Source organism: Micromys minutus (genome assembly GCF_963924665.1).
Source record: "Micromys minutus genome assembly, chromosome: 11".
NCBI classification, from domain to species: domain Eukaryota; kingdom Metazoa; phylum Chordata; class Mammalia; order Rodentia; family Muridae; genus Micromys; species Micromys minutus.
In genome coordinates this window covers 49,617,347-49,894,894 of record NC_137980.1, presented here as the reverse complement: position 1 = coordinate 49,894,894, position 277,548 = coordinate 49,617,347, and the positions used below count along the sequence as shown (strand labels likewise).

Sequence of the window (277,548 nt, the reverse complement as noted above, 5' to 3'; positions counted from 1 at the left end):
CCACACAAAGCTCCTTTCCCCACCCAATGTCCTCGGCCCAGGTCTCTGCACACTAGAGTAACAGGTACCTGTTTTCTCTGCTATCAAGAGAAGGTGCCTGAGCTAGCGTTTGGCCCAGCCTAGTCTACAGGGGCTGAAAGTATCAGCTGCTATCTCTCTGTCAGGCCAAGGAGTGCCAGCTGTGAGCCAGGCTTTGGCCTAGGGGAGGAAAAACTATGCTGAGCTACCAGACGGAGTTTGTCGTGCCAAGGTGAGCAGTGCAGTCTGGAGGAGCCAGATCTGGGGCATTTCACTCTGGGGGTTCGTATCTGTCCCAGTAAACCCTGGAGAGTTGCAAATGGGAATCCAGAATGGTCAAGTGACTTCTGAAGAGTTAGTAAGGCTTGACTCCAGATCTCCGGTCCAGCTGTGTGCTTGTGTGTGTGCATGTGCATACACGTGTTTGTGTGCGTATGCATATTTCTGTTCCTGGGTGTGTATATAATCACACTAGGCCCTGGCTTGCTCATTGTGTTAGTGTATATAAAATGTTCCGCTGACCTCTGTGCCAGGTATGGTGGAGGTCACAGAAGGACCCAGAGAAGGCCCTGGCCTCAGGGTGCTCAATGCCTGGAGAAAGAGCTTGCTCTCATCTGATGTGGCTTATTCCCACAATACCTCCCTCTGTTTCCAGAGGGTTAAGCTGGGAGGGGACAGTGTCTGAAGTCAGGGAAGCCACAAGAGCTGAGAAGGAGTCACTTAGCCCTAGCAGGCACAGAAGATGGTGGAAGGGACTTGTGACTCTACCATGGGTCAGCGTGTGCCAAGGCCCAAGGTCTGGAAAAATGGTGCCTCAGGAGGCTCTGTGAGAAGGCTAGGAGGCCAGAGAGGAGAGCTGAGGTTAGTGGTGGCTTTGCCCAAGAACCTGGGATGATGTGACTATGCTTGTGGCAGGGACCATCTTTTCTGTAGTCTGGGGTGTGGACAGGAGCTCAGAGGAGCAGCAGGGCACCGGGAGAGGGTGCACATACCCTGAAGTAAGGGAAGTGTATGACTTGCGACCTGAAACATCAGCCAAATTCTAGCCATGGCCAAGGCTTGGGACTGATTCCTTCTTATCAAGGCTGGGGATGGAGCTGGTGGTGCCTGGTGGAAGGACAATCCCAATCCAGTGCTGCCTCCTGCCAGAGAGTGGAGTCCTGATTGCCTAGGCAGGGACTCTGGACTGTGGCAATGGAATCCCATGGGATACTGCCCTGGATGAGGGTGAGGAAAGACTCACCGGGGCATTAACAGGTTCCAGGCCTAACTTCAAAACCTGAAGCCACATAGGCTCCTGACACCAGCATTCGCAGAGCTGCCATTTTGTAGGATTTTTGGGGGGCAAGAAACAGCTTTGCCATCTGTCTGACACACCTTTGGGTAGGCAACTCTTCCAGATTCCCCTTTTAAAGATGTCAGTCACCTCAGGAAGTACTCTAGGTCCATACTGATGGATGATTAAGACTGAGGCCTAACCTGTAGTTGGCTAGGACTCTGTGGGCCAGTGACAAGGGGAAGACTGTACTGACGTTAACCCAAATCTGTGCTCTGGCCAAGGGGCCCTCTTAGAAGATGGAAGCAGCACAGAATTATTAGGGAGAGAGGGAAATGAGACCAGGTAAACCAAGGAACCAAGCAGGCCAGAGTAAACACCCTACTGATAAACACCTTAGTCTACGGTGGCACTTGTGACAGCCATGAGTGTTAACCCGCAGTTAAATGAGATCACTGCTTAACTAGCATCTTCGCTAACTGTTAACACCCAGAAAAAATACCATCTACTTGCGGATCACCTTAGTGGGAAGCCACAAGAGCACAGGCACTGTTCACAGATAACCCTCTGTCCACAGCTCATGTCTTACTTAGTCTACAGCAGCACCTAAGCGGACGCCCACAAGCTGGCAGAAGGCAGGGGCTCAGAGTCCAGCAGCAGTTAGGACCCGACTGGCAGTAAAGAGCCTGCAGAGAAGGGCAGCTTGCCTTCTCCATCCTCCCTGGTGGGGTAGCCAGAGTCCCAGCCAGGTCTTCCACAGCATCAGTCCTGGTCACCCTTCCAGCCCTATGCACCGACCCTGCCCTGCTAGCTGCAATTGCTCAGCTCAGGACCCCTGCGAGGAAGTGCATGGAAAATTAAAACAGGCAGGATGAGAAATGCATTATGCAGCTCAGCCTGCCCACCCCTGCCTCCCCCAGGGGCCTGGCTTCCTCTTTTGTGTCAAAGATGAAAGTCTGAGGAGGAAGTGTGTGGGAGCCTAGTGACTGGCAGCCCCTCGCTCCCCTCCCTCCTCCTCTGCTTTCTCCCATCCCTCCTTAATTCGCCCCCCCATACCCCCATTCCATCCGCTCCCCCACCCTCTTCTGTCTGGCTCTCCGTACTGCTGCCTGGCTGGCTGAATCTTCTGGCTTCCCTCCTTTACCTTGAAGTCTAGCTACTCTCCTTTCTGGGTCCTTCTTCTGGCCCGCCATCTTTTTCCAACCTCTTTCTTCACCTTATCTCAATGTGTTCTTTCTTATGCTTCTCTTTCCCTTTTGTATACTGCCCATCACCCTCCAGATCTCAACCTAAGTACCTCTTCCTCCAGGAAACCCTCCCTGGCCCCCCAGCCTAGCTGTTTCTGTGGCCTTTTCACCAGGAGCTGTGTCCTTGCTTTGGGTACTGTTACTTGGTAGAGATGAATACCAACTGTACCCAGGTTCCTGGCTTATAGTAGGTATTTAGTAGATGGTTGCCTTTCTTGCTGACTTGTCCCAGGTCCCTGGCCGCCCCAGCCAGAGGCTCCTCAGCTTGAGTCTCATTCCTAGTCTTAATTCCTGGTGGCCCAGGCTGGGCCTTGGCTCTCAGTCTCCTGTTCTCACTGTTCTCTGAGTGGGGTCTGATGCCAGCATGAGGCTGTCAGGGTGCCAGGCCAGGAGGCACCCATCAGTCCTTTGTTGGAAAACTGACAGTGCCAAAGAGAAAGGGACTTGATGTTCCAATCCAGAGACTGGGACAGTATGCCTTGTGACCCCTGGCAAGTCGGGTTATTGTTCTCCATCTGTGGAGTGACAAGGAGCAAGACAGACTTCGATTGGTAAAAGGGTTCTTTTGGCAGTGATGTCCCCATAGCTGTCCCTAAGAGACCAAGAGGTCAGTCTGCAGCTCCCAGGGAGCCAAGACTGGGGGGAGGGCTTGAAGTACTAGGGCCTTTTAGTGAGTGGAACTGGGGGGGTGGAGAGAAAGTCAATGCTGTGTTAATGAGCACCTACTGTGTCTAGACATTAGGCAAGGTTCTTGGGTCCTGCCAGCCAGCAGAGCAAGATTCTATACCTTCCTCTTTAGTGTCAGAGGGTCTCACCACAGTAAATGTCCTCTAGCTAGCATTGAGCACCTGTGTGCAGACAAGGGGGACAGCAGGTTGGGTCAACCACCAGGACTGGCCTACTATGTACAGAACATCAGAGTGAGACAGCCATTAGAACCACCCTACTGTGTGTAGGCATCACGGATGCCAGGATAGGGGGGCAGCCACTGTCAGGACCGCTCTGGTCAACTTAAATGCGGAGCACCTCAATTTTCCCTGTAGAGAAATTACCCACCTAGCCCCTCACCAGAGGTCATGTCTGCTGGAAGATAAAGAAACAGAGCCCAGATCCTCCTGACTCCTGGGTCTCTGTTCTCTCAGTGACCTTGAAGACCATCCAGCAGTGTAAGTTCATGGGGGAGAACTGGGGACAGCAAAGGTGCCCAGCCTCATGTCTGCTCCTGGGCCGTCTTGCAGAGGCTGCAGAACTCCCGCTCCCAGTCCAGAGGTGGCTCTTATTACTGCCTCCAAATGACTTTTGCATCCATTTATTTGCTGCATTTTGATTTTGCATTCAATTTCCGGTCCATTCATGTGTCTGTGCTACCTGGGGGATGTGAAATTGAGGCAGCTGAGAGTGCAGTTTGGCTATGCCTGACAGCTCCCGCTCCTGAGAGCAACGTTTGCTTGACAGGCCTCGGCAGGAGGCTGGCTACTAGCACTGCTGCCCCTTCCTGGCTCCAGGGAGATTAAATCAGATGAGCCCCTTACTCTGAGCTGGACCCCACCCCCACCCCACTGACCCAGTCCATCTGTCTGAGGTGGTGAGACAATGTGTATGGGGGGGATCTAGCCAGAAACTCAGATATGTGAGGCCCTGGATTTCAAGACTTACCATCTGGCTTGAATGTATAGGATATGCCCAGGAAGACCAGGGTTCAAGTCCTGAATTGACCTTCTTGACCGCTGTCTAGCTATCTATGGAGTCTCCAAGCATGTGACCTGGCCTGGCTAAACCCTTCCATGGCTTCCTACTTGCTTCAGTCTCAAGTCCTCCCTAGTGTTCCCCTTCCTGACCAGATCAGGTCTAAAGCAGCCTCCTCCCTCCCACCCAAGCCCCAGTATCTCCCACGGCCTCCTCTTTCCCCTTTCTCTAGGAGACATCATGTTCAGAAGGTCCCACACCTTACCTGAGCCTCAGTCGCTGAAGAGTGAAGGCTTAGGGAACATAAGCAAATTGCCCATCAAGACACACAGCAGGATCTCCACCAGGCAATCTAACTTTAGAACCCGTGCCTCTGACCTTGGAATATCAGACCCCAGCTGAGGCTGACTCCTTCTAGTCTCCCCCAAATGCCTCACCTACACTCACCAACCCCCACTCTCCACCCCACCATGCCACCCAAGTTTCCTGCAGAGGGTCCTAACCTCCCCAGGAGCCCCTCCATCCACGGCTGCATCATACACCCCCACTTTATTTACATATTTTTAAGTTTTAATCACATCCAGCTCAGCCCATCCAGAGAATGGTGGCTCTGTGCTTAGCCCCAGGAGTAGATGCAAATCAAGAATTAGTCTCCGCTCAGATACTTCCTGAGCAAAAACAGAGGCTGGGCTTCGAGTTCCTGTATGCCCAAGTGCATGTATATTTGTGTGTGTGTATACATGTGTGTACATTTGTGTGCATGCCTCTGAGTGTGTGATGTTTGTGTGTGTGCATGAACTGTGTTTGTGCATGTGTTTGGGTATGTGTGTATGTGCGTGTGTACGTGTGTGTGTGTGTGTGTGTGCGCGCGCGCGCGTGTTTATATGTAGGTGCTATATACTACTTTATCCCTTACCCCATCCTTGAGGTTCTGAGAATTTGGGAATGTTATCTGGGGAAAGGGTCTAATAGAAGCCGTGAATCACAGTTGAAGAGAGAAATGAAAATGATTTTCTTTCTCCTCCATGGTTTGTTTAACGAGGTGGACTTAAAATGGTTGGCAGGCCATGGCGGTGCAAGTCCTGGGGAGCCAGGCATAGATGCTTGGGCAGTGGGAAGCATGGATGTCCATCATAATGAACCCCACTTCCCACCGCAGACACAATCCTCAGCTGAGGGCAGGGTAGGGAGGGTGTGGGCTGGCTGGCTGGGGTTGCAGGAGGGGGGTATGGCTGAGACCCTTCCTGGGTCAGTTTCCACCCTGCTTCAGCTGTCTGGGATCATGAGCCCTGAAATGACAGTATTTCTCTCAAATTCTTTCCTGCAGAACCGAGCAAGTGGCTCCAGGAGTCCAGAGCCAGACTTTGTTCTATTTCCGAACTGTCCTTGTGCTTTGGGGAGTTTGGTGTCCTAAAGTGGTCTTCCTAGATGCCCAGGCTCCTCTCTGCGTGTAGTGGGGTCACCGCCTATCTGTCCTCAGGTGTACAGAAGCACAACTTTCTATATTCTTAAAGACACAGCACGGTTTCCATTCGGAGGTGCTGTAGGGCAGAGGAAACTCAGGCAGCCTTGTCATCTCTCTGTCATAGGTTTGGACAGCATCTTATAGAACTGTCACTGGCCATGGCTGGCCCCCAGTTGTCATCTGCCCGTGTGATTTACTGCTCTGCTTCCCTGTGGTGGATCACCATGGCACAGTGCTACCCCTGAGGCCACCAGGTCTGTCGAGTGTTCCCATGCCATACAGCGATCCCCTTCCTGCTCTTCCTCCTTTTCTTCTTCCTCTTCTTCCTTTTATCTCCCCCCCCTCCTCTCTTTTCCTCTTCTTGACAGAGTCTCAGGTAGCTCAGGCTAACCTTGAACTCACTATTAGCTAGGAATGAACATGGACTTTTGATCCTTCTGCCTCCAGCTCCCAGTTACTGGGTGTGGTGTGTGTCACCATGGCCAATTTATTTAATGCTGGGGACCAAAGCCAGAGCTTGGTGTGTGCCAAGCCTGCACTATACTAACTGAGTCACATTGTCAGTCCCAAGCCAGTGTCTTTAAGGGGTCTGGGTTTCTAGCTCCTCTCCTGAAACCTATCTGAGGAGACTGTGTAACCTGGCCACTCCTGGTAGAGCAAACATTATGTAATGGCTCCCCTAAGAAGTGGCTTCGCTCCTCCACAGTGTGGTGAGCCCAGCCTCAGCTCTGATTGCGGCAGGGAGGAAACACCATGGAAAAGCAGAATTCAGGCCACACCAACCGGTATGTTTTTGCTAAAGAAAGGGCAGGGTGGAGGGTGAAGACCCTGCCAAATACCAAAGGTGTGGGGGGGGGGCTTGCTAACTTGCCTGGATTTTACTAGGACATGCACAGATGGGCCAGGAGAAAGTTCCAGAGCCTAACTTAAGTTCCATTAAGCGAGGAGCCTTACTCAAAGCACACGGTCTCCTCCCCTCTGCCCTCACCCCCTTCCAGATGTAGTTTTGTCAGTATGAGGCTGAGGATGCCCTGGGGAGGGATGGGTTGAAGAAGCCGAACAGAGTCCTGTTTCCCGAATACCACAGAATATGGGGCCTTCAGATGTCAAAACCAGGCTCAGCACCCGTGAAGGCCTGACTGTGTAAGCAGAGAATAGCAAGTCAGAGAAAGGATCATTAGTGAGAAACCATGAGCTTGAGTCACAACCATGGCTACAGAACTTTCTGGAAGCTCCAACAAGTGAAGGGATTAAAGAAGGAAATCAGGGGAGGACCGGACAGTTGGACTCCATTGACATAAATATAAAAAGCCAACTGCTATACTTGATGTTAATCAGGAGGCAGAGGCACACAGATACCTTTGAATCCATGGCTAGCCTGGTCCACATACGGGGTTCCAGGCCAGCTAGGGTTATATAACGAGGCTCTGTCTACAAACAATAGCAAAAACCCACTGCCCCTGTGAGGAATCACAGATGCGGTTATAAAATACCACAGCATCTGTCTGGTCTTCTGAGACCATTTCAGTTCTGGGAGCAGATGGGGAGAGGAGAGGATTTGGGTTGGGGAGTGGTCTATAGGCTGACAATGACATCTGTAACATTTTAGTTCCTTAAAGAGACAATAAGTAACAAAAGATAATCGCAGGACACAAGATGGATACACTCCATGTTTGTTGGGAGGGTTGCTATGGTATTGGCTAAGGGTAGGTGGTGTGCACTGGGCTTCTTCTTTTGTCTGGCTGCAGTTCAAGTTCACTGCGGCTTGGCGCTCTTGTCTGTTTACTTTGGTGCTGGGGAGCCTTCTTCTGTGGGAAGACAGGACAGAGGTCCAAAAGAGCTCCTGCATGCTGCTGGTAGGGAAACAAATGATACTATTGTACTGGGAAATAATTGGACCTATTGGCATTTGTGGAAACCTGCAATCCCATGATCATGTTCATCCCAAGAGCCTGCCTGGTGGCATGCATACATGCTACGAAACACAGGACCAGAATTCATGGATCAGTTCGGCCCCAATAGTGAAAACCCAGAATCAACTGAGGAGTGGGCAAAACTGACCTGGCTGTCCTGGAACTCCTCTGTAGACCAGGCTGTCCTGGAACTCCTCTGTAGACCAGGCTGTCCTGGAACTCCTCTGTAGACCAGGCTGTCCTGGAACTCCTCTGTAGACCAGGCTGGCCTGGAACTCCTCTGTAGACCAGGCTGGCCTGGAACTCCTCTGTAGACCAGGCTGGCCTGGAACTCCTCTGTAGACCAGGCTGGCCTGGAACTCCTCTGTAGACCAGGCTGGCCTGGAACTCCTCTGTAGACCAGGCTGGCCTGGAACTCCTCTGTAGACCAGGCTGGCCTGGAACTCCTCTGTAGACCAGGCTGGCCTGGAACTCCTCTGTAGACCAGGCTGGCCTGGAACTCAGAGAATCTCCTGCCTCTGCCTCCCAAGTGCTGTGACTAAAGGCGTGCATCCTCACTGTCTGGCCTTGCACTATATAGTTTAAAAAGTACTAAATTGTAACTTCGTAAGCTCCGGTGGCCTGCAACCTTCAGTGTGGGCAGGGGCGGAAGATCCAGCTGCCCCACCTGGCTCTCACTCAACTTTTGACCTTGCTGCTTGCCGTAGGCGGCCCTCAGTGGAAGACGAGGTTATTCCCAGGAGTCAGGTGGGATACAGAGGGAACCCTTGTCTGCAGGCACTGCCTGTTGGAACAGCGCACAGGTCCGGCCAGATGTCTGTGGAGGGATCAACCTCCTGCTAGGAGAGGTTCAAGAGGGGAATGGGTCCTAGAGCAAAGGGAGAGACATATGTCCACCCTAACAGAGAGAAGCTGACAGGCTCAGGAGAGTCTTCAACCTCCCCTCCAGAGATCTGCTGGACTTCCCTGTTCCTCCAGGTTAATGATCCAAGCCCCAGTTCCAGTCCCTAGCTTGGTGGGACATTTGTATGTTCTCTTTAACTGGAACAGTGTGTCTCAGATTCATGTATTCCTGAATATGTGGGTCACTGTACCTGCATGTGCCTCGAGGTCAGCAGCTATGGACTTGTGCACCCCTCCGAGGCAAATCTGATTCTACAGTGGCCTCTTCTCTCACCCCCTCTACCCCCAAGTGAATCAACAACTCAGAAGGGAGAGTCTGAAATGGGCCAACTCTGTTACCCCATAGTGACCGAGTGAGTGTGTCATAGGTGTGTGCACACGTGTGTGCCTAAATCACACAGGAGCACCTGTACATGTGCATACAGCACTGATTTATTTTTTATACTTGATCTTAGCCAAAAGGATGAGAAGCAATGAACTTATCTATGTATGATTCTATGTGTGTATCTATGTGTCTATCTATCTGTGTATTTGTGTTTCTATCTATGTATCTGTGTGTATGCATGTGTGTGTGTGTGTGTGTGTGTGTGTGTGTGTGTGTGTGTGTGACATAAACTATTATGGTTCATATGCATTTGGAGCTCAACATAGATAAATAGGGTGTACTATGCACTAGGGTGTACTATGCACATCTCTCTAGCTGGTTGCTGCACCTGTTTGTCTAGGGTTGAGAAGTTACAGCTTGCCGAGCAGTGGTGGTGCACACCTTTAATCCCAGTACTCAGGAGGCAGAGGCAGGTAGATCTCCTTGAGATTGAGATGTGGCTGGTCTAAAGAGCAAGTTCCAGAACAGCCAGGGCTATTAACACAAGAGAGAAAGGAAGGAAGAGAGAAAGAACTTACAGGCAGCCTGTTATGTGACTAAGCCCAGGTTTCAAAAGAGGAGGGAATCTTTTTTTTAAAGATTTATTTAATTATTTACATATTTATTTACGTGGTTATTTATTTATTATGAGAACACTGTAGCTGTCTTCAGACACACCAGAAGAGAGCATTGGATACCATTACAGATGGTTGTGAGCCACCATGTGGTTGCTGGGAATTGAACTCAGGACCTCTGGAAAAGCAGTCAGTGCTCTTAACTTCTGAGCCATCTCTCCAGCCCGAGGGAATCTTAAGCCCTGCGATATGCATGAAAGCTTTGCATCCTGAACCAATAGGATGGACACTTGCCCGGGGGTGGGGGCAATGCTGGAAGACTATGCCTTCCTAAAGAACTCAGCCAACAGGAACTGAAGTGGACGAGAAAGTATGGTTAAAGGTATAAAACCCACTGTTCTGTGCCAAATCAGCACATCAGCAGCTTTTGCCTTTTGTCCAGGATGATGCCCAGCTTTTAAAGAACCAAAAATAAATCTGCCTCGTTTCTGCCATTCTGAGTCTCCTGCATTCTTATTATGGAATGAGGATAATTGTTTCTCACAATCTGGGGGCTCATCCGGGATTTGTGTATTTGAGACAATAACCTTTAGGTCTCTGGAGAGTGGAGGATGAGTCTGCCCCACATTTGGTCACCCACTCTGCCGGATTTTGGTCTTTCCCCCAGCACCTAAGACCCTTGAGAATGTTTGAGGCAGGTGAAGCTGATGCAGGGCATTTGGACAGCTCACCAGGAAAAAAAAAAAAAAAAAAGAGATACCACGTGACAATCAAACAGAACTGAGACAGGAAGGTTAGCAAGGGGCCCAGACCCCTTGGTGACTGGGCATTGTAAAAGGTTAGAGTGTGGATGAGGACACAGACTCCTTTACTACAGAACTCAGTGCTCTGCTTGCTGGTTCCTTATCCACCGGACACAACCTGGAGTCATCTGGGACGAGGGAGCCTCGGTGTCTCTGTCAGACTGGCTGTAGTCAAGTCTGTGGCGTGTTTTTTTTATTAACAACTGATGGGGGTGGTGTCATTCCTAGTGGTCCCGGGTTGTATAAAAAAAAAAGGAAACTGAGCAAGCTGTGGGGAACAAGCCAGTATTCCGTTCCTGCCTCCAGGTTCCTGCCCTACTTGAGTTTCTGCCCTGACTTCTCTCACACACAGGCGATGTTTGCATTATGCTTGGTGGAGGATGTTGCACACTTACTCACAATCATACAGTTCTGACAGGACAATTACCGAGGCCCTTCCAGGATTAACTACCCTTGCCAAATAATTAACAGGAAATGCAGGAACTGATGATCCATTTATAGACCGCCTAGAAGGGTAGCTTAAAAAAATAGAAAGGGTTGATAGTTTCTGTCCTAACTTACCTCAGTGCTGTAGCGGGAATGTTATCTGAGGTAGGACGGATGCTGTGTTATTCTTGATGTAAGGAGGCACATGGAAAACATACTGAAAGAGCAATCGGTAAATAAATGCCTATGACACACCAGGGTAGCCTGATGCTTCTAGATACTAGCTCAGACCTATGAGGCTAAGAGTATAAGATTAATTTTAAAAAATTAAAACAACTCTGAAAATAAGCCCGTATATGTAAGGTTTTAAAAAGAGGGAATTATAATAAATAAATTGGGACTGAAGAGAGGACTAAGCAGTTAAGAGCACTGGCTGCTCATCCAGAGGACCCAGGTTCAATCCCCAGCAACCCGCATGGCAGCTCACAAGTATCTGTAGATGCAATTCCAGAGGCTCTGACATCCTCCCACACACATACATGCAGGTAAAACATCAATACACATGAAATAAAGAGAAATACATTGAAAAAGAAGAGAACTATATCATTATGGTCCGTTTCAGTGTAAGGCAGATCTAAAGCTTGTGGTGGCTTGAACGAGAATGGCTCCCTTAGACTCATGGATTTGAATGTTTGATCCCGTTGGTGGACCTGTTTGGGAAGGATTAGGAGGTGTAGCCTTGTTGGAGAAGCTGTGCCACTGGGGGTGGGCTTTTAGACTTGTAACCTTGTGGTTGTTGTCAGATGTGAGCTCTCAGCCACTGCTGCAGACTCTCTGGAACCCTAAACCCAATACTCTTTCTTCTATAATCTGCCTTCGTCGTGGTGTTTTTACATGACAATAAAAGAAAAGTAACAAGACAGAGTTCATCAGAGGATCACAGCTAAGGGGACACTGGACCCTTTGCCTTCCCCGATGGCTGCTAGGCCTGCTTGTCTAGGTGCGCTCAGTTCATCTTAGAGTTGAAAAGTTACATGTCGTCTGCTACATGTCTGAGTCCAGGTATCAGAAGAGGAGGTACTGTCCAGCCCCAGGGTATTCACTACATCAGACTTTGCATCTTGAATTCATAGTGGAGATATTGTGGAGGGGCAATAGTCAGCCACAGGCAGATCGCGCCTCCATAAAGAACTCAGCCAACAAGAACTAAAGAGGACAGAGAAAGGCGACATGAACCCACGGTTGTGTGCCAAATCAGCATGGCAGCCATTTTTGCCTCCTGTCCAGGCTAACATGCAGAACCCCAATAAATTGGCTTTGATTTTAAGTCTTCAAGATTCTTAGTATGGAGTAAGAGTCAGACTTAGGCCCTCAGGCTTCTGTAGCAAGCTCTCACCTACTGAGACAGCTCAGTGGCTCTTCTGAGACTCTTGAACAGTGACAGTGACCAGAAGCCTAGCGAGGCAGGGACCCCTTACTACTGGACCTGACAGCTCCTTGCTGAAAAGCCTTACTTCCAAGGTTTGTCTATGTTGGGTTAGAGCACACTGTGCGTGTACCTATCCCAGAGACATTTGTTGGAAACACTAGCAATGGTTTAATGCGGCAGCTGCCGTGGGCTGAACTCTCTACAACTGTGAGCCAAAATGAGCCTTTCTTCCCTTATATCACTTCCGTCGGGGCCCCTCCCACAGAATTGGAAACTGAGTAATTTAGAGCTGGAAAAAAAAAAAGGCACGTCTGCACATTGGAGAAACTGGGACAGATGCAGAAGTGGACATCTGTAATCCCAGAATACCCAAGAAGCTGGGAAGCTCTCAAGATCTCTCTAGGGTATAGCACACAGCACAGCTGCAGACGAAAGAAGAGAGACCGTGCCTTAGCAGGTGGAAGGAGAGAACTGGCCCTGGAAGCCCTCCCTGAGTTCCACATGTGTGCCTGGTATGCATACACTGCCCTCATCACACACGCATACTCGTGCACGCATGTGCGTGTACACATACACACACACACTCAATCAATAATCAATAAATTGGAGAAAATGGGAGTGATGTCTTACTAAAAAACAATATCAAGAACTTATTTTAATTTTTATAAAGTACAAATTCTGCAGCTGAAAATCTTTATAACCGCAGTGACAACTTCTTTTGATAAGGACGGAAGGGCCACGCAGACGATCAGAAGAGAATCAAAGGGAAATAGTGCCCCAGGTCAGCTGGACCCAGCAGGCATCAATGAAAAACTCTTTGCAGCAGCAGTAGCTTTCCAGTGTTCCCAAGCCGGATAAATGCCAGGTTAGCTCTGGAAACAAAAGGCCTTGAAATCATATAGAGTGTGTCATGTAACCTTACAGAAGTCAGAAATCATAATGGAAGAGAGTGAGGGAGATGCTTAACCATGGATTCTAAGTAGCATGCTGTCAAACAGTAAGCCACAGAAAAATAAAACCAGGAAGTAGCATTTTTTTGCTTATTTTTGAGACAGACTTATGAAGCTCAGGCTAGCCTTGAACTCACGATGTCGCTGAGGGTGACCTTTGACTCTTGATCTGCATGCCTCTACTTTGTGAGAGCTGAGATCACACACAGGTGTGTGGCACCATGTGCCCTGGCATTAAACTCAGGACTCTCTACCAAATGGGCTGCACCCTTCACCTCTCCAACAATCGTACACACGTGGGAAGGAAATCACAACAAAACACGACGTGTATGCTGCTGCTATGAGTATTTCCACTTTAAAACAGGACGCTGGGGGCTGGAGACACCTCAGCGGTTAGGAGGGCATGCATGCCTCTCTCTCCAAGCCTAGACCTTGTTCAGTTCCCGGCACCCATGTTGCTGACGAGGGTGCCTTGTGCATCGCGAACGGGGATGTAAAGTAGGTCAGCCTCTTGCAGAACAATTTACAGGTCTTCCGAAAGCTGGATGTAGAGTTCCCACATGACCCAGTGATTCTGGTCTTGGGTACACACCCAAGGCAGGTCAAAGCAGCTTCATACGATGTCCAGATGCCTTCACAGCAGAGTGGGGTCTGTTCACAGTCCCCAAAAGAACCTCTGTCACCTCCTCCTTTTCCTCGATAACTTGTCATTCTTTATCTTTTGGTTGTTTCGGCTAGAGGTTTGTTAAGCTTGTTAATCTTTCAGAAGAAGCACCGTTTTGCTTGACAGGTTCTGTGTAGCATTCTTTGGTCTCCATCTTACCAATGGCTGCCCTAGTTTGTTGATTTTATTTATATATCTCAGCACTAAATGTATAAATGTTCCTTTTAGAACTGCCTTAACTGTATCCCAAAGGGTCTGGAAAGTATCAGGCTGAACTTAAACTCACAGAGATCCCCCTGCCTCTGTTCCCAAGTGCTGGGATTCAAGTTGTGTGCCACCAAGCCTGGACTGAATCTAAGAAGCTTTGTGTTTCCGATTTCTTTCAAGGTCCACTGAGGTCATGGGAAAGTGTTCGGTTTCTAAGTATTTGGATAGTTCCATGGCTTCTCCTGCTACTGATTTCTAGTTTTATCCCACTATGATGTGATAAGATATAATACGTTGTTTTGTTCGGTGGAATGAATGTGAACTGTGTCCCACAGGGCCTGAGGCAAGTGTCCTGCAGAGGGTACCATGGTAACTCACACATACTTCTCATCCTGTTATTCCTCTGCTCTTTCTGTGTCCCATCCGAAGTACCCTCCCAGAGGCTCCCTTTGAAAGAGTCCAGACTGAGACCCCCTGCACTGCCTGTATATCTGTGACTATGGGTGTGTGAGTGTTCAGCCTTACGAGTATGTGGGAGCTAAACCACCAGGGTCTGCACATTTGCACTTTGTGTGTTGAGAACCTGCATGTGCACACACATGTGCTCTTGTGCAAGCTGCTAGTCTCGAGGGTACAAACATCGGCTGCACGGTGCATGTCAGAGGCTGAGCGCATATGTATACTCCTTATAAGGGCATAGGTGGCTCTCAGGTTTGCTTAAGGCTTGTCTGGGCAGGAGCATGCACCACTGAGGTCAGAGATCCTAACAGAGGCCCTGATGGTTGAGTCCTCCAGCAGGCGGTGCCTGGGAGATGGACAGTGTGTGCACAGTGTAGCGACAACCTGCAGCCTGACCCCTTTCCTTCACTGATGCTTCTCTGGAGACAGTCTGGTCCCAGATGAGTGTTTTCCCTGAAGAGGGGCAGCCGGAGCAGCTGTCAGCGCTCCTGAGCTGGTGAACGGCTGTGGCGCCTGTCAGCAGCCACTGCATAGCTGTCTTGGTGACAGGTGCCAGCGGCAGGAGGAGAAATCAGCTCTTCTGGGGCTCTGGGTTCTTGTACCGCCGCTGCCTATTGATCTGCCTACATGGAAGGGTGAGCCAAGCCCTGTGCATCTGAGAGCAAGGCCTAACCCCTGGGTTTGTTTCACTAGCCTTAATCCTGGTCTTGTCTACAGGACCTGTGTCTGTTCCTTGCTGGAGACCTGCAGACTGCTTGGCCCATCTGGGTTCTCTGGTCCTGCAGCCCCAGCGCTTAGGTACTCCTTTGTCTACTTGCTTGCTCACTGAACTTACTGATTCCAGAGCCTGGGCCTAGTCTTCAGGCTGCCTGCCCTACTCAACCAGGAGGTCATCTCCCTCCCTCCCCACAGTGCTTCTTTCATTTACAATATTTCCCACGAAGGAGAATCTGGCCCTTTTCCTCCCAGTTCAGATGTCTGTAGCCTGAAGAGAGAGATCAGGGGTAGCCTCACCCATGAGCACCCAGGTCAGAGTCGGACAGTACAGGATCTGTACTGGATCCCAGAAAGGGGATTCTGTAGTTGTTAAAATTAGATTCCAGATGGTGATCGAAAGTGAATCTTAAAAAGCAGAGCCCACAGTGGGTTAACCTCCCAAGATAAAGGGCCAGCTACCACAGGACAGATTGCCAGAGTGCTGGCATCCCAGAAAGAGAGTGCCAAAGTCAGGACATGGTGGCAGACTGTAGGAGCCGGGTCACAGACTCATCCTCACTGAACCACTAGTCCCAGATAAACCGGAGCCTCTGGACCTGGGTTCAAAACCCAAACTTCCACTTAATATGCTGTGTGACCAAGCTCATCACCTCGTCTCTCTGAACCTCAGTACCCATCATTCTTATACAAGGGGGAACTCTCTTGGGGAGAAGCAGAAGCATTGCCCATTCCCCTGGGCCGGTGGCTGAGGACTCTGTGTTAATCTCTTTAGAGCACCCTGCTACAGGGTCTGGGACACAAAGTGTTACACATCTGGAATGATAGTCACACTGATGCAACATCTGGGCTTTCACTGTCTGTCAGGCTTCATGTCAGCCACCCAGGGCCTCAGGAAATGGTAAAGCTGGGCACATCGGTCCCTGAGAACCTAGAGCCTCGTCTAGGGCGGCAGAGGGGAGACACTCACTGACTTGTGCCAAGTCCAAGCATCACAAGACAAGGTCAGATGGGGACAGGCAGAGGTTTCTGAATGGCAGGGAGTGTAGTGAGGGGAGCTGACCTGTGGGGCACTGCCTGTGCCCAAGCACTCTGTCTCATTTAAAGCTCAAAACAGCAGCTATAGGAACTTCTCGTGGGACAAGTGGACAGTGCCACCAGACAGAAGAGCTGGTAAGGCCGAGTGAGCCTGGACACCATGAAACTCAGAATTGAGAGCAGCGGGCACGGGGCAGCTCCCTGCCTAACTCTACCTGCTCTGCAACACAGAACCACGACAAGGGTGCTTCGTGCCCCCCTCTCTCTCTTCCTCTCTTGGCCTCTTGCTCTCCCACCCCTTGCCCTTCCTCTCCCCACTCACCCCTCTTCTCCACACTCCCTTCCCCCCTCTTCACGTGCTCATGGCTGGCCTCTGCTTCTGTACTCCAATTCTCTCTCTCTCTCTCTCTCTCTCTCTCTCTCTCTCTGCCTCTACTACCTTCCTAACTCCCCTCCCCACGGGGGGAAGGGATTCTCAACACGGGTCCCCCAGAGACATCTCCCTTGCCCCCAGGCCTCATTGCACCTCCATGGTCCATATCTGCCCCCTCACACACACACACACTCCTTATCTTTTAGCTAGCATTGGTGCAGAAATCCAGGATGTCATCTTTTTCCTAACATTCTATAGAAACAACCTTGGTGCCCCGTGTGAGGAAATTAGATTTCCTCAAGACTGAACATTCTCTCCTCCACTGACACCATCTTTCTTCTAACATTCTATAAAAACATCACCTTCCCCGTGCACACAGAGCATCACCAGCATCCCAAACTGAGCCAATGGGAAGCCTCTACCCCTGGACCCCACCCTGCTCCTCCATGTTTATGACGCCCCCATCACATGGACTAAAGTGTACAATTTACCTCACAGAGAATCATCTCAGAGGGGCTGCTTTACCGAGCTGTAACATTTTGGGGAAAAGTTTTTTTTCCTCAGAAGCATTCATCGCCGCACCTTGAACCCGCCTAGCAGGCTGGGCTCACGCCCCTACAGCGTCTGCCACCATTGTCTATTACCACTGGAAGCTGCCCTGCCTCAGCAGCTGGCATTGGTACAGCTACGGTAGCAGACCAGACCTGGGACGCCAGCTCTCTGCCCTGCACAGGCTTTCCCTTCTTAGAGCTGTATTACTTCGGCCGTCTCTGGCCAGACCAGGGGGTTCCGCAGAGGACAACAACTTCTAGTCCCATTTTATGAATGCAGAAACTGAGCCCAGAGAGATCATGTGATGGCTAGTCTTCATTGTCAACTTGATAGGATTTAGAGTCACCATGGCAACAAATCTGCAGGAATGACTCTCTGGGATTTTCTAGAGTGTCTTAACAGACAGAGGTGTCCCCTAAATATGGACCACGCCATTCTATGGCCTAGGAGCCTAGATTTCATGAAAAGGACAAAGTAAGTTGAGAACCAGTATTCATCCCTTGTTTCTTCCTGCAGATGCAATGTGACCCACCACCTCATATTCCCGGGACAAGCCTTCCAGGCCATGACAGGATGGGGGTGAAAAGAGGCAATAGGGAGCCTTACCAGGAGATGGCGCCAGTGTTTCTGACTTTAAATGACAAGGGAGGCAGACAAAGTGGCCGGGCTTTTGCTGGATTAGGAACAGAATGCTCAGCATGAGAAATAGCCAGAGCTAGGGCCATTAGCCTTATCAAAAAGCTGATTGCTCTTAGCAAAGTATTTAATACGGTTTCCTGCTATTAGGGCCCAAACCTGGACTAGCAAGATATTAATTCTGCAGATAATCATTTAGAGGGGAGGACCATACTTTAATATATGGCGACAGGCAAGCTATTGTCATTTTTCCTTTCTATCTTGATTGCTGGCTACCCAATTAGAGCTGGCTTTCGATGCCCCTTCCTGGAGGGAGGCAGATAAGGCTTAATGTCCTCGAACAAGATCTATCGGCTGTGACGAGAGGCCCATAAATATTAATAAATCTATAATTAGTCCTGTGGAAAGAGGTATCCATCCACGAGGAGGTCCCACCCATTGATGAGAAGAAACCACTTTTGCTGGGAAAGCAAGACTTTGCTCTCTCAAATGCCAGGCTCTTTATTCCAGAAGAAAGCAGTTCTTAGATGGTCCAGACCCTGACATGTGTCTACTTTGATACAGTCCCCAAGAACAGCCAGGATTTCTGCAGGGGTCCCCAGGAGAAGGAGGCTTAGCCTAGGTGGTGTTAGAAAAAAGTTTGGGAACCCAGTAACGTTTTCTTACATTATTTTAATTTTATAAAACCTTTTATTGGTGCTTTGTGAGTTTCCCATCATGCACCTCAATTCCACTCATCTCCTCGTCCCTTCGTAGCCATCTTCTGCCCTTGCAGCCTCCCCTCCAAAAGAATATTAAAAAAGAAAAATAAACAACAACAACAAAAAGCATCTGGCTCTAGAAACTGCAGGATGTCCCGCAGTACAACCTTTTGTCCAAACATCTTCAGTTGCAAACGTTCATTGCAATGAGTCATTGGTCTGGTCCAAGGCCTCTGGCTTCTGCTACACCGTCAATACTGGATGCCCACCAGGACTCCCCTCAGGTAGTCTGTTGCTGCCCTGTGTCATGGAGCTCATGTAGGTTTGGATCTGCAGGAGCTCCAGCAGTTTATTGATGGAGTAGATGATGTTGGGGTGACCCCTGGATCAAAGCTCTGGCTCTGGGCCTGGGTGGTAGCTGAGGTGGTCAGCCTACCCGTCAGCTCTCTCACACACACATCACCTGGGCCATCTCTCCAGCACTCCTCAGGCGAGGGGCAGTGGTGATAGAGGTGGTGGATCTCTCCTGAATCAATCCGGTCGCATTGCCACAAGGGGTGGGGCTAGCTCTCACCCAGCTCACACCCTCTATTTAGCTCACCCACACCCTTGCCACTTCTTTCCCCACCCAGTACTGCAGCTGTGGAGAGACAGAGCCATCTCTTCCCTGCCCAAGCTACAGGTATGGCCAGTAAGGGGAGGGGCCAACTCTACTCAGAGCCCCGCCCCCAGACATCTACATGGCCCCAGGTGACAACCCAGACCAGGACTATTCACTGGGCCTTTGGTGGAAAAAACGGACCACAGCCTTTGACACAGACCCTTGCTGCTGCTGGGCGTTGGGCCCAGACGCTGCTGTCAGTGGCACGAGGGGTGGGGGTGGGGGGCCACGGGACTTCACCATGGCCTCAGATGGCAGTCCTGCTTACATCAGGCTGCTCCTCACCAACCTCCTGTCTCCAGTTCTGCCTCTCTCATGTGCCCAAACCCTTCTGCTTCTTTCCCATCTCTGTATCACAATCTTGCACGGTTCAGTGGCTGTCATAGTTGACCGGCCCCTGGGTGTCTTCTCCCCGCCCCCCCCCCCCATGTGGTGGTAGACAGGCTCCTCCGTTATTTTAATTTTTTAGCTGAAACTATTTTGAGTTATTTCTTTTAAAGTCACCTGAAGGAGCATATAAAACTTGAGAGGCCAGCGGACCAGTGAAAGGACTTAAAGTTACCCACGGATTGTTGGTTTAAAGATTTGTGTGTGTAACCAGGCATGGTGAAGCTTGCTTTTAATTCTAGTGCTTGAGAGGCAGAGGCAGTAGGATCCCTGGTCTTCAAAGCCAACTTGGTCTATACAGTGAGTTCCAGACTAGTCAGGGCTACACGGCAAGACCCTGGCCCATCATCCTTCCCAAATTGTGTCTATGTATGATGTACATGCGTGTTTGTATATGTGCATGAGTGTATGTATATGTACGTGTGTGTACGTATGTGTGAAGGCCAGAGACTGACATCTGACATACCTTCTTATGTCATACTCCATATTATTCTGGAGACAGGGTTTCTCACGGAACCTGGGGTTCACCCACTCAGCTAGACTGGCTGGCTAATTAATTATCTCTGAGTGCCTTCCAATCTCACCTCCCCAGTTCTGGGCTCCGCTTTGATGTGGGTGCTGGGGACCTGAACACAGGGCCTCATGCCTGTGTGGTAGGCACTTCCCCCACTGAGCCTTCTCCCCAGTGCTACTGTGAAATGTTCTTATTATTGTGGTTGTTGCTTTGTTTGGGATAAGAGTGTTGGCCCAAGGCCTACATATGGGATGCCTGGTGTGTTGGTCAGGGTTTTCTAGAGTAGAAGAACTTATAGAATGAATCTCTCTCTCTCTCTCTCTCTCTCTCTCTATATATATATATATATATATATACATATACATATATATGTGTGTATGTATGTGTGTCTATAAATATGTGTGTGTCTATATATGTGTGTGTATGTACGTGTCTATATATATGTATATATATGTGTGTGTGTATGTGTGTCTATATATGTGTGTATGTATGTGTGTGTTTATGTATATGTGTATGTGTGTATGTATATGTATGTGTGTTTATGTATATGTGTGTGTATGTGTGTGTTTATGTATATGTGTTTATGTATATGTGTTTATGTATTTGTGTGTATGTGTGTGTGTGTGTGTGTGTGTGTGTATGTGTGTGTGTGTGTGTTTATGTATATGTGTGTGTGTGATTTGCTAAGATGGTTTAACAGGCATGGCCAGCCCAGCAATGACTGGCTATGAATGAAAACCCCAAGCATCCAGTAGTTTGGTTCACATGGCTGGTGTCTCGCTGTCTCGCCTGGTCTTCTGCACTCTCAGGCCAGAGAAGGAGTGGACTGCAGTGAGATGTGAGCAAGCAGGCATGGAGCAAAGCTTCCTTCCTTCAGGGTGTCACACAGGGTTCCAGCAGAGAGCTCGGCCCAGGTTAGAGGTGGGTGCTCCCAACTCAAAAGATCTGGATTAAAGGTGTGCTGCACCTCAAAGATCTGGACTAAAAGTAGATCTTCCCATTTCGAATTAAGCAAAAATCTCTCACAGGTGTGTCCCCCATTTTTGAGTTTTAGTTCATTCCAGATGTAGTCAGGTTGACAACCGAGAGTCGCCATCTGACCTGATCTGCAGCCTTGGAAGCTGTGGGGAAGTCCTAGACCTTTAAGAGCTGGGGCCTCAGGGGCCTCATGGAGTGCTGATGGAGAAAACCTTAGAGGCCAGACTCTCTCCTTTCCTGCTTCTTCCTGACTAGGCCCTGCTTCCCAAGATGCCGGGAGATAATGAGCCTGTGATTATAGACCGCAGCCCTTTTAACTAGGAACCAAAATGACCCTTTCTCTTCATAAATGCTCTCAGGCACCAACGCAGTGACAGGAGCTAATCAAAACTCGCACGCATCAAGTGAAACACACCCCTCCTCACAGGTCTAGCTCCTCAGCTTCTGACACCCTGGAGACCATCACCTGGGAGATGGGCACTGTTCCTAACAGACCAGAAGCTCCAGGGACCTGCCCAGTTTACATCACCATGGTGTCAACTATTCTGCCCTCGGGGCTGCAGATGCCACCTGCCTGCCTTTGAACCTCGTAGACACAGACGCAGACTAAACATCCAGCTCTGGCTCCCGCCATTCCTTATCACGTCCTAACACCAGAGGTGTCCAGTTTAGAGCGAATGTTCCTTTTCTTATCTGGAGAGTAACCCCTGTCATGGTAAAAATGGCACAGAGCACAAACGAACAGAAAAGGGTGGACTTCGCCTCTACACCCAAGCCTCATCTTACGTATTTAAGAGGATTTAGTTTATTATTAAGTATGTGCACACGTGAGTGCAGGTACTCTGGTGTCTTAGGGTTTCTACTCCTGCACAAACATCGTGACCAAGAAGCAAGCTGGGCAGGAAAGGGTTTATTCAGCTTACACTTCCACATTGCTGTTCATCACCAAAGGAAGTCAGGACTGGACCCCAAGCTGGTCAGGAAGCAGGAGCTGATGCAGAGGCCATGGAGGGATGGTACTTACTGACTTGCTTCCCCTGGCTTGCTCAGCCTGCTCTCTTATAGAACCCAGGTCTACCAGCCCAGGGATGGCTCCACCCACAATGGGCTGGGTGCTCCTCTCTTGATCACTAGTTGAGAAAATGCCTTCCAGCTGGATCTCATGGAGGCATTTCCTCAACTGAGGCTCCTTTCTCTGTGATAACTCCAGCTTGTGTCAAGTTGACACAGAACCAGCCAGGACACCAGGGGACAGGAGAGAGAGTTGGATCTCCTGAAGCTGGAGCTACTACAGGCAGTTGGGAATCACCCAAAAAGGGGTGCTGGGAACCAAACTTGGGTCCTCTGCAAGAGCACCTAAAACTTTCATTTAAATGTTCTTAAATGAGAGCCATCTCTCCAGCCCCCTGCACCTGAGTGCTTCAAAGCCTCTCCACATTACATTTTTGTTTGCTTGTTTTTGAGACAGGGTTTCTCTGTGTAGCTCTGGGTGTCCCGGAATTCGCTCTATAGACCAGGCTGGCATCAAAGTCAGAGATCCACCTGCCTCTGCCTCCTGAGTGCTGGAATTAAAGGCATGCACCACTACCTCCTGGCTCACATTAAAAATTTCAGTTAATTCATTTGTATGTAGGTGAACAGCTAGGGAAGTTTGGAAAAGAAACTCCTGCCCTCAACTGGCTTGAGATTTAATCTGTTGGTTCTTCTCACTGTCTGTCTCTGGGGTCGCTATAGCAACCTCAGACTGAATTGCTAGGGTTACATGGCCTTTCTTCGACCACTTGCTATGGCTAGGCTGACAGAGAACGCTGACTGGACAACCTGAGTTGGCGGCAGTGGGAGAAAGGAATACAGAAAAAAATCTCTTGTTTTAAATTAGTTTATAATTTTTGTTTTGGGCTGCCATTCATAACTATCTTTGATCATACCTGTTGAGTTGAGCATACCTGTTGGCTTCAGGAGGTGATAGTTCCCTCTGCCTGGAAGACACACTGGCTGTTTCTGATCCTGGCACTTGGTACATCCTCCCAGCGCCCTGTCTGGAACACCCCCTTCCCTGAAAAGAGCTGGCTTACACAGATTTTTATAAAGGGATTTGCCTGACACCGCCTTCACTCTTAGAACTCACCCTCCCCTGGTATTACAGGGTAGACTTTTCTTGTGGCCACACTGCCTTGGGAAGGACCACACCTTTTTCCTCTCAGAAAGTGCAAGTCCACCCCTCGAGTCACTGTGACCCACCAGCCACCCCCCCTCCTGTTTCCACTGCCCTCCGTTCACCACTTCCTCTCCCAGAGTGACCACTTATATCTTGGACAGCCTTTTCACTTTCTGGCTACCGCTGTCTGCTTCAGGGTCTGGCGATCTCTCTCCAGGCTTGCTCCACTACCTTGGCATATTTTCCTTTCTGTTTCCCCGGCAAGTCCTCCGAGGCCTGCACCGTATCTTGTTGATCATCACACTGTGGTGCTATGCAGTACCTATTACATGGTGCATGCTAGTAAATGTTTGCAGAACGGATGAATTAATTAATCAACCTACACACATATCCCTGGGTCCCTGAATGGAAGAACACGGGAACTGCTACAAATTATCCAAGACTGTCTCTTCCTGTCCCAGAGCCCAGCTCAACTGTCTTAAGCGAGAAGGGGCTGTCTTTGGGTTTTTGTTTGTTTGTTTGTTTTTAAGAATAATTTGGTTGGCTTGAGTAATTTGCAGGCATTTGTATGCATGTGTAGAGACTCTTTCTTCAGACACCATCCACCTTTTTCTTCGTGTGTTCCTTCTGAGAAATGGTCTCGCCGGCCATGTTACAGCTCATGGGCTACGTTAGGCTGGCTGGCCAGTGGGGCCCAGGGACCTTTGCCTGTCTCTGCCTCACCTAGGCTCTGGGGCTCAAACTCAAGTCTTCATGCTTGAATAAGAAGCATTTTACCAACGGAGGCATCTCTTTAGCACCTTGGTAAGCTAGTGTCTTCCAATGTGTGCTAGGCTGATCTTAAACTCATGGTCCTTCTTCAGGCTCCGGAATCCCAGGAGTGCAGGAGCATCACCATGGTGGACAAGAACCATCACCATGGTGGACAAGAACCAGGTGTTTGTTTGTTTGTTTGTTTGTTTTTTTTTTAACTCAGTGGTCTAAGCTGACTTCAGGCATGGCTGGATTTAGAAACACAGAAACATCAGCTGTTGACTTTCATGGCTTCTTTTCTCTGTACCTGCCAAAGGTATTGTGACCCAAATATAATGTTTCCATTTTCTGCTTAGGAAAATATGTAGCCCAGAGACTCGATGGCTCGTGCCATGTGATCCAGTTAGGGGTTGGGTTGGCCGTAAAGGCCTCTGACCTCTGTGGGAAAGAGAACAATGGTACTTCTGACATTAAGAGCCCCAGGGAGAGGGACACCAGGCAGCTGTGACACTGACTGTTAGCTCTTTTCATCCGAAACTTGTCAAGCTGTCACACAGATATAACGGGCTCCCTGCTGCCAGCCTGCCTCGTACCTCTTCATTTCTCAACCCTACAGCCCCACATCCTAGAAACCTATGGTTCCAGGAACTGGCTAGTCATTTTCCTATCAGACAGGGCCTTTCTAACACAGAAGAGAAGGTGCCCTCAAAAGACTGCCTTAGTCAGACCTCCCCGGTCCCCAAACCAGATCTGCCAAGAGACAGGGTCTTGGTCAAGACCATGATGGCGCCAGCCCCTTTCTGGGCCCCTGTACTCCTTACAATTTTGAGAACCTGTCTGATCTATGAGTTCAGAAGGCTGTTCCTGTCTCTGCCTCCTTCTCTGCTTCTAGCGTCTTAGCCCCAAGTGTTCCTAAAGTTCATACTTTAAGAATACGGAGCTACAGGGGACTCTGACATATACCAAATCTCACAGGGTCCTCTCCCATCACCCAGGTGGCAAAACAAAGCCCAGAGAAGGACATGCTGGCCTACAGTTCCACAGCAGGGCTTTGCAGACATCACAGTTGTTCCTGGGTGCTCCCTTGAAAAGTTAGTTTACACATAACACTTGACAGAGCGGCAGAGGCTTGGGTGACAACACACTCTATCTCAGAGCCGCACATTTGCCAAGTGACTACTGTCTGTAACCCAGGTGTGAAATGGAGGGGATTATCTTGCCAGCGTGCATGGGGGCAGTAGCCAAGCGTCAGGCACTTCAGACAGTGTCGTCCTTTCGTGGCCCCAGCAGAAAGCTTGGCCTGCCTAACTCTGTGGCGGGGGGGGAACAGGTTTCAGCTGTAATATCTAGTCCTGGATGCCTTTCTTCCTACTATTTCCTTTCTTAACATGTGTGTGTGTGTGTGTGTGTGTGCGTGTGTGTGTACATGTGTGCATACATATATACACATCTCTCTAGGCATATATGTGTGTATACATACACGCACATATATAACTATGTGTGTATATACATATATGTGTATTATGTATATATACATATGTGTATATATGTGTGTGTGTGTGTTTAATACAACTTGCTTTGGAGGCTGGGAAGATGACTCGGCAGTCAGGAAATTCAAGTTTGTCCCTCAGTGCCTCACAACTGCCTGTAGCTGCAGTTTCAGAGAACCTGGGACCCTCTTCTGACCTCTAAGAAAACCTGCATATATGTGGCACACACACACACACACACACACACACACACACACACACTTTTTTTTTTAATCTTTAAAAGCAACTTTCAGCAGCCTGGTATGGTAGAACACTGTCACAATCCTAGCTCTTAGGAGGCAGAGACACAAAGAAGGAGTTCAAGCCATCCTTAGCCTTGCCTGAGTCCCAGCCCAGCCCTGGCTTCATACGTGAGATCCTGGCTAAAAAGCCAAACCGACTTGCTTTGTTTGGTATTTGAAAACTAATGACATTCAAAACTGTTCAAATGAAAGTTTGGCCCTGAAACACATAATCCAGGGCACACTTCGATTTAAAGCCTTCTGCTTTATTTAAGGAACTCATAGATTCTTAATCCCTGGCCATGTGTCCCATAGGCCATGGGGAGGGGCTGGAGCATTTAGTTCAGAGCCTCCTGCTCTTCTGAGAGTGAGGAGCAGTCAGGCAGAGGAGCCCAGCTTTCCTGACTTCTAGACCATGGCTTTCCGGGGTCTTCCTATCTCCCAACACACACGAGTGTCTCAGGTCTTGTTCATCGCAGGCTCAGCACAAACCATAGTCTTCCCCAGGGATTTTCCACAGAAGGCAACGGGAGCCTGACTTTTGCAGGTGATGCCCCATCTGAACCCTGAGGGCCAATCCCTCTCTCACTCTCTTTTTTTCCGGTCTAGGGGTTTTAGAAGGCAGAGCAGATCCCACGACCACCCACCTGCCCCCTCCCCGCCCCCCAGAAGGCCTATCCTGGGGCAGATACCAAGGAGGTCTTGAGCAGTGCTGTTTAACTAAGGGGACTGAGGACAGTGGGTCACAGAGCCCTGAATCAGCCCCAAAAGGGACAGGGCCACCAGGCCTCCAGCTTGTCCCAGGTGGTGATGTAGCTCAGCCAGGGCCCCCATCCCTCTACCTGATATACTTCAGCTGCTAAGAAAGAAGTTCAAGGGCTCACCTGGGTCCGTTGCTTAGCAACAGGAGGCTGTACATGACATTGCTCTTGACACTTTAACTTACCCCTCTGTGGCAAGCAGAGGATAATGAAGGCCTAGGCAGACAGCAAGACAGAATTCAAAACCAGCAGCGAGCAAGTCCAGGAGAAAGTGAGGGCCTGAAGTGAGCACTTCTGGGGTTTGGCTCTCCGAGTCATGAGGTAACTACGTGGTTCTTTAGAAGTTAGTTCAGCAGTCCTAGGTATGATTGCCATTTTTAAAAAGCCTGGCTGGGCTTGGTCCCCACTAACTGATTCATAGTTGGCAGCACCATGCCTGGAATTCCAGAAGTTGCCTCTAGTAGGACAGGCCGCCCCATCGGCCCACACTACACAGACAGCTTTAAACCTGTTAATCCATGGGCTCATCATAGCGTTTCTGTGATAGGGACGTTTTTTTGCACTGGACGGAGAGAAGATGAAAAGCTGTCTGTTCCCCGTGTTGATTGAACTGTTCCTCTGGCCAGGCTCTGCTGTCCCCTCTGTATGTGAGACAGTGGGCGAGGCAGACAGTAGCTCCAGCCTCCGGGGAGCCACATTCTGATCAAAGGAAGGATGACCCGTTGATAAATACGAACAGCCATACTTACCAGGGCCCGGTTGTCACTTTTCCACTTTATATACAGACTCAAGTAACAGAATCCAATAGAACTGGGTAAAGTATTAATTTTTGATTTCAAAAATTGTCTAATTTTTAAAAATGAATTATTTAATGTATGCGAGTACACTGTAGCTGTCTTCAGACACACCAGAAGAGGGCGCCAAGACCACATTACAGATGGTTATGAGCCACCATGTGGTTGCAGGACCTCTGGAAGAGCCATCAGTGCTCTAACCACTGAGCTCTCTCTCCAGCCCTTTATCTAATTTTTTAACATGTGTATATGTATGGGTTCATACACATATTCACATCTGCACTCCAAATGCATGTGTGAAGGCCTGCAGTTGGATTTCCTGTGTCTTACTCTGTTGCTCTACAGTTTTATTTTTGAGGGAGGGTCTCACAGTGGAACTCAGAGGCCCGCTAATCTAGTCAGCCAATTTGCCCCAGGGGTCCCCTGTTTCTGCTTCTCTGAGCCCTGGGATTACAGGTGACTGTCATACCTACATCCTGGTCCTTACACGAGCTCCGGGAATCTGAATTCTGCTCCCTGTGCTGGCAAAGCAAACACCTTGCCATCCTCTCGGCCCCCGGAGTTTATTTTTTAACTAACTTAATGGATTTTAGTCCCCCACTCAATTTAGCAGAGGTGATATGGTACTGTCTTGTGATGGCCAATCGTAGTCAGCAAAGGTGAGAACGCACTCAAGGAGTTCTGTAGGCTAAGTGAGAATACACTTCTGACATAGATTATTATTATTATTATTATTATTATTATTATGGATTTGTGGGAATGGCAACATCAACCTAAGTTGAAGAACATCAGCGAATCACATATTAGAAGATACCAAGGCCCAAGGAGGAACATCAAGCAGACAAGGGGGCCAGAGACCCACAGGAGAAAAAAGGAACTGGGTAGCTAGGAGCAGCTATTTCTGAAAGAAATGCCCTCAGATCCTGGGAGCAGTGATGGGAGCGGGGCCGGCCTTTTAGGGAGGCCAGGGCAGCTGCATCACTAAGAGAAAAGCAGGCAATATCAAGGTAGAGGGGTGACAGATCAGAGCCACAGGCCCAGAGGCAAGAACTCAGCTAAGACGGGAACCATGGAAATGTGAGTGTCAAATTTCCCAGATAGACTGACAGGTTAAATTTGGATTTCAGATAAAGAATAACAAAAACTTTACTGTGTTTTTCCTCCCTTTCTTTTTTTTTTTAGTGCAGGTACATCCTTGACATCCCCCAGGACACACTTATAATGAAATCGGTCTGGTGTTTACCTGACACTCCAATTTAGCTGAGGTTTGGATTCTCTCTGGCAACCCACCTTGGGTAGTGTTGCACCAGAGGCTTAGAGCTGCATTTCAAGTGGGGAGCCCAGAGGACCTGAGTGATGGGGAGGCTGGCAGTCCTGCAGAGAGACAGGATTAATGGGGACTTGGGTTCTGCAGCATAATCATTGGTGGTTTTGATCAAGGCAACATGTTTGGGCTGATGAGGGGATGAGGCTGGGGTGAGCTCATGTGAGAAAGAAGGACTCTTCCTTTTTTCCTCTTCCCCCTTCTTTTCTCTCTCCTCTCCTTCCCTTTTATTCCCATCTTTGAAGAAATCGATGATGGCAAAGATTAAGGAGGCAAAGAAGACCAAGCCTGGAGCAGTACTGGAGAGCCAGCCCAGCAGGGCCCAGGAGGCAGCGGCTGAGGATTGTTAGTGCAGAAGGGAGCTGAGCAAACTGGTCCATATGGGGCCATAGGAGCTGCTCTGCCAAGCTAGAAGTGTGCTTGATTGGAACTGGGGGTGTTTATGAGCCAGTGGGTATAGGGAAGTGTGTTCTTGGTGTGTGGGATGAATGTGTTAATGCACACATTTCCAGTCTGCTTAGAGAGCTAGCGTGCAAATAATGATACCTACTTATAAGCATCACCCAAATCCTGGTGGTTTATTTGAAAAAGAATCTCTTCCAGAGGTCCTGAGTTCAAATCCCAAAAACCATGTAGTAGCTCACAACCATCTGTAATGGAATCTGATGCCCTCTTCTGGTGTGTCTGAGGACAGCTACAGTGTACTCACTACATAAATAAATAAATGTTTAAAAAAACAACTTTGCAGCATGAGTCTCTCCATTCATTTTTTCATGGGTTCCTGGAATTGAACCCAGGTCATCAGAGCCTTTACTTGCTGAGCCATCTCACCTGCCCAAATACTGGGGTTTGGGGGCATTTTCTATGAAAGGAATGTAGGATCTAGTTTAAGGGGACCAAAGACCTGGGACAATGTAAATCTCAATGTAAATCTGACAGCAACAGTGGATAATATATTGAATATATTAAATAAAACAGGAATTTACCAGAAAGGAAGGGAGGGAGAGGGGGGAAGGAGGGAGAGGGAGGGGGAGGGAAGGGGAAGAACAGACAGCAGCGAAGATGACTGGAAAGGGACTGCTGAGATTAGCTAACCCACCTGACATGGAGTGGATAAGCAAGTGACAAAGGCACCGAGGGAATGATGCTCTTTATCTGAAAAAGCACAGCCCGGCATATGTTTCAGAGGACAGACTTACACGTGTACCCACAGACGCAAAGCAGCCACATGCTGTTTGGCTCACCTCTGGGGATATGGAGGAAGCCTGGCACCTTCAGCATCACAGCCCTGGTGCCCGGTGCTTAGCTGTGCATGGGACGTGTTAGGAACATGTTCGGGGCACTTCGAAGTCTGGAGGGCAGGATGGGGGGTAGAAGATGGGATTAGCTTGTGCTGTCTGTTTTGAAGCAGTGTATCCTCAAACCTCAAACGTTTAATTCTTCTGCCTCAGCTCTCTGACTGTTGGGACATCCTCTCTCTGTCTGAGTGGGCAGACCCCGTGTCAGTCTAATTCCTGCCCACTTCTCTATTCTCAAACTCATCGTCTCTTCCCCGCCTCTTCCTCCTCGTTTTTCCTTCCTTTCATCCTTCCCCATTCTTCTTTTTCTTCCTCCACGCCTTTCTATAAATACTTACTGAATATCTTCTACAAGGAAAACTTGATGCTACTCATTAGGCCTAAATTCCCTTGCTGGACTGAGTCTTAAGAGAGGAAGAGATAGGCATGAATCAAACCAATTAACTCAGTTGCAAACAACAATAGGAGCTATAAAGGAAATGAACAAGCTTCAGAGAGATGGAAGACTCTGATGGAGTTGTCAGGGAGATCTCCATAGAGACAGGCGGAGAGAGGGGCAGCATACAGAAGGGCCCGAGGTGGGGAAGTATTCAGGGAGCTTGGGGAGATGGGGGTTAGGAGAGGGTGGGCGGGACAGTATATGACATGGTCTCTGTTGCTGGTTGCTTTCACCCACGCCTTTGTGGGATTCGTGGGGCCATCCTGGGGAACAGGAGGGCAAATGAAAGAGAGCTGGGAACCTCAGAACCTCCAGCTGGGCTATTTCATGTTCTCTTTCTTTCTTTCTATTTATTTATTATATATATAGTTGTCTTCAGACACACCAGAAGAGGGCGTCAGATTGATGGTTGTGAACCACCATGTGGTTGCTGGGAATTGAACTCAGGACCTTTGGAAGAGAAGTCAGTGTGCTTAACGGGATGAGCCATCTCTCCAGCCCTCATGCTCTCTTTCTAGTTCAAGGCCTTGTTATTCCTTAGAGCCCACCCACCCTGACTGGGCTTGGCATTTCCTGATGCTGTGACTTTCTTGCCATTGTATAGGTGTGGTCAGAAGGGGCTGGGGAGGACTAGCATGGTCCTCAGTCTGGTCCCCTGTCTGGTCCCCTGTCTGGTCCTCATGCAGTCATTTCTAGCTGGGTCTGTACATGAGGAAGAAGAAGAGAAACAGGAGGAGGAGGAGGAGGAGAGGGGAATGGGGGGGGAAGGGACAGGGGAAGGAGGAGGGGCAGGAAAAGGAGGAGGAGCCAGGGAAGCCAAATAGCCCTTCATACTAGCCATCCAGCCAGTACTTGTTTAGTTCTGGTTATCCTGGCTGTTCTGTGGGTAGCACATGGGGCACAGTCACATGGCACCAGGACTCTGGGATTTGTTTGGGATAAGAGAGGAAAAAACAGAAGCCAGGATTCTATCCTATTTCTCCAGAGGCCTTGCCACAAGCTCTTCAGGACACATAGGACCCTAGGCTTGTTTTCCAGCTATTTATCAACAGCTGTTCGCTCACTATCCTCCTGCCTCTGTACACTCAGGTTGTCCTAGCGCATGGTTATTCTGTACCATTGCCACAAGATACATACCAACTTAAGGGGGACAGATTTGTTTTTCAATTTGTTATCTCCTTTTATTCGGTTCAAGATCCTAGCTTTAGGGGATGGTGCTACCCACAGAGTCTTCCTACCTGTGATGGCTGGTTTGGACTGTCAAAGTGACACAATTTAGAAACCCCTGGGAAGACAGGCTCCAGAAGGAATTGCCTAGGTCAGGTTGGTCTGTAGGGATTATTTTGATTAAGTTAACTGAGATGGTGCTACCCACTGTGGGTGGCACCAATCCCTAGGAGGGGAATGCTAACCTCTAGAAGAATGGAGACAAGCTGAGTGCTAGCATGCTTCATTCATTCTCTCTCTTTGCTCTTGGACTGAGGATGTGACCAGCTTCGTCAAGTTCCTGTTGCCTTGGGCTAGAGAGATGGCTCAGCGGTTAAAAGCACTGACTGCTCTTCCAGAGGTCCTGAGTTCAATTCCCAGCAACCACATGGTGGCTCACAACCATCTGTAATGGGATCTGATGCCTTCTTCTGGTGTGTCTGAAGACAGCTACAGAGTACTCACATATATTAAAAAAAAAAAGTTTCTGCCATCTTGACATCACCACAATGATGGAGCATAACCTGGAATTATAAACCACATGAGCCCTTTCTCCCCTAAGTTGTCATAGCAACTGGGAAGGAAATTGTGATGGTTTGCATATACTTGACTCAGGGAGTGGCACTATTAAAAGGTGTGACCTTGTTGGAGGAAGTGTATCACTCTGGGGGTGGGCTTGAAGACCTTCCTCCTAGCTTCCTGAAGATGCCTAGTCTGTTCCTGGCCTCCTTTGGATGAAGATGTAGAACTCACAGCTCCTCCTGTACCACGCCTGCCTGGATGCTGCCATGCTCCCACCTTGATGATAATGGACTGAACCTCTGAAACTGTAAGCCAGCCCCAATTAAATGTTGTCCTTTATAAAACTTGCATTGGTCATGGTGTCTGTGCACATTAAATCCTAAGACAGAAACTAAGACTCCACCTCAGTTAAGCTAATTTAGACAATCCTTCACAGGCATGGCCGGAGACTAACCTCATCTAGATAATCCCTCATGGCCAAGACCAGAAATTCTTTTCCTAAGGGACTCTAGCTCCTCTCAAGTTAACAGTTTTAATCCTCACAAGACCACGTTCCTCTCTTGCTTAACCCCCTAGCAGCGTTTCCCTGTTTAAGAGAAAAGTCAAAACTCCATAGACTTCCACACAAGGTCTGTGAGGTGCTTCTCTTCCCTCATCTGCAGCTCAGCTTCTACTGCTCTGAAGTTTCCAGGCCCCGTGGCCCACTCTCCCCGTTCCTTCCGCTCCTGTCTCAGTGCTTTGAGCTGTTATCCAGCCTCTCCGTCTCTCTGCTTCTCGAGTGCCTGCCTATACTCTTTGTTTCTCACGAGCACCCACTGAGCCCTTACTGTATATCAGGCAACATGTTGAGCCCCATGCATGCTTATTCTGATTTACTCTTCCCTCTCGACCCTAGGACATGCCACCATATCATCTCTGTTTGCAATGCTCACAAATATGTGCTCAGAGAAGTCTGCTGGGCCGAGGAGGCACAGGCAGGCACACAGTGGGGAGACAACTAGTATCTTTGAATGTAGGTGTCTCTGTGTCGCTTCTGCTTGCAGAATTCCTGCTCCTGTGCAGGGTCTCTATTTATTCACCCAAACACTGTGCCACGGTCTGTCGAGAATATTCCCCCCTTGGTCCCCCCACTCAGGACAGCGCTGGAATCTTTGCTGATCTCATGTTGCAGAGGAGAACCAGTGAGACTCAGAGAACAAAGGGCCGGTGTTGGGTTCTGCAGGGATTAGATGGTGAAGCCAGCTGGATACCCAGACCCAGACCTCTTGGCGACACCGGCACTGAGTTTACGAGAAGCTTCAAAAATCCATCCGGCATGCTGACTGGCTGAGTCCCAGGGACTTGAGTTTCTGGCCTGTCCACCATTGCCCTGCTCATCACAGGATTTGGGCAGGAGTCAGGCTCCAGCAAGCACCCCTCCTGTTTATAGCGGCATCTGCTCCCCCCCCCCCCACAAACCTTGTTCTTCAGCTCAGGCTCGGAATGCAAACAAACACAAAGCCAAATGACTTTCACTCTGTCCCTTCCAACTCAGTGATTTTGAAGGAGAATAAATACTGGAGCCACTGGCATGAATAGAAATTAATCCAGAACTGGTCTAACAGTGTGGGGATGTTTCTGAAAAAAAAAGGTGGGGGGGAACTTCTCAATTTAAAATCTCAACACTAATAGACTCCTCTAAGGTCAGATGAAAGAGGAATGTGTAAGGAAAGCAAAAAGATGTTGGGGGCCAGACCTCCCTTTCTATCTCACCTCCCTCTCCTTCTCTCTCCTCTCTCCTCTCTCCCCCTCTCGCTCACTCTTCCCCCTCCCACCTCCACTTTTCTTTCCTTCTGCCCCCCCATTCTCACTTCCTCTGTCTCCCTCTGTTTTTTTCTTCCATCCTTCCCACCTATGTGCATACCTATGGTATGGTGTGTACATCTGCCAGTCCCTCTCACTAACGTGTGTGTGTACGTGTGACAGAGAGATCGGCTGTATATGTATATGTGTACTTACATTCTCCTGCCCACGCTCTCTGCATGTACAAATACACTGTACGGTGTGACAGGGCATCTTACTTGAACCCAGAGTACAACTATACAGCTAGTCCAGGGAGCCAGCTTGCTGCAGGAATCCTATCTTTGGCTCCAGTAAACTAGGATTACAGGCACAATTAGCAGTTTATGTAGTTTCTAGGGATCCAAACTCTGGTCCTCACACCAGTATTTTTACCCAGTGAGCCATCTCTCCAGCTCTCCCTTTCCGCTCAGTAGCAGGAATTGTATCTCAGGAGAGTAGCATGACTTAGGCCATGTCATTTCTCCACTTTATGCCTGTTTTCCAGTAGTCTTGGTTGGAAACAGGCTTTCTGCTTGTCGAGGTGTACTGAGCACAGCAACACAATCCTATGTAGAGGAAACAGTTTCCGCCTTGTGATGGGCTTAGGCCTAGAGGGTAGAAAGAACATCGTTTGGCTATGGAGGAATTCAAGTGGATGAACATACGTATCTTGTGACCTTGGCATGTGTGTATGGTGTAAGTGCACCAGTATGTGTATGCCATATATGCCAATATGCCCACATGTTGAATAACAGAGGCAGATGTTTTTATCTAAGTTTTCCCATTTACACGAACATGTGTATATATGTCTATGTACTTGTGTGTGTGATGGTACATATATGTGCCATGGTGCTCATAGAGAGGTCAAAGGACAATTTGAAGGAGTTGGTTCTCTCCTTTTACCATGTGGGTCTCAGGGATTGAACTCAGGACATCAGGTAAGTGTCTTTGCCTGCTCAGTTTTGGGGACAATGCCACTCGCTGAACCTGAAGCATGTCGTTTAGGTGGACTGTCCAGATGTCCAGAGAGTTTCTGTGGATCTGCCTGTCTCTGCCACCCGGTGCTGGGGTTATAGGCCTGCATGACCACACTCAGCTTTTCACTTGGGTGTTGGACATTCAGACTCAGGTCGTCTTGCTTTCACTTGGGTACTCTCACCCACTGAGCCATCTCCCTCACCTTGGCCTCTCCACCTCAGCTCAAAGCTGACCTGACATAGAACTATTTTGAAACCAAGAAGAAGCTGAGGAGTTTGTAAGGCCTCTTGGGTGGGCAGGCCTTCAAAGGTCAGGTCAGAGCTATGTGGAGTGGGCAAATGCCACAGTGAGGAAACTGTGACTATCAGAAGGAAGTGGTCTCCTGGCAACCATAGGGAGCTGAACCCCAGGAGGAACCAACTGGCAGGGGAGCCTGAGGCGTGATCTTCTTAGGGAAGGGAACACATCTCTCTTTGTCATCATTGTCTCCCCAGGGCACAACATGAAGTCTGGATCCATAAATACAGTTGCAAGGCTGCCTCGGTGAGTGAATACCCCTGTTCCTGGAGCCTCTTAAGACAGTTGGATGCCATTTCCCCAGAGCCCTCCTGCAGCACACACTTAGCAACCCCTGGCTAAAGATGGAATACCTGAGCTGCAGATCCACGGCCACCCACGCACCACTTACAGATCGTGACACCCATAAAGAGGCATCTCAGGGTAATCAGGACAGCACCTTGCTAAGATGACCAGGCATTTCTTTCTAGTCAGCTCCACTGTATTCCTGGACACGAGGGACAGACAGAACTAGAGATGCTAACTCAAGAGCTGATCTGGTTTCCAGGGACACTAAGCAGGGGACTAGAAGGGATTGCCTTCGGATAGTAAGCACTGCCAGGGAGACACAAGCTACACACTCTACACTCCGTAGCCTAGCCCAGTAGAGGAAGCCACCCCAGCCTTCTAACCAGAACCTCTCTGTCCACATATTGGAGAAGGTAACTGTGGGGATGGAGGCCAGTGTGCAGGGCACTTGTCAGACTGCACGATTAGGGAGAGGATAGAGATGGGACCACGAAACAGAGCTTGGACAGCCCTGTGGTTGCTTTTGAGCAGTCCTGGGCTGGCAGGATGCTGGGGGGGGGGGGAGGGGAGGCATGACACTGCCTTGGTAATCAGGATAGGAATGCACACTGCCCCAGAAGAGTTGTTACCAAGAGTGAACCTGGGCTCTTCAGCTGAGGTAGCTCCCCCCCTCGGGCACTGACAGGCTGATGGCTTCTCTTGCCAGGGACACCCTGATAGCTGGTGAAACAAATCCTTTATCTCTGAAGGGAGGCCTGTGCCTGCAGCTCAGCATCCACTACAGCACGTTTGTCCCATTAACACTAATCCCTCTTGCAGTGCCTCAGACTACATAGTATCATCTAGCTTTACAAATGAAGAAAACAGTTTTGGAAAGAGTTTCAGCTGTTACCAACCAGACAACTAGTAACTGTGTGTCATGGAGATGACTCCATCTTGGACTCTTGATTCTTTGTCTCTTTCCATTACAACTGCATCTCCTTCATCCTTTCCACTGCATTCCAACCATTTACTCTCAAGATTTTGGCAAACAGTTCTCCGGGAGGCTTCAGTTTTTTATTTTGTTTTTGAGGTTGATTTATACCTGATCATTTTATTTCCCAGAGAGGCTTTTGCTTTGGAACCCAGGCTGACCTAGAACTTATAATCCTCTGACATCATCCTTCCAAGTTCTGGGATTACAGATGTGACATATATGTGCCAACATGACATCAGTCATGTCTGAGATTCTTAACCAGGAGTCTAGAAATCCCAAGAAATACCACACTAGTTTTGGTACTAAAATGCACATTTTTCATTTGTTTTTCAAGACAGGATTTCTCTGTGTAACCCTGGCTATCCTGAAACTCATTCTGTAGGCCAGAGTGGCTTTGAACTCAGAGATCTAGCTGGCTCTGACTCCCAAGGTCTGAGATTAAAGGCGTGTATCACCACCACCTGGCTCACAATGTAAGGTTTTTATTGTGCCCCCTACCCCAAGTAAAGTGTCCATGAGATTCTTAAAATATATGTTTTGAAAGGTTTCCGAGACTCAAAAGAGGTTGTCTCTCCAGCACAGGTGGCTCAAAGGTTCTTTGGGGCAAAACGTTTGGAATGTGTTTTCTGCCCTTGAGAAATGAAGGCAGCCAAGGCATTTCAGCACTACGGACAGCGCTCAAAGTACTGGGCGCCCCACGTCTGTCAACCTAGGGCCGGCTGCTGAAGGATTCTTGCTGCCCCATCAGTGGGATGGCAAATCAGAATGGGCAGGCGACACAGATGGTTCCCTCCCCCTCTTTTTTGCCTTTTTAATAAAAGAGCCCCAAATGTTGCAATTGTCCTCACAGTGACATTTCCCCCATTCTGAGGGCCACCCGTCCCTCCCCACCACAGCAGCGACGAAGAAGGTATTGAGCCGGGCAGTGGAGTACCCTGGTGACAGATTAGCGCTGCCAACCACCGACACAAAACCATTTGGTGTGGGGATATGATAGATGCTAACACTCATTTTAAACACAGGCAACTGAATTCCCGCAGACAGGCGCCACGGCTGGAATTTAGGGCACAGCTGGTAGGTTCAGATAAGGTGCGAAAGCAGACCCTCACAGTGCTGCATTACTTAATAACGGAAACGTGGTGATGGATACCACTATCTGGAGAATATAACCTTCCCATTTGGAGGTTTGCAGCTTCCAAATCCACACACACACACACACACACACACACACACACACACACACACTTCTTTTCATTTTTCTTTTTTCTTTTGAAAGGATGGGGTGGGGTAGATAAAGGCCAGACATGAAGGAAGAAGCTCACAATTCTAAAGAATTTGAGAAAAAGTCCAAAAGAACTCAGTCTGAAAGAACGCAGTTCTATAAGCTCACTGGGGACAGCGAGTTCAACATGAGAAAAATGGATTGAGTTATCCTCGATGTTTTTATAGTCAAGGGTACCGCACCGCTCCTAGCCTCATTCCTATGATGTCACAAAGAGCCAATCAGAGTTTTCCATACAAAACTTTACCTCCCACCTGACTCTGAGTTCCAGGAGCGAAGGGACCGTGTGTCCACCGCCGCTTCAACAGCGCTCCCTGGAGAACGTGCATCCAAATAAAATCTAGGCTTAAATACATGTCTTCACACTCAAAACTAATGGCAAACACTTGGAAGCATCCCAGCCTTCTCCTCTCTCATGACCATGCTTTGAGACCAGGGTTTTCCTATCCCTGGTCACTCTGGCTCTTGAATTTCTCACTTTTCCTTATCCAATCCTTACCTTGAATGCAGGATCTTACGCTCTTCCATTAAACACTTCCCTCTTTTTTCTCTAAGTCTTTTCTCCAATCTATCTTCCATTCTGGCTACTGGAGTCATGTCTCTTAAACATAACTGTGCATGTCCTTCTTGTCCCTAAAGCCAACCATGGAGTTCAGCTTCCTGTAGGACAAATCCTGTCTCCTTGACCTTGACAGTCTGAGCCTTTCAGGGTCTACACTCTGACCCCTGTGCCTCCACCAGGATTACAAGAAGGGTGTATTACAGACACAGGAACATGCTACTGCTGCCCCTGCTTGCACAAGCACAACCTTTCCCTCTGATTTGCATGCTCACCCTTCCTCTTTGCTCTTTTCTAGTGCGAGAGACGTCAAGACTTCAACCTTTTTCCTTTGAGAAGACTGTCTTAATCTGCCCACTTCCTGACAATGCCAAACTCTTGCTCGTATACTGTCACAGCAACACTCACCCTTTATGGCATTGCTAGGCCGTTTTCACTGCACCGGGATCAAGTCCTTGATTCACTGTTTATCAGCTGTGTGGCCCCGAGCAACTGTTGTACACTTTCCCACACTAAGATAACAGATACGAAGCATCCAGCATGGCTTCTGGAACACCATAGGAAATCAATTAGTTCCTCTGTGGGGTATGATTACACACCTAGAGCACACAGGAGGCTTGAGAAGAACTGTCTCTGATCCGGTCCCAGAAGAGCCTGGAAGGGATGCTGTATGTAAGACTTAATGAAGAGCACTAAGAAGTTCTTCACAGCAGGAGAGGAGGACACAGGGGGCAAGGAGGAGATAGGATAGGTTCCAGAGGAGTCTATCCCTGGCCATACCATAGAACCGACCCTGCTTTGCCACCAGGGGCTCACCTGGGGCACCCCACCATTTCCTGTTCATCTGTGGACTGCTGCATGATATAGAGGAAGGGACACAGCTTTGAGAAATGATCCTGGTCACAGAGGGCACCTCACAAAGAAGGGAGTGGCTGTTGGGGGCACAGGGGATGGAGTGCTTCTGCCAGACAAGAATGTCTGGGTGTGGTGTCACCTCAGTCCCCGGCAGAGTGCCTGTTTTTAAAGAGGCTGAGGTTGTTTGTCTCCAAGGAAGGCAGGCTCCAGACCGTGTGGTCTCTTCGAGCCCTAGCCATCAAAAAATGCCATTATTCATTCAAAAGATATTTGCTGAGTATGTACTATGTTCCAAGAACTCTCTTTGCCCTGGAGAGACATTGTAGACAGCTTCTCTTAGGTACCTACTAGTCTGATGGAAGGTGACAGATGTTCGTCAGAGTATGGGCTTCAAAGACAGAGGTCTCTGAAGAGAAGGAGCTCAGTTCTAAAAGGGCGTGTGACGGGGGAGGCAGGTCAGCTGGGAGCATGTCTTAGCTACTTTTCATTGCTGTGATGAAACTGCACTACCAAGGCAACTTTTAAAAGGAAGTGTTTGATTGAGCTTATGGTTTCATAGGGTTAAGTTCCAGCACAGGCACAGTGGCAAGAACAGCTCAGAGCTTGCAGCTCAAACTACAAGCAGGAGGTAGGAGAGCACACTGGGAATGTAGTGAGTGTTTTGAATCCTCAAAGCCCTCCCCCAAGAGAAACACCTCCTCCAACAAGGCCACACCTCTGAAGCCTTCTCAAACAGTTCTACCAACTCAGGACCAGGCATTCAAACATATGAACCTTTGGGCACCATTTTTATCCACATTGCCTTAGAGGGTTTAAGGGGTTCCTGAAGAGAAATTCTTCAGTAAGGAGAACAATGCCGGCACCACCAGAAGGACTTGCAATTAAGTTTGGGAAGGGTGTGTGTGTGTGTTTCTGTCTTTCTACTTCTTCCTTTTTTTTTTTTTTTTTTTTTTTTTTTTGTAGCCCTGGATGTCTTGGAACTTGCTCTATAGACTAGCTGGCCTCAAACTCAAGAGATCTGCCTGCCTCCATCTTCCAAGTGCTGGGATTAAAGGTAACCACACATAGCCAGTGCCTGGGTTATGTCTTTATTTATTAAAGAAGAATTTATTCTTATTTTTATTTGTGTACATATGTATGGGTGAGTGCCTGCAGAGTCCAGAAGAGGTCATCAGATCCCCTCAAACTGGAGTTTCAGGTAGTTGTGACCTACTCAAAATAGGAACTGGGAATTGAATCTGGATCCTCTGAAGTAGAAATTTAAGGGTTTTTTGAGAGTCAGTTGTGTTGGATGGTGTTTTGCTGGGGCAAACACATGAAGGAGTGTTTTCCTGAAGTCGACACAGGTGAAAGGCAAAGGCAGACTCCTGAAGGAACATTTTGCTGAAGCAGACACAGGAGAGAGGATGTTCTATTAAAGCAAATATGTGAAAGGTCATGTGATAAAAAATTCTTTGCTAACAATACACATGTATTGGTCTGCCTTATGTTGCATAGTTGAGCTCCATTTGTCAGGACTCTGCTGACTCAGGCTGACTGGATGCATGTGCTAAGGCAGGACCCATGGAGGACGTTGATGTTTGGAGAGCATAAATGGGGAGTGTTGACTTGCTGGTGCAGTTAACTGTGCAACACCTGTTGACCTCGCGTCTTTACTGATCTTTGCTTCCCTGAGAGAGGCACAGCTAAGAACATCTCCTGGTGTTCCTGCTGGTCCTCCTGCTGACTTGAGCTGAGGCTGAGGCCTGACTGTCTCTGCTAGGTCATGTCACCACTGTTGCTAACCCAGCTCTACCGAGTTGGGCCGCCGGTGTATCCGTGAAGTGTTTGCCAGTGGATCGAGCTGCCACTGCTGACCTGTGAACTGAACTGCCGATTTCCAGACAACACAGAGGGGTGTGGATCCAAAGAACCTTCCTAAACAGGTCCACCCCCTCCCCATATCCTCTCTTTCCCACCACCTTTGGTGGGTGGTGGGCTACAAGGGAGGTTAAAGTGTTTAAAGCCATCATCAAAATAAGGTTTTTAGAAACTAAACTTACAGTCCTCTGCAAGAGTAGCAAGGACTCCTAACACTGACCTATCGCTCCACCCCCACCTCTTCTTAGAGTTGTAGTACCCAGAACGATTGCCAGCCATTTGCACGTGAGTATGAATGAGACTGAACTTGTTTAGAAAGGGCAATGAGAAGGAGGCCTAGGGGCACCGAAGGCTTTACAAAAAAAAAGGTATAAAATGGAAGAAAAGAGGAGTGGACAGCAAGACAAAACAGATGCTTAGACCCAAACTCACCCTTTATGCCATATACATACATGCATGCATACATACATACATATGTGTGTGTATATATATATCACATATATGCATTATATATTATATAAATATTATACATACATATACATACACACACACACATATATATGTATGTATGTAGAGAGAAAGTAGATATGTCCCTCTCTCTCTTTCTCTCTGTTGCTTGATTTAGAGCCACCTGCATCCAGGGTCTGCTTTTCTTGACATTCAGAGGTGGCATTACCTACTCAATATCATATGAAACCCTAACCCTACACCCCTTCCATCATCACTGAAATCCCGGTTGTGAGCATTTTAAAGTCCGGAATCCTTGGAGATGTGCAGTCTGGCTCTCCCCTCACCTTGAACCTGCTCCATTCTCTGTCTAAACAAAGGTTGGAGATTGGCCCATCTCCTTGGGCCTCCTTGCAGCCTGGCTCCTGACAGAGTTCTTCCCCCATTGCTGTTAATCAGCCAAAGCTATGAACTGTGGGTGCTGATCTGGAGGCTTCCTGAGAGTCTGGAACCCAGGCCTTGACTGGAAGCTGGAACAGAGAGGGCCTGAAAGAGGCCCTCAGTCCCTTTTGGTGCTGCTGAAATGACTCCCACTGTCCAGATTACAGCTCACTGCTGTCAGGCACGTACCAAGGTCAAGGCCATGCCTCTGCCCTAGACTCAGCAATAATGGCTGTAATAGGCTGTAAACAGGTAAAGCTTGCCTGAAGGTGCTGTTGCCACCAGGACAAGAGCAGATCCTCTCTCTCTAACCCTTTCCTGGCTTTCCATTGTCTTGGAGCCCTACCAGCAGGGCCTGCTCAAAGGCTTCCGTACCCCACACCTCGACTGCCTAAAACACAGGTACAGGAGGACATTATTGTGTACACTCTATAGATGGGAAAACCTGGGTGTGGAGAGGAAGAGACTTTAACTCCCCAAGATATTGGCACAGCTGGAACTGTTACTTAACCTTGTGTGACCCCATGACCTCATGCTCTGCCGAGAACGCTGGGGAAGGGAAAGACAATTTGCATGCAAGTTGATGCTGGAGCAAGGGGTTCGAAGGGAAAAGAAGTCTGTGTTTTACTTACTGTATGACTTTAGACCCATTAATTAACCTCTCAGAGTCACAAAGCCCTCATTTCCAACACGGAGGCAGCGTTTCCAGACAGAACGCCTGCGTTGATTAAAAGCCATTAGGTGCACACACTTCTCGGCACAGAGGTTTTGATAAACACTTTCCCCATCCCATTGCTGCTTTCTGAGTGAAATACATGGCTCGGGCTTCTAAGGGACATGGCTTCAGCACTAAGGCTGCTGGATGGGAAGTGGTGACCTAGTCCCTAGTCCCCAGCCCAGCCATCCAGGGGAACTGCTGGGACAGGAATGCTAAGTTCTGTCTGCAAGGTCACCCTGGGCCATGCAGGCTGGGGCTCCCTCCCTCTGCCTGAGCCCTGGGCAGTAAGGCAGGAGCAGAGGCATTAAGGCCATAAATAAGGCAGACGAGGAGCCATATTTCTGTCTGCATCACCCATGTGGCCGTTCCTGTCACACTGTGACACCAAGGCACAGGGAAGACAGCTGGTTCCTCTGCCCTGCTTCTGAGCCTGTTGGAGAGTGATGGCTGGCCACCACCCTGTATCATCTGCCAGCTCCTTGTCCTTGTCCCCCACATGGAGACTTGCCCCCAATGACCAGAGAGGAGGAACCTGGCGCCTACTGCAGAGCGTGCCCATATGTGGCCCAGCTGTGCTCCGACCTTTGACCGATCATCTATTATTCTTCGCTTCTGGGAAGCGAGCCCAGGGCTGTATATCTTCGAGGCAAGTGTTCTAGCTGCACCCATACCTTGCTTTGCTCTTTATTTTGAGACAAGGTCTCATTAACTTGCCTCAGCTGATCTTGAACTCACTCTGTAGCCCACAAAGCTCTTGAACTTTTAATCTTCTCCCCTCAGGATTATCGGATTAAGGGTGTGCACCTTGCCTGGCTCCCCCTCTTATCACCTGACACACCCAATATTCCATTCACCTGTTCTTGTTTCTATCTGGCCTGGCAGCACTTCCTTTGGCTGGACTCCCAGAGCAGTTACTGGACTATCAGGGTAGTCACGTGGGCTTCCCACTCCATTCTGAGCCTGGGCCAAGCTCTTAGCAGGCTCTTGGTGGGGTGTCGGATGGATTTAGTCATTCAGCGAGTCTGTTTTCTCAAACACTACCCTGAGCATATCAATACTAATAAATGGCTCACCTGTCTCAGCCCTGGTTAAGCCAATGGACTGTAAAGGGTGTCCCCTGAAAGCACCTCCAGCCAGCACATCTTGGAGGAACCAAACTTGACTCACCCAGATGCCCAGGCCAACTGGTCTTCAAGCTCGGGAGAGTTGGACCTCCACTCCTCTGTAGAGTGGGTGGTAAGAGGGACAATGAGGACTAACACAGGGTGAGACCCCAGTGAGACTCTGGCCTTGGAACCACCACCATAGCTTCCCTGGGGGAGGAACCATTTTGTGGAGGAGAATTGTGGAACAGGTAGGGGTGACCCTGAGCCTGCAGAGAAAGTCAAGTAGAGGGCCCCAGGCTTTACAACTCTGAGTGTCAGTGCTGTGAGCTCCAGCCAGAGTGGAGCCCTGAACATGTGTCTGAGTGCATACATGTGCATGCGCGTATGCATGAGGGTTTGTGCATGAGTGAATGTGTGTGTGTGTGTGTGTGTGTGTGTGCATGCTTACATCTGCGCATGTGCTGGAATGGGGGCAGGCAGAGGGCAGTTTAAAGTGGCCGAGACTCAGTGTGGCAGGTGTTGAAGCTGGCACAGTGTCAGGGGCACTGGGGGACTGTGGTGACCTTCCCAACCCTGCTGTAGATAGGAATTGCCACCTGCCCTGATGCTGAGCTGAAGACCCTGGAGGATACCAGGGAAAGGAAGGGGGGAAACCTTGGGCCTCATCTGCCCCTTCCCCCTGAAGTACCCCTCATGCTCAGACTCCCAGACACTTAGCAGGCATCTGTCTGCTGTGGACACAGCCCCGGCCAGGACTTTCATCCTGCTGGGTACACACTTTTATTTGAAAATGGCTGGAGAAAGAGAAGCCAGGAATCCTGCCTTGAGGCAGGTCTGCTGCATACAGTGGGCAAACTTCCCCTGCAGCCAGGATGCTCCGTGAGGAGCCTCCAGGGGAGTCTGGTCGGCGGCAGAGACAGTGGGCACTGGGGGACAGTGGCATCTCCTGCTTTCTCCATCTGTGCGTCAGGATCTGCATTCAACTTTTCTATCGCTGTGACCAACGCCACGGCAGCTGATACAAGACGGAAAGGAAGCTAGTCAGCTGAGAGGATCAGCATTCGACTCCCTGCCCTGTGATGTCTATTCAGGATTGGCATTCGACTCCCTGCCCTGTGGTATCTATTCAGGAGAGCATTGTCCAAGGTCAAGAACCTTATTGTTTACCCAATGCCTTTCCCATAACCTCACTGACATTGTCATAAGACTCACAATACATTGTGCAAGGATACACACACGTCTACACAAACACACACATGAATATACTCCATGGCACCTGTGTAGAGGTCACAGAATAAATTTCAGGAGTTGGAGTCTCTTCTTCCACCCAAATCCAGTTCCTCGGGTTCAGCACCAACATCAGCCACCTTTGCCAGTGAGAATCCTGAGAGTAACCAGCATGAAAGTGGCTCTCGGTTCCCTACCTGCTGGGGTGAGCGCTCTGAGAAAGGAGAGCTCAGCTTAGAGTTGTGAACAGGAGAGGAGCACATGAGAGCTAGAGATGTGTGCTTCGAGAGGGTCCCAGGGTCCCAGCCAATAAGGTGGGATACACACAGTCTGAATCAAAAAGGAGAGAAGAGACAAGGCAAGAGAGAGCAGATGGAAGAGTAGAGAGGGCAGAGGGCAGAGGGGAGAGGGCAGAGGGGAGAGGGCAGAGGGGAGAGGGGAGAGTGGAGAGGGCAGGGGGAGAGGGGAGAGGGCAGAGGGGAGAGGGCAGAGGGCAAAGGAGAGAGGGCAGAGAGGAGAGGGCAGAGGGGAGAGTGGAGAGGGCAGAGGGAAGAGAGGAGAGGGGAGAGGGCAGAGAGGAGAGGGCAGAGGGAGAGGGGAGAGGGCAGAGGAGAGAGGGGAGAGGGCAGAGAGGAGAGGGCAGAGGGGAGAGGGGAGAGAGGAGAGGGCAGAGGGCAGGGAGAGAGGGGAGAGGGCAGAGGGGAGAGGGCAGAGGGAAGAGGGAAGAGGGGAAAGGGGAGAGGGCAGAGGGGAGAGGGCAGAGGGAAAAGGGGAGAGAGAGGGTATACCACTAGGTTTAACCAGTTGCTATAAACTATGTGAGACCTCTGGTAAAACTGAGGGAAGTTGAAAGTCAGCATGTCCCCAGCCTATATCTTCAAACCCTACCACATAAGTGATGAAGTTGGGAGGAATGACCTTTGGACATAATTAGGTACAGGAGGTGAAGCCCTGTGCACGGCCTGTCCTCTAGTTCTTGTCAACCCTCCAGGGCACCCTCACCAGAACCTGGCTGTGCCAGCCTCCGACCTTGCCCTTTGGCTTGGCCTAGACCTTCCACCCTCAGAGCTGTGAAGACGAGTTTGGTGGTATTCTGCCTGGGACTTTGGTGTAGCAGTCCCAAGAGACTGTGTGTCCTGACACAGTACTGCACAGCTTCTGATGATATCATTTAGGGGAAGAAAGAACAGGGTATGTGGGTCCCGGTCCAGTCTTTCTTGCTTCACAGCTTTGGGCTCATTGCTTCCTCCTTTTGATGTTTTTCTCACTTATAAAACAGTGATAAGTATAAGTCGTTGTGGGGTTTGAATGGGATGTCCCCCATGGTCTCTGGTGTTTGAGTACTTGGTCCCCAATTGGTCATGCTGTTTGTAAGGTATGGCCTTGCTGTAGGCCGCCTGTCGCTGTGGGTGGCTTTGAGGTTTCAGGCTTTTGTCTTCTCCAGTTCCACTCTCTGCTTTCAGCTTCTGTTCAAGCCACATCTGCTGCTTGTTGCCCCCATTTCCTACCATGATGCATTCTTATCTTTCTGAAACCATCAGCCAAATCAATCCCTCTTGCATAAGCTGCCATGCCATTTAGGGTCAGAGATAGAAAAGAAACTGATACAAAAAAACAAAACAACTCCCCCCCCACAACAACAACAAGAAACCCAAACAACAACAGAAAGGGAATCAGAGGGCAATTCTTAGTCTTTAATGCATTTGAAAACAAACTGGATTAGAAGCTGGGGGTGATGGTGGCTCAGTTGGGAAAATGATCTATGCATAATTGTGAAGACTGGAGTTTGGATTCCCAGAGCTCACATAAAAAGCCATGCGCAGGGTCCCTGAGGCTGGCTGGCTGCCAGGCTAGCTCAATAGGTGAGCTATGAACTCAGAGGGAGTCTGTCTCAAAGCATAAGGTAGAAGGCAATTGAGGAAGACACTGGGTATCAACCTCCACACCTCCACAAGCCTAAACACATGCTTATACATGGACACACACATAGACACACACAGACACACACACACACACACACACACACACACACACACACACACACACAGATAAATACACAAGAACACTGAGCAAAAGAAAAGTAAGATGGTTTAAATATAAACTAAAATTTCAATTTGGGTTCGGAGGAATAATGAAAAATAAATCCAAAGGGGGGAAACATTTTAAAAGATAAATGTAAAAAATGATGGACAGGAAACGGGAGACAAAAGGAGGAGATCTCAGGATGCAAGACTGTGGTAGAGCAACATGAGCTCATTAAATCAAGACATGCCTCTCCTCCAGGCACTGTGCTAAGGACAAACTCTCAGCCCTGCCTTCAAGAGTTGCCAAGGGAAAGGTGCCATAAACCATCAACTACTACTAAACTCATTGCCCAAACCACATGGGGCACAGCAGAGGACTTGTGGGAGTAGGAGGGATCCCTGTGGTCCCTGGCAGACTGCCCTGGGGCAAACATGCAAGTGATCAGGCTACTCCACGCCCCGTGGCCCTTAAAACAGCCCCTACCACCACAGCCCACAGACATCCTTGCAGTCCTCGGAGAACCGCAGCAACCCTGCAGCCAGGACTGTGACCATCTCTACCCCAGAGTAGAGGGTGCTAAGGCAAAGCCATAAACTGGCGAAAGGACAGCAGGACGCGGCTTCCTGAGGCAGGCAGCTTCCGGCGCTGGAGCTTGGGCCAGTGCAAACCAAGCAAAGGGATGGAGGGGAGGGGAAGTGGAAAGGAAGGAAGCAGCTAGCAGAGAGGCATATATCTGAGCATCCACGGGGTACTGGGAATGTGGGAGCAGTCCATGTGTCTGAGCTTAGCCTCACATCATCACTGTCGAGTTCCGGCTAGCTCTACACTTTTGAGTTTAGAGTTTAAAGGGTGCTGTTGCTTGACCCCTAGGGAAGCCTGATCCAGGCCCCAAAAATGTGCTTTTCAGATGGCCTGGTATTTACTTAATATATCGCTCAATCCTGCCTTGACCTCCCAGCAATCCTCCTGCCACCCCTCACCAAGCACTGGGATTACATATATGAGCCACCACTGAGTGTAAAACAGGTGTGAAGAGCTGCAGGTCCCAGTCCTGAGCCGAACCAGGGGCTGTCATTTGGTGCACTTGACAGAGGTTGCAGGCTGGCCTCTATCTAGGGGAGGCTGGGGTAGCTAACTTGAAGAGCAGACAGAGGCTGTGGGAGCCCTTTGTGAAGTAAAGGTTCTGGTGGTGAGACCTAGTTATGCCCAAAAGACTGGGCTTGGCAGGTGGGCGTGGCGGCACCTGAGCTTTGGGATGGTGGGCAGGGCTCAGAACCCAGGCTTCTGTGATTGACTGGATAGGGGGTTTCTCTGCAGGGCAATGGGGAGTAATGGAAGATTCCAAGCATTGGCAGGCCGAGGGCACCAAGAGCAACTGGAGAAGAGCCCGGCTCCCTTAGCAGCGGGGAAGGGTCCCTGACTAGCAAGGAAGGGCGACCTCGCCCCCCTGCTTCCTCTCCAGGTCCTGAGGCTGGCAGCCGTTTGCTCCCTGTGAAGCCACTGCGCACATCCTTCAGCATGACATTGGAACATCACTGGGGGAGTGGAGGGTGACGGAGCACCATCCCGGGCGGTAATGGCCCCAACGCCTAGAGGAAAATGACATAAATAATGTCCCATTAGAGGCGCCGAGCTGCTCCGCCGAGTGCCTTGTTTTGCCGGCAACATGATGGTCTTCATAAACAGACTCATTTGTTTTCCAGCCCTTGTTCAGGCGAGGTGGGGGCGGGGTGCTGAGGAAGGTGACCCGGCAGCGAGGGCAGGAATGGGGACCCACTTTCTGCCCAAACTCTGACATGGTTTTAGTGGCTCCCCCACCCCCATCCACCTGCTCAGTCTTTGAAAAAAAAAAGCCTGTTATCTGTCATAGACTCCTGGGTGGTCTGTATGCTCCCAACCTGGCCTCTTAGCCAGTGAGTATGAGAGACAGACTTGCATTCATGTCCTGACCCCACTGGGACCAGCCGGGTTGCTCTGGTGTCACCTGGCCTTGTCTGAGTTTCCTCTTATGAAAAGTACAATAGTGGGGGTCTTCTGGCTGCTGTGAAATAAATGCCCCATGGGATTGTTAAGACCCCAGAGCTTTTCTAAGCAGTGGCCCATCCTGTGTCCTCGAGATGCAAACTGTCTTCTCCCCAGTGGGAGACTCATTCCTGTTGCCTCTGCCCCTCTCCAGCCTGGGTCTTGTGTTGGGCTCAGACCACAGAGGCTCTGTAAATGTGACACCTGGGCCAGGAACGTGGGGCTTCTGGTTGGGATCTGGCAGCCCTGGATACATCCCTTCCTCTCTTTGGCCTCTTTCTTCCAGAAGGAAACAAAAGGTTAAGCTGAAGGAAGTATGTTTCCTCTCACTTCCCACTTTCAGGATGTCCCTAGAATCCCCATCCCTCTACCCACAGAGAGGAGTCCAAAAGAATCGGGCCTCCTCTTGCTCTGCTGTGTGGAGTTAGGCAAGGATAGAATGTCTCTGTGTTCATGGTGGTGTTTTTGAGGACTGAATGACCAAATTAAGGGTGTTAGCTGAGGCCCTGAAATGTGACAGGCATTGCTTGAAGCTGGCAACACCACAGATTTCAGTGGGATAACGGGAAGATCTGAGTTCTAGGGCATTGGCAGAGTCGTGAATGGCAGACATTGGCGCTGGATCGCTAACACTCACCTAGGAGCTTGGGATCCTAAGCTACCTTTATATTTGTGTTGCCTGTGGTTTCTTTGGGTTAGGGCTCAGAAGGCCCAGCCCAGCGGCTCTACGCTGGTCTTATGAGTATTTGGTGAGAGGGTAGAGCTCCTCCTTTCTAAAGGGTGAAATGAGCCTCCGTTGATCTTCCAGAGACTGACAGAAACTGGGATGTGTACATCCCTCAGAAGGATCCCTGTGTTACAGCACATCCTGGGGCTACAAGATGTCAGAACTTAGCTCACATGAAGGGGAGGAGGCCTCAACTCCACTTGACCTCCAGTGTTACCCTCAGAGCAGAGCTGAGACCATCATCACGGAAGGTGGGTGTACAGATCTGCTAAGTGAAAAGGAGAGCTAAGATGGGGAAGAGGCTTCTAGGCAGAGGGTGCAAAGCCCTCAGCATAGGAGAGGCTACCTGATTAGACTCTGAAGAAGCCTCAGGAGCACCGGGTCATGGCACTTGGGAGCATCCACCCTTGTGAGGGGCAGATGGCTGTGCTGAGTGTGGGGAGCCGCTGAGATCTGGATACTGGGTGGGGGCAGGGTAGGACCGGCTGGGGTGTGGTTTCCTGCCAGCAAGTCTTTCCCAGGAGATACAGGCTGAGTTGGGAGGGAGCAAGCTGGTCCAGTGAGAGAGAGAGAAGAAGGGGGTGGGGAGAGATTGAGAGAGACCTTTGCTAGGGCCACCAGGTGAGAGACATATGACAGCAAGCAACAGAGTGATGTGGATGTCCGGAGGGAGACATAAGGTTTTATGTTGCCCTGGCAAGGATTGTGAATTGTTTCCGAGCATGACAGGAAGACATGGGCAGGATTAGAGCAGGGCAATATAATCTGATTTTACTGTAACAACAAGTCAGCATTATAGCACTCGAGCCTGGATCTAATAGCAAGCTTCTATTCCTGGCGGTACGGATACCATGTGTGACCGTGTGCCAGTCACTTACGCTCCCTGAGCTGTCAGTCTGGACCCTGAAGAGTCACAGCAGAGAAGATGATGAGAAATGCCAGAATCCTGTGGTTGGCGACAGAGGAAAACACAGTTCTATGTTTCTAGTACAGTTTAATCTCATATTACATCTCAGAGTGGTTGAGTGACTTAGCCCATAGTGACACGGCTCTTCCAAAATACCACTAGGAACGGGAAGAAGTCAGCACTGTCCCCAGAATACGGCGCCACTGTTGGGGTCAGTGCTTGGTGTTGGGATGCTCCTGGGCTTGGGTCTCAGGCCTTCTTCCCTGTGTTTCCCCACCCTGCTCCGTTGTCCTTCCCTTGGGCAAACCTCCCTTCCTTCCTCCCAGGATGTAGGTGGCTCTGGCTGATGCAAGCCCAGCAGATGCTCTTCGCCTAGCTGTCGCTGTGATGAACAGCTTCCCGTGGTCGAGCAGATAAGAGAACACACACAGGTCGGGGGGGCCCATGTAGCCCATCTATCAGGCCTGTGGCGGGCGGAGGGCTGGCACGCCCTTGTGCCTGTTATCTGCCACAAATGTGTTTTTCCCCCAAGGTTAACAGTAAGAATGACAGCTGAGCTCCTGACATCAGCAAGGGGTGGCTGGCGCCAGCCAGGCCTTCTCTCTTTCCAGGGAGTCTACCCAGCTCCCTGCAGCCAGACGGTCTAGCTGAGAGCATCGGATCTTTGAGAGCTAAGGCATTTACAGAACGCTTTATTCCTTGAGAATTGGAAGGCCTTTCAAAAGCATGGTGTCTGGATCCACTTAGCTGGCCTGGGTTCAAATCCAAGTCTTCACATTCATTTACTGTACTGGGATCATAAGCAGGTGCGACACACGGCTTAAAAAATCAAATCTGCTTAAAGTGCCTCGTACAGAGTTGGGCACATGGTAGAAGGCACTTGTAACTTCAGTTTTTTTCAAACCTGTGTTGTTTGGAAATCGGCAGTTAAGCCCACCGGTTAGCAGCAGCAGCTCAGCCCATTTCGAACACTTCACAGAAACACCAGCAGTCTGTTTTGATAGAGTTGGGGATAGCAAAGACAAATCAGCAGCAGTGGCACTACCTAACAGAGACAGCCAGACCTCAGCCTTGGCGAGACAAGTCAGCAGGAGATACCCAAAGGCATGCCAGGAAAGTTCTCAGCTGTGCCTTTCTCGGTGAAGCAAAGATCAGCAAAGACGAGAGACCCACAAGTGTTGCTCAGCTAGCTCACTGTCTACTGGGTACTATTTGTATCCTTCAAAGATCACGTGTCCTCTGTGGGTCTTACCTCAGCACATGCATCTGTCTCAGCTGACATCACTCTGCCAACCAGCCCGAGTCCACAGTGGAAGCAAGAGACTGCAGCTCACCACCAGAAGCTTTGGGATTCATTTCTCTCTATGGAGTCCACAAAATGCAGCTCAACTATTCAATGTAAGTCTGATCAATGCATGTGGTTGTCATTGAAGAATCCTTCATCACATGTCCTTTTAGTAAGACATCCTTTCACCTGTGTCTGCTTCAGCTAAATGTTCCTTCTCGTGTTTACCCCAGCAAGACACCACCCAATGGGCTTTCCACTTTCCAATGAACCTTGAATTTTCCACTTCAAACACACACATACACACACACACACACACACACACACACACACACACACACACACACACAGGAGGGGGAGGGAGAGGAAGAAGGAGAAAGGGAGACAGGGGGGGTAGAGAGAGGGAAAAAGAAAATTAAGAATTACCTTTAATGACACTTTGCATCCATGCATGGACCCACTCCATCCACCCATCTACCCATCCACCCATCTACCCATCTGTTGCTACCATCTCAGACCAGCAGAAAAAGAGCGACGACACAGCGTTCTTCTCAAAGCGGTTTATTCAGGAACCTTACAGCATGCAAGTTAAAAATCTTTCTATCTCCCCTTTCTGTCTCTGCTAAAATCTTTCTCTTTCTTTTTTTGTCTGTCTCTCTCTACCCCCAAGCACAATCCTTTTTATCCTTTCTCAACTCCACCTCCCCAGTCCATGTTGCGTGGCTGCAGTTCATAGGTCCATGTCATCTGGCCTGATCTCGTGTCATGGGTGCGCCTGTGCAGCTCACATGGTGGTAGTGTCTAATCTCAGGGTCAGGAGGAAGTCAGGTGCTAGTCATAAGACTTGGCCGGAGTCCCAAGCGCCATCTTGGGACTGCCACCAAGCCCGCTCTCCACATCTCCCCCTTCTTTATAATTTTGGCTGAGAGAATGTCTGCCTTAGGTTGCCCCCTGTGGCAGTACCCCTTACCCATCGTTGGGAGATGAACTGCATTGGTTCTATCCCTGTCTTAGGTTGGTGACATGCCCAGGGAGTCTTACCTGTCACTGACTACTTCTCTAGCATGCCAAGCCACACTTGAGGAGACTGCCTAGTCTCCACTGCTGCAAAAGCCTGTATCATTAAGGTTTGAGTTTTGCACTGTCGAAATTGTATATGGCACAAGCACCAGAATGCTTATGAGGACCAAGCAAAGGGCTAATCCAGCTAGTCCAGCCCATTCTTTCAGCCTTAACGTGGCGGTGGTGATCTAAAATCCCTTTTAGGCCTGAATAAAGTCATAGCTGAGGGGGCTTGTACAGGCCAGGCAACAAACTGAGAAACAGAGGTCTCAAATCCCACAGACCCATTCCAATGAAAGCTTGCATTACCCCAACCCCCTCTCAAATAGCATACTTAAAGCAGATAAATCTGTGCAACTACCATTAACACCACACAGCAACCATACATTAAAGGGATTGCTGGCAATTGCCTGAGCAGGACTTTGGTATGTTCAATTATATCCTGAAAATTATAATCATCTGAAAACATAACAATCCTGGAAACACTGATAGGAGCCCCCATCGCAGATCTTCAGTTTTCACCACCGGGAGCATCAGCAGCATCAGGCTCATCCACAGGGTCGTTGCTCTGCTCATCCTGGACCACTCTGGTCATCCTCTCTGGGACCCACAGTGGCTGTTGATGTTCCTGAGGAAATACACAAACAGACCCTCTCACCCAAACCAACACCGGATCGGGACCGTGCCATTTGCCAGTCAGGACATCTTTCCACATAACCAGGCCTTTGGGAGAAACATCAGGATTGGCATGACGCTCATCAGTGACTCGCCCATGCTTGTAATGATCTGTAACTCAATAACTTGGGGTGATGCAGGTGGAAATTGTACATGGTGAGGACCCTGCTACCATGTACATGCCCTATCCTGTCTTGGAGCCATCTGTAAAAAGGAGTGGGGCACCAGGTGTAGGCTGTGCCTCTGTGGGCAGAATACACAGCAAAATGGATTGTGACTCATCCCAGCGTTTTAAGGCCGCAGTCTGGATGCCCGGCTCTACCAGTTGTAACGCGGCTTGGGCTGCATCAGTGAGTTGTCTGGGAGAATCAAGAGCAGAATCACCTGGCAGAATATCATAGAGTGGTTGCAGCTGTCTGTTGGTCAGAGATAAATAGGGTTGAACCCATTGAATATCTCCTAATAATTTTTGAAAATCATTTAGCATTTTTAACTTATCAGTACGAATTTGGATTTTCTGCGGAGTAACCGAGTCTATAGTTATTTTAGTCCCCAAGTAGTTTACCACCATATCCTTCTGAACCTTTTCTGGAGCCACAACGTCAGGCAAGCACAAGCCAAATTTTGCCAGTCACTAGGGGTCTTTCCAGTCTAGCGGCTCATGATAACGATTACTCTGCACATCCTGAAATTCAGGAAAGCACTGGGCTCGTAGCTCTCTCCAAGTTTCAGGATGCAAACTACACCCTTCCACTTCACCTGGGGCAAAAGGAGGCAGAGTTGGCGGCCCCAGAGCCGATGGTTCAACCCGTACTTTCACTTTCTCCAAACTGTTGACTATGCTTTCCAGATTGTCTTCCTACATTTCTCCCTCACTAGACACTTCTCCCGCCTCTGAATTCTGGGAGCGCTCTTCCCTAACCTGATTTAGAGCCTCATTTCCCTTCTCCAGCTCCACACTACACCGTTCCTCATCTCCTATACAGTTTTTTTACCAATTTCCATACCGGCAACACTTCTTTAGCTAGTATCCCTTGCTCTTCAGCAAACCGTAAATCCTTTCCTAATTTTTTCCAACAAGACATTGTGAGATGTCCAGATACCGGGAACCAGGGAGCTACCTGGTCCACTGCTTTTAAAAAATTCTCTACAGTCTCTCTCTCTCTTTTTTTTTTTCCCATAGTGCCGGGTGCAAGTTGTCCCTGTACCGGGAACTTTATCGTCTCAAACTGAGAGCCTTCCTCATCCCCTTTACCAGGGAGCTTTATAGTCTCAAACCGAGAACCTTCATTGTCCCACTTACCTGGGAGCTTACCAACTAGTCACCCTGACCGAGATGAGTTCTGAACACCAAAGGGGAGTTCCCCATACGGGTCACCATTTGTCGCTACCTTCTCTGACCAGCAGAAAAAGAGCGACAACACAGCGTTCTTCTCAAAGTGGTTTATTCAGGAACCTTACAGCATGCAAGTTAAAATCTTTCTATCTCCCCTTTCTGTCTCTGCTAAAATCTTTCTCTTTCTCTTTCTGTCTGTCTCTCTCTACCCCCAAGCGCAGTCCCTTTTATCCTTTCTCAACTCCACCTCCCCAGTCCATGTTGCGTGGCTGCAGTTCATAGGTCCGCGTCATCTGGCCTGATCTTGTGTCATGGGTATGCCTGTGCAGCTCACACGGTCGTAGTGGTTAATCTCGGGGGCAGGAGGAAGTCAGGTGCTAGTCATAAGACTTGGCTGGAGTCCCAAGCGCCATCTTGGGACTGCCACCACACCCGCTCTCCACACCCATCCATCCATCATACATACATCCATCATGCATCCATCATCCATCCATCATCCATCCATCCATCATCCATCCATCATCCATCCATTCATCATCCATCCATCCATCATCCATTCATCCATCCATCCATTTATATATCCATCATCTACTCATCATCCATCCATCATCCATTCATCATCCATCCATCCATCATCCATTCATCTAACTAATGCATCTACCTCTCCACTCATTATCCATGGGCTTATCTGCCCCTTTCCCCATCTAGCCACCCAATCTATCCATACCTACACATCTGCTCATGCACTCCACTCACCCATCTATTTACCTATCCTGTCACTCACCTGTGTACCCCATCACCGTCCTAACCACTCAGCCATCCATCCACTTACTCATCTGACCATACATTCTGTCCAGGCATTTACCACACCACCATATCCATCAATTAGCCCACTCTTCATCCATCTGCACTCTCTTATCCATTCTTTTGTCTGTCCTCCCATCCATCGCTCTGTACTCCAGCCACTGGTCCATTCTTCTGGTTTATATTTGCTTATATTTGTCCTCTCATCCATCTAAGGCTAAAGCAGGAGAAAAGCAAGATTGAAGCCTACCTGAGCCTCCTGTCAAAACAAAACAAAACAACCTTCACTTTCCCCCAAAACAAACAAGAAAACAACCAACACAAGACTGAGTGTACTCAGCCAGGATAAGAAACCATGTGGAGGGACAGAAAGAAAATTCTCTTTCTGTCAGGGTATCTGACTCAGGATCCTTCCCTAGCTCCTGCTGCCCAATTATTAACTGAATTGCCTGGAACACATTTCTTAACCTCCCCAGGACTCAGTTTGCCCATCTCTAGGATAACAATGGAATCCCTGTTGGAGGACTATCACAATGATCACATTAACTTAGTGTTGAACAAACGGTACATTTGTGCTTTATCATATGTCTCCGAGGGAGCATTAGCACAGGGAGAGGACACTTTGAAAGAGCTGAAACCAAGACCAATGAGACCTTATCTACAGCAAGATGCTGCTACAGAAGGCAATAACCACCAGTCCTCCACCCCCTGGGTATTGTCTGGGGACTTCCAGTGCTACAGGGGAGGCAGGAGATGCTGAGAAGGCAGGAACTGAGCTGCCTGGAGGGGCTGAAGCTCCTGAGGAAAGGGGTTATGCATTTGACTGGGAGCTAAGGAGGAGACCCCATGACTGGAGCAGACATGAGGTAGCAGAAAGGCTTCCCAGCTCTGTCCTCCCCCCCCCCTCGTGTCTATGTGGGGATACAAATCAGGTACTGGGGCTGCCCTGAAAGTCTGCAGAGCCTACCTTTGGAATGTCACACGGAGGAGTCCTCCTGAGACCTCTAAGACCACTTCAGAAAACAGCCAGAGTTCCACATGAGTTCAGGCCAGGCTCTGTCAGGCTCAGCTCTGACACTGTCTGAACATGTACTTCATATATTTGTGTATTCTTCAACTACCTGCTAACTGTACCAGGCTCTGGGACAAGCTGGGAGCTAGGCTGCAATGGAGGTGGTCCTCAAGGAGCTCTCTCTCTCTCTCTCTCTCTCTCCTCTCTCTGATGCTATAATAAATACTCTGACAAAGTCAACTTACAAGAGACAGGGTTTATTCTGGTTCACAGTTCATCATGGTAATGAAGTCAAGGCAGCTGGGGTTGGAAGCAGAACAAGATGAATGCCCAGGGTCAGCTGATTCTTCATTTTTCTACAATCTAGGGTCCTGTCCTAGTCAGGGTTTCTATTCCTGCACAAACATCATAACCAAGAAGCAAGTTGGGGAGGAAAGGGTTTATTCAGCTCACACTTCCACATTGCTGTTCATCACCAAAGGAAGTCAGGACCGGAACTCAAGCAGGTCAGGAAGCATGAGCTGATGCAGAGGCCATGGAGGGATGTCACTTACTGGCTTGCTTCCCCTGGCTTGCTCAGCCTGCTTTCTTATAGAACACAGGTCTACCAGCCCAGGGATGGCACCACCCACAATGGACTGGGCCCTTCCCCCTTGATCACTGGTTGAGAAAATGCCTTACAGCTGGATCTCATGGAGGCATTTTCTCAACCTTTCTCTCCTTTGTCTGTGATAATTCCAGCTTGTGTCAAGTTGACACAGAACCAGCCAGTACAGGTTCCCTGCACAGAGCATGTCTCTGCCCAGAGCTGAGTCTTTCCATATCAAATAGCATAACTAAGATACCCACTCACCAAAGGCATGCCCAGAGGCCCATCTCTGGGGTGATTCGAGATTCTGTCAAATTGTTAATATCATCAAAAGAAACCATGAGATGAGAAGCCATGGAGCCTTCCTCTTTTCTTGTTTCCCTACTCCTATACTGCAGGACTCACTGGTCCATGGAAGATGTCACAGAAATGCACCAGGTTGGTATAGAAATCTCAGCACATATACTTGATTGCAGAGACTATGAAGATGCAAATGTCCTCCACTTGTGATGGATAATGGAGTATTACGAGGGCTTTTAGACAATGAAAATAGATTTTTAGTTTTGCCTTCAAATGGCCACATTTTGTGTAAACCTTACCTAGCTATGGTATGCCTATTGCTCTTAGCTCTGTAGTGAGAGTGGAGAGCTATGAACAATGGAAGGTTTATCAAGGAAAGATGGGGGCAAGTCCAAAGATGCAGAAGAGGAGGATGCCAAGAAAGCAGTTGCTATTGCTAGCCAGCTTGATATCATCAAAGCGAAGCTCTGTGCTCTTCACCAGTATGATGGAAAAGGCACCCCAGGGCAAGACCCCAACCGTCAGAGGCTTAATGGAAGATAATGTTGAAGGGGTACCCTGCTGCTCAATACAAACACCCGAGAAAGTGTTCTTCTAGGTGCAGCTGCCAAGGTGCATTGAGGCCACATCTTTGGTCAAAGGAGGCTACATCTTGAGCTGTCAGAGAACTTAGAAGCATTATCCACAAGGTGCTGTTTCTGCAGGTGGCAAAGTATAAGAGTTATGGGTCATGGAGGCTTAGATCAAAGCTCCAGAAAGCTGCAAAAGATCAGATTCCCTGCTAGGAAACAGTGGTTTGGATAAGAATGCCCTCCACAGGCTCCTATATTTAAATAATTTAATCTGGGGAATTGTTGGTAGAATTGTTTGGTAAGGATTAGTAGGTGTAGTCTTATGGGAGAAGGTGTTGACATGTATATATATATAGATATAGATAGATATAGATATAGATATAGATATAGATATAGATATAGATATAGATATAGATATAGATATAGATATAGATATAGATATAGATATAGATATAGATATAGATATAGATATAGATATAGATATATATAGATGACATCCAGGTTTTCAGCACCAATGTTAGGAAAAGAATGAAGTGGGGGTATGGACCATGGTGGTGTGGTGGGGTATGGCCCATGGGGGCAAGGGACCATGGCCTCTAGGGGACCATGATGGGAATCTCTTCCCCCTGATGGACCAACCACACGATGATATAGTATAGAATAGTTTATTCAGCGCATGGGGAGGGGAGTTAATAGGGTAGTAGGGGCAGAGAGAGAGAGGAGAGAGGTAGAGGCCGACCATGAGCACATGGAGAGGGGGAAGGAATGGAATGGGGAGAGGAGGAGCAAGTGGGGAGAGCAAGAGAGCAAGAGAGTAGGGGGGTATGCAGCTCTTTTATAGTGTCAGGTAACTGGGCGGAGCATACTTGGCTGTTGCCAGGTAACTGTGGGGTGGGGTATACCTGGCTGTTGCCAGGTAACTGAGGGGTGGGCTTTACAGAATCCCAACAGATGTGTCCCTGGGAGTGGGCTTTGAGGTTTCCCAGTTAACAAGTGCTCTCTCCTCCTCCTCCCTGCCACATGTGATTTCTAGTGCCATGTTTGTTTGCCTGCTACCCACGCTTCTACCATAATGGTCATGGACTCTACTCCCCTCTGACACTCTAAGCAAACCCCCAGTTAAACCCATCTTTTATAAGTTGCCTTGGTGTGTCTTCACAGCAATAGAAGAATAACTAAGTCAGAGAGCCTTAGCACTCGTTGTCTGAAGCCGGGGAAGGCAAGCGTGTGTTGCGACGGAGATTACCAGCTTGTTGGCTATGCCAAGACCGAGGGATATCTGCCAAGTAAAGCTGCAAGCCCAGCGTACAGCTGGCTCAGAGAGAGGCTCTGTGTGCTGTAGGTGGCAGAGCTAAAGGGCCTGGGCTGCCCAAGGCTGCTGGAGTCTAGAAGACCACCGAGTCCCTCAGGTGCCTGACATGGAGATACAGCTTTGTTCTCTTCCCACTGTGATCAGGTCTTCCATTGGTGCAACCTTTACCTGTGGCGCCCCATTTCTTCTATTTGGAACGGGAATGCCAGATCTGTGCCATTGTGTATGGAAGCACGTGGCTTACTGTTTGATTTGATGGAGCACACAGCTCAGACTGCCTTTTAGATTATAGTTTCAGCCTTCTAACAAAAGGAGATTCGCTCCCTTGGACACATTTGGGGGAGAAACTAGTTATAGCTTGCTCTTCCATTTTCTTAAGATTTAGTGATTATGGTAGATGGATAATTTTTTTGTATTGTTAATTATTTAAAGCTTTTTAAAATTACTTTATTATTTTATGTCTGAGTGTTTTATATGTATGTATATATATGCATCATGTGCATACTGAGCTCTTACAGAAGTAAGAAGAGGGCATCAGATCCCCTGGAACTGGAGTTGTAGGTGGTACCAAGCCATTATGTGGGTGCTCGAGACTGAACCTAGTTCTCTGCAAGAGCAGCAGGTTTGTCTTAGCCACTGGGCTTCCTCTCCAGCTCCTATTTCAGGCTTTTAACAAACAGTTTCTGAAAGAAGCTTTTGGATTTACGATAGAGAAAAACACTTCTTTTGGTTTGTATTTCTGCCCTGCTTACGCTTGTTTGAAGTATAAGCAAGGATTGCCAATTCCATGTTATGTAAACAAAACTTTCTAGATGTAATACACATAATGACTTGCTATATCCAGTTGGTGAGTTTCAGACGCTTCTGTCAAAAATAACTGATATCATTCCTACTGAGACTGCAATTTCCACAGGTATAATGTGTTCACACATGTGCCTTGCATTCAGTCTGCTTTTTTTCCTATTTTGATTTTTTTGTTGTGTCTCCTGCCTACTTGCCAAAAGCTAGGCTGCTTCAGGTCCACGGACAATACGAAGTGCGTGGAACTTTAAAGCGCTGAACAGACTGAAAAAAGACAACACATCATACACATGTGTGAAAGGGTCTATGTTCACACTGGTGTGAAGAGGTCTGTGTTCACACTGGTGTGAAGAGGTCTGTGTTCACACTGGTGTGAAGAGGTCTGTGTTCACACTGGTGTGAAGAGGTCTGTGTTCACACTGGTGTGAAAAGGTCTGCATTCTGGGTTTTTGAAGTATGGGTGTCATTAAAGATGATGAGGATTTTTAAACATTGGACTGGTTGCATTTTCCCTATCAAAGTCTGAGGACCAGGAATGGATGTTATAGTTTGACAGTGGTCCATTTTATGCTAGATGGATGGCTCTGTGGATAGTGTTTCCTTGGAAAGCATGGGGGTGTAATTCAAATTCCCCGAACCCACATAAAAGCTGGGCAGGGGTGGAGCCCTTCCTCTATTCCAGCACTCAGAAGGCTAAGAGCAGATTCCTGGGGCAAGCTGACTAGCTGGAGTTGGTGAACTCAACAAGAAAGCCTGCCTCAATAAAGAACCATTGGGGACAAGACCTTACATGATTTTTAAGCCTTCATCAGACACACACATGCACACACACACACATACACACAGAGACTGACACACACACATACACATGCACACACAGACACATATACACATAAATTTGCACATACACATGCACACACATGCATGCACACATATACATGCACACACATACACACAGACAGACACATACACACACATGTATACAGATACCACACTGGTACATGCATGCACACATACACACTAGTGCATGCACACAGACTAGTGCATACACATATTAGTGCATATACACACATACAAGTACACACACACTAGTACAGACAAATACACACTGGTGCATATACACATGTCTTAGGATTCTATTGCTGTAAAGAGACACCATGACCATAGCAACTCTAACAAAGGAAAACATTTAACAGGGACTGGCTTAGAATTCAGAGACTTAGTCCATTATGGTTATGGTGGGAAGCATGGTGGCATGCAGGCAGATGTGGTACTGAAGTGGTAGCTGAGAGCTCTATGCCTGGATCCACAGGCAGCAGGAAGAGACTGTGAGCTACTACACCTGGCTGGAGCTTCTAAAACCTCAAAGCCTGCTCCCAGTGACACACTTCCTCCAACAAGGCCACACCTCCCTATGGAGCCACTCCCTCTGAGCCCCTGGGGTCATTTTCATTCTAACCACTACCTTCTCTTCCCTGTCTCCCACAGGCTTGCAGCCACATCATAAAGCAAAAATGTATCCGGTCCAACTTCAAGAGTCCCCATAGTCTATCACAGACTCAACAACGTTAAAAAGTCCAAAGTCTCTTCTGAGATTCATGCAATCTTTTAACCGTGATTTCCTGTAAGACAGAAAGTAGAAAGCAGATAGCATACTTCCGATCTATAATGGCACAGCATATGCATTACCATTCCACGGGAGGAAAGAAAAGCACAGTGAGGAGACACTGAACCAAAACATGATGAAAACCCAGCTGGTCAAGCTCCAAGATCTACACCGCCATGTCTGTTGTCAGACAGTCTTCAGATCTCCAACTCCTTTCAGCTTTGTTGACTGCAACACACTTTCTCCTGGGCTGGTTCCACTTCCTGTTAGCAGCTTTCCTCAGCAGGCATCCCACGACTTTGGCATCTCTGACAGCTTGGGCTCTCTAACACAATCCAGGCTTTGCCTTCCCAGATTTATGAAATGTCCTCTCTAAGCCTCCATTCAGGGACACCCCTGACATAAGCTTGGTCTCAGCAGCTTTTCTTAGTCACTGAGGGAGATTCCGTAACCCCTTTCTTCTTCTATCCTTGACTCTAAAGTCAGAACCATAGGGCCAAAGCTGCCGAGTTCTGCTGCTTGCTGGGACTGGAACATGCCCCCTCCCTTGTTCAAATACATTTTCCCCGGGTTTCTGGGTTTGAGGGCTTCTTTCACTGTCTATGGTTGGCTGTCCTAAAACTCGGTCTGTAGACCAGGTTAGCCTCAAACTCAGAGATCCACCAACCTCTGCTTCCTGAGTGCTGAAATTAAATGTATGCACTGCCACACCCGGACCTAAGCTTTTCTTTAATTCCTTTTCACGTTTCTTTAATTGCTTTTCACAGGTTGGAAGCTTAGCTGGGTGGGGTCTGGCTGTGAGGTCCATGCTTCCTTTATCTCACCGAGCATCAGGCTTGTCTTTGATCTGTTTACTTGTCCTGGTGCCCATTTCTCCCCAAGCCATATATTCTGTATGTTCCCTTGCTCTGCTTGCTCCTTTGCATTATAGATCTGCATGAGACTGGATGAGACTGGATAAGATGGGATGAGACTGGATGAGACTAGATGAGACAGGATGAAACTGGATGAGACTGGATGAGACTGGATGAGACTGGATGAGACTGAATGAGACTGGATGAGACTGGTTGAGACTGGATAAGACTGGATGAGACTGGCCACTGGTAGCCATACTACACAGTCCATACTAGGTTGTTTGGAAATTTCCTCTGCCAAAGCTGTTAACCCATAACTCTTCAACTTAGACAAGGGCAGAGAGCAGCTACAGTCTTCACCAAAATCTCACAAGGATAATCCCTAGGCCACATACTAACATTCTTCTCCTCTGAAACTTCACAAGCCAAGCCCCCATAGTTCAAATCTCCCTCATCACCATGTCTTCCACGTTCCTACTAGCATGGCCCATTAAGCCCCTTTTAAAGTGTTCAATTGCTTTTCTAACCCGAAGTTCCAAAGTCCATGTTCTGGCAACAGGAAGCCCAGTCCAGCCTATCACAGCAATACCCCATTCCTGGTACCCACTTCTGCCTCTTCTCCTGTGAAGAGACACCATGACTATGGCAGCTTTTATAAAGGAAAACATTTCATTGGGGATGGCTTACAGCTCATAGAATTAGTTCATTATCATCTTGGCAAGAAGCATGGTGGCATGTAGACAGACATGGTGCTAGAGAGGTAGCTGAGAATTCTACATTGGGATCCACAGGCAGCAGGAGGAGACTGAGCCACTAGGCCTGGCTTGAGCTTCTGAATCCTCCAAGCCTGCCTCTAGTGATACACTTCCTCCAACAAGGCCACACCTCCAAATAGTGCCACACCTCCCAATAGTGCCACACCTCCCAATAGTGCCACACCTCCCAATAGCATCATACTTCCTAATAGTGCCACACCTCCCAATAGTGTCACACCTCCCAATAGCGCCACACCTCCCAATAGTGCCACACCTCCCAATAGTGCCACACCTCCCAATAGCGCCACACCTCCCAATAGTGCCACTCCCTGTGAGCCCATGAGGTCCATTTTCATTCTAACCACCATATTATAAACACACAGAAATACATATACACATGATACATATATACACCCACATTTACATATACGTACCCGCATACATATATGCACATGTATACATACCACATACACATGTACAAACACATATGTGATATGTTTGAGTTTTCAAGTTGACAAATGATGATTAATTTTCATTGTCAACTTGACTCAATTTGGAATCACCTAGGAGACACACCTCTGGGCATGTTTGTAAGGTGTTTACAGAAAGGGTTAACTGTGGAGGGAAGAGCCACTTTTAATAAGATGGTGCTATCCCACAGACAGGGTCCTGGATTGAATTAAAGGGGAGTGGGTGGGTAATGAGCAGGGCACCAGCATTCATCTCTGTTTCTGACTGTGGATGCAGTGTGACCAGCTACCTCATGCTCCTGTCGCCATGCCTTCACCATGATGGATCATATTCTATCTTGTCACAGCAATAGAATATTTACAGACGCAATGGGTACTCATGAGCCAGCCTAGCCTTGGTTCTGACTTCCTGGGGTCTGAGTTGCTATGCTCAGTGTGAAGATGAGACTGAAGATGGTCTGGTCCTTGTGTTGGTTAAGAGACACCATGACCAAGGCAACTGACAGAGGAAGCAGTTTGTTGGAATTTGGCTTGCAGTGTCAGAGATTATCATGGCGTGGAGCATGGCAGCAGGCAGGCGGGGCACTGCAGCAGTCGCTGAGAGTTCACATCTTGACCCAATAACAAAGTGATACAGACAGAGAGAGAAAGAGTTAACTAGGAATGTCCTGAGCTTTTGAAACCCCCAAACGCCCATCCCTAGTGACACACCTCCCCCAATGAGGCCACACCTCCTAATCCTCTCCAAACAGTTCCACCAAGTAAAGACCAAGCATTCGAATATGTGAGTCTACGAGGGCCATTCTCATGCAGGTCACCATATTTCCCTACCTATGTTGGAGGTTTGGAGACCCCTGAGAGGAGCACGGGACCAGGACTTAGCATCCCCTAGCATATAGTGTTGGGATTCTGTAAACCCCACCCCTCAATTGCCTGGCAGTAGCCAGGTATGCTCCACCCCAGTGACCTGACACTATAAAAGGGGCTGCTTGCCCCCTCCTCTCTCTCTTAGACTCTCTTGCTCTTGCAGCCTTGCTTTCTCCCTCCTACCCCTCCTCTTCCCTTCCCTTCCCCCCTCTCTCCCACATGCTCATGGCCTGCCTCTACTCCTCTACTTCTCTCTCTCTCTCTCTCTCTCTCTCTCTCTCTCTCTCTCTCTCTCTCTCTCTCTGCCACCCTCTTAACTCTCCCATGACCTAAATAAACTCTATTCTGTACTATACTGTTGTGTGGCTGGTCCCTCAGGGAAGGGATTCCCAACATGGGCCCCTCAGAGGCATCTCCCTTGCCCCCAGGCCTCGCCACACCTCCATGGGCCATATGCCCCCCACTCTCTTCATTCTTCCCCTAACATTGGTGCTCGGATCGGATCGTTATCCTTTCACAACATTGGTGCCCTGTGACTCTTACTTTCAGTGACTTTTCCTTTCATTGGTGCCCTGTCATCTTTTCCTTACATTGGTGCTCCGTGTGAGGAGATTAGATTTCCTCATGACCAGATAATCTCTTTCCTTTCAGTGACTTTTAACAACCTTGGATTGGTGCCAGCACGACTCAAGAAAATGCAGGTTGGTATCCCGACACTCACTAGCTCAAGACCCGGTAAGCTCCCTCCCTACATCGGTCAGAGTAAGCATCCAAGAGGTCCCAGGGAAGTGTTCCTGAACTATCCCTGAGGACAGAGGCTTTTACTGACCCTCATTTTAGGACTTTTGCCCTTGGGACTCCCTCCTCTTTTTACTAGACCCAGGCCAGGCCTGGATCTCATTCTGGAGCACCGCCTCCGAGGAGCGCTGCCTCCGCTTTAACTCCATTGCCGACTCTCACCCATGGGCCGCCTCTGTGGAGCACAGCCTCCGAGTTTTGCACCCCCATGGCAGCTATACCTACCCTCACCCATGGGCTTGTCTTCGCCGCCTTTGTCCCTATTTCCTGGGATGCTTTGGTTTAATTTACAGTGATCAGAAACCAATAAACTGCACTCCCTTCCTAGCTATCTGTTCTGTGTGAAGGTCTGGCCCTGCTCCTAGCCTCTGCTTGAGACTGTTTGCTAGACCTAGCTGTTCCCATCCCACGTGTGCTTTCTCCATCCTGGTCTCTGTTCCAGACTCTTTGTCCGCTGGGACCCAGTGGGCAGGCATCTGGTCCTGCGGAAGGCTCAGCCTTGGTTGCTTGGGCCTGCGGCAGGAATCCGGAGCTAGTAGAGCCTGCCAGTAGGTGGGCTTCCTGAAAGGAGCAGCAGCCAGTGACACCGTTACTGCAGGAGCTTCAGAGCAGGCTGATGTGCTGTGGGCCTAATGCCCCAGGCTCCGGCCGCTCCCTAGGGGCAGCGAGCAAAAGGGTGGCGATTGGGTTTCTGCAGGGACCCTGGCCCTGCTGGCAGTCCCTAGGAAAACCATGAAAGCAGGCCTCCTAGTAAGCAGTCACCTGCCTAGCAGATCACACACGTGGTCCCCTGCCATGGCGGCCGCACAGGTACTCCCTGCCCACCGAGGGGCGGGGTGGTGCGCCCCCTGGCCTGAACTGCTAGCCTTGCCCTGCTGCCACAGTACCAAACCCCCTCCCTGTATGTGAGTGCCTCCAGTGCCCCAACTGCACTTTCTCACCTGTGTGCAGTAGTGCCTGTCTTGTGCATGTTTTGTTTCCCTTTATTACTTTCAATCTTATTCTGCCTGCTAGATTAAAGTTTTATTTATTCTAAGCCAGATTTCTGACTGCATTGACAGCTAAGGTAACTGCAGTTTAACAACTAAAAAACCAGATTTCTATTTTCTAACAAGTAGCTCAGATATATGGTTACTTTCTTATGGAAGCTCAGGTTCCATTAATGCTTCATGTTTCCTCTTGATGAACTTCCTTCGCCACTACGTATAATTCTTGCTCTTTCTGCTCCATAAAGGCTCATCTTAAAAATGTTTATTGTTGTTAACTCATGTTGTTATCTTTTATAAACTTATAAGCTACAGGAAACCCAATCAGATCTACCTCCAATAGATCAAATAAGACTCCACCCAGATAAGTACATCTGCCTAAAGCTTACTACCTATTCTAAAAGGTGGGATTCCTCTAGATTTCAAATGTGGGTTTCAAATGTACATCTAAATTTTTTTCTTTCTTTACTGAGATAGTTAAGCCAAACCCGCACAGGGACCTAGATTTTCTCAAGACCAGTCCTTGACGGCCACTCTAGCACACCCCGGCCCACCCCATCGGGCTCAGCATAGCGGCGGCTGCATGGCTGGCGCTGCGGTTGCCTATTCCTCTTAACCAATGCCACTGCCTCAAGTTCCCGTACTGTCTCTCGTTCCGCTGACTGCCGCAGTGACCATCTCCCGCCTCCGCCTCCCGCCGCCACGTGCCATGGCTGCCTCCCGTCTGCTGGCACAGCTGATCTGCCAACAGCTGCCCGACTCACAGACTTCCAGCACGTGAGTTGTCACCATTACTGAAGCTCTAGACACTTGCTGGCCACTGCTCCGCCACGTGTGCCAATAGCTCCCGTCACGTGGGCCGCTGAGATAGATCAGCCACACACCACACGGTTTCACTTTTCCTGATACCAGATCGTGGCTAAGGCTCCCGCACAAACATCAGCAAATTGGTAGAGATTGTCACTCCAGTTGGCAGAGAGAATCCCCGATTTCCCAAAAAAGGCCTGGCCAGCCTTTTCGGGCAAAGAGGGTTAATTCTCTATAGCCACAGTTTTGAGACAGACATTGACCATTGAGAAGGTCCCGTCGGGAGTGCCCTTCACTTTATCCCTTCCCCCAGGGCTCTAGCAGCCGGTTCACTCAGCCAAAGACCAGGCTTGGCGAGGGCACTCTCTGCCAGATCCGGGATCTGGCGAAGCCACCAGGAGTCCGAGTGACAACTTGCGACCCCTGCGCATAGGCGAAACTTACTTTCCTACCAAGTTTTATCCACTGGGACTCCGGATTGGATAGCTCCGTAGCCACTCCCTGTACCTTCCCAATGGGCAACTCAATGTCTCAAAACGGGTCACCAGGCTCCCCAGTGGGATGTCTCCTGGAAAATTCCAAATCTCTAACACTGACACCTCAGCTAAAGACATCTAAATTGATACACCTCTACAACAATGTTTAGACTCAGTATCCACTAGATAATGACTCAAAATGGCACCCTAGACTCATTAATTTTATTAGACCTCCACTCATACTGCCAAAGATTTGGTAAATGGAAAGAGGTTCCCTGTGTACAGGCATTTGTCTATCTCCGCTCTAATCCTTCTCTGTGTTCTTGTAACCACCCACCTCCTTTTAGCAATGAGACAATAAGGCAGATGACACCACAGCTCTCGATCCAGCCAACGAGCCATCGCCGCAAACTCTAAACCTCTACCTCAGCTTCTACTCATGTTATTCTAAGATTTTCAAAACTCCCCTCCACAGCCAGACTCACATGTAGACGTGGACACACCATCCGGCCTCCAGCACCACTGCCGGTGCCCCTTACCTCCCTATCTGTCCTCTTCTGTGCCGCAATCTTATAGTCTGACATTCCATGCTTTACTATGATTCTCACTAATAATTTACTTCCTGAGGAAAGCCAGCGAGTTTGGGAGCAGAAAGAATGCATGCAGACGAGATCCATCAAACAGATAGACACTAACTTAGACCCTGAAAACCCGGAAGGTAAACGACTTCTAATGACCTATTTCTTTTCCCAGAAGTACCCCAACATAAGAGACTAAAAGCTAGAGAGGGGACCCCTAACTCCACAGGCAGAAGTTTTGGTGCTGGCCTTTAAAGTGTACCATGGAAAAGGTAAAAAGGCTCACAAACAAATACCATATGCTGGCAAAGGCTTCCAGAGAAGCCCCAGCCACTGCTACACCATCGGGTCCCTGCTACAGATGTGGTCAATAGGTCATTGGGTGAAAGCTTGCTCCAGCCCTCACAAGCCAAGGGGCCGTGTCCTAAGTATGATCCAGAAGAACATTGGGCTGTCGATTGCCCTGTGTCACGCAAGACAGAGGGACATCACGCCCAAATAACCCTCCAGCCTTCTAGGCTTGGCTATGGACAACTGAAGAGGCCCAGGCTCCCTTGACCTGACCACTACCATCACGAACAGGGAGCCACGGTTAGCTATCATGGTATGTGAGCAGCCCATCTCTTTCCTCTTGGACACTGGGGCCACTTACTCAGTCCTGATGGAGTTTTGGGGACCTACTTCTCCCTCCCATTTTCCTATTGTCGGGTAAGAGGACACCTTACCTTCCTCACCAGATTCCAGCACTCACTTACATTTTTAGGGGTGTACTTCTCAGTCATTCCTTTTGGTAGTGCCAACATGTCCTGTCCCTTTATTGGGAAAGAGATCTAGCTAAGTTGGGAGCCTCTATTTCCTTTGCTCCCCGCCCCCATTTGCCTGAACCCAAGCTCGCTAGCAACCCCTCTGCTTCTTCTATCCAGTCAACCTACTAACACAAACATGTTTCCTTTACCAGCTTCTCAGGTAGACACCGAGTCTGTTGCTAAACACTCTTCTGTTGTCATCCAATTACTAGACCCTACCAGGCCCCTTTTAAGGTGATTCTTGAGATGCCTGCAGCTCTTTTACCACATACAAGATCCATGAGATCCCAGGTGGGAGACAGAAGTTGTTGGTAAGCTCTACTGTAAAAAACCAGCCAGAGTCCCCCCTGTAAGTACTATCAACATTCAGCTGCCCTTACTCTGACGTTGCCATGACTCCACACCTTTCCCCTATCCCTCTTAATGGCATGGCAAGCCATTTTAAAATATCTGGGACACATTATAGTAATTTGCTCCGAACCTTATCAATCTTCTGTCTACTTCAATGACAGACAAAAAATTTCTAATCAAACTATTAATTAGTTCCTGTTACAGGATTACCAGCCACTGTCCATAGAGGAGCCTGATGTGAACATTTGCCAGGTGGATCCCGATGGTGAAATCCAGCTGTACCCCCTTACAATTCCCCAAGACAGCAGGAAGTAGCCAATGAGACTCAACGCCCCTATTCCCCTTTCACCATCGGCCTCCCCCTCCCTTTTTTCTCCCTTTTATAATAAGAAAAGGGGAGGAATGGCAGCATTAGGACTGCTCCTGAAAAATCTTTCTTTCAAACCAAATGTACTTAATCTCTACCTATAATGTATACATATGTGTGTTCCAGCATCTTGTCAAGTCCAGGTGCTTATTACATCTAGAACAGCTCCAGAGAAGCAACCTACAGGTACTTCAGCCTTCTCTCACAGACACAGACGCTTCCAATGGACCTGTTACTTCTGACCTATCCTCAGATGGTTCCACAGACCCTGGACAACAAGGAAACAGCCAACTCTTAAGACTGGACAAACATCCCTACCCCCACTTTTCTAGACTCTAAAAACATCGCCCCAAACAAGCATGAAGCAGTCAAGAGATCACAACGACTCAATTCCTGGTCCACCATCGCCTCTAATTTTTCTTTTTTAATTAAACAAAAATGGGGGAATGTTGGGATTCTGTAAACTCCACCCCTCAATTGCCTGGGAGTAGCCAGGTATGCTCCGCCCCAGTGACCTGACACTATAAAAGGGGATGCTTGACCCCTCCTCTCTCTCTTGGCCTCTCTTGCTCTTGCTCTTGCAGCCTTGCTCTCTCCCCCCTACCCCTCTCTTCCCTTCCCTTCCCCCTCTCTCCCACATGCTCATGGCCTGCCTCTACTCCTCTACTTCTCTCTCTCTCTCTCTCTCTCTCTCTCTCTCTCTCTCTGCCTCTACCACCTTCTTAACTCTCCCATGACCTAAATAAACTCTATTCTGTACTATACCGTTGTGTGGCTGGTCCCTCAGGGGGAAGGGATTCCCAACATGGGCCCCTCAGAGGCATCTCCCTTGCCCCCAGGCCTCGCCGCACCTCCATGGGCCATGTGCCCCCCACTCTCTTCATCCTTCCCCTAACATATAGCCTTAGTGAGTAAGTGACTCTCTTATTTGGGCTTCAGCTCCCATTGGTACATTGGGGATGGGGACTCTCACTTTGTTGTGTGACCTAAAGACTGAGGGAAGAAAGGTGGTCGACATTGAGCTTTGTGAACCTATGATATGTAATGTCTTCACTGTGGGCCTACACTGTGCTCACTGTGGTCCTCCAGTGTCTTCACTGTGTGCTTACAGTATATTCAATGTGGGCCTACAATGTGCTCACTGTGGGCCTACAATGAGCTCACTGTGGGCCTACAATGTACTCCCTGTGTGTCTGAGCTTGGGCCAAGCTAACAATATGGCAGAGGGAATCATGGACCAACATACTCTGCTGCCTTTGAAGCTCTGCTCCTCTGGCCCTGTCAGTGGTTTGGGCCTTCCTGCATCCCTTATTAATATGCCAACACCTGGAGAGGTGCTAATCCGTATTAACTAATGCCTTCGTTACTCTGGCACCCTCATTAACAGGTAACACCTCCAGTTTGCAGCTCACCCCTTCACACAGCTGGCATTCATCTGAGGAAAGAACCTTCAGGAATAGGGCTGTGAGGAGGAGGAGGAGCAGAAGGAGCTCTGAGAGGAAGAGGTTGTCTGGAGGACGCCTCTCTGACAGGGGCCTCCAGAATCATCACTTTCTGCCCTCCCTCTTTCCCTCCTTCGTACCTGCTTCCCTCCTTCCCTCCCTCTCCCCCTTCATCCCTCCCTCTCTTCCTTTCATGCCTCTCACTGTGTGCACCTGCTTCTGGGGGAAGCTGGCCTGGAACCAGGGACGGAGGCGTGCCCATCTAAGTTAGGACCTCTCTCTCCCCATCTAACGACGACTTGTTCCAGCACAAGAACTCTGCCTCCCATCTTTGAGGACAGCCATGCAGTTTTTGGCCAGATCACAGGTTCAACTTCCTCTCTCCCTAATAAGAACCTGCTTGACAGGTACTTGTAATTTCTTTTCATATAAATAAAGGAAAGGGTGAGGCAGATGAGGCTGGTGTCTGCAAGTGGCCTCTTGGGTGTAGGTCTTTGCTACTTTTCTGTACAGTTTGAAATCACTTCAAAATGAGAAGGTTCTGTCCCCACTGGCTCCGCATGTACCTCATGCCTCAGATCAGATTGTGGGGAGTGGCTGCAGAGACTAGAAATGCACTGAGTATTTGAGGAGCATTTGCTAACTGCAGCCAGACACCAACAGGACAATGACAGGGCCACAGGCTCAGAAAGGCTGTGCACCCTGAGACTCAGTCACACAGTGATGTCATCCCCCGGGACAACACGGAAGCATAGTGTTCCCCTACAGGGCACCCCAACATTCTGCCTCCTTCCTCCCCTTCCCACACACACAGGTGACCTGGACTTGGGCCTCCGCTGACCTCCAACCGTCACCCTGGGCACTGCCGTGGGAAATTCTGGCCTCCCTCACCCTCAGCCATCTGTCCTTCTTCTACCCTGGCCCTGGTGGGTTTTGAGGCTCTGCCTACCTGGCTGTACTGAGCCCAGCCTCCTCCAGGCCTCCTGGCTGCTCATTCTTCCACAGGCTGTGGGTCTGGTCGCAGGCAGGGACCAATTTAGAAAGTTTAACATGGACTTTTTCTATAAATGGAGCGGAAAGGCCCAGAGAAGCCTGGAGCCCACCTGATGTCACACAGCTTCATGACCATTGGACAGCTTCATGTCATTGCGTGTCCTAGGCCTTCAGTGGGAATGAAATGAAACCAAGCCGGGGGAGGGGTTGGGGGAGGCAGAGGGGTATGAGAACCTTCCAAAGCCTCTCAGTCTGTAACCAGCTGTGCTCTGCCAATGCTTGAGCAGACCCCAGTCCCCAAAGGGACAGCGCTGTTGAGGCTCTCGCTGAGTGACTGCAGCCTGCATTTTTCTTAATCTAAATTGAAAACTGCTCAAGTAGAAAAATCATTTCACTGTCTCATCTCAGAAAGAAAAAGGAGAAGGGAGAGGAAGGGGCTGAGCTGGGGAGGGGGATGTGGCCAGAGAAAACAGGCAGCCTGCCCCATCCCACCACCCCACCCCCAGGGTCTATCATTCCATCAGACGATTTCAGAAGTCAATCAACAAACACTGCGGCAGGTCCTGCACAGGCTCACCGAGACACACCATTACACACAGTTCCTGCCCCAATGGGGGCTCCCCTACTCCTTCATGCCATCCTCTCTCAGACAAATATTTCCTGGAACATCCAAAATTTATAACCACTGTTCTACTTGTTAGCATGATTTGGTGAGTTTATACCAAGCCCTGGAGCCTGGGCTGGGCCTGTCATGGTTTATTAGGTGCAGATGACATGGGGGGAGTCATGGACATTTTCAGTTTGGACTGGAAAAGGGACACTGTGTCTGTAGCAGCATGTGCCCGCTGGCCTCACCCTCGGCATCTGGAAGGTGCTGCTCTAAGCAGGGGGTCAGATATACCTGGGCAGCTTAACGTCCTTGGGCAAGCCGCTTACCATCTCTGGGTCCCACAGCCTGGTAGGAGCCTGCCCTGAGTGCTGAGCATTCTTTGGGTAGGGGGACTCAAACTCAGGTCCCCATGCTTGTAAGACAAGCTCTTGCTAAACCGAGCCACCTCTCCAGGCCTCTCTGCCTCTTTATCCATCTCCGAATTTCTCATACTCTTTCTTCCTCCGCCTTCTACACCCAGTGTCCCAGTCTCTGGGCCTGATCTCCCTACCTCACTAGGAAGAACTAAGCTGAAGGGCCGTTCTCCTCCCTGGCCAGCCTGCCTGCCCTGGCGCCTCAACCTCGGGCTCATTTCACAGGTCAGCTCCCTTTAATTAGCAGCACTCTGAGCCTTCTCCCTCACAAAATGGAGAAGGCAGGTTCATCCAAATCTCATTAACCTCCCTCCCCCCTGTGGCCCTGCCAGGGTCAAGCCTGCCTCAAACTAGGGGATGTCACCTCACAGCATGCTGGGGTAGGGGCCTGTCTGGGGCTGCGGGTGACATGGGTTTGCTGCTTCAGACTATACTCCCAGTTGTAGCCACCTGAGGGCGAGGAGCGAGAAGGGCCCTTCAGCACTTTAATTTGAAAATTTGCTGGGGACCAAGGGATGTGGGGAGCAGAGGGAAACAACCGGCTTCAAATGAATTAATACTTCACCATATCTGGCAATTTTCTCGGCTTTCACATCGCCTGCCTCTTTCCTTCTCTCATTATTTCCTTCCTTAGAGGGGCGAAATGGCCCCACTCCGTGTCCTCCGCCTCAGTTGTCAGGATGTCAGACCCGATCTTTGGGTCTGTTGTTTCTGGAGGAACTCATGAGTATACCAGTTGGGCTCTGGGAACCATTAACACGGGGCTCTAGGCGGGATGTCTGGCTCCCCTTCAACCCCACTACCCTTGTCTGGTCCGAGCATCCTTACCCAGCATCCACTTTGGCACCCAGTGTTGGACTTGCCATAAGTTCCACCCACCCAATGCTAACAGACTGACTCACGAGAAATAACATATCCTTCAAATGATTTTTAACAGCCTTATTCACTGCTGCCGGAAGCGGAAAAACATTCCCCGCCGTGGCTCATCTGATGGCACATAGGTAAATAACTGGCTGGTACATTATCTGGCAAAAAAAAAAAAAAAAAAAAAAAACAAAGACTTGGACACATGATGGGTCTTTGAAAACATCCCCCTGAGCTCAGGAGACGAGCACTTTGCAACGTCCAACTGCCAGCAGGCTGGGAAGGAGAACCCGGGGATGCAAGAGCTGCTGGAGGGCATGGCATCTGCTACACAGGGCGCAAGGTAACTGTGGGACACACACACACACACTAAATGTAATTAAAAGTGTTAATGAAAAACTATTTAGCATTCTAGGTATGGCAACTCATACCTGCTCTGAGGATTGAACTTGGGTCATTAGGATTAGCAGCAAGCTCCTTTATTCACTGAGCTCTCTCGCCGGCCCTTCTTGTGCTTTTCCATTTTAGCTGAGGTTTGGGGTATACTATCCTGTTGTGTGGTCACCTGGACAATCTTTACAGTACGGAGGGCACCACAAGACCCAGCAGGACATTTCTATCCCTGTCCCCTTACAGCAGTGATTTTCACCTTGTGTGGGTCACGCTTTGGGGTCCAAATGACCCTTTTATAGGGGTCACCCAAGACCATAGGAAAACACAGATATCCATTACGATTCATAACAGTAGCAAAATTACAGCCATGAAGTAGCAACGACATAAGTTTATAGTTGAGGGTCTCCACAGCACGAGGAAGCGGATTAAACGGTCACTGTGTCAGGAAGGTTGAGAACCTCTGCCTTGGCAGACCGTGGTTGCCACTTTGCTCTACCAGGGCAAAGTGAGGGTTCCGTTCTCACGTGGCTTCACTGAAGTGAGATGATACTGTGTCTGACCAGAGCTCGCCAGGATCTTCCCATGAGATCGCTCTAGAGCACTGCCAACCACCTTCTCCCCCTGAGCGCCTATTAAGGCCTTGGCTGTTCTTGCACCTTCCAAATGGCTTTCTTAACTCAGCCCCGGGGACCACGTCATCAGTCCACTCCTGCCGACTGGACTCGAGTTCATGAAGCCATGCTGACTGAGCCTATGGCCCTTTCCTCCTCTTCCACCTCCAGAGGCGACCAAGGCAGACCTCTGGTTCTTTGCAATCTTCCTGTAGCTGCTAAAATTGAGTCTCACACAAAACAAAATCCTTTTGTGTCTGTTGAACACATGGATGCACATCTGGGTATAAGAGAGTGCACCGTGTGCAGGGGCCAGAGGATGCTGGTTACTGCACCGTGTGCAGAGGCCAGAGGATGCTGGTTACTGCACCGTGTGCAGGGGCCAGAGGATGCTGGTTACTGCACCGTGTGCAGAGGTCAGAGGATGCTGGTTACTGCACCGTGTGCAGGGGCCAGAGGATGCTGGTTACTGCACCGTGTGCAGGGGTCAGAGGATGCTGGTTACTGCACCGTGTGCAGAGGTCAGAGGATGCTGGTTACTGCACCGTGTGCAGAGGTCAGAGGATGCTGGTTACTGCATTGTGTGCAGGGGCCAGAGGATGCTGGTTACTGCACCGTGTGTAGAGGCCAGAGGATGCTGGTTACTGCACCGTGTGCAGAGGTCAGAGGATGCTGGTTACTGCACCGTGTGCAGAGGTCAGAGGATGCTGGTTACTGCATTGTGTGCAGGGGCCAGAGGATGCTGGTTACTGCACCGTGTGTAGAGGCCAGAGGATGCTGGTTACTGCACCGTGTGCAGAGGTCAGAGGATGCTGGTTACTGCACCGTGTGCAGAGGTCAGAGGATGCTGGTTACTGCATTGTGTGCAGGGGCCAGAGGATGCTGGTTACTGCACCGTGTGCAGGGGTCAGAGGATGCTAGTTACTGCACCGTGTGCAGAGGTCAGAGGATGCTGGTTACTGCACCGTGTGCAGGGGCCAGAGGATGCTGGTTACTGCACCGTGTGCAGGGGCCAGAGGATGCTGGTTACTGCACCGTGTGCAGGGGCCAGAGGATGCTGGTTACTGCACCGTGTGTAGAGGCCAGAGGGTGATGCTGTGTGCCCTCCTCTACCAAGGGCTACCTTATTCCCACCAGACAGGGACTCTCACTGAATCTGGAGCTCACCCAGTTCAGCTAGGCCAGCTGGTAGGCCGGCCCTAGAGGGCCTCCTATCTCCCATCTCTCTCCACTAGGATTACAGATGTGCCACAGCTGGCTTTATCCGAAGGCGCTGGGGATCCAAGCTCGGATTTTCATGTTTTCTCAGCAAGCGATCACACCCACCGCTCACATTCTTCACCCCTCAGCACACAGTCTGAGTGTGTTGCTAGATGAAGCATTACTCCGGTGTAGGTTACCAGTGGTTAGCGTAGTCAGTCTGCTTTTGAGCCTCATGCAAATGGATGGATCCAGGAGGCTGCTGTCTCTCACAGTCTGCAGGAGCTGGGTGCTCCCATCAGCACCCAGCTTTCCTTAGCTGCTTCTAGTCCCTCTTCTCAAGCTCTGGCCCCTTGTGCATTGGGGGTACACAACATTATGTGTTGGTGCTAACTCCTAGGAGCCCCTGACTTGCTGGCACTGGGTGAGTCACCATGGCCACCTGCCCTCCCCCCATTCATTAGCAGTCATGCCAGGAAGAAGAAGGGGTGGGCTGGGTGTTCGAAAAGCCATTGGCTGGCTGAGCCCAGCAAAGCTCAAGCCGCCTTGTATTTTCCCCTCCAGTGAGCTCAGCTCTTAAAGGCCATTGGCTCTCTGTAGGGCAGGAAGCTCCGTGGATTAACAGGAGCCAGCACTGCAGACAGCAGAGTCCCCTCTGTGGCACGTGGGTACTGGGTCAGGTCCAGGAGAGGACACACCCTGGCTTCCTGCTCCTGTGCACTGTGTGAGTGGCCTGCGCCACTAGATTCTCTGTAGGGAAAGGCTGTTGTGTGCCTCTGGGGACAGGCGCCTCCTCCCCATCACTCCAGTGGCTGCTGGTTTCCCCAGGTAGTTCTGCTGCAGTTGACCAAGAGAGTAAAGGATGTCATAAGCTGCTAAAACTATCAAGGAGGAATGGAAGCCACCAAATATCCTCCTGAGGATGCTCTGAAACACCCCAAGTGGACATGTGATCACTCTTGTGTTCTTCTTGCCAAAAATATATAAATTGTATGTGTGGATGATGTTGGGGGGACATGTGTGTCTTATGGGGCGTGTGTGAAGGTCAGAGGTCAACTTTGTGGAGTTGGTTCTCTCCTTCCACCTTTTATGTGGGTTCCAGGGATTGAACTCAGGTCATTAAGCTTTCATGGCAAGCCCCTTTATCTGGTGAGCCATCTTGCCAGCCCCAAGGAATTGTCTTGAACACCTTAAATACCCGAGGACAACCTTGGACTCATGATCCTTCTGTCTCCACTTCCCAAGTGCTAAGATCACAGGTGTGCACCACCAGCCCTGGCTAGACCATGGGTCCTTAATTTTTGCTGTGAAGAAAAGCATGATTATCTCTCAGAACAACTGTTTTAAACACATCAGAAGTTTAAAAACTCCATGAAGACAAGTATTAGAGAACAATTGTCAAAGTGTTGTAAGGGCTGATTAAAAAAATAGGAAAAGGAAAAGAAAAGAGAAACAAACCCCAGCATGTAGCACACACACACAGATGCACCCTTTAAATCCCAATATGGTGATGGACTTGCTTCCTAATTACCATATTCCCCGGCAGGACCCACAGCAGTGGTGAGGGCAAACAGCATGTGGGAAGTCTGCCCATTGTGCACACCAGCTCTTCCCTAGCTTGCTTGCCCGTGTTCAAACCAAAGGAAATGAGAAATTTCAGTTTGAGGCAAGTGAAAATAAGAATATAATTTCCTGCCCATTTGAGTTCACAGCCCCCCTGAATTCTATTTGCAGTCTGGCCAGCTCCGTGACATCCAGGATAAAAATGTATATTTATTGAACTGGAAAGACGCTCCCAGGGGATTAGCAGCGGGGGTGGGGGGAGCAGGTGAGAGGCTGTGTGTGCAGGAGACACTAGTGCTGTGAATTAAAAAAACGCCTGTGTCTGCGGTTCACGAATTCACTCAGCAAGTCACCTGTCCCGAGATGGTTTGAGATGTGACAGTGACATGGAACAGGCCTGGGTTTCCCCCTCCATGGGGCAGGGCACTAGAAGCATCCACAACTTGCACCAAAATGTTGAGCAACTGTTTAGTTTTTAATTGTTTAGTTCTTAAATTAAAATTATTATAATTACATTCATCTATTTATTGTGTGTGCTCACGTGCGTGCGTGTAGAGGTCACATGTGCACTCATGTAGAGCTCACATGTGTGCGCATGTAGAGGTCAGATGAGGTCAGATGAGCCCTTATGGAAAATCCATTCTCTCATTCCACCAAGTGAGACCTGGGGCTTTCTTTATTCTGACTTATCTATATTTCCTAAGTAAACATGTGCTTTGGCTAAAATAAGGTATTTCTTAAAAGACTTTTATATTTGCTTTATATGCACGGATATTTTACCTGCGTGTATGTCTGTGCACCAAGTGCATGCCTGATGCCTACAGAGGTCAGACAAGGATGTCACAGGATCACAGATGGGTGAGAGTCCCCCATGCAGATAGTAGGATTGAACTTGTGTTATCTCTAAGAGTGGCAAGTGCTCTTAACCATGGAGCCAAGTAAAATGTTTCTTTTAAAAAGGAGAAAAGCAAATTCATCTTGGGTCCGTGAATGACATGTCCTGTGTCCCAGAAAACAAGCTGCTTCTGTGTCCACAAACAGCCGCCAATGAGAGCAGCAGACAGCAGTCTTCTCTCCCTGCCCCTGGGAGTCCTTACCCATCTTGTCTGATCTTTAAAACAACCCGACAGTTCTCTGTGAATCCAACCCAGGTCTCCCACCTTCCTCATATTGCATATAATTGAGCGCCGAGCTCCAGGCGGGATCTAGCTCCCTTAGATTAGAAGAACCCTCATCCCCGTTCTGCTAGCGCCCGGGTCTACGTCCGCCGCCTAAGGCGACAGTCACTTTTAACCAGCTTTCCTTTCATGTAACTCACACGTTACATGTATGGATCCTCTGCTACTGCTGCTGCAGCAAATGGCCACGTGCTTAGCAGCTCCTCTTTGCTCAGAAGAGGGACAGATCTTGCTAGGCTAAGATCACTATGCAGACAAGGCTGGGCTCCTCTCCTGAGGCTCAACTAGAGAACTGGTTCCTTCTCTTTGTCAAGCTTGGAGAGGGAGCTTCACACTCAGACCTTCCTTTCTGGAATTTCAATGGTGGCCACAAGTCCTTGTTAGACCTCCTTTTTGAGACCTGCCTCTACTTTCAAGATCCCTTGGGCTTATATTTCTATCTGGTTTCCCCCAAAGAAAACCTCCCTCGTTTAAAACCGGCAGATTGGTACCCTTACTTCCCACTGTAAGCTTAGCTCCTCACCATGGTAACTAACATGCTTGTGGGGCCTGGGACTGAGGAGATGGACATTTCTGAGAGGCCATCATTATGCCTCCACACAACACAACACATTTAAAATGTGTAACTAAGTATTGTGGTGAAATGGGGAGATGGCCCAGCCAGCAATGTGCTTATTGAACAAGTGTTAAGGACCTGAATTTGAGCCCCAGCACTTACACAAAAAGCCACCTGATGGCACACAGCAGCAATCATAGCCCTGGGAAGGAGAAAACAGTAACACACACACACACACACACACACACACACACACAGAGTTGTAGTAATTCCCCAATGTTGTGGCTGTCACTGCCTGTCTTAGGGTTTTACTGCTGTGAACAGACACCATGACCAAGGCAACTCTTATAAGGACAACATTTAATTGGGGCTGGCTTACAGGGTCAGAGTTCAGTCCGTTATCATCAGGGTGGGAGCATGGCAGCATCCAGGCAGACATGGTGCAGAAGGAGCTGAGAGTTCTGCTTCTTCATCTGAAGGCTGCTAGGAGAAGACTGGCTTCCAGGCAGCTATGGTGAGGGTATTAAAGCCCACGCCCACAGTGGCACACCTACTTCAAGAGTGCCATGCCTTCCAATAGTGCCATACCCTGGGCAAACCATATCCAAACCACCACTCCACTGTGATTGCTTTAGAACATTTTCATCATCCCCAAAGGCCCTCGAGCCTTTTAGCAGTCCCTCCTGGCTCTTACCACACCGATCTCGGACCCCAACCCCCAGCACCGCCCCCACCCCCCATTCCCCACCCCCAACACCCAACTCCATCCCCACCCCAGTGTGGGCAGCTACTGGTCTGCTTTCTAACTTTTCCTATTATGGACATCTCACATGAACACAATTCTACAACACAAATATTTTTGCAGGTAATAGTTTACCTCCTGTGTACACATAACTGTATTATCTACCGTTTACCCATTGATAGACCAGTGATTTGTCCCCTGCTTTTTACAATTGTAAGTGACATTCCTATAAACATCTGTGCACACATTTTTTTTGTGTATGAAGATGTGTTTTGCTTTGTTTTTACTGCTGATAGGTCTCTGGACTGGCATTGCTGGTCAGCTATTTACCGTTTTCTGGGTGTGTGCGTTGTTTTCCAGGTGGCTGCATCATTTGCTCTGCCCACGCAGAGCAGGAGGCTCTGGTTTCTCTGTCCTTCCTGACTCTGGCTCTCTGTCTCTTGGTGTCCCTTGAGTCATCTCCTGCTGGCTGTGTAAAGTGGTATCTTACAGGTTTGATTTACATTTGGTTTTTATTGTTCTTTTTTTTGGAACAGGGTCTCTGTAGTCCCTGGCTGGCCTCTAACTCACACTGATCTTTGCTCCTCTGCTTTCTGAGTGCTGGAAATAAACAGCATGTCCACCACACCCAGCTGAGAACCTTACAGCCAGGATGGACTCTTGGTTCAGTGGCCTTTCTCTGGGACCAAGTCTGAAAGTATCCTCATTGTTCTAAAGACAAAGGTCTGTGGCTTGTTTTCTCTTTGCAAGTAACTTTTACTTTTATTTACAACAGAATTGTTCCTCCATCTTTAGGGACATTTGGCATCAGTGCCTTCTCATTCACTGGGTTAGAGTCAATGATATGATATGATATACTATGATATTATGTGATATCATATGATGATATAATATATTATAGTATATGATATGATGATATGATATGATAATATATGATAATATGATATGATGATATATCATATTATATAATGATATTATACTATATGATATTATATGGTATCATATGATGATATGATATGATATGATAATATATAATATGATATGATGATATGATAATATGCTGATATGATATGATAATATGATATATGATATACTATGATATTATATGATATTGTATGATGATACGATATTATATGATAATATATGATATGATATGATGATATGGTATGATAATATGATATATGATATACTATGATATTATATAATGTCATATGATGATATGACATTATATGATATATGATGATACGATATGATATAATAATATATGATATGATATTATATGGTAATATGATAGGATGATATGATACTATATGATATTATATGATATCATATGATGATACAATATGATATGATAATATATGATATGATATATGATATGATATGATATGATATGATATGATATGATAACAGGGCTCTGGACTCCAGCAGAAGAAGAGTGTAACAACCCCTTTTCTTGAGCCTCAAAGCCCAAATTTTACAGGGGTCCTGCCTCCATTGGTTGGCCTGGAGTAGCAGCAGCATCCCATGATACTGCTATTAAGCTTCCTGCTGCTGTATACTGGTGAGGGGCCATCAGGTGAGGGGCACAACGGAGGCTGAAGGGTGGGGTTTGGTTGCAGAGGCCGCAGTAGGAGACAGAGGAGCTAACAGAAATGTTGGCTCCATCTGAAGCAACCACAGGGTAGGGCATGATGGCCTCTGCTTTGTGATCTCACTGCTCTTTGTTAGAGTAACCCAAGAGTTCATCTCCAGGGTGGCATTCTCCTTCACAGGGTGGTACCACCCTTGACATCAAGTGTAGCCTGACAAAAATGGCCGTCATCAGGGCCTTGCCAGAAGTCAGATAAACTGCTCAGAGCTGCTGCTGCCTGCTGGAGCTGTCGGTGGAGGCCTGAGGGGCCACTGTGCCAATCTGTTCCTTCTCACTGAGGGTTTGTGTACTGTGTGTTTGCAAGTCACTAGGGCTCTTGTTAAAATGCAGTTATTGACACAGAAGGTCTGAAGGGAATGCACACACATACACACACACACACACACACACACACATACACATACACACATACACACACACAGACATACACACTCGAGTGTGCATTCCTCTCAAGCTGCTATATGGTACTATACTGCTGTCCCATGCACCCCACTTTGAGTAACAAGGAATTCAAATATTCTTGCCTAGGCTTTGCTCACATAAGAGCCAACATCAGGAGCTGGGGTGATGGCTTCATAGGTAGCTATGTGCTCTGCTCAAATCCCCACAGCCACATAAAAAGCTGGGTGTGGCTGTTTATGTCACAGGTTCTGTGCCTGTAGCCCCAGGGCTGTGGGGCAGAGACAGGAGGATCGTGGGATCTGCTGGCTCTCCGGGTTCAGTGAGAGACCCTCTGTAAGAGGGATAGGATGAGGAATCATAGAACAGGGTGCCTACCACCCTCCACTTGACTATGAAGGGCACACAGACTTGTGTATTCACATACATGTATGTACATATACTGTACACACACACAGACAGATCATACATATACAGATGTATACACAGAGACATACACACAGATCACAAGACATATACACATACACACATGTAAACATACACACAGACACAAAAGAGAGATCATACACACAGACACACACAGAGAGACATACACAGACAGATCACACAGACATATACACACGTGTGTGCATGTGTGTGCACATACAGACACAGAGCCAACATTGCACTTTTCTCATATTCTTCTTTCCCTTATAAAATAAAATTTTTCTTTAATTGGCTGGCAATAAAATATCTTCCCAGACTCATCCTAGGCAATAAGATGCATGAAATAGCAGGTTTTATATGCTTCTTGCATTTTCGTAATACACATTAAAGTATCCATTCAGATATAAAGGAATTCGTCTGTAAACCATGAGAAATGGCTCTCAGGATGGAGGGCGGTGCCCTTGGCCTCCGGAGCACCTGCGCTACTCTCAGGGACGTGGTTCTTGCCCTTTAAACACCACCACACTTTAATTGGACACTTTTGACTTGCTCCTCATGGCTTTGCCCCATTTTTCTCTGCAGCAATTTGGCCAGCGATTCCTGTCTCTTCCTCTATTATCCACTCTGATTAACTCGGCTGCACCTGTCAGCCTTTATTCCTGCAAGCGAGCAGGTGGAGCGAGGCGTGCTGGAGACGTCGTTAAAATGCATGAGTTAGATCTGATCCACAATTTCCTGGCTGGGGGTGGGGTAAGTGGTGAGTCCCAAGAGCCCCACATCTGGGCTCCCGTTGGCAGCTCAGAGGCTCATGGTGAGGATGTGTATGGATGCCACGGGATCGATGTCAACTTCATCTAAGGGATATTGTGGAGAGCACAGCATGGTTGGATCTCTGACAGTCCGTGTGCTTCCTTTGGGTGCAGGAAGCAGGTGTATTCTATCTGTGTCTTCAAAGGCAGTCTTTCTTCTCTTCACCCTCCCTTCTCTTTCCCTCCTTCTGCCTCCTTGTTTATTTTGAGACAAGGCCTCACACATATATCCTAGACTGGCCTGACTCACTCTACAGCCAAGGATGACCTTGAACCTCTGATCCCTGATGCGTCTAACTCCAGAGTGTTGGGAACCCAAGTGTGCACAACCACACCCACTTTAGGCAGTGCTGGGAACGGAACCCAGGGCCTTGTGCCTACTAGGCAAGCATGTGACCAGCTGAGCCCCAGCCAGAAGAGATATTCTTCAAGATGGAAGAGGCTTGATTCCAGAACTTTTCTCCTTTCTTCTCTAGACATATCTTGGATATTTGCAGGACATAGCTCTTAAACTCCCTCTCATCTTATATTAAAAAAAAAAGTTTCTGTAATTGCATTTACATGTGCGGAGAGGAGGGTGGGTCTCGAGAGCCACAGTGTGCATGTTGAAGTCAAAGGACTATGTGGGTCTTAGGAAGAAAAGGCTGATGATCAGAAATTCAAGGTCATCCTTAGCCCCATAGTTGCAGTAGTAGGTCAAAGTTCAAGCTTTGCTGACCTAGAGTAAAAGTGCTGCCTCGGATGAGAGCCGTGTCCTCTGTGGTATAGAGACAGCTATGCTTCGGGGAGCGATGCAGAGCCTACAAGTGGTCCACAACGGACGGACGGACGGCAGCTGTCCATCCTTTCACAGCGTTGCCTAAAGTCCTAGTGAATCTTAACATTTGCTTCCTTCGCCTTCTCTTCCTTCCTCCTTTCTTTCCTGCCTCTTTATCTTTATGTTTTGTCTGCTCGCTTTCTCTCCATCCAATTGCAGCTGCAGGAAACAGCAGTAGAAACTGAGGTCAGAGACCACATGACAAGAGGAACGTAATCTTCAGACTAAGGGAACTAGTGGCTCCTGGCAGGTTAGCCAATGAAAGGAGAGCTGGTCAAAGTGGGCGGGACGTGAATCTGGCCTCAGAGATGGCAATGGACTGGTGAGGACAGAAGCTAGGACCAGAGCGGGCAGACGCCTCGGACCCTGGAGGTCAGGTGAGAAGAGCGGGGGAGCAGAGGCTGCACCCCTGGGCCCCACACCTGCCCAGTGTGTCGGGGAGAAGCCATGCCTTTCATCAATCTTCCTACAAAACTCAGCCAGAGCTCGCAGCCTTCCAGAGTGACCTCAGAGCAAAGTCGTGACCTCGCCCAGCCAGCACTGGAGGATTCCAGGCCCCATGACACCTCTGACTTTCCAGTGAAGCCTTTGCTGGCTCTTGTAGGCTTCCAGCATCTTCCGGCCTGCTCCCTGCCCAGAGATTAATTTATTTACTCCCTGCCTGGGGATGGACTGGGAGAACTAATGGTCTGTCAGCCACCCACCCCCAACACAACCTTGCCCCGCCCGGCCTTGAATGTCCATTTTCTGGCAAAATATATCCTCTCTGCTGCCAAGGCTGCTTGGAAAATGCTAATTTTATCCTCAAATTAAAATTTGTTCCCCTTTCCTCATTTTAATAAAAGCTAGGCATCCGGAAATGTTGCCATAGCACAGAAGGGAAACCATCCGACATAATTTTCAAAATGCCTTCGATCACTCGGCTTTCCGAAGGGCCTGTCCTCTGGCCCTGACCTCCCCTCCCCATCCCTACGCCCCCTGGGGCAGCATTTACATTTCTTAATAACCCCTCATTAATATTCATGAGAAGGTGGGTGGGTAATAATGGCTGAGCACACGGCACTAATTCAATTTCCACCCGCCTCGGCCTGTTTACTTAATCACCAAGGGACCTGGGTTACTCAGCACAATTATTTATTCGGAATTAGATCTGGAGGCATCTGGACTAGGAACGGGAGCTAGAGCAAATTGGAAAGTGGAGTCTTTTGGCCCTGAGCTCTGGGCCCTCCCGCTGGCTGCCTGCCAAAGGCTCAAGGCCAGCGGGGTCAAAGCAATGGGCAGCGCTGAGTACAAAAGTGCCGGGTACGATGGCCGGACCAAAAATCTCTCCCCCATGGTGGTCCAGAGGGACCATCAGCTCTGCTGGAGGCTAAGAGTAAGGTTGGCCAGAGGCAGTTCTCAGGGGGTGCTGGGAGCTCATCACAACATGGGTAAGTGCTGAGACTTGGACGCAGGCGTGAGTATCCTGAATCAGAATAATAATGGCTGCTCTCCGGCCTCTGAGGGTTAGTATGCGTGAAGCTGACTACAACCTGTGGCTTCAGGCACCCACTGGGATTCTTGAAACATCCCCTGAGCAGAGTGGAAAAGAAACCACTGTGTACCATGCCAGCTAGTTGGGCCACACTCCTAATTTGATCTCCTGGCAAAGCCACAAGTCCCCTTCGTGTGCTCCACGCTCTGAGCGCTGCTCCTCCTGCTTCCGCACTGACCGATCTGGTCACTGCTGGAATGTAAAGTCCTGGTGGGGAGGGTCACATCCTACATCCCAGGACTTAGAAACAAAAATGGTCCCAGAGGTGGGTGGATGGACAGATGTCTGTCTGTAAGAGTGAATACTGATTATATGACTTTTCTAATCAGGTTCTACTCCTGCTTAGCGTTTCTGCCTGACGTGTATACATAGTTTTATGAAAATAACTCTAAGCCAGGCAGAGTGGTACAGCCTGTAACCCCAGCACAGACACCGAGGCAGGAGGATTACTACACATGGGAGGCCAGTCTGGTTTATACAGTGGCCTCTAGACCAGACCAATCTCAAAACACAACACAACACATCAACCCTGGTCTCCTAATTAACTGACTTGTCATTCTGGGGAGGTCCAGTCAGCACTTCTGCTGAGGTGGCTGCAGGGTGGTTGTGTGGTGTGGGAGTGGGAGATGGTAGGGGTAGACTGGTGTGAGCAGTGTGGGGGATAAGGAAGCAGGAGGTGGGGGAGGGGGAGGTTGCTGGGGTGGTCAGGGATTGGAGGCAGCATCTAGGAACAAAAGGAGGGGCTGGGGAAACAGCAGGTGATTTCAGGGCAGCAGCCCTCCTTGGCCCCCCCCCAAGGAAAGGGTTAGCAGGTTTCAGGGTGGTGCCCTAGCCTGTTTCTGAGCAGGTTAGCCTAGTATGGGCTCTGGGAGAAAAAGGCTTAGTAAAGGGAGGTATTTGGAAAGTGAGGGGCCAGGCAGTCTGTAGATACTGCCTTGGGCAATCAGGGGAGCAATCCTAAATAGCTGGCCGAGAAACTGGGTATCAGTTCACTAACTCGGGGAGCAAGGCCCTGGGGTAGGTGCTGGATCGCTCTTTAACCCTATGTGCTTATGTGACTGTGGAGTTAGGGGACAAGACTTAGAGGCAGGTTCTTAAGGCAGGGCTGCTATTAGCCTGCTGGGTCCTGTGCACTGGGTGCTTGCTGGGGTCACAGGTATGAAAAAGGGCGGTGGCACTGGAGCTCTACAGCACCAGTCACCAGACTGCTGTTCTCCAAACGGAAGTCGCAGGCTCTATGGCTCTCATGCCTCCTTCTTTGCCTCCCTTCTTACCTTCATTATTTCCCTTTTCCTTCTCTTCCTTCTCTTCCTTCCCTTCCTCCCTTCTTTCCTTCCCCCAAATACTTCCGAAGCCCGTACCCTGCACCAAGAACATCACTAGGCTGAGGTGTCCTCATGAACAGGACCTCACACAGCCTGCATCCAAATGTAGACAGGAGATAATAAACAGGTGTCTGCAGAAGTAAGCTGCCGAGCCGGAGCAGGCTGAGTTTCCCCAAGGGAAGAAGCAGGAGCGGAGGAATGAAGGGTAAACGGTGGGGGTGGGAAGCTGCCTTAGGCTAGGCTGTCAAAACAGCCATGGTCCGGTCAGAGAGCAAACAATCCAGAAATGATCGCTCGACCTGGACCCACAGCTTCTGACTTGGTAGCTCTAGTTTTTGAAGTCTCAGGGGCCAAGCAATAGTAAATATTTAAAATTCTCTTTTGTATGTTTATTTCACCTTGTTTTATGTGTGTAGGTATCTGTTTGCATGTATGTCTTTCGTACCCCAGTTATGCCTTTCCTCACACCACCACTCTCTCTGCAAGGTGAGGCTTTCTCTCAAAGCTGTGCTCAGGGCTGGGAGATAACAGTTCAATACTTACTGTGCAAGCCAGAGGACCTGAGTTCAGGTCCCTGTGAAAAAGAACCTAATACGTAAAAGCCAGATACTATAATGGGTGTTGGGGAGTTTGTTGTTGTTTTAGGTTTTTCTGAGACAGGGTCTCACTATGTAGTCCTGGCTGTCCTGGAGCTCACTCTGTAGACCAGGCTAGCCCCAAACTCAAAGCTCCACCTGCTTCTGCCTCCCAGTGCTGGAATTCAAGTTGTGCTCCACTACTACCTGGCTGTTGTGGGTATTTGGGTGTGTGTATGTGAGAGTGTGTGTGCGTGTGTGTGCATGTGTGTGAGTGTGTGTATGTGAGAGTGTGTGTGCATGTGTGTGTGCATGTGTGTGTGAGTGTGTGTATGTGAGAGTGTGTGCATGTGTGTGTGTGAGTGTATGTATGTGAGAGTGTGTGTGCATGTGTGTGTGTATGTGTGTGTGTGTATGTGAGAGTATGTGTGCATGTGTGTATGTGTGTATGAGAGAGTGTGTGTGCATGTGTGTGTGTGTGTGGTGCAGTTGTGTGTGTGGTACAGTTGTGTGTGTGCCTGTAATCTCAGCACTTCTGTGGTGAGATGGGAAGCTGAGACAGAATCCCTGGAAGTCTGTGGGTCAGCCAGCCTGGTGTGTGCAGGGGCAGAGAACAAATAGATCCTGCCATAAACAAGATAGAAGGGAAGAATAGACACCTGACCCCCCCCATACACACACACACACACACACACACAGAGAGAGAGAGAGAGAGAGAGAGAGAGAGAGAACGAGAACACACAAATAACACATATACAGTATACACACAGCAATTACATACAGAGAGAACACAAACAAATACCCAGTATACATACAGCACATACACAGAGCACAAACAACACATACACAACACAAACACACAGCACAAACAACACATACACAGTGCACACACACAGCACATGCACACACAGCACATGCACAGTACACCCATACACACACACAGCACATGCAGTACACTCATGCTTGCACACATGCATGCACCCACACACAGCTCTTTCTCGCTGCCCTACTGTGCACTTGCCATAGTTCCCTCCCAGGACACACTCCCTTTCGATTCCTGCCTCCTGGAAGGGCTGGTTTCTTCTCTCTCAAATCTGGCTTCGTACCGCACCTCGTAGAGGAAGATGGCCTCTCAGGCAGGCTGCTCAGCCAAGGCTTCACCAGGGGAGATGGAAAGGCTCACGTGAAGAGCAAGTGTTTTGTTTGGTTTTTCATTGTTGTTGTTTGTTTTGTCTTTTCAACTGGACACAAGCTACAGTCGTTGGACAAGAAACCTCAGTTGAGAAAACATCCCTCTATCAGATCAGCCTGCAGGTAAGCTTTTGGGCATCTTCTTGATTGAGTCAAGTGAAGAGCCCTGCCCTCCGTGGGTGGTGCCATCCATGGCAGATGGTCCTGGGGTGTTTGAGAAAGCAGGCTGAGCAAACCATGAAGAACAAGCCAGTAAGCAGTTTTCTTCTGTGGGCTCTGCTGTAGTTCCTGACCTGAGTTCCTGTCCTAGGTTCCAGCCTCAATTTCCCTAACCTGTAAGGTGAAGGAAATCTTTTGACTATGCTGTTCTGTTACAGTGATAGAGAGCTAACTAGGCCGGCTGTGCCCACCTCTTCTGGAGTCTTTACCCAGGACACTCATTCCTAAGACTCAGTCCAGTCGTCTGCAGCTCTGGAACACTCGACCTCCGCTTCCAAGTTTCTAAAACTCCGAGATTCTCCAAGCAAGGAGTGGCTTCTATAGGACTTTATCAATCTCTGTCACCTCTCTAGGGATTCCTGGGTATGGGACCAGCCTTGGGGGAAGCCTGTGTGCACCGTCTTCTGGTCTGCTGCGAAGCCAAGGCCTTGTTTATGAATGAAGCCCTTGCTTGGTAAGCAGGAGGTGGCAGGTACTTGGGGTGGAGAGGACACCCCTGGGGACACTCTCTGTTCCCCTCTGAGAACTGCTTCTGTCAGCCACCAGGCCTCTTCTGGAACAACGGGTGCTCAATACCTACCAGTTTCTGAAGAAGCCTCCCTCCTCAGACCCTCTAGTTTGCTTTTTTGTTCATTGGCAAGAAGCCAGTTTTTATAGACCAAACTTTTACAACCAGCCCGGGGCCATGAGCTGGCAAGGCAGATAAACTGTCCCTTCATCACCCTCAGGGGACAGTGGCAATCTTCCTGCTTCAGAGTCTGGGTAGGATCGCACCTGATGTGCACTGTGGCTGGGGCTCCTCGCTTTGTCCCCTCTGCTGATGGCTACTTAGTATTCGTGATAGGAAGTCAGGTTCATTAGTGGCCTCCGATGTGGTGTGAAACCCAGAGGCTAGGGGAATGCAATGATCCCGAACTCACCATCTGGAGCCTGGGTCCAGCAGGGCCGGAAGCTGTTTTAGTCTCAGACTCTCTCAATACAAATGCTGATATAATCTTCTATTGCTTAGGACAATTTGGGTTGTTGTCTGTCCCTGACAATACACAGCAATGGAAGAACTGGTGGTAGTGGTGGTGGTAGTGTCTCTCTGTGTGTATGTGTGTGTGTTTGTATGCATGTATGTGTGTTTGTATGTAGAACTTCAGTATATAGAACTACTAATAAGCATGCGTGTGTGCATACATGTACACATGTGGAAGTCAGAAGCTGATGTTAAGCTTGTTCTTCTATTATACTTTATGTTTTTTTTAAAAAATCCTTTTATTGGTTCTTTGTGAAATTCTCATCATGTACCCCAATTCCACTCACCTCCCCCTTCCCGAATACCCACCCTCTACCCTTGCCACATCCTCTCAAACAAACAAACAAAAAAAAATCATCTCATTGTAGAAGCTACAGTGTGTCCCAGTGTGTCCCACAGTACACCCTTTTGTCCACACGTCTGTGTTTGCAAACGTCCATTGCAACAGCTTGTGGGTCTGGCACGGGGTCTTTGTCTTCTGCTACTCTGATATTCGAACCTCGCTGGGAGTCCTCCTGGATATCCTGTTGTTGCTCTGTGTCATGGAGAGCCTACAATGTAAGATCTTTAAAACTGGCCCTGTGGTGCTTTCAATAGGTTTGGCCCCTGTAGATTCATATATTTGAATACTTGGCCATAGGAAGTGACATTAGACTTGTTGGAGTAGGTGTGGCCCTGTTGCAAGGTTTCTCTGTGGGGGTGGGTTTTACGGTCTCTTATGCTCAAGCTCCACCCATGGCAGAAATGAACCTCTTTCCAGTTGCCTGTGGAAGAGTTTCTCCTTCTGCTGCCTGCAGACCCAGATGTGGAACTCTCGGCTCCTCCAGCACCATGTCTGCCTGGATGCTGCCATACTTCCCACCATGATGAAAATGGACTGAACCTCTGAACCTGTAAATCAGCCCCAGTTAAATGTTTTCCTTAATAAAAGTTTCCCTGGTCATGGTGTCTCTTCACAGCAATAAAACCCGAGCTAAGACAGACCCCTTCATGCTCTCCAGCAGTTCACTGATGGGGTAGATGTTAGAGCAGAGCCTGACTCTGTGCACGAGAGGAACCTGAGCTGCTCAGCCCACTCGCCCTCCTCCAATCACGCGTTTGGGGCTAGCTTACTAGCAACTCACAAAACCAGGACCAGCTCTCCCGAGTGTTGTAGCTGGTGAGGTACATGACCAGTTCTCCCACTCCCAGGACCCTGGGACCAGTTTTCCTTCCTGCCAGAGTTGGTGAGGCATGAGGGAGAGGAGGAGGGATCTCTCCCTCGTCTGCACCTCTATCCAGCAGACAAGAGGTAGGGTTGGCTCTGCTGCATTCGCATCCTTGATGCCAGCTCACCTGAAGCTCCCACATCCAGGGCCAGCTCTACTGTGCTGCCCAGGGGACCTTCAGCAGAGACAGCCCTCCTGCTCTAATGACCTTGTTGGTGGCAGCTCTCCTGCCCACTGATGATGTTGAGGACGAATGGGAGGAAAGGTGATCTCTCTGTCTCTGTCTGTCTGTCTGTCTGTCTTCAACACCATTGCTCAGCAGACAAGAGGCAAGGCCAGTTCTCCCATACTCATACTTTTGCTCAGGTCACCCATAACCTCCACATCCAGGGTCAGCTCCACGGTGCTACCCAGGTAAGGTGCAGAAATTATTCTCTCAAATGCTGCAGCAGGTGAGGGGCAGAGACGGCTCTCCTGCTCTGATGACCTTGGGGACAGGTCTGGTAGCAGCACAGGCCAGGACCCCACCGTGGTCCCAGGTGGCATCACCAACCACTCACACCTGGCTGTTCCTCACTACCCCCCAGTCTCCAGTTCTGCCTTTCTTCATGTGCCCACATCCTTCTGTTTCTCTCTCTTCCATTTCTCCACCACTTATTCCTCTTAGTGGTACCCAGAATCTCTGAGTGTCTGGGGTTGTCTCAGGAGTGCTATGCCACACTCATGCATTATGGCACTAGAGATAGGGTCATCTCAGGCACGGTCTGCTCCCCCAGGTCTGCACACCACTGGACTGGTGGTCATCTCAGGCTAGTTCCCTGTCTGGCCCCCATGCACTGGTCTGGTGGTCACCTCTCAGGCTTGCTTTTCTCAGACTGTTAGGCTACTAATCATTCAGATGTTCATAGGTCAGGGTACAGACATGGCCTCTATCCCCTTGGCCTCCTACTGATGCACGTGTGACCCAGAAGCTAGAGCTACACCTAAAGTGACTCTAGTGGTAGACTCAACTATACTTAAAAACAATTTTTTTTTTTGAAGACAGAATCTCTCATCGAATATGGAACCTATCAAGTTGGGTAGATCAAAGTTACCCTCCCAGCTCTGAGGTCAGATGTACAGTCCTGCTTCTAGATATTTATGTGGCTTCTGGGGGACTGAACTCGGGTCCTAATGCTTGCAAGGTGTCTTAGTCAGGGTTTCTATTCCTGCACAAAACATCAGGACCAAGAAGCAGGTTGGGGAGGAAAGGGTTTATTCAGCTTACACTTTCACGTTGCTGTTCATCACCAAAGAAGTCAGGACTGGAACTCAAGCAGGTCAGGAAGCAGGAGCTGATGCAGAGGCCATGGAGGGATGTTACTTCCTGGCTTGCTTCCCCTGGCTTGCTCAGACCGCTTTCTTATAGAACTCAGGTCTACCAGTCCAGAGACGGCACCACCCACAATGGGCTGGGCCCTCCCCCCTTGATCACTAGTTGAGAAAATGCCTTCCAGATCTCATGGAGGCTTTTTCTCAAGATAGGCTCCTTTCTCTGTGATAATTCCAGCTTGTGTCAAGTTGACACAGAACCAGCCAGTACACTGACAAGCACATTCCTGAAGAAGCAAGCCATCTTCTCAACTCCTTGAGGAAATGGCTGCATTCCACCCTGAGACAGCTCTGAAAAACTGAAAACAAGTTTTTCATCTGTCCACATGGCAGACAATGGACCAAGGAACAGAGATCCTAAGGCACTTGGCTTTGCTCATTTTTCTCACTGATGAGAGGGACAGGTCTGAGGTGACCCAGTCTTAATGTTCCAATCACACTAAGCCTCAATGTCTTCAGAACACAACATACACTCTTGTCTCGGGTTTGCAGTTGACACAATAGTGCTGGCCCCTAACATGTCAAAGTCTTAATCCCAGGTCCCTATGAATATGGCCTTATAAGAAATGGGGTCTTTGAAGAAATACATAATACAAGAACTGAAAGACATCATGGATGGGGTACAGTAAGGGCAGGCCTCCTCTTCTTCCCCCTTCCCTACTTTTTAGATCCCTCCCTCCCTCATTTCCCTTTTCTTCCCCCTCTGGGGACTGAACTCTGACCAGCTCAAGCATAGCTCAGCCTTTGCCCCTTTCCCAGCCCCTCTGCCTTGCTTACACATTAGCTGGCATTCCTAAAGCTAACCACCAAGGTCTAGTCCCTCATTTGGCCACCTCTTCCTCCTGAGGCTGACTTCCAAGGTCCAGATGTCAAAGTATTAAAGTCCAGCAATCAAAAATCCCCTCTGGCTCACTTAATTAACATAACTAATTAAAAATAAACAGCTCATCCTAACAAAGGAGTTCCCTTTTACCTTTATAAGCCTCCATTTTCCTATGGGCCATGTATCTACTCTCTATTCAGAAGAAGTCCTTTGTCCCTCCTGGACAAATATTTCTTCTCTCTCTCTCCCTTGTTCCTACTCCTCCTCTCCCTTCTCCTCTATCTCCTGTCTTTGTCTCTTGTTCCCTGCCCTTTAATCCCACTGGTATAAGTAAGTCTCCTTTGTGCTGAGAACTTGGTCTTGGGGTCCTGATTTGATTTGATCTCTTACACACACACCCCCGCCCGCCTTCTGAGACAGGGTCTTAGTATGCCTCTCCTGCTGATGTTTGCCTCCTGAGGGCTGGGATTGCAGGCATGAGCTCCAGGCCTGGCTTACAGCTTTTCTTACAGAGGAAGAAGGAAGAGACATGAGATCTGGTAAAAACAGGATCGCCATGTAACTACTGAGGACAGAGAGAATGGGAGGGGTTTGTCCACAAGCTAAGAAATGCCCAGGTTTGTCCACAGCCACAAGGAAGCCAGGGAGTGACCACAAAACAGCCCTCCAAACCTGCCCCAAGGACTCTGGAGATGGCTAGTCTTCAGAAGCAAATGTGTTTTCTTGTGGTTTGAGGTAATTTGTTACAACAGCTTCAGAAGGCAAAATGTAGAAGCGGCTCCATGTGTCCACTCCCCAGGTACTAAGCCCTCTGCCCTCCCCGGTCTCTGCTCACATCACGTTTTGGTGCTTGTGGGGAGTTGGTGAGGTTTGTACTCTACGAGGTCAGAGGACACCTACAGCCTCCTTGATGCTCTCTGTCAAATGCCATCTCTTGTCTGAGTCCCTCTGTGGCCCCACCTCTTTACTCCCGAGGTCCCTATTGGGGTTGGACACCCTCTAAGGTGATCAAGGCATGTGGCTTCTCTTTGTATGTACTCAGACACCTCACAGATTTGGGTACAGCAGGACAGTCACTAATGTTTGCTGCGTGACTGAAAGAAGAAACTGTTTGTCCCCTGTTTCCGGCCGGTCCTGCTGCATGACTCCATTTAACTCCTGCCTCCACAGGGGGACAGAGCAAGTGTGTAATAGCCAAGGTCGTCAGCCGTAGTGGGGGCGGACACTTGCCCCAGCACAGCTATACCTTGGCATGGACCCCTGTTGCCAAGGCCCTGTCAGAGGTGTGACAAACAGCTTGGCTGATGGCTTATAATGTCAGAGATGATGGAAACAGGGAGGCTACGGCTGAAAGAATGGGTTGGGGACGCTTGTCATAACTTTATTTGTGGGAGGTGAGCTCCTGTCATCCGGGTGATGAATGGTAGCCAGGCCAGCACAATACAGACCCCGCCATTGCCTCTTTCCCCTCGCTCTAAACCAAATGACTTTGGGGATGAAAAATGACTTTGCTGGGAGAGCTGGGGGGTGGGGGGGGAGAATGATGGGGAGGGGCCTGGGTGCGGGCACCTTGGAAGGACTTGTGCTTTCTTCTTGTAAGTAACTAAATTTTGCCCAGTGAGGCCTCCTTCGCTCTCATCTCTCCAGTGAAATTATTGATAATAATCTCCCTCAAATCATTTACCCTAATTCTCAAACACACCTTAAGGAAGATGCATCCTTACACAGATGAGGAAACCCAGGCTGGCTGAGGAGAACAGCAGATAGCCTGAGCCAGGATGTGGTAGCCCACTTCCGGGGAGAGACTGTTTACAATGCTCCTTCAAGGGGGAGATACAACGTTGTGCAGTAGAAAAAAGAATTAAACAACTCCTTAAAAGGGGATACACACTGTCTTAGGCAAAGCAAGATGAGGGGAAGACATCTTTGGGAAAGTGGCCGATGAGCTGCACACATTGTGACTTCAAGAGCTACGGCCTTCAGAAGTGGACCTCTGGCAAACATGGCTGCCCTGCCAAGTGCAACAGGAAGTAAAACTGGAGTGGCAGGTCTGAGAGAAGAAACTCTCTGGAGACAAATGAAGCACTAGAAATGGTCAGATATCACAGGTTCAGAGTGTACCCCAGGAAGTAGCAACTCTGAAACCCAAGAGGGCGGCTGGTACAATATCTAATTCATCTTGAGGACTTCCGGGATCAGTGATATAGATGTAATGGTTTCAAAAACTGGGGCTGTGGGGGGCTTGAAGGGAGCAGGAAATAGCCAACAAATATTTAAAAAGATGTTCTCCATCCTCAGCTTTTGGAGGCATGCAAATCAAAGCTACTTTGAGATTTCATCTCGCTCCAGTCTGGGTGGCTGTTGTTAGGAAGGCAAATTGCAAGAAGGGGCTGGTCAGGATGTGGGGAAAGAGGGACTCTTATTCACGGCCCGTGGCTGTAAAATGGGGCATCTCCCGTGGAAATCAGTGTGGAGGCTCTCAGTGAGCTAAAAACCGGATGACCCTGTGACCAGCTCTACCACTCCTGGGAACATACCCCAGGATTCTAAGTCAACACTTAGCAGAGATGTGTTTATAGCTCCACTATCCACCATACTCCAGACATGGGACCAGCCTAGACGTCCACCAACAGAAGACTGGATAAAGAAAATGTGGCTAGACACAACTCACCCACAATGAAGAATAAAATGGTGTCTTCCCCTACCAAGGCCCAGAGAACATTTCACAGGACACAGTGGATCAAGTGTAAGAGCTGGGGTGTAGGAGGAGAGCTGGGGTGTAGAAGGAGGGTCGTGGGACTCTGCCAGCCATGTTGTCATAAGCACACAGCCAGCACAAGACCAAGCCCTTCCTCACGGACAGAGGAGGTCCCACGAGTTCCCCATCCCTTTCTGAGGAGCTAATGATGTCACTGGCTTCTTGAGGAGGGGATGTTGTTTTATTTAATTATGTAGCCACTGGGGGACTATGTGGGACAAAAGATTTCAGAAGGAAATGCGGAGGAACGACATAGGCCAATGGGTTAGATACAGTAGAAACATTTTGCATTTATTTATGAAACTGTCAAAAATAAAGGGAAAAGATGTCCTCTGAGAGAAATTAGGTGGAACTTGAGATCAACATGTTAAGTGATGAAGGAGACTTAGAAAGTCAAGTTTGTGGGGGCAATGAGATGGCTCAGCAGGTAAAGGTGTCTGTGGCCAAGCCTGAACCTGAGTCCAATTCCTGAGATCCATATGGTAGAAGGAGGGAAGTGACTCCCACAAGTTGTTCTCTGATCTTCACACATGCTCTGTGGCACATGCACGAGTACGCGTGCACACACACACCCACACACAATAAAAATGTTTAAAATAAAAATGAAAAAGACAAATGTACATGCTTTCTCTCACACACTGAATCCTGTGTGTGTGTGGGGTGTGTGTGTGTGTGTGTGTGTGTGTATGTGTGTGTGTGTGGAGGAGGGATAAGAGAGGATAATGGAGCACACAGCACCCACAGATGGAATTGTAGGGAAATCCATCAGGATGTGTAGTGAATATGTGCTGAATTTAAAACTGATAGAGAGAAGGCAACCACTGGGATGACAGTATCTGGGAGTTATAAGGAAAACAAAAGTCACGTGCCCACTTTTTCAAATGCTTACCCCGAACAAGTCGCCGTTCTTTCTCAAACAGAGCTTCAGTTTGGAGGGTGGGTCATTTCCCTGCCGATGGCCCAGGGCCACTGTACCAAACTGGCCATGCACTTCCAATTGTGGAGTGAGGGATGTGTTTGAAGTCAGGAACAATTCTGCCCAGTGAGATGTGAGGCGTGCCTGCCTAAGGGCTTCTACACACGATTTTCTTGTTTCTCAGAAAGAAAAACAAAATCCCTGCTGTGTGGCTGGACACGGCTGTATCTGTGTCGTGTCTGCTGATATGGGAATCGCCCTGTGAACAAATGGATAAAACTGAGCTCTCGTGATGTCACAGTGGTGGTGGGGGGCGTGGAGCCATGGAAGCAGTGACTCCTACAGCGGCCCTGTACCTCAGAACGGAACGTCTCATTGTCAAGCAGTGAGAATGCTATTCCTGCAGCCCCCGGGGGCCGTCCAGCTGATACAAGGAGAAGTAGGTTCTGAGGCTGTGTCACCTAAGAGGAAGGACATCAAAGGCAGAAGGAGGCATCAACCTTCACTCCCAGGTCTTCCCTACCATGCAGATGGCAGACAAGCAAGCTGTGTGCTACATGCTTGGTGCTTCTTGCTGTCTGACTCTTCTTCCCCATTGTGGTTTGTATTTCTGAGGATGTTCGGAGATTGCCCTGGGCGCTCTAGTTCCCGTTGTCAAGGATGGTTATCATGTTGCAGCTCCCGTGATGCTCTGGGAGCCCAGCTTCCGGGAGCCATGCTTCTGGCCTCCAGTTGTGATCCCCGACAGAGTAACCATGTTGTTCTTTTCATCTCTCTGTCCTTGTTAGGCCACAAGCGGATCCTGGACCAAAGCCCGTTGGCCACTTTCTGTTACTTATTCATTCACTAATTCATTCATTTGGTGGTAGAGCCTTCTGTACCCCAACCTAGCCTCATGTTCAAATGGTAGCTAAAGATGACCTTGAACTTCTGATCTTCCTGTTTCCTCCGCTTGAGGGCTTGGAGTACAGGTCTACACCACCAGTATTGCAGTGCTGGGATCGAACTCAGTACCTTATGCATTCTAGGCAAGCACTCTACCAATTGAGCTACATGTCCAGCTTCTTCCACTGCATTTTCCAAACCAGGGGCAGAGCCAATCTCTTTCCAAGGCATACACTGTGAAACAAAAACCCAGAGGCTACCAGTAGTCACATTTCCCTGCTGTGTGAGTGGAGTCAGGGTGTCACGTGAGAGTGAGGAAAAGTGAGGCCAGGGTATCTCTGAGTTGATAGCACCTGCTTTTGGAGGTCAAAGGGCACAACTATCCTGCCCCTAACAGAAACTCCAATTATTCCTTAAATACCTAAGAGTCATCAGCCTTAACTGTGGTTGAATTTTTTTTTTTTTCCATAAGGACAGATATGGACCCTGGCCAATACCTTCCCAAGCTCCAGCCTGCCTTGGCCCTGGCTGCTCTATCTACTTGACTCTATGTGCTGAGGATAGCTTTGGGAAGCCATTCCATCCTGCTCACGTTCTACTTCAAGCAGGACACTGGGTGTGCCTGGAGCCATGGTACCTCTGTCCATCTCTTCCAACTCATGCTCCCTGAGCCATCTCACTGGCTTTTGTGGTTCTGCCTCCACAAACACCGAATTTACCACCCCAGCTCCACTCTTAACCCCAGCTGAGGTCTCCTCTCCAGCTCACGGTAGAGAAGCTGACCACTGTACTAGTCAGAATCTTCATTGCTGTGACCGAGAGGTGCGAGGTAACGGAGGAAAGATTTATTCTGACTGTAACTTCAAAGGTTTCAGTCCAGGTCATTTCTGGACTGTGGTGAGGTACAACATGAGGGAAGGGTGTAGGGGAAGAGCTGCTCACTCGCGGAGTCAGGCAGCAAGCATGCCAATATTAGCCGGCTTCTTTCTTCTTCCTCTTCTGCTTCATCTGGGCCTCCATCCTATTGGATGTTGGCACCTATGTCCAAGATGGGTCATCTCAGGTAGCTGAAAACTACACACATACCTAGAGGAGTGTTTAGTAATCTGTGAGATGCCTCTTAATTCAACCAACTTTGCATTCAAGATCATCAGTGAGTATGAGTATCGAGTTATTAAAAAAGAAACGGTTTGGACGGTGAGTATTGAGAACGATATTTATAAAGCCCCCTCTAGAGGGGTGTGGTGGCCCCAGCCTTTAATCTCAGCACTTGGGAGGCAGAGGTGGGCTGATCTCTCAGCCTAGTCTACTTATTGATTTGCAAGGCAGCTAAGGCTACGCACAAAGAGACTGTGTGTGCAAAATAATAATAATAATAATAATAATAATAATAATAATAATAAGCGTGCTGGATAGCTGGATAGTTTTACGACAACTTGAGAGAACCTGAATTGAGAAAATGCCTTCAGAAGATCGGTTTGTAAGCAAGCCTGTAGGACATTTCTTTAATTAGTGATTCATGAGGGAGGGCCCAGCCAATTGTGGGTGGGGCCATCCCTGGGTCGATATGTCCTGGGTTCTGTAAGAAGACAGACAGGTTGAGCAAGCCTTGATGAGCAAGCCAGTAAGAGTCACTCCTCCATGGCCTCTGCATCGGCTCCTGTCTCCAGGTTCCTGCCTTGAGCTCCTCCTCTGACTTTCCTGGCTGACGGATTATAGCTGTAAGATGACAGAAACGCTCCTCCCCGCCCCCAGGTTGCTTTTGGTCATGGTGTTTTATCACAGCATAGAAACCCTACTCAAGACAGACACTAATCCTATTCGTGTGGGCTCTGTCCCATGACCCTGTCACCTCCCTGGACATTGCCTCTCAATACTATCACAGTGGGGGATAGGATTCAAGGCAAGAGTCTGAGAGAGTCCAACCCTTTAGTCCACAGGAGAAGTTCCACCACTTTGGTCTGAGCTCTGGCTATGCCTGGCTGTGTGATCCTGGGCAAATGACTTACCTATTCATGGCCTTGGAGGTGGACCAGTGGCTGGGATTAAATGACACCTAAACTCAGTGCTGGCCTGGATCAGGCCTAGAGACAAGAACAACTAAAGTTCAGGGTCCCTGAGGATTCACCCAAGGTCGTAGGACCCATCAGTGTGGTACACTCATGGTGCAAATGCTGGAGAGGCTGTTTCCAGAGCTGTGACTGAACACTGGCGTCTCCTGCCCCTGAGTGAGGTCCATGAAGACGTGGCCAAAGGCAGGGCCCAGAGCTTGGGGCTGGGTTTCTGAAGCTGAATCTCTGCTGCTCCTGGTGTAGGCTCAGCCAGTTGTGGCCAGGGCTTTGCTGTATCTCTCTCCACCCCTCCCCCACCACCTCTTCCCGCCCCTCCTTTCCTGGACAGTATTTCCCTGGGGCTCCCATTACCAATTTGCAGAGCAAAAGCATGCACAGGCAGTTCAGGGGTGGCATGAGCTCAGCGCGGCTCTGGTATTGTTTTTAATTCAATATTTTGTCCCTGTGCGCCAGCCTCCTTTATTGGATGAGAACACACTGTTATTGGATCCTGCCCTGCAGGAGAAAACGCTGGCTTCCCCGGGACATGGCAGCTGGGCTCTTCCAGAGTCTGGTGTGTCAAGGCAGGGTGAAAAGACAGCAGAGAGTTCCAGAGAATCTGCTGGCTACAAGCTGTTCCGTGACATGCGTAGAAATATTAACATATGTATTCTTGGCCTTTTCCCTTGCCCTCCCTGCTAGGTGGACAGAAGCTTGGGCAGTGCTTCCCACAGCCCCCTCCCTTCCTCAACATGGCCACCACATCTCACAGTCCTGCTGATGCGATGCTATGATCTGCCCAGGGCTGCTACCCCAGTGTCTCTCCAGCCTAAAGGGCAGTTCTCCCTGCTTCCTGCCCCCTCTCAAGTCTTTGTTGCAGACAGGCTTCTGTTTTAGGGGAGGGGGAGTTGTCTCTGGGTAAAGGTTGTATACAACTTTTATGGGGTTTATCTGGGGTGATCCTTGGGAGCCAAGAAGCATCTGGCTGTACTTCCTCTTGCCTGAGGTGAAAGGGGCTGGGCATTTATCTACCGGGCTGCCAGACTGAGCTATTAGACTTAGCTGATGGGATGAGGGTTGTAATTATCTATTGAAATGCTGGCTACAGGGTAGAGGTAAGAACACCAGCATCTCACCTAGCAGACACACCTTTGACTTATACCCTTTGATGGGTTTGCTTCTGCTCTTGGAGGTAAACACCAAATAGTTTTTGTCTTCATTCTCCTGGGTTTTAGTGGGCCAGCATCTTTCAACCTCTGCCTCCTTACCTACTCCCTCTCTCCATGCACCCTCAGCCTTAGCAGCTCTGGCCTCCTTTCTGTTTTACAACATAGTTTCTCTCATCACAGCCTTTGTACATCTGGTCCTGCTGCCTGTTTCCCCTCTCCCACCTAAGTAACCCCTACATGTCCTTTACATCTCTGGGAAGCCTGGTGCCACCTTCTAGTCTCAGATTCCCTTTGATCCCCACTCCCAGATCCAGCTTCCTGACTGTTGAAATAAGATTCCTGAGTGTAAGACTCCTGTCTGTCCCTGCTGCTGGACTCAACCTCAGGGCTCAGCACAAGATATTTTGTTAGGTGAATGAAGAAAATGTGGAGAGACAAGGATTCTGTGGGGTCTTTCTCAGACCCATCGGGACACTGAATGCGGAGGTGAATCAAAGAACCGAGAGACCAGTGGATTCATACAGGAGGGACAGAGGGAGAGAACTGATTGAAATGCAAAAGGCATGGAAGGGAGAAGTGGCACAGGACCAGGGGGCTGTAGGAAGGAGCTGGAAATAGAATTCTGTGCTCAGTATCATCCTGCTGCTGTTTTGTGAATAAACTTTCAGGGTATGGCTTGTGTGTATCATTCCTTTTGCTACTCTTCCTTATGAAGAGCCACCAAAGCAGCCTGCTCCCTGTGGTCCAGACTGTGTGTGCTCTTAGTGCTCTACTGGGCTCTTTGATTTGATGAGCTCATAGGTTGTTGAGCTATAATTCCTTGGGTTTGAGTTGGTTCCCCCTACCTGTGTAGCCTTTGGCAGCCGCTCACTTTCTCTAGGTCTTGGCTTCCTCATCTGTATAGAGAGGGTAGTCTCCAGCCCTGACCCAGATGTGGAAAGGAGCAGAGATAAAACAGAAGCCCATTGCTTTGTTCCTGTTTTAGCAACTGAAGAAACAGCCCTTTTCTTGCACTAACATAGCTAATGGCCTCATATGTCCACGATGACTGAGCACTTACTAGGCATGATGTGTCAGGCATGTCACCTTTGCTGACTCTTGTGGTCCGGAGAGGTGTAAGTAGCTGAGACTAAGAACCCACTGAGCCCCGCTCACTGTTCTTTGTGGCCATGGTGGAGCTACACTTTGTGACTTTGTTGTGCACGGTGACCTCGTGGCTGTATTATGGTACTGGGATGAGAACATGGTGAAGCACGGGTGAGGTAACTCTCAGTGACCCTTCCGCCCACCCACCAACTGGCAGCTAAGGCCCTGAGTCCCCCAGAGACAGTGAAGCCACGAGGTACAAAGAGACAGAGTCAGTATGTGGAAGGCCATCTGTCTAAAATCCTCTTGGGACTGTCGTGAACAAGACATCATTATCCAAAAGGGTTGGGAAATGGCTCAGGGGGTAAAGTGCCAGTCATAGGAGCGTGAGTTAAGATACCCAAGATACGTACCTCACAAAAGCAGGGTGCCGAGGGACACTGGTGCAGGCAGGAGAGAGACTGGCAGATCCCTAATGTCTGAGTCAGCAAACTTGAGATTCAGAGAAAGACCATGTCTCCAAAGCCAAGTGAGGAAGACTCTGGTCTCCATCTCAGGCTTCCACGTGCGTGTGTATGCACCCCCACATGAACATATACACACAACACACAGGAACATACAGAAATAAATCAATGATATCCAAGCTGTCGTTAATTGCAGCAGTTGACCCGCTCGCAGTTGGCATTCTCTGCAGGTTCTACAGACCAGGGCTGCTCAAACAGTTTTCTACTGGTGACCTCTTTTGCTTGAGAAATTTTTATATGACTCCTGGTGTATAGGTAGATAAACAAGTACAAAATCAAACATTTGCTGATGAAAAAACATCATAAAGAAATTTCTGTGTGAACGAGTCTTTGGTGAACATATAATTTCGCTGCTTATTAAAATGAAAGAAAATTTGCATACTAATGAGATTATGTGCCTGTTTATTTTTACATAGATTTAAATCTTTGCTACTGCAGGATGTTAAGCATCTTCAATATGATTCAGGGTTGATTTTATTTTTTATAAGAATGTAGATTTATAAAGGGAAAGTGATAAGGAAAGACAGGAACATGGCCCAGTGTGTGAAGGAGCTTGCCCCCAAGTCTGGTGATCTGACGTTAATCTCGGGACTTGATTGTCAGATGGGGAGAACCATGCCCAGGGCTTGTCCTCCACCCCCATGAGCAGGCCGTGGCACATTCACACTCCCTCTACCACCATAGGTATAAATATTAACTGTAAAAACTTTTTTAAAAGTAAGGATGAATTCCCAAGAGTGGGAGGGGCTCCAGGAGAGGAACGCCCTTGATTGACAGACATGTCGACTTTATCCTCATCAAAGCTGAGAACACTGCCTCATGTAAATACACAGTACAATGGCAGATGCAGGTTTAGAACCATTTCAGACATTATTGGAAAGTGTGCCTTAGTCTTAAGCCAAAATTCATTTCATAATTTCCTTTTATGAAACTCAAGTCAGGAACTAAAATAGTAATTTTTTAAATTAAACATTCTAACACAATATAATCCAAAGATAAAGTAATTTGACACTTGTATGATGAGAAATGACAGTAAGAATATATTCTTAAAAAATCTTTGTTTTCCATAATTAAACCATCACATTTCTATAAAAGCACCAAGAGTTTGTATGTACAGTAAAAGCAATGCAATTCATGACATGCAGTAGTCTTGGATCTGAGCCAAGGTGTTTCAGGCCCTCAGCGACATGTTGTGTGTTCAGAACCAGGGCTGCAGTGAAGCCACAGGACACCTCACAGATGTGTGCAGCCAAGAAAGTCTTTATTTATCCCGCTTTTGTATGGGGGCCCACTCCAGGGTTCATAAAGTTATGCAGTTTGTATGGAAAAGGGGCTCAGAGACATGAAGTGAGTTGCCCAAGCTTAAGATGCAGTGTTGTCCTGCACTAGACTGGAAGTTTCTAGAAGATATGTTTTTTAATGCTCATTTCAAAACATGGGTGAGGTGGCTGCACTTGCTGCTGACGCTGAGACTTGAGTTCGTTTCCTAGGATCTACCTGGTGGGGTAAGAGAACTGTCTTCTCAGTTGTCCTCAGACCTCCACACACACACACACACACACACACACACACACACACATCATGGTCTGTGCCCCTACAAACAAACAGTGATGAAAACGCTTCACTAAGGAGGTTATATGAAACTTGTTTGTACATATGAAATTCTCTAAGTATAAACATACCTGGAGAACATAACAACGTTCACTGTGACTGCCCAAGGCTTGGTGTGTTGTGAGTGTTCAGACTAGGATTATTGACAGAGCTGAACAGATGTGGCCTTTAATACCCTTGTCCTAGCTGCCTGGAAGCCAGTCCTCTCCTAGCAGCCTTCAGACGAAGATGTAGAACTCTCAGCTCCTCCTGTACCAAGTCTGCCTGCCTGGATACTGCCATACTCCTGCTTTGATGATAATGGACTGAACCTCTGAACCTGTAAGCCAGACCTAAGTAAATGTTGTTCTTTATAATAGTTGCCTTGGTTACGGTGTCTGTTCACAGAAGTAAAACTAAGACAGAAGTTGGTACTAAGGACTGGGGTATTGCTGTGACAGGCCTGACCATGCTTTTGTTTGAAAGAATGTGGATTTGAGGACTTTGGATTTGGAAATCAGTGGACTGCTTTAAGTGGGGGCTTCATGGGCTAACCTAGTAGAAACGTGGAAGACTTTTATTTTTTCTGAGAGTGATTTTAACTGTGCAGATCTGGCCCAAGAAGTTTCAGTGGAAAAGAATTTTAGCATGTGGCCGAGAGACTGTTTTTGTGGTATCTTGGTGTAGAATGTGGTGGCTTTTTGCCTTTGTCTGAAGGCTCTGAGGCTGTACTGGTTGGTTTTGTGTCAACTTGACACAAACTGGAATTATCACAGAGAAAGAAGCCTCAGTTGGGGAAATGCTTCCATGAGATCCAGCTGTACCGAATTTTATCAAGGGGGAGGGCCCAGCCCATTGTGATGCCATCCCTGGGCTGGTAGACCTGGGTTCTATAAGAAAGCAGGCTGAGCAAGCCAGGGGAAGCAAGTCAGTAAATGACATCCCTCCATGGCCTCTGCATCAGCTCTTGCTTCCTGACCTGCTTGAGTTCCAGTCCTGACTTCCTTTGGTGAAGAACAGCGATGTGGAAGTGTAAGCTGAATAAACCCTTTCCTCCCCAATTTGCTTCTTGGTCATGATGTTTGTGCAGGAATAGAAACCCTAAGACAGAGGCTAACGTAGAGATTTATACTAATTGTGTTGATAAAGGAAGTCTCAAAAGAGCCTAGCAGAGATTTTGTTCTCTGCTTTAGTTTTATAAAGGGTGTTTTAATGAAAAAAGCAAGCTAAGAAAGGTAAAATATAAAATGTATGGTTCAAGTAATAAAGGGCAGGGAGTGGTGATCTCAGGGCAGAATCCCACCCACCTAAGCTTACTGTTTGTGTTTGCAGTTGAACTAGGAAAGTTTAGACTTGGGACTGGAGAGATGGCGCCAATGGTTAAGAGTACCAACTGCTCTTCCAGAGGTCCTGTTTTCAAATCCCAGTAACCACATGGTGACTCACAACCATCTGTAATGGGATCAGATGCCCTGTTCTGGTGTGTCTGAAGACAGCAAAAGTGTACTCACATAAAATAAATAAACCTTAAAAAAAGTTTAGACTTCTAATATGGAATGAACTACAATCCAGAAATGATCCAGATCCTGAGGCTGGAAGACACAGGCTTTTGAACTGGTTCTTGAACAGTGGCCATGAAAATCTTAGGCCCATGCTTGGTGGTACACACCTTTAATCTCAGGGGTCAGTCAAGAAAATCTCTGAATTCAAGCTTGGGACAGAGTAAGTTCTAGGACAAAGCAAAGAGCTTGAGTTCTGGCATGGTGGTGGTACATGCCTTTAATTCCAGCATTCAGGAGACAGAGTGGTACACATCTCTTGAGTTCAAGGTCAATATACAGAGCAAGTTCCATGACAGCCAAGCTTAGACAGTGAGACAGTTGGAAAAAAAAAGAAAGCTGGTAATAGAATAAGTGTGTGGGGGGGGGGAGGGGATATTCCAGCTCTGGGAAGCAGCAGAACTCGGCAGCTTTAGTCACATGTCTCTGGCTTTAGAGTCGAGAAGGGAGCTAAGAAATTAGTGGTGATTACAAAGACACCAGTATCATTGAGGTGAGATCGGGGAAAGTGTTTTCCGAGAGTACAAAGATGCTGTGTTCTAAAGATAACCGCAGCTGTACCTTGTGCTGCAGCTAGACTTGAGAATGTAATGTGTAAGAATCACCCAGGTGGTACTGGATTTGAAAGCACGGGGTGGGGGGGGAGTCATGGCAAGCAGCCGAGGTTTGGCACTGTGAGAGGTGAAGATGTAGCCTCAGTTGTAGTTGACAGCCCAGAGCTGAAGGGGCCATGCAAAGAAGTTGAGGCTTGGCACCATGAAGGGAGCCTATGAAAGGCTATTGGTGAAGCCTAGTTGCAGTGGAAGATCCCAGTGTATTGGAGATGCCAGTACCATGGGATGATCACCAAGTACAGCAGTGGCAGTGGTGTGGATCAACCTGAGCTTAGAGTGCTACAGAGGGCGGAGCTGGAGAAGTGACCCAAGACCTTTGGAGGAGCCCAGAAGCTCATGTGTGGATTGAAGTCACTGGAACAAGAGCTGTGAAGCTGAAGTTGACTTGGGGACCCCAAGGTGTTAAAGATGCCAGAGCCATGGGATTCCTGCAAGGCAAGCTGCTAACAAGGGAGTGGAACCAGCTCAGAAGAAAGAAGTTTGGATAAATCTCAGAAGAGACTTTGAGCTTTGGATTTTTAACATTATTGAGACTGTTATAGACTATGTGGACTTGGAAGTTGAACTAAATGTACTTTTTTTTTTTTTTTTAAATTTATGCTATGGGTAGGTATGACCCCCATAGACTCATGTGTTTGAACAAGCCTATGGGGCCAGGGAGTAAACTGTGATGGTTTGTATATGCTTGGCCAGTAAGTGGCACTATTAGGAGATGTGGCCTTGTCGATGTAGGTGTGTCACTGTGGGTGTGAAATTTAATATCCTTGTCCTAGTTACCTGGAAGCAGCTTTCAGATGAAGATGTAGAACTCTCACCTCTGCCTGCACGCTGCCATGCTCCCATCTTGATGATAATGGACTGAACCTTTGAACCTGTAAGCCCCAGTTAAATGTTGTCTTTATAAGAGTTGCCCTGGTCCTGGTGTCTGTTCACAGCAATAAAACCCTAACTAAGACAGGGAGTCAAGTGGAACTGCCTCAGAGCCCAAACTGGTATACCCTCAGAATGACAACCTGTACGCCATGTTTCTGCAAGGTGCAGGATGACATTGCTTTTGTGAGGATCCAAGCATATGCCACAGCCCCTCTGGGGACCTGCAGTTATTGGAGTACCTGGGGAAAGTGCCCTGGGAAGAGCAATAATGACAATGACAGTGGCCAGGCTCTTTCAAGTGCTTTAGCAGGTGGCAATAAAGAACTGGTGCAGAGCATCCCTGGAGAGCACTAACCAGGCACAGACAGAACGGGTGCACACCTGCAGACAGTTCGGGTCTCCAGGAGCGCTGGCCGAGCTTCTCACGCTGGTGCAGGGAGTGTCCGCTGACACCCGCGGGGCACGATGTACGTGCCTGGGATTTTAACCCTGGACAATATTTTTTGTACAAGATTTCCCTCCCCCCAGCCCCTGTAATTACAATATATGTTCCCAGAAGGAAGAGTCCTTGTTTTATAAAAAAAGCTCCATGCTGGAGTGGGGCGGGGGGGATGGCTCTGTGTGTGAAGAAGCACTTATCTTGAAAGCATGAAGACCTGAGTTTGAAACCCCAAAGCCTGTGTACAAGCAGACGTGATAGCGTGCACCTGCAATCCTTACGCTTTGTGCGGAGACGGGACGGGAGACTGCAGAGTCTCCAGAAGCTTGTGCAGCAGCAAACAACGAGGAGTCTGTCTCAAAGGAGGTGGAAGGTGGGCAGCCACCCCCGAGGCTGCCCTCTGACCTCCACACGTGAGCTATGGCGTCCCTCTCCAGCACGTGTACAAAATGAGCTTCATCCTGAGAGCCAAGGGTTGTTCTAGCACTGAGTTGGTTCTTGCTAATTACTTGTTAAAGGGTTGAACCATGTTATAAGCAAGTAACTTAGCTAGTCCAGCTGTGCTGAATGGCACATTAGCCTGAGAGCCAGGGGTGTATTGGTAGGTGTTTGACAACTGGCTTTTGGAAGAACAAGTGACAGCTGAGATTTGTACTATGAATTGATCATCATGACACAATACACCACCGTGGATGTTTCCAAGCTGATGCGCATCTGCTAGAAAACTCTCTGAGAATCAACTCTGGGTGTCTCATGGTTTTATTGCTGTGAGGACACACCATGACCATGGCCAGAGAGATGCCGTAACCCCTTTCTTCTATCCTTGACTGTAAAGTCAGAACCATGTGGCCAAAGCTGCCAAGTTCTGGTGCTTGCTGGGGCTTGAGCCTGGCCCCCTCATAAAATTACATCTTCACCAGCTTCCTGTTCTCCATCGTCTCCTTCATTGCCTAAGCTTGTCTGTCCTGACTCTTGATATGTAGACCAGGCTGGCCGCCTCCTCAGAGATCCTCATGCCCCTGCCTCTAGAGTGCTGGGATTAAAGGGGTACATCATCACTCCTGGCTCTAACCTTTTCTTTAAATAATTTTCATACGCTGGAAGCTTATCTGTGTGTGATCTTGCCATGAGGCCACCGCTCCCTTTATTCCATTTAATATCAAGGTTTTGGTTTTTTAAAAAAATACATGTATCTCTTTAAACAGAGGATTTAGCTCCCCTCCACTCCTTGGTGTCCTGGTTCTCCTTGAACAGTCTCTAGCCACATGCTAACATTCTTCTCCTCTGAAACACCTTGAGGCAGGCCCCCATAGTTCAAATCTCTCCGGGTACCACTGTATTTCATGTTTATACAAAGATGGCCTATTAAGCCCCACTTAAAGCATTTAACTACTTTTAAAATGCAAAATCCCAAAGTCTACATTCCTCTAAACAAAAGCATGGTCAGGCCTATCACAGAAATAGCCCAGTCCTCGGCACCAACTTCTGTTTTAGTCAATGTTTTATTGTGGTGAAGAGATACTATGACCATGGCAACTCCTATAAAGGAAAACATTTCATTGGCGCTGGCTTACCTGTTTTAGAGGTTTAGTCCATTACGGTTATGGTGGAAGCATGGCAGTGTGCAGGCAGACATGGTTCTGGAGAAGGAGCTGCTACACACAGGCAGCAGAAGTGACAGTGACACACGGGCCCGGCTTGAGCTTGTGAAACCCCAGTGATATACCTGTCCAACAAAGTCACACCTCCTCCAAGAACACACCTCCCTAGAGTGCCTCTCCCTAGGGCCCTGTTGTTATTCAAACCACCAGACTGGGTTTTTCCAAATCTGCCTATGCAAGCTGACTGAGGCCAGGGGCACACTAGAACACAAGTCTAGTTTTGGTTTGGGTTTTGGCCCAAAAAGATTCTGGCCTGCCACCCTGGAGGTCACAACCGACACTTAATCACAGGCAAGTGAACTCTGGTAAAAGCAATGTGCAAAAGCCATCTTTAAAAACAGAAACCCAATCAGGAAGCATCCCTGTTTAGAGCCTCTCAACTATTCCCCAAAGTACATAGCATAAAACCCACTCTCCTTAGCAAAGCTTACAGAGCCCATTGTGAAACCTTCTCTACCATGCGCTGTTCTGGGCTTTGAGGATTCTAGGGTGAAGCTGACAAACTCAACCCCAACTTTAGAGAGTTTGCAGTCTAATTAATTAATGAGGCTGTCAATACATAAAATGTCAACCATCAAGTACAAAATGACAGACTGAGTCTGTGAACAGAGAAAGTGCAAGCAAAGAGAATAACGCGGAGAGGACATGGCAATTTGAGGAACACCAATTTTCTTGTGTGTAGCTGGAGGTGGTTGAATGGGGTTTCTGGATGGAGTCTGTTGTAACCCCAGAAGTGGAACGCCTTGCCTATTTCAATAATGGGCCAATTCCTTCCCCAGAAATCTCTTTTTATAAAAATGTGTGTATGTGTGTGCTTAGGGGCCAGAAGAGCGGGAGCATCAGAGTTAGAGGCTACTGTGAGCTGTCCAACATGGGTGCCGGGAACTAAACTAGGTGTCTAGAGAGCAGTAAGTTCTCCTAAATGCTGAGCCATTTCTCTAGAACGCCAGACCTTTTAATGCTACTTGGGTAGATAGGAGGTCATTGCCACTGCATCTTGTGAAAACAAGCTCAGAAAAAACAAACACGATATCAACAATTTTTTAAGCCGGCACTGTCCAGGGAAAGCAATTGGAACCCCAAAATGAAATCCACATAAGCAATTTCAGTATATCTACTAAGTACAGTTAACAAATAAGTCAAAATCTTTTTTTTTTCATAATGTCTCCCTTTACCAAATAAGTTTAAAAAAAAAAAAAAAGGAACTATTTCAATAAGAAAAATCCAGGGTACACTTGATGATTCACACTTAACATCTCAATTAGGACTAGCCACACTTCAAGTGCCAGGTAGTCACGTGATAGGACTAGCTACCTGTGACTATCATATGGGGTGCAGAATTTCAAACCTCAGCTTCTCTCCCTTGCCCCTCCTCTCTACTTCCCTCTCTCTCTACCCGACATGAGACAGGGTTTCTCTGTGTAGCCCTGGCTGTCCTGGAACTCTTCTGTAGACCATTTTGGCCTGGACCTCAACAGATCTGCCTGCGAAGATCTGCTTGCCTCTCTGCCTCCCCAGTGCTGGGATTAAAGGCGTACGACACCACCAAACAGTCCACCTCAGTTTCTTTATCTGTAAAATGAGGGTGAAATAAGAACAAAAGTGGTAGTCTCTGGAAGCCTTGTAAGGTTCTTCACGAAACGCCTAGCATTTAGCTCTACACCTTGAATGACCACTTAGCTTTTAGGTTCGTCCCCTAAGTATCCGCCCCCTTCCCCGCCCCTTCAGGATCCAGGCGGAAGCTGAATAGTCAAAACGCGGCGCGCTTTACGACAGCCCTTTCTTTTACGGCAGTGTGGCGAGAGCGCTGGCCACGCGCTCGTTACTCTATTGGTTCTGAGGCCTGGTGCTTTACGGCAGTGTGGCAGGAAAAGCCTCTGAGCGGCCCGTGGTTCGGGAGTGAGTGGGGGCAACCGCGGTACACTGAACTGAGTCCGGAACCATGGACGTGGGCGAACTTTTAAGCTATCAGGTAGGTGCAGTTGGCAGGGTCGGAGGGCTCTTCATCCTTGCTGACGTCGCAAGGACAGAGTCCGGTCATCTTGCCTCCTCTCGGTCCCTGGCCCTCACTTCTCATGTCACCCGAGCTTGCACCCTGTCATTGCACTTCACACTCCGAGCCCTCGTGGGACCCTTCCGACCCCTTCCTTCTTCAGGCCTGAGCCTTTCGGTCTCTGTTCCCCACCCGGCAGCCCGACTCCCTTCAGCTCCTCTTCGATCTCCCAATTTATAGGGCTTGAGACAGTTGTGGAGAACACTATTCCGCCCCCCCCCTCCCGGTATTGCGCCTCAGTTTCTTTACCCAGTGTCTGAGGAGCTTTGATTAAGTCTTCCGTAATGGACACTCATTTTCTTTTCTTTTAAAAAAATCTATAAAGTGCACAAATGTGGAAGGTCATTTGAAAGTGCAGAAACCTGTGCCCATGTTCCCCGCAATTGTTAAGATGTTTGGAAAATGGAGCATGAAATGGGTCGGTAAGAGACTTCTCGACCTCCTTGCTCAGGGTACTTGTGGGGAACGGGTGACCCAGAAGAAGAAAGGACTTGCCTGAGGTCACAACAGTTACAAACTAGGTAGCTCAAGTATCCAGGCTCCCAACCCAAAGTTTCCACCCTCTTTTGACTGCCTAACGGGGCTCCCTGGCCTTCTTTACACTAGCTGAGATAGCGTCGGAGCCCGAAAACTGTAATTAGTCTGATTAGCAAGTACTGTAATTGTAAATCACACCTGATTTTAAAGACTTTGTATGGAAAAGGTAGCATTTTTATATTGATTACAGAACTTTGACTATATTGATTGGATGAGTATACCTGAGGCCATGATATGATGGGGCATACTTTGGGTAATGGAAGAGATAAAATACAGTTCAAGCCAACCTTCCCCATTTGTGTGGTGCTCAGACCATGACTGTTTTAAGAGTGCCAGGTTTGCAGTCCAGAGTAGACATCGAGGTTCTGTGAGCCTGTCTGTAGACCTTGGATGGCTTCAGTCTCAGTGCCTGAAAGTTGGGAGGCAGAGCCGGCAGGTCACTGAACTCCAGGCCAGCCAGGGATACACAGTGAGACAACCCCTTCTACCCCCCAAAAGCCTGGATTTGGAGCCCCAGGTTGCCTTCAATCTTTTTTTCTTACTAGCTGGTTGTTGCAGCTTTGAACAAAATACCACATGGTACCTACCTTATGGTCTGGTGTGAAGAGCTTTCTTCTGTTAAGAAAGTTACAGTGGGCCAGGTGGTTGTGACTCATGCCTTTGATTCCAGCACGCAGAGGCAGAGGCAGGTGGATCTCTGAGTCTGAGGCCAGCCTGGTCTACAGAGTGAGTTTCAGGACAGCCAGGGTCTCACAGAAAATCCTGTCTAGAAAATCAAAACCAAGAAGAAGGAGGAGGAAGAAAGAAGAAAAGAAGCAATGCTAGACAGAATTTGTTGCAGAGTACAACAGTCCGTAAATATTGATATTGGTAGTTATTTCCTTGAGGCAGTATATAAAACACTGATCCCGTAGATGGAGGAAGAGCACATAAACAACAGAGAAGAGACGTGAGATCATGATATTTTTCTCTTTAAGTAGTGTAGTTGATGGAACAGGAAAGGTGGTGGGAAGGTCACTGATGAGTGCTCGTTTGGAAGTTCTGGGCTGGCTAAATCTATAGTCTAAGTCTACAGAGTCCATTGATTCAGATCTGGAGAATTGCTGCCTGAAGAGGCCCATTCTTTGGCTACTTGTTGAACATCTACTGTATGTGATGTGGAAATAGAGGAGACAAGACTCTTGCTTTTCGTGCAAAGGCAAATATGGTGGGGGAGTCACCAGAGAGTAACTGAGTAAGTAAACAAGCTTAGATGGATGGAAGGGTTGTGAGGGAGTGCAGCGGAATCTGCTGCGGAAGTGTGAGCATGTTTGCCATCGGCTGTGCACATGAGTACTGGACAGGGAGAGAGTGGCCCATCCCCATCCAGTTCTCTCTACGTGTCAAGTACACACTGCGTTTCACGGCTTTATTGTGGAAAGATGAAATATCTAAAATTTTTTAATGTCGGTTACCTTTATATATTGGATTAAGGATAATAGATTTTTAAACTTCAATTCTGTGCCTACTTCCAAGTTTAAACTTCTATGTGAAGTTTTCTTGTGACTTTTGTTGTGTTTCTGTCAGCCAGCGCCACTGTCAATGACTCCTTTCAGGGCCTCTGTAGCCTGAGTGCTCAGGGAACGCTGACAGCCAGCCTTAGTGCTCTGAAGCTTGAGAAGGAGCCGGCCTGTGACAGGGCAGAACGGTGAAGGCAGGAGCAGAGACCGAGCACAGGCCTCAGGCCCATTAGACCAGCAGAGACAAGAGCCATGTAGCCCGAACGTGGCGAGGACACCAGAAGGTGATAACAGCACCTGGAGATGTTGGCAGATTACAGATGATGTAGGACCTCCGTGAGGGCCAGGAGGAGCCTTTGCGTTCCGAGAGCTGATGCAGATGTCTTCATTCACCCACCTGTTTGTAGCTTGAACAAGAACTCAGACCTGATAGACAGACCCAGCTAACGTTTCGAGCTGGGGTGGTGACAGGCATGTTCCAGAATCTTGGTCTTGTATTTGCAGCTCTGTTCCTTTCAGCACAGTCTACCTCCATTCCTATCTGAGCAGGTGGTCGTCTAATCTGGAGTCTAAATCTATAGAGTGATCTGTAATCAATCAGACATGGCCATCCTCCTCTGGGAAATCTTGAGGATGAGAGGAGCCTGTGGAAGGGGAAGGGCTTTGAATAGTGATTCTCTTACACAAAATAATTACTTAAATATTTACCTGCCTCTTCACTAAATCCACATAACAGCCCTACGAGGAACTAACTTTCTTTTCTATTTCTTTTCCTTCCTTCTTTCCTTTTTATTTTACGTATGTGAGTACACTGTCTGTCTTCAGACACACCAGAAGAGGGCATCAGATCCCATTACAGATGGTTGTGAGCCACCGTGTGGTTGCTGGGAATTGAACTCAGGACCTCTGGAAGAGTGGTTAGTGCTCTTAACTGTTGAGCCATTTCTCCAGCCCCCCTTCCTTCCTTTCTTTCTGTCAGGGTCTTATGTAGAACAAACTGTCCTCAAACTCACTTTGTAGCCAAGGATGACCCTGAATATCTGACTTCCTTTCCCACCTCTCAAATGCTGGGATTGTGGTGTCCACCACCACACCTGGCCTATGGTATGCTTTGGACAGAACCAGGGCATAATGAAAGCTAGGCGAGCACTCTTCCAACTGAGCTACATCCCCAGCCCAGGAGGAACTCTGGATCCCAGAGAGTCTCACTGTATAACCCTGGTGGCCTGCAGACCAGGCTAGCCTCAAACTCACCAAGATTCGCCTGCTGCTTGCTTTTGCCTTTTGCAGTGCTGTGATTAAAGGCATGGCCATGTCCGGTACGAGGAACTGTTTTAATGTTTAATGCCCATTTTACAATGGGAGAAACTGGGACACTAGTCATAGAGTACTCAGGCAGTGCTGTTCCGTAGGTGGGCTCCTGACTGCTGTGTTGGTCTGTCTGTCTGCTGTGTGCCAGAGGCAGAGCTAGCATGCTTGTAGATACGTTGTCAGTCCTGGTGTTGGCACATCCTACAAAGGGAGATGGTGTGACTGTTTCATGGAAGAGAAACTGAGGCTAGGGAGGCAAGTTTCCTCTCTGTGAAACTCACACAGCCAGGAAGCAGTAGAGCCAGCACTCAACACCCAAGCATGTTTGCTGCTCTTAAAAAAAACTTGGAGTTGATGTGCACGTATAGAAGGAAGCATGAATTGTAAGCACTGTTGCTCATAGTTAGCATTGGCCAGGCCGACGGTCACTGAGCCCTGAAGCTCCCTGCATGGGGACAGAAGGGAGCAAGGTGGTCAGGCTGGGACATTCCCAACTCAAGGGTTTGATTCAGTGTCCTGAGAGTCGGGGTTTTGCATTTGGGGTGATGCTAAAGCTGGTGTTCCAGAACCATCTGCATTCCTTTTAAGCTTTTCCCAGTTGAGGCAGTTCTCGCTTCTCCTGGGCACTGGTCTGCAGGATTTTCAGCTTAAGCTACACTTCTTCCCTGCCGCTCAAAATTGAGAGCAAATCACTTAATCTCTCTGGGCCTCAGTTTCCCCATATGCCTAATGAGGAGATTAAGTATGACTCTCTGAGGTCCCTAGTAGCTTTGAAATCCTGCCATACTAATTATTTGGGCCAAGGGCTCCAGAGAGTCCTGTAGCTGAAAAGCCTGAGGTAGTAGAAGGAATTGGGCTGGAGACCTTGGGGGATTTGGGTTCTAATCCATCCTTTATCAGCACTTATCTGGGTGACTCAGGAAAAGTCCCTTCCCCTCTCTACACATCGGTTTTCTTAGTTGTACGGTGAAGCGGTAAGGCAGTACAACTTGTGGTTCTTTCTGTTCCAAAACTCAGGGTCTAAGGTGAGCAAGAAGAAGTATCGTATAGCAATAGGAAATGTTTATTAAAACTTTAACATTTTTTTAGCATGCTTATTAAATTTTATTTTGGGGCAAGTCAGTGGGAAGATTGCAATTTTCTGCTGAGATTGATTCTTTCGGTAATAGGCAGGAGAGCGCCTCAGTGTATGCCTTCTACCCTTGACAGATGTTAACAATTCATTTGAGAAGACAGGAGAATTACAATGTGGACAGGAGGTGGTGGGAAAAGTCTTAAAGAGGAAACCAGTTATGTTCCCAATATGGAAATGCACTTTTTTGATGCCTCAGGCTTAGACATCTCATCAAGAAGTGTGCCCAGCAGTGGCTCAGCAGAGAAGTTTCTGCCGCACCGGCACAGATCTGAACTTCAGGGCACTCTCATTAATACTCCCTCCACAGATGTCTGGGGAAAAGTTCTTACCTCTGAAGTTTCGCAATAAAGAATTCACATTTAGTTCAGATTGGCTTGGTGGGAACGGCTGGCTTCACACCACCAGAGGAGTTCTCTTTGAGACAGATTGGGGTCAGGGACCCTTGGCTCGTATGATATGGCAGACACCCACTGCCCCTGTCAGATGTGGGTAATATCAGCGTTTTCTTGGATTGGAGGGGCTTCTACCAATCTGTTTTGCTCCTCTCCCATTTCTTACTTTTGAAATAAAATTTAATGACAATAAACTGTCAAATAGTAAGAAAGGATTTGAGTGGAGGAAGAACCATTGCCCAGTCCAATGAGTATTGTTAGTTCTCACAGTCTGACATATCTGTGTGCCTATAAGTTTTGCACATGGACTGTTTTGTGTTGCTTTTTAAATTAAGCATGCATTTTTCCCCTACACAGCTTTTATGTTGCTCTCTAACGTATGTGAGCTTTTATTTGAATAATAAGCCATTTCCCCCTCAATTATTTCTCTACAGTTGATATTTAGATAGCATTCAGGTTTTTGTTTGGCGGTGATGTTGTGTGCAGCCTCTTTGTTCATGTGGCATTTCCCCCTCCCCCTTGTCACAAACTTTGTGCTGTTTCCTGAGATAAAAGTCACATGTGTTACAGTCCTGGAGACCTGATTCTGGGCTTGAAGAATTCATGATATGAGAAGTGACGGGGCATTTAAACACTGTGTGTGTGTGTGAGCATCCCAGGAGCTCAGTGCAAGGAACAGTTCTGATAGGCTCAGGGAGGGAGATTAGAATCCCAGCCATGATGGAGGAGTTCTGTGGGTGGCAGGGAAGCTGGGAAGAGTCAGTTGCCAACTGTTAGGAGCAAACTTGTGTGTTGAGTGTTATGGGAATTGGGGGAGTAGCCCGAGACAGTGGGGTTCCTTTAGCTGCAGAGACAGTGCGTGTGGGGTGGGGGGTTGGGGGTTGGGGGAATGGTGGGAGGGGTGGGGTGGGGGTGGGGGGTGGGCACTCCTTCATTCAGCACTGCGCTCCCCTGTACTTCGGTCCTGAGAGCGGCTTGCATTGTTTACATCTCTGCCATCTGTCTAGCAGGCACATAAAGTGCTGGTTCAGAGTTATCTGAGCGAGAAGATTTTTCTCGTAAATGTTTATCATTTGTACTTCTTGCTACCTGCTTCCCCCCTTTTAAGACAGGAATTGGGAGTTTGTAATTGAGCCTTTTCAGTTTTTGTTTTTTGTTGTTCTTGGGCGGATAAGACACATTGAAAACCTGAACTCTTGTGCTCAAAATGCATCCTTCATTTTTGTGAAAATATTATTCTGATCATACTGAAAGAGGTTACTTTCTTCGTGACAGCTTCATGCTTTCCCAGGTTAATTTTGTTAGCAAGCTGGCTATAAATAACAGGTAAAGAGCAGGTTCCACTGGTGTTCCCATCTATTTCTTCTCTTGATGTTTTTATCCCGTAAGTTCATTTCTTCCCACCATGACTTCCTCATCTGTCTTTCCTCCAGCTCATTCTTCTCACAGAATACACAGCATGCTTCTGTGCCTACTGTAAATTCAGGGAAGAGCCAGCACCTAGCAGCATGTCTTACCCGTCCTCAGTGTCAAGTAATGCTTGTTTGGGAATGGCTCGTGTATTAGCTTCCTTATTGCTGAGATCAAATACTTGACAAAAAGCAGCTAAAGGTGGAAAGGTTTGTTTTGGTCACAGCGTTAGGGAATACAATTTGTGTTAGTTACTTTCTTGCTGCTGTGATTCAATCCTCACAAAGTGCAACTTAGGAAGTATGATGGTTTCTACATGCTCCGCCCGCACTATTGGGTGTGTCCCTGTTGGAGTAGGTGTGTCACTGTGAGTGTGGGCTTTAAGATCCTCATTGTAGCTGCCTGGACATCAGTATTTTGCTAGCAGCCTTTAGATGAAGATGTAGAACTCTTGGCTCCTTTTGCACACATGCTTGCTTGGATGCTGCCGTGTTTCCACCTTGATGATAATGGACTGAACCTGTAAGCCAGCCCCAATTAAATGTTGTCCTTTATAAGACTTGCCTTGGTCATGGTGTCTGTTCATAGCAGTAAAGCCCTAACTAAGACAGGAAGAAAGGGTTTCTTCTGGCTCACAGTTTTAGGGGCTAGAGTCCTCCATAGTGAGGAGGAAGATGAGGTTGCTCAGCAGTCAGGGAGTAGTGAGGTGACATTTCACAGGAAGTAAGGCCAGGCTATAAACCTTTGATGCCCGCCCTCAGTGATGGGCTTCCTCCAGCAAGGCCCTGCCTTCTAAAAATTTCATAACCTTCTCAAACAGCAGTACCAACTGGGGATCAAGTGTCTAGACACTGGAGCCTTTGGGGAACATTTCTTATCCAAATCACTATGGTTCCATTGTGGTAGGGAAGGCATGGTTTCGGGAATGTGAGGGGCTGGTCACATTACCTCCACATCCAGGAAGCGGAGAGATGAATGCTGGTGATTAACTGGAATTTTCTTTTCACTCATTTCTGGAGCCCATTCCATGGGCTGGTACTGCTCATATTCAGGGTGGGTCTTCCCTCCTGGGTCAAAACTTTTGGGAAACTCCCTCATAGACACACTCAAAGGTGTGTTTTCACGTTGCTTCCAAAGACTTATTTCTTGCTGTATTATAAGTGTGTTTTGCTTTGTTGTATATATGTACCATGTTCATGCTTTGTTGTATATATGTGCACCATGTGCATGCTTTGTTGTACATATGTGCACCATGTTCATGCTTTGTTGTACATATGTGCACCATGTTCATCCTTTGTTGTATATATGTGCACCATGTGCATGTTTTGTGGTACATATGTGCACCATGTGCATGCTTTGTTGTATATATGTGCACCATGTGCATGCTTTGTTGTATATATGTGCACCATGTGCATGCTTTGTTGTATATATGTACCATGTTCATGCTTTGTTGTATATATGTGCACCATGTGCATGCTTTGTTGTATATATGTGCACCATGTGCATGCTTTGTTGTATATATGTGCACCATGTGCATGCTTTGTTGTATATATGTACCATGTTCATGCTTTGTTGTACATAGGTGCACCATGTGCATGCTTTGTTGTACATATGTGCACCATGTGCATGTTTTGTGGTACATATGTGTACCATGTGCATGCTTTGTTGTATATATGTGCACCATGTGCATGTTTTGTTGTATATATGTGCACCATGTGCATGTTTTGTGGTACATATATGCACCATGTGCATGCTTTGTGGCCAAAGAGCAGAAGAGGGCATTAGACTGCCTGGAACCTGGAGTTACAGACAGTTGTGAACTGCCAAGTGCATGCTGGGAACTGAATCCAGGGTCTCTGGAAGAGCAGCAAGTGCATTTTAACTGCTGAGCCCTGTCACCAGCCTCTCTGTGAGCTCGTCAAGTTGTCCGTGTAGATTGGGACCGAATAATCAGTGTATTGTGGCGTTTCCTCCTTTTGGAAGCTCGCGCTCCACTGGCTCGCTGGCTGGCACCCTGCTTCCACCTCGGATGCTTGTCATGTCGCCTCAGAACATTTTTGTTCGTTTTTCAAGACGGTGTTTTTCTTTGTAGCCCTGGCTGTCCTGGAACTCACTTTGTAGATTAGGCCGGCCTCAAACTCAGAGATTGACCTGCCTCTGCCTCTGCCTCTGCCTCCTGAGTACTAGAATTAAAGGTGTGCACCACCACCATCTGGCTCTTAAGTTTTTTAAGTTAGTTAATTTATTTTATGTGTGTGGCTGCTTTGCATGTATGTGAACCTTCTGGGCGCAGTGCCTCTAGAGGCCAGAAGAGGGCACCAGGTACCCTGGGAGTAGAATTGCAGTTATGATCTTCTCTCTGGGTGCTGGGAATTAGATTTCTCTGGAAGAGGTGCAGCGTTCTTAATCAACAAACCATCTCTCCAGCCCCTAATTTAACTCTTTAAAAAAGTGTTTGTTTGTGTGTGCATGTGCTGCTGGCTTTCATTAATGTTCCATTTCTTAGTTCAGTTTTCTGAGTAGGTTCCTCTCACTGTCTTAACCTTTTTTGTGCTTTCAGAGGGGCTCATCCAGTCTTTCCCTCCAGCTCCTTTATGTAGGTAGCTACGTGCTTGCCCAGGAGCCCTGATTGACATTCCTTGTGTCGACTGAGCTTCTGGCCAGATGTTCGGCTATCACACAATTCTCTGCTTCCTCCTCTGCCCTCCCTCCTGTGCCCAACTTCTCATTTTAGTCAGGGCTGTCAGCTGCTCAGCTGACTTAAAAGAAGCCTTGGGGCTCTTTCTCAAAGATGAAAGAGCCGGGGAGATGAAAGATTCTTTCCCTCTAGACCCTTAGAGCTTGTGAGCCAACTCCTTTCAGGAGCCAGCCTGTGTGAGTGTCTGACTCAGTCTGGGTAGGAAGAGGTCCGGTTCAAGCTTGAGACGCTTGCATTCCAGTGGAGGTTCCAAACGTTTGAGATCCCAGCTCCCAGTGCCACATAGTGCTGCCACACAGTGCTGTCACACAGTGCTGCCACACAGGCCTCAGCAAGGTGTGGTGGGATCCTGAGCCAGACAGTTCCACTGTGGGACAGAGGCTTCCTGAGGAGGAGGACTGTGTCCTTAAGAGCCTTCTTTTTATCCTTGACCACCACCTTCTAGCGGTAGTCCTGTGAGACTACTACACTGGTGGCTTCCCAGACAGGCTTGCTCTTGATCACCTGGCGCGGTGGTCATGGCAGATGAGGGTCCATTTCCTTTGTATGCTGGCAGACATTGCTCTGTAGACATAGAGGAAGACTCAGCTGCCACCCCCTGCTCACTTCAGAAAGACTGGTTGGGGTCGGTCAAATTAACCTCCTTAATTTGAGGGGTAAGACTGGGGGACAGTGTCTTTCTGTGCTCTCAGTAGGTGTCACTGTTTTTCAGTTGGTGGATTGAATGTACAAGGTTGAACACAATAGAGAAGTTTTTCTATATAAAAATGGCTGCATCAGAGAATGCAAAGGTTCAGAATAGCTTGTGGGCCTGTGGGAGGGAAGAATTGGAAGCCTGTGAAGCATCTTTAATGTTTAGCATGGCACATGAATGCAGACTGGGTCAGATGGCCTGCGTTTGAACCTCAGTCCTGCTGAGAGCTAGCTGTGTGACCTTGGTCCAGTTAATTAACCTCTCAAAGCCTTGGCTTTTACCTTTCAAATGGAGATCCTCTATCTGGGCTACCCCTAGCTCACCATCTCTAGAAATATTCTTATGTTACCATCTTTTTAAAAACAATCAACTAACCCCAAGGTCTCACCATGTAGCCTGACTGGCTTGGAATTCTGTGTAGACCAGGCTAGCTTGGAATTCTATGTAGACCAGGCTTGCCTGGAAATCACAGATCCTCCGCTTCTGCTTTTTGAGTGCTGGGATTAAAGGCATGTGCCTCCATGTCTGTGTATCATCTATATTTAAAAGCAAAACAGGATTAAATGGGGCAGCGTGGCTGGTGTAGCCCCAGTAAACGGCAGCTGTTCATTATTGATATGCCAAACAAACATGTTACCGGCAAGCAAGGTTGTCTTAAATTTTGCAAAGCTGCCTCAGTGCTCCGGAGATCTTTGGTTCCTTGGAGATTAAGTCTTAGAATTCAATAAAGCAAAATGAGAACAGTTTGTCACCCACACTTCCACAGCGTAGCATATTCTCTGTAGGCTAGAGCACAGCCTACTCCACCACCGTTAGCCGTCACCAATAGCAAAAATTATGCCTCCAACGCTGCCATTTGTCCCCCAGGTCTTCTCCAGGCACTGGGGAATCACAGTTGCTGCTTAGCAGGTACCAGGCATCTCATTTACAAATCACCCCTTCCTTTGTCTTTCCCCAGTCATCCTGAGGGACGTGGGTGGTTTTGATCTGAGTCTTGCATAGCTGGAGAGAGACTGGCATTAGGAGATGGAGCCTGAGTTCTGAGCCATCTTTTACCTTCTCCAGAGTCAGCCATGGCCTTATCACCTGAATTGTTGAGAGCCAGTTTCTCTTCTATAGAGTTCCAGAAGGACCTTAGGGTCCCAGCCCTAAGGCAGTGGGTTGTCCTTGTCCTGGATGTCAGTAAATGAGTTCTGGAGCTGTCATTTTTATTTTTTGGTGTTGTATGACCTGGTGCAAGTGTGTGCCCCCCTCACCCTTGTGTGCACGTGTGTGTTCATGTGTGTGCGTGCACAAACTCACCCACCATTTTTTTTGAGACAAGATCTCAGCCTGAGACCTGCCAGTTTGGTCCCATTGGCTGGCCAGTGAGCCCCAGGGGTCTTCCTGTGCCCACCTACCTCCCCAGCGTTTCGACTATAGGCATAGGCTGCTGGGCCTGGAACTCAGGTCATTATGTTTTTGTGGCAAGTACTTTATTGACTAAGCCAATCACCCTAACCTCTTGATTTTTGTCTTTGTTTTTGTTTTAGGAAGTCTAGCTATGTAGCTCAAGTTGGCTGGAAATTCATGATCCCCTGCTTTGGCCTCCCATGTGCTAGGATTACAGGTGTTACTACCATACCCTGTGTAGAGACATCTTCCACCACAGTGACGATGAGCTTCTCTTTAGCCTTGCAGTGTAATAACTGACCCAAGAAGGATCTGAAACTGAGCTAAGTACCTTGCATTCATTCCAAAAGCAGGTACGAGTGACTGTTGTCAAGTTGCTTGATGTCACTCACATGCGTATGGAGTTAATGCACTGAGTGGAGAGGTTTCCCAGCTGGGATTCCTTTGGACTGTAACTGATGTTCCCTCCGAGTCAGCGCTCTAGTGTAGACTGTTGGAAGGCTCTTTTCTCTGCCCACGGTGCTTCAGTGGGATCACAGACTAGTGATTAATGATGAGAGAAACTATTGGGCATTTTGATGTCACGTAAATGGCTTAGTTAGCTGAAACAGGGGTGCAGCCATTGGCCAGGGGGAAGACAGACCTACCAAAGATCCAGCAGAACATCGAAGCTCAGCGACAAAAGAGTTGGAGAAATGACATTACTATTGATCAGCTGAGGGTGGCTGCTGAGAGAAGCCCGTAATGAGGTTTAGAAGGTGGAGCAGGTTGTATCGAATTGTACCCTCTCCCGCTTGCCTGCTGTCTGTGGAGAGTGTACTGCAGGTTCTTCATAAACAGATTTTCTAGGTTTCAGAGGCCTGTTGAGGTGGGAATGCTGAGGAGGAGCCCAGAGGTTCTCACTGCACCTGCCCCTTCTTACACACAGGGAGGCTGGAGCCCAGGCAGGAAAGAACCTTGCCTAAGGACCCAACTGCTAGCTGACAGAGTTCAGAGCATGCCTCCCGTCCTCTTACATCATCTGAAAGCAGATCTTCCTGAATGTATACGAGCACACACACTTTCGCCATTACCCAGGGCCGTCACTATGAGTGTATGTTAACTGTGTGCAGAGCTTTGACCACTGCTGGGCCCACATTCCCTGGATGTTCACTCTTCTCCTTGGTCTGCTGTCATTCCTTGGTGCTCCTGTGGGACAGATGTCTGTCTAACCTCTGAGGCCTTTTGCTTCCTTCTTTTAGTGGTACCACAGAAAACTGTGGTTGTTGGATAACACTTATTCTTGGTAGAGCTAATCTACAAGACATCGAGGTCTGTAAGGCTACAGAAATGGTTCATGACTTGTCTTTGGTTCTTTAAGGCATTCTCCTTTGGCCTGCCACTGACATCTTGGGCACTCGAGAATGTCTCCTTAACAGAGCTTCCTCTGGACACAAGCCTTTTTTGGAGGGGAGCTATTCATTTAGATCTGTGGCCATTGTGGTTATCTTTAAAGTTTTTTTTTTTTTTTTTATGAGTACGAGTATTTTGTGTACGTGTTTGTCTGAGTACCACATGTATGCCTGTGTCCCTGGAGATCAGAAGAGGGCATCAGATTCTTTAGAACCGAAGTTATGAGCGGCCACCAGACTGCTGGCGACTGAACCTGATGCTCATCAGGGGCACTCAGTGCTCTTGACATCTGAGCCATTGCTCCAGCCCTGTTGCCTCTTAGCATTCACATCCAGTTGCACACACCCAGAACCCCATGGAACCTAGATGGCAGCAGAGTCAGACTCAGGATGCCTGTTCCTGGCCATTTGTGCCGTCCTTGTGCTCGTGGCTCTCTGGCAGCCTCTCCTTCCGCTGCTCTTTGCACTCCTTTGTGCAAATGGTGTCTCTTTAAGAAATTGGTCTGCATGTGTGCTGTCTTGCTCCCAGCATCAAGACTGTATGAATGGACCTGGACCACCTCAGACGATGTGAAGTCTCTGGCTCTTCAAGAGCTGTGTTTTGGCCACAGCCCATGGGTGGTCATTATGTCTAGCCCCACCTGAACCTTCTGTGAGAGTATGGTTTGGATAAACCCTCAGGAAGCACTCCATTCTTCCAGTTCTTGGGCAGTCTGCAAGTTCTCCATCTTGGCTCTGTCTCCCTTTGTTATTGTTTTCCTAATCATTTACTAGGGCTTGGCAAGGAGAGAGGATACTGTTTACTCTTGTTTCCAGGGCACCCTGGCATATGCTCAGAGTCAGGATGTGAGCCAGTCCAGATTTTCAGGGGTTAGTAAATTTGATGTGGATTAGCGGTCCATATTGAACCTTTTGTTCTTTAATCATTCTACACACTTATTAAATGCCAACTACGTGTGAAGTATTACATTAGACTCTGGTCAAAGCCCCCGTCGGTATGGGGCTTATATCCAGGGAGGGGAGACGAGACAGTAAGCCAGAAGAACAAGTCAATAAGAATATACACGCAAGACGTCCTGGAAGATGGTTCAAATGTGTTGTACAGAGAAAACATGGCTAGTGTAACGATAGCAGTGACTAATTTGCTTGAGAAAGTTCTAGAGGGTCTCTTGAAGAGATGCTGTTGAGTTGAGAACTAAGTGGGAAGATGAGCCACGTGAAGAACTGTGAGCAGCAGTCAGCTGGGGCACAGCCGGCACAGGCCCCAAGGTCAGCCCCGAGGAGGGAGGGCCCAGCTCTTCAGTGTAGTGGAAGTCATTAGGGCTCGTAAGCGGTGGAGTGACAGGTCTGGTTCAGACCAGAGGCCATGGAGGGGCAGTCTGGCCAGCACGGCTGCCGAAGGTACGGAGCCCACCTTTGTGCTGTAGGGCCACAGCTGATGCCATGCTCTCCTTGGATAATTGCTTTCCCGCCTCTGTTGTCTCCTGCGCATTTCATCTGTGTTGTGGACTAATCAAGAGGCAGCTCTCTCCCAGTGCCAGGGTTGGCACAGAGTGTGGGCAGTGTGCCCTTCGCTGAGTGCCCTGGCCTGAGAGAATGAAGAAAGCCGCCGTGGCAGGCCTCGGGAGCGCACAGCTGACCCGCAGCACCTGCGCTGTGCGGGAGGCTTTGGAACTGATGAACCCTGTGCTCCCGCAGAACAGCTGCAGAGGGCCGGGGCTGCTGATTAAATGTCGATGCTGATCTGCCCAGATCTGCTGCCATCCCCTCCAAGCCTGCGTTCACGCGGCAGTGGGTAATTAGGGGCATTAGGGGCACGGCCATTCCTAGGGCTCCCAGCACATCTTTTGCAGCTGGCTAGGGTGGCAGGGCTGGGGGCGGAGCAGCATTTCAGTTCCTGACAGTCGTGTAAGAGGCTGTGAGCAGTGTCCGCATGCGGCTACTTCTTGTTTTCAAAATTAAAAAAGACCCGTCCCTAATGAAAGGGAATAATTGCCTGCCTCTGTTGCCTCCAGCATTCCCCTATGGGAATTCTGCCATTAGACTTGTCAGAGTTGCTAGGCAGGGACTTTTCCCCCTGAGTTAGCACAGAGATCTGAATAGGCAGAGATAACGCAAATTAGCCAGGGGATAAGCCTATCTGCTGAGGCGCAGCTCTTTCTGACCGGAGGTGCCTTTGCCAGGCACCACCGGTTCTCCATGCTTCTCAGTCCTGGTGAGAGCTGTGGGAATAGTTGCTCTAGCAGCACCCGAGGTGGGCAGCCGTGCAAGGCTCAGAGCTAGAGATGGCCCTGGGCTGCTCAGCCTGCCTAGCCTGCCGGTGGAGTGAGGCATGGGACGGTGCCTTGCCAGCCTCTCCCTGGGCATCTCTGCCTCACCAGCATAACGAACTGGAGAGCCGCAATTCCTGGCTCACCTACATGTCTCTCCTGTTAGACTTCTGTTCTCTCAGACCTGGCAAAGACACAGACAGCTCAGAGGGAAGGAGAAATGGCATCTGCCTCTGGCTGACACGACCTGTGCTATGTCGCGTGGGGATTCCATAATGGAGATTGCAGAGCACTTTCCACCCTTGTGGAGCCTGCCCCATAATTAGAAGATTAAACATTTTGTTTAAATTAGTAATTCTCCCCTCACTCTCTGACTGCTGCAGACCGTCCTTCCCTCAGTGTGGAGACTGGTTAGTCACTGACACTGGGCTTTGTGTTGTAGCTGTGATTGTAGCAGAACTTGAGGAAGCCTTATTTTAATTAAAAAAGCAATTTTTACTCTTCACTTTGTGTGGAGCAGAGGCCCCTTTTGCCCATGTGAACTCTGTGATGGCCAAGCTTGGTCAATGCGACTTTTCTCAGGAGTATGACACTGAGCCTGGCAGGGTGACATGACCGAGGGATGTGCCCTCCAGTTGGCAGATTGTCTTTGTGTCTATGGAAAAAGAGGGTCACTTACAGGGATGATGCTTTTTGGACAGCCACAGGTGACAAGCAGCTCAAAGAGGAGCAGTGGATGTCACCCACCCACAACCCAAACAGGCCTGTGACTTCCTTCCATGTTGGGGCACACTTGGAGCCAGGCTCCAGGCTGAGTGATGCGCATGTGCCGCATTCCATCTCTACTTTGGGAGGAAGGGAAGCTTCCAGAGCTTCTGCATCAGACACAGGGAAGAGAAGGTTAACTCTTCCTAGAAGACTCACGAATGAAGGCAGCTTCAGATGGAAAGGGCAGAGACTTGTGGAGAGTGGGGAGGCATCGTACTGTCACTTGGCCTTGTAGTTCCTGTGACGGTATTATTTCTCTCTAGGACGTCTGGTCACATATAAATGCCCTTCTTATTGCCTTGAGGTCCTCAAGGGCTGCGGCCAGATGAGAGCTTGTCATAGGGGCACTCATAAATGCCCTTGACTATACAGAAGGATGGGGTGAGGGGTGGGTGAGTGAATAAATTGGGGTGTCTCCTACATTGTTGTTTACCATCTCTCCAGTTGCCTTTTTTCAGTCCTCCTGCCTCAGCCGTCTCACTGTTGGGATTATCGGTGTGAGGTTCCATAGGGGAAGTGCCCATGTAGAGGCTGGAGAAAGATGTTGGGTTCCCTGTTCAACCACTCCCTAGGGAGGTGACCAACAAACTGCAGTGACCCTCCTGTCTGTCCCCACACGATTGGCACTGCTGTACATCTGTGGCCATACCTGGGTTTATGTGGGTGCTGACTGTTTGAACTCTTTCTTATCCACTGAGTCATCTGTCTCGCCTTTGTTTTTGTTCTTAAACATTTATTTCACTTATTTATATGGGGCTGGGGCCTGAAACAGGGGCCTTAGATATGCTAGGTAGGCCCTTCATCGTGGAGCTAACCCTCAGCCCCTTGTGCTGCTTCTTTCTTGATGAAGTAGATTAAGCTGTGTTTGTGATTGATCTTGGACTTACTCATAGGAAACTTGCCTTAAATAATAGCAGATGGTCTTCACAAAAGCTCAATTCTTTTCCTCTGGTAACCCGAGAGTTGATTGGCATTTCTTTTAAAGACTAGGGCTGCCTCTGACCCTAAAGCAAGAGATCGATTGATTCATTTATTTGCCAGAGATTTACTGTAAGTCCACTGTGGGCCATAATTGCTGTTTTTCTCTGCACCCAGCCTTATAGGCAAGAAATGAGCCTGCACAAAGCAACAAGATTGGTTTTTATTTTGTGTTGGTTGGCTCGAGAATATCCATTTCCTATTTGTGAAATACACACACACATATAGAGAGTATGTGTGTGGACTTTTTCTGAGTTTGGCTTTTCCACATATTATTTCACAACAATAGGGTTTTTTCCCCTTCAAGATTTGTGGTGATTCATCCAAGGACACACACTAGTGATGGCAAATGCAGGTAGTGTGGCCACCAGAGTTCATCCTCCTCTCTTGTCCTCCCTATTTGTGGACTGGTTTTCTCTCAGTTTCTTGGGTGTTTCGTGTTTCACACAGGCCTGGGATGCACATACCCACATCCCTGCTGTCTGCTCAGTCTAAGTGTAAGGAGCCCCAGGAACTGATGCCCAGCAAACACAGAAGGCAGCAAGGCAGGCTGCTTCTGTGATGATTGAATTCTTCATCTCCGTTTTCCAGCTCTGTGACTCTGGGCAGTTTGCTGAGGTGTCTTGCAGCCCCTCTTGCTCCATTTGGTACTAGGAATATTATCTCTCCATAAGGCAAGCTTGGGACCGGGAAGGAAGAAAGTGGCCCACTTATGACCTGGAGCAGGCCTGCAGACGGTGGTGGCTGTGCCATTGAGTGGTCACTTGGTAAAAAGCTGTAGGAAGGTTTTTTGGGTTCTTCAGACCCCACAACTCTAGGATCTTCATGACTTGTGTGTGTGTGTGTGTGTGTGTGTGTGTGTTTGTGTGTATAGGGGGGGGATTTAAGGCCCAGCAAGACTCATGGTGTGGTTTTGTTTTAAGAGGTGGGTGGCTTCTGTCTTCCAGTCCGTTTGAGGCTACATGCCTCTGGTGTTGTGATGTTTACGGGAACCCTCGAGTTTCTGAGTAATTTCAGTCTGAGGCAAGTGAGCAGAATTGATGTCAGGTTGTCTTAACACAGGTGTTATAAACAAGATTAAGAGGTTGTTGAAAAGATATCAGCGGAGCTCTGGGGCTGGCTTTCTGAAGTCATTCTAAAGTGACAGCTAATGGGTAGTTTGCCTGATGGCTCTCCCTGAGCCGGCTGTAGCTGACTGGAGATTCACCCACAGAGGAGCCCTGCTATGAACACTTGCTGGTCTTTATCTCGACGTCAAGCCCCGAAACAGAGATGCTGCCTTTGCACCATGCATGCTGCCTTCAGATATCTGAGGTCATTTTCCCTTTTGTTGCTCTGTTTTGTATCTTTTGAGACAGTCAGTTTTAAACTGGATGTCCAGAGCCCGTTAAGACGGTTCAAAACAATTTTTTCAGTCCACTGTGTATATTTGGAAGACTGTTAGGTACCTGTTCCTAAGCTGCAGTGGACTTCTGTCTGTGAGAACTGTGTTGTCTACCAGGTGCTCCTGCCAGGAAGCTGAGGACCTTCGACATCAGTAGCTGCTAGTCTCGGGTCACTTTGAAATCTGTTTTATAGCCTCCTTGGGAGAGTGTGGGGTGGGGGTGGGGGGACGAGGCTGACACAGTAAATTCCCACGTAGCTACAGCCATGGGCTCCTTGCCTCTCTCTTCCACATAGCCAGGTAGCCAGAGTGCTTTACTTTCCTAGAGAAATGTTTTTGGACATTAGATGCCCGCCTGGGATCACTCCTTCACCAGCCTTCTCTTTAGTGGGAGTAGAGAAACTTTGCTAACTTTTGTAGCTTGTTAGCCATCTATAAAATAGTAAAGCCTTTGAGGTAAGGAGACTAAAGTGCATCTTAGACCACAGCATCTTTATGAAGAATGGGCTCATCAAGAGGCATGTATCCAGGCCAACGAAAGTCATTCGAGCCTCCAGGTAGCCCAGCAGCAGGTGTTGCAGAGCCTGGGGCCATCGCTCTGGGCCTCAGACCCTGCCCTCCCGCTGCAGCATCACGTGGGTGCTTGTTTTCATGAGACCTGCAAGTGCACGCCCACCCGACGTCCACCCACTCGAGTGTGAACAGTTATATGGCTGAGATCTTAGAGATCAAAATGACAGGAGAAGGTCAAGCAATCAATGAGGAAGTGCTGACAGATTAATAATTAATAGTTTTCATTTGCAATCCAGTCTGGACCTTTATCCTCCTCCTCATCTTTTCCAGGCGGCCTTATTGTCTGTCTTGGAAGTATGTACGTCTTCCATTACAGCCCCTTCTGTTTGAAGGAAGAATGTAGTTCTGAGATTCAGTAGTGACCTTAGACAACTTCAAGACTTCTTCACCCCCTTTTGTTACAGAATCATCTGTTGTAGAGACAGGTCTGGCGGCTTCTGTCAGTACAACTGCCTGTGACAGACGTGCCATCTGTAACAATCAGAACCACATGCCCCAACCCCTCATCATTATAAAGCACCATGTAACCCTAAAAAGTGAATTTGTTGTTTCTGAGCTATACTTTAAAACAGTGGTTGGTTTCATGAGACAAGGTCATATGTAGCCCAGGCTGGCCTCAGGTTTTCCTGCCTTCGCTTCACAAGTGCCAGACTTAAAGGTTCACAGTCACTTGCGCCTCAGCGATAGCCAGTCATTTTCTCAGGTCAGTTTGTTATTGTTAATGTTTAAAACTTCAGAGTGGACTGGTGTTGGGGAGGTAACCTAGGCTCAGTACGAGTTCCTCTCCAAGGGATGGGGGAAGAAAGTTTTTAAGGTTATGCCCCACAGAGACCGTTGCCACTCTGGGAACCTGAATTCCCATAGGCAGCAGTCCTCTGGTTAACGTGGCAGAAAAGCAACAGAAGGGGCTCTAATTTTGCTAAAACATGATGACATGGCAGAAATGACGAGCATGTGGCGTTGAGAGGGTTGGGGTGGGGACACAGAAGGCCCTCTGGAGGCTCTACTGCTCAGGGGAGGCTTTCAGGCTCCAGAACCTTTTCTGTTGGGTCTATTCATCTGTGAGCGACAGGGTGAGGCTGATTGTCTGAGTCTGAGTTTCTCTGTGCTTACCCTCTGAAATCACAGGAGTATAGGAAGATGGAGTCCCTCTGCAGTCAGGGAACATTGAGAACTTGCATATTTGTATTACCTGGCTGGTTCTTTGGTGTCTCTGTCCTCCCCCATTTGACTGACATGGCTCTTGGTCTCTGGTCTTATCCCTCCTTGGTTCTGGGTTTCCAATGCCCACATTAGCCATGGTTAGAAGACTTACTATCTTCTTTTACGCGCATCTCTCACAAGATCTCAGGCATCTGGAAGGTAATGCCGGCTGCGTTTCCTTCGTGTTTCAGCTTTGTTTTCCTAGCATGGGCTGTGAAGCCCTGTACGTCCTGGAAGTCTGGTGAAGCAGGTGTTGAGTGTGTCCTTTCTCTAAACAGCATGTTCATGGCAACATCTGTATTTAATACTCATTTACTTACCAAATGGAATTGTCTTTTAAATGCAGTGGCCTTAAAAACGATTAGAAAATAAATCTAAAACAAAACATGATTCTGTTCTGTGATCATGGCTAGTATTTATGTCACTTCTGAAATGTCATCAGGGCGATGGACAAAACTTTTTTTTTTTTAACTTAAAAGAGTTGTGGCAAATTATCATTTTTGAAAAGCAACCAGAGAGAAAGGTATTTTTTATTTAAGTAAGGCTCAGATACTGAATGCCAGCCAGAACCTCAGAATGTAGAGGGCCTGTGGGGACGGTGGATGGGGTAGGGGGCGGGGCTGTTGACAGAGCATGGTATCCGGCTCCTTGTTCACTTGTGGTGCTTGGGCACCTTACCTGTTTGTCTTCACCTTAGCAGTATGTGTGCTGAAGCCAAAGCCTGTCTCAGTGGTTGAGCAACAGGAATCAGGTACCTCTGAGCAAGCACTGTTGGGTGCTGAGCAGGTTCTCAGGGTTCTGTTCTTCCGAACCTAGTTCGTGGTCCAATTGAGGAGATGAAAAGGGTGTGTGTGTATGTGAGAGTGTGTGTGTATGTGAGAGAGAGAGAGAGAGAGAGAGAGAGAGAGAGAGAGAGTGTGTGTGTGTGTGTGTGTGTGTGTGTGTGTGTGTGATCATGTGCAGAAGCAGAGGTATGATTGATCCACCACCGAGGATGCTCAGAAACCTTGCTGGAGTACTTGGAGGACTCTCCCAGGACATGTTTGAGCTGGGGCTCCAGGCTGAATGGAGGCTCTCTGTCCAGAAGGGAGGCCACTGCTATGCTTAGATCCGCCATTGCAGATCCATTGAGCTGCACACCCGCCTGAAAGATCTTCTTGATCTTAGCTCTACAAACGGTTATTGCAAAGCCTCATCTTATTCAGCAGTAACAGTACCAAAGGACCACAGCAAGTGCTAGCCCCCATGCCCCCAACCTTTAGTGGTCTTCCTTCCTCCTCTTCCCTAAGTCGCATGCACAGCTATGCCTTTTTGTCAAATTCAGTTCAAATCTTTCTAAAAAGAAATATCCTGAGTTCAGGTTTCCTCATTTCCTTTCCCAGTTGCATTTCGTGGTTCAGCCCTCCTTAATGACACCCCCACCACGCCCCCTGCCCAGCAGGCTCCTGGAAACTTTCTGGCTATCATTACCCACATTAACCATCGAACCGGTTTACTGTATGCGGGCTCCTGTGAGCACTGTGTAGCCATCCCAGTGTGCATGTGTTCGCTGGGGTAGCTGCAGCGTGTGCGTCTTCAGTTAGCTCTTCCCCCATGATACCCCACAAACGTGTCAGTGGCTGTCCCTCTGCATCCTCAGTCAGCCCTTACACTGCCAAGTTTTATTTCTCATTATTTTGTCAATCTGATGTGTTAGAGTTTTAAGGTCCTTAATCTCATGACGTTGGAGTGCTTTTCTATGCAGATTGTCTAATTGGGGTTTTTCGTTTTGTGATTGTCTGCTTATATTTCTGTCTTGTTTTATGTACTTTTATTACCCTGTGTCTTCCTAAAGGCAACTTGGATATTGTAGAACAAAGCCAGAGTACTTTGGTAATGTAGCACTGTCACATAACTCATCTGAGGTCACAGCACTAAAATGGCTCCCCAGAGCCCAGCTTGCCCTGGCTGTTGGTCCTCTGCTGTGTGTTCAGCATTGTTAGGTCTGTGATGTTGTTACTGCTGTGGGGTGATGTGGACTATTTCCTGCACCCCCTCATAGAGTGATGTTGAACTTCTGTTAGCTCAGTAAATCCTGTGGGGTGGGTGACTGGGTGGGTGAAGACGGCTCTGGTGTAGCTGACAAGACATTCATCTTCAGCCTGCTAAAGTGGAGATGTTTTACCTCACAGTGGCTTTACATGGTCTGCCGTGTTAGTGTTGGTACAGAAACCAAATCAGCATTCAGCTTTCTGATGTCGCTGCAGAGTTAATCAGAGAAGATGTCAAAGTAAATCATGGACATTAATGTGTACTTTGTGTTTCTAGAAAGAAACCGACACTGCCTTTGGAGGGAAGACGAATATATATTCAGGTTTTAACAAGGAATAAAAGTTTTTTTGGGGGAGGAAAATTAGATTAAGTACAGTCTTCATGACTAGTGATCTGAATCATAAATCACATGGCCTTACCTGTCAGCAAATCAGATTGCAGATCATAAGGGGGCTGTTGGTAACTCTGCTTTTTGGCCTTTTTTATTGAAGACTTTTTAACTTTTAGAGTTGGCACACAACATAATGGGCTTCATTATGGTACTTCATACACAAGTGTCATTATACTATGTTCTTACACCTGTCCCCTTCCCTGGTGGCTCTCTTGCTTATTGCTTCCCTTCCTTCAGATAGTCCCTCTTGCTTTCTTGCCCCGGGATTCTGTTGCCTCCCCCTGCTTTCTCCTTTCTCTGTGCTAAGATCTCTGCCTCTCTTCTAACAGTTCCCAGCCTGCTTTCAACTCTCCCTCCCTCCCTTTCTCCCTCCCTCCCTCCCTCTTTTTTCTCTCTCTCATCTAGACTGCAAAGGAGAGAAAATGGGGTGTTGTCTTTCTGAATCTGACTAATTTTGTTTAACATAATGATCTCCAGTTGTATCCATTGTAGCAAAGGACGTAATTCCATTTTTCTTTATGGCTGAATAAAGAAAGCTGCACTGTGCATATGTGTAACATTTTCTTTATGCATTTGTATGTTGATAGGCATTTAGATTGCTTCCATTTTCTGGCTGTTGGGAATAGAGCACCAGGAAGCTTGGGCATGCAAGTATCTCTGTGGTAGGATATAGGGGCTTTTGGGTAGTGCTGGGTTATACGGCAGTTCTAGCTTAGGGTTTTGGGGCAGCGTTTACACACTGGTCTCCGTGATGGGTAAAGCAGTTTATATCTCTACCAACAGATAAGGGTCTGATACACTACAATGTTGCCTGCTGTGGTTTGTGTGTGTGCCTTTCTGACTGGGGTAGGAAGGTCCAAGCAGGCTGGTTTCCGTTGTTCCTGGTGACTAAGGATGCTGAATACATCTTCAAATATTTTGTTGGCCATTTGTAGTTGTTCTTTTGAGAACTGGCTGTTCGGGTCATTGGCCTTTTCATTGATTGGATAATTTTTTTTTTTTTTTTTTTTTTTTTGTGTATAATTCTTGTAGTTGATTCTGTAGTAATCTGTGTAATGTATAGTTAGCAAACATTTTTCTCCACACTGTAAGCTTTCCCCTAGTATGGTGCTTTTTTTTTCTTTGCTATGTAGAAGAAACTTTGTAATTTCATGTCATCTCAGTCTTAGTTGTATCCCAAAGGTTCTGCAAGTTCTGTTTTTAAATTGTCATTTGATGCTAGGAATTTTTTGAGCGTGGTGTGTGTGTGTGTGTGTGTGTGTGTGTGTGTGTGTGTGTGTAGAGATCTAAACCAACATGCTTCCTAGCACTGAGATCAGGTGCACATGCCTTTTTCTTTCTTTCTTTTTTTTTAAACATGGGTGCTGGGCTCTGAATTCAGGTCCTCATGCTTGTGTGGCAGCCACTGACTCAGCTATTTGCCAGCCCCACCTCAGGGGACACTTTAATTTCTTTCCTCACATCTTCAGTGACCTACAGTCACCTGGAACTCACTGTAGAGCAGGCTGGCCTTGAACTCAGATCTTCTGCCTTCCTTGCCTCCTGAGTGCTGCGATTAAAGGCGTGGATCATCACCACCTCACTACCAGCCGCTTGTGTCCTTCCTATGGGTAATGTTTTTTTAATTTTACTTATTGATTTCTTAGATTTCTTGCATTACGATCTAATAGATTATAAAAAGTTGTCTCTGCGTCTGTTAGGCTTCTTTGAGCCTCGAATGCAGTCACTTAAGGGAGTGTTGTGTGTGCTGCTCAGAAGACCACGCTTCCCACTTCTGTTCAGTGCTCTGTGTGCCTCTGGCTTGCACCGCCATTGTACTTAATTCTGATGTTTCTTGTTGCTTTTTAGTTTTAGTGACTTATCTAAGCTAAGTGGGGCAGGTGAGATGGCTCAGCAGGTAGAGGCGCTAGCAGCCCAGGTGTTTGTAATCTTGGGATTTTGTTTGCTTTTCTGCTTGGTATTGAGTCATTGTTTGCTCTTTCTTTCTCCCCATTAGTATTAGGAGGCTGGCCATTTACTTGGGCATGTGGATTTCTTTCTAGCATGTCTGGTCATTTATTCTTATGAAATTTGTTCTTCCCATTGCACTTGTGATTCAGACTGTCTTCCTCTGTGATTAGTTTTCTGTAAAGTAATCTTTTTAAGGGGCTTGGCTGTCATGACCTGCCTTCTGTACTTCTCTTGAAAGGTCCTTATTTTACTCAGTTTGGAAAGAGGTTTTGCTGGATGTAGCATCTTCTTTGGTAACTGCTTACTTCCAGAACTTGGGATGTATTGCTTTATGCTTTCCTGGCTTTGGGAGTTGCTGATGAGAAATCTGAAGCTGTTCTGATGTGTTTTCCTTTGTAGGTAAGTTGGAGTTTTTCCCTTACCATTTTAATGTTTCTCTGTGTTATGTTTCTGGTTGTCTCGGTTGGGACCTGTTACAGAGAGGTTTTTCCCTGGTTGTGTCTGTTTCTGGTTCTAAATGCCTTTTTTGGATATCTGTTTCTTTCTCTAGATTTGGGAAATTTTCACTTTAATTTCATTAAGTAGGTTTTCTGTGTCTTCAGTTTTTGATCTTAGCTCCATTTTTAGTCCCTTGGGTTTGGCCATGGTTTGATCTCTGGTCTTATTTGAAAGCTTTTGGCTGTTGTAGACATGGCTGCTTTTTTCTTTTCCTGTTGGGGTTCGACTGCTGTGTTACCCTGGCCTTGTTTCTGCCTCAGATTCTTTCCTCTGCTGGGTCAAGTCTTGATGGAGTGTGTTTTATTCATCTGCGTATTTATTGTTTGTTTATTTCTTCTTTATCTGCTGTATGTTTGACTCATTGGAGGTTTTCATTTTCAACATTTCTGGTTTTTTCCACCTTAAGATTTCAGTTTTGAGCTGAATGTTTCCTTCCAGGTTGCTATCTTTTTAAGTCATATATCTTACTTATCTTCTCATCCATTTTGCCAGCTTTTTCCTGAATGTTACTGACTTTCTTCATCAAGACTGGGATTGAGTCTGTCTGTTTGGTTGTATCCCCTTTGGGTATTTTGTTAGTAAATTAAACCTTGTGACATCACAACACTGTGCCTATTTTAGGGCCTTTGAATCCAATAATTGAAGAGTTACTATTTGGATGGGGTCATATTGCTTTGTTTCTGTGTGTGTGTTTTTTGTGTGTGCGTGTGCGTGTGTGTACACATATGTGTGTTTCCATGGTGTTGATTTTATTTCTGTTGGTTTGGATATCTCTACTTGTTTTATTTGGGAAGCTTTATTGAGAGGCTCACATTTGAGGGCTTAATCCTGAGTGCCACGCAGAAGGGAGAAGACGGACTGTTACAGCAGCAACATAATCAAGCCATGCAGGATATGCAGTGAAGTCGGCTAGTATGTCACCAGTGATCATAAGTCAGAAAGTGAGAAAATGGACCATGTCAGGAACAGTGAAATGACTGAGGGTGAATGTGGAAGTGAATGAGATGGAGCAGACAGGGAAGGGGAAGTAAGGCTGAATAAATGAAGAGGAAAAAAGAGAGGTGGAGGAGAAGGGTTTGACAGGGAAGAGTGAGAAATGAACAGGGGTTTCAGTGGCTCAGTGCTCAAGAGCACTGGCTGCTCTTGCAGAGGACCTCAGTTTGCTTCCCAGCACCCACAGAGTGGCTTGCAACCATCTGCAGCTCTAGTTCTAGAGGGTCAGTGCCCTAACCTATCCTGCTTGGGCACATGGTACATACATACATACATACCACACACACACACACACACACACACACACACACATACATACATACATACATACACACACACACACAGGCAATACATGTGAACATTAAAAAGACAGGTTGTAAACAGATACAGAGACCCATAGCCAAGCATTGGATGGAGTTCAGGGACTCTTATGGAAGAGTTGAGGGAAGGATTGAGGGCCTGAAGTAGATCAGAATCCCACAAGAAGACCAACCCTTGGGGGCTCTTAGAGACCGAACCACCAACCGCAGAGCATACATGGACTGGACCTAGGTCCCCTGCACATATGTAGCAGATGTGTAGCTTGGTCTCTATGCATGTACCTCAAAAACTGCAGCGGGGGCTTTCCCAAAAGCTGTCACCTATATGTGGATCCTGTTCCCCTAACTGGACTGCCTTGTCTGACCTTAGTGGGAGAAGATATGCCTAGACCTGCAGAGAATTATGTGCCATGGTGGAAGATATCCAGGGACTCCACCCTCTTGGAGAGGGGGATGGAGGGACAGACTGTATGAGGGGGGGTGTAAAGTGAGTGAATGAATGAATGAATGGATGGATGAGTGAATCAATCAATCAATCAATCAATCGGTAAATGGGGAAAATGACAGGTTGTGGGTAGAGATTAAAAATGAGAAAAGAGAGAGAGAAGGAATGAGAAAAATTGAAAATCAAATTGATAAATGTAAGAAATAAAATAGAAAATAAAACATAGGTGTTTTTGTATGCTTGTTTCAAAGAAAAACAGCAAATCCCAATGTGGTGGTGAAGAACAGCCCTCATAGGCTCATGCGTTTGAGAACTTTGTTCCCAGTTTGGTGGAGCTGTTTGGGAGGGATTAGGAGGTGTGACCTTGTTGAAGGAGGTGTGTCACTAGGGACAGGCTTTGAGGTTTCCAAAGTCTCATGCCATTCCCAATGTATCTCTGTCTGTCTCCTTGTGGATTGAGATGTGGACGTGCAACTCTTCCTGCTGCTGTCCATGCCTGTGGACTCTCACTTCCTGGAACCATAAGCCCAGTTAAACCACCTTCTTTTATAGGTTGCCTTGGTGTTGCTGTCTTATGGCAGTAGAAAAGCAATTAAGACACCCTATAAATAAAATTGTAGTGTGGCTGCATGCGTGGGCAAAATGGAGGGTGGGGAGTAATGCCTGGCTGTGGGGGAAGGAACCATCTCAGTAATCGGAGATGAACGTGTGAAGGGGATAAGAAGTGTCTTAAAATATGGTAAAGTAAAAAGCTGCTCCAAGAGGAAAGGATGGGGAGCACGGGGCGAGGAGAGAAGGTCACCAGGCATTGACAGCATCTTCCTGGACACTCGGTGTACAGATCCTGCTGGTGTGGGCAGCAGTCCTTTGGACTTTGGGTGCTTGTCTTCCTGGTGGCTTATGCTCGTGTTGAATCAATACTGCTCAAATGTCTGATGTTCCTCAGAACTGTCTTCTTTCACGATTCTTCCCTTCTCTGGGTGTCAGGGGCTACTGCTGACCACACTGCTCTCATGCCTTCTGGAGTAGCTAATGTTCGTGTGTGTGTGTGTGTGTGTGTGTGTGTGTGTTTGTGTGTGTGTGTGACTGTGTGTGTTGTATGTATGTGTGTGGTGTATGAGTTTTGTGTGTGTGAGTGTATGTATGTGTGAGTGTGTGGTTTGTGTGTTTGTGTGTGTGGTGCGTGTGTGTGTGTGTGTGTGGTGTGTGTGTGATGTGTATGTGTGTGTTTGGTATGTATGTGTGTGGTGTATGAGTGTGTGTGGTATGTGTTTGTGTGTGTGTGTGAGTGTGTGGTGTGTGAGTGTGTGTGGTGTGTGTGAGTGTGTGGTGTGTGAGTGTGTGGTATGTGTGTGTGTTTGTGTGTGAGTGTGTGGTGTGAGTGTGTGTGAGTGTTTGTGTGTTGGTGTGTGAGTGTGTGGTGTGTGTGTATGTCTCAAGGCACTGGGAATATTGGAAGCAGCCATCGCCTTGAAATCTGCCCAAGCAGTGGCAGTCTTCATGCTTTCAAACCCTCAAGGTATTGCTGCAGGGGAGTAGCTATGTTTTGCAGGAGTACAGCAGTGGTCAGTCTCTAGGGCAGTCTCTAGGTGGCTCTACCTGTTGAGCCGTGTGTCAGGGGTCTTAGCTGGTGAGTACTGTTCCTGGCAACCATGGGTAGGTTACCTTTCCCTGTGCACTCCACTGGCTGAGGCAAGCTTTCTTTAGCTGGCACTTTTGTCTTATCAACATCTGGCCCTCCTGCTCTCCACAGACTCCCAAGGCTGTCTGTCTCTCATGGAAGGCCGTGGCAGATTAATTTTAGGCTCTGAGAGTTGTGGGTGTCTTTGTTCTCCAGCTTTCAGGGTAGTAGAGTTTCAAACAGTAGGTTCTCTTTCAAGACGCCAGGTCCCTGCCCATGGAGTCAGTCACACAGAACAAATAGAATTCCTCTTCTGCCCACCTGTCTGCCAGAAACCTGGAAACTTTTGAGGCCCATGAGTTCTGTGTGCTTTTCCTAATGGTGGTCGTGGGTTTGTTCGTGTGTCCTTCGCAGAGCCTCCAGGCTTACCTTAACGTCTTCTACTGCCCCTCCATGCCGGAAGCTGCTGTCTGGAGCTGTGTTGGGTTGGAGCCTCTTTAGTATGTTGTCTGTCCTCTTCTCCACGCTTCTTGGGGATCCTGCTGCCCCCTCTCAGGTTTCTGAAGCTCGTCCTCTTCTCCTCTCTTTGGAGTAGGTTCTATTTTTTCCTTCTGCTCACCCTTCTCTTGTATCAGGTCACAGGAGGGGACTCCTATTCCGCCATCTTGCCCTCAGTTTTGATGTCTCCGCATTTCCCCTCATAGTGGACATTGACTGCCCAGTAATTACTGAGGCCTCTGTACTTTCATTGATTGGTTGTTTGGGAGTGGCTCTGTTTTATATTTTGGGGTAACTTTCCTGCAGGGTTTGAGGAGTTCTTGGTGCCTGTTTTTTTCTTTTGGAAAGGCAGGTAGGTATTTGCGTTGGTGAAACAGCAGCCTTTCAAAAGTGCAGCTCAGTAGAGAGCCACAGTCCACCGATCGTTCTCACGGTTCAGTTCTTGTGAATTTACAAAAGCAAATTACTTGGCTGTTTCCTAAGAGTATGTATGGCCTGCTGGCTTCTCTTGCTGGTTCAACACTTAGTTTACATGAGACTTTTTGGAAAGTGGTCTGTTCAGAGGCCCCCACAGCCTTTTGTGGATGGGATTTTTTGTCTCTGATTGCTTTGGTCTCTAATTATGAATTTTGGCTGATGGCAATTGCAGTGGAAAAGACTGTGAGCCGTAAGCAAATTTGCAGGGGAGTCCTGATGGTAACTTCAGCAGCTTTCATGCCTGCAAATATTGATTGAGCCACAAGTCCTCACTGTAAAATGTCACCAGCGATATGCAGTCGGTGCAGGCAGGGGGAACTCATTACCACAGCTCATCTGCGGCTTCTGGGTCAGGCCTCTAACTACCATCTGGTAAGAAGGAATGTTTGAAAACTACCTTTTATTCCGACAAAAGGTAATCAGGAGAGGTTAACAGCCGATGATTTCTGAGCAGTTCAGATTGGTTAGACCGATCCGTCCCCGAGCTCAGGCTGCGACTTTCCAAATGTCTAATTATCTCACGGGGTATTAGAACATTTTAAAATGATGAAATCCCAAAGTCATGGTAGGAGGAATTTAATTATGTGTACGCTCCCTTTCTCCTCTGTGCTGCACACCCCCGCTTTCCTATCGGAAGCGTTTATTCTGAGGAAGAAAAAGCAGCAGGAAAGGAAGAAGCAAGTGGGATCACTGTCTTCAAATAATGCTGATGTTTAAAGCCCATATGTGAGCCAAGCTAGACTTGTCCTTCAAGGGAAGATGGCTGCTCGTAGTGCGTCAGGGCTTTCCTTAGTGTGGTAGACCGAAGGAAAGAACCAAAGCTGGGGAAGGACAGTTAGGGAGGCCCGTGTGGTCAGCAGAGGTGTCCGGAGAGTCCCAGCCTACCTCTCTCCAGAGACATTGTCTAAGAGGAATCAGACTGCAGGTAGATGACCATTGTGTGGCATAGAAGATGCCTGAGTCCAGACTGACTCTGGTGTCTGGGAAGAGCCACGGCAAAGGGAGGTTAGACATTTCCTGTCTACTAGTGCTCAAAACAAACTGAAGGGAAAAAAGCCAGGAGGTTGTCATTGGCTCCTGCTTATTGTGTCCTTCACCTGTCACTGCTGCCAAAATGCAAGTGGGGAAGGTTACCTGGTGATATTTTTGATATTCAAAAGTAATCCCTTCCCGTTTCTTGTTTTTTTTTTTTTTTTTTTTTGTTTGTTTGTTTGTTTGTTTTTTGTTCTTTTCCCCCAGCGATAATGGGCACTGAACTATGCCACTGACCTACACCTCCTGCCCAGGAATACACATTTTAAAGCCTTTTAATGTCAGAGCCTCCTCCTACCTCAGCCTTGCTGATTTTGAATCAGGTGTCACAGAGACACTCTGCAGGTCACATCATCATGGTCTATGCTATGAAACATCCCCTTTGTGAGTTGATGGATACTCAGGAGTGTCTGTGAGAGAGGTTATTAACCTCCATTTATAGTTAAGTTACCCTCCAGGACTTAAGTAGAGGGAGCAGGATTTGAGTTTAGAAAAGCCTGACTCTAAACCATTCTTCATTTACGATAGCATTGTTGAGACAGAGCTGGTCTCTGGCCATCGTAAGCCTTTTGTCTATGCTGTTGGCTACAGCTCTCTCTACCATGGGGACAGTCTGTGTTCTTACATACTAGGAGCTTGGCCTGCTGACCCGTAATGCCTTCAACATCCTCCTTTCTGTCTTCCAAATAGTTCTGGGTGAGAGTGGAAAAGGAAATCAGCCTTGTACCCTTGTTCACCATAGATTAGTCATGTAAACCCATTGGGCTGGAATTCCTAGTTAAGACATTTCTGTCTTACACCTCACATGTTCAAGTTTATCCTAGTGTTTAATACTTGAACAACAGCAAATCACACCTCACTGGATAGACCCTTCTCTGAGGTTATCTGAGCTCTTTGTTGCTAGGTGAAGAAATTGTGGTTTATTTCAAGGTCACAGAAGGCTTCTATTGATGTTTTCTGGTTTCCATATGGAATTGGGTGAGTTTTTCCCCCCTCTGTCATTGTGAAAATGTCTTCTATGAATTATCTTCTGAGCCAGGTAACTTGGAAGTTCAGATTGACTATCTTTAGACACATGCACATACGTTTTTACTGATGTATCCCAGTGCACATGTGCTGTGCATTAATAATTGCACTGTACATTTTCATAATTCATCATAATGATACCATTATTGCTTACTATAGAAGTTCTCTCCCAACCCCCAACCCCGAAGTCTAATTGAGGTCGAGACAGACCATAAATGTGATAATACAGATTGCACACCCAGAGGAAATGGAGTGGGTTTCATAGTGGAGTTTTAATTTAGGCTTCGTTCTGGTGATGTAGCCTCTTCCTATGGTACATTACTTTGAGTCCAATATAACTGCATGTTCCCACAGCCCCTCATTATAGCTGCAGCTTCTCACTGCTTTTTAATTAAAAAAATAGAGAGGGGGAAATGAAACCTAAAGCTTAGGTTGGATATTGTCTGGGTACACAGGGAGTGTTGCAGGCAGTTTGCTTACTTAATTTTTTAACTCTTTCGGAGCTTCTGTAGTAATGTCTTGATTTCACTTTCCAGGAGTGGGGTTGGGGAGGATGGAGAAGTACATGCTTGTGTGTTACACGGACTCGTGCACACACGCACACTTGTGCAGTAAGGTTACTGAAAGGCTTAGATATATTTGTGACCTTGAGGCCTCATAAGCTTTGAGAAAGGTGGGTCCTTTCTTGTGTCTTCGAAAGGCCACCGCTCATGTGGTTGGGTGATGGCACGTGCTCAGCCTTCTGTGTGACCGGAGAAGTAAGGCTGGGATCCATGTAGAAGGCTGGAGAAGCCACTTCAGGGATCATAGTCTGGATCAAGAGAAGTGAAGAGTTAATCACTTTTCTCTAGTCCTGTGGGCAGCTGAAACAGAGAAATGACTTTATTAGGAACAGTTGCTTTTGTCATTCCTGCAGACTTTGGTGTCCTGCTTTCTTTTTGGATCAACAGTCCTTTGACTCCTTGCAGTGAAATCAGTCTGACAGCTCTGAGCTTCTTCCCATGCACAGTTGGGTGTGTGTGGGAATCAGTTGCTCTCCCAAGGGTGCATGCATATCGGAGAAGTGTTGTCAAGAAGTCTACTTCTAGGTGGGGGTGTAGACTTTGCTTCATGATTGCTGTGGGTTTCCAGAGCTTTCTAAGAGTTCCTCCTGCATTCATTGTTGCTGCAAGTCGATTCTGCTGAGGTGTCCTCGGGAGCATATGATGTACGTGTGGTGGGGCTGGTTTGTATTGAGCTGAGCGTGTGTGTAAGTGTGAGCTATATGCCAAGAGCTTAGTAGTAAAAGAAAAAGTAAGCTAGCATTTAAAGCTATTGACTACATATTTTTTCAGTAAGCTTTTAAAAATATTTATTAATTTACTTTACGTATATGAGTACACTGTAGCTGTCTTCAGACACACCAGAAGAGGGCATCAGATCCCATTACAGATGGTTGTGAGCCACCATGTGGTTGCTGGGAATTGAACTCAGGACCTCAGGAAGACCAGTCAGTGCTCTTAACCGCTAAGCTGTCTCTCCAATCCCCCCTTTTATTTTTACTACATATTAAATTGCTATTTACTAAATAAAATATCTATTAACATTAATTTTACCTATTTCTTTTTATTTAAAAAATGTTGCTATTATAAGCGTATGCCAGTGAATGGGCAGAACCTCTGTGGAGAGTGTTGGCTCTAGAAAGGAGACAGTTAAAGGCTTAGAGGAGTGAAGAGCAAAATTGTTGCCTCTGAGTAAAAATGCTGTAAAAACAACAAACTCAGAGCCTCCACTGCTCAGTCCTCCCCTCCCCCAAGCACACACAGAGGGATGTCTGTACTGGTAAAGAAAGGTTCTGGCGCCAGTCCCAAGAGTGTGAGATGTTGAAATAGACCAGTCAGAAAAGAAGCTGATTCACACTTGGCCCTACCTCTCCCCATGACCTAGTTTAGGCAGCAGCCAACTGGAAACCTGGGACTGCTACTGGGCCACCTGATTACAGGGTTTCACGCCTTAGAGGTCTTTTACCAAGTTTGTTGTTGTTCTCGCTGTTAATGACTTAACAAATACCACTTTAATTTAACCAAGATCTCACATGGCTTCTATCTGTGGGTACACTTAAGTCCCTCAGAACTGTGTCACCAAGAGTTGCATAATCGAGGTGGATAGGCACTCTCCAGTGTGCCACTTCAGGAGGGATCAGCTTGTCTCTGCAAGTGTTTATTGAGAGATTGCTGGCACGCCAGGCACCCTGTTCCCGGCTTATACAGTGGAACTCTTAACTACTTCTGGTCCCCTGGGATGTGGTGGATTAAAGTCCTGCCCAAGGAAAGTGCCATCTCAGTGGACTATCAGAGATAAGGATGAAGCTTCCTCCCTGGCTGTTAAAGAAGTGGGTTCCACGGGACAAGACCATTGTTTCTAGTCTTCCCTTGATGGTGGCAGCACTTAGCTTCCTCCTATTAGCTGTCCGCCCGCCCCCCCACCCCCCCACCACCTTTTCTCCCCATCCTGCAGTCTCCTCTGTACGGAGAACTCTGGAGCTCTTGCCTCGACTTGGCTGCTGCAGTGGCTCTCAGCAATCACAGTCACAGCAGGCTTGTTCTATGAGCCTGAAAGATTCGTGTTCCCAGGAGGCTGAAGTTCCTTACCTGCTGGGGAGCTACAGATTTCTGTTTGAAGCCTGGCTCCTCAAGGATGAAGCTGCCTCCCCTTCCTTCCTACATGAGAAGTTCCACCTCTTTTTCTTGAGGTCTCTGGCTACAGGCCTGTGCTCCCCCAACCCACTGCCTTTCCCGCCCCATACCTTTAAGGGCAAAACAGTAAGGATACTACTAGGTTTTTATTCTGAAGGAAATTGGGTGTGTCCCAGAGAGACTCAGAAGAGAGAGAAAGAGCAGGTGGAATTGTCTAATTGGACTTTTCTAAGCACCGTCATCTGCTCAGCCTCACTGAAGCACCTGGTATGTAAACCGTCAGTGTTCACATGGACAGAGAATGACTTTGCACCCCTGGCATGGTGCAATTCGGTAGCAGTCACCAGGCAAGATGTGTGATGTGCATGATGGGAGTTTGTCTGTTATTACCAGACACCTCAGCAGGGTGTCGGTGAGCACATTTTCTTCTGTTGTTAGTAACAGCCCTCACTGCATGATCACAGTATCAGTGTGTGCAGTTGCCATTGGGGAAGGAAAAGCTCATGGAGGAACCCACCTCAAGTTCTGGGGAGGACGGAATCATGTGGACTGCCTCGGTGGTCATTTTCTTTGTTTGGTACTGTTGAAGTTTAGAAGCAGCTTTTTAAAGTTCACAGGGAAAAGGGTTGTGATCCTCATTTGCGTTTAGGAAGCTAAGGGTTATGGAGGCAGACCATCTGCCCAAAGTTGTTCCACTGGCAAGCTGAGCTGAGAGGTGTTCACCGGGTGCTTCTCCTCAGCTTTGAATCCTTGTCACTGGCCTGCCATATTCTAGTTTTGGAGCAAACAGCAGTAAAACGGCTTCTTTATGTCGGCAAAGGAACAGTGAGGATCCAGGGGTCCCCTAGGAACCCACAAGTACCAGTTCCATAAGGCTGAAGGCTTGCCACCTTCTTTTCATAGCCCTTTCCTGCTGGGAGATGTTTATGTTTCACAGTGTTTGGAGGCTGAGAGAAAGGAGGCTTAGCAGCTGTGAGCATGCTCTTCTGGCTCCAGCAGAGGGAGGTCAGTCCCCAGCACCAGGCAGCTCCCAACTGCCTTCAACTCCAGCTTCAACGACTCTGTCTTCCAACTCAGTGGGCATTTCCACTTGTGTGCACAAACATACATTCAAACGCATAATTAAAGACCTAATGACATATTAAGTATACTTGTGTGTGTGTGTGTGTGTGTGTGTGTGTGTGTGTGTGTGTGTGTGTGTGTGTGTGTTGTATTCAGGGGTGTGAGTGCACGTGGGCCAGGGAAGGGCTCTGGTTTACCACTCCAGTTAGTTCCGACTCAGTCTCTCACTGGGCCTGGCATGTGGCCAGCAGGCAGGCAGCTCAGCGATCCCTCGTCTCTGCTGAGGCTACAGTGCTTGTGCAGCGATGCCAGTCCTTGTCATCTGTGTGCCGGAACCTGAACCCAGATCTTCAGCACTGAACCATCTCTGCAGCAGGGTTTTTGTTTTTTAAATGAACAACTCTGTTTATAGGGCACAATGTATTTGGATATATATTTACAATATAGAATGATTGAACCCGGCAGATTTAGAGATCTATCACTGAGTACTTCTTGTGGAGAAAAATCTAAAATATTTTCCCCAATTTAGAAGGATATATATTGTATGCACCGTTCTGCACACCAGATGACTGAAGTCAGTTCTTCCAGCCATTTCTAGCTACCTTCAGAAAACCAAAGAGCCTCCACACCGTCTTCCATACTGGCCCTGTGAGCTCACATGCCTGTCAGCAAGGCATTCACTGGCTTTCCTCCCCTTCACATCTCCTCAGCTGTTTCATTTGTTTCCTGATTAATAACACAGAGGCTTTCCCCCCTCCTTGTCTCTTAGCCATTACTGTATGTTCTCTTGAGGAGTGGCCAACCTTGCCTGGCCTCTGGCCATCTGTTCTCCTGTGTAGGAGAATCTGAAGTTCAGTAGATGCAGAAGGTATCTATGTACTATTCTCTACCTGAACCGAGGAACTGTGGCAAAAGATACTGATTTAAGATTTGTGCTAAGGATTAGAGGTTGGGGATTGTATCTCGCAAGGAAAGTGTGTCCATATCCCCATGTCAGGGCTTTCCTCCTATATACTGGGAATCTTGTGAAGTGGTACAACCTCATTTGAAAAAAGAAAAATGGAAACCATTGGTCATGGTATATTGTAAAAAGCATTGAGGGTCTGAAACGTCATAGAGCTAACCCTATAGTTGTTTGGGAAAGGTGGTGAACCTAGGCACTTGGCTATCAGGGGACCTTGGATGCTTTTAGATGCTTGATGTCTGTTCCTGCCTCTTTCCAGCTTTAACATTCCTCATTTCTTTCCTTTTTCTCAGCCTAACAGGGGCACAAAACGACCCCGGGATGATGAGGAAGAAGAACTGAAGACGCGTCGCAAGCAGACTGGTCCTCGAGAACGCAGCCGCTATCGTGACGAGGAGGCCACAGCGGCCGAAGACACAGATGATGACAAGAAAAGGCTGCTGCAGATTATTGACAGGGACGGCGAGGAAGAAGAGGAGGAGGTAGTAAGCCAGAGCTGGGCAGGAGCCCACAGAGTGGCCCTGACACGCTGCATGCAGCGGAGCTGGGGACAGAGTGCCATCCGAGCCTCCCAGTCTCTTCTGTAAAATGGGGCTAAGGAATCCTGCATCAGAGCATTGAGCAAAGGTTGGGTGGGATAGTTGACTCTGGAAAAGGATTAGCATCATATAAGGAACATCACAGGAGCACAGAGGTGGCGGGTGTTGATGGAAGAAAGGTAGAGAGCTTTCTGACCAGCCATTCTGAGGACATGTAGAAGACCCATCTTCCTGCCTCCCCCCTTTTCTTTTCTTTTCTTTTTTTTTTCTTTTCTTTTCTTTTTTCTTCTCTTCTCTCCTCCCCTCGCCTCCCCTCCTCCTCTCCTTCCCTCCCCTCCCTTTGCCTTTGGGGAGGGGGTGTTTGAGGCAAGGTTTCTCCATGTAGCCTTGTCTGTCCTGAAACTTGCTCTAGAACAAGCTGGCCTTGAACGCAGATCTGCCTGCCTCTGCCTCTAGAGTGCTGGGACTAAAGGCGTATAACACCACCACCCAGTAACCCATTATTTTTTAAAATACAGTCTGTAGTCCACACTCCCCCAAAAGTTAAATCCTGTCAATCACACATTGTTGTAGAAAGTTTTAATCCTAACCCAGAGTTTCTGCCCCACCTTTGATACTCACTCAGTTCTTGGATAAAAGGCACACTTTTATTATTTACAGTAAGCCTCAAATAAAAGCTGGGCAGATATGTACCCTCTAGGCTATTAGAATCTACTTTCCTATTGATAGCCCCAAGTTATCACTTACTGTATTTCATATGGGCTGCTCTTAACTCCAATTGGCCAGCCCTCAGAGCTTTCTCTTTGCCCTCTTCTCTCTCCCTTGTAATTTTCTCTGACACCAAGTCCCACCTCTCTCAATTCTGCCTGGCTATAGGCTGTAGGCATCTTTATTTACCAACCTGAAATAACTTGGGGGCAAGGTCACATAGTCATTTGGGTCTACATGCATTCGGACTCTAGTCTCTGAGGCAGCCAGGTCTTGGGTCCTGCACTTAGCATTACAATACATAGCAACAGACCAAGCCTTAATAACACAAGGTGGAGGGCTCTTAAGAATGAAGTGCCGAGTGCTGTTGCATTAGGTACTGGGCCTTGCTGAAGCATGGCAGCGTATACTTGTAGTCTTAGCACACAGAAGCTGAGGTCAGAGGACCACTTGAGCTCAAGAGTTCAAGACCAGCCCCAGAAATATATCAATACCGTTCTCAGAAAAACAAAACTGACAGTCAAGCTCACGTTGAAGGAAGACACCGCCTCTGGGCTGCAGTAGCTCAGCCTTGCCCTGCCCCCCCCCCCCCCCCCCACACACACACACACTGCTGCACAGCAGTGTATCTTTTTGACTAGTCACCCTTTATGCCCCTTGTGCTTTGGCTCCTCCCATTCAGCTCTAGTCCAGGTGTTTTCTCCAAGATGTCTGTCCCAGGAGGTGGCCCTGAGGCCATTTTCAACTTCTCTTTCTTGATTCTGTATATTGTCTTCTTAGCAATCTTGAAATCGCTATTTATCTTCTATTTGCTTTTCTCCACTCAACCTCCGGTGAACCAGGCCTGTTTTGTTCACAGCTGTGTTTCTGGCCTGTGGAGCCGCACCTAGCTCTCCGTAGGCCCTGATAAATATTTTATCAAGTGAGTAAATGAATGGAACAGAGAGGCACGGAGGAAAATACCAGTGATTAAAACAAAATGACCTCACCTTGTGTCTTTCTAAATCCTTAAGTGTTAACTTATATGCTGCCTCACTCTGGCATTGTTCTCTATGAATTATGGAAATGGATTCTTACAGGCCAGCTGTTTTCCAGTTCCCTCAAAGACATGATGCCAAGCTTGGATATAAAAAATGAGGCAGGAGCATGAATCTGAGAAGAAGAAACAACTTGATTTGTATTCTAAACAGCTCTTTCCTATGTTCTGACACTAGCTCCCTCTTCCCTAGGGTCTGGACCAACACCATCTAGGGTTCTGTCCCTAAAACATATTGACATTTTGGGGAGTCATTGGAGAGAGCCAGGAGTTCTGAACTGTCTCTCCAGGGCGGCAGGCCCACAGGGCTTACACAGTGTGTGTAGCTGATGCTCCCGCTCCTCCCTCTGGCTTCTGCTCAGCCGGTTCACCCTGTAGCAGCAGTTAATTGGAAGGTAGAATTCTTGTGGATGATTTTGGGGGACTGGGACAGTGGCTGTCATGGGTAAGTAGTTTCTAGCCCTAGAGACAGAAATGTAATGGGAGAAAGGCCTTTCTGTTAAGGGCAGGGACTAGGAGATCACTTTGTAAAAATGACATGCAGAAGCTAAAAGTCCAGGACTTATTTTCTCACTGGTACCAAGTCCTATTTGATGGAAAACAAGTGGTGCTGGCCTCCGTGGTCACGTGGACTTGTAAAATATTATTGTCCTTTTTGTGCTGCATCACGAGCATCCATCTTTCTGAAATCTCCCGCTGCTTTCTGACGCTGAGCTATTGGAGATATTGCTGAGGCCGATGACTAAGACTGATAATTTGGTTCCCTGGTGTTGGAGAGGAATTAGAGGAGCAAAGACCAAACCCTGGAGAGGTGGAGATGCTAGAAATTCTACCAGAACTGCACTCACATGAATACAGTTCCCCCAAAGCGGTCAATATGGAAAAGCTGTGTTTGTGAGGAGGCTGAAAAGCAAGGAAGCCCTCTTGGTATGCTGGGTACGCTGTTTCTTGCTATTAAGAACAGCATTATTATTCATTACTGGAGTTCACCAAACAATTTTATGTACACAGTTTGTTCAGGTCATCTGTGAGACCTTGAAAGATCCAGCCAACGTTTTCATTCCATTTCCTCCCTACTTCTTCCCTCCCTCCATTCAGATCTTTTGTAGGACCTGCTGTGAGCGAGGTTCTAAAGAATCAGTGACCTAGGATGCATGGGTCTCTGCAGGTGATCATGTCAGCCTGGATTTTTGTTTTGTTTTTGAGTTTTAAACTTTTTATTATTTTATTTGTGCAGACACTGATTCTGGTTTTTACTTTGTTGGGGAAGTCCTGTTGACCTGTAAATCAGGGAGAGGCAAGAGCCCAGCTCAGTGTCTCCAGATCCTGGAGTTGCTAGAATGTAAGAAATGCATCATGTTCAAAATGAATGTATAGGCTTCTCCCACTTAAAACCCAATATAGGAAGAACATTGAGATTTCATAATAAAAAATAGCAGGCGTTTCTGAGTCCTTACAGAATTATAGGATGATTCAGTGCTTTTCAAAAGGATCTATTTCAAGTTCTCCTAAAAGCAGTTTCTTTATTGCTTTTAGGTGTAAGTTATGGCCATTACTTCACAGCAGAGAAGCAGGGAATCGGGAAAGTATTGGAGAGGCAGGGGTACGACTGCGAGTGCCTTTAAATTGGCAAGAGATCGGAAGACACAGCATTTCTGAAACCTCTGTGTTATTTCAAAGTTTAAAAAGATTTTTATTTATGTGATACATGTGTGCATGTTTGTGTGTGTGTGTGTGTGCATGTGTATGTGTGTGTGTGTGTGTGTGTGTGTAGGTGTGTGTGTGTGTAGGTGTGTAGGTGTGTAGGTGTTGGTGGAGGCTAATAGAGGGTATCAGATACCCCTGAAGCTAAAATTACAGGTGGTTGTGAGCCACGGGTGTGGGTGCTGGGAACTAAACTTAGGATCTGTGACGAACAGGAACTCTTAACATCTGAGCCCCTTTTCTTCAGGTCCTCAGTGTATAATTTTCAGTTCAATTACGTTTCTAGGTATCTCTGAAGTGTATGAGGTAGGACAGCTCTATTTTGTAGTGTTAGTTTTCTAATGCTTACTCTGAGCAAAGTTACCAAAAATGCCTGCTCCCTCCTCCCCCAGGACAGGGCTCCTTCATATAGCCTTGGCTGTCCTGGAACTCACTCTGTAGACCAGCCTGGCCACAGAAATCCACCTGCCTCTGCCTCCAGAGTGGTAGGATTAAAAGTATATACTACCACTGCTAGGCAATGCTTTAGTTTATATGTCCTTAATATTTATTCATTGATTTTGAGACAAGGTCTCCCTAGGTAGCTATGGCTGGCTTAGAATTTACTGTGTAGATCAGAATGGCCTCAGACTTGTGGCACTACCACTGCCTTTGCCTGAGCTTTGAGATTATAGGATGTGAATCATCTCCAACTATTAACCTGCCTGTCTACCCACCTCCCTTCCTCTCCCCTCCTTCCCCTGTCCTCCTTCCTCCCTTATTTCCTCCCTTGTCATGCCGTGTCCATGAAGCCAAGATGCCCTCAAACTCATGCTCTTCTGGCCTTAGCTGAGCAACTTCTTGATGCTACACTAGCCTTTCAAAGTCCTTGTCTCACTTCTCTCCCAGTGGTTCCTGAGAACCAGGCACAGAACCATGTGAGAATATGAGACAGTGTGTGTCTCTCCCCAGCTGCTGCCTGACACTTCTGGGCTGTATAGAAACAGGTGGTAGAGCAGCTCTAGCCTGCACACCGGCTTGTGACCTCTGGTGTGAGGAAGAGACTAGGGGCCCCTGGCACCGACTTGGGTTTGATCTCAAGCAAATTCTTCCTGGTTTCTGACCCTTTCTTACCTCTGCATCCAAGGAGAAGGAAGAGATGAGCATTGCCTAAGAGTACACAGCACCCTTGCTTCCTCTGTACCCGCGGTGAGCCTGAGGAACCTTTACTGGCTGAGTCTACTGCCTGAGACGGAGCTTGCTGGGGTAGAGGCAGAGCATTAGTGACACCAGGGTGATGCCTCTCGCTGTCATTCTAGTTGGGGAGGAAAAGTGCGTGCTGTTTGTTGAACCCATAGCGGTCTATGGCAGAGTGGGTGGGCCATGGTGAGAGCGACCATGAATGTGAGATCAGCACGCTGAAACGCTTATCCTTGTTCCAGGAGGAGCCACTGGATGAAAGCTCAGTGAAGAAGATGATCCTCACATTTGAAAAGCGATCATACAAAAACCAGGAGCTGCGGATCAAGTTTCCAGACAATCCGGAGAAGTAAGGCTCTTCTTTGCTGGCCCGCCTCCTCCATGGCGGCCTGTGCTCCAATTGTTGGTTTGTTGTTTGATTTGTTGGCTTTCTGTGACCTGGTCCGTGTTGCCCACATGTTTGGGATGTCACTGGAAGGGCACACAGGACTTTGAGGGCTATGCTTTATTACGGTGGGAGTCCACAAAGATATGTGTTGGCTAAGAGAAATGCATGTCTGCAGAGTCTAGTGAAGTCTGTCCGGGCTTCCTGTTTCCCTCCACGGGGAGAGAGGGGGCAGCACTGGTCTTCCAGCAGCAGACTGCACCGGTGTGTTTGAGTCCTGGCAGGTTGAAAAGGACAGGTAAGGTCTGCACTTTGATAGCTGCCACCCCTGCAATTCCAGACTTCCAGAAAACAAGCTGATGGGTGCTTTGGTTGGCCGAGCAAGCTTAGTACTCAGGGACGGGCTCAGAAGCCGGCTCCTGGGTCAGCCTTCTGAGCAGGCCTCACTTTAACTCTTCCCTACCCCATTCTTTTAGTGCCCTGCTACTGCCCATGGCTGCCAGGTGTAGGCCTTGTTGCAGAGATTAGGGTCAGACCGATGTGTGGGGACCACTGCGTGACCTAAGTGATCACTTTTTTCCCAGCCTTTGGTGTCTCTTATGTGTAAGCTACAGGGTTGTTGGGAAAGTTAAGTGAGAACTAACTTGCATTTCTGCACCTGCACCCAGTAGATAGATGCTCCTGATAACGTGTTTTACTGTGAGGTGCCGTGGTGTGGGATATGGGATCTTTCAATCTTGAATCCCAATTAAAAAGGATTAAAGATTTGTATAGATTTTAGAGTTCTAAATCTATGTTTTCTTCCCTGCCTGTCTCCCTTCCCAGATAAATGGTTTAATGAATTTTAATAGGCCCAAAGCCCTGAGGCAATTAAGAGTTGGATGGTTGGATCTTTGCACTCAGGTTTGTAGGTTACTAGGGAGACTGACTATTAATGTGAGGTAGAAGGAAACGCGCAGACAGAGATGTAAGTAGAATGCTGCGGGGTGTAGGAAGAAGGAGTGAAGCTTTGTTTTGTTGAGGACCTTACAAGAGAAGTAGTATTTGGGCTGGGCCTCACGGTAGGCGTGCAGCTAGCACACAGGAAACAGCCAGGCTGATGAGATGGTTCAGAGGGTGAAGTGTGGGCACTTTTGGGAACTCCCAAACCCTTGGGAGGCAGGGACAGGAGGATCCCTTGAAGCTCCTGGGCCAGGTATCCTGATGTGCACAGCAGAGAATAAACCATCTCAAACAAGGTGGAGGGTGAGAACAGCATTTGAGGTTGTGTTTTGATGTATGTGCACCTTGGCGTGTATGTCTGCACAGATACACTTAGACACACCACTCATGCACACGCACGCACGCATCCCAGAAGATGAGAATGGGGAGGTAGAGAGAAAACACAAAGTTCCAGATGCTGGAGGGCAGAGAGTACTCACAGCAAGCCTGGGAGGCAGTGTGACTCAGTTCTCCATGTCTGAGGGTGGAGAGTGTCAGGGAACGTCCAGCCCTGTGTGTCCAGCCCTGTGTGCACAGCCCTGTGTGTCAATCCCTGTGTGTCAATCCCTGTGTGCCCAGCCCTGTGTGTCAATCCCTGTGTGTGCCCAGCCCTGTGTGTATCCAGCCCTGTGTGTCAATCCCTGTGTGTCAGTCCCTGTGTGTCAGTCCCTGTGTGTCAATTCCTGTGTGTTCCACCCTGTGTGTCAATCCCTGTGTGTCCAGCCCTGTGTGTGCCCAGCCCTGTGTGTCAATCCCTGTGTGTGCCCAGCCCTGTGTGTCAATCCCTGTGTGTGCCCAGCCCTGTGTGTCAATCCCTGTGTGTGCCCAGCCCTGTGTGTCAATCCCTGTGTGTGCCCAACCCTGTGTGTCAATCCCTGTGTGCCCAGCCCTGTGTGTCAATCCCTGTGTGCCCAGCCCTGTGTGTCAATCCCTGTGTGCCCAGCCCTGTGCGAGGGCTGGACCACAGCCCAGCTCTCTAGCACCTGCATTGTCTGTGTTGTGCTGACCTCCACCATACAGAAGTTCACACTGTGTGTGTGTGTGTGTGTGTGTGTGTGTGTGTGTGTGTGTGTGTGTGTGGTATGTGGTGTGTGGTGTGTGTATTCAGTTACACAAGTACCACACAGACTGATGCTATTGTACATGTTGTTTCAGTGCATAAGTGGGGTGTGAAATGGAAGTTTCTTCAATGCACTGATCCTACTACAACCCCAGGACCTACAGCTGACCTTGTGTCCAATTCTGTGTCCAATTCTTTAGCCCGTCTTCTATACCCTGTTTTACACTATACAAAGATTTAGCTTACACAAATGTGGGTTTATAAAACAGAAACTGTTCTTCTGTTAGCTCCTGTCTCTTTATCTTTTGTTTTTGGCTGGTGCATAGTATTTCATGGTTAGGAAATTCCATAATGTACTTAGTTATTTTTATATTGATGGACTTTATTTTATAAATTTTTAAAGTTAATTTTGTTTTATGTATATGAGTGTTTTTCCTGGGTGTTCCTGGTGCCCATGGAGGTCAGAAGAGGGTGTTTGTTTGATCCTGGAACTGATATTGCAGATGTTTGTGAGTCACCGTGTAGTGCTGGGAATTGAACCTTGGTCCTCTAGAAGAGCAGACTGTTCTTACCTGCTGAGTCCTCTCTAGCAGTTTAGATTGATTTAAACATTGGTTTTTATAAGCAGTTCTCGGTAGACCTCTCTGTTTATGCCTTTGTGTGTGCGTGTTCTTTTCGGATCGATACTTAAACACTGACTGCACACTGAAGGCCACGCAGGTGTGCTCCCTGCTCTGCCGCTGATCCCCCCACAGCCACGTGTGTTTCCATGTTCTCACCCAGACATGGCCATGCTTCAACACCTGTGTGTCTCTCTGTGTCGAGCTCTTGCTATTGGGGTAGATTGTGTCTTGTGTGTTCCTGTGGCATGGGTGTGGTGCCCACCGGGCTGCAGATGCTCAGCAAACTCGGCAGCTGTGCATCTTTGTCATCTGTATTATATGCCCCTGGCATGGAACCTAGGACCCCCTTGCTGTAGGTTGAGAACACTGAGTATGACATCCAAGTCCTGCCTGGAGTGACAGCATCACCTCGTGCACTTGGTGTGCATCACCCTGCGGTTGAGAATGGTGACATCACGGCAGCCATGGCTGCCATCCTCTCCTTAGGCACCACTGGCCTCTGGTTGATAAGCTGCTTTCCAGAAAGAGGCTTATGTTCTTTAGATGGTATTTCCATTGAGAAAAAAGTTTATGCGCTATTTCAGTTAAAAACTCGAACTTATAAAAGTTGAAATTACACATAAAGAACTTTTTTGTTGTGTCAAAAGCAGTTAGGAAACTGTCTTGTGCTTTAACCTTGAGTTCTGCTGGCACGACGTCTTCCATAATTCTCTAGATCAGCGAGGGGCAATTAAGATGAAAATTGCTCCCGTGTATTTGAATGAGGCTTTGCAGTTGAGATCAGACACGGTCAGATTTATTTTCCTCCATGTGAGTGTGGTTTTGATCGCATACTCCCCAGTGCTGTTCTTCGCTTGGCTGCGCTACAGATTTAACCGGCAGCCCTCCACCCAAAGCCTCCACTTGACGCTGTGATCCTTCTCCCAAACCCCGCACCGAGCCCGCTGCCTCTGTAGTAAGTCCTTAGCTCCTCTCTTCATTTTCGCAGGGACACAATCATTTAGAGTAGTGATCCACAGCCGTGTTTGGTCTCATGGCCCCTTTGCACTCAAGTGAGAGTACCCTAAGGTGGTTTTTTTCAGCAAACACAAGAACATGCAAGTGCCTATTCCACTAGCCATCCACGTCATGGTCTAAGAATTGGGGAGCTAGCTCACTGGGTGGGAGTACTTGCTGCATAATCATGAAGACCTGAGCTCAGATTCCTAGCATCCCATCGAAAGGCCTGTGCATGCCTCTGAAGCACCAGCACTTGGGGAGGTGGACACAGGAGGGTCACTGGGGGATGAGGGCACCAGCCTAGCTCTGCAGTTCTTCAGAGGAGTTACCCTGAAATCAGCAGATCAGGATGCCTGAGATCCTCCTCTGGCCCCTGTGTATGCACGCAAGTGTGCACAGTAGCATACTCATGTATGTGATAGATACCACACACACTCAACATGCTTCTGAGCAATACACACGCAGTTGTGAAACAATGGATGAAATACTTCCTTGTGTAAACCTCGAGAAAACTCCATGTTGTGTACTCTGGTGAAAATGGCATGAAAAGGGCTGATGGTACCTAGAGTTATGAAGTCTTTGATCTCTCAGCTTCTCCTTCCCTAGGGATCTCCGGCTGCCTCAGCCACATCCAGGGACCACACCTTGAGAACAGGTGGAAGTTTGTCATGGTCCCTGTGCAGTGATGACTGCTAGTGTGACTGCATCTCAGACTTGTCATGTTTTATATTCCTGTGTTTTTGAACACCGAGGTCATTTGTTAATATCCACTCTTAGCGTTGAGGGAGAACATCCTGCTTGTCTGAAGCAAATGAGCTTGGGCAGACAAGGAGAACGTTTTCTGTCCTGTCAGATGGAGTCCACGACCCCATCTCTGCCTGGTTACTGTTTTAATATGTTGCTCTATTGCTTTCCCATCGCCTCTCACCTGACCTTTACCCTGTGTGAGTCATGTGCTTCTGAAGCTGTGCTGGTTCCCTGAAGACAGACAGCCTTCTGCAAACAGTAGTGTGTGCTGTGAGTTAAGTGTGCTGTATGTGGTCAGTGGGAGCAGAAGAGATCCGTCTTTTTGAGAACATAACAGACTCGAGGCAGCTGTTACGTGCCAACACTGTGATTAGGGAGGTTATATGTATTCTTTCTTTAAATCCTCACTGTCTTTCGACCAAAAAGATAAGGAAATCAAGATTTAGCGATAAGAAGTTAATGCTCTGTCTTCGACCACGCTGCCTCTTGGGCAGCACTGGGCATCTTTACACTTCCTAGCGTGTAATGGAGTGCGTTCATGGTAGGCTGGGAGCTCCGAGACCCAGGGCTGATCTTTTTGTCTGTCACCTTCTCTGTTCTGAGGCCAGTGACGGGCACCTGTATAGGTTGGTGAATGCTTGTTGGAACACTGCTCATGGTCACACCAGGCCAGTGTCTCCCGAGGCCAAGCATTTCTCGCTGTGTAGGACTTTCGTGGTGTGGTTAGAGTTTGCGTCTCTGCTGGTTTGTTTTGATTGAATAATGCTCTGACTTTCTAAATCTTAAAAGTCTAGGGCTAATAACATATACCTCAGAGAATTACAAAGTTGGACTGAGGAACAGTCTGTTACTGCTGCTGTCTAAGCTGTGGCATCTGTTCTGTTTGCTTGTTTATTCACTAGTGAGAGGAAGGGTGGGAACTAGGATGCCACACTTAGTAGGCTTGTTGTTCACTAAGGATGGGAACTAGGATGCTGCACCTCGTAGGCCTGTTGTTCACTACTGGCTTATGCCTCAGCTTTTGTTTTTTCAGACAAGGCCTCGAGGTGTGGCTGAGGCAGCTTGAACTCACTATGTAAGCCAAAGTATTCTTGAAGTTGTGATCTTCCTTGGTGCTGAGATTACAGGCATGTACCACCGTATGTAGTAAGATATTTTATTTTATGTAATTTTGAGGCAGAGTTTTAACTATGCAGCCCTAGCTGGCCTGAAACTGGTCTTAAACTCACCAAGATCATATGCCTCAACTTCTGCCTCCCAAGTGTTGAGATAAAAGGCTTGTATCACCATCATCTGGCTGGTGTTTGAGTTTTTATATCATTCTCCGTGACAGAGATCTAATTAGGCACAACAAACAAACAAACACCCCACCAAACCTATTCCATCTCTTGGCAATTCTGATTCTTAAGATTCCTAAGAATGAAAAAGAATTGTATTCTGTTCTCTCCTTGACGTCTTGGTTATTTCCCAGAATCAGTTTCTTTGTCCCCTGAAGTACAGCTCTGTAACAGATGTCACGAAGCTTCAGGGTCATCTAGTCAGCGTGAGGGCTCTATTCCATCTTCTTTTAAACAGGCTCAAGTCACAGGAAAGTTTGTGGTAGCGCCTCACTTTGTTCTTCTCCCTGATGGACACCGTGGTAGTTCCTGTGGTTACCAGTGAGTGTTGGAGACCACAGACGGTATGAGATAGTGTGCCCTGTGCCCTGCAGGGGCCTCTCATGGGTCTCATTGCACTCCCTGGCTCACCTCACACATTGACGCTTGACATCAGTGCCACTGTCTTTCCTTTTGTGGTGCTGGGTATGGAATCTCGGGGCCCGCTGTGGGCCAGGCAAGGGCTGTGCCACTGGACTTACGCTCGCAGCCCTGCACAAACCTCCCGATCTATAGCTTTGAGTGGGATCACACTTCAGAGGTCGGAAAACATAATCTATTTGCAAGCACAGAAGAAGGGTCCTTTAAACAGTGATATTGGGAACTCTTGATAAGGAATCAGAGAACTTACTTGGATTATAAGCAGGTGATGGTGGGCAGGAAAGTGTACGTGAGAAAAGAGCAACACGGTGACAATGGACAGTGTGGGATGTGAAGGCTCCAGAGTCTGTAACCGGTCAGAGAGGCGGAGGGAAAAATCTTGAGGCGGGAAGTGCCAATCCAGTTTAGTGTGTGGAAGATGTGAGGGAAAGAGGAGAGCAGAGAGTTCCAGCACAATCCAGAGAGTCCTAGAAAGTAAGGTCAGCATGCTTCAGTACATTTCATAAGGCATCAAGCATCACATCTTGGGGGCTGGAGAGATGGCTCAGTGGTTAGAGCACTGACTGCTCTCCCAGAGGTCCCGAGTTCAATTCCCAGCAACCACATGGTGGCTCACAACCATCTGTAATGGGATCTGATGCCTCGTCTGGTGTGTCTGAAGACAGCTACAGTGTACTCACATATAATAAATAAATCTTAAAGAGAACAAAACAAAGAACCATTTGATCTTCCCAGACGCACTGGGAAGTGGAGTAGAGCTGCTGAAGGCAGAGGTGTGACGTCTGGGTCTGTGAGAGCTCAGGTCAGCAAACAGAAGGAAACACAGACGTGTCCACACACAGACGTGTCCACAGAAAGCATAAAGCATAGCAGAGAAACTAAGAGGTAATGTCTTCCTTGTGTTTTCCTTCCTTCCTTCCTTTGCAGTGTGACAGATTAATTTCTTACTATAGACAGCACTTTATAAATCAGGAAACAAGGCAAAACCCTGGTTTAAAAAATGGGTAAAGGATAACTGGAGTTAGTAAACAAAAAAAATGTTAACTTTTTTTTTTTTTTAAATTAGAAATGCAGAATTTTCAAAGAGCCTACTTTGATGTCTTGAACCAGAGACAGTTTTGACTAGCTACTACTGCTTGAGGAGAGGGGAAGGAGAAACATCAAACACAGTTGTTGCCTTCTGACAGAGTTTACTCCTTCCTCTGAGTTTACCCAGTGATTGTACATGCACAGCCACGTGCCATTTGTTATGGGGGAGTGGGAACTGTCTGAGAAGGGGGTTCTTTAAATAAATCACCGTACACCAACATGAGCGAGTGTACTATGCAGCTGTTTAAAATTGATGATTTACACCGGGAATTTCAGCTAAACAGTCTCCCACGCACTCTGTGATTGATTGGCAGTCCCTTCTTGGAGCATTGTCTGGAGAAGGATTTGGGAGTCAGGGCCGGGCTGAGCATCAGGGAAGACTGGTGCGTTCAGTGAGGGGTTTCTTGGGAGAAGGCGGACGGCCGTCCAACCATAGTTTGTCAGGAACTGGCTCTTGCTGTTGTAAGAATGTTTAGCTGGTATTAACAGCACCGTAAATTGAGCATAGACCAGAGATTTGCTTTGTGGGTGAAAGGCTAGGAATTGAGAAAAATGACCCTAGCACGCTGGAATATCATCAGTGGCTATTTCCAGTTCAGAGGATTATAGACGACCTCTGTATCCTTTTAAATGATTTGCCTTTCTTTCCCCAGTTTTTATGAAAAAGCAATATTTTATAATTATAAAGCATACTTGTAAGTGCTTAAGAATAATGACAGGAAGACGGTGACAAGGGATATTAACTGTGGATGTTTTAACAAAACCCAGTCTTGATGGCTTGCTCTTTATAGATTCTGGATTCCAGTGTCTGCCTGTCCTTTGTCATCTAGAGCATGGAGAATTCTCGTGGCTTCCATGGGCCCTGCTCATGTCTCTTTTTTGAGGCCTCCACTTAATACAGGCCTCTGCACACGTAGGAGACAAAAGCCAGTGTTCCTGCCTGTCCAAAGCTTACATTTCAGAAGAGAAGCCAGACACAGAGTAACAGTAGTGGCCCAGCTTACCGGCAGTGAGTGCAGGCTCTTCCTGCTCCTTAGGAGTCTGACTTCTGAGTGCTGTATGCTTTGACTCTTATCTGAGAGCACCCAGTGGGGTGGGTACCATCACTGTCCCACTTACAGATGAACACACAGACACACCAAGAAAGTAAGTGAGCCAGGTTCAAGCCCAGGCAACTGTGCTCTGGAGCCCCTGTACCACCGTGCCCTCCGAGTCACTCTGGGTCTGGCATTGTTCAGTTGTTGTACTTGCAATTGCACGTTTGCTTCTGGGACCAAACATTCCTGTCTTGTTCCTCAGGGCATTCCTCAGTCATCAGGCACTGAGGAGGGCGTGCAGAGAGAGGGAATGCTAAACCGTCCTGTACCCTGTGTCTGGACAGGTTTGTGAGGATGGACAAGTGAGTGACAGGGACAGTGATTGCTCAGTGTCAGAGTCTAGATCAGCCTGACCTGACCTGACCTGCCCTTACCTCACCAGAGCTTGTGTGAAGGGAGAGGGTTGTTGGGAGGCTGCAGTGTCTTTCTTTGGGCAGCTGAGGAGAACAACTGGTTCTTGATCTGAAGGGAATAAGAGAAACCTTTGGATTAGCCAGTCCAGGGTCCCAGAGTAAATCGTACCCAAGGGTAATGGTAGCTAATCCGTAGGACAGGAGGGTAGAACATTTATTGCTGCAGAATGCTTCGAGGGCCTTAGAAGGCAGATGTGGCTGTAGGAGTAAGGGGACCCCTGTAATGAGGTCTGAATCCAAGATTGATTTTTGTAATGAGGAAATCGATTTCCCAAGGAAACCGCGTGGCGTATGATGTCTGGATGCGTGGGCTTCTTGGTTGGTCTGCTGTCCACATTGTGACAGATGGTGTCAGTCTAGATTGTGCTGCTGTTTGCTCTCACATGTCATGAGTGCCCCTTGCTGGTCAGTGACCCTGTCCTGTTCTCCTCTCCTAGGTTCATGGAATCTGAGCTGGACCTCAATGACATCATTCAGGAGATGCACGTGGTGGCCACCATGCCTGACCTGTACCACCTTCTTGTGGAGCTGAGTGCCGTGCAGTCCCTCCTCGGCTTGCTGGGACACGATAACACAGATATCCTTGATCTGTGCAGTGGAAGGCTGACACGGGAGAGCGCTTTCCTCTCTCCGCCTGCCTGTCTCAGCTGACGGCTGCTGTCACGCCGCAGCTCTGTTGCCATTCCAACTCTCCCCCTTCCTGAACTGCACAGCGCTCTGTACTCTGAAAACCTGAGCTTTATCTGTGAACGAGCCTCGAGTAGATCTTTAATTGTCCCCATCTCTGTCAGTGTTAGGACACACGGCTCATCCACCAACAGCAGTGGTTTTCCAGATGAGACTGTGGAGGGTCCTTACTGAGGTAAGGCCAGGCAGATTTGAGTGTGTTGATGGAGACATCATTCTGCTAACAGATGGCTCTGTGGATTGAGGCTGGAGGAGGCAGTGAACCATGGCAGAGTACCTGTCGAGATGTCCAGAGGATAGGGAAGCTTGTCTGTCTTGTCCACTACTGTTTTCTAGTTCCTGGGTATTTCCTACTTGATGAATGAGCTTTAGACTGAAACAGACAAGGTGGGCTTGGTTCCTAGCCACATTTTCACTAAAATCTGGTTTTTTCACCTGTAAAGCTAGAGTTAAAAACCTTGTCCCTTAGTGTTATTGAGGAAGTCAGAGACATTAGCTTGTCACACATAGCTCCTGGTACATAGTAGGTACTTAGTAATGTTCTGTGTAACAAAATCTGTGTCATGACTTCTAAAACCGCTCCATACTTTGTCTCTGCTGTCATGTGTGCGGTCACCGCAATGTAGGTGTTCGCATGCTGTGCATAGGGTTATGTTCATTAAACAGAGTCGAGATGTTTGGATTCAGATCTTCAAAGGTAAGAGACGAATGTTCTGGGTCTGTTTGAGTGATGGCCACAGGAAATCTGCTCCTTCCTCTGTTTCATCTTTCTGGTGATCTCTCTCCTGAAAGCATGTCTGACGAGGCTCTTTCCTGCCTGATAATTCTCACAGAAATAAATCAGTGAATCGTTTTAATGTGGCTTTTTGAAGGGCAATCTTAAGACGTTTCTGAAGCTCCGAGTACAGTTACTGCTGATGGCTCGGCTCATCCTCGGGTTGACGGGGTTTGCTGTGGGGCTCTGGGTCCCCTGGCTTCAGAGCCAGCTGTCCTGTGTTCATTTACGGAGCTCTGTGCTGGGCCTCAGCAGGAGCCTGTTCAGGTTTCAGGGAGCATTAGCCCATAAGCATGCTAGGGATTGTCTCAGGCCACTTAGGCTGCTACTGTAACGAACCATGGACAAGTGGCTCATACATGACTTAAGGATTGTTTCCTGTAGTTCTGGTGTTAGACTGTCCAGAAAGATGGGCAATTCTGGTGTCAGGTAATTTGGGTTCTGGTTCCAGGTAGCTTTTTTTTTTTTTTTTTTTTTTTTTTTTTTTTTTTTGCTGTGTCCTCTTATGGTGAGAGGGTGAGGCACTTACCAAGTTTCTTTATAAGGATACTGATCTTACCTGTGAGGCCTCTTCACTTTCCACAGTCCCTGCCTCCAAGTATCATCACCCGGGAAGTTAGATTTCAACATAGGAGTTGGGGGTGGAGATATAAACATTTGTTCTGTCTGTTACAGGTGCCTGATACAAGACTGGCCTACTCAAGGGCAGATTCAGTGATGGAGCGTTCCAGCTCTGATTCACACATTGAATAGGTTTTAGAGTCCCACCAGGCTTAGCCTACACCTTATTGATTCATCTGTCATTTGTGTGCGCATGCAGGTGCAGGGACAGGACACAGTGCACGTGTGGAGGTCAGAAGACAACCTTGGGCACCCTCTGCTTTCAGTCTGAGAAAGGGCATCTCACTGGTCTGAAACCACAGGCTAGGTGCCTGCAGACGTGTAGGGATCTGCTCTCTCAGGTGCACCCCACAGCTAACCGGTGCTCAAGGCTGGCACGTCAGGTCCCCGGTCTCTGCATTTCCTGAGCCATACCTTTGTCATGCCCTTGACAGAGTTGCCTAGTCACCTGTCACTCTGCATATGAAGACAGAAATTACCCATTTTGTTTCTGGAAACATGGCTCTCTTCTTTTCCTGCTAATTCAAAACAGCATGGACTGGCTGCAAGCCGCCGGCATTTCTGACTCACCAGCCATTTCTGCTGGGGAAGGGACTGACGTGGGCCGAACTGCTTAGCATCTGAGTTCTTGGGACCATCCTGGTCTTTGAGAGAGAAAACTGTATCTCCCTATGGTGTCTCCAACAGACTGCCATTGTTCTCCTATTTCCCCAGGGCCAGGCCATTTTTCCTTTCTTTCTGCGAGCCCTCACCCAAACACCTAATGATATTTTTTAAAATCTGATATTTAATTATGCCCTACATCATATTTAAAGTGCATTTGAAATATTTTTAATTACCTTAATTTTAATTAGATGCAGCAATTAGGGTAAATGTCATCCTCTTCAAAGTTTGACTTTTCATGAAAGTGATTTCAGGAAAGGGGAGGCCCTCCTGACTTGCAGCTAAACATACTGCCTTCGTCAGGGTGATCTCCCCCAAAGCCTCACGCACTTATCTGGGATCTGTAATGGAAATTCTTCAGGAAACAGTTGTTAACGATTTACTGTTGTACAGCTGTAGCTGCCCGTAACACCTTACCATGAATAAACAATGTCATGGCTGTCATGACTTCAAGTTTTAATCTTTTTTTAACTCTTCGTTTATCACCCAGGACCATACATGACTGCTTGTGTTCCCACCAAGCACAGGCCATCTTTGCTTTGTCCTTCTCAGAGGAAACATAAAAGATGGGGATTTTAATTAGATCTGAGTCTGGTTTGTTGTAACCTTAAGAGGCAGCGGATGGGAGGCAGCAGCTTGTGCCTCGTCCTTCAGTCCTTTCAACCGTGAGAAGCCGCTGAACAGTTGATCCTTGCTCTCCGCACCACTGCCGCTGCTGAGGGCTCATCAGCTGTCTCGCCGTCCCCAGAGGCTGGGTTATGGGCTCGATTCGGAGTAGAACTCTGGTCTGTGAGGAGAGGGGGAGGGGACCCACCTTACATTGCATTGAATGTGTTTAGAGGAAACTTGAGGTGGAACATCTGCTGCCCTCTCAAAATACTGCATTTTTTAGATACAACCCCATAACATAAATTATTTGAGCATTTTTAGAGTGTCAACAGTACCCCCACCCCTCCATTATTGGGTGTGAACTGTTTGGAGTGTTTGTATAGAAAAATAAAAGTCCACAAGAAAACATACAGGATCAACTAACTGGGTCCATAGTGGTCCGCAGAGACTGAGCACCAAGCAGAGAGCGCACGTGGGATGGGGTGGGTGTGTGTCCCACTGTGCTGTCCAGCTCTCCCCGCCAGCCCCCTACCCTCCTGCAGCTTGACCTGCCAAGGGTTGATGTCCATGGGAGGCCTGCCCCTCTCTGAGCCTTTTCTGAAGAGAAAGAATGGAGGGAGATGAGGCGAGAGGGGGGGACAGGAAGATGCTACAGTTGGGATGTAAAGTAAATAAATCAATTAAAAGAATTAAAATTAAAGAGTAAAAGCAAAGATGTGAAAGAAAGCTTTCTCAGGTATTATCAGCCAGGGGTTTGGTGCTTTCTCAACTTGCCTGAAGAAATGAGGAGGAACACATCAAGGAGAGAGTACGGTAGTGAAATCGCCACAATGGTAGCTGGCCGTTCCCTTCTTCGACAAACCTCTGAAACAGTCCTCATAGCACCAAGATTGTCAGCATCCTGTTACTGTGTCGTTTGCCATGTTTGATTGCGTGCCCAGTCATCGTGACCTTGCTGAAGTCTTTGGTAGATCTGACTCCTCGGCTTCTTCTATTGTATGTGAAGCAGGTTGTACTCTTCTAGGAACAAGAGACAGCCCCAGTGGCTGGGAGCAAAGCACCCAGCTTGCTGCCTGGTGCATGTTGGGAGGCACCCTTGTAGCCATATGCTCAGGAAGTGCCCTCGGAGCTCTAAGGAGGGGAGCATCGTCCCTGGCTTGGGGCTAGTCAGGAACTGGGGGTTAGAGATGGGAAGCTTCCGTTGGACAGAAATGAGGGCGGTGCAGGTTTGTTTCAGTGCTTTATGCTGGGTGGTTGGAGATGCTGGTCTTTCTGTGCTGGCAGTCTGTAGTCATTGAAGATGTATCCTGATACCTCATACTAGATTTCTTTATCCAGAAAGGGGAAGGAAGGTAACTGTGTCTCCTGCTCTGCAGCCAAGTGCCCTGTCCTCTACTAAGGGATCAGGCCTTATTAAAGTCTAAACAGAATTCCTTCTGCCTCTTCCCCTGAGCTTGTGATGCAGAAAGAGATCTCACTGATGTGTACTCTGAATGTGCAGGAAGGGAAATTTGTTTGCATTTCCCTGCTGGCAATGGGACAGCTCCTTTTTGTGTGGACCAGCTTTAGGGAGTGATGGTTACTGTTGTTTTCTAAGATAGTATTTGCACAGACTTTAGCAAGCCGGAGAACTTGTAGAGTTGTCCTTGCTGTTCTCTGAAGAATTGCGGTGGGAATTTGGGAAAGGAGCAGACTTGTTTTTCTTAGACCAACGGGGATCAATTGAACTTGAGCAGTTTGGTCTGGGAGTGCTAAAGTGGAACCAACTGACTGAGACATCATATTATCCCAGAGGGTGTGCACTGTAGTCTAGGGTGCCTTTGTTATAGACCCAACATTAATGAGCAAGAACAGGGCTGGGAAGGCTTACGCTGCCAAGGGGCCTTCTTTCTAATTGGACTGGGAGGGAGCCGGTTCCCGCTCCGCTGCGCTCCTGGAAGCCCTGTCTAACAAGACGTGCATATCTCGAGCTGTTGGCTTTTTAGGAGCTAGTCTCAACTTGATATTTCTAGACTCAAAGTCACAACAGAAAGAATGTCTCATTTTCCTCACGTGTTAAATGACTTCCTAGATAATGTCCACTGATCCGCCACCCTTGTTTCTGGAGTCAGGTGACGTGATGTGAAGAACATGCTTCGATTAGTATTACAAATGCAGAGCTAAAGTGGCAGGCAGAAAGTGGAGCCTTAATATAAATCTACATCTCACTGTGACTCTTGATCTTGCTTGTAGCTGTGAGGAAGCTCAGGGCTTCAAAGGTTACAGCAGTTGTGGTGGGCTGTGGACACGTCCTCTGTGGCGTGTTGGTACCTGTGGGTATGAGCAGACACTCAGTGTTGACGGTATGTGCTTCTCTGTCGATTTATAAATATATAAGTATATATATATAAGAATATGAGATATAAATATAAGAATCTAGATCCTGTCTGGGGGACTTTGTGCTGCTGTTTTCAAAGGAGAGAACCATATTATCTGGGTTTTGAATTTCATCTGCATTAATTCAGCTGTATCTAATCACTACTTGACCCACAAGGAAAATAAACATTTTCGTTAAAGAAGACCACATTCGCTGCATTAAATCATTTATATCCTTCGAATCTGTACTGGTTTGTCTTCTTTAAATGACTTTTAAGAAGCCATCTCTTCAGTGCTCCCCATTCTTCCTCCTCTTTTTTTTTTTAAATAACTCTGTTCTTTATGGACACATCTCTGAATAGTAATAAGATTAACGATTTCTGAACCAATACTAAGGAGGATTAGGCCCCAAACCACGTATCTACAGCCAAATCACATAACAGAAGGAGGCACCACTTTTGTTCACATGTCTCTGTGTGAGGGGCTGTTCATACCCCACTGTCTTTTCCACTCCTCTGTTATGCAAACATATTGCCCTGGGATACAGGGGAGATGCAGGGGAGCAAATGGGGTGGCCCTTTTACTCAACGTAACAAAACAGGCTCTTAATAAACCAAACCAAACTGTTTTAGTCATCGTCAGAGAGACAGCACTCTGTCTTCCTGTTATATTTAGTTGGGAGAGCCTTGACCGTGTGCGGTTGAGATTGTAACTGCAGTGGAGGAGCCTGTCACTCGTGCCCAGTGTCTGCCTGTGGTAGATCAAGCACTGTGCCCAGTGTCTGTCTATGGTAGACTCCTTGTCTGTCCATCTTTACTCCTGGTCCTTGTTCCAATTTCTGGCCTTCAAATGGCCATATTACTTTCCCTAGGAGTTGATGGTCATAATTATGGTCTCTTTATTGGCTTCTGAAATGCAAGAGCGTACAAGTGGAATATGGGCATCACTCATGGTCTGATGCCAGCCAGGAGTTATAGCTCATGGCTGCTGCCCAGCATCTAGCAGATATCGTTCTGCCTGTTAATAGCGTGGAGATCAAATCCCAACGTCTAAGTCTTTGCTGAACATAAAACATAAGCTTTCTGCTGAACATATTTTTTTACACCTTTAAAGTCAACAAGTTGAAAATCAAACCATTGTGAGTTGGTGACCCTCTGTATCTACTTTGTCTTGAGTCTAGTTTATGAATAATTGTACATACTAATTAATAAGTAATCATTCTTACTGCAGTTCAAGGGATGGAATGATACTGTGCCTGATTCAGATCCTTATCCTATAGACAGATGACTGGTAGATGAATGCTAGGGTCAGTGGGTGGATGCAGAGAGCATCTGGTGGGTACATAGAGCAGTCACTGGGCAGATGTAGGCTTGGTGGGTGGATAGGAAGATCAGTGGACAAATGGAGGGGCAGGTAGGAATGGGAAGGTGGGACGCAGGAGTGGGTTGGTGTATGGATCAAGGTATGGGTGGACGGAAAGATCAATAGGTAGATGGAGGAGTGGGTAAATGATAGATGGGGTTGGGTGGGTTATTAGAGGATGGGAGGGGGAAGAGGAAGGGTTGTGAATGGTTAGAGGGATGGGTGAATGGCTGTGTGGGCAGATGTTAGGTGGAATGTTGCTTTGCATATTAAGTAAGCATGGTGATGGGTTACACACCTAAGAACTTTCAAGAGAGTTTAAAGGTGGGAGTTATTAACATTTATCCTTTATCCTAAGACTTTTAATAATTTATGGTAGAAAGAAACACTGGGTCTTTCTTTCCTGTGATGACAGTAATTCCATTAAACCAGAATTTACCTGAGTCTAGCTGTGTTTGAACCATGCATCAGTGTGAAGGGCGTGGCGTGGTGTCGAGACAGGGACCAGGGATTCTGACTCAGAATGCTCCTTCGGCTGCTGTGATGTGGGTGTAGTCACTCTGAGCCTTGGCTTTCTGGTCTGTAAGACAAGGATTGTACTTTACTGTGCAGTGCTGCTGTGAGAACTCAGTACCCGACCCCTGGTCCAGTGATAGTGTTTGAAATGGTGGCTTTATGATGGTGACTGTTGGCTTTCATGGAGGATAGCCCTGCTTGCAAAGCACTGGGGTTTCTAGACATTAAGTTGTTAGCTTTTTAAAATTTTAATTGAAATGACTTGTGATTTGGATTTACTGTGTGTCAAGTATGACCCATGGTCTTTTGTGTCAACAGCTTTCTGGCTCCCTCATTTATAAAATGTGAACGATTTTTGTCCAAAGACCTTGAAGCCCATTATCCTGTCTGTAGCACTTTTGTGGTTTGGGTAAATATCACCTTTAAGAGTAAAAGAGACATTAAAGTATAATTACTTATTCATGATGGCCATGCAGTCAGTAAACCTTTATTTTTTTTCCTTTCAGCAAAAGATGTTCATAAAATCTGTAGACCATCAGCAGTCGGCATTTCTGCCATTCTTGTCAGTATATCCCGCCTCTTCTGGTTTTCTTTCTGCTGCTACTGAGACTGCCTGGGCTTGACCTTGTCTCCAATTCCCCACGCTCTGTGTGTGGAAGCTTTGGAGTGACCTGTCTCCTTCAGGCTTGGCTCTTATTTTTTTTTTAAACTTTATTTTAAAAAACAAAGATAAAAGAAAAAAATTTTAAACATTTTTGCATAAATGTATACAAATACATTTTTGTCAGTGCTTGGCTTTTTTTTTTTTTTTGTTTTTTTTTTTAAGGTTTGGTACTCTGTATTAAGGTCTTACTAGTTACAATGAGCAAAAAGTACATGTAAAACAGGATGTAACCCGGAATTAGTCAACGTTTTCTTGGTGTGTAAGGATTGAGCATAATGGTTTTTTTTTGTTTTTGTTTTTGTTTTTGTTTGTTTTCTTTTTTTCTTGAACTTCACACAGTCTGTGAGTTGTTTCTGGGGCAGTCCGAGCCTCTGGGGTTAGCATCCCACAGGCTTGGCTCTTACCTTCCCCAATTTTGCACCCTGACCCCAGCTCTCACACCCATTGTGCGACACAAGCCCTAGTGTGCCTCTTCACTTTGTTTTCTTTCTCTTAAAAAAATAAGTGCCATGTGGTAGTGCACATCTTTAATCCTAGCACTTGGAAGGTAGAGGCAGGTGAGTTCAAGGCCAGCCCAGTCTACAGAATGAGTGTGTGTGTGTGTGTGTGTGTGTGTGTGTGTTTGTGTGTTCGTGCATTCGTGTGTTCGTGCACCTATATTCATGGAGCCCACAGAAGGATGTTGGGTGTCCTGCTCTATTCCTCTCCCCTTGTTCCTAAATACATGGCTTTTACTGAAACTTGAGCTAAGCTGATGGCTAGCCAGCCCCATGATCCTCCACCTCCTTTCTACCACAACACCTGAACTCAGATCCTTACGATTGCACAGCGGATTCTCTCTCCAGCCCACAGGCAGTCCTCTTCACCAAAAGACCCTCCCCTAGTCCTCTGCGCTCTCCCCTCCGTGTCCATGACTCTAGCTTTGCTCCCCATCTTCCATTGCCTGGTTTCTGACCAGTGTCCTTCCAGGAAATCAGTCCAGTCCTCCCTCAGGTTATGAACAGCTCCTGCTCGTGTCCTTGTTGGATATGTTTTATTCATTGCCTGAATGGGAGACTTAAGATGTCTGTGATTATCCTGAGGACCAGAACCATGAATGGCTTTGTCTTTACCACTTTGTGGTGCTTTATTAATCATGGAGTAAATGCAGGTTATATGAGGGGAAGAGGGACAGAGACAAAGCAAGTTTGTCTTTCTAGGGAAAGAAGCTTAGTTTTGCCTCCTGAGTTTCAAATCACTCCTTCCCCTCCTTCATGTTTCCTTTTGCTTAAACTTTACTTTCTCCTCTTTTTTCCCATGTTTTGATTCCATTGTACACGTTAAAAAAATTAATTAGGTCTTGGTGGGAGGGGCACATGTGTGCAGGTGCCTGTGGAAGCCAGAGGAATGTGTTAGATTCCCCAAAGCAGCTGGAGTTACAGAAGTTATGAGCTACTTGATGTAGGTGCGGAACTAAACTTGGTTCCTGTGCAAGAGCAATATGCACTCCTGACACTAACACTCCTTACACTCACACACCTAATACATTCCTGACACATTCCTGACACACTCCTGACACACTCCTAACACTTACACCCCGGACACACTCCTAAGCACTCACTGTCTTTCCAGCCCCATTGCCCACCTTCCTTGTGTGGACTGAAGGAGTATGGCTGGGACTCAGTGCTGCCGTGTGGAAACCCTTTTCTCTATACTACCCAGCAAGTTCGCCCTGCCCTGTCTCCGACGACCCCCTGGTAGGCACAGTTCCCTCTCCTGCCTTTGCTGCTGAGCTGTGCTGGGCAGGTCCAGTCATGCTGCATCCTGAGAGTTGAAGTTTGAGATAAGGATAAAGAGGCTGGGGTGCAGTTTCCCCGATGATCTGTTTAAAGACTGGTCATTATGCAGACTGCGTTGTGAGTCCAGCAGCATTCACTGAGACCCACGGATGGAGGGTGTTAAAGATACACATTGTCTGTGGCCGGTGACAGTTGAACAAGATGTAAGCAGGGCCTCAATGTGCATGGAATGTCCTTAACACACATCACATGTGTCCATAGCTGTGGTGGATCTCCTGCAGGAGCTGACAGACATAGACACCCTCCACGAGAGTGAAGAAGGAGCAGAAGTTCTCATTGACGCTCTCGTAAGTAGCTCGTACTTTAGGTTGTGTGGGATTGGGGTGTGGACCTTAATCTTGCCACTGCGCTCAAGTGGTACCCATAGGATGCTGGGTGGAGGCTGCTTGGGAGTGTGCAGAAATGCAGCTGGTGGCCTGCTTTCTTTTGTGGGACCATAAGGGAAGAGGCTAAAGGAGCCCAGCACCTACTAACTACGTGTTCTAGGCAGGACATTCCTCCTTCCCCTAGTCCTGCGTATTCCTCACCACATCCTCCTGGAAGGCGAGGCCCAGGACAGGCGGAGCAGCATCTCTGTGTCCGCTCCTCCCTTTGGTGCTGTGTCTTTCCCTCACTCGCTGGGTTGCTACTGACCTCCTGATAGAGAGATCGCAGATGTCTGCTCTCTGTCTGGAGCTTTACAGTTGCCACGAGGATGGACACTGCTACTTACCGTACACAGATGGGTCGTCAGGGAGACTGGGGATGTTAGAAAGGAACAGCAAACCTGAGATCTCTTGAAGGTGACAACTGCATCCCATGCTTATTGTTTGTGACAGGGTCTCCCTGTAGCCCTGGCTAGCCTGGAACTTGATCTGTAGACTAGGCTGGCCTAAAACTTTCAGAGATCTGAAGTCACAGATGTGCATTAGAGATTTACATCCATCACTTCCTTAGCAGTTACCCAGGCAGCACCAAGGCAACCCCTGTCCAGCAGTCCCAGCTTGGCATAGAGGAAGCCCAGAGGCACAGACTCCAGCTGGGCCCTCAGCCAGGCTGTGTCACTGAAGCAGAGGCTTGCATGCTCTGGGCCCTGCCTGATGGCGGAGGCCTCCAGACCGAAAGGTCTCTACAGCTGTCCAGTGCAGGAGCAAAGCTAGTCTAGCCTCTTACCCTAATTCTGACGGCAGTTCCTCCTGCTCACTGCTGGGACTCTGGGCCTCTCTTTCCTTCTTCTACCCTCTCTTGCCTCTTCTCTCTGAGAACCTTAAGAGAAGTGCTGATTTCTGTGCAGTCTATATTTCTCAGAAGCCACTGCAGCCATTCATGGTAGGCACAGTAAGCTGCCTTCTGGCCCCACCCACAGGCCTGTGGGATCAGGGTAGGTGGACTGACTGCCTTGGAGACGCCTCTGCCGCACAGCCCACCACTTCTCTTAAGGTTCTCAGCACCGTCCTGCCCCACATAGAGCTCACTACTGATGTGTAAGTGGAGGTGTTGTGAACCCATTGGAGATGAAGGGCTGTCTCTGGGCCTGGCTGGAGTCCAGCGGGTCCTGTGCTGCATGAAATGTCCATGGCTGTGTTCCTTTCAGGCTCCTTCCTAGAATGAGCTGCCACTTTCATGGGCTTTGAGACCTTTATTCCCTCAGAACCACTGTACAGTCAGGGAAGGACTCTGCCTGGGCAGCCTTTGTTTTGAGGAGCATTTGTCTCGAGGCTGTGGCACTCCCTCCTGCAGTCTCTCCGCAGTGTCATCTGTGCCGTCTTACCTTCCAGAGGTTAATTAGGGTGGCCCCGTGTGCGCCTTCCTGCCTAGTCCCTGGGCTGGTTTTAATTACCATCCTTTGCCCGTGTGAATGGAGAAGATGAGAGGGGAGCAGCTAGCCAGGCAGCGGCTCTGAACCTACACAGAAGCAGCAGTTCGCACAAAAGCCCCCTTTGTGTCTCCGTGTTGCCAAGCCCACCAACAGAGGCTGCATCTTGCAGATTTTATTGTCTGTCTGAAAGGGAACAGTTCCTCCTCAGTCTTGGGAGCCATTAGGTAGCTGCTGTGCAGGATTGCCTATTTGTTTGGGATTTTTTTTATGACTATATTATTTTAAGATTTTGGCTCTTGAGGCTTTATCGTGGTGGAACTTTTGTGACTCACAGACACTGAGCAGCCTGGAGTCCAGTATGCTATTTATTTGCCTGTCTGTTACCATTCAGAAGCCGTCAGTAAATATCAGTGGGCAGAGCTGGAGAGAAGGCTTCCGTTTATCTCGCCCCTGTGCCACATCGAGGAAGAAGTTTGATAAGTATTCTCATATTACAAGGGTTGAGTTGTCTTCGCAGTTTTAATTTGGGGCCAGTATTGGAAGCCCGGAGTCGCTGGAGCAGAGGCTAGAGGGCGTGTGGCAGGATTTATTATGGTGTGCAGTTTGCAGTTATTGCCTTGGTCGTTTTCCCAGTTGGAAGTCCCAGCAATAGAGAAGCACGTTTGTGAGCAGAGTGCTGGCCTGGCGTTCTCGGGAGTCTTTGGGGTTTTAAATTTTGGATCACATTCATTGCTGTTCTGTATGCACTCAGGGAGTATTTGTGCTTTGGAACAAATCAATTTAGGAGCCTGGAAGATGGACTTCTCTGGAGATCATAGATGTAAGGTTTATTACATTGGTGAGAACTCCCTGGCTCACCCCTCCGCAGGCATGTGGCTCCTGAGTGCGGTGACCAGACATCGGGTGGCCTGCAATGAGTGCCTCCCTGGGCTTTCTGGGACCCTTCATATCCTGCTGTCAAGCCTCCTCCCGCCTCAGCTTTTCCATCTCATGTCTGTAGCAGAGACCTGGGAACTTGCCATGTTGGATTATAGCTTCTGTGGACCAGTTTGCCTTTCCCAAGCTGTCCCACTGGGAGACTGGTCAGGGCTTCAGCTCTGCCACTCACCGTGTGCCTTGTGTTCACCTGAACAGTGCAGTCACACTCGTGTTTGTCACTCAGTATAGATATGAGGCGTCGGTACGTAGAGATCTTTAGGGCATCTGCTACTTGCTGGCTGTTTTCCAGGACTGGTGCAGGTCCAGCAATCTGTAAATGTCAGGTGATGTGACAAGCATCATCTGCCACATGCTGACATGTTTGTGGATGTTTGTTGAGCTTAAACAGTTTTCAGTTTGAAAATGTTTCAGAAAGCATTTTCAGTAATTATTTTTAAGTCTTTGGATGACCTGGGTCTAAATAAGACATCCAGAGATGGGAAAACTTAGTAATAAGGATACAGGCCAGGGTGTTGAGAAGGCAGGCTCTGTGGGATAAAAAGTAGGACTGGTCAGTTCTGCGGGCCAAGTGTCAAAGAATTTCAGATTGTGTGGAGGAGACATCAGAGCAGGGTAAAGAATAGCTGAAGCGGGAGGCTGCTGAGCACCCACCTCCTCTGTAGACTTGAGCAAGTGTGGACACAGGCCTCCCTTCCACACCGGTCCTTGCCCTCAGCCAGCCCTTCCCATGTTCTCTCCTTTCTCCGTCCCAGAGCAGAACTTACCAGGTCTTCATTCACTTGATGCTCACTGCACACTGACTTGCTCTTGATCCTAGGCGCTGGGTACTTGTAGTTCTCAGTATGACTGACAGGGTCTCTGCTTTCAGAGGGTGGGGCAAGGAATGGGGAAACAGGTAAACCAGCACAGTGTGTCACGGTCATGCAGGGGGTAAAAATGGGACGACTGAGTGTGTGGAGGTCAGGTTAGACCTGGTTCTCCAGGAAGGCTTAGTCCTGGGTACAATAAGCAGCCAGTCATTCAAAATGGCCAAGAGCAGGCTAGGACAAGATTAGAATGAGTTTGGCACCAGGCAGAGAGAGAGGAGCTTGGTGTGGGGGTGGTTGTGTGTTCTGTGGGCCTCTGTGATTGCTGGCATGGGATTGGCAAATGTCTGTCTAGGTGTTTAGAATATACAGGCAGCCTTGGGTGGGGAGTTGGAGGGCAGGAATGGAGCCCCATATCTCAAGAGGTGACAGTAGGCCTGCTTTTAGCATTATGACTTTCAAAACTTATTTGATCAAGCTTCCTTCCTCATGTTTGGGTGTTATTTTATCATTATTTTTTAAACACAACATTTTTGAAACACATTGTAGGTGGAAGAGCTTCAGTCTAGCTCCTGAGTGTCGTGGAGTGGGCTAGGTAGAGAAGGAATCCTCTTGAGACCCTCTTATCTGTCTGCTTCCCTATGTCCTCCTTTTCTCTTATAGCCTTCCTCTTTGGTCAAGTGGAAAAAGATGTCTGATTGTGCCCTCGAACCTCCTCTGAGTGAGACATGCTGTTTAGGGACCTGCTAACGAGCAGAAATAACCAGAGACTTATCAGAACCTGCCAGGCCTCAGATAGTCCTCATTTCCAACGCCAGGGCTGCTCTGGCTGGTGCTTTAATCCCTGAGCAGGATTTGTTTTTAGTTTCAGACTTGGTCACAGATCCAGAAAATTGAAGGTAGGCCCGAGGCAGGAGGGAGTAGGCAGAATGCTAATTTGCACTCCTTACTAGCCAACTCCAGAGCCATGCATAATACAAATACTTTCCTAAGGGTTTTCTGAGCTAAATGTATTTTGACTGCTCTCGGCCCTCCTGCAATCAGATAAAATTGTGTCTAACCCAACTAAACATTGAGTTTCACACTTTGCAAGCTTAAAAAGTCTGCCTTTTAGAAGCTAGATTTCTGTAACAAGAAGAGAGACTTGGCTCCAGCCGGATGCCCTTCATCCATAACCACTTGGCGCTAGGATCTGAGCGGCGCTGCTCACCCAGCCATCCTGCCAGTTTCCAGACAGCAGAGATGGCACGCATAACTAAGCATCAAGGAAAGAGACAGATGATGCAGATAAAGCAGCATCCATTGCAGCAGAAGCCAGCCATGCAGCCTGTAGCTGGGCAAGTCATGTGCCGCCCAGCAGAGCCGTGACGTTCTTCACTCCAGCACTGGGGGAGGCTGTGGCATGCTCTGTGCTCACCCCAGATCATTCCGTTTTCTTTCCCATGCGTAAATTTTCAGTCCTTTGTTGGCTGAGACTTGAGAGCAAGATTGTGTGTCTCCTGAAGAAGGGAGGGCAGCTCCTCTCCAGTGGGCTCCCTTCCTTCCTCCAAGGCACAGGGAGAGCTTAGAAAGCACCACTCACTAACAGCTGGGTGTGCAGACAGGCCACTAATTTCAGATGTTCTCCATGTCCAGATGTTGCCCCTGAGTCTCACCCAGAAAGAGCAAAGGCCGCATTTGACATCCGTCTTTCTTCTCCTTGCTGTCATCCGTAGGCTCTGTCAAACCAGGTCTGTAGGGTGCAGCTTTCTCCACAAAGGCTCTGAAAGTGTGGGTGACATGCTCCCTGCTTTCTCCTTCCTTCTCTCTGTCTTTCTGTTCTCACCAAAGTGATAGAGTTGCTCACTGCTGCCCCCAGCTCTGTGACTCTGGCCAGGCTACCTAACCTCTCTGAGCCTTTGCGAGAGTTGTGGGCCTTATGTCAGGGTAGAAGGAATACTGTCTGAAAGCAGTTGTGGTGCACACAGTGAATGTGTACGTTTATTTGGTGAGGTAAGGTTTCTCGGGTATCTGTTAAGTGTGCCAGGGTGCAGGAGGTAAGGGGCTTGCTATCAGAGCACTTGGCCTTTTCTTCATCAGTGAGGTAAGTGCATGGAGTGAGTATAAAGCTCCAAACTTGATCATGGGCATTTTGAGTTGTTTTTTTAGCCAGAGTAGTGCCCCACATTTTCCTGCGATTGCTGCAGAATTCTTCTTTACCCTCATTTCCTGCATAAGGCAAGCGAGGCCCTGGGAAGGAGGAGGGAGGCTGTGCACAGCAGGCAAGTCGTCCTGAAAGCCCATCACAGCTGTCTTAGTGAATAGTCTCTTCCCCGGCAGAGAGAGCCAGGCCTGTCTTCCTTCCTTCCCTGCATGCCCTAGGGTCACCCACAGGCAGCCCCCAGAACCTGTTGTACAGACGGCAGAATAAAGTAGGAAAGGCTTTCTTCAAGATTCTAGAAGGAAGCCTGACTTTGGTGTCACTCCTTGGCAGATGTGTGCTATTGGCTGTGTTCTGTAGCTGCTGTGGGTTTCCTACCTACCTTAAAAGGTGGGAATCAAGTAAGAGCTAAAAGCGTCTTTTGTCCAAATGCTTCCTGCCCTGTTTTTACACCCTGTGTAGGTACTACTGAGGCAGAGAGCTTGGGGGAGGGCAGGTGGGAGAATGAACATGAGAACCATGCGTGCACCAGCCTTGTAACCCCGAGCTTTCCTTTGTGTCGCCCATCTCTGGCTTGCCCAGCCTCAGTCAGGACTAACAGGGTCAGGAAGGGGTCAGGACCTCGAAGAGGCCGTGGGTTGAGAGAGCACCGCAGGCTGCCAGTTCTGCTCTCAGCTGTGACCATGGGAACGGGGACATTTGGGGACTGACCTGTGATGTACCCTTCTCTCCCCTTGCTTCCTGTTTCTGCAGGTGGACGGGCAGGTGGTTGCACTGTTGGTGCAGAATCTGGAGCGCCTGGATGAGTCGGTGAGGGAGGAGGCGGATGGCGTCCACAACACCCTCGGTGAGGGGCTGGCACCCAGTCAACAACCAAATGTTTTGTTTGGTTGTTGGTTTTGTCCCCTATACTCCAAAACTGCCTTTTAAAAAATGAAGACCCGTGTGTACATTTCGTATAAGTACAGCCTTGATTTGGCACAGAGGCAGTAAGAGCTGAGATCTACTAAGTAGGCACCCTTCCAAGAGAACATGCTGGCTGCGAAATTTTACTGTAAGATGTTACTGTTTTTAAGTATATGTTTATGTATGTTGGGGCGTGTTTGCACATGATTGTGGAGGGCGGGCAGTCCTTGTTGGACCCCCTGTGCTGCAGTTAAACATGGTGTGGCCTTTTGATGTAGGTGCTAGAAAACAAGCCCAGATCTTTGCAGGGGCAATTTGAGGTCTTAACCACTGAGCGTCTCTGTCGCCTTTGCCTCCTGATCCTGTGGACCCCGCCCTAGGAAGTTAAGTTTTAAATTTGTGGGTGAGCTTGTGTCGGCTTCTCTCACTGCCTTCCTTCAGTGGGGCTGCAGGTGTCTGCAGGTCTGGATATTCCAGAAAGGTTTTGGCATAGAAAAGAGCCAGTGTTTTCTCGTCTTCAGTACAGACGGCATGGTTAAGTGAGTTAATACTGGGAGTGACTGCCCTGGCCCTGAGTCCTGTTGATTCAGTGGATTCCTCTAGAGTCCCTTCCTTCTCCCTCATATCTCTCCAGTTTCTTTCTTTGCATGGTTGCCGAGCCAGCGGCCTATTTAAAATGGTGCCTCTGGGCAGGCCACTTCCTCACTGGCTGCTTTGTGTTAAACCAGCGGTGGCATCTTTGCAAGCTGAGCTCCAGCAATGACGGGGCCAAAGCTGAAGCAGGAGTTTCTGTGAGATTAGTTTCCCTCCCGGCTCCTCTGTGTTGTCTCCGTTGTAGTTCTAGACTCTTCAGTGTGGATCATTGTAAAGAGGAGGGAAGATGGGCACCCAGGGAGTAGGAGAGGAGAACGGGACCGCGTTGGTCGGGGGCTGGCTCTAGTTTAGAGTCAGAATTTGGCATTGCCATCTGGCAGCCTAGTGCTGGATTTTGCAACATCAAAAGCTTATCAAAAGTCTTAGCTGGCTGTTCACTAAAAGGCCTGGTATGGAGGGGAGAGCACAGGTCTGGCAGATCTGTCTGGTTTCTGCTCAGGTACCCAACACACTGAGGCCCACTCCTCCCCTTTCCTCGGGTACCTAGTGTTTGTCAGGCACAGTCCTGGGAGCTAGGGCAGATCAGGAGGAGTCAGCATGTGTCCCCTCCCTCAGGGAGGGCCCCTTCTTCAGTGGCCCTTGAGGAGCCTGGCTTGGGTAAAAGAGCAGAGGTTTCTTCAGCCCTGTCTCCTTCAGAATCCAGGCGCAGCATGTTCTGGATATTATGCTTAGGGAACACAGAACAGTGTCTGCCTTGTGAGAGTGGCTGTTCTAAGATAGGAAGCAGAGGGCCCGAAGGGAAGGAAAGCATTTGACGTGGTAAGGACAGTGGTAATTTTTTAATGCCCTTCTTCTTGATATCATATCATGTAATGGCTTTTTCTCCTTTGCCTCCTAACTTTTAATTTTCCTATTAAGTCACACGTTGACTGCTGTAGGAGATAACAGGACCAATTATTTGCTTCCCAATACCTGGCTGCTACCTCTGCCGACATGGCCTTTCCCCTCTGCACGCATTATTGTGTTCAATTAAGAAGATCACGCTCACCTCCCTGCCAGTGTCCTGGTTTCCATACGATTCAGAATGAGAGACAGACAGACAGACAGACACACACACACACACACGCACGCACACACACACGCACACACGCGCGCGCGTGCACACACACACAGATCGAGAGAGAGAGAGAGAGAGAGAGAGAGAGAGAGAGAGAGAGAGAGAGAGAGAGAGAGAGAGAGAGAGAGTACAGAGCAGAGACTACCTGGCCCTAGGGGATTCTACCCTTCCCTGACTAGCTGCATACCTCTGGGACACTTGCTAGGCAGCTCCCCACCCACCCACATGTTCTGCCCTGGAGTCACCTCTATTAGCATAAAAACCCATCTTCTCTTCTGTGAATTCCATCATTTCAGTTATGACTTCTACTTGTAACATAACTTGAAGAAAAAGGGGGGAAAACCATAGCAGCTCCCTGGTTAATCTAAAAATGACAACAGCATCTGGCGGGGAGAATGCAGGGAAGTGGGACAAAGGCTCCAGTGCTTCTCCTGGGAAGCAGGCTTGACGCAAGTGGGAGCAGGGGTGCACTCACTCCCTGTGACTGGCCTTTGTCTCTTTCAGCGATTGTGGAAAACATGGCTGAGTTCCGTCCAGAGATGTGCACAGAGGCCGCCCAGCAGGGGCTCCTGCAGTGGCTGTTGAAGAGGCTGAAGGTAAGGGAGCCTGTGGCCCTGCCGCCACGTCTCTGCTGTGGCTGTGCTTGGAGCAGGGTTTGGATGAGCATCTCCGCCCTCTGGCCCTCTTGTTGCTTGTCTCCTCCCCACACCCCCAGGAATCTTTCTGAGTTCTACTTTTAAAAATCATCTATTGTTAACAACATCAAATGTATTCTTTCAGAAATTTTTTGTACATATATGAGACAGTGTTTTATGTTGACATAAAAAATTATATGTTTTCTTTTTCTTTTTAACTGTAACCAGCTTTATTAAAGATACTTTTTATAAACAATCATGGTATTCAGGCAGGACATGAGCAGACACTCAACAATATACAAGAACTTCCAAATTCCCTTCTTGTATAGACTACCCAAACCAGAAAGCCACTGTAAAACCCAATGAAATCTTCATTCAATGCTTTGAAAAGGGGAAAGTAGCTTAGAGTGAGGGTTGACATTTCACATTAAGGATGTTGTTTAACAACTTTTTACAAGCCGACCCTGACTTTCAGAAAATGAACATGGCAGAATTATCAATCTGAAGATCCACAATCTTTTATAAAAGGAACCATTGCTCTTCTGAGAACACTTGATGAAGTCACTGCAAAGTCCACATTGTCCAATAGACTAGAAAACCAATGTTGGGGGTCAGGTTTCAATAGGTCTCTGGTTTTAAGAGAATTATGTCTACTTATGTTCATGGTACACGGGGAAAGGTTATAAAAATGAATTTAGAGTTTTCTCAGACCACAAGGCATTTTGTGCCTTGGTAGCCACAGGATGCAGGATCAGGAGCCTTTCAAAATTATCAAGGAAAGAGGTTTTCTGTCCTCAATCTAGCTTGGGTGATATTTTAAAATGTTAGTGACACATGATCCTTCCCCCCCACAACGAAGTGTTCTATGTGCTAACAATATAGTTAAAAAAAAAAGTAAAACAAAATTCTGCATTTTTATAAAACTTGATAAAGAATAGTATTTCAGACTGTGCAGTCACCATAAGTGCACAGTTATGAAAACTGCACACCCGGCACTGGGCACCTCCAGCACCTTCAGCTTTCTGTGCCTGGTCTCGCATCCTTCCCGGCATCGGCTTTCCCCTTCTTCCCTTGGGTACCTTCTCTCCCTTCTTTGCTGGGGCCTTTTTAGGTTTGGGCTCAGGCTTTGGAGGAGCAGGTTTAGCAGACAACCTTGCAGACCTTCTCTGTGGCTCGTCCTTCACCTTGGCTTTGTCTCCTTTAGCATCCCCTTCAGCCTTTCTTTTGGGCATGGCGGTGGCAGGAGACGTCGGCGCTGAACACGAGTATACAGTGGTGCACGGGCTCGGTCCGTCCGGGGGTCGTCCTCACTGCTTCTTCACACTGCTCCTATATGAAGTTTTCTTATGCAAATTGTTTTTCACTGAACTAATGATTGCCTAGTGTTCCATTGGGTAGATGTACCAATATTATTATTATTATTATTATTATTATTATTATTATTATTATTATTATAATTATTATTATTATTATTATTATTATTATTATTATTATTATTATTATTATTATTGAAATGGGATTCATGTAGTCCAGGCTGGCCTGCAATTCAGGAGACTTTGAACTTCTGATTTTCTTGCCTCTGCTTTCCAAGTGCTGGGATTACAGGTGTGCACCACCCTGCCCAATTTATGCAGTGATGGGGATTGAACCCAGGGCCTTGTGCGGGCTCAGCCATCACCCTAACAACTGAGCCACATCCCTTGCTGAGCTCTCAGTTTTAATTTCAGTAACTTCCATTTTGAAGTTTTGCTTGTTCTAAGCAGTTTATAGTGAGTATCATGTCTGAACACTATTCTGGTACACGTAGCTTACCTGTGTGTTAAACCCCCAGAAGTGAAATGTTCAGGCCAAAGGGTATTTGCACTAACATTTGAGGTAGGTGTTATAACATTGTCACCTGTCAGGTTTGCACTGGGCAGTAACATACTTAAGGCTTTTGTACACTTAGAAGTGAAGGCTAACACTATGGTGCTTTAGTTTACATTTCAAAGATTCTATATTGGCTTCTGGATAGCTATTCATGGGCTTGGGGAAATGGTCCAGCAGGTAGGATGCCTGTTCCCACCTGTAGCCCCAGCCCTAGGAAGTGGAGGCAGAAGGGTCTGAAGTTTAAAGTCATCCTCTACTACACAGTGAGGTGCAGGCCAGCCTGGGCTGTGTAAGAGCCTGTCTCACAGCAACAACAACAATAACACAAATAATAGTAAAAATGACAGCTATTCACATTAATGTCTTCTAGCTTCATGTTTGTATCCTTTACCCTCATTTCTGTTGGATCCATTCTCTCTCTTAGCACAGTGTCACCATCTTCCGAATAATTAGTGCTGTTCCACAGAGTAAATGAGAAAAGAAGGGCAAAGCCATTAGCTTGACCAGCTGTGTAACAGGAAGGCCACATCATGAGCAAGATAAGAAGGGTTTCTTTAAGGAGAAATGACTCTTGAAATAGTCATGGCTTATCCAGAATGTCTGGGTGTGTGGGGTCAGGTTCACCCTCCTTGTCTTATCAGGCCTGAGGGGAAGGCAACCAGACAGTCTAGGTCTTCTCTAGCTCTCTCTGCTCTTGTAATCCCACAACACACACACACGCACGCGCGCACACACACACACACACACACACACACACACACACACACACACACACACATGCGTGCTCGAGATCCTACACCCAGTGGTGCTATCAGTGGAAATAGACACATTTGGCAGGCAGAGCCCAGTACACTGAGCTCCTGCAAGCCCTCTTCTTTCCCCCTTCGGCTGTATCCAGCAGTAGCTGGTTCATATGCTGCCATCTTGGCATCTTCCTTTGGACTTCTGAGTCCAGGTGGGTTTGGGTCTGAAGCTGCATTTGTTCAAAGTATAGTTTCTTTCCCACCTACTTCTCAGCCTCCGTGTGTTTCCATCCTCTAGATTGAAACACGTGGGGAGGGAGGGGTAGAAGAAAGGACTATAGGAAGAGCTGGGTTACTGGTGGAATTTGTAGACCAAACCTTAACATACAGAAAACAATCTAAAGTCTTTGTTTTTGTTAAGTCAGGACAGGGTCTTTAGGTCCTCGGGACTTAACAATGAATTTGAGGTTCATTCTTTAAAACTCCTGTCCTTTGAAGGGTGTTTAAATCAGCCATAATGACATTCTCTTGTTTGCTTGGTCTCTGACTCATTCCAATTCTCTCTCTCTCTCTGTCTCTGTCTCTGTCTCTCTCTGTCTCTCTGTCTCTGTCTCTGTCTCTCTCTCTCGTTCATTCTTTTTTTGGAGTTGGTTATATAAGAGAAATTAAGACCTTTGGGTGTTTAGTCTGGTTCCATTTGCTATTCTAGCAAGCTATTATTGAATTTTGCCTTAGGGCACAGAAATTTGTATAATCCTCAGGACAGGGATAGTCTTATTGCAATCTAAAACCATTTCCAAGGTTTCCAGTATTTAAACTTTAAATTGGTATTTGGTTATTTAACTGGGAAGTAAGTTCCCTTAGAAAAACTGAGTGCTGCGTGGAGCATTCACAAAGCAAGCCAAGCTGAAGAGTGAGGCCAGCAAAAAGCCATGACTCTTGAATCTGCTTTGTTCTGGGTCCCCAGCCCAAGGAAAAGGGCATATTGCATTCTTTACCAACATCAGCCTTGGAGACGGTCCTGGTGGACTAGACCCAGAGTCTGCCCTCCATTAGAAGCTGGGCGGTTGCAGCCAATGGTCCTTCACTTTCCTGGGGACCACTGAGGTCCCACAAGGCAACTGAAGACCCGTGTGAAAGTGCCATGGTCTTATGGAGGCATGTTCTCAGCTCGAGTAGACCAGCCAGCACACTTACCGTCTCAGGTCCCACTGCTAGTATGTTCTAAAACATGCCCCGCATGAGTCACTGTATGCTTCTCACTGTGCCTCTGGGCTCTAGAAAGTGAGCCCTCTTGTCCGTTCTTGTCCTACAGACTGCTACAGTGGGGTAGCCACTTCATCTTCAGTGCCACCTTCCTGCCTGCTTTAAGGCCACTTCCTGCCTCAGTCTGGCCTTTCATCCCTCAGTTCTGACGCGCTTACCTGTTGCACGGCTCCTTTGCTTGTCTTCTGCACTGCGAAGATCAAAATGTCAGACTTCTGTTTTGCTTATGTCCCTGTCTCTACCAAGCACACTGCCTTTTCCCATCCTGTGTCATATACACACCACGGGGAGACAGCTTGAGTCCCCACTCTGTCATATAGCCAGACTCATTCTTAGAACTGAAGGGAAGTGTGTAAGTTCTCTGTGGATAAATAGCTAGAAGTCAAGGCCTATCGGTGCTAAGTTTCTTGCCCAAACCTATAGAGGTAGAGCTGGAGCTGGGATTTAACCCACAGCCCAGAAGAGTTCTCATGGACCTTCCCACGGTGCTGCTTTGCCTCCAGCCCATCTGACGTTCTGGCTGCTGCAAACTAGCCCCCTTCAGTTTCTTTTCCTAAAGGCATTCTGGGAGTTAGCCAGTCTGGATTACAGCTCTGGTAGGATGTCTGTCCTTCGTCCAGAAAGTAGAGGTGATCTCATCAAACAGCTGACTTCCTTACATGCTGCTTCCCTTACCCCAGGTACCCTGAATTGGAGGCCCTGGACCTGGCTCTCTCTGTCTTGTACACCCCCCTAGGCTTCCCAGCCACCCCACCCTGTCTTTCCTTTGTGGCTCCTTGCAGATTCTCAGATCCCCTAGGTGGGGATTTCCAAAACTAAGACTGAGCCCTCATGGTGTGTGATGGAAGAGAAAGTCTAGGTTGCTGGATTAAACTCTACATTTTAACTGATGATCCATTTTTATTTAGGGATCCTTCAATAATTCTCAGTGAGGGGCCAGTGGGTGGCAGGCACGTTAGATACAGATTACACTGTTTCATGCTGGTAGCCTAGCAGCATGTAGCACAAGTAATGGGGCTTTTTTTCATCCACCAAATGAAACCTTACTAATTTGTCCTAAGGAGAATAAGACCCATTGCAGAGAGTGGTACAGACAGATTATCGAGTAAGCAGATAAATGTCTCTCCAGCAGGAGAGATACTGTATCATATGTCAGCTTTTTGTTTTGTTTTGTTTTTTTTTTTTTGTTTGTCTGTTTTTAACACACGACCTATAAATGTTGTCAGGATGCCATGTACTGTTGAGAATAGCAGCAAAACCAGTTTTCTAAAGAAATGAAATTAGGATTCCCGCTGAGTTTCCTGTTAAATCAACATTCCAGGAACCAGTGCCACATTCAGTATGAGTTAATCAATTCACACCTGGTCGAGGTAAGCGGCCAGTGTGGCTGGTTGATGCCAGATCTTCAGCTTCGGGTGACAGTTGTAAGGGCTGGTGACCTGTGTGAACCCCACCCGCGCCTGTGTTCAGGTGAGCTATAGATACAACCTCTAACCTCTGGCCATGCAGGCGGTAAGCATAATTGTTTTCTACTTTCCAAAAGAAGCAGCAGCTCCCAAGAAGGTGAAGTTTAATGTTATTCAAGGCTAGTCTGTGCTGAGTACCAACTACACTTGAGGACGCAATTACTGACAGCTGGAAGATGGAGGATCACAGGCTCCTGCATGGCCCAATGCACAAGCTCAAGTCCCCAGTGTGCACCGTAATACCTAAGAGACAGACCTGCCTCATGGGTTAAATGTCTTGTTATCTGGCAGTTTGTATTGTGAAATCTCTGACTGATGATCAATCAGGAATTAAGTTTCCTCGGTATGTTTTGTCTTTGACTAGATATGAAGGGTTAGTCACCCACCCTGCTTCAAGTGACATCACTGCCATCTTCTCTGGCTTCCCAGAGCTGACCTTGGCTTTCATGTATTAACTGCCTGCACGTGTGAAATGCCCATCTACATCCTTGTCTGTGTAGTCTAACCCTCAGACAGCTCTGCCCAAAGCATGCGGCTGTCCCTGGTTTTCAGATAAAGAGAGAGCCGGATAAAGTGGACAGGAGGGCCAGTAAGCTGGGCCTGCTTCTCCAGAGCAGCCTCCTTGCCAAGTTATTTCACACAGCTCAGGGCTGGGAGCTGTCGTGTCTAGACATTTTAGCTTCCTGAGTAGAGCTCTCCTTTGTGCCAATTTTTCAACAAGAGAACTTCTGTTTTAAGAAAAAGGTGATATAATTCCAGTTTGGGTCTTTTTTTTAGTTTTCACTTTGGGTAAACTGAAGATTCCTTCTTGTGGCTGAGCAACCGGGAGTCCTCAGTAGAGAGGGCTCAGGTGCTGGGAGCCTCTTCAGAGTGCTGATTCAGCAAGTTCATTAAGTGCAGCCACCTCAGAAGGAAGACATGGCCACACAGGAGACTGTGGGTTAGGAGAACAGAGTCATTTGACCCAGAGTCCCATCACAGTGTGTGGTTAGAGCTAAGAGTCTTAACTCACATATTCTGACCCCAGTCCAGAAGCCTCAGTCCACACTGGGCCATACATAGGCTTTCCTGGTACCCTGCGTGAGTTTCACAGTAACTCTAAAGAAGGGTTTTTCTTTTTTAAAGAATGCATTATATATGTTTGTTTATTTAGTATATGCATGTGAACACCATGGTCTCCATATAGAGGTCAGAGGACAACTTATTGGGGTCATTTCTCTCCTTCCACCATATGGGTGCCAGAGATCAAGATCAGGTTGTCAGACATCATGACAAGTAGCTCTAGCTTCCACCCAGAAATACTAGGTTTAATTTCCACTTTACAGATGGAGAGACAGAACTTGATGTGGGCTATAGATCTGGTTGCTAGTTCTTGGTGGTGTTCTCTCAGTAACTGTTTTTGCTATGATGGTTTATTAGTTAGATACAAGGGGCCTGTGTGTGTATTCTAGTAACGCAGTAGCTATTGGAAGGGGAAACACATAAATGAGAAGGAAGCACCATTGATTTCATCTTGAACGCTCCAGTCACTACTAATGGAGTGCTGCTCCTCCTCTAATCCTCACACATTTTCATATAGCAACCACCAAACCTAGCTCCACAAAGATATGATGTCATTAGAAGAAAGGGACCTTGAGCAGTGTGTGCAGTGCTCCACAGCTGTCAGTGTCACCAACTGTCCCCTGAAAATCGCAGCATAGCCTGTGGTGAGTTCAGTCTGCCAACCCACCTTCCTCAGCTCAATTTGGAAACGCTGACTTTGCAGCACATAGGTAGCACAGCAAGTCTCATAAAGGTCGGTAGGGCTCAGCTTTAATTTCCCTCTTCATTGTGGTCCTCAGGTCTCTATCTTACATGTGTCAGGAAGCCAATAATTCGTTACTGAAGGAAGAGAAGGAGCCCCTTTAACTTAGGGGTAGAAGTCTATGGAATTCAGTAAAGGATAAGAGGCATGGAAGCCCAGAAAGACCATTATCCTGGTAGCCAGTGTCACTGGCCTTCCTTCAGTCAGAAAGACATGGATGTGGTGGCCCAGTGTCACTGGCCTTCCTTCATTTAAGGGTGCCTTGTTTCAAAATAAGCTGGCTTTTGAAAAGTTACATGTACATTTATGTGGCTAAAATCATTTAAAGTCTAATCACAACACTTGGGGCTTAAGTAACCTGAGTAAGCACTTTAATGGCTTGAAGAAGCCTTGATCCTGACAGATGCCCACTGCCTGGCTTTCCACCCCCATGTTTTGAGTTTATCAATCATCTTTCTTCAGGCAAAATGTACCATTGACTGTACTTAAGCTCTGGCGGTTATACAGACTTCTTGAAACAAGGCCTCCAGCTTGCCCGGGAGCGGGCAGTGCAGCCAGCATGTGTGCCATCTTGCATTTACAGATCTTTACCCGAGACGGGTCAGATTCGGCTGCTTTCTGAAAACCCTGTGAGGTGCACTTTGGCTTGATGAAGAAAACGTGCGCAGAAAACCAAGCCGGCGCTGGCTGTTGCTTGATTAGACACTACCGTTCCTCCTTAAGTACAAAATCAATGTCCAAACAGCCCTGTGAATGGCGCGGGGTGATGGAGGCGCCAGCTTCGGTGTGATCACTTGCCCTGTCCTCTGCAGCTACAGAAATTATTTGTCATTTCAAAACCCTAGATACAAAGCAGGAGTGGTGCTGATTAAAGCCATTGTCTGTGCACCTGTATCTCAAGGAACTGGCTCTCACAGATAAAAACATCAGCAAGTTTTGCACGGGTGCCATCGATGGTGCCATGGTGAAGTAACTGGACAGCCATGAAAGACGGTCTCTGCAGTGTGTGCGTCCCCTCTGAGTCTTCAAGCTGCAGAGCACACAGCAGGAGAAGAATTGTGGGTAGTAATTTAGGTATTAAAATATTAACACATTTTTGCATATTTAATGTGGTTTCCTTTTTAAATAGTAGGCAGATTATGGCCTACAAGCAGATAGGTTTATGGGTTCAAATTAAATTTTAAACATTAAAAAAATTCCAAAAGGAGCTACTTCATTATAAATATTTTTAGGTAATCTGAACAAGAGCTTGCTTTCTTTTCAACTTCTCTGATCATGTATCAGCTAATTTACAGCCTCATTTTCTGGTTGTAACTTGTAAATTCGAGTTTCATATGTTTTAATCTTATAAGCTCAAAACTTTCTCTTACTTGCCTTGGGGGACGTACAGTCTCTGGACTTAAAATATGAGGAGGGCGCATTCACACTCGGGTTGGGTACAGCCTTTGCCATTGAAAACGGAGCATCTATGTCTGGTCCCCCTAACCCGACTTTCCTTCAACCTCCTTACCTCCAGTAGGTGAACACTTTGCCCTGGAAAGGGAGCAGATTCCTTAATGGTTCTGTCATTTCTGTTTTCCATAGGCCAAGATGCCCTTTGATGCCAACAAGCTGTACTGTAGCGAAGTGCTGGCCATCCTCCTCCAGGACAATGATGGTGAGCTTCCCATAGAGTCAGGCCAGGCTGAGCCACACTCAGGTCCTCGGAGCCGGTGAACTCGCCCTTGGCATCGCCTGGCTTCTCTGCTTGCTCTCTGTGCAGCTTTTGTGCTCTGTCAAGCTGTATTGATTTTGTTAGCTGATGGATCAGTGGTGGACGGCTGTAAAATCTGACAGTTGGCTTCATTTTTTTTTTCTCCCTTTATTTCCCTCTTTAGAAAACAGAGAATTGCTGGGAGAGCTGGATGGGATCGATGTGCTTCTTCAGCAGTTATCCGTGAGTAGCTGTGCCTCCTGTGTGCCAGGGCGGCAGCGCCTCTCAAGGGGAAGGAGCAGACATGGGGACCAAGGCAGGTTGGAGGTCACATTGAGGCACAGAGCTCACCTCCTTTTCTTACTCACTGGCCCTTTCTGATCAAGTGTCACAGTGAATCTGGCATGGCCTTTTCCAGCTGCTGACCCAGAAGTAGCTCTCTCTTCTCTATGTCCTCCAGCCACAGAGAGCCATGTGTTCCTTTGCTTTGCTCCCAGCATGGTTCAGCTCCTTCCCCTTTGGTCCGTCCCTAAGAGTCTGTCTGCTCATTAGGTTCCAGTTGAGCCCAAGGAGAGCCATTTCCAGTGCCGGGGCACATTATGGTCATGGGGACAGTAGGTGGCTGTGGCACTGCAGGCCAGAGTGAGAGACTGGAAACTGCCCTTTGCTGATGAAAGAAATGTAAATCCAGCTGGAATGTTACCCTGCTGGCACTCTGGAAATGCCATCAGGATTTCTCCTGACAAACCCTATCTGCGCTGCTCCGAACCAGCCCTGGGAATAGCTGGTGTAGATCCAGGCAGAAGAGTGTTGAGTGTCTGATCTGGCAGTTTGCATACAGCTTTCCTGCCGGGCCAGCCGCTGAGTGACTTGGCCTCCACCCTAAAAATAGAGCTTTGTGGTAGGAAGCTGTTTGTGGTCCCCATGAGGGGCCCAGGTTTTGTGCACTCACTGTTTGCAGACGGCATGGGGCTGCCTGCCCAGCTAGCTCGGACCCCCCCCCCCCCTGCCGTGCTCCGCTCTGACACACTCCTGGGACTCTGAGCCCCTGCTGTTGAGGGGAGTCAGCAGCCCCTTTGTGGAAAAGCCCCTCTTCACATTGGGACAGGCTTGTCTCCTCTGGGTTGTGGGTGCATTAGAAAGGGGGAGGGGCAGTAGGATTGGACTGAGCAGGGATAATGGTGTAGGGCTTTCTGCCAGAGCTGGGTTTGAACCTCGGCTGTGGTTTCAGACACATTCCCTCCTGGTTTCACTGTGTGTGCCCGGTATGGTCTTGTCTGTTCCTGTCATTTTACAGTGGACAAGGGCTAAGGTGTGCTGTTTTGTTTGGCTAACCTGCCTCCTTGAGGCTGTCAGTCATTCTCGGACCCAGTGCTTGGCTCAGTGTTGGTGTTTTTATGTGAACTTGTGTATCTTTATTTAGTGTCCAGAAGTCTGGAAACTCGGTTTCTCTAAATTGGAAACTGGCGAGAGCTTCATTTGTAGCTTGGTTTCCTTGGCGGGCTTTGGGACTGTAGGACACTGGCTGGGGGCCAGCACTCTTTGATGGCTCCTTTCTACTCTTCATGGCAGGTATTTAAAAGACACAACCCCAGCACCGCTGAGGAGCAGGAGATGATGGAGAACCTGTTTGATGCGCTCTGTTCCTGCCTGATGCTTAGCTCCAATCGAGAGCGCTTCCTGAAGGGCGAGGGCCTTCAGCTCATGAACCTCATGCTCAGGTACGCTTCTGGGCCCACCTGCTTGTTTGTCCCAGTCCCGCAGGTGCCTGTCTGTCTGCCCAGCACTGCTGGTCTGCTTTAGGATGCGTAGCTGCAGTCCTTAGTCATCCCGACAGTGTTCACTGGGATGTGTTCCAACTGTGTCTGAGCTTCTCTGCAGGGTGGGCTGGCACATAGTGTGTATTGTTTCTGTGCTGGGTGTCAGCTGGTGATGTGGTCACTGCCCTGAGGATCATGTCTTTGTTGCTTCTTTTATTGTGTTTGTTTTGGAGAAAGCTAAGCATAACCTTCTATACTTACATTTGTCTCCATAGACCTCTGTCTGTATTCCTGCCTTTGACAGCAAAAATATTCATATTTATTCATTCAGTAATGAATTCTCTGTGTGCTCTGTGCCTAAGCACAGGGGATATGAAAATATGAAGGATAGTTCTAGAATTTGGGTTTAATAGTTCCTTCAATGTCTTTTTTTGTTCTGCTCTACTCTAAGGACAACTGGCTCTAGCTTCTTGGTTATTCCAAAGAATCTTAAAGTTGGAAACAAAAGAGAAATGGCTTGTTTTGATGTTTTATTGAGGGATGTGGCTAGGAAGGAAAAGAGAGTTCCTGAGGAGGTGACCAGAGTGGAGTACCACTAAGGGACAGCATTTGAAATTGAGAGGCTCTGGATGCTGCTTGAAACACATTTGGAATTTTCTAATCATTATCGATTCAGGGAACTGAGCGGGGGTCGGCCATCGTGAAACCTCTAGTCATGTGCAGTGACAGCTCTGAACGAGGGTATAGCTCTGAAAGTGTCTTACAAAATTGACATATTTATTAAGCATAATTCAGACCGTAGATGTTCAGTCTGTTTTCTATTAGAATACTTTCAGTTACTGTTAAGTGTCAGACTGACAAAGGAGTAACCAAGGCCTGAGTCCTCCCAGAAGCTAAAAAGCTCTAGTCTGCCACCCAAGCATAGCCTGCCTTTGGGTGGATACTGTCTTCTTGGTTTTATTGTTACTGTTATTATTATATTATCATTGATTATTATTTTGGTGGGCATTTTTTGTTTGTTTGATTTAACATTTAAGTCCTGCCACATTCTATCATTTCATATTGTTTCCTTTTTAACTTAATGTGGTATTTGTCATTTATGACATAAACTTCATGAGAGGTCAGTAACTACTTGAGGGACACAGGGAACATTGTGGTCATTTCTGGGGTTTCACTATCATAACCAATTCCACAAAGACTACTTTTGTGTTTTAAATGACTTGGGGATTATCAATGTAGATAACTCTGAAGTTCCTTTTCTTTAAAAGCTTTGTGGAGAGCCAAAATGTGGCTGTCATACACTGTATCCTAGACCTTGGATTGATTGAAAAATCTTTTGAGAAATTGCTTTTAAAAGCAAATTGTTTTTTTAAAGTGCTCAGAGAGTTCTGGGAAATTACTCCAAGGCCTTTGCTGTTGAGGTGATTCTGGCTTTTCTTTCTTGAGAGCATTCGTATCTTACCTTCTAATCGCCTGTCCTTTATTGAAATGGCCACTGTCTCCTAAGCAAACATCATGTAGAGCATTTGGCTTTCTGGGTTTTCTGACCTTAAAGCTTCTCCCTCTAGGGACTTTCTCTAGCTTCGTACAGGCCTGAGCTGCCAGCGTCTGTGGATGGCTGAGTGTAGGCATGACGTGATGAATTCCTACAGCATATGGCTCTGTAATGTGTAGCAGTGGGGAGCTGAATAAATAACCACAGATATGGATTATTCAGACTGGAATGCTGAGGTTCTGAAAGGCTAATTAAAGAACTCCAAAGGACTTGGGAGCCAGAGCCCCTCTCAGAGCCACCTCTGCTTTCCTGCTGGAAGTTGCCTGGTTCCGCCTTCCGTATTAATTAGTAGCCCTCACAGACTCCATGTTGGTTTCCCTTTGTCTTCTCCATGGTCTTTGTTTCTTGTTGATTTCACCTTCCAATTCCCAAATGGAAAGTTTGATTGGGAAGGAACTTTTCCCCCTGTTATATTTAAGTTGTCCACTGTCTAGACAAAACCCATCGAGAACTAAGATGCAGGAACACTCTGTGGTTTGCTTGCCCTGAGTATGAACTTTGACTTGGATTCCGTCAGTTTCTGTACTCTGGGACTTTCTTGCTTGCACGGAAAGTGGTCCATGGGTCTGGCTCAGGGATGGGCCTTTGAGTCGGAACACAGGCTTCTCATCTACAGGTTCTGAGTATTTGCTGAGTTGCTTTAAATTTCCTGCCTCTGGCTTTTATTTACTTATTTATTTTTATGAAAAATTTCCAAGGATTTTGAGGGAACCAAATTTTATAAAGTCGGGTCATTCTCTAGCTACTAACATGATGAGGTACTGTTATGTCAACTGTGTATTGAGTGCTAGGCCTTTGTGACACACACAACAGGATTTTTACCTTAAAAAAAGCTAGAGGCTGCTGAGGACAGCAGACACTGAGTAGCAGATATAACCTAGTTGGTAACTATTAGGAGGAACAGTCTTTCACATATATACCTGGGACGTTTGTAAATTTATGGTATAAATAAGCAAAGACCACCAGCAATATATTTATGCACACAAACAGGCCATGTGCTCATAGACACACGTGTTCTCTCCCTCCCTCCCTCCTCTGTCTCCTACTCCAGCCCAGACCAGACTGTTTTAGATGCTGTAATATCTCATTATCTCCTCTGATACTACTCTTGATGTTTAGGATTGAACCTTCTGCCCATGTCCTATCCTCCAGCCTAGTCCTCCGCCCTCTTAAAGTCTAGATTTGGAGACCTCTGTTTGCTGTGTTAGATACACTACGGCATGGCCAGCATGTTTGTCTGAGTCTCAAGTGAAATGGAGGCTTGTGTGTGGAACTCACAGAGATCTGCCTCCTATGTTCTAGCATTTAAGGGCACCACCATACCCAGTTTGGATTGTGAGCTTCTCGGAGCAGCAGCCCAGTCTTCTCCTGTCCAACAATAGATGTACATTGACTTTCAGTCCATATTCTCTGCATGAAGCCAGAAATTCTGAGGATGCCCTCACTGTTTAGAACCAGTGCTGCAGAATGTCTAGCTGATCCCATAGAGAGAGAGACGTGTTTAAATACCACGGAGTAAAGTGTTTTGTCCTGGTTTTCCTGGTCACGTTTTTAGAAGATGAAGAGCAAAGTGCAGACCGTGGGGCTCGTGGTACTGATGCTTATGTTCAGGGAGACCTAGATGCAAGGCTTTGTCCCCTCTGGGCCTTGAGCTCTCGGGCTGATCTGGGTAGCAGTTCCTCCCTCCTTTCTGCTCCAGGCTCAAGGCAGCCTTCAGCAGGTGCTGATGAGCCTGAGTTCTCATCAGGCCTTTGTCTTTTTCCTCCCTACCACCCGGGGCCGGCTGAGCTGTCAGGTGACTTTCCCTCACTCCTGAGCTGTCTGGATTTCACAGTACTTGACAGAATCAATGGCGGGGGAGGGGCACGTTTTGTGTGTTTGTGAGTCTCTCACTGCCGAAGAGCAAATGAAGACGTCTTGGAAAAGCAGCAAGATGGGCATATTGGAGAGTGAGCCTCATGCTGCGATGGAAGCAGCAGGCAGCCATCCTGCCCTGTCCTATAGGAGCCACCGCGAAAGGAAAAGCCCTTTCCCATGCGCTCCCATAGCTGTTACCAGAGCACAGAAATGAGGTCAGGCAGAGCTCGCAGTGGCTCTGGGCAGTGCCCAGCATGACACCTTTAGGGAGACATGGCTCTTGCTAATCCCGGCCTCCATCTTGGTCTGAGATTTGAAAGCAGTGGTAAAGGGTGTAAGATGGGCAGAGGGTATGTGATGGCCTCCGGTGGGCAGAGAGAATATGGCAGGGGAGGGGGTGGCCTTTGGCCTTTGGTGGGCAGCAGAAGGATTGGGGTAAAGGCACAAGCCAGCTGATATTTTCACAGTGCGAGGTGGGTGAGTGGAAAATAAAATTTAAAACTGTGTGTAGTGGTGAATGCCTTTAATTCCAGCACTTGGACGTCAGAGACACCCTGAGTTCAAGGTCAGTCTTCAACTACAAGGTCTATGGAGTGAGTTCCAGAACAGCCAGGGATGCATAGAGAAACCCTGTCCCAAAAAGAGACCAAAAAAGAAAAATGAAAGATAAAACTCAGAGGAGCTGTAGTTTCTTGTGCTGTTTAAGAACATTCATCCCAGCACTCTGGAGCAGAGGCAGGTGAATGTCTGTGAGTGTGAAGCTAGCCTTGCCTACTGAGCCAGTTTCAGGATAGCCAGGGCTAGACAGCAAAACCCTGTCTTGGAAAAAAAAAGACATTTTAAAAAAAGGACCGTGGAGTTGAGAGGGGCTGGTCTGCAGAATTACAGTTTAGAATGGGCAGGAAGGGAGATGGAGCTGCCGTCTCCTCCTTCATCCCCACAGATGTCCCTCTGCAGTGAGATGCTTGCTACAAATAGAAGACTTCAATAGATGCGGGTTAATTTTAGCCCGTGCTCCCAACAGTCTTTCTTGCACTGCCAGCAGGCATTTTATCCAGTGTGTCCTTGTATGTACCAGTGTGTCTTTACACGGTGTGTCCTTGTATGTACCAGTGTGTCTTTACACGGTGTGTCCTTGTATGTACCAGTGTGTCTTTATACGGTATGTCCTTGTATGTACCAGTGTGTCTTTACACGGTGTGTCCTTGTATGTACCAGTGTGTCTTTACACGGTGTGTCCTTGTATGTACCAGTGTGTCTTTACACGGTGTGTCCTTGTATGTACCAGTGTGTCTTTATACGGTGTGTCCTTGTATGTACCAGTGTGTCTTTATACGGTGTGTCCTTGTATGTACCGGTGTGTCTTTATACGGTGTGTCCTTGTATGTACCAGTGTGTCTTTACACGGTGTGTCCTTGTATGTACCAGTGTGTCTTTATACCAGTGTGTCCTTGTATGTACCAGTGTGTCTTTATACGGTGTGTCCTTGTATGTACCGGTGTGTCTTTATACCAGTGTGTCCTTGTATGTACCAGTGTGTCTTTACACGGTGTGTCCTTGTATGTACCAGTGTGTCTTTATACCAGTGTGTCCTTGTATGTACCAGTGTGTCTTTATACAGTGTGTCCTTGTATGTACCAGTGTGTCTTTATACAGTGTGTCCTTGTATGTACCAGTGTGTCCTTGTATGTACCAGTGTGTCTTTATACGGTGTGTCCTTGTATGTACCGGTGTGTCTTTATACGGTGTGTCCTTGTATGTACCAGTGTGTCTTTATACCAGTGTGTCTTTATACGGTGTGTCCATATATATGTGAGCTGCTCTCCAGGATCTGCAAAGCTGGCAGGACAGGGAGAGTTACATTGTCAGTTTCTTTGAAAATGTTGACGTGAGGCTTATTACTTCTGTTGTAAACGCTGTTCCAGTTAGAGAAGACCACCACACTCCCCAGAGACGGCTCAGCCCAGCCTAAGTTGTGCAGCAGAAACACAGGGAGTGAGCTCCTCTCCGTTATTAACTGTACAGGTGAAAAGAGACAGAAGGACCGTCACATGGTCCAGGAACCACCAATTCTTGTTTGGGTGGTTTTTGCTGAGCTTTTCAGGAAGGTTTTCCTTTTTCAAGGATGTGACAGAGAGGGTGATGACATGGCATTTGCAGTGGGACTAAGCGGGTCCCACTCTGAACAGGGCTTGTGGCTCGGTACATGGGTAAAGAGGGCAGGGCATCCTGGGCCCCGGGTGTTTGTTCCCTGGAGTTTTCCCTGCAGTCCGGTGTTTTGTTCTTTACCGTGCAGCAGTCGGAACCACTGTGTTTTCACTCCCTTCTTTCACCGTGTTCCGAGAGCTCGGAACCACTCTGTGTTTTCACTCCCTTCTTTCACCATGTTCCGAGAGCTCGAGCCTTCTCTCAGCTCCAGTCTCTCAGGAGCAGGCAGAAGAACACACTTGTGCCAGTTTGTGTGCAGCTGTGCCACCTCGGGGCTGAAGATGCCCGTGTTCTGAGCCGTGTATACACACATCCGGCTTGTTCCTAGCCCGCAAGCCAAGTATCAGTGTTCTGACTTAGATGGATCCCGATAGTTTACACCTGTTCTCTGAGAACCAGACAAATGCTTCACAGGCACAAAGCAATTTTCCCCAGGCCTGCAGGCTGATGGCGCCACTTCATAAGTGGAGGGCGTCACGGTAGGAACAGATTAGTTGACAAGAAATGGTGGCTGAGCCCTTCTGTCTGACTTGATAGTTCTCCTTTAGTCTGGGGTATGTGCATATGAGGTGTCTGTTTGCTGCGTGCTCTGTGTGGACCCGCCCTTCACCTCCCTGCCACCAGCATGATGACGACCTTCTTTATCACACTCCTGCGTTTCTCTGCACACTTTTACTCCATAAATCCTCCTCCAAGACTCATTGTTTCTAGGTAACAATCGATTTACTTGCTGGCCGCTCTATATTAGATTTCATTTTATGGAATTTAATTTAAACGGAGTAATGCAGCTCGTGCTTTTGCTGGGGCGTGGCTCGTCTGACCAGTTTTATCTGGTATAATATTTTCTGGTATTTATCCTTGCCATGAATCAATAGCTTTTTCCTTTTTCTCCACCAAGTAGTATTTTATCATATGAATAAACCGCAGTCTGTTGACTCACTTACTGATAGACGTTTTTATCTTGTCTGTAGCCCTTAGGGGGAAAGCTAAAGTGAACGTTTCTGCGCAGGCTTCAGGCACACACATTTCTCATTTCTCTTGGGTCAATACTAAGGAGTTGAGTGGTTCAGTCATGTGACTGGTGTGTACGTTGGTTTTTAAAGCACTGTCAAACTGCTTGCAAAACGGTGCCTTTTGAGTCCCATGGCAGCCTGTGAGCTTCAGGAGCCCCGGTTTCTCGTTAGCATTTGGTCAGCTTCCCAGTGGAGCTGTCCTAACGTCTGCAAGCGTGTGGCAGGGGTTGCCTCACACAGTCGGAATCTGTTTCTCCTTATGACACACTCATCCCCACATCTCTGTGCTGGTCAGTTCTCTTCAAATCCTCTACCCTTGGATTTAGGAAATGGTGACAGTGACAAGTACAGTCTCGTCCACATAGTCCCCGTCAGGCCTGGAGTACAGTATTGTGTTCTGCCCTGTGCTCCTCCTTGTCCTTTCCACAGTCATCTTTTGAAAACATTTTAATTCTGGTGGCGATTTATTTGTTCCAGTGACCTGTTTCTGTCTGGGTAAATTGAGTACCTCGTATCTTTGAAGAAGTTTATCACTTTTGTCTGTTGACAGTCTTACTGGGCACAAGTCTAATCTCACTCTCCCGTAAGTCTGTAGACCCAGCTTTGTTTAATGATTTTTCTCTACCCCCTTTCTGGTTTTTTGTTTTGGAGATTTCTGCTCTGGTCTTTATTTCTTGACTTTTCAGGGTAGAAATACGAGGTTGTTTATTTGAGGGCTCTGATATTTCCTAACGTGTGTGCTGCTGTAAATCCCTGCTCGCTGCAAAGTCAGGGCAGCTGGATGCTCTCTTGCTGTAATGCATTTTCATTTTTATTTCATCCAAAATGCTACTTTGATTTCATTTTTCATGAAGTACTTAGAAGTCTGTTGTAAAGTTCCCAGCTGTTTGTCCTCGCTGACTGCTGCCTCGGTCACACTGGTCTGAGAACTTCCTTCATGTGACCTGAAGCTTCTGGATCTACAAAGCCTTGTGTGGGGCCCAGATTGGTCCTGCTGCCAAGCCCTCCTGTGTCTCTGAAGAGCCTCTGCTGCCCGCCTAGGGCAGAGGCTTTGCTGTGGCAACGGGTAGTCATGTTGCGAACAGGCTGTTTTCTGATTTGGTAGCTACTGTGTGGTGGTGGTGAATCCATGGTGTTAGTCCTGGTCCTCTTGCCCGCACACACTTGGGCTCCACACATTCTGAAACCATTAAGATGCTTAGGGATTTAGGATTACATCAGTTGTGGCATTCAGCTTTATCCCCGGCACTTCCAAGTCAGAGGCAGATGGATCTCCGAATTTGGATTCTAAGGGCAGCCTGGTCTACAGAGTGAGTTTAGGACTGCCAGGGCTACACAGAGAAACCTTTTCTCCACCAACAAACAAAAAGCGAAAAAATCTCAGATTATGTGCTCTTTTGTGTAACTGGCCCTTTAAAAGATATTACTTTATCTCAAGGATTACTTTTTGATTGGATACTTGATTCCTAGTACTGTAATACCACAGCCTCCTCTTAGTGTTAGCACCGTGTCTTTGCCCATCTGTCTGTCTGATACTTGGCCCCCTTCTCCCACCAAATGCACATGCTGAAGCCCTGGAACCACCCTTCCCCGGGTGACTGGATTTGGAGACAGCCTAAAAGAAGTGGTTGTGGTTAAATGAGAGTGTGGGGACGGGATGGCACTCAAAAACCCAACTAGACTGTTGCCACAGTAGGTTGTGCCGCAGGCGTGTCCTCTCAGTATGCTGTGGAACCCACATAACACTTCTCTGTGTCCTTCTTGCTGCGGTCACACATTTGATGTCCGATATGGTGACTCCCACTGGAGAGTGTTCTTTTTGTTTAAATGTTTAGTTATGTTTTAAAATAGATTGGTCTTTTTTTTATTAAATATATTTTTATTCTATATATCTACATATTTTTTATTGAGAATAGATTCTTCTCTCATATAATACATCTTGACCACATCCTTATCTTATTCTTAGTGGAATTGCTTTGAGTTTTTCTCATTTAACTTGTTGTTGGCTATGGGTTTGCTGTAAATTGTTTTTATTGTGTTCAGATAATATCTGTATCCCTAATCTCTCCAACACGTTTATCTGTAGGAGTGTTGAATTTTGTCAAAGTTTTTTTTTTTTCATCATCTAATAAAAAGATCATATGGTTTTGGTTTTTTGTTTTTCTTTCTTTCAGTTTGTTTAGAAGGTGGATTACATTAACTGATTTTTCATATGTTGAACCATCCCTGCATCCCTGGGATAAAGCTTACTTGATCATGGAGGATAATCTTTTTGATATGATTTTGTATTTTCTTTGCAAGTAGTTTATTGAGTATTTTTGAAGCTATGTTTGTAAGGGGAGTTGGTCTAAATTCTCTCCTTGTTGAGTCTTTATGTGGTCTGGCTATCAGCGTAACTGGCCTGATAAAATGAATTGGGCAATGCTGTTTTTTTCTGTTTCTGTTTTGTGTAATAATTTGAGGAGTATTGGTGTTAACTCTTTGGAAGGCTGGTACAATTCTGCCCTAAAACCATCTTTGCCCTGAGCTTCATTTGGTTGTGAAACTTAATAACTGCTTCTATTTACTTTTAGGTTATAGATCTATTTAAGTTATTTTTCTGATCTTGGTTTAACTTTGGTAAATGATATCTATCAAGAAACTGATCTTAGATTTTTCAGTTTGGTAGAGTACAGGTTCTTAAAGTATGCCCTTATGAGTCTCTGGATTTCCTCCTGTTTATTCCTATCTTGACCTACTTTTTATTAAACATAGTGTTCAGTTTCTAGAACTTTCTGTTGTTTCTGTTACTGATATCTAGATTAATCCATGGTAGTTTGGTAGAATTTATTTAAATATTATATTATATGTATTTATACAATTTTATTGTTATCTATTGATACTTGTTTTGTGTCCAAGTATTACTTTTGGAGAAAGTACCATGAGATGCTGAAACAAAGGTGTACTATTTTGTATTTGGGTGGAATATTCTATAAATAATCTGTTTGCTTCATTAGGTTTGTAATATCTTTTAGCGTAGGTGATATGTCCGCTCGTAAAAGTGAGGTATTGAAGTCTGCCACTATCAGTGTGTGAGGGTCAGTGTGTGACTTAAGCTTTCATAGTGTTTCTTTTATAAAACTGGGTGTCCTTGTGTTTGAGGCATAGATGTTACGAATTGAAATGTCATCTTGGTGAATATGTAGTGTCCTTTCCATCTCTTCTGATTAATTTTGGTTTGAAGCCTATTTTGTTAGATAGTAAAATGGCTACACCAGTTTGCTTTCTTAGGTCCAATTTTTTGGAAGATCTTCTTGCAACTCTTTACCCTGAGGTCATTTTTATCCTTGATGCTAAGATGTATTTCTTAAAATAGGATGATGAATCCTATTTTCACATCCATTCTATTAGCCTGTGTCCTTTCACTGAGTAATTGAGACCATTTATTTTGAGAGATATTAATGACCAATGATAATCATTGGTGGTGGTGGTGGTGGTGGTCATGGTAGTGGTGTGTGTATTGAGACAGAGACAGAGAGAATATGAATGTCTTTCTGTTTTCATGGGTGTAGATAACCTCCTTGGGTTGGAGATTTCCTTCTTCTAGTACCTGCTGTAGAGCTTGATTTGTAGATACATATTGTCTATATTCAGCTTTGTAGTGGAATATCTTGTTTTCTCTGTGGTGATTGAAAGTTTTGCTGGGTATAATAACCTAGGCTGGCATCTGTGGTCTTTGCAGCACATCTGTCTAGGCCCTTCTGGCTTTTTGAGTCTCCATTAAGAAGTCAAATGTAATTAATTCTAATAGGTCTAACTTTGTATGTTACTGGGCCTTTTTCTCTTGTAGCATTTTATGTACTTTTTTTGTTCTGTATGTCTAGTGCTTTGATTATTATGTAGCATGGAGACTTTCTTTTCCAGTCCAATCTATTTGGTGTTCTGTAAGTTTCTGGTACCTTTATAGGCATCCCCTTCTGTAGGTTAAAACATTTTTCTCTTATGATTTTGTTTCACATATTTTTGAGGCTTTTGAACTTGAATTATTTTTTTTTCTCTTCTTACTATTCTTGTGATTGGTTTTCTTTATAGTGTCCCAGATATCCTAGATGTTTTATGTCTGGAGTTTTTTGGATTTTATATTACTTTCCCCAGTGTATCCATTTCTTCTGTTGTATCTTCCATATCTGAGATTCCCTGTTCCATCTTCTGCATTCTGTTGGTAAAGCCTTTGTACTCTGTTCACATTCCCAATTTTTTTTTTTATTTTCTTAATTCCCTCACTTTGTGTTTTCTTTAGTGATTCTATTTCCATTTTCAGGTCTTGAGCAGTTTTAGTCTTTTCCTTCAACTGTTTCTATTTTCCTGGATTTCTTTAAGGGATTTATTCATTTCTTCTTTAAAGACATTTATTATATACCTATAGTTTATAAAGATGTATTTCATATGGTCTTAAGGTCATTTTCATGTACTTCAGCTATGTTGGAATATTCAGAGTTTGCTGTGGTAGGACGACTGGGCTCTGCTGGAGTCATATTGCCCTGGCTGTTAGGCATCTGGGTTTGGGGTGATGATGGGTCTAGGTGCTGATTTCTGGATTTGTCTTTGTTGGGGGGTGTTTTGTTCCTTGGTTTCTGTTTCTTCTCTAGATTTTCAGAGGGTATCTTTGCTGTATATTGCCTGTTTTACTGGCCTGCTGGGCAGCTGTGTTCACAGGGAATGTATGTTGGAAGCTGGGGCAGGAGAGGCCAGGGGGAGATGGTATGTTGCAGCATTATGGTCAACCCTGAGGATTGGGTCTTGGAGAACAGGAAATGAAGATGTTCTCAGGCAGCCTACCCTGTCATCTGGCAGATGTGACCTGTGGATGAGCTGGGGGTGTCTGCCCAGGTTGAGGGCTGGGACATAGGAGGAGAGGCCAGGGGGATTGTAGGGGCATAGGGTCTCAGGAAGAGTTCACAGAAGGAAGAGAGAGTTGCACCTGGTGTTTTGTTGAAACTATAGGGTGACCGAGACGATTGGTTCTGCATTCAACACCCCAGAGGATGAAAAGGTACGCAGGCAGCCTACCTACATGGTCATCTGGCAGGCATGGCCTGTGGTTGAGCAGAGAGTGTCTGCTTTTGAGTTGGGGACTAGGACACAGCAACCAGATGGGAAAGGGGGGCTGGGGGGATGTGTGGGATATGGAGGAGTTAGGGGAGGAGAGGCTCCAGCTTTTGCTCTGTTACAGAGCTAGGGAGGACCCTGAGGATTGGGTGGGGGCGGGGCAGAGCTATATTTGTACATTTGCCATGGCATGGGCTCTTCATTTCCAAGTCAGGAGGATCGTGGCTTTGAGGTTATATGATGATATCTGCAAAACAAAGAGTAGAATTCTTTTGGCCATGAGAGTAAAAAAAAAAATGCTACCCTCATCCCCCCATCTACCTTTCAGGGACTGTAATTGCATGTGCATGATTGTGATCACATTTTATAATCACATATGATAACAAAGTATCATATAATCAAGTATTAAGAACATAACTTAGTTCTTATGGAGGAACAAGAACTGTTTTAACTCACAGGCCAAGCCCAGCACGTGTATTGTACTGTTACATGCACTTTCTTACAGTTTGTTGCTGGTAGAGAGTAATACAGCACAACTCTTATTGTTTTACACTGAGCACCTTTGCTATGTCACCCACACCACCTGACCTGTGGAGGCCAATGCTGTCCTCCCAAGACAGCATCACTCCTCAGTCAGGTCTGGTGTGGTGTGATGGTGACCCCAAATCTCAGGGACTTCCAGCAGCACAGGCTTTTCACACTGTGCTCCTCTGCAGCTGGCTCTGGGACGTTCTGTCTGCCTTGGGACACACAAATCACAAGGTGCCATTCACAAGATAAAAGGGAAACCTGAGAGATACCGACCATCTTTCGGTTCCTTCTCTGAAGATGTATGTCATACCCACATCTTATAGATGTTCTGCTGGGAGGAAAAGTATTTTAGCAATTATGTGTTCACTCATGGGCTCGTGTGAATTAGTCGACTATGGACAGGTCTAAGGACATTGTACCCATAGCCTGGAACCACTCTGGTCATTGATGAGGACCTGGGGACACTCACCCAGGGTAGTGCTGCTGAGAGATAGTGGAGTCTAATGGGAACTTTAGGTCATTAGACGTGTGCCTTTGAAAGTGGTTATGGCTTTCTAACTTCTTCCTCCTGCCTCATGAACTTAGGCAGCTTTGCTCTGCTGTATGTTCTTGGCTGGTGCCCCACCCCCGCCCCAGAAGCCCAAAGCAACTAATTGGAGCCTCTAATATCATAAACCTCTTTCCTAAAAGTTACTTCCTGTTTCAGGTATTTTGCTATAATGGTGGAAAGCTGGCTAGAAAGGCATCTTGGTCTGGCTGTCTGATTCATGCAAATGCTCTGTCCGATAAAGTGGACTTATGTTTGGGGAGCTCTAAAGGAAACAAACGTTGTCAAGTGTATTTCAAAGTAAACAGTGATTTTTGCATAGGATTAGCCAGATCAGCTCATGGTCACCAGCATCTTTATCACCTCTCTAATAGCTAGCCAGAGTCCTGGAGAAAGGAATGTACAGATTTAGCCTGTTCTTTAAATGTATGTCCTCCTGGCTTCTGCTGTTTTTCTCTACCTTTAAAAAGACTACCTCAGTAGTCTCACACAGGAGATCCAGTTATAGCCTATATGGACTTAACTATTCTCTCAAATTTCTCCTCATTCCTGAATTTTGGACCCATTAACTCCTAGCTGAACATCACTGCCACACCCAGAGGCACCTTAGGTTTAACCAGATTCTCGGCCCCTTTTGTCCCTGTCTGCTCCTTTGTTCTGTTCCTTCGTCACTGTTCTATTGCTGTGAAGAGACATTATGAACAGAGCAACTTATTTAAAAGTAAATTAATTATGGGCTTGCCTTCGGGGGTTTTAGAGGCTTACTCCTTTATTGTCATGACAGGAGCATGGCGGGGGCGTGGTGGTACTCATGGTCTTGGAGTAGCTTCTTCCAACAAACCACACCTCCTAATCCTTCTAATCCTTTCCAATAGTGCCACTCCCTGGTGACTTAAGCACTCACATATATGAACCTATTGTGGGTGGTGTGGGTGATTCTTATTCAAACTTCCACACCCTGCTCTTTTATTCTTTCTCTCTCTCTCTCTCTCTCCTCTCTCTCTCTCTCTCTCTCTCTCTCTCTCTCTCTCTCTCTCTCTCTCTCTCTCTCTCTCTGCTGTTGTTTCCCTTTTCCTGCCCCAACCACTGTCTACTGTGGCTGAGCTATCCAACATCCCAAGGCACACAGTCACCTGGCTTCCACTGTGATGTGGCCTACCCACTCTTTCCCTGGTTTTACCTGCTCTTGCCTCTGCTCCTGTTTCCTTCTGCCCCCTCTTTACTTGTCTGGGAAACAGAGTTCAGCTTCATCTTTCTGGCCAGGCCTCATGGCTGCACTCCCCTCCTTTGTCTAAACCTCTACTGCAGGACTCAGCCTTTCTCAGGCAGCCCCCATCCCTCATCTACTTGTTTCTGTGCCGTGTGGACCAACCCCCTCAGAAGCCATGAGCTGAGCTTTGTCTGTGCATTCTTGACTAGATGTCTGGTACCTATTAGGTATCTCATAAATATTTGAGGAAAGAAAAAATGAGCAAGGAAAATCATCCTCGGAATCTGTGTTCATTACAGAAGTGGTTGGGTGTGATAAAGAATAAGCTAATTAAAACTACAATAGGAGATACTGTTCGAGCCTCCAAGGCACACACGACAGATAGGCAACAGCCCACCCCAGCCACTGGGCATGGTACCAGCTTGTGGAGGCTGGTGTTCACATTGGTGCTGGCATGATCGACAACCCGATGAACCCAGACAAGACTAAGATAAACTACTTGTCCTCCAGTAGAATAAATATTTCAAATAAAGTCAACCCAAGAAAGTCAGGCCAAACAGCTATTGATTGCTAAAAGCCTGAACTTGAGCCCAATGAATATTCCAAAGTTCACCTCCATGCAGCTTGCCTAAATGGTGATCAATACGCAATTACTGCCCCTTTAAACGTGTCTACACTGCTGTACTGCCTACCCAAAGAAGGGCTTTGCTCTTAAAGTCTTTTGTTTCTTGAATTTGCTTAGGCAGGGAAAGAACAAGGCCTTGGCCCAGCCATGCTCCTTTGCTGTTGGTGTGTCAGGCAGTCCTATGTCATCCATGAACCGGTTTCAGTGTGTGCTCAGCAGGAAGGTGTCCTGGTCAGTAGCCGTTCACTTTCAGGATACCTTTTCCCGGTGGCTAGCCAGTGAGCATTTGTAGCTCTGTTTTCTAATTTCTGCCCACCTGATTATCTGCCCTAGCCATAACCTCTGTAAATCCCAGCTTCAAAAGCTGGGTTCAGAAGTCCAGCCACAGCAAGAACAAGGATGTTATTTCTGTAGTCTCCTACTAGAATTTCATCTTGAGACAGAAAGTTCTTCCCGGGGCACACACTATCCTGATCGGCCTCATCACACCTAGTGTTCCCAGCTCTACCACCCACCCCTCTGACAAGCACCCTGCTGTGTTCCCCTCACTGGCTCCTCCCACGTGTAGCTGCTCTTTCTTTCCTCTTAAACTCGTGAACTTCTGTCCTTTAAATCTGTTTTACTATCCATTCCTCGAATCCCTTAAAAACAAGAAACCTCTGGTTTCCAATAGCCAGGACCGTGTCTGAACAGGCCTGAGTTCTGCCAAAGCCTTCCTCCTGTCTTCAGACTGGGTGGCTGGATTGAAGGTCATCCCTGAGTAGCTGCTGATTATCTGTGTTGAGGACAGAGGTGGGACTAGGATCTGCACATGCTGCACACCTTCCTGTCCTCTGGCTGTCTGCGGAATGTAAGCTGTAGGGTACGGTGGCGTCCTTTACCTTTGACAGGAAAGGTGGCCAGCAGATATTGTGGAGAACCAAACACAGGGGCATTTGTTCTCCCCAGATGGATTTCAGTTTTTGGAGCAGAATTCATGTGTGTGTCTACCACAGTGCTGAACAAGTGCTCAGTAAACACCGTGCACTTGGGTGGTTGATTTACCATCTGTATCCAGTTAGGAAATAATTGATTTGTTTCTCTGTACCTCTTAGAGTGCTAAAGAAAATCATATAAGAGTTTTAGAAATTATGTTCCTGTTACTTTTAGATCTTTTAGATCTTAAAAGTCTCCAAAGCTCCATGTACTGAAGGTCTGGTTGCCAGCCTGCAATAATGTAGGAAGATTGCGGAACCATAATGAGGTGGGTGTAATGGAAAAGAATGAGGTCAGTGAGGGGTACATCCTTAGAGAGACTTTAGCACCACCCCCAACTGCTTCCTCACCACAAGGTGAACATCCCCATTGCCACACAGCCCCGTTGTACCATATTGTGCTTTGTGGAACCAGGACAACACAGTAAAACCTTAGAAACAGACGAGGTGAACCTTCTTTCTTCTTAAGTTGTCTCAGGCATTTTGTCACAAGTGCTCTAGAGAAATCTACAAAGTGGTAGCCGATAACAGGATTGCTGAGACCTTCAGCCTCAAGGGTAGTATCACCTTTGGTTTGGTTTGGTTTGGTTTTTCCTTAAAAGTCATTTAGCTTTTCTAATTTTACAAAGTACATGTTCACTGTTAGAAGATGAAAGTCACTAAGAAGTGGGAAAAGGAATACAAAGATGCTGAAAAAGGAATTGTGAAGTCCAGCATAGTCTCAGGATAGAAATACTTCCGTGGGGAATAAAAGAGACTTCTGTAACCCTTGGCAACAGGCACCCACAGAATGCCCACAGCTAACACCATGCCTAATGGTCAGTGAGTAGATGCTTTTGAACCATGGTCAGCAGCAAGATGAAATGTCTTCTTAGGCATTGAGCTGGGGTTCCCAGACAGGGCAGTTGAGCAGTGCTGGAAAATAAAAGACATCCAAGCTAGGGAGGGAAGAGTTATTTGCTTGCAAATGACATGAAGTTACCCTGTAGATTCTGTTAGTGCAGCTATTAGAACTAACAAGGAAGTTGTATGATTAGTATCAATGTTAATTGTATTTCATTGAGACGTGCTCTCACAGCGTAGCTCTGTAACTCCCTATGTAGTCCAAACTGGCCTCAGCTCACAGATACCTATATCCTGAGTGCTGGGCTTAAAGGAATGTGTCACATTGCTCCCTGCAAGAAGCATACATTTTAAGTCAACTCACTGTGGTACCGTGTGACTGTAATATCACTGTGGTAGTGTGTGCCTATAACCCTTGAAAACTGGAGGCAGCAAGAGTTTGAGGCCAACCTGAGCTACATGAGGTCCTGTCTCCAACAAGAAAGGAGCATTAGTTTTAAACTCACACATGTGAATGACACAGGGACAGTCCTATGTTCTGTGAAAGAATGAGGCTGGTCTTACCTCATACTCAAACTTAACTCAAAAAGATTGGAGGCTTAACTGTAAGAAGTCTGAGAAGAAAACACAGCATAACATTTATGACATTGAATGCAGTAATCGTTCTCTAGGTCTGACAGCAAAAGACAAAATTAGATACATTGAACTCTATCAAACTTTGAAAGTTTTATTCTTCAAATGATACTATTAAAGTAAAGAGAGGGCTAGAGAGAGAGCTCAGCTATTAAAGGTTAAAGTTCACAACCAAAACATCAAGAAAGTAAGGAGAATATTTGGCAGATTGAGGAAATTATTTTATCATATATCTGTTGAGGGACTTTAGCATATAAGAAAAGAAACGCTTAGAACACAAAGATAAAGGCACTTGCTCACCCTGTTTAAAAATGAGCAAAGCAGGCTGGGCTTGATTCACACCTTTGAGGCAGGAGTTCCAGGACAGCCTGGTCCACATAGTGAGTTCTAAAACAACCAGAGTAACACAATGAACCCTTTTCTCCAAAACAAAAAAACTAAACGTATATGAGCAAAGCTTCTAATATTTCCCCAAAGACAATGTATGAATGTCCAAGCTCACTAAATGCTTGGCTCTATTGATTATCAGAAATGTAAATCAGAACCACAGTGATGAGCCTTAGTGGGAACAGGCGCTCTCCACCAGCATGAGCTTGATCTCTGGAACCTGCATAATGGAAGCGAAGAACTGACTCCTACACACATGGCTACACACACACACACACACACACACACACACACACACACACACACGGCATGTGCGCATCCTCAGCATACACTGAGACAACATTCTCACATCCAATAGGATAACTAGAACCCAAAGGTTTTAAGGTGTGAAGAGAATGGATCTCTTGTAGAGAGCAGTCTAGTGGATAAGCATAGTTACCCTTGTAACCAACAACCTTCTTCTAACATAGATGTACCCAAGAAAAAGGAAGTCTCGTGTCCGCTTGAAATTTTATACATTATACGTTAAATTATAAAATTTATAATTTATATATGTAAATATACAGCAGCAGCATTTATAATAGTAGAAAGTACATACATATTAGCATATTGATAACTACATAATGAACTAGACACCATTTAAAAGGGAAATAAACCACTAATAAGCTAGAACACGGGTGAGCCCTGACAACATGACGCTAAGTCACAGAGACCATGTGTAATAGCATTTGCTTGAAATGCCTCGGTTGGCAGGTCCATAGAAAAATACAGAGCTGTGGCTGCTTGGAGCTCAGGAGCCAGGGAGTGGAGGCGAGAAACGGTCAGAGGGTGCGTGGTTTTCTCACAGGGCGGTGAGACACTCGGTCATTGGTCGTGGGACGGTTGCCTGTATGTGAGCACACTGATGCACTGAGCTGTACATTCTCAGAGGACAAAGCAAATGATGAGGTTGTGTCTAGTAAGGCTGTTAAGGGAAGGGGCTGCGAAACCGTCTACCCTCAGCTTGATCAGCTTCTCTAGAATTGTCAGAACACTTGTGGAAATTTGAACGTTACCGTTTGCAACCATAAGATTTTATTCTTGGATGGATAAGAATTTATTCTTCCTACTCCAGATTCTCCTATTAATATATATATAGTAATTTGCTTTGATATTTCATAATGTAAACATTATCTCAATTTTTCTGTTTATATTGGGAGATGTTTTTTCTTCCTAGTACAGTGAGTGCACTCTAAGAAAAAAAATTATATATATATATATATATATATATATATATATATATATATATATATATATATATGTTGTTTCTTATGGAATGCCTTTGGTTTGTAGGGAGAAGAAGATCTCCCGGAGCAGTGCCCTGAAGGTGCTGGACCATGCCATGATTGGGCCCGAAGGCACAGACAACTGCCACAAGTTTGTTGACATCCTTGGCTTACGGACCATCTTCCCACTCTTCATGAAGTCTCCCCGGAAGATCAAGAAGGTGGGAACCACAGAGAAGGAACATGAAGGTAGGGTTCACTGTAGGCCACTGGGAGAGGTCATGCTGAGGGAGAGTACTTGCTTGTGTCTGTCTCCTGTCCCAAGATGGCAAAGCAGCCCAGAGGCTAAGGGTGACCAGTGACCTTTGTGGGTCCTGTTCTGTGTTTGCTTGAATCCTGGAGGTTCCACTCCCTCTGGCCTGTGTGAGTGCGTGAGAAGGCTTTTGTGTTCTTTCTGTAATTTGCGGTGAGGTGTCTCTCTGATGGAAAACCCTTTTGAAAAGAGTAATGAGGTGGCACCACATGTCACCTCCGGAGTGGTGCTTTCATGTATTTCTGTATTAAAGTATGATTCAGCCAACATCAGGAATTGCCGGAATAAACTATTTACAGCCCAGGTTCCCCTTTTTATGTCTCTCCTCCCCGATGGAGCATACTCCTAGCAAAATGCCGCTGTGAATTGTGAGGTCGTAACCAGAGTAGTTACCGCCAGGCCAGTGTCGTCCTGGTATTGTCTGGTGGCCTGCAGCGTCCCTCCCCCAATAAATAGCTGCAGTGCAATCGGGAAGGCCGGCGATTTATGGGCATTGACAGCTCTGCTGGAGGCTAGCAGACACTTGCACCGAGAATTTACATGGTTGGACGGCGATTTTAAAGTGCGGGAGCGTACGGAGAGACAGGAAGCAGTGTGTGTGAGAGAGGAAGGAAGCCTGAGCTGCCAGGGAAACTCACTGGGTCTTGTCAGCAGGCTCCGTGTCCCATGGTTTGGGTGACTTTTTGCTCAGTGGCTGGTAGAGTCACTGCTGTATCTGTTGTGCCCCTCACCCTCCTGTCTGTGTCTCAGATAGACCTGGCTCTGTCTCCCCAACCTTGAAGATCATTTGAGTGGTCATGTGAACTCTCCAGAGGCAGCACTCAGACTGAGAACAAGCTAGAGACCTCATCTGATTCCGGCCGGATATTGACCAAGCGAGTTAACCCCGCTGCCAGCCTTCTCTTTCTCTGGGGGGACTCAGCTGCAAGAGGCCCTGGGAGGAGAAATGAGGCCTAGATATCTAGACGGGCGGTGGCAGCCACTGCTCACTGCCCGCCAGGCTCCGCTAGCGAGCGCCGTCCTCTTTGCAGTGTCATGTCGGCCTCACAGCCTGTGGAGAAGATAGACAGCGGTGTCTTTGCTTATTCGTGCAGAAAATCAGCTCGCACAGGGGCCGGTGTGTGAGTTCTAGTGTGTTTGTATGCATGCATATGTGTGGATACTTGTGTGTGCATACACGGGGAGATCAGAGAACAACTAAGGATGTTGCTCCTCTGCAGCTGTCCACTTTGGTTTTTTGAGAGAGACTCTTTGGCCTGGGGCTAGGCCAGTGTGGCCAGCAGGCCCCGGGGGTCCTCCTATCTCTGTCAGCTCAGTACCACCCTTTCTCACTTGGGTTCTGGAGATAAACTCGGGTCTTCATGCTTGCAGGGCAAAGCCCGTTACCAACCAAGTGTCTCCTCCTGTCCCTAGCGACTCCCCCAGGCCCTTGGTGTAAAATCTGAGGAAGTGAGATTAGTGAACTAAAAGCTGTGAGGTCTGGGCCCTAGTTGTCAAAACTGCTTCCTAAGCCAGGGACGCTTCGCACTGCTGTGGCCAACCTGCTGGCTTCTACCGAGAGACTTGACACCCTCTGAGCGTGGAGAGGAGGTGAAGGAAAACAGCCCTGAGCCAGCTCTTGTTCAAATGCAGGGGTCTGAGAAGAGGAAGTGACAGATTCCGCGAGCAGCTGTTTTTCTGCTGAAAGATGTGCCCGGTGGCGAGCTGGTGACAGAACATTGCCTTTCGAGTGCCTGAGTTAGGAATTTGATAACATTATATTAGTGGGGGCAATGGCTTGGTAAGACAGCTCCTAGAAGGCACGTTGGGCTGTAATGGCTGTCGAGGATAAGCTGTGCATCCTGTACACAGCAGCACCAGAAGCAGAAGGGAGGCCCAAGGACAAAGCACCGCCTGCCTTCTGCCACCCTCCAGCTGCTGCATCCTGGCAAACGGCCCCATATGCTTTCAATGGCAGGACTAAAGAGGGCACATCATGCCAGGCTTCTTTACCCTGCCTTGTCCCCTGCGTAAGCCCCGTGTTCTAATTGCTGTTGATGCTCTTCTGATGCAAGGTCTGTGCCACAGTGGCCTCTCACCATTAGGGATGTTTGTGACTAGGTTCTCAGGCCTCCTTCTGGCCCTTCCCGCTGCTGCAGTGTTTAGCGTTCATCGGTTGGCCTGGCTAGCAGTTGGTCATCCTCAGTTGGATGTCTCTTTCTCGAGGAAGAATAGGCAGCCTGCACTTAGGCCCTCCTAATTAATGCATCTTGGCTCTAGAACTTGGTCCTCTAACCCTGGACATTAAAGAACCTGTGCTTGTACATCTCTGAGGCCCACTGCCTAGCCTGGTGCTTGATGTTTATAATAAGTGCACAATAAATGTTGGGTGGCTGCTAAAATTAGCGTTCTCTGGAAGACTTCATTGAGGAGAGGCATAGGCTTGAGTCTCTCCCCAGCTTGCTGAAGGCGTGTAGCTGACTGTATGTAGTTGGCACTGATGGTTGACAGTGATACATGCCTTTAATAAGGTTTTCATCCAGGCCCTTCTTACGTACAAGAAGACCTCTGCTAGGCACACTGGATTCTGTCACACTGGCTTAGACCTCCAAGGGCCCCGTATGCACAGAGCTTCATGGGTAAGGCCTGCTCAGGATTCTTCTTGTGGTGCTCAGATTCCTGATTAATCGTCATGAAAGGGAGTTAGTGCCCCAGTCTGGAAACAGCCTAGAACTCACCCTTTTCTTTCTTAGCAAGTTTTGGGTTTATCTCACATCCTGGTTGTCTTAAGTCCATTCTGGTACAGTCTCCTCAGTCCTGTCACCTCAGGACCTGCCCCAAGCAACTGCAGTGGCAGTTTAGCCTGGTGGCACAGTTGGCTCACTGTTAATCATGTGTGATCTTGGGCACATTTCTAAATTCCCTCTCCGAGCCTCAGCTGCCCCATCTAGAAAATAGTGAGGCTAGAATCACCCACTCTGACTGTGTTTAAGGGCCAAATGGAAGGACAGACGTCTAAGACTGCCACTCTACGTCCATGGAATGGCTCCATCAGCTGTCAGCAGTGAGCAGGTGCAGACTTTTGGGTGTGTGTCATGTTCCTCAAGCAACATAGCTTTCTCACACAGCTTTTACCCTGCAGTCAGTGTAGTACTCTAGAGATGATTGGTTGATTGGTTGATCGGCTTGAGACAAGCACCTTGGCTTGGCTTGGATCTGTTGTGAAATCAGGCTGGCCTTGAACTCATAGCTTCTTCTCAGTGCTGTGCACTGTGGCTTGATGATTTAAAGAATATGGAAGGTTGTTTCTGGATTATATGCAAATATTGTGCCATTTTTTATTTAACGGACCTCGGTAGCTATGCATTTTGGTATCTGTGCCAGGCTCTGGGCCTAATCCCCTCAAAGATAAGAGATGGCTTTTTATGCCTATCATAGGACCTACAATTAAGTAGTCAGCTTTGGAAAGTACTAATTCTGATCATAACAATATTGTCAGAAGTTTTGTATATCTGTGCCTTGACCACACAGCCTTGCTTTTTATAGAGAAGTCTTAGGGCAAGCTTGACAATGAGAGGGCTGTACGCATTCGTGTTTGTGTGTGTGTGTGTGTGTGTGTGTGTGTGTGTGTGTGTGTGTGTGTGTGTGCAGGTACATATAGGGCTGTATGTATGCATGTGTGTGTGTGTATACAGGTGCATGTAGTGCTGTGTGTGTGTGTGTGTGTGTGTGTGTGTGTGTGTGTGTGTGTGTGCGTGCGCGTGTGCGCACGCTCATGTGCAGATGTCTCCATTGCTCTCCCCCCAAATTGTTACGACAGGGTCTTTCACTGATCCAAGAGTTCACATATCCAAGAGTGGCTTGGCTGGCTCTAGGAATCCTGTCTCTGCCTCATCATCACTGGGATTATAGGCAAGCACCTCATGCTTGGCTTTTGACACGACTGTCCTTGTGCCTGGCAAGCAAGTCACTAAATGAGCCATCTCCCTGACCCCTAGGAGAGCTCCTTCTTGATGGAGAGTCATGCTGAATAACTTGGTATCATAAACCAGCTATGGCCCCTCAGCCTATAGGAGGGGTTGAGAAAGGAGGCTTCTAGACTACAGTAACTCCAGAGAGGAGGGAGAAACAAAACTGCCCTTATAACCTCAAATTGCTGGTAATTGAGTTCCTCTTTTGTGAGTCTGTGGAGAAGGAAAAGAATTATTGTAATTGAAATCCATTCAGGTTTGCATAATAAAACCTTCAGAAATAGATCTGGGGAGGCATGTAGTATGGGGGATGGGTCAGAAGGAACCACTTGCCCTTGGGTACAGTGCTATGACTGGCTGCCTCTTTGGATTTATAAAGAATTGCACAGTGTATTGTCTCCTTGGTTTTAACTGCTTTAGCACAGGCAGGGAGGATAAAAGAACTGGGATCCAGAAATGGCATCTGACCTTTACTTCCCAGCTCTCTTTTAAATTCTTATTAAAATAGGCCCAATTTTCCTTGTATTGCCTCATTAGGTAGGTGAGTTATTGAGTTTGTAGCCGTTCTAGTTAATTGCGCTGTTTTAACATGGTTCCCCTGGAGGCTGTTAAGAGCTTTGAGGGGGTGAGCTCCCAAGCAGCGTAGGTGTGTGGTGAGCTTGCTGGGCATGTGCATACATTTCCACCTTACCCACAGTGACAGTACTTGATCAGCGTTTTGAAGACTTTTCTGTTGTCAGTGTAGGGTTTTAAGTGATTCTAGTCAACTCTGTATGTCAGGAAAACATGTTGGTGCCCCAGGCCTCCTGGGCTTCTAACACAACAAAAGAACAGTCCAGGCTCCCATGACACTCTTCTAATCCTGCCAGGGTTTGAACAGAAGGGCGTGGCTTCTCTGCAGTCCGACAGAGGGAACTTTGGCCAGCCCAGAGGAAAAGGAGCGTAATGGTATCCCATCCTTTTGTGCAAGCTTTGGGTGGATTAACACTGTGGTTAAAAATAGGCAGAGAGACCTTAGGCTGTGGCAGGTCTTGTGTGCATGGGAAAGATAGTGGCATGCCAATCTTCCAGAGTCTATGCTCTTCCCAGGCTCCGTCTTCATGTTCCCCGCTTCTTCCTTCCCTACAGCCTCCCTACTCACTGTGGTCAGGTATCAGTCACTTGTAACACTGGCCTGTATTTCTTAACCATGCAATCTAACTAGGGTTTCTACTCCAAGAAGTTGCTCAGTAATAGTTTATACAGATTTGTTCCTTAGTCTCTAAGAACAAGCGTACTACTCGCCTTTCTGAGTTATAAAAGGACTGAGCAAACTTCCATATTAATATGGAGTTATTAATTCCATTTTATTATTGATATTAATGGAATTGATAATTACCATTATTAATTTAATAAATGTTATTTTATGGTGGTTCATTACATAATACTGACCCCAGCCATCACTCCTTCATAAGCGTTGCATTCGAGCAGAGGTGCTAAAATGTTTCCACTCAAGAAATTTTTATGTAATCCTGGGTATAATGGTACATAAAATATAGGAATAGAAAGTCAACATTTGGGGCTGGAGAGATGGCACTCAGTTAAGAACACTTGCTGCTCTTGGAGGGGACCAGGGTTTGGTTCCAACTGTCTGTATCACCAGGTAGCTAAGAGCTGCCTGAAAGTCAGGCTTTAGGGTATCTGACGCCCTTCACAGGTGCTGGGTGCCTGTGTACACACACACACACACACACACTCTCTCTCTCTCTCTCTCTCTCTCTCTCTCTCTCTCTCTCTCTCACTCACTCACTCAACCCTCCACATGTGCCGCATACCCATGCAGACACATAAAAAAATAGATTGATAAATAGGTAAGTCAGCATTCACTGATAATCATAAATAAAGTTGCTTTAAGACAGTTTTGGTATATATAGTTTTATTATTTATTAAAGATAAAAGATTTGTATACTAATGAAGATGGTTGTGTAGTTTGTCTAAATATTTGATATAGAGCATTACAGAGATGTCTTTCAGAGTTGGGTTTGATAATCACCAATGCTGAAAATACCACTTCATAAAGCTACACAATGCATGGTGGCAGAAGAATGTCTAGGACAATTTTAGGAAATTTTGGGAATCCTCTCCTAATTCCAAACCAAAATTTACTTGATGACTTTTTATGAAATTCAGGTCAACAATTCAAACAGCATTTTTTAATATCAAACATTCTAACATAAAACAATCAAAGGATACACTAAATCAATACATAGATCTTGAAGAATAACAGTAGGAAAATATTAACAGTCTTTGTTTTCCATAATTAAACCATTATGTTTCCATACAAGCAGAAAACTTAGTGTGTGCAGTAAAAACATTGGCTCACAGCACACAATAGTCTCAGATCTGCACCAAGGCATCTGAGGCCGAGTTTTCTGGTGTGAAGATGCAAAGTGCTTATAGATGTGTTCAGGCCACAGCTTCTGTGACTTCATGCACAGGACACAAATCATGGCAGACACACCTCAGACTCATTCCTTGTTTGTTTTTAGCTGTGCCTTGTTGCTCATTCAGAAGCACACAGAACACCCCAGTTTCATTAGTGGTGCTGCTCCAAAGATGGCTTCTTACTCATGTTCCTCTCCTTCTGCTATCTCAGTATTTAGTGTGCCTGACAAAGACTTCAGTTGGTTTCTTGAACCTAATGGTCTTGGAGCTGGACTGTATGTGTGTCAGTACTGTGTGGAGCATCAGAAAAAAACCTTCCCAGGGAGATTTACCAGGAAACACTAGAGCCCACTTACCCACAGAACCCAACTCCTCTCTGACAAAGCTTGAGAAGCAGGGTGTGCTGACTTTGGGTTGCTGCTTTGTGTTGTGTTTGAAACCTTGCAACCAAACATTTTCTGGATCAATTTCCTTTCTCTTCCTTCAGCTGCTTGTCTCAACACTACACTACACGCCCACAACCCCCATCCCACAACCCCAAAACCCACAACCCCACCATGGATGGCAGAATGTAGGATGCTGAAAGTAGACACTGTGCTTGGGTTTTGAGCTGACTGGCTAACTGGCTTAAGTCCTTTGGGATTTACCCAGGCAGCTCTCTTCTGTTTGCCCCTAGGAAGACAGAGAGAGGGTACACTCACTGCAGTGCTTCCCTTTGAAGAGAGGGAAGAAGCAGGCCATCCTCTAATAGACACAGGCCTTTACTGTGCTTTTGAAATTAGACTTTTCTCTCTTCTCTTTGCTGTCTTTTTTTCTTCTCATTGAGTTTGTCGGCTCCCAAGCACCTTTTAAGTGTCAGATGCAGAATCTGAGCTGAGGTCAGGTTCAAACCATCTTCCAGCAGCCAGGCAGCTGTGGTGTCTTCTGTTGGGTATAGAGAAACAGCACAAGGTTGAGGAGAAAGATTGCTTTTACAGGTAGGCTGACCAGTGTGGTTCAACTCACAGGCTGCGATTGGCTCTACTTACTGGCTGCTGAGTGGCCTTGGGCAAGTTCTGTCTTTTGTTTGAACTTGAAATCAAGCAAGATTGGCAGCATCCTCCCTTGAGGTTGTACAGAGTGATGATTGGGAATGCCCTTATTCGGTCCCCGGCAGTGGGGTACCGTGACTAATGTTGGGTCCCTTCAGAGAGAGTCATCCTTACCTACCTCATCCACATTCTGTGCTTACATATGCACTACAAACTCCTGCTTTTGTGGGCATAGCACCCATTTCAAAACCATTCTGTAGAAAGGCTAGATCATAACAGGAATTGTCAGAGACAGGATAGTCACTGTTAACATAATGGCCCATAAGCCTGGGCCTCAGGAGTGACGTTCATCACTGCCTGGATGACATTTTTTTTTTCAGGCTTCAAGCTCCCATTTCTAGACTGCCTTCACCAGGGTTGGTACCCAGGGAGCTGATTTCTATAGAAAGAAACATGCCCCAAGGTACCTCACATGCTCCTTCATTAGGTAAACATTAGTTCCTCTTTGTGCCAAAGTGTGAACAAACCCACAGTCCACCTAACAAGACAGAAACCCACATTTATGTTACAAGGTAAAAATGGGAGATGAGTATGCTCACAGCTTATAGAGAAAACAATCAAAGCTTGCATTTCTATGCCAAGGTGGAAGGATGTTTGAGGTCCTGTGGACTCAAGAGAGGCTCCACATCTCACCTGAAGAAGACAGTGTAACATATACCTGAGTAACATGTCAGTAGATGTAAGTAACATCAGGGAAAAACCCACATAAAGAACAGACAAAAGGGAAAGACTTACAGACTCAGACAGACAGTGAGCATTTAACCTGGCTACCATCAGCATCTTATAGAGCCTTGTATGTTCCTTACTGTCTACCCACACCACCTCTGGAGTATGCTCTGAAGCTCTTCTGATCCCAGCCTTTAGTAGTGAGTAGCATGTAGAGGGGAAATTAGAACATTATACAGAAGCCAGAGCTGTGTGGGGCCTGAGTTCATCAGGGACAGGACACAAGACCTTCCTGGCGCAAGTAAATGTTCATTAGAGTTAGCTCTTGTTGCTGTTATGTTAATAATTTTATTATTTCATACCAAAAGGACCTCCCAAATTTTCACAGGTCGAAGGTATAGCATTAATTTCCATTATCTTAGTCTTTTAAGCTAATTTGTCGCAGATTCAGAGTTGAATCCATAGGGGAGGGTAGAGAACGGTTCTCTTTCCTGTGTTCCCTTTGCATTTTTCAATTTGCCCAGTAGCAGCTTAGCTCTTGTGTGGCATTAGGAGAATTCTCATTCTGGAAATAGAATTTCTTTTGGTGCATTTATAGTGTTGTCAATAGGAATATGATAGTGTTTGTTTATGATCTTGGTTAAATTTTATAGGAATGGTTTAGTATATAATTATATACCACGTCTTCTTGTTGCCTGCACTTGACCCGTGAGTACGCAAGTAAGGAGCCATGGGTTTAGAAGGTCGTGTGTGAAGCTTCTTTGCTGGTTTTTGTTTGGCCTTGTTTTTCTTTTGTTTGTTTTGTTTTCAGACTATAGATTTGTGTTAAGGCGACAGATACATGACTGGACAGGAGTGAGATCGGTGGGGAAAGGTCTAGGTGTGGAAGTGGAGGCCAGAGAGGAAGATTGTTGAAAGAGATGGAGGCAGACGTGTATGTTTCTCTCAGTGCATGTCTAGCTTGATGAGGTTCTTATGATTTCTAAGAGTTTCTATGGGCCTTTTTATCTCATATAGAAGGGCAGTTTGTATCTTTGTCCAGTGGTTGTAAGCAATAGTGTAGAGAGTTTGTGGATTGAGAATTTAATATATAAACCTGCTTGATAAGCTACTGGTCTTTGGAGTCATGTTTGTTCCGGGCGGTGGAGGAAGCGAGCACGCCCAGACAGTTGTATCCACCTGGGACAGAAGCAGCAGTGTGGGAGGAGTGACCTGCCTGGGAAGGGAACCTCATGACAGAGTTCGTAGCAGCATCCGTGGAGCAACACCACAGGGGCCCGATAAAAGGTTAAACCATCCTATTAAATATTTACTGCAACATCAAACAATATATTTTCATTGTATTCCTTCCCTTCCCCCAGCTTTTCCAGTTCCTCCCCATTTCCCTATCCACCCAACTTTGTTTTATTTCTATTTCTCTGAGTGTCTTTCTACAAAACCAACAAACAAGAAATTAAAACATACAAAAAAAGTAAAGAAATCAAAAAGACAAACATAACACAAACACACATACCATGGAGTCTGTTTTGTGTTAACCAACTACTTCTAGCCATGGGTCCTGCCTTAGATAGAGTGTGGTTGATACACCAGTGCGACTCCATCAGACAGAAGCAGGTATCATCCTTTGCCAGCAGGTATCAGTTTCAAACAGCTTCTTGGTTAGAGCTGGGGATTTGTATTCAGTGGAACTGATGCACATGTGAACTCAGACTGAAGAACAAAAGCTCCTCACAATGGAGTGCTTGACTTAAACTCACATCCTGTTTTTCCTCTTTCTCTGTAGTCCTGCATAGTCTCCACCTGTCTCGCTCTGTCTTCAGCTTCAGACTCAAGATGTATCTGCCTACCTTATCTCCCTACCTGGGGCTTTCCAGAGCTAGTGCTCAGTGCTGCTCAGCCTCCAGACTTTGCTCCTAGGAATGCTCTGTGTCCCAGCTCTGTCCCTCTGTGTGTCACGTGAAGAGGTTTCACAAAATCCTTGGCCCTGGCTCTCATCTCCAGAAGTCCAGAGCCTTGGAGCCTTGGTATTTCTTTAAAGGTTTTCATGAGTTATGTCTGTGTCTGTGTGAGTAATGTGTTCATGTCTATGGGTGGGTCCTTGTGCGTGCGCATGCGAACAGAGGCCAGAAGAGGGCATTGATTTCCAAATGTATTGTCCTGTGTCTTCGTTAGGGTTTTACTGCTGTGAACAGTCACCATGACCAAGGCAACTCTTATGAAGACAACACTTAATTGGGGCTGGCTTACAGGTTCAGAGGTTCAGTCCATTATCATGAAGGCAGGAGCATGGCAGTGTCCAGGCAGGCATGGTGCAGGAGGAGCTGAGAGTTCTACATCTTCATCTGAAGGCTGCCAGCAGAAGCTTCCAGGCAACTAGGAAGTGGGTCTGATTGCCCACACCCACAGTGACACACCTACTCCAACAAGGCCATACCTTCTAATAGTGCCACTCCTGGGCGGAGCATATACAAAGCCATCACATCCTCTATAACTCTTCCCGCCCCGTTTCTTTGAAGCAGGGTATGTCTCTGAGCACATGTTGGGATGGGGGTCTGTAGGAAGGAGTGAGCCTTCTGGTGATACTGTGAAGCTCCACTGGTTTTAGAATGCAGGAAAGGAGTTGAGTTGAGTAGCAGCTTTGGAGGTGATTTAGTTTGGAGAAGAGCTTGGATGGCAAGGTGTTTCTTTCATCTATGTAGAAGTAATTGGAACTGCAAGGAACTTCAGGAAATATCCTGAAGACCTAAAACCAGTGTCCAAGTTTATTGACTTAGTGCAGGAGACTTGGGAAGGAGTCTTTCTGCTGGCGTCTTTTAGTGTGTAAATATCTGAATGTGTTAGATATATTGGTACCTGATGAACAGGTACCAGACATAGAAAGGAAGCACAGAAAATACATGTGTATACATTTCCGTGCTCATAAAGTATACAGTTGCGGGTGTGAGGTGTTTGTTAGTGTCCTTCCTCCTGGTCGCTTGTAAAATCAGATGGAATTTTTATGTGCAGCAGCCTGCAGGTTACTGGGGAAATGCTCAGTGTGTTTAATCATGTTGCAGCCTTGTTTGTTTTTTTTATAGTAGGAAAATGTCTTTGGCTGGCTTCTGGTGCCAGATTGATTTTGCTTGTGGGTGTCCAGATGCTGATGAGCTGTAATTAGCATACGAAGGAGGCTGGAAAGATGGTGAACAGTCTTTCTTGGTAGCCAAACAATGGATCCCCAAACAGAGGTTATTCTTCAGTATCAGACACACCTGGGCAACGCTTTGCTCTGCTATGGCGCTGTGCAGGTGAGCTCTAGAGTGGTCTGGGAGGCTCCTGGACCTGCTAAAGGGTCATTTTCTGCAGTTGAGTCGTTCTTCGTGTCGAGTCCATTTAAACTCCAGAGTGGCCCCGGAGAGAGACCATGCCCACCGGTTTCAGGAGACTGGGCTGTATCCACCTTGACTCTTCTGTTTTTGACTTGCTCAAGTCATTTGCTCCCTGAGAACCTCAGTTTCCACATCTTAAAGATGGAGAGAGCAGTGCTTCACACCGTGAGAGACTGGAAGATAAATGCGGGACAGCGACGACGGCTGCTGGGTCTTCTGGCTGTGGTTCCTCCATGTTGTCTATATTCTTTACACTTCTTGTAGCATTTTTTCTTTATCCCAGAGGAGAAAGAAAATGATTGTTAATTTGTTCCTTATTTGCTGCAAGGTACCATAAAATAAATTAAGCGTATGATTTTGATAATCACTAAAAGCATGCTTAACACTTCCTTAAATGTATTGATTAGTAATAAATCATGTTGCAGTAAGTGTGCCTGCTGGCTGGCGAGCTTTGGGAATGACAGTGTTATAGCTGATTAGCAAGCTGCCGGCCTCATGGTGACTCGGGTTCTTCGAGTATTGCTGTGTTCCAGTGTGATGCTGTACCCCCTGCCAGCCTTGCATGGTGTCTTAGTTAGGGTTTTATTGCTGTGAACAGACACCATGACCAAGGCAACTCTTATAAGGACAACACTTAATTGGGGCAGGCTTACAGGTTCAGTGGTTCAGTCCATTATCATCAAGGCAGGAGCATGGCAGCATCCAGGCAGACATGGTGCAGGAGGAGCTGAAAGTTCTACACCTTCATCCAAAGGAAGCCAGGAACAGACTAAGCATTCTCAGGAAGTTAGGAGGAGTGTCTCCAAGCCCATCCCCAGAGTGACACACTTCCTCCAACAAGACCACACCTTCTAATAGTGCCACTTCCTGGGACAAGCACATGCAAACCATCACGAATGGCGTGTCATGAGTTTGCTTTATTATTGAGAAGACAATCCCCCCCCCCCAACCAAGAAGTTAAGCACTTCCTCAACTGTGCACACAGGTTAAATTAGCAGCAAGAACCTAAAGCCACAGTTCTTAACTCTGTGTTCCAGCCCCTCAAGAAGATATCTAGACCAAAAAGTTAAATGACTTTTAATCTCCAAGGCAACAATGCTGTTTCTGGGAATGGTGGAGGTAACTGGATGATACTGGCAGAGCAGCTGAGCACAGTGTTTCATATTGGGCAGTGTGGGGTGGCAAGTCTTTCTGTCCCTTCATGTTAGGGTAATGAGCCATGTTCTGACCGGGTTCTTTCTGTATTCATATTACATTTGCTGTGCTGTGGTAGGGTCTCAGCTAAGATACAGTAGGAAAAGCATAGCCTTTTGTTAGAACCAAGTTGAAGTCCCAGCTCGGGCCAGCTGTAAGCACTAAGGATGAACTAGATATCTGCTCTATCTGGAGAGAGAACTCTTTGATTTCAGGCCCTGGGACTAGGGACTGAGGTGCATATTTTACATATCAAAGGAGACCTTGCTCCCGGGTTCTCCCAGCATTCCTCAGTCCCTTACCTGGACTTTCCAGCCCTATTAATCCAGGCATTTTGAGCTCAAGCTTGCTTGTTCACACATGCTTGTATGCACTCTCCCCCTCCTTCATTCTCTTTCCCCCTTCTTCATCACCATCCCACTTTTCCTCCTCTTCTTGCTCTGCATGCCCTTTCTCTCTTTCTCCCCCTCCCCTTCTCTCCCCATGGTAACTTCCGGGACCTCCTTCTTTGAGGCCAGTGAACTCACCTGCTGGAGAGCAGCTTCCTAGTAAACCTGTCTTTAATATCTTCTAATCTGCCTTGAATTGGCTCATTTCACTGGCAGAGAAATAACCTATCAAGAACCACAAATCATTCCCAAGAAAACTTGCAAGAGTGAAAGGGAGTAGGCACTTTACACATGGACAAGACCTGGAGAGGGGCTGTTGAACAGAAGGAATAGCATGTACAAAGGCACAGACGTCACCGTGGGGCTCTAGGAAGGCCGGCTTCCCGTGTGCAGCCCTAGGAATGACTCCGTGTAACAAGCCATTCTGCTGCCTGCCCTCTGCTAGCTCAGGCCGGTGACCAGGAGGGTAGGGCCAGGTACTTCTGGTCACAGTGTGTAGCTCTTTGGGAAAGGAAGGAGCCACAGTCATTGTCCTGGTTAACACCTGCAGTGCGTGTAGGATGTCTTAAGGCAGACCTTTTATTCACCCTTCACTCTGGAGCACACGTGTGAATAGCCTGGCATTGCAGGTACTTCCTGAGTGCAGTCTTGGTTCTTAGCTGTGGCCCTCAGTTTCTTTCCCAAGTGATGGCAGCCCTTTTCTGTCACTGGCACACCCTGGGAATCACTGCCTCTTTCCAGACTGTCCTTGGCTCTCAGGGTCCTCGAGAAGACAAGCGAACTGCCTCCAGTGCCTCAGAACCAGGAATCTGGTTGTACTCTGTTTGAGCCTTTAAAGCCACTACAGATCTAGAATAAAACTAGACCCTGCTGCACGCCTTTAATTCCAGCACTCAGGAGGCAGAGGCAAGAGGATCTCAGTGAGTCCCAGGACAGCCTGGTCTACAGAGCTAGTTCTAGGACAGCCAGGGTTACACAAAGAAACTTTGTCTGAAAAAACAAAACAAAAATCCTAAACCCTGGCATGGCATGGAAGAAAGCCCGCTCATTACCTTCTGCTTACCAACATCTTACCCTTCCTGCAGTCATCTTTCTAGTGCTCTGAGCTGCACAGTTCCTCCCAAGCATGCCCCAGATGCCCCCTTTCTCCCTTGCACGCTTGCACAGGGATGCCTTCCCTGACTAACTTCTCTTGGAGTGATTGCTTGTGCTTTGGGATTCCCCCTCCTTTTGCTTCCTTGCAGCCTGTCCTGCTTTCTCTCCGAGGCCGCCTCCTCTCTCTCCCTACCTCCACTTACATCCCAGGGATTGGCCACGGGTTTCCAGTCCACAAGAGCTCTGCTGGGCGTGGCCAGGTGAAGCGCTGGGCGCATAGGAACCTTTTATCTGTTGTATCTCTTACTCAATCAGAAGAGAATTTTTCTTTATTGAGGGAATTTTTGAGATATACAAAGCATGTCTGCTCTCAGGCTTGCTCGTCACCCCATTCTGGTGATTAGTGTTTTTCCATTCTGGTTGCATCCTGCTCCCTACCCCGCATCCCTCGACAGGGTGGAATTTTATCCCATCTGGAATGTTTATCAGATCAGTGACCATTAATAAGGAGAGCCCGCTTTTCTAGCTGGAGTTTGTTAATCTCCAGATCACGCATAGTGGAGCAGCTAGATGTCAGAAATAGCCCAGCTCTCAGCCATGTTGCTGTTGACGCTTTAAAGCAGGGCATGCTGTGGTGTGAGGGGCTGTCCTGTGTGTAAACAATAGTTTTAAATCAAGCAATAAGGTTTACACAACAAAAGCCGGTAAACATAAAAAGTCAGGCATAGGCCTAAACCTTTGGGTATAAAATGTAACACCACAATTCATAGCAGCAGACCAAAACCAAACAATGGACAGAATTCCTATTCCCTGTGGGTGTGAGAACCCTTGGCCAGCTTACAGGAACTCTAGAAAAGCACCAGCCACAGGGTGGGTTGTTTCAGATCCACACCCACGCCCTCATCTGCCAGGCTGATGACCGCATCTGTCCACGAGACACTTACCGTGCCGCTGGCTGAGGACATCTCTCCTGGGAGTGAGTCTTGGATTCCAGAGCAGTTCAAGGAGCATTTGTTTCACAGAAATCACTTTGAAGTCCATTTTTGCCAGAAACCATCTGTTTTATATAAAGCAAAAGGACACTGGTGATTCGTTGTATGATTTTCTTCAAAATGGGCTCTCCACTTGGTTCCTACAACTCGGCTCACTAAATAGTATCTGGAAAGTTGTATGCTAGGGAACATAGTTCCCAGAAAGTTGGGAAGGCACAGAGCCTGTGTGGCCTTCTTTGTTTTCATTTGTTGAGAGAGAATCCTGTGTAAAGGGAACCACAAAGGCAGCTACAGATACTAAGAGGTGGGGAACGGGGCATACAGAACACGGGGCCTGCTTTGTGTGCGGCCCTGGGTTCTGCCCCAAGCACCACCTTCCCTTCCCCTGAAAAAAAAAAAAAGGAAGGAGGGAAAGAAAACGGAGAACTGACTGGCACAGTATCTCCCTCCCTCGATCCACTGGGGAGGGTAGGAGCAGCCTTGCTCCCCAGCCGCCCCTGTCATTTGTTCTTTTCTTTTTTCTCTTCCACCTCCTCCTCCTTCTCTATTTTTTAGGCAGGGTGTCACTGTGTAGCCCTGGCGGGCCAGGGACTCCCTGTGTAGACCAGCCAGCCCGGCCGTGGCCTCACACACCCAGCCTCCCTCTAGTTCCTTAGTGAGTACCTGTGAGGGTTGGTGTGGGACATCTTGCCCCTAGCACATGTGCTGGTGACCCTCTTCACCCGGTGAGCTTTCGGAGCCACTGGGTCCACTCTCCCTGAGAAGGGATCCGACTCCTGTCACAGCAGACCTGACTTCGAGTTTCTCCAGACATTTTCCTGTGTGAATGAGTAGGGAATGGTTTAGTTTGTCCGCCCGCCTCAGACATGGAATGAAGGGACTGTGCTGCGCCAGCACTGGTACCTCCACCCTCTGACTGCTCACTACGCCTTGTCAAGCTCCAGGCAAATGAACGCGGGCTGCCGTGGGTCTGTGCAGTTTTCAGATTTCTGTGACTATCAGCAGATCCCTGAAGCTCAACAGTTGGTGAGACCTTAGGCATCGGAACATGACTATGGGAAGGATCAGATGGGGCTGTTGAGGAATAAGGTGAAAGTGGTAGGGATGACTTTAGCTCATTCTAAAAGGCTGGGGCTTCCACACGTGCATCCTCAGCATACACACTCGCACTTACACACATGCAGGCACTTCTTTCCAAAGCAGGCACAGGGCGTGGGGAGTTTAGGAGCATGAAAGCAGCTGTCTTAAGTTGTCATGTTTGGCTGCAGCGGGCACCCCACAGAGTTGGGATGTACAAGTAGGGAAGAGCAGGTCAGCTGATGGCCTATGGGAGTTTGCTGACATCTGTGCCTAGCCTCTGGGTACCAGTCCAGGCCAAGCATAGTGTGCCAAGCAGGTGTACTGTGCCTCAGCCCTACAGAGCTCTCTGACAGTACACTCAGCTGGCCATCAAGGACGCTTTAGGAAAGAAAAATGTCCCAGTACATTTGTCTCCTTTCAGGATCTAAAGATGTTTTTATGTGCTTCATTGCAAAGGAACGACAGTAACTAGATAATTCACTTCCCAAACTCTGAAAGAGCTCATAGGCCACAGTGAGCTTTCATTTAGATGAAGTACTCTGAAAGCAAAAGACAGGAAACTGAGCTGAGCTGTGGCTGCTGCAGGGCTGTCTTTATCAGAGGCCTCACCTGAGCCTCCATATGGCCGGAGAAGCTGGTCTCTGTCAGCACTCAGCTCCATGGGGCCGACACTTACAGGAATCCCTTGTAAAATGAGGGTGTTGAGCTCCAAGCAACAGTTTCCTGGTTCTTCCTACCGGTGTCCGAGGTCTGTGTATAAACATGGGAAGCATCCTGGGGAGAATCGTGACTTTGCAGCAGCAGTTGATGTGCTCCTGAGGCTTCCCTGTTAGGATGCAGGGCTGCTTCTGAGAATAGGGTGGCTGTGTGTACATCCCTCTGCTTAGGAGCAGCAGGACACCCTAAGCTCTCTTTTTGCTTTGGGAGTCCTAAGAAAGAATTGAGGAATAAGGGGTCAGTCAGAAGATGCAGGATTACTGCTGAGAGCTAGAACACTAGCCGAAAGGATGCAGGGGTGTGTATTTTGTCCCACCAGGTAAGACGAGCCCAGAGGTCTGCAGGGCCCATTCTGATAGCTTCTAGGTGTCATGCCATTCTTATCTCAAGACCAGACATGTTTGTCGGCTCTCGGTGTGCCCCAGCACCTATAAAAGGGCCTGGCTGTGCTTTTCAAGGTTGCTTTATGGTCCAAGGTGGCTGCTGGTGCCCTGGTTATAACTCCCATATTCCAAAGAGCAGGAGAGGGACAGGGAAGGACAAAAGAGCTATGTCCCTTCCTAAAGGTCCCAAATGCCAGTTCAGCCTAAATCACTGATGTAAAGGTAGCCATGTAATCCTGTAAGGTTTTATTTGTTATGTTGTAAGATTTCTATATTTAAAATGGGCTCTAGCGCTAAGATATCTGAGGTGGTCTATTTTGGGTGGGCAGTGGCAGTTTAAGCTGTTCTGCTTACTGTCCTTCGAATATGGCCTCTCATGGCAATTTGGCCAAGCCTGCACTGGAGTTCAGAGTCAAATGGTGTTCTCCAGAGCAGGAGCCAGAGAAACTACAGGTGAAGAGACCCCACTTCCAGCAGATCACAGTGTACACATAGTAGGTCTTTCATGCAGCTCCTCTCTCCCTCAAGTCTGGACCGCTGTGCCCCAGGAGCACTTCTAGGGAGCCTTAGGCCTATGAGAAGCCACACTATTCAGCCCTTTGTCCCTGGGCTCTGAGCCAGGCAGTATAACACAGAAGCATTTCCCCACCTTTCCAGGTTCCAGTTTTAGCAAGCTAGCTCTTGACTACTTCCCTAATCCATGTGTTTCTGGAAATCCCAGGGGAAGGGAAGTCAACCCAGGCAGCGCTTGCACCTCTCTGCGCCCTCTCTGTGTGGGGTCTCCTCACAGCCCAGAAGTGCTTAGGTAATTGTATCTGTGCTTCAGGTAGGAAGGACATTCGCAGTTTCAGGGAACATGTATGAAGACTCCTTTTTGGAGCAAACGCTACTGTGCCTGCCACCGGTGGTCACGCCTGTCGCTGTCCTCTTCGGTGCTCCCTGCTACTTTTCCGGCCTCTCCGTCTGGGTGGGGTTTTTTTTTTGTTTTTGTGCAGATGTAAATTGCAGGCACCAGCGTGTGTCACACCTCGAGTTGTTATTGCTCAGATATAACTGGGACACACGGAGCTTGAGAGGCTGGTAATGTGCTTGGGCAAGTGCACTGTCAAGGTAGAGAACATTCTAGTATCCAGAAAATTCCCTTTCACTAATCCTCCTAGCCCCAGAGGTAACTTACCACTCTTCCTCTTTTCTCCTCACCTAGACCCTCACTCGGAGCTCACAGGTGCCGCCTTCTATTGGGTAAGGCATCTACTCTGTGCCCTTTGTGAACTCATTCGTAGTTGAGATACGCGTTGTGGGCTCTTTCGTTGTTGTTGCCAAGTGGAATTCTCTTATGTGGGTGAACTTTGCATTCTTCCTGTAAACAGTCTGCTTCAGAATTGGACCATGGGGAATAGAGCTGCCAGGAACACTTGCGTCTAAGACTCTGTGGTCTTCGGTTTCTGTGATCTCTGGTTGGGTCACTCACAAGTTTATACCTCTTTAATAAATTAGACCGTCAGGCTGTCTACATCCTCATCCCATAGTCAGGGAAAAGGTCCCCAAACTGTAGGTGGGAAAAGACCCACGGAGAGTTTTTCTTCAGTGTCGACTAGAAGTATTCTCGTAGCTCCAGCCTACATTTCCCTCCCTCCTTGAGGAAGAAGGCAGAGCCTGAGACTCTTCTGGAAGGTCTTTGACTTTCAGATTTTGCTTGGGGGCAGTTTACTCTTAGAGACATCTGAAGGCAGTGAGGGTGTGCTTGGTGGCCATGTTTCTGTGACATTCCTCCATGACCCTTTCCAGGATGACCCTCTCACAACACGGGTCTGATGGTGCTACTTCCTTCTGCTAGCTTACCTTATTCGAGTCCGAGGTGCGGGGTTCTCACACCTCCTGTTCTTACATATTCGCTGCACCCTTGCCCAGCCCAGTGAGAGACTCGCCCGTCATGTCTCTGTCCCAGCCTCTTGGCTTTGTCTAGCGTACCCTTACTCCTCTGCCCCTGTGCTCCACGCCAGGAAGTAGGAGCATTTTGTTTGTTCTGACCATCTCAGAAAGTCGGTTCCTCCTCTCACTACTTCTCAGGGATTTAGTTATTCTGTGTGTGTGTGATGCAGGACTGAGGACAGGCAGGATGAGGACTTGTGGCTTAGTGTGACAAGGGCTCTGATGGACAGTGTGACAGCATTCCCACCCATCCTCCCTAGCACTCCACTTTAAAAGTTTCACAGAGGGGAAGTGGCTTGTGGTTTCGTTTGCCTCACTAGCAGGGTTGGGGGCTGTTGTAGCACTTAAGGGAAAGGACTGAGTCTGATTTCTTAGGACTGACCAGGGCACTTGTTCCTTGTTGGGAAATAGGGAGACTGGTCAAAGTGACCCTTGGGCTGTTGTGAGGGTGAAATGACATGCAGAGTGCATACAGACACACAGTAGGTTTGCATGTGTGCTGCCATCTTAAACCCCCACATATCCCAGCCGTGTATTGAATGTTCAGGGAAGGCTGTTGAAGAATAAGAATATGTGTATTTTGTGTGTGTGCAAAAGATGGTGTCTATAGATGCTCACACAGATGCATCTGTCTTTCGAAGAGTGTTTGATCTGACTGGCATCACTATTCAGCGAGGGGACTGGGCATACATGTGACTCTGCACGGCTTGCCACATCCCCTGACTAGGCAGATGTCCATTATCATGAAGGCTAAGAAGAAAAAGAAAATAATAAAAGCAAAAGACATAAGACTGACTTGATGTGACAGGGCCTCCTGCCACTTGAGCTGCCAGTGCAGACCGCGCAGCAGATCAATCTGTGTTCCAGCACTCCACTGCTAAGGCCGAGATCTAATTAGGGTATTTTGAACGTCCTGTTTGCATCTAGAATCCTAGCAGAAACCAGGATGTCTGTCCATCTGGGTAGCTGGAGGGAGGTGGGCAGTGGGCTCCTAAACTAGTTGGCTGTCATTTTAGTGCAGAACAATAGGCTGTTTGGTTTCCTTAAAACAAAGGCACCGGTGGCCTTGGGTGTTAAGTGTATAAACAAAGGTGTTCAGCATGGCCTGGATTTTAAAGAAGCCTCCGCTGGATCTGACCAGAATATGGGCCTGTTGTGGGAAGTACGGAGACCATTTCCATCCTGTTAGAACCCTGGCTGACCTGTGCGTGTCTGTCTTTAGGCAGCCATTCGGGCTGTTGGAAGGCAGGTGCAAGTTCTGAGGCTGCAGAGTGGCCTGCCCAGCCTGGGAAGATGGACGGCACAGTAGGTGAAGGCACGGGCTGCCAAGCCCGACAGCCTGAGTCAGAGCCCTGGGAACCACGTGGTGGGAGGAGAGAGCCAAATCCTCTACACTCCACATGCAACACAACCCATGTGCACTCAAGTGAGCACACACACACACACACACACACACACACACACACGTAACTTTACTATCCATGGTCCTACACTAATCTCTATGGTCCACTGCTTGCTCGGTATCTGGTACATAGAAGATACTCAGAATGTTTATGTCCTATCACTGACCACAACTGGAGTAATAAGCTATTTTTTATAGTTCTGCAAATTATGTATTCTCTTTTCAACAAATGGTTGTTACGGCTAAATGTGTTCATTTTATTGAAAGGTAAGCTCATCTCTGCTTGAATGTGATGTGTCCTTCAGCTTCCTATAAACAGCTACTACCTGCCTCAGGGATGTCTGCGGGTCTCTAGAATTGTGAATTATTTGGCTTTATAGACAGTCACACCCCAGCACTTTATTTTAAGTTATTGTAGGATTAAAGGACAAGAGTGAAATTGGCCTTGCTCCATTTTAATGTTAGAAAGATACTTTCTCACCAGGACCCAGACAGGCAATCGCACTGCAGGGACTGAGGGGCCAGAGCAGTGTGGAAGGAGAGAGGTGAGGAAGTCCCACGACGCTCTTTTTGCTTTGGCACGTCTTAGCCTGCTATCCGATGAGTGGACACTGTAACATGTCCCCTTGAGACAATGGATTTAACAGGTGAAGGCTCAGCCTCATCTTACAAACAAGAAAATGGAGGCAGATTAAACACCCACTCTGAGGTTTAATAGCTAGGGACTGCTGGGGGCAGGATTTGAACCCAAGACTGGATGATCCTGAAGCAAGAACCCCGGGGGCATCTCTCTCTGCAGGGAATGTGATACCCACCCAACCCCACCTTTGGAGCAGGCCTCCCTAGATGTAATGTTAACCAAATGCATGTTGGAGTTTAGACTTCACTTACTTTTAAGAAACACTGATTGGTTCAATGTTTTGCAAAATGTTGGACACCAGAGGCCTACTTGGAATGACTCCCTCAGCCTGTGCTAGTCTGGAAAGCCCTGGTTTGAGTGTAAGAAGTAAGGATCCTTAACTGATACGCCATCTCTAAGAGTATTCCTTGGATTCTCTAGTAGACTGATTGGAGGGAGGGAGGGAGGGAGGGAGAGAGGGAGGGAGGGAGGGAGGGAGATTGTGGATTCCTGTGCTCCTTCAAATGTGCTTTTAACCTGAGGCAAGTCATACCCTTCCCATGGCCATTGTTTCTATGTGAAGAACCCCAGGGGAGGGAGCTAGAAAGCTCTAGCCCCTTCCAGCTCTAGAAAGCATAAACTCGTAACTGCCCTGGAAAGTCAAACTTTCAGCCCTTTGCTTAGATGCCATCCAGCTCATTGCTAATCGCCCTGGGGAAGCCCTGAGGAAAGTGAGGGGGACGGTGGGCCAGAGCCACCCCTCCAGGCAGTTTCAGTAATTAGTATAGGAGGCAGCCAGCTGTCTGACTATTGAGCAGGGTGCCCAGCAGGCAGGGAGTTTCCCGGGTACAGTGTCTGTGCCATCTCTGACATTCCACCAGGATGCCAAGATGCCCACCTCTCTCACCAGTGAACTGAAAAATGGAGATTGGACTAACATTCCCCTTTGTGGGTCCCAGGTGTAGAATGTGGGGTGCACCGATGTGGTGTGGTGTAGTGGATTGTGGTATGTGGCACATGTGTGGGGTATATGCATGGTAGGAGGGTATGTCTGTGTTTTCCTCTGCAGTGGAGCTATGGCACCCACGTCCACGCCGACAGCTCCGTAGCCATCCTTCACCTCCACTTTATCCTGTCGGAATGACGGAGCAGCTGAGCGGTGCCGGCCAGCAGATAAACCTGTTATCTCTCTGCTTTCTGTGCCAGCAGCTCCCCCCTCTCCTTGGTGTATGAAAAATTGACACTTCCTTGGGCTGAAATCTGTTCTTAGGGAAGCTACATTTATTAGTAGCTAATGAAACCTGTGTGCTAAAACTTGGGGTGGCTAGAGTGTCTCCCTGTGACATGACAGGCCAGCGCGCACAGAGGTAGAAGGAGCATGGGCAGCTTTGGGTGTGCTCGGCGTAAAGCCCATCAGTCAGGTGGGTGACAGCTTGCTCAGTGTCCTGTGCTGGTGGTCAAGGCTTCTCCTGCTGGGCTGAGCTGTGGGCATGCATGCTAAAAGAGTTTGGTGTCAGAAGCGATCCTCCCTACTTGAAACACAGTGCTCCAAACGCATTCCCATGCCCCAGTAACCCCTGCCCTGTTGCTAAGGTATAAAGAACAATCCCTTGTAACTGTCTTGCCCATCAGAATCAGCAGGATTGGGGGGGGGGGTGACTGCAGAGGGACGTTCTGGTTTGGTTTTTGTGGAACTGTAAAATCCAAAGTCTCTTCTTTATTTAGACACTGAAAGAAATTGCTCTGGGAAGACTTAATTCTGTGAAGTAGGGAAGACGGGTTGTTATTCATGTCTTCCTCCATATGGCCTTTGCTTCCTTTTAGCCTCATTAAAACTGCAGTTTTATAAATCCACATTTACATCATGTCTGTCCTTTGGGCACAGTGAGCCCTTATGGGGCCTGTTTTTAGGCAGAGTTGGTTTCTGGTCCCCCCTCTTCCTTCTTTAAGAGCCAAGGGGTTGGTTATAGTTTGGAGTCAGATAACTTTAAAGCATGAGATTGCAAGCTAACCTCTGGGCTTTCAGTTTCAGGTTAATAAGACTAAGATAGAAATAGCACTTTTCTCATAGCTTGCTGTAAGGTGTGTCAACAAAGTAGTGTTCTGTCACACACATGACAAATGCACGAGGTGCCGACCTGCTCCCAAATAAGAGAAGGGTGCTGGAGTCAAACCCGTACTCTGGTCTCGTGCAGGTGGTATAAGCATTCTGCCTGCCGAGCTGTGCCCCTAGTCCAGAAGTAGGCATCTGAAGCAGGGTTAGAGCAGAACAGTACGCCGAATGCTGATTTGAGTAAGAATTTCCGAAAGACAGATGGCAAACCAAGGAAAACATTCACAAGATAAATGAAGAAGGTAGTTTCCTTACCTTGCAAAGATCCCTTAGAAAACAAAATTAAGGAGAGGCAAAACCAACATTAGTAAGCATGATCTCATGAGTCAGTCATGTTACCTGGCTGTGCTAAAGGAAGCCCTGGTAGCTTATGGTGTCTGACCTGCTTGTGCCCAGGAGAGTGTTTCTGAGACAGGTTAGCATTTGAATCAGGAGGCTGAGGAAAGATTACCCTCACCAGTGTGAGTGGGCATCACCCCAGCTATTGAGAACTCCAAATAATAGTGCGGAGGAGCAGGGGCCAGACAGCCATCTTTCCCTGGCCTCAGACCTGGTTCTCAGCCCTCCAAAGACTGGGGCTTAGTGTATTTGGCCAGAAGTCTAGGGCCTTTGGGCTTGCAGTGGGCCTTAGTCCCCAGTGGGACTGTTCTCCCCACCCCGCCCCATGCCTTCCTAGGTCTTCAGCTTGCAGGTGCCAAGGATAAGATTTCTGAGTCACCCAAGCCAATTCCTCATCCCACTGTATTTAGGGTATCCCTAGTTCATACACAAAGGGAAAGAATGTTGAACAACTGCCAATCAAGGGCTGTGGGGTTGTGTTTGGCTCCACCTGCCAGGTTGTCCTCACTTCTCTTGGGTAGTGAACACAGTGAGGAAGTGTGTAGGGAGACATATTTAACACTATGCATTTGCGTGTGTAAACACACGGTATGTTGTGGGGGGCTCGTGATTGAACTTGGGTCCCCAGGCTTTCATGGCAAGTGTCATCTTTACCTGTTGAGCCATCTCTCCAGCCCAAATGACATTTAACGTTGTATGTAAGATTTTCATTTGAGTCACATGTTTTATTAAGAATAGACTATAAGGAAAAAACATGCAGAAGTATTGCCAACAGCATGTGAATATCATTGCCCTTAATAATGAAAAAGAGAAAAACGTCAAACTAGAAGCTACCAAAAATACCCAGAAATGGCTCACCAGTTAAATTCAACAGCATTCTAGATAGCTGTTTAAAAAAGAAAGTCTGTGCTGGTAAGGTCAGTTATATTTGGGAACATACATGTGTATAATATCAATTCTCTGTTGAGAATGCACACTGGGTACTTTATGGGTTTTTCTTGAGAGGGCAAGACAGCGGGAAGAGAATGGGAAGAGAATGCTCGCGTAGACACTCGTGCCGTGTGTGCCGAACATTTTACCACCCGCATCCATCGCTCTCTGTTGGGATGAGCAGTAAAGCAACAGGAAGCTGCTTCCTCTGGTTCCCATGAGTTCATGAGTTTGTCTCTCAACTTCCTAAAAGCCAAGAGGGAGAGAGGAGCCTTGATATGGAAAACAAAAACGTTCCTCAGGAAAGAAACCTGTCCCTGGGGTTCCTGCCATCTTTCTCTGCCCTCGGACATGGTTCTCAGCCTTCCAAAAGGGTTCCTAGGGCTGGTCTAAGGAGGAATGTGGCTAAGGTGGAATTAAACCTTGCTGTGAGCTCGTCTATGCCGCCCGCTCTGCTGGTGGTGTGGGCAGTTGCTCTTACCTACGTGTGCCTTACGCTCCATCCAGTGGTCATATAGCAAGTTTCTGGCTTAGAATGTCCTTTCCCCTCTCTACGTAGTTACCGGGATTAAGATTTTCTATTTTGTTTTCCAGTGGGAAGCATTAGGCAGATGTCCTCTGCTCCCAGGTGTCCCATGCCTACCAAGTTGCTGTCACCTTCCTGACATACTCACAGTGGTTGTTGATCTATACTCTACCCTGAAGGGGATCCTTCAGGTTAAGGGAGCCTGTTGTTTGGAGCCCTAAGCACTCACTTCTTGCACATGCAAAGCCAAGTAGTAAACACATCTGTCATCTGAAGTTGGGATCATACAGACCTCTGGCACCAACTAGTGTAGGGATGAGCCACTTTGCTCTCGACCTGGGTTTTTCCATCCGTGCTGAGAGTGGGTGATCACAGACACTGCATGGGAGCTGTCTGATGTTCCCTCTCTTTTCCTTCTGTGGCTGTCAGATGCCTTATAAATATATATACATGGAGGTTGTTCCCAGCTGCTGTGCTGATAATTTCAAAGTTCCAGGCCTGAGTATATGGGATTCACTGCATTCCTTGTGGCTCGTCTCATGCCTGTTCACCAGCTGCTAAGGAGAGCCATCTTGGCTGCTTGTAACCTGGTTCTGCCTGTTCAGCAGTCTGCTTCTGACTCTGGGCTGGGTGCTATACCCAGGGTATGAAGGCATTAAAAAGATATCCAGAACATAGAAATGGTCTGTTTGGGGCCCACCATCAGCTCTGGCTGTTCATATAGAGAGCCTGCTGCCTTCCCATTCATTTATTTGCCATGGCTTCCCAAAACACTGGCTGTATACGCCAGACTGGAATGGGAGCTGGGGGTAAGCAGAAGCATTGAGCAAAGCAGACTGGAGTCTTGTCTTCAGGCCATGTCTGTTCTAACTGAAGGGAGATGGTGACCCAAGTCAGTAAACATGCAGTGTGTGATGAAGGGGGGGTGCTCAATGAGACTCCAGGACTACCCATGCTAGAGCTATGCATTTTCAAACAGGGTGGACATCGAGTCTGGTGGAGAAGATTGAGGCCCCTAAGAGTAAGCACGGGGTACTGGTGAGGGAGGAGCAGTCAGGCAGAGGTCAGGAGCCATTGCTGAAGAAACATCTGGGTCTTCTGTGAAGACTGTGCCCGTGGGCAAGGATGGAAGCAAGGACACCTGCTAGCAGGCTGAGGCGTGTTGTGGGCGGTGATGAGAGTGTGTCGGACTAGAGTGGGGGACAGTCGTGACGTATAGAGCTGGGGTCACGTCTGAAGGGAGAACTTGCAAGGTGACTCCATGAAGGATCTGCTGAGGAGCTTGAGAACCTTGAGAACCTGGTTGCTGTGCGGTAAATGGAGCAGACTGGGTTGGGAGGGCAGGGTGTTGCTGTAGGCTCGGGAAGATGGCCACACCTGTCAGACAGCTGTGTGGGGAAAGCTGGAGACTGTGTGACTCAAATGCACATTTAAAAGGCAGGACTGGTTATAGGTTCACGTCTGTGAGTCTTACCATGTACATGGTTTCCAAAGACTTAAGGCAGGATGGACGCAGCTCTGCAGATGTCTGAGAACAAAGGAGTCTGGTTTTATCCTGGGGGCATGTAGGGCAAGTGTTTGGTTTCAATCAGGACTAGGGCCTGACCTGCATATTTTACATACCAAAGCAGACCTAGCCTCCAGGTTCTTCCAGCATCCCTCAGTCCCTACCTGGCATAGCCTTCCCCCAACCCTGAACTTGCCAGCCCAAGGGCTGGGCTTGCCCTTCCCCCAGAGGCTCCTCCTCTTTCTTTACTTCTTTCTCCTTGTGCACATTTCTTTTTCTTTCTCTCTTCCTCCCCTAACCTGCCTTTCCCCATAGTGACTTCCCTGGCCTTGGTCCTTGGGGCTAATAAGCTCACAGTTTCTCAATAAACCTGCCTTTAATATAATCTAATCTGGTTTGAATTAACTCATTTTACTAGGGTGGAGAAATAACCTATCAGATAGTGCCAAAACTCAGGAAAAGTTGAGTCCCCAGCCCAGTGGCCCTGGTCTTTCCTGGCCACATGGGGACTATTTCTTTATCCAGTGAGTACCCATCCACAGCTACTGCTCTGGGTCCAGGACCCTCTGGGCTTGCTGCTGAATTGAGGCAGTGCCAGAGCTAGTGTCATTCTAAACAGAGGCCAGGTCTTTGTTTTGGGGGAACTTTTGATACAGAGACCTCTTATTTGAAGTGACCGCTGACAGTGATTCAGTAAGGATCTATCCAAGCACAGGGTGCCACAAGCACACGTGGGATGCTTCCCAGTGGGCCTTTGCCGTTCACAGTCACAGAACTCAGAGCTCTGAGTGGCATCTGCATGTGAAAGTGCTCCTCAGTTGCCAGATAGCTGTTGTCCATGCTGAGCAATTTTTCCCATTTAGTTTTATTGAATTATTAAATTATCTTACTTGAATGGGTGCTTTACCTACATGTATGTGCCTGGTGCTTACAGAAGAGACAGCGTATCCAGTGCCCTTAACCACTGACCTGCCTCTTCAAGCCCCCCTTTTATTGTATGTTTACATGCGTATATGCCAAGTATGTGTGGGTGCCTGATGAGACCACAGAAGGTGTTGGGTACCATGGAGCTGGAGCTACAGGTGGTTGCCAGCTACCCATGTGACTAAGAACCGAACCCTGGTCTTTGGAAAGAACAGCGAGCGCTCCTTCTCCAGCACCATCAATTTATTTCAAAATTAACTTGGTCATTTCCTTCTAAGTAGGTGACCTCCTTTCCGAGGTCACTATTGAAGGATTTTTAAATGGGGGTGGGTGTGCTCACATGTGCCGGCCTTGGTGCAGGGGTAGAGCTGGGTGTCCGTCCTCATGGTGTGCCTTGTCTGAGACAGGGTCTCTTGTTTGCGGCTGCATGTGTCAGACAGCCCTCCTGGGAGCTTCTGGGGATCTATCTTCCTGTCCCCTCCTCCTATCTCTATGCAGAAGCCCTGGGGTTACAGACATGCCCTACCATGTGGGGCTTTCCTGTGGATTCTGGGGCTATGGACTCGGGTTCTCATGCTTGAACAACCGCCCTTTACCCACTGAGCCATCTCTCAAGAATTTTTTGTAATGCTTGAAGAAAAAACTGTCTTCACCACCGACGCCTGTGCCGTATCCTGTGGTTGTCCTTCTGCAGGGCTGCAATAGCAGTTTCTGAGGGAGCCGCTGAGCTGCAGAGGCACAGGAGGGTGACACAGTGTGCAGTGCTTGCTTCCCAGCTCCCCTCAGCATCAAGCTTAGCGCAGCAGAGTTTGGGCACCATCGCCCCACGTATTTCATTCCAGGGAAGTTACAAGGCAATTTGAGAAGTGACAGACATTTGTTATTTATCGTTCACTCATGTCCTGACGGTGTTTGTATTCTGTTCATGGGTCATTTCTGTAAGTGGGGGATTAGTTTGAGGTTCTGTTGTGAACAATACAAGTCAATTAATTCCCGGCAAGATAGAAATTCTCACCTCCCTTTGGTCCCCTTGCTCACTCTGTCCTTGAGGATGTCATCCTTCTGACTGTATCTGCGGCTCACCAAAATCACTTCGGTTTTCTGATGACACCGTTGACGCTCTTGTCTTATTAATCAATAGTCTCAGTCAGCGACGCCTCCTTTCGCCTCCTCTGATAGAGCAGACGGGCCTGAAGAGGTAGTAATTACTGCTCTGATCTCAGCGTGTTCTCTTCTCTCCTTCCCACCCCAGAGCATGTCTGTTCGATCCTGGCTTCCCTCCTGCGCAACCTGAGAGGGCAGCAGCGGACCCGGCTTCTGAATAAATTTACGGAGAACGACAGTGAGAAGGTAGGTGACCGTGACCGTGCAGATGAGGCCAGGAGCAGAGTGGTGTGGAGACAGCCCCTCACCTGAAGGTGCTGGTGCCAAGCGCTTCTGCCCCAAAGTACCTTCTCCAGCATGTGGTCTGTTGCATCGACTCTGGAAGGTTCTTACAAGTCTCCATGCTTGTATTCAGTGGACTTCCCTTGGGGTGCAACACCTCCTGAGTGGCAGCAGTGGAGACGTGCAGAGGGTCAGGGTGTGGTGGGTGCACAGCAGCCTGGTGATTGAGAGCGTCAGCAGAACATTGAGGACATTTGGATTCAGAGGTCTGTGGTTGAGGCTGGTTTTGCTACTTTCAAGATACATGGGCTGCAGACATGGCTGAGCGAATAAAAGCTCTTGCCACGCCAGCAGAGAGTCCAGACTTTAGATACCCAGAATCCATGTAAACACTGGACAGGCGTGGCCGCCACCTGGAATCCCAGCACTCAGAAGCCAAAGACAAACTGGCTGACTGGTAACCTGGTTAGCCAGGGTCAGAGAGCTTTGGCTCAGCAAGAGGCTTTGCTTCACTAAGCAAAGGGGAGAGCAAGCAAGGCCTCAGGTGGCCACCTGCAGAAAGGTGTGTGCTGCTCTGAGCCTCTCTTCCCCCAGCTGTAAACTGGAGACAAGTGTGGGGAGTCAGGATGGGGTGGTTAGATGGGCCCTCACTGCCAGGTCAGTGGTTCTCAACCTCCCTGACGCTGACACCCTTTAATACAGTTTCTCGTGTTGTCGTGACCCCCCAGCTGTAAATGTTTTTTCATAGTTACTTTATAACTGTAATTTCTGTTATGAATCGTAATATAAATATCTGATAAGAGACCCCCATGAAAGGGTTGTCTGACCTTTCCAAGGGAGGTTGTAGCCCACAGGTTGAGAAGCGCTGCTCCAGGCAGTGCTGAGAAAGACAGACAGGGCTAGAGAAGGACAGACAGGGCTAGAGAAGGAAATGCGGCGCAGCCCCAGGTGGGCTGTGGAAGCTGGTGATGATGCTGAGTGAGAGTGACAGCACTTCATGTTGTCATTTCACGTCCCGAACCAAAAGAATTGGCCAATAGCAGCAGCAGCCATTGCACTGTGAAGCTGCGGTTACCCTGGTGTCCCTGTCATTCACGTTCTCAGTAGGAAACTGAACCTTAGAGACACCGTGAGACTTGAACCTGTGCCATAGGCAGTTCCATAGGACTAGAAGGAAGGCTGAGTCCCCTTCTAACTCACAATAGCTACATTCCGGCCTGTAGGCACAGTAGGGCTGGGGCAGTCGTCAGAGGGTCCTGTTCTGCCGCTTCGAGTCCACCTTCAGCTGTCTGCGCTGCCCAGTGACAGTGTCCCCAGCACAGAGCATCTCAGCAGGCACAACCGGGTTCCAGTCTCCACACATTTGTAGGAGTGGGATCACTTCCCTGTACCTGATCCGGTTTTCCATGGTTTAAGGAACTCGTAGATGTAGAGACATGTGTAGGGAAATGTAGAAAGTCACCAAGTCACCATTAGCTGCCAAGGGTTGGGCTGGGGTGCGATCTGCCTGGGCTGTCAGTGGCTGTGTTGTTGGAGCAACATGATATCAGCTCCTGTGCAGAAAAACACAGCTTTCCAGAGAGCCGTGGTGGTGCCAGCCCAGTGGATAGGTCAGACGTCTGGCTGGCGGCACGGCAGCACTTTCTGTCCTTGAAGGTCTTGGGGAAAATGAACCTTCCCAAGCCCACTCCGTGTCTCCAGGCTGTGTTCCAAGATGGCTCTGCTAAGCTGAAAACTGACTCAAGTTATTTCTGAACAGACGTCAAAGTCTTTCTTAAAGTTGCTGAAGGAGTTTTTCTGGCACTCTGTTCCAACTCAAAAGCAACTAAAAAGATTTTACTCGGGCATTTTATACATATATATATATAGTATTATTGAAAAAAAAAAAGATCAGCTCTGGGGCAGAATCTGAACATGAAAGGTTTCAGTTGGAAAAAAGAAATCTAAGTTCTAAGTGAATATCAAGTATGTAACTTCAAGCACCTTCTCTCTGCAAGAAGGGCCTCAAATGTTTACTTATTTATTTGCTGTTAACAACTAGAATTCTTGGGCATCCCAGAGGGGCCGGCAAAGGGGCCACAGAGGGGCCGGTACTCCTTTGTGTCAGGGCACATGTCCAAGCTGATGCATGCTGGGTGAGTGCTGTGTTCTCAGCAGCACTCTCTCTGCTCTGAGCATGTCCCTGATGTCCATCCCCACGTCAGATGCAGTGGTGTGTAAGCAGTGTCTCTGAATAAGGCTGTGTGCTCTTCCCTCCTCACCCCTACTTGTGATTCTCTTCCAGGTTGACAGACTAATGGAGCTGCATTTTAAATATCTAGGTGCAATGCAGGTGGCCGACAAGAAGATTGAAGGGGAGAAACATGTACGTAGCCCTGCCCACTTCTTGACAGTCCCTGACACACTCCATCCGGTCCTTTGTGTGCCTCCTCTCTACATAGGACAAGTGGGGCACATGTGCACCTGCATCCAGGGGCCACCTAATGTCATAAGGACAGAGCCGAAGGCTGCCGTGGTGTGCCTGTATGTTAGTTACTATTGTTGATTTGACCAAACGCCTGACAGGCGATGGAGAGAGGAGTTCGTGGTGGCTCACACTCTGCAGCTGTATAGTCTGTCTATCTGTTCATAGCCATTGCAGAAAAGGCTTGAGGCAGCCTGTCACATTGCACCTGTAGTCACAAAGTGGGAAGAGGCTAAGATGCTGGTGCTTAGCTTCCTTTCTTCTCTATTCTGTCTGAGGACCCCATGGAATGATGCAGGTTCTGCCTTCTGAAAACCTCTCAAACTCATACCCGGGTGTGTGTTTTCACAGAGGGTCCAAATCCAGTTAACTGGAGATTAATAGTCACAATGTAACTACCCGTCTACAAGTGGTGAGCTTTTAGAAGATGTCGGACTGGCCAAGGTCATCCTCGGAGTCTGGGACAAGATCTAAGACAGGCACAGCTCTCAAAAGTGCCCAAGGACAGTGCCAGGGCTTGGTACCGTGGTGAACTAGTTGTCATTGTCCTGAGGAAGTGGGGAGATATGATTCTAAGGAAAGGAATCCCAGAGTGGGAGAGCAGGAGGAAGCTGGAAAGTCAGTAGATCCAGCTGCCCATATGCAGAAGGTATATGGAATAAAGGCTCTACCCATTTCTGTGGCCAGGCCAGGCCCTAGGCTGGAGTACCTGGTCCTGTGTTCTGGTCCTGAGGCTTGCTGAGGATGCCTGCCATGGGTTTCCTTCTCGAGGGGCCGTACTTACTCTTCTGTTGGCTGCTGTCCTTCTCTGCTTCTCTCTGCCCCTGTCATTCCATCTCCAGACCTATGCCTTACTCAGTACACATCTTAAGTAGAACAAGTTTTCACATTTGCCTATTGTCCAGTCTGACCTACAGACACTCCCCAGGGTGTAGCCATAGTGTAGTGTGAGCCCAGATTTCCTTTGATCTTGATTTTCTGGATCTCTCAGTTCTCACCTCGCAGAGACCCTCGGCCTCGGATCCTCTCTAGGGGGGGTGTTTGGCACGCACCCCAGCAGTCAGCAAAACTCTGCTCCACTGCTCTGCACAGCCAGGCTGGAGCTGGGGTGAGCGTGGGGGCCTGAGACCTGTTTGCCACTTCCACCCTCCCACGAAGCACAGATCCGCCTAGGCAGAGCAGTCGATTGTGACTGTTCCATTTCCACCCTCCCACGAAGCACAGGTCCGTCTAGGCAGAGCAGTCAATTGTGACTGTTTCACTCCTGAGACTTGCCTGTGATCTCTAAGCCCAGTCAGTGCTCAGAGGTTTGGCTGATTGATTGAATTGATTGATAGGGACTTTCTTCTTCACACAGAGATCTAGCTGCAGATACAGGCTGAGTCTGTAAGCACTGAGCTGGGCTAGGTACCTGGGCACGCTCCTCATAGAACCTACTGGAGCAGATACACCGTCTCAAAGTTACTACCAGTCGCGGCTTGTCACTTCCTCATGTGGCTCCTGGGTCCCTTTAGTTTAATGTTTCATTTAGTGACATGCCAGGTGCTTTGTTAGAAGTGGGGGTACACCAGGAAGAGCAGTAGGCACTCGAGTGTTGGGAGCAGCGTGCATGTCGATGTTAGGGTCCTTGGTGTGCTTCCCCATAGACGATCCATTGTCTGCATTGAAGAGGGTGTGGAATGGGTCAGCACTGAGGGAGAGTGACGGCTGCAGCCCCACCCCCAGCCTCCGGCATGCCGCTGTGTGCCACCAACTCAGGCCTTGCCATTCGCTGACAAACAGCCGTCTCCTTGGTGCCAAGGCCGATTTGCTGGGCAAACATTCCAATGCTATTAGTGCTCAGCAGCCTCATGCTACTCCGAGAGCCAAGGCAGGAGGGGCACATTGGTGAGAGGCATCTGCTGCCAGCACTTGGGCTATCTTGGCAGATGAAGCCACCCCAAGGATGTTGTGTCACAGAGCAACACAGCCTCCCTTTTACCCCTTCCTCCTGTTGTCACGAACAGTGGTCTCCCACTCGCAGTACATTCTACCACCAAGTGGGAACTCCGAAAACATTGCTGATGTAGACACTTTCTAAGGCATTGGATGACAGCGACCCTCACATCAGTAAGAAATGAGTGTCTAATATTTTACTGAGCCTGCAAGGATACCCACTCTTGATGACAGAGTTAGATGTTGGCTTTTCAGTGTCTCTAAACCTAACCTTTGCCCGAAAACCTCCATTTCTCTGAGTGCAGTGCATTTCCATGTGGCTTTCACTTGACCAAGATTCAATGGAGAGAATCCAGTCACTTGGCAAATGTTGATCAGACTCCTGTTCTGGGCCAAGTGCTGGACCAGGCACTGACCAAAGACAGTGCCAACTAGAAACCCAAGTATGGTGTGTGCTGCTGAGGAGGGCCAGGGATTCAGAGGGCAGCTCAAGCCACCCTAGCAACCCTGATTCTTCCACATGCGCATCAAGTAGGGATGGGGCTTTTCAGTCTCCAGCCAGGGAGCTGGGCTCAGAGCCAGGCTTTTCCCTGGCTCTCTGTTCAGGACACAGCCTCCCTGCCCTGGCCTGTTTGTGTTTAAGGTGTTTGACTTTTTATGCTTGGAGAAATCGGGTAGATAGTAGTGCCGCAGAAGCAATGCTACACCCAGCACAGGGGGCAGACAGAGAGCCTTTGCTTCGTTTCTCTGTTGACCCCCAGAGTTCAGTGTCTGCCTCCCTACACCTCCTGCAGGGTCCCAAGGTCAGATCTCATTATGTACGCGTCTTCCTGAGAGAACTACTGGTCCCTGGCATAAGCCCATCCCTCCATAGCTGGTAGGCAGTGTGTTTGTTTGCCTCCTTGTGCCTGTCTTTCTTGTGGTTGGGTGGTTGGTTGGTTGTTTTTTGTTTGTTTGTTTGTTGTTGGCTTTTTGTTGTTGTTGTTGTTTGACAAGGTTTCTTTTTGTGTTGCTCTGGCTGTCCTGGAACTCACTCTGTAGAACAGTCTGGCCTTGAACTCACAGAGATCCACCTGCCTCTGTCTCCCCATTGCTGGGACTAAAGGTGTGCACAGCCACCACTGCCCCAGCATGGTCTCTTAAGAGTTTTCACCCTGAGCCTGAGGAAGGGACTGATCCTTGAGGAAGCTCATTGTCTGCCCTGGGTGTAAGAATGAAGGGCTCTCACTACCTCCACATTGTTCGTAACTTTCATTTCTGCCTGTAATGCTTAGTTTACAAACAACAACCCCTCTCATTGAAAATACTTAAGTCCACACAAGTAGATTCTAATGTAACTGCAGCAATATCATAGCTTTTGGTTGGTGGTGGGTCTTGTTTTGTTGCTTGCGGTTAGGAATGGAAGCCAGGGCCTTTCACAGCCGGCAGATGCTCTCCTGTCGAGCAGCATCGCCAGTTCTGCGCTCAGGAAACACATGCGCTTAGAAGCATGTATGGGACACCTCCAGCACTGGGTTATTTATGTACTTCCAGTTCATACTATATCACTACAACAGTGTGTAGCTGGCAGCGTGTTGTCCATGCCTTGGGCTGGTTCCAGCTGTACTCGTATCCTTGAGATCCAGAGTGGAGCTGGGCACACCCCAGGGGCTCCTGGTTAACAAGATCTGAACTTTTAAAGGCCGTGTAATGCTTCCAACTCTTCAGCAGCAGCCCTCGTGAGGAGTAAATATCCAGGGTGCTTGTCTCAGCAGATTTCACTGGGCTCCCCAAACAGGCTGCAGCCCAGAAAAGACCAGGATCCCTGTGGGTTCAGAGTACAGAAGCTGCCTTCAGAAGCAAGTCATAATTAGATAGGTGCTGGCAGGGATTTCTAAAAGAGGGAGGAGAACCTTAGAGAGAAGCTTTTCTTTCTTAGTTCCTGGGAAAATTATACTCAGCAGGTTTATTCAATAAAGTGTTCTCACCACATACTTCGCACCGTAATGACTTACAAATTGCATGCTAATTTTGCCACAGTTAAATCATTGCAGGCTTTATCCTGCAAAGAAAAAGATGGACTCTGTAATGAAACAGTATCCACAGGACTTGATATCTTAAGCAGACTGGCTGTTTCTTCAGCATCCAGAACGGGGTGCAGGGTAGATGAGCGTGTGGGGTGCGTGACCCTGAGCACCAGGGAGAGATCTGGCTTCCACTGTTCTTCTGACTGTGCGAGGAGCTGGCAAAGCAGTCTTTAGAAAAGAGAGTGCATCCTGCTGAGAGTTTCTCTCCACTCATCTTTAAACCAGTGCCTCAGACTTCTCAGCCAGGGAGTCTGTCAGCAGAAGCTAGTGGGAGAGGGGAGGGCTTCATGGTGTCTTCTGCCTCCAGCTTCCCTCTGTGGATGTCCACGGTTTCAGTCACAGCCCCTTTGGTGTCTCCTGCTTCTCTGACAGTCATTTCCAATCAGTCACTGGAAGAGAAGTCCATGGGTCTGAGTTGGGGATCTGCACCTCTGGGCTTGCCTTCCAGCGTGCACTGCCTTTTCCCTTTCTGAACCTGAATGCTCACTCTCACCTCCCTGCCAACTCCCAGACCTGTTGTAGGGTTTTTTGAGGGTCAAGGCTGTGCCAGGGCCTCCCGTGTATAGAGTGCTCCTGGATGCCTCTTATAGGCTCTTATGGCTCATTGAGTGCAAACCCAAATCATGGGTTCCATGTGAACACCCTAGGGCCCTGGAAGCCACCTGCTGCTTCGTGCCACATATCCACCAGACAAGCCACCTGCTGTGGCTCCCATCTCATCACTGCCATGGGCTGCACCTCAGGTGACCATAGCCACTTCCTTAACTTTCACCCAGCAGCCCCTAACCAGTCTCCTTAGCTCTATGAGTGTGCCCTGCGGGTCTTTCTCACCCTTACCCAGAGAATCTCAGATCCAAGGCTAAAACACCTGCTGGACACTTGCCCATGGTATCTGCACCATCTCTTCTGTGCTTCCTTTGCTTCCTCTGGTTGCCCCTTGGAAGCCTTCAGGACTTAGGTGTGTAGACAGTCATTGGATGTATGAGTGAGTGAGTGAGTGAGTGTGTGTGTGTGTGTGTGTGTGTGTGTGTGTGTGTGTGTGTGTGTAGCAGCTGCAGTAGTATTACTTTCCCTCAGTTCTTAGCGAAATCCATCCCTGAGGATGCCCGGAGCTTCTCCTTGGTATCTAAGCTCATCTGCAGCACAGCTTGGGATGGAGATGGGAGACTTGGTCACAGGCTCTGGCTCTGCCTCCAGCCTTTGGATCACACCACACCTCCCTTGAACTCCTTGCGTGGCTTCGCTCCCCGGGGGGAGTGTGAGTGGAAGAACGCTGACATTGCACTGTGGGGCCCAAGCATGGACACTCCCCGGCTTCAGAGAGGAGGCTGGTCGTCAGAATTGTCACAAGTGGCTCTGGGCTGCGTGGTGGTCCATCTCTCCTCCAAACCAGTGGAGTCCTCACTGGTAGAGTTTGCTTATACTCTCTCTCCCAATAGAATTTTCTGATAATACCTGCTCTGGTGGGAACTCTGCTTCTCAGTACTGGTTGGCAAAATGAGCAGTTGGGTATTTGGGGGTTTGTTTGCTTATTAGTTTTTAGGGGAAAGAAGGCACCACAGAACCAAGGAGCCTGGTTTAGGCAGGGTTCAGCACCAGCTCTGCCACACACACAGTAGGAAGTGCCCTTTGTTGTAGGAGGAGTGAGGCTGTTTGAGGGAACCTGGCACACACACACACACACACACACACACACACACACACACGTGTGTGTACTGTGTGTCGTCAGCCTCTTCCCTATGACTGGGGCCCTGGCCTGAGAGCCCTGGTCTGTTAGGCATGCACCTGACCCCAGATTCCTAGACTGCTTCCCAGCCTCAGCTTCTGTGATCCACACCCTGATTTAGAGGCCTTTGTTTGGGGCATTTACATCCCTCTTGTCTCCAGTTACCACTGCCAGTTGAGGCTACATGTGGTTCACAGCCACCTCTTTATGAGGTCCCCTTCCCTCAGCCAGAGACGGCTTACTACCTGTCAGGGCAGATTAGAAATGCCATCCTCAGAGCACTCCAAGGGCTTGTGACCAGACAGGCAAGGGAAACTGGTGGTTTGCTTGTGTTTCCAAAGACAGATTAACATTTAAAGTGGAGATGCACTGAGAGAGCCCACCAGCCTGCAGTAATAGCACCTTGACGCTCCACATTCCCCTCCGTGGTGTCTTTGGCGATGAATCTGTTTATTTTAGCAACCCTCCGACAGGCTTATGCTGCTGGGGACTGCAATCTGTTCCACTTACAGTGTACCGTTCGCTCAATTACCATCTAAGATTTTATCCCAGCCCTCGTGTACAGAGTGAACAAAACAAAGCCTAGCAGGGTGTCTGCTCACTCTGTCTCCCAAACTGAATGTGGAATCTTCTGATCTAGCGCTAGTCTCTCCTCCCCCACCCACCAGGCTTTCACACGGCCTCATGTGTGCCAGCCTAGCATTAAACTGCCGTGTAGCCGAGGATTGTCCTCAGTTTCTGGTCCCTCCTCTCATTTCTAAGTGTCGTCTTCACTGGGAGAAAGGCAGGCCAATAATCCCTATGTCTAAAGCACCCGGTTTACACTGCATCCCATATAACTGAAGGACAGTGCCCAGGCGTTCATCTCCTGATGCTGGAGTGGGTTCGTGTTACTGAGACGTTTTCTCTTTTATGCCATGAAAGGGCGTACAGGCTTGGAGGCCAGTGTGTGGATTTAGTCAGCTCTTACTTCTTGGGGTTCAGAGGAGGACATGTTCATCCAGGGCAGCCTGGCTCAAGAAACTGTCCCTTCTGCTGGAAGGGAACAGACTAACGAAAAGGCGTGGCACCAGGGAAGCGTGCTGGACTGCCCCACTGAAGGAAGGGCTGCAATGGTCACGTGATGTGTCTCAGAATCCCTACCCCACCCCACCCCCAGAATCTGAAGGTGAAACCTGCTGCCCGTACCCAGCAGGGACCACACAGGACAGAGGGCAGTCACTTTCACCTCCATGCGGAAGGCTTTGAAACTCCATGTGCAGTCCAGTGCATGTGTACACTTGGTAAACGGGGTGGCAAGTGCACCCGGACTCTTGGAATGTCTCTCTAACAGGCTCGCAGAAGAGCACTTGATTTGCATACCCAGGTTGTTTGTGAATTATCTGCCCAGTGCAGTGGCAGACCCAGGCTCTGTGTGTTTGTTGTAGGGAGGTTTAATTTACTTATGGGAGGGTGATCTGAATGGTTAGTTGCCATGCCCTGCTTGGGTGTTAATGTTTGGCTCCAGCACCAGGCATTTCTTGAACTGGCTCCCGGATCACCACAACCCATCAGCCTAAATCCACCCACACAGCCTCAGACAGGCAGGAACCCTGACACCTGGGTAGGAAGGTATCTGAGCCCAGGGTGATCTGTTAGCTTAGCACCTGTGCCAATGTGCTAAGGGAAGGCTGGGCTGCAGGGTAGACTGCAAAGGCGCTCGCTGCGCTCTGGTCCCTGTCCAGTCATTCTTGAAATGTGCCCCACCTGCCGGAGGGCTTTGTTCAGTGTATCTCGACTGCCTATGGGTTTGCTTGTGTGTCCTTAGAGCAAAGTCATTGGCATGCCTGAGACCCTGCATCGCTACGGGATCCGTTCACCAGGAAAGAAATTGGATGGAGAAGCTCACAGTGGACATTTTAAATCCTTAAGTTTCTGTATTTCCTAGACACAGCTGTACAGCTTGGGCTGTGCTGTGTGACAGTCATTTGGGAGTCTCAGGCAGCCTTGAAGTGTCTGTCAGATGTTGACTTCATGGCATCAAGATGCTGGCTAAACACATCAAGTTCTTATCTTGGAATCAGTGTCTTGGAAAATCAAGAAAAGGAGTTGGAAGTTCATTTATCAGCCATAAGTTACCTGTGCCCACATAGCAAGGCCAAGGGTAGAGAAAGACAGGGGCTTGCTGTTCTGAATCCTTTGCGAACAGAACAGAGCAGGGGGGAGGAGCAAGAAAGAACCGGGCCCAACCTTACTTGCTTCCTATCTGAGTGACGTAGAAACTGTGTTGTTGTTGTTGTTGTTGTTGTTTCCCCTTCAGCAGTAAGGACATGCTTGTGTTCTGTGTCCCCAAACCCACAGCCCAGAACTGTAACCAGCTAGAGGTGCCATCCCAAAATCTCGGGCTCATGGCACGACACGTTCTGTGGTACTTCTGAAACTGCTAGTGTGGACGCCGGGCTTGGGAAGCCAGCCTGGCTCGGCACAGTCAGTGATGGCGGTTCCCTTCCCAGAGAAGTGCTGTTGTCTTCTCCCAGACCTGCACTTTCAGGAAAGAGAGCGGGGGACAGGTGGAGCTTGTCTGTGTCGCTCTTCTACAGAGCAGCATGGAGGAGTCTGGGGACATAGTGTCTCGTCCAGGTAAAAAGTCAGGTTGTAGGGTAAGTGTCAGGAAGTAAGTTGAGGCACCGGGCCACTGAGAGGAACACAAGCAGCTGGCCCAGCCTCTTGGTGGAGCCCTGGGCTCTGTATCATGTCTGTTTGTTCTTCTCAACTCAGTGCCTGCTGGTCTGCATCCCAGAGCTGCCAGCCTGGCCTTGGGTGGTAGCCCTTCTTGAGCTGGTCTACCATGGTGTGTAAGAGAGTGCCTGACACCAAGAGGCACCTCCAGGGGCTCGGCTGCTCCCTTCTGTGGGGGATGATCGAGCAGCGACCACTGTTCCTATCCCATAATAATCTGTTAGAACTAATGTGAGCTGATGGTTACTGGGAGGTCACAAACCAAGCCACTCCCCTGCTCCCTCCCTCTGCCCTATCCATGCTGGCACTCCACCATTCTGCTCCCCCAGGCCCAGCAGGCTGGCCTCTCCTCACCACTGTTTCTAATCGTTCATTTTGTAGTAGGCTGGTTTTTGTTTTGTGTTTTGAGAAAGGGTCTCATTGTATAGACCAGGCTGGCCTCACCAGAATCACAGAAATCCCCTGTTCTTGTGTCTAGAATGTCCTGTCCGTCAGATTCCAGCTCAGAGGCACAGCCTCTCCCAGTTGCCTCAGGTCTTGTCCGGCCTCTAGGTCCTGCAGGATTCATGCAGGGCACATGCCCTGTATCTGTGCTGTCTTCAGAACGGTCGCTCCTGTGGTAAGCTCCTTACACTGTGAGAGCCTTTGCAGTCCCAGCTCAACCGGCGCAGTTAGGTGTGGATTGGGGATTCCAGTCCCTCCAGAAGCCTCCTTCCTTCCCGTTCCTCCTCCTTGTCTGTTTTTCTTCCTGTCTTCTCTGCCTTAGGGTAATATTTCTTGCTCCTAGATATCTACTAAGGCCAGGTCCTGAGGCGTCCACTGTTACTCTTCTCCACAGAGAGGTGGACAAGTGTCCCCCTCCTCAGGGAGTCTGTATTCTGTTAACAGGCAATTATGAATAATGAGCAATCTCACCTTCGAGTACCTTGGTTTCCGATTTGTGCAGTGGGATTAATAATCCCTTCCCTCTCCCCTTTAATTTTGCTCCTAAGGAGATGTGTGTATAATAAGACCTTAAACTCTATGGTGAGGTAGAAATGCACAGTATGGGCACCGGGGTGCTTTTGTGAATGATTCCTGGGCCTCCCCACAGAGCAGGAAGTTAGGATCTGAATGAGAATGAGGCTCTCGAGCACAAAACTGTGACGTCAGCATTAACAATTACCGAGAAGTTGGCGACGTGAGGCTGAGGATTCCTGGTGGTGATCCCCTGGCAGGGCAGCTTGCAGCCCTCTGCCTTGTAGACAGGCCTTTAGGGACGAGATGAAAAGTAGCCCTTCGGTGCTGCAGGTTGGCCCCCCGGGTAAATAAAAAAGTGCATTGTCTGCGACTAAGTGGTCTCTGAAGGGCTCCTGCTGGAGATTGACGGCCATGCCTAAGCCTTACAGTTCTAGTGTCCCCAGGGCTCCCACAGTGATAGGAGCCTGTGATGTCAGAAGGAGCCATGGCCATAAAAATAGCCAGGGAATTAGGAAATGGGCCATTGTCATCACAAGTGAGAGCCCAGAGCCTGCGTTTTAGACTGGCCCTCAGCGAAGCAGCCTTTTTATCACATTCACCCTGAAGTCAGCTCTCCGCATACATGACCACAGTGTCTGTGGCGGAGGTGCATGGGGAGAGGTCATGGGGTTTGGAGGAAGGAACAGGCAGTAACCCTAAATGATCAAGGAAGGCTTTGTAGCAGAGGTTGCTTAAAAACAGTATGGACTTGAGGGACATTCAGGGTCCATGTCGGGGGCGAGAATTCTCCCAGCAGTCCGTGCTGCTTTGCCACAGCGTGGGGGAGGGGTGGTCAGTAGGAACTGCTGTGTCACAGGCCGTGCATGGGGGGCTATGGTGTGTGCATGGTGTCTCTAAGCCTGTTCCGTTTGCGGAGGCTTTATTAAAATAAGAACTGGCCGCAAAGGAAGAGGGTGCAGACGGTCTGGCGGGTCTTGGGGAGCCTGTCATCACTTCAGAGTGTAGAGGGACGACGGACTGAGAAACAGTGGGGCAGTTGTATCTTGTCGCAGATATAACAAGCTAGGGGACACATATGCCAGTGCTGTTCTCTGGACACTGGGTGGCCGGGGAGAAAGGGGCTAGTTCTTGTGATGGAGAATGGAGGAGTGCCCTGCAGCGAAGTCACGCCAAGAGTGGGTAGGCTGAGTAGCTCATTCCCTGGAGAGGAGAGACGGGCAGACTCAGAAGCTGTGGGGAAGAGGGGAGGGGTGGGAAGGAGGGTGGAGGTAGACCAGAGGATTCCATAAAGAATGGACAGACACGCAGACATGATGGCTGTGTACTCGTTCCCTTTATGTGGTTCATACACGTCAGTCCTGTGCCTTGTCCTCGTCTACAAGTGTGGCATGTCACACACTTTTTACTGTTTAATTTCTGTTTTAATATGTGTCTGCGAGTGCATTTGCATGTGTGCACATGTGTGTGTAGAGGTCAGAGGTCCACATGTCTCCCACATCACTCTCTGAAACATGGCCTCTCCCTAAACCAGGTTAGACTAGCTGGCCAGTGGGCTCCAGAGCTCCTCCTGTGTCTGCAGCCGTGCCCCAGCCCTGGTTCCAAGTGTCCACCCACGTGCTAGCATCTTCCTTAGCTGCCAGAGGCACTTTACCCACCAAGCCTCTCCTCAGCCTCCAGTTAAGCATTTTCTAAAGCAAACTAAGTTTTAACCAGACGTGATGGCATATACCTCTAATCCCAGGAATTGGGAGGCAAAAGCGGGTGGAACTCTGAGTTCAGGGCCAGCCTGGTCTACACAGTGAGATCCAGAATATAGGGACCCTGTCTCGGAAAATCAAAACAAAATGAAACCCCTACATTTTAAAAACGATGAAAGCAGATACTTGCTGTTTCTCTTCATCTTTCCTGGGGTAGATGCAGATGAGTGGGGTCGTCTTGGCCCCAGGTCATCAGAAAGGAAATCTGAGCTTTGAGCTTGTCCATGAGGCAGGCATACCAGGGAGATGCTTCTGGACAGAGGGACGAGGGCTCTCCCCGCTAAGTAGTGCGTCTTTGTGTAGTGTGACCAGACTGCAGACTCATCCTTTGCCTCTCGGAGTGCAACCCACCCTTACCCAGTGTTTGCTTCCAGGACATAGTGCGACGTGGGGAGATCATAGACAACGACATGGAGGACGAGTTCTACCTGCGGCGCCTGGACGCCGGGCTCTTCATCCTGCAGCACATCTGCTACATCATGGCGGAGATCTGCAATGCCAATGTCCCCCAGATTCGCCAGCGGGTTCACCAGATCCTGAGCATGCGTGGCAGTTCCATCAAGATCGTCAGGCACATCATCAAGGGTGAGTTGGGTGCGGCTGGGTTGTATCTCTAAGGACCACTCAGGCTCGCTGGCTCCCATGAGTGTCCCCAGCAACTGGTACCTCAAATGTTCTGGACAGAAAGCACAAGTTCCTCTGCACTTCGCTGTGCCATGTCATCTGCGTAGAGCACAGACAGTGAACCTGTCGCCTGTCTCTCCCCTTCTAGCATCACAACCCAAACACACAGATACGAAGTCCGAGGGCTTCTAAAACGCACATAGCGTGGGGAGGTGGCTCAGCCAATAAAGTGCTTGCCTCACATAGCACGAGGACTTGAGTTCAGATCCCCTCCACCCATGTGCAAGGCCTGGCACACGTCAGCAGGTGGGGCCGGGAGGAGCCTGGAGCCTGCTGGCCAGACAGTCCAGCTGAACTCATCAGTTCAGGTTCATTGAGAAAGGCGCCCAACTTTAACCTGTGGCCTCTACATATATATACAAGCATGCACTCACACACAGAAAGGTACTCACACATTACACTCTCACACTAAAACCACAACAGAGCACAAAATAAGGACATGGTTCTTGACCACAGAGTAGCTCCGAGAACGAGGACAGGACTAGAAGCCACTGTGGTTCTGCAGGCTCTGAGGTGCTGCTGACCATTCCAAGTGAGCTTTTCTTCTTTTTCATTCTCGAGGACATCTCCCCAGTGCTCCAGGGTCTTTTTCTGGACCCAACCAGGCTAGAGTAGCTCCAGAGCGGCTTCTGGTCAGCCATTGAGCCTCAGTCACAGGCAGACTGTCTATACTGAGCTCGGGCTGCAGGAGCAACATAGGCCACTAGTGTCCCACACTGACTGGGACATGATGGGCTTAGATGTCCAGGATGATGACACAGTCCTGGGTCGGGTTGGTAGGGCACAGCCAGTCTTCCTCCTGGAATGACCTGCACTGCTTTCGTAAGCAGCTGGGCTACATTGACTGAGGTTTTGCATCTCAGTTGCTCATGGCTCCTTCCAGGTAAGGGGAAGGAAGATGAAGGTGTGGGACCAGCTCCAGCTGTGCCTCCAGGCTCTGCGATGGCTGTGTTACCTCAGGAGGAGACCCAGGCTTTGTATACCGTGGGGTGCAGGAGGTGGCTGTGCCGGTTGATGAGGACTGTTCCAATCTCAATAAGCTCAATAAATGGTGGTCATAAAACATTAAGTAATTACGCTTGTCGCTGCCATCAGTGAGGCTCAGCTGAAGGCCTGTGGGAGGCCTTGAAAGAGAAGTGACATGAAGCTGGTCTGGGGGCTCAGGCGGCGACATTCCAAGAGGAAAGAACAGTGTGAGTGAAGGCGCGGGGCTGGGAGCCATATGCTTGGTGCAGCCCTGCCAGGCTGCAGGCCCGGCACCCACGGTGTCCATTCTGATGATGGACAGTTGTTCTGAGGCCTTAGCATCTGCTCCTCTCCGAAGAGAAGGTGGGGTGGCCCTGACCCTGTGGGGGACCCTGGGTGTTCCCTTCAGTCTCAGAATTCACTAGTATGAGCCAGCTTCCTCTGGGGGAACGGGGGGTGACTGCATCCCCAGCCTGTAAGTACCATTTACTTCCAGTGCCTACATGCTCATTTAGAGCTTTTGACCACCCTCGGCTCTGCTGTTTTGCTTCCAGGCTTCTCCCCACACCTCCATCCCTTTAGTCAAAACAGCAAGCTTTTAGGAAGGGAAACGTGTTGGTAGCAGCTTGAAACATAGTAGGTAGATATTTTCCTTTCTGAACTGCTCTGTGTACACCTTAGGTCATTCAAAACATCCCGTTCAAGCCAGCCTCTGCCACCCTCTGTGCTGGCTCACCCAAGGTGCTGACAGCATTCTTCACCGAGGGTCTGGGCAGCTGCTCTCTGCTATGGCTTCCTTCCCCCACCTCTGACCAGACCCCACACCCTCCTTCCAAGCCCAGTTCTCTAGCAGTGACCACAGCTAGCCCTGCAGGAAGTCCCGCCCTCCTGCCTCCTGCTGCTGTGTTGAATCTACCACTCCTCTCCATCTGTATTCCTCCCAAGCCCTTCATCACAGTCAGTAATTGTCTTTATTTATGTGTTTGTTTACTCATTTGATCTGTCTCACATTAAAATGGAAGCACCACGTTGCTGACTCATTCGCCATGTCTCCTAATTCCTGGGGCAGTGGCTTATAATAGGACCCCAACAGTGTTTGAACACTGCTTATCCAAGCCCTCCTCCATAATGGTGATGATGTCTCCTAGGATTCCTCCTGGCTCTTTAGGTGCTAGCGATGCAGTGTCCCCAGTACCTACCCTCACGGAGGATGCAGATGGGTCCGTTGCATTTCAGTCACTCGGTGGATACTGCTCTGGCCCAGATCTGCCTCTAGTGCAGGAGAGAGAGTGTGTTCCTTCGCCTTGCTGATCACAGACATAGCGTACTAAGTGCCACCTAAGAGTTGTAAACGTGGAGCTAAGGGGCAGCAGACAGGCAGACGGGCAGTAAGCGACCCAAGCATGTCCAAGCAGAGGAGCAGGCATCGGGGATCTGGACCAGATCCCAGCAGATGAAGCAGTGGTATTGTGGCAGGTTATGAATTCTTTGGGTTCATAGCAAGCGTGGGATACGTGTAGTAACATCACCTCGTTTGCCAGCAGCCTGTAGACACCGCACTAGAGATCACAGGAGATGGTTTGGATATTTGAAGCCATTGGTGTGCGGTTGACGGTAGTTACAGCAGGGAACTGGACACCACATTACCTCATCAAGAAGGCCTGCAGCATGGTGCTGGCCTTTATAATAAAAGGGTCTCAGCCCCTCCTGCAGGCCGCCCTGCCCCTTACATGGCGGGGAAACCTCTGTGCCCTGTGATCCAGAGCCTGGACCCTATCTATGACCCCACCCCTTACCGGGTGCAGAAGGACCCTCAGGGCCTGTCACTTGGCAATATGAGGTCAGTGTTGAGATTAAAGGACAGGCAGTAAAAACACGAAGCTGCCCTGCTCTCCTCTCATCCCTGCCTCTCCCCTACCCATCACCATGGAACTGAGTGAAGAAACAAAGCCTCATAAAGAACACCAGCTCATCACTCTGTCCTCTTTGATTTTAATTTTGTTTTTCAGTTTGGGTGGCTTCCTTTTTTTTTTTTTTTTTAACACACTAATTAGATGAGAGCTTCTTTCTTTGATTTTATGGCCTACATATTTCCTAAGTTTTGCTGGCAGGATGACAGCTGATGTATCCCTTGAGGTCGCAGGAAACCGCTGATGAGGCAGGCCCAGCAGGGGACTCTCCCAGGGCTTTTAGTCCCCTTTTTCATGGTTTCCCCCTCCTCTTCTGTTGGGGGTGCCAAGAGCACCGGAATAATTGATGGCTCATTAAAGCCCTGCTTTCTGCAGACTGCTTACTCGGCGCTCCCTGGTCCAGCCAGCCCCAAACAGGCGGACAGACCTGAAGACCACAGGACCTTGTAGGAACTGAGACAGGCCGGTCCCCCCGTGGGCTCCTCAGGATGGTGGTGGCTTCCTGCCTCCACCCTTGACACCTGCCACAGAGCAGGGCATGTTCACCAGAGTGAGCTGTGTACCAAAGTGGCTTCTCCGACAGAAATCCAGCAAAGGAAGAACAGTACCTCACTGACACACATACAACACACACATGCTCTTAGCCACCCTTCTTGGACTTTGTTGTCTTGGTTTTAGAGGTTTGTTTTGCTTTCTTTTTGTTTTATTTTTTGAGAGAGGGTCTCCCTCTGTAGCCCCAGCAGACCTTGAACTTGTGATCCTCCTGCCTCAGCCTCCTGAGCAGCCGCGATTACAGGCCCATGACACTAGGCCAGGCTTAGCCACACTTTTATTATGTGTTACCTGTGGTCGTCCAGCAGCCCTAGAATGCAGAATGACCTCTGAGCACATACGGGTACCAAGACTACCGGAGTCAAGCGGTGCCACCCGTGCCCGTGTCACCCGCTGCCTGTTGAAGGCTGAAGTGTGCGAGAATGTGCTCAGTACATGGGGCCCTTTCTTCCTTGGCCTGGGGCTGGCAGCAGCCTCCAGACAGTGACAAGTGGGGCTTTACCAGCCAGCTAAAGTGGCCACGTGGCCCATCAGCGCCAACAGCGATTTCCTTTCTCAGAAGGTATCCTTAATAAGTTCCCCTGGCCCGGCAAAATGTCCTTCTAAAGCGTGACGCCAACCCCATTGTTGTCAAGCAGGCACTATGAACCTGAGAGCCCCGCCTTAGCAGCTTGTGTCCTGTGTTTGGTGTGTGTCAGTGAGGTCTTCAGTATGGAGATGCTGGCCTGCCCATCCCTCCCTCCTCCATCCTGCATCTCATAAGGAGCTCTGAGTAAGCTGCACGCACTGGTCCAGACCCCTGCCTGGAAAACAGCTTTCTCTTTGCCCTCCCCACACCCTCCCTCTCCCTCTCAACATAAACAGAACAGCTTGTATTCCATGTCTGTGTGGTAAACCTGCTGTCTAAAGTTTGCTTTAATATTTATGTGTTCAGCACTGCTGCCTGGGTTGGAACTCCATCAAAGCCCTTATTCTAAGAGCCTTTCAAATGCTGTGAAGGTAGAAAGGGCGGTGATGTCTCCCTCTTTCTAGCCCACCCCTCCTTCCCTTCCCTTTCCCTGGTCCTCCATCACTCTCTTCCCTATGCCAGAGTGCTCCCTTCAGCCAGCATCCCTCCTCTTCCTTTCACACACAGAGAGAACTCTCCCCAAGACCTCTGGGAGGAATCTGTTCAATATTTATCAACTGCTGCAGCAGCTGAAACAACCGGCAGTAGCCAGCACCAAGATCTGCTCTAACCAGCACTCCAGAAACAAAGGTGGAGGCTGTAGGAGATGGTGGGGAGCCTGCTCTGGGGATGTTCCCTGTGGGTCTCTGCCCAGTCCCTGCCCTTGGCTTGCATGTGTTTTCTGAGAACTGCTCTCAAGTGCCCAGCCACCCCACCCCTGTTCCAGCCACGGAGGCCCTTCAGCCCAGCCGTGCACCCAGGCCTGCCCTATAGAACAGCTTTGGGAAGCGCGAGCAGATTTTCCCTGGTGGTTAGGAGCACACAAGTATTACTTTGGTTGCTGAATGACACTTTGGGGACCAGCCTCACCCCTATTTCTTTCCACTGTTGATTCTGGGTAAATTCCCCGAAAGCCACACTTAGGCAAGTCGCCTTCTAATTCTTCACATCCTTGGGTGCTTCTCTGAGCAGGACTGGCCCTTCCACCTGCCTGTGGTTTGTCCACATCTGTAGAACCAGACACCAGTAAGTGTCAACGTTCCCAGAGTGTGTCTCATCAGCCAGCCTTGCCTTCCCTACCACAGCCTGATTGAGAAACCTGCTAAAGTGGCCATGGGCACAGGGCATTCTCAGCCTTGGCAGTGACAGCTCAGCAGAGGGTATCACACAGACTTGCTCTCTGTGCTCTGCATCTGGGATGAGATCCCTCCAGAGAAGTAACTCGGAACAGCCATTGAGAATTGAAACAGAATGGTCACACTGGGACAGGAGAGGATGTGAGCCTAAGTTAACGCCCCCAGAGCTCAACACCCAAGCAGGATGTGCTGTTCGACACCCCAGCCCTGGACAGTCCTCCACTGATCTCTCTGGTCCTCTGAAAGCCTCCCTCCCACAGTTCCTGGCAGCCACCGTGTATTTTTGTTTACATCTCGTTTCTTACTCTCACTGAAAAGTAGGCATTGCGGAAGCAAACCTTCTTCTTGATGTACTAGGGACTGAATGCAGGGCCTTGCTCATGGCAGCCAAGTAGTCTAGCACTGAGACACACCCCCGGGGTTTCCTATTTCAGCAGCAGAATGGGCTTCAATCCTTACATTTCCAGGATGTTTTCCCATGATTCCATGCTGTTGACTTGTCCCCACACTGCAAAGCACAAACTAGAGCAGAGCATACATTGCCAGTTTGTGCTACTATAACAAAATGTCTGAGGCAGGACACTTTATTATAAAGAAAGATTTATTTTCTTAATGTTCTGGAGGCTGGGACATCCAAGATCAAAGTTGGTCTTTGCTGTATGAGAGAGAGACAAGCCAAGAATGTTGTCTATCCCCATGTGGCAGAACAGAAGGCTCTTATTGTCCCCAGAGACCCGTGAGAGTCACATCACATCCCATTCATACAGGGGGTGGGGCCACAGCATGGACGGATGAGGGATGCAGATGTGCAGACACGTTAATGCCCACTAGGTTTGTGTTGAGTGACGGCATGAAAGATACAGACATGGGGTGGGAAGGTGAGTCAGACCCTTCCCACAGAGCCTCCAAATCACAGCTATACCTGCCACCACAGGCTCAGAAGCCTCAGGCTCCTTGTTGCAAATGAAGATTTGGGAGCAGTGTGGAGAGACACAGTTCAGGGGACCACATACATGGTCCAGCCTAACTCACCCTGTCCTGTCCTTTTTCTCTAGAGTACGCAGAGAACATTGGAGATGGCCGGAGCGCTGAGTTCCGAGAGGCCGAGCAGAAGCGCATCCTGGGCTTGTTGGAGAACTTCTAGAATGCTAGGCAGAGTGTGACAGCCGCAGACCCCAGGCTCCCTCCTGGAAACCATTTTTACAGTTGTATGGCTTGAACAAATTAAAGCTAGTTTTGGTATCCTGGGGCTGACATTGTATGCGCAAGCTTCCCGCCAACCCTGTCCGAACTCCTCCCCAGTGAGCACAGGCATACCAAGGAAGGTCAGACAGGCCGGGGGTGACAGGAGCGCCTGGTGTGGGTGGTAGGAGCTGTTAGTGCACAGCCGTCTGAACAGGCTGTGGGGCTGCAGGGCACAGGGGTTGCCCCCACAGCAGTCCCAGTCCATTGCAGTCCCAAGGCTTCTGGTTTGAAATGCCTCGATTGGCAGGTCCGTAGAAAAACACAGAGCTGTAGCTGCTTGGAGCTCAGGAGCCAGGGAGTGGAGGCGAGAAACGGTCAGAGGGTACGTGGTTTTCTCACAGGGCAGTGAGACACTCGGTCGTTTGTCGTGGCCAGTATGTGAGCACACTGATGCACTGAGTTGTACATTCTCAGAGGACAAAGCAAATGATGAGGTTGTGTCTAGTAAGGCTGTTAAGGGAAGGGGCTGCGAAACCGTCTACCCTCAGCTTGATCTGCTTCTCTAGAATTGTCAGAACACTTGTGGGAATTTGAACGTTACCGTTTGCAACCATAAGATTTTATTCTTGGATGGGTATGGTGGTGCGTGCCTTTAATCCCAGCACTTGGGACGCAAAGGCAGGCAGATCTCTGAGTTCAAAGCTAACCTGGTCTACAGAGCAAATTCCAGGACAGCCAGGACCACACAGAGAAACCTTGTCTCAAAAAAAAAAAAAGTTAATAATATTAATAACAATAATCATAATAATGATAATCTTGTGTGGCCCTGGTGCTGGTGTTTTAGGTTCCTGAGAGGTTTAAGCTCCTAAGCATAGGGCTCAGAGGTGTGGGTAAGGTCAGCAGGTGGCCCTGACCTTATCCTCAAGTGTGACCCATTGGATATGTGCTTTTGACCTCTTGTGACATCCCCAGAGCAGGCTGACAGAACCCTAGTGCTCATGGGAATAAAGAGCCCATGGTGACAGATGTGGTAGGCAGCCTTTGATCCTGACTTCCTTCCATCGTGTGTGGCTGTGGCTTGGGAAGTGTGGTCTTTCCTCCTGGCTGAGGTGAAATGACATCTCACCACCACCCCGCCAACATCACAGCCGTCCTCAGAGGAGAGTCCTCATGTGCCAAGTGGTGTGGAGCAGAAGGGGAAACCCATGAGTCCTGATTACAAATAAGCTGCAAGTAATGGCGCACCCTTGCAAGGGCCTATGGGTCCTGGTGCTACACAATGCTTCTTGCTACTTGCTGAGCCCCAAGGGATCAGGCATCGGCCGCCTGCACACTTGGTGTCCGGGAGCATCCATGACATGCCCAGCACTGGCAGCACAGGCAGAGCCGGCCCTGATGTATGTCAGCTCTGGAAGGCTATGGAGAGGGTGTATCCCATCGTGTACTGAGAATCATCCCAGCAGTGCGGCAGAAGCATCAGCTTACATCACCTCTGTGGCCATCAGAGCTACACACACACACACACATGCACACATACACTGCACCTGCTTGGTGCCCATATTTCTCTCTGCAGGAGCCCTGTTGGCCTGGCTATCCCCAGCTGTGGGAAGCTAATACTAAGGTCGAGGTATCAGGGTTACACGGGGCTCAGGTCCTGTGACCGGTGAAACCACAACCCAGATTTAAACCGAGGTGTATCTGGTCCCTCTGCTGTATCCCCCAGTCTCCAAGCACTGGCTGGCATGGTTTCAGTCTCAGACTGTTGTCTCTATCGATGCGTGCTTTAGTGAGCCCGTAGAACAGAGCGTGTGTACAGGTGACCTATGGGATCACCAGCTTCTCAGGCTAGAGCTGGTTTTTATAGCCAGGTAACACTTGGACATGGTATCCGAGTTACATTTTAATTCTGAAATGCTGCATAAGGAGGCTCCCTTGCTCCTGCGGCCCAACCATCTTCCCAGTGTTTGGACAGCGCTGTCCAGTCTCGAGCTTCTCGCCCATATGCAGGTAGGCAGCTCAGGGGGCCAAGCTCCATGGATCTCCAGACACCAGTCCTCTGTCAGCGGCCCCCTCCACCTGCCTGCACGCCTAGTAAAAGCTGCCTGAGATCCTTTATGCCCCAAAAGTCCTTCCTCCAAAGTAAGTCAGAGCTCGGCTCCCTCTGTCTCTGAAATGAGCGTGTTTCACAGGCGATAAGTGGGCCCTTTCTGATAGGTATAGGGGGAGGGGAAGTACAAAGTCTAGTTCCTATGGGGACAGGAAAGTGCAGTTTCAGGGACTTCGACCAACAGGACACGATTACTGAATTACTCTATCCTGATCGTAACTCCATAAAGCTGAGACCTTTAAGTGCAGCTTGGACCCATGTCTTTCTGCTAACCAGGAACTCTGGGCTCCTGGGCTGTGGTGCCAGCTCCTGAGGCTACTCACAGCTGACTAAGATGCCATCTGCTTCACAGAGCAGTGTGTGCCCACCCCACCCTGGGAGGACTCCCTGGGCCCCCCGAGAAGGCCATCCTCTTTTGTCCTTGGTTCTGAGCTCTGCATTCCAGTCCAACAGCTCTTGGTCTACGAAATCTTAGCTAGAAATTCCTGAGGGAAAGGTCACGTCCGCCTCCTTCACAGGCTGAATCTAGTGGCAGCAAGAAGGGTGAACCTGAGAGATTTGCATGCAGGGTGAATTCCTTCCTGTGAGGGGCTGTTGTCAGGGGCTAGAAGGCATCCCTCAGTCACCCACAGTAAGTACCAGTGCCCAGGTGGCACCTTCTGCTGTTACCACAAGCCTCAATTTAGTGTCAGCAGGGAGACAAGACTCGTTTTCCTAGAGGCAAGACTTCTTGATGAGATTTCTTACCCAGCAGCAGAGGTAAAGGCAGGCCCACATTTTCAATCTGCCGTGTTCTTTGGTGCACATGGAAACTGGTTAGATCACAGCGGTGGGTCTCAGTTATTGGTGCCAGAAAAAAGAGCAAGATTCTCCCACTCACCTTTCTCTTGATTAGCTGACACATGCCCTTGGCAGAGGCTTATGAAGGCACGTAAGTATACCCTGCACGAATCTTCCCTCCAGATGTATTCCTGACCACTCAGCCCCTCCCAGGAAGCAGCCCCTGCTGACTAAACCAGGCATCCCCTCCAGCTCCATCCAGGATGGGCTCATCTTGTTCCACCTCTTGCTCTCCATTTGACATCTGCCACACGGCACGCTTGCCCGCTCCAACAGCTGAGCTTCATTACAGAGCTGGGCCCTGATGTAGCTGCCGAGTTAATGGGCACATTGCTTATTGCTGATCTTTGGCTAAGGCACCAGTGTGTGAACATGTTGACCGTCATTCCACAGGTCTGTTTAAATTCTAAAGGAGAGTGGCAAAGTCAAAGAGGAGAGGGCATTTGTCATTGTCACCTGTGTGGACATGTCCTATGTCCTCCTGCTTAGGGAACAGGTGGCTCCGGGTCAGTGGGGTTCCGGGGGCATTTGGCTGGCATCTCTCTTGTGAGTCACTCCAGGATTTTAGAATGTCTTTGCAGAATGTGTGGTTTAGCTGGAGGCCCCAGAATCTCTCTACAAGCTACAGGCCTTCGTTACATTCCTCCCTGAGGCCAGTGTATTATCACTAACCACATTTCAACCTGACCTGGAGCCACCTTGGTCCAAAGGGCAGAGCTGAGAATACAATCTAGCCACCCGTGTCCCTGGTCCTCGAGCCACAGTCCCCACATGAAGGAAGGAAAAGTAAAGAAGGTAGTGTAGAACATACCGGAAGCAGAGCCATAGGGAGGCGTCAGGAGGTTCCAGGACAGCCCCTTCCCACTGGCAGCTGTAGCCCCTGTCGGTCCCCACAAGCCCCATGAAAGAGGAGTTGAGAAAGGCTGGGCCCTGCCTTGTAGCTTGCACCTGGTCAAGCCTTGTCTCCTCTACCTGTGGCCCTTCCAATCTCCACAGAAAGAAGAGATACAGCCAACTGCACCCAGGAAGCTGAACTCTGACCCCCCCCAGGCAAGAGACAGCCTCACAAAGGCACTAGGACAGGGTCTAAGGAAGAGCAGCTCCAGTCTTGGTCAGCCCAGACTGTCCTTTGCTTTCTTGGACCTAGGCAAGTAGGTAGAAAGAAGCCAGGCCCTGAGCCTGAGCACACCCTCCATTTAGCATATCCATGGAAACCCAGGAGCTCAGCCCAGCCTCCTGAGAACCTGCTCACCATGGGGTCTCACTAAGGGGCTAGCTAGCTTTGTGAGTCCCCCCCCCATGGTACCCAGGTGTCTTCCCCACCTTTTGGACCAGCTTCCAGATAGCACATGGGAACAAAGCAGTTATTATCCCTACTTTGAGGGAGCTTTGACCTCCAAAGACAAACCGGAAGTCAGTAAACTTGTAAACAAATGCACAGGACAATTTCTGAGAGTCAAAAGAACAAGTAAGGCACACAGAGGAGGACTGAGGAATGAGGGAGTGGTCAGGCTTAGTGCTCTAGGAAGGCCTCTGTGTGACCGTCCCTTCAGAACCTGAGCAGAACCTTTCACATCTTTGTCCAGAAAGTGCCAAAGAGGCCAGAGTGGCAGGACTCAGGGAGAGGCAGGAGCCACAGGGATCCAGGCCAGAGCAGCAAACAGAGGACAGGAGTCCTGAGCTTGGAGGACAGGGTGGGGTGGGAGGACCTGACTTTCAAACCGAGCTCTGGGGAGCCCTAGGGAGGCCGTGCTGTGTCACCTGGACCAGTGAAGAGGCCCTGGTGTTATGAGCCACAGGGGCCGCCATTGAAGATCGGGGTAGCAAGATGGAGAGTGAACCAGTCAGGCTCTGCACCAGAGGGCCTGCCCAGAGGCATCCCCGGCCAAGAGGCCTGGGAGCCATTTCCTGGGCCAGCAAGAGTCAGGTGGGGCGGTGGAGTCTGGCTCAGTGTATAAATATCTTTAATGAATAAATAGAAGTGCTTTTAAGGCTGCCGAGTCCCATCATTTCCACCTGGCATAAAATTTCATTAGTAGCAGGCGCTGCAGGGGACAGCCTGGCTGCCATAAATCCACCCACCTACCCCAGGCCCTGCCTGTCTGAGCCCAGTGTTCCACACGTGCATGCCCAGCCTGGCCTCGGGACACTGGCCCTTCCCACACCCAAACAAGCATGGGGCCACAGGAGGCAGGGACGTGTGGCTTGTCACTAACAGTCTCTCTGTGACACTAGAACCCTGCAACCTTCCCCTCTAGTCCACTTGAGCTAAGTTCAGGGGTAGCTGCTTTCCACACAAAGGAGTTCCTGGAACCTCAGAGCAAGCGAAGCCCCACTTTGGGGCATTGAGCTTTCCAAGTGAGTAAATAGAACCCCAACAGAGCACTTGGCTATGCTAAGGTCACCCCAAATTAGCACACCCAGCACCCAAGCAGCCATATAATTGCTGCACTTTTTAATACCAGCTAAATATTCACTGGGCCAAGCCCTTATCAAGTGCCATTTCCCTGATTCATGACTGACTGACCCATTTAGCAGATGCAAACACTGAGGCCCAGGAGTGTGAGCCAGCTACACACCTGGGTCTCTAAGTAGCCCTTTTTCCCTTGTTCTCATGTGTGCTGGGGCTGGGGGTTGTGTTTTTCCCTAGTCTGAGTCATCAATAATGGAAGGCTGAGACAGTCTGACACTCTGTAACCCAGGGTAGGTAGCCTCAAATTTACAGCAAATCTCCTGCCTCGGCCTCTCTGGTATTACAAGTGTGAATCACTACGTCCAGCCTTAAACCCGGAGTTTAAGGACTGGGACGGGAACATTCCGAGTGACAGGAAACACTAGCAGAACGTCCGTGAGCCGCAGGCCACAGACGGAAGCACATCTCTGAGCCCAGTGATGTCTTACAAGGCTCCTCACCAGCTTCACAAATGAAGCACGAACAGAGAAGTCAAGGATTTGCACAAGGTCACAAAGCTCTCCTTGTGATGCTGGGCAGGGATCCTCTGGTCTCTGTTGTCCCCACTGCCAGGAGCTGTAGGGCCAGAAAGCCTAGCCAAGTGAGCGTGCCCAGCTGGCATCCTGCCTGGGCGTCCAGTCATCGGGCCCCTTAGATGACATCCACAGCCCCGCCAGATGTCTTCATTCCTTGTCTCACCTCAGCCCTCTGGGAGCCAGAGGACAGGTTCTGCAAGGAGGAGGTGCCGTCCAAAGGGCCACCCAGGGTCTGTAGGTGGCCACCTGGGCAGTGACCACACAACACGGGGCCTGCGCTGGCCAGTCCTTCCAAATTTCAGCCCTGCCACTCCCTAGCTGTGTGATCCTGAGCAAGTTCTTTCAACCCGCACCCTGAGCCTCAGTTTCCCCATCTGCACTCTGCTCGGTGTGCTCACGGTGGGCAGTGAATGGGCTGGCCCATGTGGAGCAAACCCATGTGCAGCGCTGAGCCATGTTATACTGTCATACCAACCCTCATCTGCTGTCTCTTGGTCACCTTCCTCTCCAGCCTGAGCTGGCACCGGGCACAAGGACAGATCTCTGTTCACCCATCAGCGTCCCACAGAAGCAGGATGTTCAAGCAAGCCTGCATACATTCAAGTTTCGTGTCCAAGGTCACAAGCCTCTGTCCACACACCGCCAGCCCTGGTCTCTACAGCCTCTCCACCCCCTGGAACAGAGGCATAGACAGAAGCATACACAACCTAGAGCAGAGAGCTGGGAGCCCAACCCTCCACTCCACGCTGTCCTCAGGAGAGGTCTGGCAGGGTCTTCAGTGACACGTGTCTGGGCCTCGCTGTGACAGACTCTGGGGAGGGACACAAGGCACTTGGGCACGCTACTGCCACCTTCCTAGAATAACCCGGAAGGCAGCTGGGGGATGCTATGGAGAAGGGAGATGTGGTGGCTGAAAGGAGGGTACCCCAGCTGTGAATCACCAGAGGTGGCCTGGAGGTAGACTGTCAGAGCTGAGACTGACTTAATGGTAGTATCAGGATTGGGGACGTGGGGTATCCCCAGCCAGGGAAACCGAGCACAAAGGCCCTGTGGCAGGTGTGTGCTTCACACACTTGACAGATGTGTAGTTGGGAATGTGAAGCAGATACAGAGGTGAGGGGCTGGACTGGGGGGGGGGGGGTGTTGTCTAAGGAAGAAGTTGGATCATCTCCAACGTGCAAAGGGGGCTCACTGGAGATTATTACACTGGGCTAAAATGGACACGGGGTTGTGTGAGAGACAAGCACAGCTAGGAAGGCAGGGGAGAGACAGAACTGCCACTGTGTCCCCTCTGCTTTGTCTCAAATGACCCTCAAAGTGGTCAGAACAATAAACAAAAACCAGCTGAACGTGGGACCTGGAACTAGTTCCTGGAACAGCCTGTTGTGGCTGGACAGTCCCTGTTTTTACCTAGGGGGGGGGGGCTTGGGGGACAGCATAGGCTTCCTGAGAGGCCACAGGAGGCCCAGGTCAGGGTTCAAAGGTCCCCCTCTGAGCCGGGTCCTCTCCGACCCAGAAACCTGCCCTAGATGAGAAACTAAGGCTCAGCTACTCCAAGTGAGGCTCGAACTCTGAGCCCAGGAGTGGCCAACAGACTATGTCCTGGCATCCTGTTTCCTGGGTGTTTATGGGAGTGGGCACAGACATGAGGGTGGGGGCAGAGGGGGCATCAGGTGGGGCATCTCAGACGAAGCACTGACTTAGCCACGGAAGGCGGTGAGAGCTGATTGAGAACAAGTCTGTTCAGCACCAGGCTGGATGGCGCAGAAGCAGTCATGAGAAGGCCAGGCAGGCTCAGGGCCACTCCAGAGTGCAGAGCGCAGGGCGGGTGAAGGAGATGGAGAAGGTGGAGGAGGAGGAGGAGCAGCCATCCAGGAGGTGGTGGAAGCTGGCTGCTGCTCCAGAAGGCCAATGAAGTTCCTCCAGGGTGGTAGCTTCCAGAGAGGCTGTCACTTCAGGATAAAGAGGCAGAGGACATACTGAAGGCTGTGTGGGGTCAGATTAGACCCCCTTTAGACATGTCCGTCCTTTAAGAGTGATGCATGCAGCCCTGTGAATGTGGCCCAACACATCTGTAGATCACTTTGTGTCAGGATCCAAACAGTCCTCCCTCTGTAGGGGACACATGAAGCCCACCCAAAATATCAGGGCTCCTCCTCTTTGAAGCCCCAGACTTCATTGGGTCCAGGAGTTAGCGCCTCTTTCGTGGGTCCCCATGGTCAAATTTCACCTGCGTTCCATAGAACAGAGGCACCATGGTCCTTCCCACACACCCCATCAGGTGACTGCTGTGTCCCCAGAAACATAAGCTGGCCTTCAGCAATGTCCCCCACCATCCGTCCGTCTGTCTATGCCTCCTTTCTCCCAACCAGCCTGTCTCTCAGGATAGCCCCTTGCTGTGTGGGGACACAGGAATGACTGGACTGTCCCTGAGCTTCCCTCATAGGAGCGGCCATTGTGACAATGTTTATGACTCAGGGCAACAAGATCACATGATGAGAAAACGAACTTGGGAAGGGGGAGGAAGACAGAGGAGGGGGAGGACGCACTGCTGCCCAGCTCCTTAGGATAGTCACCCTACAATGTCATCGTCCCAAACAAAGGACAGCAGTGCATTATTAGTGTTATTAATGTCATTAATTAAATGGCGATTACAATGAAGAACATGGCAATAAAAACGCCGCCTTGGATTTAAGCTCCTCTGCCTCCAGCACCACAGTGAGTGATACATCAGCTCACAGCACAGTGCTGTGCACAGTAGGTGCTCAGCTGACCCCCAGCTCACAGCACAGTGCTATGCACAGTAGGTGCTCAGCCGACCCCCAGCTCACAGCACAGTGCTGTGCACAGTAGGTGCTCAGCTGACCCTACATCCAAAGCCCCAGCTCTGAGACAGTGAAGTGCAGCCCCTTCTGCAGGCAGGCACCCTGGGGACTGGGAGGGAAAATGGCAGGCTCCAGGTCACCTGAGAGTCTGAAACCAAAATGCCCTGCCTCCAAGCTCCCTTCATAGCAACTTATTTTCTTTTCTGGAAAAAAGAAAGAAAGAAAGAAAGAAAGAAAGAAAGAAAGAAAGAAAGAAAGAAAGAAAGAAGGAAGGAAGGAAGGAAGGAAGGAAGGAAGGAAGGAAGGAAGGAAGGAAGAAAGCAGCCATTGGGAACTTCCGGAACTGAGGTGGTACAGCCTGGCCGTCTAATTACACAGGCCAGTGTGAGAACAGAGGGGAGACGGAATTCTGATCAAACAGGGTTGAGATGATATCAGCCCCTCTCAGCACTAATCACCCCTGAAGCTGTTGTCTTGGAACCTCTGGGCAAGGTGGGCCTCCTGGTCCCCAGATAAGACCCAACTGTCCCTAACATGGAAACCCTTGATAGCCAGGCAGGTTCCAAGAGCCTATTTAGAAGTCGTGAACCTGACTGTGGCCATCTGAGTGGGCATGAAGTTGACCTCTGAAAGCCATCCAAGAACTTCATGGTAGGCAGGCGTCGTGTAGGCCGACAGCTGGGGGTCAGGCCCGGCAGGAGTGGACACAACATAGCTGCTCACATGCTCTGGGAATTCGGTGTGGGCAGGACAGCAGGAAGGTAGGGCAGAGACCCTGTTGACCATGTTCCCCTGTCCCCACATTAAACTGACACAATGTGGGGTTTGTGTCTCCCTGGACCCTCAGAGACAAAAATCTAGCATAATGGATGGTCCTGACTCCTCAAGGTACTCATGAGAAGGAAGACAACAGACACAAGGACACAAGAGAGGTCCCTGAGCAACCGCTGACAGAAGAAAAAAAGCAAGGTAATAAGATAGGAGCAAGTGTGTGTGTGTGTGTGTGTGTGTGTGTGTGTGTGTGAGAGAGAGAGAGAGAGAGAGAGAGAGAGAGAGAGAGGAGTAGGAGTAGCGGGAGAGACTGCATGTATATGAGACAGACTTTATATATCAATGTGTGTGTATGTGTATGAATGTGTATGCATGTACTTGTGTGCACATATGTATGTGCATGTATATATGTGTGTAAATGTTAGTGCATGTGTGTATGTGTGTGTGAGTATGTGTGAATGTATGTGTGAGTGTGCATACATATGTGTGTGCCTGGGTGTGAGACTGCATATATGTGTTGTATGTGTGTATGAAAGTGTATGTGCACATATGTGTCTGTGAGAGTGTGAGCATATGTGTGTATGTGTGTCTGAATGCATGTGTGCATATGTGGTGTGGTTGGAGGGCTTCCTGGGAGCTCTAGAGGAAGAGCTGTTGGGCTGAGACTCGTAGGAGCAGCCCTGGGAAGAGCTAGAGGGATGTTGCAGGAAGGGAAGAGCGAGCAGAATCTGCAGTCATGATCTGACTGATGGACAGTTAGCAGGTCACACAGGCATCCTTGGTCCCCTGCCAGAGCCCCTTGTTCCCCCAGCTCTGGTTCCTCTCTCCACACTGCTCTTTGAGCTCCTACACCAATGGCCTCCTCCAAGGTGACTGAGCACTCTCCACGGCTCCAATTATTGCCCAGCCATTAATAATCATTGCCCCTCCCCCTTACCGTCTACCACTTGTTTGTCCCTTGACATTGGCTACAGGCCCAAGAAATGTCTTCGTGTCTTCTGGGTCCTCCCATTGACTGGGGCATGTCTCCTCCCAAATCTCAGGGTTCCTTCTCTTCAAAGCCCCAGCCTTCAGTGCATCCTGGAGCTAGCTGTGGGCCCAGTGACACCATGCACTTTTCCACACGCTGATGCACTAGGCCACAGAGGCAACTTGAGGATGAGATGCTACATAGAACCCCCTTTCCAGACTCCGAAACAGAGCAGGCAGGTGGTAAAGCCCAGGTCACACAAGGCTGACGCACAGATCTGAAACAACCTCGGGGGCTGGAGAGATGGCTCAGCGGTTAAGAGCATTGACTGCTTTTCCAGAGGTCCTGAGTTCAAATCCCAGCAACCACGTGGTGGCTCACAACCATCTGTAATGGGATCTGATGCCCTCTTCTGGTGTGTCTGAAGAGGATGACAGTGTACTCACATACATTAAATAAATAAATAAGTCTTAAAAAAAAAAAAAAAAAAAAAAAAAAACACTTCAGGAGCTAGGATGATGGCTCAGTCAGAAGTGTGAAGATTCAGGTCTGGAGTCCCCAGCTATGCAAGCATGAAGACTCTGGGGTCCCCAGCCAGCCAGCAGAGCCAAATTCCAAATTCTTGAGTTCCAGGTTCAGTGAGAGACCCATTCTCAAAAGATAAAGTGTGGGTCAAGCAAGGAAGAAACCTGACATCTGCCTCCGGCCTCCACATGCTGCACATGTGCCCACATGAGTGTAAACACACCTACAGACAAAGATAAAAACCGCAACCTTGGGCCTTCACCAAAAGGGTGTGGATGTGACTTAGAACCCAGAGGTCCCAATTCTCACCATTGTGTCTAAGAAAACACAGTGTGCATTTGCCTGGCCACGTACTGTGACTTTCCTTTGAGTTGGAAATTGGTTCAAATTTCTGAAACAATTGAAACTTCCAAACTATAAAAACAAGGCATTTATTCCCACCCACACACACACCCAGGGTCATAAACTGTGTCAGGCAGTGATTGGGGACCCCAGGCAACCCCATGGTCCTATGGTGTAGGTGGCACTTTTCCTCACTCTACAGGTGAAGTACAGAGGTGTCCAGTTGCTCTCTGAGGCCACACTGCCACGGAGGGGCTGGAGACCTGCTAGAGTGGGCTCCTCCGTGGATGGGTGGAGGACCAGCCAGGGCCGGGGAGGCCAGACAGAGAGGGACTCTGGATGCCTGCTTTTAGGTGGCAAGGACACTGAGCCGTGGTCCTCTCTCCTCCCTACTGCCTTCAGAAGGAAGGCGGAGCCTCAGCGCCGCTGGCTGATGGAGAGCGGATTGATCTTTCACAGTCTCTGGAGCTGGTCCCCTCATCCATACCACAGGCTGCTGCGTGTTTTCTTGTCTCTGATTGTAAACAAATTTGACTAAAGAGGTAAATTAGAAGTTAATTAGAGAGAACATGATTGATGAGGTCGTTTGCCGTGATTGGGAGGCGTGGAAAGGATGGGCTCTGTGTGGAGGCAAGGGATGAGAGACGGGGATGAGGGAGAGGGGATGACGGAGAGGAGGGTGAGGGAGACGGAATGAGGGAGACCTGGGGGAAGGTCACAGGAGACTCTGCAGGGGCTGGTGCAGTGGGGGTCTACTTAAGATTCTTGTCTTCTAGTCCTCAGGGTTTAAGGTAAGGCCCCAGACTGAGGCCCCAGGGAGATCACTCCACAGAACCTGGTAACTGGGCCCAGGGCATTCTGACCTCAGGATGCTGCAGCCATCCTGGGAGTGGCCAAACTGTCGACCTGGTGTGCTCCCTGGCTGGAAGACAGTCCCAGCAAACACGTGCATCACCCCAGGCACTGAGCACCATAGCCAGATGACCCTGAAACCTCCATTTCTAGATTGTGCTGTGGCTATTTGGAGCTGAGCCAACTGTGACTAGTCTTAGGTCTAACCTCCAGGCTCCCCTACCACTACCACTAATCCGGCTTGCACGCTTCCAACCACGGGGAGTTCACTTCTCCATAAGCAAGCCAGCTCACCCTGCGCATGGGAACTTTTGTCCTTGTCCTAACTTAACCCTTAAGGCCATCCCTGGGTCTCAGCTCTGCCACTAGCCTTCCTCCTTCACAATCCAGGGTGAGAAAGAGGCCTAACTCCTAACTCCTTTGTTCTCCCAGGGAACAACGGGGTCCAGAAATCAGAGTGATGTGTAATAGGGCTTCCCTGAGTCTAGGCCCAGGCCCACCAGGCCCAGCTCCTTATGTCAGGCCTAACAGGATTCACTGAGGTCCAACCGTGTGCAGTGCTCTGAGCACGAGTGTGAGCCACTGGGCTCAGAGCCCAGGAGCTGGAAGGCAGGATCTTGAAGGCCAGCGCTGCTGAGGGAACTAGGAGGCTTTGCAAGAGAGCCTGTCCTGCAGGAAGTGGTGCTGCAGGGGAAGGGAACCAGAAGGGGCGTGGAACAATCTAGAAGCCACTAGAAGGCCAAGAAGTGGGAGAATGGGGGTGGAAGATGAGCGGTTATGGTCTAGGAGAAAGCTCAGGGTGTGGCGTGTGTGTGTTTGTGTGTATGTGCATGTGCATGTTCACGTGTGCACGGATTCCATTCTAACTAGTGGGACCTGTTTCCCACCACAGGAAGAGGAGAAAACACTTGAACTTGCAGCTGGGTGGGGGCAGGGTTCCTTCATAGTGGTAGTGGAAGCTCAAAATGGAGAATTGTGGCAGAGGGAAGCGAGACCTCCAAGATTCAGGCCTGTCCAGGTACAGTGTGACCTGAGAAATCTCTGCCCTTCCCCAAGCCTTGGTTTCCCCACATGCACAATGAGGTAGCTCGCTAACCAGCAGAGTGCCCGAGTCTGGGGAATGACCTAGAGGGAGCAAGGACAGGCAGATCGATAGCTGGTATTCTTGGCCTCTTGCTGCTGAGGTTGAGCCACATTTCTTGTGTTCATCTCAGTTCTCACAAAGCCAAGACAAGAGTCATTGTCTCCAGTCTAGAAGGGAAGAAATGGAAGGCTCAGAGAGGTGAGCAATGGTCTCAGGATTACACACCAGGACTAGTCTGAGGCCACGTGGGAGAATGGTGGGCGAGCAGGTGACAGTTTGAAGATGATAGTCACTGGGGGACACACAGCAAGAAGAACCAGTTGTAAAAGTCTGGCCAATCTTATACCCTCTCCAGCCTCAGTTTGTCTGTCAGGGAAATGGGGATAATCACAGTCCCTTCAGGAGGTGTCAAATCATCTGAAGCCAAGGGTACAGTTTTGCTTGTTCACTAGGGACCTCCAATCAAGTGTATGTGCTCATCTAAACAGCCCTGAAGGGACAAGGAAAGGAAGACATCTCCTAGACTAAGAAACTGAGGCAAAAGGTATGCCAGTGGTATGCCCTGTCACTTACCACAACCAGGCATCTCGAAGGGTCTTTGGGGGTTGAGAGGTTCAGAAAAGTCCCTGTGCTGAGCAGCATTTGAGGCCATGACTGGAGGTGGACCAGATTAGAGAGGAAGAGGGTTACAGGACACCAGGAGTACCTGGGACAGGGCCGGAGGTGTCTCAGGCTACAACAGAGAGCCAGACTGTTAGGATTAGAAGGTAAGTCTTCTGCCTTTCATCTGCTGTGGCTTGACTTAACTGTGCGTGCTGGCAAAGACTGAGGCCTGCTCCAGCCGTGTGCACAGGCAGCAGCGTCTGGCTTGGATGGATACTTGTAATCGAACCTTCAGGGACCGTTGATGACACTTGCAGAAGGGGACTTGGAACCCAGAGGAGACAGGGTCTATGCCTGCTAGATCCCAGGGCCACCTAGTAAGGAGGACTGAACCCCAGCACTGGGGACAGCCTGGCCACCTTCATCACACAGCTGAGGTCTAGAACAGAAAGAATCCCCCTGCTTCCATGAAAAGACCCACAGACCATCCAGTCTGTCCTCTAAGCACACTCGCGGGCCTCTAGGTATCTGCTTCATTTTGTACAAAGTGGGGTTGGGCAGTGCCCTGCAGAACCTCTGGCACTGCATGGGGTAGGACTTGCCAAGTGTCCTCAGCAGCACTTGGGAGATCTTGACGTCCATCTGGCTCTGGTTTCCACCTGGGGCGTGCCACACCCATGTTACTTCTCCTCTCTGGGCCTCAGTTTCCAAGTCTATACAATGTTCAAGTGGAGATATATTTGATTTCAATTTTAGTGACTGTCCCTGTCAGCTAGGAGTCTTCCTGGAGCTTCTAGATTGGCAGAGGTAGGAGCCATATTGGACAATCTCTCTGCATCCCTACCTGGCCCTGGCCTTAAGCCCAGGAATGAACATGGCCTTCCTAGGTGGCCAGGCACCCTAGGGAAGGCAGAGTACCCATGAAGGGCAGTCTCCATCCTGGTGGGAGGGCTGGGTTTGCCCCAGGTTGCCATGGAAGCAGAAAGGTGCAAGCCCGGAGGCTCATGTGAACTATCTGTGGAGGGTTCCAGCTTTCAATGGAGCAGGGAAGGACAGCAGTCATCAGAGAGGGTCTGGTCATAGTGCAAACCCTATGCTGATCCAGGAGAGGAAGAACAGACAGAACAATGATCACAAGTCAGGGACTGGAGTTGAGGACCCTCTACCCTAGTATGACACGTTAGACACTGGGGGGTCAGGTTTTAAGTTGGCAGAATGACAATATTTCCCCCCATCCCAATATCTAGGTGATACAAGAATACCCCAGGGCGAGGGCCAGACTTCAATGGGCACAGTCAGCCTTTCCAGAGAGTCTAAAGCTACAGATATCTCAAGACTCTGTCTAAGGGCTGGAGAGATGGCTCAGCAGTGAAGAACAGTACAAAGGACCCAGGTTCAGTTCTCGGCACCTACATGGGACAGTTTGTAAGACCCTGTAGTTCCTGCTCTCAGGAAGCCTCCAATACCATCTTCCATCTCCACTAGCACTGTATGCAGGTACATAAGCCCACAAGACTCACATATTTAAAAATAAAAACATCTTAAAAAATAGAAAATCTGCTCGGGTGTGATGATGAACGCCTTTAATCTCAGCCCTGGGGAGACAGAGACAGGTAGATCTCTGTGAGTTGCAGGCCAACCAGGGCTACATAATGAAAATTGGTCTCAAAGGGCAAAACAAAACATAAATTGGTTGGTGGATGTGGTGGTGCATGCCTTTAATCCCTGCACTCAGGAGCAGAGGGAGGCAGATCCCTATGAGTTTGAGGCCAGCCTGGTCCATGTAGTGCGTTCCCAGCAGGCCAGGATTGTGGGGGGAAAAGATCGATCTAAGCCGGTGGTGCTGAGAATTGGCTGTGCATTGGTATAATACAAGGCACTGATACCAACATTTTTGGTAGAGGCCTGAGCACTAATGGTTTACGTGAGGGTCAATTATTAGAGTCTTCAGAAGACTGCGTATGTGTATAGTGTTGTATGCATGGTGGAGGGGGGAGCTCACACAGAGAGATGGTAACTGAGGCTGACCTGGGCCTGGGCCAGCATCTAACAAGAGGCTGTATCTTCTACAAAGCAGAGCCCAGGAACACAGGACTTACTATATTTCACTTTAATAATGATGAAACCTGGTACAGTCAGGGCCACTCCAGTGACAGGCCAGGAGCCTCGAAGGCCATTACCGGAGCTGTAAGTTATTCTCTTTATCCAAATCTTAGGCAGCAATTTAGGAAATTTAATTAAAGGGGGGAGAAACGGGGACACCTTGCGTTTCCTGTCTCCTGTTAGAATGAGTGAAATACGCAGGCCATAAAAGGAGGTGCTGTCGGAGACGCAGCTCTGATGTTTTATTGCCAAGTTTTATTCGCTGATGTAAACGTAATCACTGGCAACTGGAGTTCTATTAATGTGCATATTTCCACACACCCAGGGCCCCGCCTGCCCCTCCCCCACCTCCCGGGTCAGCCCTGGTGCTGTCTTAGGCATGCCAGTGCCAAGTCTGGATTTCCCTGCCGGTTTCATGCCCTCCTGTGGCAGATAAGGCTTTAATAGAATTCCATGGCTCCTCTGAGCTCCGTAATGCGTCCTAGAAATTAGGCAGCTATATCCTAAAGCCATTGTTCCCCTTTACAAATGGGTTCCCTCAAAGCCAGTGACCGTGGGGTCTTGATAAGCTCCTATGAAGCCTTGCTCCCATGTTATTGGTGTGTGTGAGGTGCGGCTCTGGTTTACATTGCTCATTGTTAGGTCCTGATACATTTAAGTCGTTTCCCCATGAATCAGGCAGCTCAGGTATTTCCCTCCTCCTGACGTTGATAGATGAGCGAGAGGAAGCCATTTAGACGGTGCTCTATAGGGCCCTGGCCCGCACGGTGAATGATTTCCAATGCCTGGTTTAATTTATTTTTAAATGAAATTTGTTATTGATTCTGGATTAAAAGGACAAATCTTATGGCTGTTACCACTGACAGAGCCACAGTGCTCAAGTGACACCTTTCAAGGAGGGAAGGGGGGGGGTGGCCTCCCAGAGTCAAGGGGAGGGCGGAGACTCTCCAGTGAGCTCTGCCAACTTGGCAGTGAGAACCCAAGGCCCCCTGCTTGGAGCAACATTGCGATGAGCTCCTTCCCCAGCTAAAAAACTTGCTCACCTTCCAAGCCTCATTTATGTAGGGGAAATAGCAGTGATATTTGCCTCATG

At 48.3% G+C, this 277,548-nt stretch overlaps 1 protein-coding gene and 1 pseudogene across 2 annotated transcripts; one reads left to right on the top strand and one right to left on the bottom strand.

Annotated features, from left to right (window-relative positions):
• The first annotated feature begins 111,884 nt into the window (after positions 1–111,884).
• CTNNBL1 (catenin beta like 1) lies at positions 111,885–260,468 on the top strand. Its single transcript, XM_080924946.1, has 15 exons — positions 111,885–112,001; positions 147,994–148,182; positions 153,109–153,215; positions 162,455–162,596; positions 172,299–172,394; positions 178,544–178,637; positions 180,912–181,003; positions 189,775–189,847; positions 190,068–190,126; positions 191,456–191,604; positions 210,447–210,628; positions 239,586–239,683; positions 242,004–242,084; positions 253,720–253,930; positions 260,316–260,468. Exons 1-15 carry the CDS (start codon positions 111,972–111,974, stop codon positions 260,402–260,404), a joined length of 1,692 nt encoding a protein of 563 aa, XP_080781072.1. The 5' UTR covers positions 111,885–111,971; the 3' UTR covers positions 260,405–260,468.
• On the bottom strand, positions 182,057–182,274 carry LOC308427067 (non-histone chromosomal protein HMG-17-like; annotated as a pseudogene). Its single transcript has one exon. The product of its transcript is annotated as a non-histone chromosomal protein HMG-17-like (transcript).
• Positions 260,469–277,548: the final 17,080 nt, after the last annotated feature.

Bases quoted from the DNA above. Each gene is read 5' to 3' on its own strand.
- CTNNBL1 (XM_080924946.1), top strand. From the start codon at position 111,972: ATGGACGTGGGCGAACTTTTAAGCTATCAG. The intron at 181,004-189,774 runs GTAAGGGAGCCT...TGTTTTCCATAG, and splicing joins GGCTGTTGAAGAGGCTGAAG to GCCAAGATGCCCTTTGATGC. The intron at 190,127-191,455 runs GTGAGTAGCTGT...TCTTCATGGCAG, and splicing joins TGCTTCTTCAGCAGTTATCC to GTATTTAAAAGACACAACCC.